At 45.9% G+C, this 265,084-nt stretch overlaps 8 protein-coding genes and 1 long non-coding RNA gene across 29 annotated transcripts; 3 read left to right on the forward strand and 6 right to left on the reverse strand.

Annotated features, from left to right (window-relative positions):
- Positions 1-9,161: 9,161 nt before the first annotated feature.
- On the forward strand, positions 9,162-162,074 carry HECW1 (HECT, C2 and WW domain containing E3 ubiquitin protein ligase 1). 3 transcript variants are annotated; one of them, XM_059655760.1, is made up of 29 exons: positions 9,162-9,472; positions 55,545-55,602; positions 70,239-70,563; positions 78,390-78,497; positions 90,822-90,916; positions 95,153-95,228; positions 98,408-98,577; positions 100,487-100,629; positions 101,399-101,499; positions 104,983-106,335; positions 110,936-111,037; positions 115,721-115,871; positions 117,277-117,419; positions 119,503-119,624; positions 121,213-121,398; positions 124,142-124,276; positions 125,552-125,657; positions 126,587-126,683; positions 131,941-132,024; positions 132,481-132,590; positions 135,570-135,690; positions 136,707-136,820; positions 137,643-137,795; positions 141,341-141,439; positions 142,008-142,137; positions 147,263-147,409; positions 148,779-148,893; positions 153,170-153,368; positions 158,111-162,074. In XM_059655760.1, exons 2-29 carry the CDS (start codon positions 55,576-55,578, stop codon positions 158,220-158,222), a joined length of 4,824 nt encoding a protein of 1,607 aa, XP_059511743.1. In that variant the 5' UTR covers positions 9,162-9,472; positions 55,545-55,575; the 3' UTR covers positions 158,223-162,074. The 3 variants fall into 3 exon arrangements, with proteins under 3 accessions (XP_059511743.1, XP_059511742.1, XP_059511744.1); XM_059655759.1 differs by lacking the exon at positions 55,545-55,602; XM_059655761.1 differs by lacking the exons at positions 55,545-55,602; positions 110,936-111,037.
- A 2,942-nt stretch (positions 162,075-165,016) lies between these two features.
- On the reverse strand, positions 165,017-185,212 carry GIMAP8 (GTPase, IMAP family member 8). 2 transcript variants are annotated; one of them, XM_059655762.1, is made up of 6 exons: positions 184,938-185,212; positions 177,643-178,303; positions 173,339-173,384; positions 171,793-171,897; positions 170,138-170,752; positions 165,017-166,909 (listed from the first exon to the last, which is right to left on the reverse strand). In XM_059655762.1, exons 1-6 carry the CDS (start codon positions 184,994-184,996, stop codon positions 166,239-166,241), a joined length of 2,157 nt encoding a protein of 718 aa, XP_059511745.1. In that variant the 5' UTR covers positions 184,997-185,212; the 3' UTR covers positions 165,017-166,238. The 2 variants fall into 2 exon arrangements, with proteins under 2 accessions (XP_059511745.1, XP_059511746.1); XM_059655763.1 differs by lacking the exon at positions 171,793-171,897.
- A 7,582-nt stretch (positions 185,213-192,794) lies between these two features.
- Positions 192,795-198,534, reverse strand: LOC132211158 (zinc finger and SCAN domain-containing protein 2). Of its 6 annotated transcripts, none has more exons than XM_059655769.1 (4): positions 198,377-198,534; positions 195,483-196,365; positions 195,248-195,372; positions 192,795-193,910 (listed from the first exon to the last, which is right to left on the reverse strand). In XM_059655769.1, exon 2 carries the CDS (start codon positions 196,335-196,337, stop codon positions 195,729-195,731), a length of 609 nt encoding a protein of 202 aa, XP_059511752.1. In that variant the 5' UTR covers positions 196,338-196,365; positions 198,377-198,534; the 3' UTR covers positions 192,795-193,910; positions 195,248-195,372; positions 195,483-195,728. The 6 variants fall into 6 exon arrangements, with proteins under 6 accessions (XP_059511752.1, XP_059511751.1, XP_059511749.1 ...); XM_059655768.1 differs by having other exon boundaries at positions 198,364-198,534; XM_059655766.1 differs by having other exon boundaries at positions 195,483-196,871; positions 198,364-198,534.
- A 5,060-nt stretch (positions 198,535-203,594) lies between these two features.
- Positions 203,595-218,679, reverse strand: ZNF775 (zinc finger protein 775). 9 transcript variants are annotated; one of them, XM_059655779.1, is made up of 4 exons: positions 218,560-218,662; positions 211,539-212,255; positions 210,927-210,986; positions 203,595-209,264 (listed from the first exon to the last, which is right to left on the reverse strand). In XM_059655779.1, exons 3-4 carry the CDS (start codon positions 210,943-210,945, stop codon positions 207,691-207,693), a joined length of 1,593 nt encoding a protein of 530 aa, XP_059511762.1. In that variant the 5' UTR covers positions 210,946-210,986; positions 211,539-212,255; positions 218,560-218,662; the 3' UTR covers positions 203,595-207,690. The 9 variants fall into 9 exon arrangements, with proteins under 9 accessions (XP_059511762.1, XP_059511763.1, XP_059511755.1 ...); XM_059655780.1 differs by having other exon boundaries at positions 211,539-211,590; positions 218,560-218,641; XM_059655775.1 differs by having other exon boundaries at positions 203,597-209,264; positions 210,915-210,986.
- A 3,274-nt stretch (positions 218,680-221,953) lies between these two features.
- Positions 221,954-228,750, reverse strand: REPIN1 (replication initiator 1). 3 transcript variants are annotated; one of them, XM_059655783.1, is made up of 3 exons: positions 228,618-228,750; positions 226,177-226,362; positions 221,954-224,919 (listed from the first exon to the last, which is right to left on the reverse strand). In XM_059655783.1, the coding sequence occupies exons 2-3, from the start codon at positions 226,319-226,321 to the stop codon at positions 223,193-223,195; spliced, it is 1,872 nt and encodes a 623-aa protein (XP_059511766.1). In that variant the 5' UTR covers positions 226,322-226,362; positions 228,618-228,750; the 3' UTR covers positions 221,954-223,192. The 3 variants fall into 3 exon arrangements, with proteins under 3 accessions (XP_059511766.1, XP_059511764.1, XP_059511765.1); XM_059655781.1 differs by lacking the exon at positions 228,618-228,750 and adding an exon at positions 227,025-227,181; XM_059655782.1 differs by lacking the exon at positions 228,618-228,750 and adding an exon at positions 226,489-226,645.
- Positions 227,217-230,494, forward strand: LOC132211161 (uncharacterized). The gene is made up of 2 exons (XR_009447425.1): positions 227,217-228,491; positions 228,629-230,494. It is a non-coding gene; the product is annotated as an uncharacterized LOC132211161 (long non-coding RNA).
- A 7,339-nt stretch (positions 230,495-237,833) lies between these two features.
- Positions 237,834-240,231, forward strand: RARRES2 (retinoic acid receptor responder 2). The gene is made up of 5 exons (XM_059655788.1): positions 237,834-238,203; positions 238,451-238,555; positions 239,415-239,510; positions 239,818-239,945; positions 240,124-240,231. Exons 1-4 carry the CDS (start codon positions 238,030-238,032, stop codon positions 239,932-239,934), a joined length of 492 nt encoding a protein of 163 aa, XP_059511771.1. The 5' UTR covers positions 237,834-238,029; the 3' UTR covers positions 239,935-239,945; positions 240,124-240,231.
- Positions 240,232-240,445: 214 nt separating this feature from the next.
- On the reverse strand, positions 240,446-253,984 carry LRRC61 (leucine rich repeat containing 61). Of its 3 annotated transcripts, none has more exons than XM_059655787.1 (2): positions 253,472-253,984; positions 240,446-241,859 (listed from the first exon to the last, which is right to left on the reverse strand). In XM_059655787.1, exon 2 carries the CDS (start codon positions 241,797-241,799, stop codon positions 241,020-241,022), a length of 780 nt encoding a protein of 259 aa, XP_059511770.1. In that variant the 5' UTR covers positions 241,800-241,859; positions 253,472-253,984; the 3' UTR covers positions 240,446-241,019. The 3 variants fall into 3 exon arrangements, with proteins under 3 accessions (XP_059511770.1, XP_059511768.1, XP_059511769.1); XM_059655785.1 differs by having other exon boundaries at positions 253,793-253,982; XM_059655786.1 differs by lacking the exon at positions 253,472-253,984 and adding an exon at positions 248,399-248,886.
- A 4,880-nt stretch (positions 253,985-258,864) lies between these two features.
- ATP6V0E2 (ATPase H+ transporting V0 subunit e2) lies at positions 258,865-264,807 on the reverse strand. Its single transcript, XM_059655789.1, has 4 exons — positions 264,601-264,807; positions 262,997-263,044; positions 260,530-260,643; positions 258,865-260,133 (listed from the first exon to the last, which is right to left on the reverse strand). Exons 1-3 carry the CDS (start codon positions 264,795-264,797, stop codon positions 260,550-260,552), a joined length of 339 nt encoding a protein of 112 aa, XP_059511772.1. The 5' UTR covers positions 264,798-264,807; the 3' UTR covers positions 258,865-260,133; positions 260,530-260,549.
- Between the last annotated feature and the right edge of the window lie 277 nt (positions 264,808-265,084).

Raw genomic sequence — 265,084 nt, forward strand, 5'->3', positions numbered from 1 at the left:
GAATTTTAAGACCTGGCTAATGTGTACCAGCAAGATTTGAGATTTTGCAATTAAGACCTAGGAAGAAAGAACTAGAGCAGTGGTTCTCAACCTGTGGGTCGCAACCCCTTTGAGGGTCCAACGACCCATTCACAGGGGTCACCTAAGACCATCGGGAAACACATACATAATTACATATTGTTTTTGTGATTAATCACTATGCTTTAATTATGTTCAATTTGTAACACTGAAATTGGGGGTCACCACAACATGAGGAACTGTATTAAAGGGTCGCAGCATTAGGAAGGTTGAGAACCACTGAACTAGAGAATATTTATTCTACAGAAGAAAATTTGAGGGACTACAAAGATGTTTTAATCTATTAATCTATATAATAAAAGTTTAAGCAACTGTTATGGCAGAATGACCGGTTGCTGTGATACACACAGACCACCAGGGGCAGACCCTCAACATAGGAACTGCCCCTGGTGGTCAGTGCGCTCCCACTAGGGGAGTGCCACTCAGCCAGAAGCCGGGCTCACAGCAGCAGTGGCGGGAGCCTCTCCCACCTCTGCAGCAGCTCTGAGGAGCAGCAAGCCGAGCAGTAAGGAGCCTGCTGCTAAGGAGCAGTGAGCTGAGCAGTAAGAAGCGAGCAGGCAGGCGATAAGGAGCAAGGGATCCCAGATGCGAGAGAGATCCCAGACTTCGAGAGGGCACAGGCTGGGCTGAAGGACCTCCCCCCCCAACCCCCACCCCCAACCCCATTGCAGGAATTTCATGCACTAGGCCTCTAGTATATTATAACACATGAAGTATAAAATGTCTTACTTTGAATGTTTTGGAAGTTTATTTTATAACCTTGTATGTAGTTCATTTTTATTAGTGTTTCATGACTGGTTAAATAAAACACATTTGTTTGATATTTTAAATGTTTGATGTATGTCAACTAATTAAGCTTTTCCATCATATTATTCTAACCATATGTGCATTAAATTACTCTCTGCAATCTAATTCAAATATGCTTAAGCCACCTTAAAAAGATATTAGACACAATTTCTTTGTGTTTAACACATGTTAACATTTTGATTAAGGCTATTATACACATTTTGACTTGTAAAACTTCTTTATAGGTAATTAACATCAATATAAAATAATTAATTATAATTTTTTTTTGCTTTGTTGGTATTTTTTTTTTAATTATTACATTTGTTCCTTTTTTTTTCCCCCCCATAACTCCCCTCCTCCCAGTTCCCGCCCCACCCTCCGCCCTCACTCCCCACCCACTGTCCTCATCCATAGGTGCACAATCTTTGTCCAGTCTCTTCCCACATCTCCCACACCCCTTTCCGCCCCCAAGAATAGTCAGTCCATTCCCTTTCTATGTCCCTGATTCTATTATAATCAACAGTTCATTCTGTTCATCAGATTATTTATTCACTTGATTCTTAGATTCACTTGTTGATAGATGCATATTTGTTGTTCATAATTTGTATCTTTACCTTTTTCTTCCTCTTCCTCTTCTTAAAGGATACCTTTCAGCATTTCATATAATACTGGTTTGGTGGTGATGAACTCCTTTAGCTTTTCCTTATCTGTGAAGCTCTTTATCTGACCTTCAATTCTGAATGATAGCTTTGCTGGATAAAGTAATCTTGGTTGTAGGTTCTTGGTATTCATCACTTTGAATATTTCTTGCCACTCCCTTCTGGCCTGCAAAGTTTCTGTTGAGAAATCAGCTGACAGTCGTATGGGTATTCCCTTGTAGGTAACTGAGTTTCTTTCTCTTGCTGTTTTTAAGATTCTCTCTTTATCTTTTGCTCTTGGCATTTTAATTATGATGTGTCTTGGTGTGGTCCTCTTTGGATTCCTTTTGTTTGGGGTTCTCCGCGCTTCTTGGACCTGTAAGTCCATTTCTTTCACCAGGTGGGGGAAGTTTTCTGTCATTATTTCTTCAAATAGGTTTTCAATATCTTGCTCTCTCTCATCTTCTGGCACCCCTATAATTCTGATGTTGGTACGCTTGAAGCTGTCCCAGAGGCTCCTTACACTATCCTCGCATTTTTGGATTCTTTTTTCATTTTGCTTTTCCGGTTGGATGTTTTTTGCTTCCTCGCATTTCAAATCATTGACTTGATTCTTGCGCTCCTCTGGTCTGCTGTCGGGCGTCTGTATAATATTCGTTATTTCAGTCTGTGTGTGCTTAATTTCTAGTTGGTTCCCCAATATAAGATCGAGGGTCTTATTAGTTTTCGTGTAGATCTCATTAAGTTTATCGGCAGCTTCTAAACAGTTCTTGAGAGACCTTAAAAGTGTGGTTCTGAATTCTATTTCTTCCATTGACAATTTTGTCCTGTTTCTTTGTCTCCGCATTTTGTTATGCTTCCTTGGTGCACCCCCTAGTGGTCTTTGTTAGCAGTCTTATAGATAAATCTTGATTGTTGTAGCTAATTCCAGGGAGGGTTTGACCTCCAGGCCAAGTGGCTATGAGAATCAGCTGTGTCAGCAGTGAGAGAACTTCTGTCCTCTAGGGAGGTGCTAATCTAGCCTTTGCCTGAGGCTATCCGGCAAATGCCTCTGTGCAGGGCTTGGGCAGGGCGGGTTGCACAGGATCAACAGGGTGGGCCAGAGAGAGCAGTTATGGCGGCTCTCAGTCCTGTCCCAAGGGGCTCTGCCTCTCTGAGTCCCAGCACCCGCTGCAAAGCTCGGAGAGAAAGCTGCACTCGCTCTGACCGAAGCCAGACAGTCCCGCTTCTCCCGTTTGAGTCTGGGTCCCTAAAGACTCGCCCGGATCTGGTGCTCAGAGTCTGCGACTCCCTCCCGATTGAAAACAACAACCGCGCCCTCCGCCGCCAGCCCGCTCCGCACACTCCGCACCTCAGAATTTGACTTCAGCACTGCGCCTCCTCTGAGTGTCCGTATGCGTTTCTCTTTCCTCCTAGTTGTAGGACTTCCACTCAGCCAGCGTTCCTGTGGTTCTGGGTGATGTCCCTTCCGTTTTTTGGTTTCACTTTTGAAGTAGTTGTTCAAAGCAGCAAACTCCGGCGTTAACCTATGCCGCCATCTTGGTTCTCCTAGCTTTGTTGGTATTTTTAAGTCTCAATTTCTATCTGCTAATATGATTGCAAATGTTACTTTAATGCACTCATTCCCCTATTCTATTTTGACTACTTCTCATTTTTAATCTATTTTTTATTGTATATGTAATCTTTATGTGAGATTTATTTTGTCATATTTGTTTTTTAACCTACTTTGAGGAATTTTCATAGAAAAATTTAACCCATCTATTCTATCAGCTCAAAATGGTATGTTTGACCTCAATTCTGTCATTGCTTTATGTTATTAAGGGTATGATAAAAACAATTGCTTGCTTCTATCTTCCTGGATTAAAAATAATTTAAATTTTACTTAATTTATTTTTTTTTAAATCCTTATTACTTTTATTGGGGTGACATTGGTTAATAAAATTATATAGGGTTCAGGTGTACAGTTCTATAATACATCATCTGTATAATGTATTGTGTGTTCACCACCCCAAGTCAAGTTTCCTTTCATCACCATTTATCCCCCCTTTAACCTCTTCTTCCTGACCCCCTCACTTCCCACCTAGTAATCCCCATAATGTTGTCTGTGTCTATGAGGCTTTTTTTTCTTTCCTTAATATCTTCAACTATTTCAGCCAGCACTCCAACCCCTTCACTCTGTCAGTATGTTCTCTATGTCTACAAGTCTGTTTTTCTTTTGTTTGTTAGTTTCTTTTGTTCATTACATTCCACATATAAGTGAAATCATAGGGTACTTGTCTTTCTCTGACTGGCTTATTTCACTTTAGAATGAAACTCTCAAGGTCTATCCATGCTGTGTAAAAGGCAAGATTTCCTCTTTTTTTTTTTTTTTATTGCCAAGTAGTATTTCATTGTATAAATGTACCACTGCTTTTATATCCACTCATCTACTGATGGGCACCTGAGCTGCTTCCAAATCTTGACCATTGTAAACTGTAAGGACATAAGGATGCATATATTCTTTCAAATTGGTGTTGCAAGTTTCTTTGGATATATTCCCAGAAGTAAAATTGCTGGGTCATAAGGCAGTTCCATTTTTAATTTTTTTGAGGTAACTCCATATTGCTTTCCACAGTGGCTGCACCAATCTGCATACCCACCAACAGTGCACTAGGGTTCCCTTTTCTCCACATTCTTGTGGAATCTCAGCTTCCACATGTGGGAGCTGGGCCAGCCTTTTCTCACATCTCCGCCCTTCCTACCACTCTCAGTGTGGCTTCTTTTATAAATATGTGGTTACAAGACTCCTCTCTAGCTAGTCTTCCGTTTGTTATTCAGGTTACATGCTCTATATTTTAGTGTAACATCCACCTACTCCACCACCACCTTGGATCTGAAATCTTATTTTAATGATTAAAATCCTATTTTAAATTCTACATCTAAATAGTTGGAATGCTGTTTTAAATTTTACTTTAATTTTCAGAAAGTTTTAATCAACTTATATTTTTTAATTATTAAAATCAGAACAAAGAATATTATGTATTATTATCTCCCACCCAATCATCAGTTTTCTTGTCCTTATCAATCTAATTTATCATCATATGATGCTATTTTGTCATTATTTTTTCTTATAGGTTTATTTCAACAAAAAGATTTTAAAATGTTTGTATTTATTAGTGACCCTATTGCTTCTATAATATTTTTTATTTTTGTTTGGTATCCTTTTGGGTTCAAGTCTTGCCCCTCCAACCTGGGGTTTCACACCTGAGTCCACCAAGGAACACAAATAGTTTTAAGGTTCAAACTCCTTTACCCTACACTTCAGATAAGTTGGAATTATTTACTTTCTCAACAGCAGGTATGCACTGCACCTTAAGTAGTAATTTTTTTTTTAAATGTAGTGTTTTGGGGGTTTTTGTAATTTAATTAGTGAAAATGTTTTCTCAATTTAATTTATAGTTATTTGATTCATAGATCCATTTAAAAGTTTATGCATTATGCATTCATTGTTGATTTTAAATAATCCTCAAAGTTTTGTTTTTTTTTAATATATTTTATTGACTGTTTACAGAGTGGAAGGGAGAGGGATAGAGAGTTAGAAACATCGATGAGAGAGAAACATCGACCAGCCGCCTCCTGCACACTCCCCACTGGGGATGTGCCCGCAACCAAGGTACATGCCCTTGACCGGAATCGAACCCGGGACCCTTAGAGTCCGCAGGCCGACGCTCTATCCACTGAGCCAAACCGGTCAGGGCTCCTCAAAGTTTTTGAGTGTCCTTTGCTACAGTTTTCTTTTGTATAAGTTGGTTTTTAAAAATTTATTTGAAATGCCTCTTTAATACTTTTATTATCTAACTTGTATGCAAACACTTTTAAATTTAGTCCCATATTACAGCATGTTGAAATCTTCAAGTGAACTTCTAGAAAGAACACTTAGTTTATGGAATAAACTAAGGCAGTGGTTGGCAAACTCATTAGTCAACAGAGCCAAATATCAACAGTACAACGATTGAAATTTCTTTTGAGAGCCACATTTTTTAAACTTAAACTATATAGGTAGGTACATTGTTATTAACTTAATTAGGGTACTCCTAAGGCTTAGGAAGAGCCACACTCAAGGGGCCAAAGAGCCGCATGTGGCTCAGGAGCCACAGTTTGCCAACCACAGATAAGGAATATTGAATACTACTATGCAGTTACACGAACTTTACATTTGTTATTTCACTTAAACCTCAACAATTTTTAATGTAAATAATATTAATATTTATAAATCAACTTTATATAGAATAAAATTGAATTTAAATAATTTTTAAGAACATAGAACAAATAAACGATAGAACCACGTTTTTAAACACAGGTCATTGACTTGAGTTCACACTCTTCACCACTATCCTCTACTGCTTCTTCTAAATGAAGGCTTTGCATTTATGTAGAAAGAGAACATAGTGATATTTGTTTCTATTTGTTTTCTGTTTGGCTATGTTTTAGTGCCTAACTCAGGCATTAGCAAAAAAAAAAAAATTCTCCTGGAGTGTGATAAATTGTTGATAAGCTTTCATAGTTCATAATGGTCTGCCACTTCCCTTTGTCTTATGCTTTCAAATAAGTGTTGTGGTGGAAAGTGGGTGAGGTCAAAATAGCCAGCTGCCATCCTAACCTGATACTTCTGTTATCAACTTATCTTTTTAAAAATATATTTTTTTATTGATTTTAGAGAGGAAGAGAGAGAGAGAGAGAGAGAGAGAGAGAGAGAGAGAGAGAGAGAGAGAGAGACATCAATGATAAGAGAATCATTGATCGGCTGCCTCCTACATACCCTACATTGGGGACTGAGCTCATAACCCAGGCATGTGCCTTAACTGGGAATCGAACTGTGACCTCCTAGTTCATAGGTTGATGCTGAACCCACTGAGCCATGCCAGCCAGGCTCAACTTATCTTAATAATCTAAAATTATTATAAATTTTCAATCACACTGTAAATTTTGCTTTGCTTTATATTTAAATGACAAACCTTGTTGTTTTACTTCCTGGCTTTAAAAATCTTTATGGTACTTTATTACTTACAGATTTAATTATAAAATCTGGAGCAGGCCATGTTTGGCTCATTATAATTTGTCCCAAACCTTTCTTTTCAGTTATCCCTGATGCCCCTCTCTCTTTGTTCCAGTGAAATTGAACTCTTCACTTCCTAAGTACCTTCTATCTGGGTGAGGGGCTGAGGGCCGTTTTCAGGCTGGCCAAGTCCCCCCCCCGCACCCCCCCCCCCCGCCGTCAGTGACGGAAGCTCCCAGCCTCTCCTTTTTTTCTTTTTTATTCTGAGATTTATTTACCTTCTATAATTGAAACTTTGTAGCATTGAGAGGAGCTCAGAGCTGGCCAGGGCGAGTGGGAGGGAAGCCTCCTGCTCGTTCCAGCTCCATGGCCACAGCCAGCTGAAAGCAGGTATCTGGGTTTATTTACCTTCTATAATTGAAACTTTGTTGCTTTGAGTGGAGCTCAGAGCCGGCCATGGCAGCTGGGAAGCTTGGCTTCATCCATCATTGGGGCAACCAAGCCTCGTGCTTGCTCCAGCTCTGTGGCTACCGGCCGCCATCTGGGTTGGGTTAATTTGCATATAGTCGCTCTGATTGGCTGGTGGGCGTGCCTTAAGGCATAGTGAAGGTACGGTCAATTTGCATGTTTGTCTTTTATTAGTGTAGATTAGTATTGTTGGAAGCATTGGGACAGTGAATTATTAGTATCGTATTTATTTTTTTTAATTCTTTATTAGTTAAGGTATTACAAATGTGTCCTCATCCCCCCATTAAACCCCCCCGCTCCCCCCCCCACTCATGCTCTCAACCCCCTGTTGTTCATGTCCATTGGTTTAGCTTATATGCATGCATACAAGTCCTTTGGTTGATCTCTTCCCCTTGCCCCCTCCCTCCCCTACTTTCCCTCTGGGGATTAATAGTCTGATGGCTGTTTCTCTGTCTTTGGATCTGTCCCTGTTCATCAGTCTATGTTGTTCTCTATATTCCACAAATGAGTGAAATCATGAGGTATTTATCTTTCTCTGACTGGCTTATTTCATTTAGCATAATGCTCTCCAGTTCCATCCATGCTGTTGCAAAAGGCAAGAGTTCCTTCTTTTTTACCGCAGCGTAGTATTCCATTGTGTAGATGTACCACAGTTTTTATTGTATTTATAAATGTTTGGAGCATATTGGAAGCTTGATACATATGATTCATACATGGGTGGCTTTAAAAATCACGGCAAATCTTTTCATTTCTCCACCAAACACATCTCATTTTAAGTTAGGGCAGCTGAATTCTATTCCCTTTAGATTCGAGGTCTTCTACTGGCAATGAGACCTTAAGGAAATTATACCACCCTATGTAGTCTTGGTTTTCTTCTCTGTGAAATATGATGATGCCACCCAGACTGTAGAGGGACTAAGAGGAATACCCAAAACAATGTGAGTGTGAGGAATAAATAAGTCAGTAAGGGTGGAGCTACCTTCACATCTTCCAAGCTTTCCACCGGTTTGGTTGTGAGAGAGAAATGGATGCCAAGAGGCTGTTCAGTGAAATAAGTTTCACTGAGGAGCAGCCATCTTACAGTGTTTGGAGGTGGGAGAGGCAAGAGGGGATGTGGTTTTGGGAGGTCTGTGCTCTGGTCTTAAGTAAGGAGTCTGCAGTCAGGGCCAACCCTGTTTATTCGAGGGGAGTACTGATTTGCGGTATAGGAAAATGACCACTCGGGGTGTGAGTACTGTCTTATGTAGGGAGTGCTGGGCAGCAGAGCGGCAAGAAATAAATAAGCATTGTGAAGAATGCAAGTAGGTCATAGAATCACAGACTACAGAATGTGCTCAAAACCACTGCATCTTATGGGAACACATACAGGCCAAGTATAGACCAAGTGCACTTAGATTTAGGTATTTGGAGTAGCTAGCAACTGACAGTGACAAACATTTCAGTTCTGTTTGCATGTCGATTGGCTTTTCAAAGAGGGTGTAGTCTCTGCTTCCAGTTCTAGCATTCTGATACTACGTGCAGTTTAATATAAAACCCAGGTTGAAATCCAGGCTTGCCCAACTATAGATTTTCTGGGAAGATTTTCATCCTTTGCATTTGTAATTATGATGTTCTTTCCATGTGTTTGTGGTGCAAATACTAGGCAATTTCTGGACATGTGTCTGTGAGTGTGCATAACTGTGTATTATTTAAGTTGGTAACATGTGTACAACAGAGGCCAAGAACACCTGTTATAGGGTACCGACTGAGGCGTCTGTACCATGTCCTTTCTCAACACACTGGTTGTACTAACATAGAAGAGCCAATGGGCCCCTCGCTGGTGCTGGATATGACCAGTGTCCCTTCTGGGTGTTGGAAGGATAGGGCCCTGGGTAACAAGAAAAATACACATACTTTGAATAATTATAAAGGCGGTGTTTATTAAAGGACATTTTATTTTCAAAATTGGACTATCAGCTGTAAAGTGTACACATTTGGGGGGACTATATATATGTATATATATACCTGGGGGAGGGGGGGGCGGGGGTGACAGGAGGGGGAGGGGGTGGTGGTGCTGCGCTGAGGCCGGAGGGCGGGGCAGCGCTGAAGGAGCCAGCGCTGCTAGTGGCTGCTGCTGGAATCCGGTACCCACAGAGGAGCAGGGGAGGCGGGCGGGGTGCGGGCGGGAGGATGAATCGATGAAGCGCTGCGTTACAGTGCACCAGGCGCCGCGCTGGGAGCCGAGCACGGTGCGTCTCTGACCCCGCCGGCCCTCCCCTCCCGCACCCACTCGCCGAGCCCGGGCCCATCCGCCGAGCGGTGGCCACCACTGGTCCGGGGCAGCCGCGGCGCGGCCAGAGCGGGTGGGCGCCCGGTCCGTCCCGCAGGTCCCCGAGGCCCGGCGAGCCCCGCAGGGCACATGTGCCCCCCTGGCTGTCATCTGCGCGCTGACGGGAGCATGATCTATGCCCGGGCCGGGGCTGCCAAGGTAAGCGGGCGCTTTTCGGGGACTCTGCTTGCCGCCCCTTCCTCTGCGCTTCTCTGGGCGGCTTCGCCGCTGCTGGCGAGGCCCCGGCAGCGCCCTCCTTCCCCAGAACCCGGGATCCACCCTCCTCCCCACCTTCTCGCGGCTCCCGGGAGCTTCAATTGTCAGCCTGGGGCGCGCCGCCGGGCCGGCCGGCATTCGCGGGCGTGGACCCGAGCGAGTGCCACAGGCACACCCGGCCCTCCCGGGAGGGGAGGCTCCGAGAGAAACAAAGAAACCCCCGAGCGGGTTGGCAGCGTCTCCCCCGCCCCGGCCCTCCCAGTGAGAGAGGTGTCGGTGAGGGGGCGGAGAGACCTACGTAATCCCCTCCTCAGCCCACACCCACCCCTGTGCCGAAGCTCTGGGCGTCGGTTTCGCCTGGGGCCCCCTGTAAGTCATCGTGCGCCCGGCCGTGCCCCGGGATAACGGAGCGAGCGCCCACAGCCCCCGCACGGACGCGAGAATGCTCGGCCCAGGGGCACGTGCGGAGCCGGCCCTGGCTCCTGCGGGTGCGGCGGGCGCGGGGATGCGCGGGCTGGCCCCGGCCCCGGCCGGCTGCGTGGCTCAGCGGATCCCGCCACCTGAGTTCCCACCGGAGCCGCCGGTCATGTCACCTGCGGTACTGCGACCTGCACACAGGCAGCGAGGAGCCGCGGGGAAGTGTGCCCGGCCCACCCATTGGTAGCTGAAGGTGCGCTGCTTTTCATCCCTGCCTCCCGGTCTATGACAATGCAGCCAGATTCGGGGGCTCACACCAGGCGGTCCTCCACCCCACCCTCACCCAGTGCCTCCCGCCTGCCTTTGCTGGACCGGCCGCGGGGCCTGTTTGCGGAGCGTGGGTGCGTGGGCTGGCTGGCTGTGTTGCGTACAGAGGCCGGACACCGTAACTTCCCTGCGAATTTCAGCGCGAGGCGGGAGCTGGCAGCGACTCAGGCTGCGGAGCTGTCGGCGGGCTCCCTGTGGTTCCAGGCACAGCCCGCCTCGGTCGGCGTTGGGCAGGCACCAGATATAGCGTTGGGTGATTTTCCTGGTTGCGGAAGATACTGTTTGACGTTGCTGTAGTTCTTTTGTGTGCTTACTTTTCTTGGGATCTGCAGTGGTGCAATTCTCCCCTTGTTTTTATTTTTTCTCTTGGGAAAGATAACAAGGCTGTCTTCTGCAGAAATGGATATAGGAAGACAAGCATAGTTCAAAGACTAAGGGAGGCATCTTTTCTCTTTTCCTAGGATTTAAGTGCGATGTAGGAGGGCAGATGCCCTGGGAAAAGGCCAGCCTTTACAGACCCAAGAAGTGTCATTGTCCAAGACCGCACAAAGCAGGTAGCCATATCTGCGTTTCTCAGCAGCGGACTCCCTCGGCTTTGGCTATCACAGCAATTCGTTCTGGATCGCGGATTCATTTTGAAAATGTGTGTTGTTCACTAAGAAGGGATTAGGGTCCACCTGCCTACCCCGGCATGATGTGTGTATCTGATTGGTAGAGAAATAGTGTGTGGTAGAATTCCCTGGTGCCCCTTCTTCCTCTTTGCTACCTCCTCCGGAATGTGGCACTGGAGAAATGCAGCACGCTTTTAATTCCTAGACCGGCAGGACTTCAGAGTGTTTAATTTAATAAAGCATGTTCTGACTAATTCTGGAATCCCAGGCTAGTGCCGTTGGCAGCTTTGTGAAATGACAGTTCTGCTTTTGTCTGGGGTAGTTATTTCACAGAGGCAAATTGCTTAAGTTTGTTCAGATTGTGTACCTTGGGCTGGCTTTAGCTCAGCGGTTCCTTCGCATACAGATTGTGTACCTTATTGGCTTGGTGGAGAGATCTCATCCTGAGCCAGAACAGTCTGTAAATGCATCCGCATAGAGGGACTGCAGCTGCTGTGATCTGTTTGCGAAGCGACATTTGATCCCTTTTAAAGATGGGTGTTTTAAAAGATCACTTCAGGCTTTACCTTCTCTGACGTTTGCATCTGATATGACTATTAATATAGGAAATGCTAACAGACCAGATGTGATCATGGAAAGACAAGCCTCCTCAGCACCTTCCTTAACTGTCAAGTGAGTAAGTCGGGCTAGCTGTGGTTCCTCCCAGTTCCAACATTGTGTGATAAGGTGAGAGAGTATGAAGTTACCCAGTTTAGCAGATCAAATGGTTATGGCCCAAACTGTGTAAGCAAAACAGGGATTGATTCCTGAATTTATGGCTTGTTTTTATACCTGCAAGGTTGTTGTTTTTTAACCCCAGTATCTGCATTTTTCTCATAAATTAAATTAGGCAACAACTAAAACAGGTCATTTTTTAAAATCCACTATAGCAAAAACATTTTGTGGGGTTGAAGGAGAGAGAAGGATTTTGAATTCATAGGATAACAGGTTTTCTCTTTAATTGTGGATTAGTTATCTATTCCAGCCCTGTCATTTGTGGATAATTGAGACTGTAGCTTATTTCCAATGATTTTTGTTTTGTTTTGAATGAAACACTCTATGTAGCTTTTTCATCCTGCACAGCAGTTGGCAATAGCATGACTTATTTTCCCTGATAGAATTTGGTGTTGCTCATAAAACTTGTTAGCACTGTTTGGCTTGTTATAAAATTGAGTGAGGCAACAATTATTCTAAATAGGCAAGCAAAGTGTTTTCATATGCTTATACTAATTTGTACAATTTAGGGATAGTTGAGATATTTGATCATTGTTTTATGCTTATCCACACAATTTTCCACAGCAGCCTGCTACTTTTTTTAAAGTTACAATCAAAATAACTTCCTGAAAAAAATAGTACCTGTCAGCATAATGAATCGCTCCCCCTCCAATTTTCCCATAAGCCTTTTGTCCATACCACTAAGGCAGCACTTATCATATTGCAATTACATGAGTTGTGAATGGCCCACAGCCTCCTTGTCTTACAAATAGTGTGAGTATCTTGAGGACAAGGACATTATTAAATTTATCTCTCATCTCTTCAGCACCTTGAACTTTGCCCAGTCCATGGTATGCGCTTAGGCAGTGGTTCTCAACCTGTGGGTCACGACCTCTTTGCCGATCGAACGACCCTTTCACAGGGGTCGCCTAAGACCATCCTGCATATCTGATATTTACATTACAATTCATAACAGTTATGAAGTAGCAACGAAAATAATTTTATGGTTGGGTCACAACATGAGGAACTGTATTTAAAGGGCCAGAAGGTTGAGACCCACTGCTCTTAGGGTTGTTGACTGAGTGGATCTCAGGTCACAGGTGGGAATTCTTCCCTTTGTGAATCAGATGGGCAAATCAAAGAGGTTATTTAAGATGCTGGGGAGAACCAACAAGCTGGGACTCAAATCCAGGCTCTCCACTATACTGCTTCTGAGAGAGGCTACACCACACCCGCAGTAGAAAATGAGGTAGACAGCAAGCTCAAATGCTTCAGGTTTGGGTCTTTTGATTTTTACTTGGATGACTTACATTGTCCATTCTGACAAAATCAATCTGATACTGCTTTGTCCCGTCCTGCTGTAGCCTTTGAAGGAAACTTGTTCTGTCCAAGCCCTCTGCCTCCTAAGTGGCACTTAAACGGAAAGCGCGAGTGAGTGCCCTCCTGCCCCCTCCCCTCCTCTCCAAGTGCTTCTGAAACAACCCAGCAGTTCCATTGATTCGGTCCTCGTTCCTGGCCAGCTCACCCCAACAGAGTTGCCCAACAGGCAAATTTCTGAGCTAACAGGTGTTACTTATTGATAAAGCAACCCCTGCTTCTCTCCCATCACCTTCTTCCTTTCCATCTTACTAAACAGAACAGGTGACCGTTAGGAAACCAGGAAGTGCAGTGCTCATATGCCCTTTCTGTAATGCAGCCCTGGGCATGTTTGATGTCTATGGCCTTTTAGAGAAAACAGTGTGAAAGGTTTAGTGTGGCTTTTTCAAGTCACTTTTCCTCTCTCAGGTTTAATTTCTTCTTTAAAAGTAGGGAGTTGAACCAGGTAATCCCAAAGGTCATTTCTACCACCATGATTCTGTGATTATTTTTGTTGGTTTATTCAATTGAGCTAATTAGAGGGCAAAAATATTAGTGATGATTTAACTTGACTATATATATGTATATAGTAGAACTACTTAAGGCTTTCTGTGTCAGCCCCTGGGTTATCTAATAATCACATTGGGTCCTCTGTTAATGCTGTTCTCTACAAATGTAGTAATTTTTTCTTATTTGTGAAACTAGATTTACTGTATTGAAGGAAAAGGTTTGTGGCATTTCCTGTTCCAAGAAGTATACAGTCCCCAACTCCTATATAAAATGTTTAGAACTTTAGGGTTTGATAGTCAAGGTTCCAATACCTGTAGTAAAGCGGTTTTATTTTCACCATGAGTGTGTTTCATGGCTAAATAACTTGCAGCCAAAAATGTTCTCTGAGATTCATCCAACCATGTCTCTTTCCATTTATTTCTGCTTCCTCATTTTGCTTTTCCCTCCTCCCTCATTAGCTCTATGGACCTCCTGTCACATTTCACAAAATATATGCCACTAGTACCATTGCCCACCTCCCCCACCTTCACCATGTCCCTCCAAATGCAGGAGTCGGAGCCCCATAATCTTCCTACTTGTCTCAACCTTTTCTACACCCTTCATGAGTATTGCTTCTCAAGTTTAAATATGAGGATTAGAGGTAGACTAGTTCGTGTGATGATTCTGTTTATAGATGTGTACTTCTCATGGAATACATGAAATTATCAGAGCAGTTATCAGATCAATTTTGTTAGAATGGACAAAATAAGTCATTCAAGTAAAAAAAACAAAGGTATTTGTGTCTTAAAGTCCCTTTCAATACGTTAGAAAACAAAGAAACATATAGATGATTTATAATGTACATCATACTATAATGTTTGGATTTGTGGATATTGGTAAGTGGTTGTTATCTTCTGTGACACGGTCACTGTAGGGAAATAAGTGGTAGGTGCAGGATGTTACTGGTTATTGGAAATATATCACAAAGACCACTGGGAAAAAAATATCTGGATTTCCATAGCAACAAGTGATGTGTGCTGTTCACATTATTAATTAGAAACCCTCACTTTATTGTCTCAAAGATTGATGCACACAGAGAATGAAAAATAAGGAGAGAGTATATAGATAGGCTCTTCTCATACTATCAGGCATCTATTGCATTGCAGTATTTTGGGTAGAATTCAGTGGATGGAACTTAAAGCTGGTTTTGGAGTTGGGGGAGGTGGGAAGAGCTGGAAAGAGAAGCCATCTGTGCCCATGATGGAGAGGCTGTCATGTAGACTTCATTTGGGGTTCCTTTTATATATTTAGTGGAACAGATTTTTCTTTTCACACTTTCTAGATCTATTTGTATTGCACAGATGTCAGGGAAATATTGTGTGTGTGAAAGAGGAAAAAAAAAAGACCAAAATTCACATTCATGGCCAGGGATTGTAATTTAAGCACGTTGCCCTTAAATTGACACCCACTTAACTTGCACAAATGTGACTTGCCTTTGCTTTCAGGGTATAAGTCACAGCAATTTGAGAAAGAGAAATCTCATTCCTGCACATTATTAAAATTCAGGGATTCAGGTTAAGAAGGTGAAAAAAAAAAAAAAGATGGGAAGACTAGAATTACGCACTGTAGACCTTGCTAATGGAACCCATCAGTCAGTCATCATTTTCCTTCCTATAGTAAGTACACTGACCAGGTGAAAAAACTACAGGATACATCAATAGATTCCTCTCATTCAAAGGACTTGTCTTTTTCTTTACAATTAGTCATAATTCCTTTATTATCAAAACTTAAAACTACCTAATTAACACATTTTCCCCCTGTTTTTTGAGCACAAGTTATTTTTGTGAAAATAATCCTTTTGAAGTTGAGAAAAAAAAATAATTGAGAGGGTTTTCCATGCCATTTCCCCCTCCATCTCCTCAGTGTCGCCTCTGTCCATGATCAGGCACCGGACCTGTGTGTAAAGTGGATGACAGGAGAGAAACTGTTGGCACACAAATGCACTGTAATATATTACACTTTCTAGACATCCCCCCCGGACCCTACACCCCCACAGCACTGGTGTTTTGTTTCCTTTTATAAAACACACCTCGAAAAGTTGTTTACACTGGCTTTCTCCACTCTCCATCTCAGCCTGTAAAGACACGTTTTATCAGGTAATGTTTGATTTAGACAAACAATACGTTTAACATAAATGTAAATTATGAGGGGGAAATGCCTGCCATGCAGCCTGAGACCAAAAAAAGCATCAATTCATTTTTAAGGTCTCTTTGCGCTCTTGCCTCATCTCTCCTTCTGGCTCTCTGAGAGCATCCCACTTGGGTTCCTGTCCCCACCCGTCCCTTCCACTGTACCCTGGAGGGTCACCAGTGGTCTCTTCCTTGTCAGATATAAGGTCAGTCTCTATCCTCAGCAGCACTTCACATTGTGCACCACTCCCTCTTTCTCAAGCTCCTGGCTTCTAGGACCCCAGATTCTCCTGGTCTTCCTGCCGCCTCCCTGGATCCTCTTCCTCAGGCTCTGTTGATGGCGCCTGAATTTTTATCCCTGCTAACCTCTACTGAATTTTGTAGCTCTACGTGATGGAATTCTGCAGGGCTTGGCTTTCAGATCTCTTCTCCTCTTCTCTACATCCCTGCCTTTGGTATAATACTGCATTCATGCTGATGATCCCAAGATAATTTCACCAGTCTTGACTCATTCCCAGAACATCAGACTTAAATATGCCACTGCCAGCATCTTCCCTTGAATGCCACATAATCTTAAATTTATATGTGGAAACCCTCTCCCCCCAATTTTTACTCCCCAAACCAGTTGCTCAAGCCAAATGCTTTTGTGTCCCCAGATTTCTCTCTCTCTCACCCAAATCTAACTTTCAGGAAATTGCTCTCCCTTCCTCTCAACCCCTCCAGCCAGTACGAACACAGCTTAATAAGTCACCATGATTTTGCACTTGAATTTTAACCAGTGCCTTGTATTTCTTGCCCATCCGCAATCTATTCTCTATACAACAGCCCAAAAGATCATTAATTCATTCAACAAATATTGACTAAGTATCTGCTATGTGTCAGGCATAGTTTAGGTGTTGGCATGTAGCATAAATACAATGTACAATAGTCACAATACCTATTATGTCTTTGCCCACAATCCTTCACTGTTTCCATCCTGCTCAGAATGAAACCCAAACTCCTCATTTGGCTACAAGGTTCTTCATAACTGGGCCTCCGGCTCCTGTCTCACCATTCTCCTTTCCCTGCACACCAGCTCCCAGTCCTCAATCTCCTTCCTCTTCCTAGAAGATGCCAGGCACACTCTCATCTCACATGCTGTTCCCTTGATCTGGGGGATATCGCCTGGCTACAGGCAAGCTTGCTCCCTTGGCTAATGAGATATCACACCTTCATAAAGGCTTTCCCTAATACCCCATTTACACTGTGCTCTCTTCGATTTACCTAATTTCTTTTGTCTTCACACCACTTAGCACCACCTGATTTGAGATATATATCCTATCTAATAAAAGAGAAAAATGGTAATTGGCGTACGACGATACCCTTTTCATTGGCTAATCAGGGCTATATGCAAATTAACTACCAACTAAGATTGGCAGTTAACTGTCAACTAAGATTGGCAGTTAACTGCCAACAAGATGGCAGTTAATTTGCATATGTAGGCTCAATGCAGGGAGGCAAAAGGGAAAGCAGGAAGAAGCCCCCTGCCACTGACAGTGATCGGAAACCCAGGAGTTAAGAGCTGGGGGGCAGGGCAAAGGCGGCCATGATCGGAGAATCAGGTGCCTTTGCCGCCCTGGCCAGTGATAGCAGGAAGTAGGGGTGGAGCCAGCGATGGGAGCTGGACACGGTCGAAGCTGGCAGTCCCGGGAGCTAGGGGTCCCTTGCCTGGGCCTAAAGCGAAGCCCACGATCGCGGGGCCGCTGCAGCTGCGGGTCCCCGCTGCCCGGGCCGGACGCCTCAGCCAGAGGTGTTAGGCCTGGGCAGGGGCGGAGCCTGCAACCACGGGGAGCTGGGGGTCCCCTGCCCAGGCCTGACACCTCTGCCAGAGGCCTCAGGCCTGGGCAAGGGGCCGATCAGGCGATCGGAGGGTGATGGGGGTCTACGCCTCTGGCCGAGGCATCAGGCCTGGGCTGGGGGCAGAACCAGTGATGGGGGGAAATGAGGGTCCCCTGCCCAGGCCTGACGCCTCTGTCAGAGGCGTCAGGCCTGGGCAAGGGGCCGATCCTGCAATTGGAGGGTGATGGGGGTCAACGCCTGAGGGCTCCCAGTATGTGAGAGGGGGCAGGCTGGGCTGAGGGACACTCCCCCCCCCCCCCCCACACACACACACCCAGTGCACGAATTTTGTGCACCGGGTCCCTAGTATATATATATTTGCTTATGTGTCTGTTTTCTGTCTCCCCTTCTAACTTATAAACACCCTAGAGCAAGGGACTTGTTTATTTGCTCAGTGCCTGGAACATAATAGACACACTCTTTATGAGATCAAATTCCTTTAGAATCTGCTGGATTACTGTGTGGGTGGTATTTTTAGGTCTCTGGATCCTCTAAGAATACTCTTTTTCTTTTCCATAAATTATTTCTCCTACTTCTCGTAGTGGGGGTTGGGAGTCTTTAGTTAGTAGCGATTCTGTTATTCTGCTTGGGCATTTAGCTAGTACCGATTCTGTTATTTATCCTGGCTACGTTCTCTAACTCTTAAAGTTGGAGTTTGTCCTGGCTTCCTTTTCAGCACCCAGCAAGTAGCATTTGGTCACTCAGTTATTAGTGTTTGCCATGACAAAGTAACCAATTGAGCTAAAGCCAACCCACAGTCACTCAATTATTGTTGAATTGAATCACTTACTTGTTGTTGCCAGAACGTGATAAAATTGTTGTCTGCCCTCCTGTCACTACCTCCTCTGGGCCACATTGACGTTGTCATCTGGAATGTGAGCATGTGATTCCTGAGTTCAAAACCCTTGGAAGCCACCAGTCTACACAATAAACAACCAACTACCCAGGCTGGCCTGGCAGGCCTGTGCGGCTGTAGACAGACATGTTCCCAGAATGTTCCAGTGACCGCTGCTACAGTCAAGTGAATCTTTTTTTCCAAGCATGCTCTGTGTGCTTGCTTACAGTTGTGTATTTTTCCTTATTCTGTATGCTACTCTTCAACCCCCTACCCATCTGTAAATTTCTTCATTTTAAAGATCTAGCTGAAATCTCACCTCCTAGAAGAAGCCATCACTTAGTTTCCCAATAGAAGGATATCATTCTTCCCCCCACTGTGTTCCCTGTGATAGGTATCATTGCATGTCCTTACTAACTGTTCTGCCTTTCAACCTCCCTTTATATGATGAGCTGGCTCCCCAAGGTTAAGGGCTGTGTCACATTTATCTTAGTATCCTGAAGACAATTGTCCCATTATCTGCCACTGCAGGTACTTCTCTGAATCTTTAATGAATAAGTGACCCAAGGAAAAACCCAGGAGTCGAGAAGGTCTGCATTTTATTGCTTCTAGATTGGCTTGATGTACAATGTTTGCCTCCATGAAATGTATGTCATAAGGATGGGTAGAAAGTTGGGAGAGGCAAGCTCCACCAAGAATGGAATTTCTATGTGCTTTTTTAGTTGATTCTCCTGAGTGCTAAGGACAGTGCTCAGAAATAGAATTCAGTAACTATTTAAAGATGGAATGCAGTTTATAGTTGGATGATATCTTACATTTCTAATATCCTTGTTATATATTCTTAGTGAGAAAACTTCTCATTAAGGGGACTGGAGAGGCTTTCCTGAAAACACAGTTAGACATGGAGCCTGTCTTCACCCTACTTTCCCACCCTGCCATGAATAGTGCAAATATATAGAAACTAGAGGCCTGATGCATGAAAATTCGTGCAAGAGTAGTCTTCCTTCCCCTCCCTGCCGGCACCGGCTTCCCTCTGGCATCAGGGACCCAGGCTTCACTCTGGCCACCACCAGCAGGCGCCCAGGACCTGGGCTGCTTTGCTCCGGCCCGGCTTCGTCCGGAAGGACGCCCAGAAGGATGTTCGGTCTAATTAGCATATCACCCTTTTATTATATATATATATATATATATGATATATAAATACATATGTGTATATACATATGATATATAAATACATATGTATATATACATAATTTTTTAAATTCTGGTTTACTATTTTCAAATAATTTTTCAATTGCTTATTCATTCAGAAGACATTTCTTGAGCTTCTATTATGTGACAAGTATTTATATTTGTTTGCATGTGGAAGTTTTCCATCTAGGTGAAATCTACTTATAGTTTAATATGAAAATGTGCAAAAGTTACAGCAGAATTAAATACCTGCAGTGGAGAAACATCTAATTTGAGAAGACAAAGTGAAAAAAACCCTTTGAGAGCGATTATTTCATTTTTCATATTATTAATGGATCATCTATTATATACCAGACACTGGGTTGGAAACTGGGTTACCATGGTGAATGAAAATACAGTCATATTCCTTGTCTTAGAGTGAGGTCCTCAAATTTATGATACTGCTTTCTGGGAAGCTACTCATAGTTTTGTCATTAAACAGAACATTACCCTTGTGAGGGACTTAGAAACCATCGTGATATCTTTCTATTAAACTTATTTTATTAAAATCTAACGCTCTCATCATAGATCTTAGACATCTTGAGAGCCCATGGCTGTAGGAACATGCTCCCTTATGACTTGAAGCTTTGCCACACATTTCCTTTTTTTTCTTCTTTTAAATATTTTTAATTGACTTCAGAGAGGATGGGTGAGAGAGATGGAAGCATCAATGATGAGAGAGAGTCATTGAGCGGCTGCCTCCCGCATGCCCCTACTGGGGATATATCCTGCAACCCAGGCATGTGCTTTGATCAGGAATCAAGCCAGTGACCTCCTGGTTCATAAGAAGATGCTCAACTAATGAGCAACACCGGCTGGTCAAGGAGCACTTTCTTAATCTAAATATTCTACATGGATTTCTGTGAATAGTTGTATCAAGGGGCATTCTGTATCTCAGGCTTGCCATCTACTTAGGACATACAAGCTCCTAGAACCAGGTGAAGTGAATGGCCTGCCTTGATGCACATGGTTAGCAGGTGGACCAGGCCTGGGATGGAGACCACACTGGACACTGGGCCCCAGGATGCTCTCCTGGCTTAAACTCTGGAATAGGCCTTCAAATGGGGTGGGCTGTGGGTGGGGAGAGGAGGCATAAAGACAGAAGACCAGATCCTCTCTCTAGGGATCTGCATCCTACTCTAGGTTAAAAGGCATTTATCATGCTAACTTAGGATATTCTTAGTTTCTTGGAGAAAACATTGAATAAATCATTTCAGCTACATAGAGAAATTTGAGGGGTTATGGCAAAAAAAACCCAACAACAAATGTAAATCCAAGTTGTATCTGTAGGTGTGGGAGTAATGAGGGAGGGCAGGAACTGGGTGAAAGAAGTGTCAAATCTAAGATAGGAAAATGTCATTCCATGGTCCACTCCCTTTTTCAAGTGTTCACTTGTTTCTACTGAACAATGTAACTGAAGCTCTACTTTTATAAAAACATTAAACTTTGTGGTATAATTTTTTTCTTAATTTTTAGGACTCTGGCCTTTGAAATTTCACTTTAGAGACAAGAGTGAATGGCTTTGTGTTTACATTTAGCACATCTTGGTATGCATTTGCAAATGGCTTTTGAGGGATACAGATATTTTATTTTTCAAATCTATTTTTTTCAAGTTGCCATTAGCAGATGACTTCGGGCATTTTCCAGGCAATGAGCTCTGTGAGACTTGAAAATTAGTTGTCATTTATAGATTTATAGAATGCTGGCTGGGGAAGGGACCTAAGCTACGTCTCACTTAATCCCCTCATTTCCACATGGTGGAAAGCCGTCTCCCAGGGTCTTGGCCTCACACTTGTGAAACCTAAAGTGGGAAGCTGTCTCTCAACTACTGACTTTGCCTAATGCTTTGCAGCACCCTTCTCTAGCTCGTGTTAGGGCAGGATGGGAAACTTGGATGCGTTCTGGGTCCAGGCAGATGTGGGTTTCAGGGTTGGGGATGGGGAGGGTGGGGACTTGTGACCAGGAGCTCATGCTGGTCCTTAGTCAATTGTTGACATGTCTAGATAGATCTTCTAATTTTTTTTCTAAGATCAAAAGACTGGATGTTTAAGAGAAATTTTATGATTTTAAGGTGTTTTTTACTCATTCAATTTAATGATTTTACAGTACTTGAAGGCCAAACCAGGGATAACTGTGGCTTCCAATTTGCAACTTCTGCTCTAGAAAAACTATGCTTTGAGTATTTCTAGGCTGGAAACAAAGGACCATGATCATGGCTTCAAATCACTAAAATCTGAAAGGTGGCAGAAGGACTTGCTCCAAGTCTAGAATGAGAACTAGTGGGCAGAGGATTTTGACACAATATTAAGTGTTTTCTGTTACTCAGAATGATTCAAAACAAGTGAAGCATTAGTGTGCCAGTGTGCCAGTGTGCCACTGTGCAGAGGTCACTAGGCCCCTTTTTGGAGTGCTGAATGAGGCCTGGGGTACTGACACTTTCTACAACTCTTGGGTAATAAGCTCCAAGTTTGCTAAGTTAGTTGTTCAGTGGTCCCGAGAGCCTCCCACTGCCTCACTATTTCATGGAAAATGGGCCAAAGCTTTCAGGACAAAATTCAGGGAGAGACAAGGTATACATATGTAGTTTGCTCTCACTCTTTTTTTAAAAAAAAAAAAATACGTTTTTATTGATTTTTAGAGAGAGAGGAAGGAAAAAGGAGAGACAGAAATGTCAATGATGAGAATCAGCTGCCTCCTTCATGCCCCCGACTGGGAATCGAGCCCAAAACCCAGGCACATGCCCTGATGGGGAATTGAACCGTGACCTCCTGGTTCATAGGTTGATGCTTAACCACTGAGCAACACTGGGTGGGCTCTCATTCTTTTTTCAATAAAAACTCATCAGCTTGATTCTTTCTTCCACTTTTGTCTTCCTCCATAATTGTCCTGTTTTCTTTTGTCCGTGAAGCTTTGTGCAAAGAAAACAGGACAATTATGCCTCCAAGTAAAATCTTGGTGTTTCTCTTTCCAAACTGTATGCAAATGTTTAAAAACATATATTTTTATTGATTTCAGAGAAGAAGGGAGAGGGAGAGAGAGATAGAATCATCAATGATGAGAGAGAATCATTGATCGGCTGCCTCCTGCATGCCCCACACTGGGGATCAAGCCCGCAATCCAGGCATGTGCCCTGACCGGGAATCGAACCATGACCTCCTGATTCATAGGTTGGCGTTCAACCACTGAGCCATGCTGGCTGGGTTGTATGAAATATTTATATATCATAGATATTAACTGTATCACATTTGATGTTGATATAACATCATTTAATTTTATTTATGATAACTATTGGTTAGGAAGGTAATCTTCAGAGATCTCCATCAAAAGGTACAGTTTGTTTTCACAATTAGTAATAGGGACAAATTCCTATTCCCCAATAATTTTTTCTTTAATTGTCCTATCATCCAGTGGATCCTTCCCTGAAACCATTACTACATTGGGAATTGTCAGCCCAAGGAGGGTCTTCTGACAGAGTGGAGAGGAGAGGCACCATGTCAGGAGGGAATCTCTGAGGCAGACCCTTGGGGTGCCCTTGTTATCAAGTCGGGCACGGACACCCTCCTCAAGCACCCAAATACCTCCTTATGTGGATTCACAAAGCCTACCCCCTCTTCCCAGTGCTGATCACAAAGAGGAAAAATGGCCGAAACTGGTTTGGCTCAGAGGATAGAGCGTCGGCCTGCAGACTGAAAGGTCCCGGGTTCGATTCCGGGCAAGGGCATGTACCTGGGTTGCGGGCACATCCCCAGTGGGGGATGTGCAGGAGGCGGCTGATCGATGTTTCTCTCTCATCGATGTTTCTGACTCTCTATCTCTCTCCCTTCCTCTCTGTAAAAAATCAATAAAATATATTTAAAAAAAAAAAAAAAGGAAAAATGAAGAATCCTCGCTAGGATCAGCTGCCATTTCTTACGACTCAGGCTGTTGGTCTTGTAACCATGAAGAAAACTTGGTTTTTTCAATCTTTATTTTGATGTTTTGCCTTTGACTCAAACTGGCATTCCCTAGTGCCCTGACTCACCCACCTTCCTCTCTCTTGTTTAATCATTAAGCCTGCAGGACAGTGAGGTTCTGGCCAACAGCCAGTAGTCTGAGGAACAAGGTCCTGGGTCTATTGATTACTGAAAGAAAAATAACCATAATATCTTGATTTCAGTTGTATTTTAGCTCCAAAACCCAGGAAAGTGGAATAATTCCACAGAACAAATCCTTGCAGAATTGGACAGAACAACTCCCCTACCCTAGCACCAACCAATCAGTAGAGACCGCTACCCAAACTCCATTAGTCACCATAACTAATTATTTTTTCCCTATAGAATTCATCCCTTGGAGACCATCCAGGAATCAGGTCTTTGAGCATGAATGACTTGTGACTCCAGGCATGGTGTCATCTCCTTAATAAATTCTTACTTTTTTGGCTGCAAACTCTAGTTCTGTCTTATCGGGCTTTGATGCACACAGGCAAATGGACTCCTTCGGTCTGGTAACAGTCTTCATGGAGCTGGCGGACCATCTGCTCTCTATCCAAAACCATCCTGCCCTAAGCTGGCTGGCTCTATGGCTGCTGCACTGGAAGGAAAAGCCATCCCATAGGAGTGCTTCTCCCTGCACTCACCGGTAAATCCTCTCCCTTTTTGCTAGTAATAGGGCTTGTGAAGAGAGGGTCAGGCCCAGCTGGCATGGCTCAGTGGTTGAGCGTCGACCTATGAACCAGGAGGTCATGGTTTGATTCTCAATTGGGGCACATGCTGTTCTGGGCTCCATCTCCAGTGTGGAGCGTGCAGGAGGCAGCTGATCAATGATTCTCATCATTGATGTTTCTATTTCTCTCTCCCTTTCACTTCCTCTCTGGAAAAAAAAAAAAAAAGAATAGGATGGCCACTCCACTTCAGCTCCTTTAGTGCACTCAGCTGGGAAGTACAGGGAGAGCTGCTAACGAGCTGTGTGGTCACCTCAGGAGTTACTCCCTCTCCTCCCTAAAAGCTATATGTAATACCTTAATCAATAAAGAAAATTAAAAAAAGTATATCACTTAAAAGCATACACACACACACAGTAAACAAGTTTGGGAGATTCAGTGTTCAGCTATTAGAAGTGGTTGCTCCTAGGCAAGCCTAGATCTGGTTGACAGTTGAATGTTTTGTCACTTTATAACTCAAGAAAGATGCTTCTAACTTTAAACAAATTTCACGAACTTTCTAATCAAAGGAAAGTTTATTCATTTAAATATTGTAGACCTCACATCCCTTTGTGATTAGGTACAAATGCTTCTCAGCCTATGACAGAGTTTCATTTAGATAAACCCATTATAAGTTGAAAATACCCTAAGTTGAAAAGTATCTAATACATAAAACCTATCAAACAGCTTAGCTTAACCTCCCTTAAATGTGCTTAGAACACTTAGCCTACAGTTGGGCAAAATCATCTAAACAAAGCATATTTTATAATAAAGTATTGAATAACTCATATAATTTTTGTAATCACGATTTGCTGGCTTCATGCTGGGCAATTATGTTGCATTTTATCTCAATATTAATTGTCCTACTCATCTTCTTCTCACCAGAAGCATGATACATGGGTGTTTTGTAGACATGATGGGATGCGGGAACACAAAACACAATATCCAAAAAATGCAGACACCATGAACACCATAGGATTGTAGTTACAGATTGGTTACCCTCAAGATCTGGTGGCTGACTCGGAGCTGTGGCTTGCTGTCCAGTATCAACCACATATCACTAGCCCAGGAAAAGATCAAAATTCGAAGTATGGTTTCTACTGAATGTGTATCACTTTCTCACCATTGTAAATTTGAAAAATTGTAAATTGAGCCATCGTAAATAAGGACTGTCTGTATTAGTAACTTTGCCTGATCTAGCCCAGCTAATCCACAATGTAGATAGAGGAGCATATGAAGAGCATCAGTCATTAGAAGTGTTCAAGGACACTGTAAAGTTTGGATTATTTATCCTCAATTACCTGAGAAAGCATGGTCCCATATAGCTACCTGTGTGCAGTGTGACCTCTACTGTTTCTTAAAAGGAAACCCCTGCTCTCCCATTCGTTAAGCCTTTGGTTTATCATCCATGAAACCCAAAGGGTTCTCTCCTGTAGTCCTTCCCAATTTCAATCCAGTTCCCTGCCCAGTTTAGAAGCAGGAAGGCCTTAGGTAAACGTTTCATTACTGAGTGAAAGAATTTGTCAAAATAATATAACATTGTTTAAACCTTTTGTTCTTTTTAAATAATATTTTTCTCTGTATATAGACATCTATATTTATTATAGAAAATTTTGAAAAAACCTTAGTGTTATTTCTATCACTCTATGAATAAACATGCATGTATTTTAACCTTTGTAATTCAGTTTTCTTATATTTATTGTGATAACATCATCAAATAATTACTGATTATTTTGACATAATTTTGTTGGTTCTTAGGTCTATATATCTTCCAATTTATTTAACCAAACTCCTTATTGGGCATTTATATTCTTACCAATTTCACTGCTCTATTAATGATAAAGTAATCTAGATAAATCTTTGTGCCATCTGTTGTTAACTATGTGACCTTTTGTGTCTGGCCTTTTTAAAAAAAAAATTTGTTTTATTGCTTAAAGTATTACAGAGAGTATTACATATGTCTCCTTTTTTTTCCCCCCTGATCTTCCCCCGGCATCCCCTACCCCCCAGTGTCTTGTGACCATTGGTTATGCTTATATGCATGCATACAAGTCCTTCGGTTGATCTCTTATCCTCCCCCCCCCCGCACCCAAACCCTCCCTGACCTTCCCCCTATAGTTTGACAGTCTGTTTGATGCTTCTCTGCCTCTGTATCTATTTTTGTTCATCAGTTTATAATGGTCTTTATTATCCATAAATGAGTGAGATCATGTGGTATGTTTCTTTCATTGACTGGCTTATTTCACTTAGCATAATGCTCTCCAGTTCCATCCATGTTGTTGCAAATGGTCTTCTTCCTCTTCTTAAAGAATAGCTTTCAGCATTTCATATAATACTGGTTTGGTGGTGATGAACTCCTTTAGCTTTTTCTTATCTGTGAAGCTCTTTATCTGACCTTCTATTCTGAATGATAGCTTTGCTGGGTGAAGTAATCTTGGGTGTAGGTTCTTGCTATTCATCACTTTGAATATTTCTTGCCACTCCCTTCTGGCCTGCATAGTTTCTATTGAGAAATCAGCTGACAATCGTATGGGTACTCCCTTGTAGGTAACTAACTGTTTTCTGTTGCTGCTTTTAAGATTCTCTCTTTGTCTTTTGCTCTTGGCATTTTAATTATGATGTGTCTTGGTGTGGTCCTCTTCAGATTCCTTTTGTTTGGGGTTCTCTGCGCTTCTTGGACTTGTAAGTCTATTTCTTTCACCAGGTGGGGGAAGTTTTCTGTCATTATTTCTTCAAATAGGTTTTCAATATCTTGCTCTCTCTCTTCTTCTGGCACCTCCATAATTCAGATATTGGTACGCTTGAAGTTGTCCCAGAAGCTCCTTACACTATCTTCATATTTTTGGATTCTTTTTGCTTTTTGCTTTTCTGGTTGGGTGTTCTTTGCTTCTTCGTATTTCAAATCTTTTTTTTTTTTAATATATTTTATTGATTTTTTTTTCTTTTTTTGCAGAGAGGAAGAGAGAGGGATAGAGAGTTAGAAACATCGATGAGAAAGAAACATCGATCAGCCGCCTCCTGAACACCCCCTACTGTTGATGTGCACGCAAACAAGGTACATGCCCTTGACCAGAATCGAACCCAGGACCCTTGAGTCCTCAGACCGACACTCTATCCACTGAGCCAAACGGGTCAGGGCGTATTTCAAATCTTTGACTTGATTCTTGCAATCCTCTAGTCTGCTTTTGGATCTCTGTATGATATTCTTTATTTCAGTCAGTGTACGCTTAATTTTTAGTTGGTCCTTTTTCATATCCTCAAGGGGCTCACTAGATTTATCGAGGGTCTCACTACATTTATCGGCAGTTCCTAGAAAACCCTTGAAAAACCTTAAAAGTGTGGTTTTGAACTCTATAGCCAGTAGTTTGCTTTCCTCCATTTCTGTCATTTGTGACCTGTTTCTTTGTCTCCGCATTTTTTATGCTTCCCTGTGTTGATAGAGTGGCTTTCTGTGCTAGGTGTCCTATAGGGCCCAGTGGCTCAGCCTCCCCAATTACCTTAGGTGGACACTCTTGATGCATCCCTTTGTGGGCTTTGTGCACAGTCTTGTTGTAGTTAAGCCTTGATTGTGGTAGGTATCACTGGGAGGAATTGACCTCCAGGCCAATTGGCTGTGAGAATCAGCTGTGTCTACAGTGGGAGAACTTCTGTGCTGAAGACACCCTTATGGGGCAAGACTTGCTTCAGTAGGGCTTTGGTGCTCACTGAGTCTGCACCCTGGGTGTGTCCCTTATGGATCTGAGGAGTTGTAATCTGGATGGTCCCACTCTGACCACTGGGTACACTGGCTCTTGGATCTCTAAGGAGGTGCTAATTTAGCCTCTACCTGAGGCTACCCAACAGGGGCTATGGAGAGATCTGCAGATTCCTCTTCTTTATTTGGGGTTTGGAGGTGCCCAGATGAGGCCCAGCTGTGAAGCAGTGCAAACTGCTGTGGGGCCTTGGGCCTTCTTTTGGATGTTCTGGGTCTCTCTGACACAGCTGCAGTTTGTTAGGTAATTTTAGATTGCAAAGGGCCAGGCCATACATATGCAAAAGCCTCTGCGCACAGCTTGGGTGGGGCGGGGTCTCAGGAAATCAACAGAGTGGAGCAAACAGCTATGGCTGATCTTCAGCCCTGCCCTAAGAGGCCCCAGGTCTCAGTGTCCTGGTAATTGCTGCAAGCACCTCTGAGAGAAAGCCGCCCTCGAGTTCTGCCCGATGCCAGACAGTCCAGATTCTCCCCGTATGAGTCTGGGTCCCCAGAGACTCGCCCAGAACTGGAGTTCAGAGCAGTCGGGAGCTTGTGTCTCCTTCCCCATTGAAAAAGGCAACTGTGTCCTCAGTTGCCAACCCTTTCCGCGTGCACCTCCGTACCTCTGCACTTTACTTCTGCACCTCCTCTGAGTCTCAGTGTGCTTTTCTCTTTCCTTCTAGTTGTAGAATTTCCACTCAGCCAGCCTTCCTGTGGTTCTGGATGATGTCCGTTTTGTCTTTTAGTTGTATTTTTGAAGTGGTTGTGCGAGGCAACAATTTCAGGTATTTACCTATGCCTCCATCTTGGTTTCTCTCCTGTGTCTGGCCTTTTGAGTTTTATCCATGTCGTAACATGTATCAGTACTTCATTTCTTTTTATGGCTGAATGATACCTTATTGTCTGTGCCTATCCAAATGTATTTATCCATTCATCAGCCAATAAATATTTAGGCTATTTCTACTACTTTTTGGCTATTGTAAATAATGCTTCTATAAGCATGTATATGTTTGTTTTCACTTCTTTGGGAATATAAATTTAGGAGTAGAATTGCTGGATCCTATTGTAATTCTATGTTTAACTTTTTGAAGGATTGTGGCATTTTTTAAAATAGATTTTTAATTTTACAACAGTTTGAGATTTACAAAAATATTGAGAAGGTATTACACCCAGTTTCCTCTCCTGTTAACATCTAAAATTAATTAGTACACTTGTTAAAATTAATGATCTAATATTTATACAATATTATTAAGTAAAGTCCATACTTTCAGATTTAATTTTCATCCAATATCTTTTTTTCACAAGGATTTCATCCAAGATGCAAATGTACTTGTTTATGTCTTCTTAGATTTCTCTTGGCTGTGGCAGTTTTTCAGACTTTCCTTGGTTTTGATGACCTTTTCTCATGATTAGTCTCTAGACAGAGTTATGTGTTTTCAGGAGGGAAACCACAGAGGTAAAGCACCATTTTCATCTCCTCAAAACAAGGGTTCATGCTATCAGTGTGACTTGTCACTGTTGTTGATCTTTTCTCTTTTTTAAATATGCTTTTATTGATTTCAGAGAGAGGAGGAGAGGGGGAGGAAGAGATAGAAGTATCTATGAGAAAGAATCATTGATAGACTGCTTCCTCAATGTCCCCTACTGGAGATCGAGCCCACAACCTGGGCTGTGCCTTGACCTGGAATCAAACTGTGACCTCCTGGTTCCCATTCAACCACTGAACCACAACGGCAGAGCTGTTGTGGATGATTATCTGGCTGAGATGGTGATTGTCAGGTCTCTCCACTGTAAAAAGTCATTTTTTCTGCTTTCCACACAGTGCTCTTCAGGAGGAAGTCACTATGTACAGCTTACATTTAAGGAATGGAGACTAAGTTCCACCTCCCTAAATTCTTTAGAATTTCTCTCCACAAGAGGTTAGTCCAGGGGTGGGCAAACTTTTTGACTCGAGGGCCACAATGGGTTCTTAAACTGGACCGGAGGGCCGGAACAAAAGCATGGATGGAGTGTTTGTGTGAACTAATATAAATTCAAAGTAAACATCATTACATAAAAGGGTATGGTCTTTTTTTTCAATAGTTTTATTCATTTCAAACGGGCCGGATCCGGCCCGCGGGCCGTAGTTTGCCCACAGCTGGGTTAGTCTCTTCTCCACTTATTAATTTATTCTCTCATTTATTTATGTCACTATTGCCTCATAGTATTTATTTTTTTTTATGGTATTGGACTTAGGGTTTCTATACCTGAGCACTATTAACATTCTGGGCCAGATAATCCTTTCTTACAGGGATTGGCCGTATGTGTTTGCACACTAATAGAAGCCTGACCACCCCCAGTTGTAACAAGCAAAAATTTCTCCAGAGACCTGCAAATGGTCTCTGGAGAGCAAAATCACCCCTTGGTTGAGAGCCACTTCAGTTGTTCTCAACCTTCTGGCCCTTTAAATCCAGTTCCTCATGTTGTGATCCAACCATAAAATTATTTTCGTTGCTACTTCATAACTAATGTTGCTACTGTTATGAATTGTAATGTAAATATCTGATATGCAGGATGGTCTTAGACGACCCCTGTGAAAGGGTCGTTCGACCGCCAAAGGGGTCACAACCCACAGGTTGAGAACCGCTACACTAGATTATGTATAGTTATGTTATCTCTAAAATATCTTTGGCTATAAGACAATGTATAAAATTTAAAATTAATAATAAATAATTAAGTGAATAAAACTTAATAGGTGAAAAAATGGGGAGTTGAACATTTATATATGAATCTAGAAGTTACAGCCTTAATAAGTTGCCCAAGCATCTTTGCAATAGTTCTGTAAATGTATTCACCTGGTGGTTCTAGAGTGGGGTTTTACCCATGGAAGGTATCGTGTTTTTAAAGAGAGAAGCTTCTGAAGCAGAGAAATAGAGGGTGTGCAGTGGGCCAGCCTTCTTTGGGCACACCTGGTCTGAAACAGGGGATCCCGCGGGGGTGAGGCCGACGGAGTCCTAACGAAGCATGCCCGATTCCGGAGACCAGGTTCAGTGACACAGATCTAAGTTTATTGTGTAAGTGCAGCAGTATATATAACTTTTTGGACCAATCAGAAGTTTACACCATCCGGGGAGAACCAAGATGGCGGCGATATAGGCAGACGTGTCCCAGGTCGTGTCCCGGAGCAAATGGAAGCTGAAGCTAGTAACACTCACACCGAATTGGCGAAATTGCTCAGCTGGTGAGAGGGTTTGCAGCCGGGAAGAGCAGAACTCCCCTGGAAAGGTAAAAAAAAAACAGGGATTTGGGCAGGAAAGTTTGCCTGACCTCTGAGCCCAGAGAGTCGGAGGGAGACCGCGTGGCAGACAGCCGCGTCCCTTGGGACAGGCACAGCCCCTGACGGGGGAAAGGAGAACCGCGGGATTCCTGGCGCCGCCAGGGAAATTGAGAGCTGGGTTCTGTGATCACGGAGGACTGAGCCTAAAGGGGGCAGCCTGAAGAGCTGACCTGACCATGCAGTCCCGGTAAGAGAAGAAGCTTACAGAAACCAAGCCTTCCCCGTTTCCGCGGCCGGCATTTGTTTGTTTGTTTACACTGAATCCTGTTCATGGGACATTTCGGATACAGACACTCACCTGTGCTGAAGAGAGGGAGAGTGTGCTGAGGAGTGGAATCTGGGGAGAGACTGGGGAAAGAGGGGGAGCCGGGAGAGGTGGTAGTGAATTGAGTGCTGAGACACCCCTGAGGCCAGGACTGGGGCAGCCACCCGCTCCTGAGAGTGAGTCTCCTCCCCCTGGCCCCCAGGCAAGGATCACAGCCACACCCAGATTCCACCCTGAACAAGATCAAGGATTAAGATAACCTGATCAGTCCCTGGGAGTTAACAGGGTCTGGCCTATAGGGGGATTTTCAATCCCAGCAACAACATAGCGCTGGTAACTAACTATTACGCAGTCAGCTCTGGGCAGTGAACTTCCACTGGACAGAGAGGCCCTATAGCCTCAGAGACCAACCCCAGAACACTGCCACCCAGAGGCTGACCCACAAACTGACTCTTTGCTAAACACAAAATAAGGCAGTCTGGGAAATAAATGCGGCATGCTTTAAAATAAGGACTGTGGTTTACAACACAGAGGAACAGTATATCGCAGGGAATCTCAACACTCTCCTGAATACCTGGAAGGTCTAAGGCGAGCCACACTGAAGAATAGAAGAAACGAAGGACATTCACTACTGCAATTTTTTTTTTCTTTTTTCACTTTTTAACTAAGAAACCAATTTTTTTAAAAATTTTTTTTTCTGTTCTTTTTTTTTTTCTTCTTTTTCCATCACCTGATTTTACCCTTTTAATTACTACCTTCTTATTTTTAACCAGTATTATTACTGCTACCATTTTACCATTTTTTAAAGTGCCATTTTATTTTTTCTTTATTTTATTTTGGGATTAGTGTTCACCATTCTATTTTCATCGTTATATTATTGGTTGTTTCTAGTTTGCATTCATATCCAGGGAGCTGTTGCTGGAATTTTTTGGGATTAATGGCTGTTCTTTAGGAGTATTCTCCTCATATAAAAAGTCTCTTCCCCTCTTCCACTTCATTCTCTCTTTTCGCTCTTTTTTTTTTTTCTTTCTTTTCTTTTCTCGCTTTTATTTTCCCCCTTCCTTTTTCCCAATTTCATTTTTGCACTCCCTTTTTTTTGGTCCCTACTTTTCTTTTCCTTTCTCTCTTTTATCTTTTTCTCTTCCTTCTTCCTTATCCCCTAATTCTCTTAATTCAGGTGGTCACCTTTAATTGGGGTTATTAATATCGTAAATATATTTGTGTATAGCGCCTGGTACGTGGTGCCTTGTTGTGTTGTATTTTGTGCCTTTAAATCAACGCAGCAGATCCAAGCAACAGCAACCTCCTGAGCACCACATCCTCTGCTGAGGAACAGCAGCTGTACGTGAAACCTCGCCCCACCAGCCAGAAGAGCCACCACAGCTGTGAACAGCACCCACCAGAGGAACTGCTGACAACTGAAGAGCAGCTGCTACCGCAACCGCCCGAAGAGCAACCACAGACCAAGGAGTCACTGCCACCAAGGGAGCAACCACTGAACAACTCAACGTCTAGATATGTCAGTGAGATCAAACATGGGTAGACAAAGAAACCCCCAAAGGAAAGAGAAGGAGGACTCTCCAGAAAAGCAGCTAAGTAATACAGAGGCATGCAACATGACAGATAAAGAATTCAGAATAAGGATCCTAGAGTGCATAAACCGGATGGAGGAAAAAATCGACAACCTCTTCAAGAAGCAAGAAGAAACAGATGAAAAAATCGATAACATATGGAAGAAGCTAGAAGAAACAGATGAAAAAATCGATAACATATGGAAGAAGCTAGAAGAAACAGATGAAAAAATCAACAACCTAAGTAAGACCCAAGAGGAAATGAAGAGTGATATAGCTGCAATGAAAAACTCCATTGAAAGTATCAACAGTAGACTAGGAGAAGCGGAGGACCGAATAAGTGAATTAGAAGACAAGGAAGCAAAACACACCCAAAATGTACTGCAATTGGAGAAAAAAATTAAAAGACAGGAGGAGAGCCTAAGGGAGCTTTGGGACAACATGAAACGAAACAACATACGAATAATAGGAGTACCAGAACAACAGAAGGATGAACAAGGATTAGAAAACCTACTCGAAGAAATAATATCGGAAAACTTTCCTGAGGTGGGGAAGAAAAAAGTCACACAAGCCCAGAGAGTCCCAAACAAGGTGAACCCGAAAAGACCCACACCAAGACACATCATAATCACCATGGCAAATGTTCAGGACAAAGAGAGAATCTTACAGGCTGCAAGAGAGAGACGGAAAGTTACATACAAGGGATCTCCCATTAGATTGTCAAATGACTTCTCAACAGAAACACATCAGGCAAGAAAAGAATGGACTGAAATTTACAAAGTGATGCAAAGCAAAGGACTGAATCCAAGAATACTCTATCCAGCAAGGCTATCATTCAAACTTGAAGGGGAAATAAGAAGCTTCACAGACAAAAAAAGGCTAAGGGAGTTTGTCACCACCAAGCCAGCATTGCAAGGAATGCTAAAGGGACTGATATAAAAATAAGAAATAAAAAGCTCAGAAAGAAAACAGCCACACAAAAAAAGAAATGGCTACAAACAAGTACCTTTCAATAATAACTTTAAACGTAAACGGACTAAATGCTCCAACCAAAAGACATCGAGTGGCTGAATGGATAAAAAAACATGACCCATACATCTGCTGTCTACAAGAAACCCACCTCATTAGAAGGGACTCACACAGACTGAAAGTGAAAGGATGGAAAAATATCTTTCAGGCAAATGGAAAGGAAAAGAAAGCTGGGGTAGCAATACTTATATCGGACAAAATAGACCTCAAAGTGAAGGCCTTAACAAGAGATAAGGAAGGCCACTTCATAATACTAAAGGGATCAATACAACAAGAAGATATAACCCTGGTAAACATATATGCACCCAATGTAGGAGCACCCAAATTCATAAAAAAACTCCTGGAAAATATCAAAGGAGAGATCGACAACAATACAATCATAGTAGGGGACTTTAATACACCATTGACAGCACTGGATAAGTCCTATAGACAAACAACCAGCAAAGATATAGCAATCCTAAATGACTCACTAGATCAGATGGACTTAATAGACATCTTCAGAACACTTCACCCCAAAGCCAGAGAATATACGTTCTTCTCAGGTGCTCATGGGACATATTCAAAAATAGACCACATACTGGGTCACAAGCAAAGTATCCCCAAATTCAAGAAGATTGAAATCATAAAAAGCGTCTTCGCAGACCACGATGGCATAATATTAGAAATAAACTACAATAAAAACAACCCAAAATACTCAAACACCTGGAAGCTGAATAGCATGCTATTAAATATTGATTGGGTTACCAATGAGATCAAAGAAGAAATTAAAAACATCCTGGAAACTAATGACAATGAAAACACAACAATCCAAAACCTATGGGACACATTGAAAGCAGTCCTGAGAGGGAAGTTTATAGCTCTACAGGCCTATCTCAAAAAACAAGAAAAAATGGTAGTAAATCATCTAACTCTACAACTCAAAGAATTAGAAAGAGAGCAACAAGAAAACCCCAGAGTGAGCAGAAGGAAGGAGATAATAAAGATTAGAGCAGAAATAAATGACATAGAGACCAAAAAAACAATACAGAAAATCAATGAAACCAAGAGCTGGTTCTTTGAAAGGATAAACAAGATTGATAAACCTCTAGCCAGACTCACCAAGAAGCAGAGAGAGAGGACCCAAATAAATAAAATCAGAAACGATAGAGGCGAAATAACAACAGACCCCACAGAAATACAAATGATTGTTAAAAAATACTATGGACAGCTCTACTCCAACAAACTAGACAACCTGGAGGAAATGGACAAATTCCTAGAAAAATACAGCATTCCAAAACTCAATCAGGAAGAATCTAAAAACCTCAATAGGCCAATAACTATGGAAGAAATTGAAGCAGTCATCAAAAAGCTTCCATCAAACAAAAGCCCAGGACCAGACGGCTTCACAGGGGAGTTTTACCAAACATTCAAGGAAGAACTAAAACCTATCCTCCTCAGACTACTACAAAAAATTCAAGAGGAAGGAACACTTCCAAGCTCATTCTATGAAGCCAGCATCACCCTAATACCAAAACCAGGTAAAGACAACACAATGAAAGAGAATTACAGGCCAATATCCCTCATGAACATAGATGCCAAAATCCTCAACAAAATCTTAGCAAATCGGATCCAGCAGTACATCAGAAAGATCATACACCATGACCAAGTAGGATTTATCCCAGGGATGCAAGGATGGTACAATATCCGCAAATCAATAAACGTGATACATCACATAAACAAATTGAAAGAAAAAAACCACATAGTCATATCAATTGATGCAGAAAAAGCATTTGACAAAATTCAACACCCATTTTTGATAAAAACTCTCAGCAAGGTGGGAGTAGAAGGATCATACCTCAACATAATAAAAGCCATATATGACAGGCCCACAGCCAACATCATACTCAACGGACAAAAACTAACACCATTTCCCCTAAGAACAGGAACAAGACAGGGATGCCCCCTCTCACCACTCCTGTTCAACATAGTACTGGAAGTGTTAGCCATTGCAATTCGGCAAGAAGAAGAAATAAAAGGCATCCAAATTGGAAAAGAGGAAGTAAAACTGTCCTTATTTGCAGATGACATGATATTATACATACAAAACCCTAGAGATTCCATCAAAAAGCTACTAGACTTAATACATGAATTTGGCAATGTAGCAGGATACAAAATTAACCCCAAGAAATCTGAGGCATTTCTATACACCAATAGTGAACTTTCAGAAAGAGAGATTATAAAAACAATCCCGTTTACCATTGCACCAAAAAAATTAAGCTACCTAGGAATAAACTTAACTAAAGAGGTAAAAGACCTCTACTCAGAAAACTACAGGACGTTGAAAAAAGACATAGAGGAAGACATAAACAGATGGAAGAACATACCGTGTTCATGGATTGGTAGAATCAACATCATTAAAATGTCCATACTACCCAAAGCAATCTATAAATTCAACGCACTTCCCATTAAAATACCAACAGCATACTTCAGAGATCTAGAACCAACTTTCCAAAAATTCATCTGGAATAAAAGAAGACCCCGAATAGCTGCAGCAATCCTGAAAAAGAACAAAGTAGGTGGGATCTCAATACCAGATATCAAGTTGTATTACAAAGCCACTGTTCTCAAAACTGCCTGGTACTGGCACAAGAATAGGCATATAGATCAATGGAATAGAATAGAGAGCCCAGAAATCGGCCCGAACCAATATGCTCAATTAATATTTGACAAAGGAGGCAAGAACATACAATGGAGCCAAGATAGTCTCTTCAATAAATGGTGTTGGGAAAATTGGACAGATATATGCAAGAAAATGAAACTAGACCACCAACTTACACCATATACAAAAATAAACTCAAAATGGATAAAGGACTTAAATGTACGACAGGATACCATAAAAATTCTAGAAGAATCCAAAGGCAAGAAAATTTCAGACATATGCCGAAGCAATTTCTTCACTGATACAGCTCCTAGGGCACTTGAAACTAAAGAAAAAATGAACAAATGGGACTACATCAAAATAAAAAGCTTCTGCACAGCAAAAGAAACCATCAACAAAACAACGAGAAAACCCACTGTGTGGGAAAACATATTTGCCAATGACATATCTGATAAGGGCCTAATCTCCAAAATTTATAGGGAACTCATACAACTTAACAAAAGGAAGATAAACAATCCAATCAAAAAATGGGCAAAGGACCTAAATAGACACCTTCCAAAAGAGGACATTCAGAAAGCCAAGAGACATATGAAAACATGCTCAAAGTCACTAATCATCCGAGAGATGCAAATCAAAACAGCAATGAGGTACCATCTCACACCTGTCAGACTGGCTATCATCAACAAATCAACAAACGACAAGTGCTGGAGAGGTTGTGGAGAAAAAGGAACACTTGTGCACTGCTGGTGGGAATGCAGACTGGTGCAGCCACTATGGAAGACAGTATGGAGTTTCCTTAAAAAACTGAAAATGGAACTCCCATTTGACCCTGTGATCCCACTTCTAGGAATATATCCCAAGAAACCAGAAACACCAATCAGAAAGGATATATGCACCCCTATGTTCATAGCAGCACAATTCACCATAGCTAAGATCTGGAAACAGCCTAAGTGCCCATCAGTAGATGAATGGATTAGAAAACTGTGGTACATCTACACGATGGAATACTATGCTGCTGTAAAAAGGAAGGAACTCTTACCATTTGCAACTTCATGGATGGAACTGGAGAGCATTATGCTAAGTGAAATAAGCCAGTCAATAAAGGAAAAATACCACATGATCTCACTCATTCATGGACAATAGAGACCATTATAAACTTTTGAACAATAATAGATACAGAGGCAGAGCTGCCTCAAACAGATTGTCAAACTGCAGCGGGAAGGCCGGGGAGGGTTGGGGGGCAGGAGGTAGTGGGGTAAGAGATCAACTAAAGGACTTGTATGCATGCATATAAGCATAACCAATGGACATAAGACACTGGGTGATAGGGGAGGCTAGGGGACTGTCTAGGGCGGGGGGATAAAATGGATACATATGTAATACCCTTTGTAATACTTTAAGCAATAAAAAAAAAAAAAAGTGTGACAAAAAAAAAAAAAAAAAAAAAAAAAAAAGAAGTTTACACCATCCTTAAGGCAGCCAATAGTAGGAAAGATCAGGGTACTATGTAGGGGCTCTAGGGGGCTTGCTCAGGCGGGCGCTGCCACTTCCCGGTGTGCCGAGGAAACTTGTATAGGCGGAGTGCGCTCACGCCATTGCATCTGCCACTGCACTGAGATAAATCTCCTGAGCTCTCCCCACACCGGTCCACTTGTTTACAGATGAGGAAGGCAAGTGGGGCATTATCAGCAGTCAGTGGTAGCTGGGCACTGGTGAAGTCTGAACACAGGCAGTGCTCTTCCAGTGCTTCTGCTGCCTGGTAGAATAGCTTACATAAGTGAAAACATGTGGACATGGGAAAATGAAAACAGAGAACATGGGTGAGTCAGAGTGATCATCAAATTGGGACATAAGAACTGGGTTATTTGGCAGTTTCAGGGCCTTATTGCTTCTAAAGACTATTTTAAGGTTGCTTTATGTGCTAGCACAATTATGTACCCTTTAGGAACTTGCCTCTGGCCAGCAGAGGGTAATGGAAATTTTGTACTTTAAAAATATTTTTTTGTGAAAGACCATTCAAGTTGCCTGTCATCTAAGGAAGCCTTTATTAAGCTTTCAAAGGCAGAGCTAAAGGATAATAGGTAGCACCCAGGCAAACATTTTAATGCATCTGTTATGATTTTTGTAATGGTAATACAGATTCAATCATGCAAGAATGTGTTATGTTGGGGGTTTTTTTAAACAACACTTCAGGCTGAGATGTTTCATAAGAGTAAATAATCGAGCTTTATACTATTTCTGCTTGTTGAAATAGCCACATAGAGTGCAGTTTGCTCTTTGCTTAAAGAAACATGATTTCATTTGGCTTTTAGGGCACATCCCGCTACAATAGAAGCACAATATAGTTTTTTTGGTTTTTTTGTTATTGTGATTGAGCTGAAATTAAACTATAGAAGTTCTGAAACTTGTGGACACAAATAGCAGTGTGGTGATTGCCAGGGGAAGGGGAGAGGTGAAGAGGGTGAAGGGGGCTTAATATATGATGACTGAAGTTGATCTGACTCTGGGAGGTAGGCACACAGTGCAATATACAGATCTCATAACATAGAAATCCACACCTACAACCTATATGATCCTATTAACCAATGTCACCTCAATAAATTTAATAAAAACATTTTAAAAGCATTGGCATTAATTCTAAAAAGATGAAATATACAGATGATGTCTGAAACCTATATAGTTTTATTAAGCAATGTCAGACCAATAAATTCAATACAGAAATCAAGAAGCAGAGATCTAAAACTCAGTTTCACATTCTTTACAACTTGGAAGTCCAGGATTCGTGGACACCTACCCGTCGACCTTTTTGTATGAATGGTAAGCAGAGAGTTTTTCAGCAGACAGTGAGTTTCTTTACTTTAAAATTAGGTTGTGGGCTTTTTGTTATTGTTGTTAGAAAATGAATGGTGACTTCCACCTCCAGACTCCAGGGTTCTTTCCCCACTGATGGCCCTTGATGTTGCTGTTATCAGCATGTGAATATCAGGAGAGTATGGATTGAGAAGGGACCATAGTAGTCTTGCCAAAACGGTGTTTTGGTTAATTGTACAATCATGTTTAGTTTTCAGTTTTACCTACTTGACAGCAAGCATTGTTTTTGCTAAACTCTGTATCTTTATAACTAGCACTGTACCAGATGCATACTAAGTACTTAATACATCTTAGGATCAATTTGTATTTAGTGATATGGACAATATGTAAAGGTTATCTCCAAAAGGCACATCAATCACATTCATAACGAATGTTCCCAATTCTTGAGGACCTATTTTATATCATGTGACAGTTTGGGTTCTCCTGGAAATGAACTCTGAGACGGAGTTGGCTGTTTAGGATGTTTTGTAGGGATTGCTTCTGGAGCTGAAATGGTTGTTAGGGTTGTTCTCTATGCAACCAAAATGGCTGAGCCTCTATATCTGTTTTGGGGTATGTGTCATCATTGGAAGGTCATGACCTCGGGTGAGGCAGCTCTCTGCCACTGAGGCTGACCTGAAGGAGATGAAGACATGTGCCAGTAGCACTCCCAACAGCTGGGCCACATCTGCTCCTAACACTGCTTAATACTATTAACAATTGATTTCAGATAGGTATTTTATTCTTTTGGTCTCTATTGCAAAAATAATTGTTATTTCTTTTCCTATAGTTTCATTGTTAATAATATAGGAAAGCAGCGGATTTTTGTACATTGATTTTGTAACCTGCAACTTTACTATATTTGTTTATTGTTTCTAAAAGTCTTTTGGTGGAGTCATTAGGGTTTTCTGTATACAGAATCATGTCATCTGCAGAGTGACACTTTTGCTTCTTCATCCCCAGTTTGGATGCCTTTTATTTATTTCTCTTGCCTGATTGCTCTGGCTAGGATTTCTAGAACTTGTTGAATAGGAATGATGAGAGTGGGCATCCTTGTCTTGTTCCTGATTTTAGGAAAATCTTTTAGTTTTTCACCATTGAGTATGATATCGGCTGAGGTTTTGTCATATATGGCCTTTCTTATGTTGAGGTACTTTCCTTCTATACCTATTTTATTGAATATTATAATAATAAATGGATGTTGTGTCTTATCAATTTTTTTTCTGCATCTACTGATAAGGTCATATAATTTTTATCCTGCAATACTTGTCTCTTAGAGTCAGCAGTATGTGTTGAGTGGCACATTCATGAGAGTTCTCTCTTCCAGCTTCCAAACTCAAACTCCGTTTTAAATGAGGATTCTGTTTATTAATTTTTATGGATTCCTTGGAAATTTCTTGGAAAAGGGTCCTGAAGGGAGAATGTACATGTAGAGATCAGTGCTGGAAAACAAAGTCAGACTGGTAGCAGAGGCTGCATTTTAAAGGGCCTTGTTAATACTTAGGGAATTTACATTATTTACTCAAAGAGGAGGAGAAGATATTAAGTTACAGACCATTCAGGCCTGGAAGCTGGGTTGATGAGCAAGAGCAGGTTAGGAAGAATCTGTTAAATAAATGCTAGTAGCCAGTGAGAGATGAAAGTCACTCAGCTGATTCTGGTGCCAGTGGGAATAGAGCAAATACACAAGTCCCAAGAAACTCAGGTAATGTGTTCAGCTGATAATAGGGTTGGAGCAGCTCATGTGCAGTACAAGTGTTTTTGTTTGTTTTTGGAACATAGTGAAGAAAGAGGAATATTTCTGGGAAAGGTTAGGCAGCTAGTGGGAACATTAATGAAACCAGCATCCTTTAAATTAGAGAAAGTGAGACCATTATGTCTTGATATCACCTACTCACAAAAAGTTGACAGTTGACACACTATGGTGGGCTAGATGGGCAAGTGTAAGAATGAAAAACCCTTGTATTTTGTATTTGATTTTTTTTCTCAAATTTTAATTTTAAAAGAAAATAAGTGTGTGAATTTATTAAAAATAATGTCTGGCTTTCTTGTATGGAATGAAGATTATGTCTCTACAATAAAAGAGTTCCAAGATTAGTCTGGGTGATGGGAAATGTATTTTCACTAAGTGTTTAGCTGCTCAAAATCACTAGTTCACACACACACACACACACACACACACACACACACATTTAAGTTCTGATCTGTTATTTTTATAAAATTTCATCTTTCAAGACGTATTTTTTTTAATCACATAAGTCTGGTATTTCTTTAGGTCTTGCTCAAAGTTTGAGTGAACATTTAAAAGTTTAGACATCGTGTTTTTAGCAAACCCACTGAGTGCTGGCCATGCTCCATGGATAGGATGCTGATACAGTAGGACCTCGGGTTACGTCGGAGATCCATTCCTACGGCGTGATGTAATGCAATTTTCGCCGTAAGTCAGAACCCACCTACATAAGCACCTACGTCACTCACATGGAGCACACACACAGCAGGAATGAAGTGAAACAGTAAAAAAAATGTAAAATAAAGATAACAATTCCTGACCTTTACTTGTGGTAAATAAATAATAAAAAACATAAAGCACATATGTAGATACATCAAAATGACAGAACTTATTTTATATATATAAATAAATGGAAGATGGCGATGTAACCACAAAATGATGTATGTGGAGTCCGACCTAACCGAGGACTGTCTTAACTCCATGCAAACAACCTAGTGGGAAATTACAGTCTCATAAAAAATAATTCACTGCAATGGTTTATAACAGATATATGAGAAACAATGGGAGGAGAAAGAAGGGAGTTTCAACTCATATCCTAGAAAAAGTCACAACCATGAAATTTTGAAGAATTTTCTATGAATGATAATGATCAGGCTTGAAATTATTTAATATAGAATCCTCCTCAAGGGTTGGGCATTATTATCCTTCCAGTGTGCTGTCCACTGCATAGCAGGAAATCCTTTTCAGTGTGATGGCACTTGTGGATAATAAAAGTAAAATGCTTTTTGGGTATTTCATGTGAGAGCTTTTGAAATTAATGTTACTTGTGTTTATGAGCTTTAAGTTCTGATGAGTGAATTTTTAAGCAGATTCAAGATTTTTACAGACACAAAAATATGTCCTTTATATTAAAAACCAACAAAAAATACTCTATAATTCTTACTATTTTCACCATTCAGCTTTAGAGACTTCTAGGATTTTTTTTCATACATTCTTTCACATATGCCTGTATTTGACATCAAACACATACATACAGACAGGATCAAATTATACTTATGTACTAATTAAACTATTGTTATATGCACTTTAAAATAATGCATTATTTAATTTTCAATGCACTTTTATAAACATACCTTAGGTTTGAGTTAAATAAATAATCAAATAAGACATGAGAGGCTTAGGGCTCAGCCCTTCCTACCCTCTTCCACTGCCCCAGAACTCAGAACCTTCTTAATTGGCACAGATCCCTATAGGGAACCAATGTGACAATTAGCAGTCTGCCCTCATTATAAGAGTCTCAAAGGAATACATGGTGTTGGGACATACTCTTATTTCCTCAAATTTATTATAAGCAGCCTTTGGATGCTGCATGAAGAGGCTCTGTAGAAAGCAGTGTGTGCAGTGAAATGGATGCTTCTTAAACACAGGATGAATTGGATGAGCAGTTGGACGCAAACAACTAGACTATTTCCCTTCTACCTGGATTGTTTCATATGCCCTTGTCATATTTCTAACTGTGCCTTTAAGCACCTATTGTTTGGGCTCCTAATCTCAGGTTCTGGAGAAGGATAAACTCTAAGGACCTCCCACACCTACAACTAAAGGTGCCCTGATTCTCTACTTTATATATTCCAGTTTTGTGTGAAATTTAACCTGACACTATGATTCTCTGGGGGGGGGGGAGAATAAATAAATACAGCAAACTCCAGGTTTCATATGTAAATGGCCATCATAAGACTGTTCCTGCCATACCTTGGCTACCTGGGTCTGTGGTAAGTGAGGCAGGGAGTAGAGAGGTACCTTCTCTAGAGAAAGAGCAATAAATCTTGAGACTCAAGAAGAGGACACCAGCCTCTTCATTCTCAGGGAACAGGGTGTGGTGGACAGAAGCAGGAGGAAGTTAGGTTATTGGATTAATAAATATAATCTCTTATCTCTGAATCAAGGAAAGACTAAAAGAGAGCCAGAGTATCACTAAAGTGCCACTTTGCATGGCTATGTGGGGCATAAAGATTTTGCTATCTCATTTCTGAAAAGGAAGGATTGATTTACTTAAAGACATTCCAATGTGAAATTTCAGTGTGGATGTTTCTTCTCCCTTGGCACCCAATGACCATACTTTGCCCTCCAGAGGATGTGCACTCCTTTCCATGTATTAGGAAAACAATGTGATTAAATAAAGTTACCCAGGATATAGGTGATTCACAGTATACCTACCACCACCTAGATACCTGTTATTGTAAATGAATCCTGATAAGTAGAATTTCAGATAAGGTTTGGATGACAGCGTAAGTATTCTGCATAGAGAAGAGGTTTATACTCCAGTGCCTGACAAATCCCCAGTATCTGCGACATCATCTTGCCATTAGTGGACACATGGAAATCTCTTATATGGAAGTTGGATCCTTATCAATCCTGGTACCCAGGTGATGAGTAGGTGGTCTTAGAGCAACCCCCTCTTCCAGCCAGCTTTCCAAATTGCTCTTTCTTCTTTAGCTTCTGCAACTGTTTAATTCCCAACCCAAACTGTGCCTTTGTCCTGCTGGCTGTTGGTGTTGTCGGCAGTGGTCAGGGTGGCCTCTGGTCAGAGACAGTGCTCTGTGTCCTCAGTTCTTGTTTTCTTGTAGGAACAAATTCAAACAAGAGACAAGAAATAGCAGCAAGAGCAGGTGAGAATTTGTTTGCAGAGTGGACAACTCAGCCAGCTGAAGCCAAACCAAGCACCCCGCTTCATTGGGGTTTGGGATATTTATACCCTTAGGCTGGAGTGCCCCTAAGTAAGTCTCCCCCTCCCTTATTTCTCAAAAAATGTCTTTAAGCTATAAGGCTCCTTCACCCAGGTGTTATGCCACCTGTTTGACCATCATGGAGGGACTCTAAATCTTCTCCTCACATAGGGGTCTGTTGTCTCCACTGTCTGGTTTTGGGTTGTCATGTCTTACATGTGTCCCCTCCAAACCCCAACTGCCTTTCATATCTTTCTATCTGCCTACTCTAACATTCTCCCCTCAAGTGATATCGGCCAGATTCATCTGGGAAGTTGAAGGATGTTGCTCTCACTTCTGGATCTACTTCCTGCTCAGTTTGGATATAGAGTTGAGTTGGCCCTTGCTCTCTATCTGGGAGTGGATAGGCTAGGGTGGAGTGGAAGCATTGTGCAGCCTGACCGAGTGGGTTTTGTTGTATGGGCTTATTCAAGGGGGATGGAGGCATATCTGGGATTGGGTGAAATCCTTGAGCCAGTATCAGTTGAAGTCTTATAGCTTGTACTCAACCTGAAACAAAGGAAACATGAGTGTTTAGAATTTGGGATCCAAAAATTTGAGTTATTAAGTGTCCTAATGGGATTGGGATAAAGGGAGTTATTTATTGGAAGATGGTGGAAGGGAGGGGACTCCACCAAAATGGGCATTTGTCTTTGTCTTCTAAGTCTATGGTCTTTGCAGTGAGGCTTCTAATATCCTCTTGTACCTGAAGGGATTGGTTAATATAATAGCAGCATTCCTTCTGGAGGAATAGGCAGGTTCCCCCTAGGACTGTTGTGAAAAAAATCCAAGGCCCTTCAGTTTGGGAGGACCACAGCCGTCAGGGAATAAATTTGTTGTTGTAATTTAGTTATGGTGTTGGCAATGTGTTTAAACATTTGGGAGGTTTCTTTAGCTGATTGACCTAGGGAGTCATATGCTGTGCTACCTATTGAGGCTCCAGAGAGCCCAGTGCTAAAGCTTAAGAATACATGTAGGGTAATTAATAGGGCTGCCTTTTGTGGGGTGCCTTATTAATAGTGTGAAGGAGCTGTATGGGGGTAGATCCATTTGCAATGAAGATATATGGCCAGCCATATCCCAAGGGACATCATCCTGTCATTGAGGTGGCAAGGGGATGTAGCCCCGAGTCCCATGGAAGTGTAGCATAGTACTCTGTCTGGAGGAACGTAGCCTTTGGGTTTTGTCTGTCCCTTTTGACGGTTTAGTTCAGGATCTCTGAGATAGCCCCAGCTAAAGAATTGTGCTGCTATATTACCTGAAGAGACCGGATTTAAGGGCAGATTTAATCCCTGGGATGCTTCCCCTGGCATTTTTAATCAGGAGAGTATTGGATCTTCCCTAAATATTAAAGTGAGAGGAACTGTGTATGAGAGCCTGGCATGGGATTTTAGTGGGGTTGAATGCCTCCAGGGCCCCTTGAGGGCGATTTATGCAGAACTCAGATGTTTGACACAGTTGTGTTGGGGAAGGGCAAGTCAGCTATTGGCTGGAAACAGAAGTAGTTTTTGCCCGACCAGCACCAAAGCCGTTGACAGTGACAGTGAAGTCAGTCTGTGTGCTGAAGTAAGCTCTAGCAGGGTTGTGAAATTATATGGTTGTTCTTCTTGAGAGTGTCCCACCATCACCCCACCACCACCACCCCCGCCCCATGTTTCTGTGCTGTTTCCTACACATGGGGCTGAGTAGTTTCTGGTGAAGCATTGAATGCATAAAGGGAATTTGTGGGTTTTAGCGGAGCGGTCTGCAAAAATGGGCCCATGGATGGGAGGCCTATTTGTTTGTGGTTGATAGTTAGAAAGATAATTCTGGAATAGGTGTCAAAATTAATTATTTATTGCAGTTGTGAAAGGCCAATGGGCTTGAATTTGAAAGGCATTATGGGTATGGATATGTAGCAATGCTGGAGTGGTGGTCATTCATAGGGTGTGGCCAGGATGACGGAAGCCTTTTGTTTGGCGTTTAAGCATATCCAACAGTCAGGTGTGCATATAGCCTGAGCAGTCATATTGGCAATTGTTTAGGAGTTATGTGTTTGGGTCTTATTTATTGGGATATAATAGAAGAGGAAAGTGAGGGTAAGAAAGAAATTGGAAAGTTTCGTTTTATGTGTGGTCATAGGAAATGTTAAAACAAGCCTAAAACGGGGTGCCTGGTGTGTTGAGTTAAATAAGCAAATGAGGAAAAAGGTTATATAGGAGAGTAGTACTCCAAGGAAAAGCAATTCTAGGCACACTTTCCATGGGGAACGGGGGATTTTGAGACAGACAGCAGATGAATAAGAAGTCAATCCAAAAGAGCATAAAGAAATTTACAAACAATAGTAAAATTTGAGACATGAACTTACCTAGATGTTGCTTTCCATACTTAATTTTATAATTATTACTAATCCTTCAAGGATTTTTCTTGGAAGGTAACTTTCTTCTTTTTTAAAAAAAAAATATATATTTTATTGATTTTTTACAGAGAGGAAGGGAGAGGAATAGAGAGTTAGAAACATTGACAAGAGAGAAACATCCATCAGCTGCCTCCTGCACACCCCCTACTGAGGATGTGCCCACAACCAAGGTACATGCCGTTGACCGGAATCGAACCAGGACTCTTCAGTCTGTAGGCCAAAGCTCTATCCACTGAGTCAAATTGTCCAGGGCGGTAACCCCCTTCTTGAAAAGTAGTTTTAAATCTTCAAGTAGCTCTGTTATCCAGGTTTTAAAGGACAATTGTATGGTTTGTCCCTTGTCTGAGCTGGAGTATGGCTTTACTTGGGTTGGACATATCCAACTGGTAATGCCTGGTACCCTGATGGCTGTTGGAGTAGAAAGTACAACAGTATATGGCCCTTTCCAAATGGGGGCTAATTGGGACCCGGAGACCCATGCCTCCAAGTGCTCATTAGGACCGATGTTCCTGGTTCACAGGGGCTTGGTGCTGGAAGGAGGTTCCTTCCATCTAAGCTCTTGAATGGCCTTTTGAAAGCTGGCCAGGGAAGTTACAACGTCTTCTATTTTGTGAGATTCCTCCTCGAGAGTGATACATGAATAGAGGAAAGGTCTTCCGTATAAAGTTCCAAAAGGACTTAATTTTAATAACGTGGTCAGACTCAGAATTCTCAATAGGGCAATGCATAGTAGTCAAGCTGGTTTTGACAAGTTTCCTGAGAGCTTTGCTATTGTTCTGTTGAGATTCTGATTGGCCCCTTCTATTTTTCCAGAAGACTGCGGCCTCGGGGCTGAATATAGATGCCATTTTATGCCTAGAGCTTTGCCGACCTCCTGGGCAATGTGGGAGGCCAATAATGGGCCCTTGTCACTTTGTAAGGAATATGGCAATCCAAACCTTGATTTATTTCCCTAAGTAGCACTTTAACAACCTCCTGGGGCCTTCTCTATTGGAGTAGGAAAAGCCTCTACCCATCCAGTAAAGGTTCCCTGGGCAGGAGGACATTTGGGTAAAATCTAATTGCCAATCCTCTCCTGGATATGTGCCCCGTCTTTGGTCAGGTTCCAGAAGAGGTGGGGGCTGTCCAGACAGCCCCCTTGTGGGTTGTTTATGTTGCAAGGATGGCATCCCTGACAGAACGGCTGGATGGCTTTATTTAGTCCTTTTTCTGTAAATATTTGTGAGCATATCTGAGTTAATTTATCCCTTCCCAAAGTGGCATGAATCATGTCATCCCTTAAGGGCTTTCCATTGAATAATTTTAGGAAGATGTATAAGTTTTCCTAATTGGTGCCATTTTCCTTTAACTTTATTATGACCTTTCTGCTCGGCTCAATTTCATCTTGAGTATATATCAGGGTTGATAGTCTTTCTATGATAATTGTTGGCATTGAGGCCCCTATTAAGGGCTTATTTTCCTTGTTTGAGGCTATATTCTTTGCAATCTGGTCTGCTCATCTGTTGCCCTGTCGGTGTTTCCTTTCTGGTGTGCTTGGCAATGGACCACTGCTGTTTCTTTAGAGATATGTACAGCCTCGAGTAGTTTTAAAATTTATGTTCCATATTTTATGGGACTATTTTTAGCTCTTAAGAACCCTCTTTCTTTCCAGACGGCAGCGTGAGCATGTCAGACCAAAAGGCTTATTTGGAATCAGTGTATATGTTTAATCTCTTGTTCCTGCCCAATTCCAGAGTCCTGGTTAATGCAATCAGTTCTGTCAATTGGGCTGATGTTCCAGGTGGTAGAGCCTTAGCTTCTATAGTTTGGTGAAGAGAAACAATTTCATATCCGCCATAGCGGGTTCCATCACTCACATAGCTGCCATCCGAGAACCATTATTACCAGGATTTAAATGAGGTTCATCCTTAAGATCTTCTCAGGTGGCATATGTTGTTCTATAATTTCACAGCAACCAGGGGACATTTCCAGATCTGGGGTTGGCATTAAGGTTGCTGGATCTAATGTGGAGTAGGGTCTAATTTTTATTTGTGGGTTTTCTAATAGTATTAGCTGATATTTCAATCGGTGGTTGTTAGCCAATGAGGTCCCTTGAGATTTAGGACAGAGTTAATCTGATATGAGGTATATAGAATAATTTCCTGGCCTAGAATTATTTTTAGGGCTTCTATTAATACAGCTGCCACTATAATAACCCTTAAACAATGCAGCCCTCCTCTTGCCACTGCATCCAACTGCTTAGATAGGTATCCCGCAGGTCTCTTAGTTGGACCTATAGCTCGGTAAGGACTCCTATTGCTAACTCCTCCCTCTCTGTGATATAGAGATGGAAAGGCTTTCCAGCGTTAGGTATGCCCAGGGCAGGTGCCTGCAGTAAGGCTTCCTTTGGCTCTATAAAGGCCATTTTCTGTTCTTTTTTCCAGATTATGCTATGTCCCCATAGGACATTATATAGGGGATAGGCTTTTTCTCTATACCCCAAGATCCAAAGTGTACAGAATCCTGTTATTCCTGAAAAGGCCCTCAGTTGTCTTGCATGGTGGGGCTGGGATAGCTTGTATTCTTTCTTGGGATATAATTCTTTCCCCAGGTGTCCAGGTCAGACCTAAGAGGTTTACTTTTTCTGGCACAAGTTGTGTCTTTTCCTTGGAAACTTTATATCACCTTCTGCCAAGAAGTTTAAAGTCTGTTTTAAATACTTTCCCCCGAATTCTTGGTGGGAGAACAAACTAGAAGATCATCAACATACTGTAAGATCTATTCAACCCCTCTAGTGATAGGTTCTTTAAATCCTCTGCTAAGGCTTACCCAAAGAGATGGGCGCTATCTCTGAAGCCTTGAAATTGGACGGTCCAAGTTGTTGCTGAAACCCCTGTATGTCTGTCTATTCAAAGGCAAATAAAAATTGACAAGCTGGATCTAACAGGATCCAGACAAAGGCATCTTTTAAATCTAATTTCCCAAGGGATAGTCTGCATTTTCAGCATTTAAACCAGTAGCATATTCCTTTCCAATTCTGCAGACCATATCCCTCTCCGAGCCAGTTAATGCCCCTGAACTTTCATCTCTGGGCCTCCATGGTCTCATGCATGTTAAGTGTCTAAAGAAATGAGGGAGGCCATGTTCACGCAAAAGAAAGGTGGGGAGCCTATACCAAGGAGTGACCCCAAAGATTGCCCTAAAGTTGCAAATCGGACATCTCTTACTATCCCTGTCAGGCTTTTCCAGGATCTGGAGAAGCTCTTAAGGGTGTGAAACTCAGGGATTGGTAGTCTGACCAAGGTGGAGTAAAAGAGCCCTGGGTCCCACGCAGCCCAGAAGTTAGTTCCCAGGGGAGTGCAAACGAGGGGACTCCACTGATGGGCTTGAAGGAGCCTGACAAAAAGATGGAGCATAAGGCCCTCAACATGCTCTCCTAAGTTACGGGGCCTATCGCCCGTGGTCGGCAAACTGCGGCTCGCGAGCCACATGTGGCTCTTTGGCCCCTTGAGTGTGGCTCTTCCTAAGCCTTAGGAGTACCCTAATTACGTTAATAACAATGTGCCGACCTATATAGTTTAAGTTTAAAAAATTTGGCTCTCAAGAGAAATTTCAATCGTTGTACTGTTGATATTTGGCTCTGTTGACTAATGAGTTTGCCGACCACTGGCTATACCATGTCCAGGTGCAGATGAGGAATTGCCTATTAAGAAAATCAGGCCAATGTCTCTCTTGACAGTGTCGAAGAATGCAAGTGAGAAGGGGAGTATCTGTCTCTTTCCCAGGAAACTGGACCCTATATTCCTCTAACGTGTAGTGTCTATCCCTATTTCTGCCATACATGCAGCCATTTCCCAAAGTACAGTTTCTACAGAGAGGAAGGCAAGAATGCAGATTAAGAAGTCCAGTCAGGCAGGCCAGGCACTTTAAATCATAACAATGCATATGTAACAGCGGGAGTGTGGGCACGGGGAAGTCATGACTGCAAGTGGAATTCCTGGAGTTTAATGTGATGCGTTGAAGTGTGCTGTTTGTGGAGGGGGCTCCCGGAAGCTGTGACACCGCTGGTTATCCCCACTCCTTTTATGTGCTTTATTCTCTCTCACCAGCTACATAAAACAACCACAGGGACCTGGAGTACTAGATGACCAGCCCTTCTATATGCCCCCCAGGTGGGTCAAAGTTTAATGACAAGTGTATTCTGGAGTCCCTGTGAGGCTCGTACATGTTAGGAGGAAAACCCTCTGACACTCACCTGAGAGTGTTGCTTCCACAGACCAGAGGGTAGATGTGCTCCTCTCTTCAGCACTAGTTCATTACCAGGCGCTCACAGTTGCTTTTGTTTTGCTGTCACATACAATTATTGCCTCTTTCTCCTGATCCTGGACAAAAAGCAAACACAAAGTAGCCCTCCCTCCAGCCTCCCGGCCAGAGGACTTATGGTTTGCGTGTTCTGAGCCGGGCACCAAGATGTCAGCAGTGGTCAGGGTGACCTCTGGCCAGAGAGAGTACTCTGTGTCTTCGGTCATCTCTTCTTATAGGAACAAATTCTAACAAGAGACAACAAATAGTAGCAAAAGCAGTGAGAATTTATTTGAATAAAAGGAATACACTCAGATACAGTCTGAACGGGCAAATCAGCAGGCCAAAACCCAACCTAGTGCCCCGTTTCGTTGGGGTTTGGGGTGCCCTAAGTAAGTTTCCCCCTCCCTTATTTCTCAAAAAAATATATCTTCAAGCTATAAGGCTCCTTTACCCAGGTGTTATGCCATCAGTTAGACCACATCCTGAAGGGACCCTAAATCTTCTCTCCTCACATAGGGGTCTGCTGCCTCCATTGTCTAGTTTTGGTTTGTCACATCTTACACATCTCCCCTGCAAGCCCCAACTGCCTTTCCCAGCTCATATCTTCCTATCTGCCTACTCACCAATGTGACTCAGAGACGACCCCAATTCCTACTTTGTTCCCTCAGTTTTCTCCAAGTGTCAGCCTGGACCAGGAAATATTTTCCAGCCCAGCCTTGGACCAGGGCCCTAAATGCTTAGGTACTGGGATGAGCAGAACTCAAGTCCCCAGCCACCACTTCACACCCTCCCCAAGTCAGTTTCTTCCATTTGTTCTCAGTCTTTAGAGCTTTTTTTTTTTTTTTTTTTTTTTTTTGCTTATGGAACAAGATGATCAGTTCCCAAAAATAAAAACACATCTAGAGAATTTTGTTTCCTAATTGCAGGATGCACAAAGTTTTTGTTTCAACTACCTCATTGACACATAGGAAGTGCTATTAAAATGTCTCTTCTGTGCTGTCTGTGGACAGTAAGCAAAGAATGATTTAAAATGGTTAATATTTGCTCTGCCCCAAAAGCAACTCAAATAGAACACACTCTTCTTCTTGGCTGCCTCTTTGTGTTTGTTTCTATGTATTCGGTAGCTCGTCTATGACTCCCAGTCTTTGTTGGGTGGCCTAACATAGGTGTCTTGTGGGGTCCAGTGGTGCAGTGTCCTTGTTCACCTGAGTTGGGTGCTCTGGTAATGTCCTTTATGTGGATTATTTTGGCCCTTCTGTTGTAACTGAGTTTTGTTTGCCGTTGGCCTGTTTGTGTGTGGGATTGACATTCAGGCTGGCTGACTATAAGGCTCAACCCTGACCGCAGTGTGTGAGCTGCTGTGCAGGTGCTGACTGCAGCAGGGTTTGATGCCTGTTGAGATATATATATTACACACACACACACACACACACACACACACATATGTATATGTATGTATATGTATGTGTATATATATAATATGCTGCTTGCTAAGCTTATTGGATCCTGCTCTGCTGTTGTCTGAAGTGGGCCACTGGGTGTGTGTTGGTTCTGGGCCTCTTGGGGTGAACTCTGGTGCAGGCCAATATAAGATGCTTCCTGTGACTCCCCCTCAGCAACCCTGTTTGGAGCTACAAGCGATCCACTGCTTGTGGTCACCTCTGCTGCACCTGGGTTGTGCATGAATGATCAAGCTATGCACAAAGGCTGGCTTTTACCAGCCCTGAACCCAGTGGTAGGTCAACAAAAGTCCCAAAGCACCTTGAGGTCCACACCAGTCTAGCTTTGGCTGCTGGCTGCCTGTTAGGCTCGCTGATTGGAAGAGCCTCTGGCTGTACCCCTCAGCAAGGTATAAGTTCCACTGGGTGGGGTGAGAAGGAGTCCAGAAGCTGGGACTATTGCTTTCCCCCAGCCTGATGCCACAGGGAGGGGATTGGTCTAGCTAAGAAAGAGTGTCCACAGTATGGGAGAATGACTTGGCACAAGGATCCTGGTGCTTGCCCTTCAGCTCCTTCCCCAGAGCCAGAAATCCCAGACTCTCTTCATATGACTCTATTCCACTCTACCTTCCCTCCGCCAGAGCTCAGAGTGAGTGGCTGCAGACTAAATGTTGTGTTTTTGCCCTTTAAGCAGTTGCCTGTATTTCTAGTGGACTCCATCTCTCCCTGGTGGACAGAAACTCCGCTGCTTTTCACAGTCAGTTATTATGTGACCTCCTCTTCCTAGCTCTGGTGCTCTGGGATGGGGAGCCTGGTTTGAGGTTTAGACCCTGCATTTCTGAGGGGAAAACCCCTGCAGGTGAGATATCCCTCAGAACATCAGCCACTACCTGTGGGGCAGGACCAGCATCTCCGCCCTTCCTACCAGTCTCGATGTGGCTTCTTCTCTAAATCCTTGGTGATAAGACTTCTCTTCAACTCGTCTTCAGGTGGTTACTTAGGATCATTGTTTCATAATTTAGTTGTGACTTCAGTTTGGTCCTGAGAGGAAGTGATTATAGCTTCCACCAACTGCACCGTCATCTTGGATCCCCTAGAGCTGGATCCTTTTGACACTGGTCATTTTTTAATAGTCTCCACTACTGCTTCTGCTCTCATTCTTCATTGCCAGCATCATGTTTTGCAGTTAAACAGTTAAAAAACTGTAAGAAAACATTTTACACCAGTATTCTCAGTGCTAAGTTTTGGAATAAGATGAGACTTGAAGCTGTCACAGAAATTGGGAGTTATCAATATTCGGATAGTAATTGAGGTCATGGGCCCCTAGTGTGAACATATGAAGATCTGAGGGCCTCCAGCAAATGGAGCAGAGCTGGGCCTCCTGGGGTGCTGCTGGGAGGCCAATGGTCATGACAGGGAAAGGGGCCTTAAGGAGGGACTGCCAGGCAGTTTCCTCACCACTGAGAAGCCAGGTAGCACCCAGCATGGAGATGGCACAGAGCAGAATCTGAATATATGGAGGTCAAATTCCCTCTCTCTCTCTTTCTCTCTTTCTCTCTCTCTCTCTCTCTCCCTCCCACCCCTTTTCAAATTTGCTCACACCAGGGATGGGACCTTCATCTATGCACTCAGAGTGCAAGCTTGTGATTGATTCATTTCTCACATGAACTCATTTGTCAGCAAAACTTCAGGTTTCACTGGGGGTTTGAAAACCTTACATCATATATTACTTTATTGGAATAAGACCATATTGATTACTTTTATAGCAACTTTAACTTCAGAGGAAGATGAGGTTATAAAATCAGAATAAAGATTCATAAACTAAAGTGATACTTGGATTAAGAGGACCCAGGTAAAATACCTTCAGCAAATTTCCTGTGTCTGGCATCTTTATGTTCAAGGTCTAAATTTTGACAAGGTTTCTGTGTCCTAAAATGCTGTGACCAGTGATTGCCACTTGGTGTAATACTCTGCTAGACTTTACATGTAAGGGGATGGTGCTCCGTCTTCAGTCTTACACATAGGAGTACATTTCTAAGTGAGAAAGGCACCAAGATGAGTCAGTGATATTTTCAGCAGTTTAACTATAGATCCAGTTTCATTGTGGTTGAAGAGGTCTTATGAGTGGAGCATATCTGAGGATTTTTTTAGTTTTCTCAAACACAGAATTTTCCCTCTCCAAAGACACCATACCAAATCTTGGTTTCCTGAAAAGAAAAGAAAAAATGTAGGCCCATGATTCTTACTCCTTAAAGTTAAATTTTACAAGCCGAATCATATTATTCATGCCCAGGCAGAGTGGCTTAGTTGGTCCACCAAAGGATTGCCAGTTTGATTCCTGATCAAGGCACGTACCTGGTTTGTGGGTTCAATCCCTGGTTGGGGCACATATGGAAGGCAACTAATTGATGTTTCTCTCTCTCTCTCTCTCTCTCTCTCTCTCTCTCCCTCCCTACCCTCCCTCCCTCCCTCCCTCTTCCTTCCTCTCTCTAAGCATGTCCTCAGGTGAGGATTAAAAAAAATATTCATGAATGACACAAAATATGTTGCTTGCTACACTTTGTCCATTTATTAAAGTGGGTATCATCCTCATGTAATTTTTCTTTTTACATGTTGGTTGCCCAGGACAGGTATCTTGGCGGGGTGTGGGGCACCGAGTTCTTCATGTGGGTAATGTCACTGATTCTGTTTGCTTGGGATACACACTGAGTTAACCTCATTGGATTTTCCCCAGGAATTGATGCGCATACACGTGGTGGGTCATTATGCTGCTGCACCTGTGTAGTGTGAAGGTCAGTGTGTTTTTCTGATTATAAGAACCCATCCATGTCATTCCATTATAAACACACTCCACTCATAATGGAATGTGCCTCAGCCCAGAGCTTAGCGTGGTTACCCAGCCCAGAGATTCTTTCAAGCGCAGTCCTGACATTTGAGATCCATCACCTTCATCAACCCCAAACCCGACTGTGCTCCATTTTAAGATAATTTTCTTTGCATGACAACTCCTCTTGTGTGATGTGAATGTACAGTTGTGAAAAGTGTATTTATACCTGAAAAAAAACACACACTGCTCTATGATGGTCCTTCCCAAATGCCAGCCGGGAGCTTGGCTGGCCGGTGGTTAATTGCCTTACAGTCAATATGGACACACAGAAATGCCCCTGGAGACGAGAGCAGCGATCTTTCCTGCTGACTCAGCGTCAGGCAGGCCCCAGGGAAGGTTGCCAGCTCATTAGAAGGGCCTCTTGCAGTTGGTGGCTCTCCCAGAAGGGCTTTCCCAGCTTCTCTCAGACATCCCTCCAAGTCCACTCCTTTCCATATTTCAGAAGTTCTACCACTTCTAGGGGCAGCCCCACAAATCATGATTGTGTCGGATGCTTTTCCTGGGTGAGTTCCTTTTTGACTCACCACAATCTGAAGGCATGGGTATGACCGTTGTCCCTACCTTACCTATGAGGGAACTGAGCCATGGAGGGCTAAGTCACTGCTCCAACGTGTCTGGTGTGTAAGGAGCAGGGATTCGAATGAGGCTGTCTGTCTGAGCTGGAATCCACGTACATCTGGCCCTAGTATTGCCCTGGGAATATACATTAAGCCAAATGAGGCTTTTGTTTAAAAAATAAATAAATGTTTACACCTGCATGGCTGTGCAGATTTACTAAGCACATCCACATGTGTATCCAGTTAATCCCTGAAATAACTCTGCAGTGAGGACAAGGGACCCAGGAGATATTCAGTGAGGGTCCTGGCATTAATCAGCTCACAGAAGGGTGAGCAACCCTCAAGCTCAGGTCTCCTCTTACACCACAGGCCACTGCTTCCAACTCACCCAGATGGGAGCTTTCTTAATTGATAAGTTTACCGTAACTTAGAGAATGAGCACTTTATGTGTTTTATTCAAGAAGCATTCAATTAGTACTTAGTCATTTGCTGTCAAATGTCCAGGGACAGTCACAGTTCAGTAATTTTAAATGCCCTTTTTCTTAGTTTGTTGTGCTGTCAGCAGAGTCTTGATTCCTCCCCATCGTCTTCTCCATTTGGTGATAGCTTTACTATTGCTAAGAAAACATTTCCCCAACACACAGCACCCTCATTTGTTTACATTCTCCTGGGACTCCTGAATTTTCTCTTTGACTTTAACAATACAGTGAGAAGTCTTTAAAACAACCAAGCATTTCCTTTTGGGTGCATTGGACATTCCAGGAGAATGCCCCTTCTCTCCTCTTTCTAGAACAGGTATCCTTAGAAAGTTCCATGAATCTCAGTTCATGTGTGTCTTCAGATATAAGCCTGGCCTCTAATAAGACTCCTTGGATATAACAGCAAAGCTCAGTGTGTTTACAGATCACTTGAAGCAGTTTATACAGTGATCCACGAAATGCAGTGGCTGGATATTCTCCCACTGTTGGCGGCAGCAAGAATGGCACCAGGTGTTAGACCCGTGGGGTCAGACTGGATTTCAGTTCAGCAACCTTGGGGCCTGAGGTCTAGCTAAGAAAGAATTCAGAGCCAAGACTCAAACTCTAAGAGAATATTTATTTAGAAAGGCACAGAGGAAGAAGAAATGAGGTCAAGAAACAAGTTATAAAGCCAAGAGAAGGGTCTTTGAAGCTTAGGAAAAAGGGTAAAGTTAACCTGCCTGGTGGGAAGAAGAAGGGGAAGGGAAAACTGTGGGTGTTCTACCCTCACACAGACCCCTGGGAGGGAGAGCACTGGGTCCTTTTGTTCGAAGGGCTTTTAATGGTAGAACTTTTAGGAGAGGCCCTAGGGGAGGATCTCAGTAGAACATTCAGCAGCTTTCCAGTGTGTCCTTTCAGGGTCAGGGTCTCCACTGATTGATTGGTCTGCACCAGGACAGAGGGTCATTCTTCAATGAAGCTGGTCCTGAGGTCAGCCCTGGAACTATTTGTTTGGTCTTGCTGCTTTGCAGAGCCTGGAGCTGACACACAACCAGGCCTTGATGTTATCTCTGGGGAAGAAAGATCAGGGGGTCCAAAGCACATGGCCATCGATATGCTAGGGAGGAAAGATTGCCTTGGGGAGATGTGTTTGTTTTCCCAGTTTTGCCCATTGCTCGGCACCCTGGTGACCTTCAGTACCTGGCCTGTGGTCCTTGCTCTGATCTTATCTGTCGAACTGCCAACTATACCTGAAAATTTATGTGAGCGATCTCTGCCTGATTAATGGGAGGGAGAGGACTGAGATCACAACTGATGCTCCCGAAGGATGTAGTTTGTAAAATAGGAGCATAACCACAATTTCTTGTGTTATCAGGGAAATGAACAGGTGGTATTTCTCCAATGCTAGTGGGAGTGGGGTTCTTGAACTGCGTTTAATTAGAAAGTTTTCATTTCAGATCATTCTATGTGGTCACTTTAGGTCTCTGAGTTTGTAAGGCTGCCATGCAGGTCTCCCCTGAGCTTGTCAGGTTTAGTATGTGGCCCTTTTTTGTCCACAATGTCTGTGACTAAGAGAATTGAAAAGAAATCTACACTGTAGATCAGGGGTGGGCAAACTTTTTGACTCGAGGGCCACAATGGGTTCTTAAACTGGACCGGAGGGCGAGAACAAAAGCATGGATGGAGTGTTTGTGTGAACTAATATAAATTCAAAGTAAACATCATTACATAAAAGGGTACCGTCTTTTTTTTTTTTTTAGTTTTATTCATTTCAAATGGGCGGGATCCGGCCCACGGGCCGTAGTTTGCCCACGGCTGCTCTAGATCTTTCTGCTACAAAGAAGAGTATCTTGTTGCTCAAAGATGGGTTTCCTGAAGTCTGCCAAAGATCTTGTTTTGGAAAAATAAACAAACATTAGGACTTCTGCGTAAACAAAGATTAGCATTTCTGTGTCTGTCAGACTTAGATTTTGGTTGTACTAGAGGAAAGTAACACCTGTGATAAAAAAAAAAAGGGAGGAAGTAGAATTCTGCCAGGAATGGCCGCCTAACAGAGTTTCTTCCAGTACAATTGGCCCCCCAGGAGCAAACTTGCCTGTTCAGACAACTGTGCTCGGCAGGAGCAGACAGGCCCACCTAACTCAAGGCACCCTAACCATGACCACACCTTAAAGGGCATCTGAGCAGCTCATCTGTATGTCTAGCATATTCTCCAAAGAATTTAGCAAATCAGTTCTTTTGGGTTTCTCAGAATTTGATCAAAAGCTTCTGGGGTAGGGAGGCAGAAGTAAGATGTGGTCCTTTGCCAGAATTGACTACCTTTTGTGGCTGGAGGGAAGGGAAGGGAAGGGAAGAAATAGGAACAAAAACATGGCTCATTAGATTTCTCTCTATCAGAGCCTGTGTTAGGTGGCAGGGCTTGGAAGAATAGGGCATTAAGAGTTGAGGGATCTTTAAAACTTCTCACGTAGAAAGTGAGGCCTGAGAGGCTGTGTGTCATTCAAGATCAGCCAGAAAGAAACAGCAGGGCTCAGGGGGATCCACTCAGCTTCTGTCTGCTCATGACTGCACACCTCCCTCCTGATATGGAACGTTCCTGGTCAGTTCCTTCTCCTTGACCCCAAACCCTATATAATACAGGACACCTATGGTTTTGTACCTTTTGTGTTCTTGCTTAAGTCTTCCAAACTAAAAGTGATAACACAATAATTGCTGTGAGCATCATCCTGACGCAGCAGCTCGGAGGACCCAAGATTGAGGGTCTACTCTTTCTATTAACCATGCCCAGCAGGACCAGCGTTGCAAGCACCTTTGCTTTGACATCTTTTTGGTACGCTCTTTAGAAGGTGTCTTGTTTGAATACATAATCTGTCCTGTCTTTCAAAGTAAGTGCTTTTATAAAAGGTCTGGACTGTCTTTTAAATATTTGTTGTTTTTTTTATCACTTAAAGGAAAATGTATTTCTAGTCCCTTTGCAGACTCAACTCTAGAAAGGAACACAGATACAGGAAGGATGCTTTGTGTGCAATTCAAAGCTTAGTTTAAAATAGGGCACGCACATTGCATAGATATTTTCTTCAGACAGCAGGTGGGAAAAGTGTGTGTGTGTGTGTGTGTGTGTGTGTGTGTAGCTAACTGTTTTGAGCTTTGCTTACTTGAGTAGTGTATAGTAAGTGATTTCCTTTTTCAGTCAAAGGAGTGCCAGCTTAATATGCAGCCACAGATGAGATTCCTCTTTTCCTTGGTAGTACTGTATTTAGAGACCATAATTTTCTTTTTCAACAAGATCTAGGGTCCCCTAGCACTGTTTCCACCCCACCCCCACCCCCACCCAGTGCCCATTTGCATTATGCAGAATTCTTAGAGAACACAGCATCACTAATGTTCTGTTGTGGTCTCAATACAGACTGTGTGTCAGCATATATGGGTCCTGTGTCTGCTTGCTTAGCTACACCTTCTTTCTTTTTTTGTTTTGTTAATCCTCACCTGAGGATATTTTTCCCATTGATTTTTAGAAAGAGTGGAAGAGAAGGAAGAAGGGAAGGAAAGAGAGAGAGAGAGAGAGTTGGTTGCCTCCCACAGGGACCAGGGATGGAACCTGCAACCCAGATATGTGCCCTTGACTGGGTATTGAACCCATGACCCTTCTGTGTGCAGTCCAATGCTCTAACCACTTAGCTACCATTAGATACCCTGGTTCAGTAGCTTTCTGGTGAGACCCAGGCATCTGCATTTTATTCAGGCCATTTTGATGGACAATTTGGAAATCACTGGCAACTGCATGGAGCCGTGAATTCCCCTTTCCCAAATAAGGATAATAACAGAGCAGGCACTTGGGTTTTTTAGAGAATTTAATGGTAGGTAGCATGGAGGGAAAGATCCTTCCACATGCCTGACACATAATAGTTGCTCAACATCAGTAGAGATGATGATGATGATAATAATGAAGATGATGATGATGGTAGTATTGATAATGATACAGGCTCTATTTGCACACTAATTAGATATGCATAAATTATATCCTTGTTGCAGAAGTATGAGCTTTACTTTATATACACTGAAGTGAATTAGTTATGCAAATAATAATAATAATAAAACCTTGAGAGCATTTTCTTAGGAAGTTTTCAATATTCAGTATTTTTGGAAGTGTCAATGAAGTACTGATGGGTGGTCATAATAATCTGGCCGGTCATAATAATCTGGACACTCAGTGTATGTACTAGAGGCCTGGTGCACGAAATTCGGCCTGCACCCTCTCTTAGTCTGAGACCCCTCAGGGGATGTCCGCCTGCCGGCTTGGGCCCGATCCCCCCAGTCAGTGCACATCATAGCAAACGGTTGAGCGGCCTTAGCATATCATTAGCATATTATGCTTTGATTAGTTGAACGGCCAACCGGATGACCAGACACTTATCATATTAGGCTTTTATTATATAGGATTGCCAGGAAACAATTTTCTGCTTGACCAGCCCTCTTAAAAATATCTGACATTCTAGACAAATACTCTTACTGGAAAGTTATGTTAAGGAGTTTAGCAGAAGGTACAAGAAAGCATTAAGTCAATATGCAATCCACTAACACCATACTCACAGAAACCTCAACGAAAACCTCCTTGCCTCCTCCACCTTGGTTTATTTATACAGATGGTTCAGCTCTCCAGCTCCCTTGGATTATCATATATGAAAATGTGTGAGCAGCAGAACTTCTTAAGTCCACCTCTGTTGAATTATCTCTCCTCTCTTTTCTTTCAGCACTGGTCCTACCTCCCAGCGAAATGGCCCCTCTGTACTCGAAAACCACAGAACAAGCCGTAATTGTTATCTAAACTTGTCTCCAACATGATCACTTAGAGCTCTAAGACTCTTTGGTGTCACTAGAGGAAGGGGTATTTAATCACTTTCTCTGGAATCACTTTGTCATTCCTCACTGGGATGCCCAATAGCATCTCTGTACACTTACTCTAGTAATCCATTCCTTTTTTTCTTTATTGCATTTATGTATAAAAAAAGTATATTATAATTCCAGAGGGGGAAGCACAATGTTCTAGTTAACCAATATAATAAATTAAAAATGAGAACCCTAACTATATTATTTAAGAATCAGAGCATCTAAAACCTTTGTAGGGGTGCCTAATGTGATTCAAGTTGCTTATTAATTTACTTCTAAGCAAAAGAGCTTGAAATAAAAACAATTGAGAAGTCAAGTACTATTTCAGACATTAGCTTATTTTGAGAGCTCTAGCCTCCATTGCATACAGATTTAGTCAACAAATATGTACTATTTAACATATGTTACTCACTGATAAATATTTATCGAGTGGCTACACTGGGTCAGATGCTGTGCTGGGTGCAGGGGGGAAATGGTGAGCAAAGGCAGACCCCAATTTCCAGGCTTTCAATCTAGTGAAGAAGAAAAGTCACTCAAGTCATAGCCGATATGAGTATTCTGAAGGGAAAGAATGCAGCTTCTGAGCACGTGTAAAGAGGGAACTTTACCGGGACTGGGATTCAGGAAGTGTCCTTGAGGAAGGGATGCTTACTTGGGAACTGAAATATGAATTATAATTAATTAAGAGAGGAAGATTTCTCTTCCTTATTATAAAAATTGATGCCATCTGCTTTCAAGAATCTGACCTTATTATTTCATATGAACAGGTATAAAAATAAAACAAGTTAATACGTGGCTTTTCTAGTACACTTTTTAAATTTTAAAGTGTACTCATTACCTTGCAAATCATTTTCTATTATTTAATAGGTACATTTTTACTCTTTTCTGTGGGAAATTCCTTTTCAAGTTATTGTACCTTCTAGGTCCATCGTAGGCCATCATAAATATTTTGAGACTATTTAAGGAAAAGGATAATGACTGGCTATTTGCTTTATCATACTACCCAAAATAGTAAATGTGAAGAGTTAGTATGTTGGTCATAAAGCTATGTGTGTGGCATAAGAGGTCTACTGAGCACTGTAAAAAGGAAGAATTAGTTTAAACCAAGTTAGAATGCAGTAGAGCAAAATATGAGCACCAACATCATTTCTCCTGATTAATACTATCACAGTGAAATACTGGAATAATTAATAAGTGATACATTAGGCTAATGTGTACCAAGGGAGTGATTAAATAAAAGCTACTGCTCTAAAAGCAGCACTTCCTACAGCAGAGCCTTCCCTTTTGTATCTTCCTCCTTTGCATATAGATGATGTATTGCAAATAATTTGTTTGGTTTCATTTCTGCTATTTAATACTTAATTTCAACCTGAGATCTAAACATTTTAATATAATGGATATATGAATCAGGAAACAAAAATTAAGTCCTAGCCAGTTTGGCTCAGTGGATAGAGTGTTGGCCTGCGGACTAAAGGGTCCTAGGTTCAATTCCAGTCAAGGGCACGTACCTTGGTTGTAAGTTCCCCAGCCCTGGTCGGGGTGCAGGCAGGAGGCAACCAATCGATGTGTCTCTCTCTCTCACATCGATGTTTCTTTCTATCTCTCCCTCTCCTTTCTACTCTCTCTAAAAATCAATGGGAAAATATCCTCAGGTGAGGATTAACAAAAAAGTTAACAATTTGTGTTATAATGATTATTAATAGGAAGGAATTTGCTGTTTATTTATTTATTTATTTTTAATTAAATTGTTATTGTTGAAAGTATTGCATATGTCCCTTCCCCCCACCCCCCACTGACCCTTTCAGCACCCCGCTCCCCTGCCCCAGGCTTTTACCACCCTATTGTCTGTGTCCATGAGTTATGCATATATGCATACAAGTAACCTTGGGAAACTCTAGGTTAAACAAATTTAATCTGATAGCTTTGCCACAGGATCTCTCAAAGTGTTTTTAATATGTGACAAGGGGATTTAGAAATGCAGCATTTATACAGCTTTTTTTAGTGTATCATCTATTAACTCATGCTTTCTTGTGTATGCTGTGGGAATTGTTCATCTAAGCAATTGAGCAGAATTCTGCTTTCAGGGGAAGGATGTTAATACCAGCAGGGCAGGTTATGGCCCTAAGCAAGAGGAAAGGGGTTCAGGTCAGAGTTCTAACTCTGATAGAGTTATAGTGACAAACTTCTCGTTGCAAGGACGTGGAAAATCAAGACAAAGCACAATCATATAGATAGGCCAAGCAAACTTGCTTGGGATTTTTAAAATTTATTTTACTTTTTAATATGTTTTTTTATTGATTTCAGACAGAAGAAGGAAGAGGGAGAGATAGAAACATCAATAATAAGAGAGAATCATAGATTGGCTGCCTCCAGCATACCCCCCAGTGGAGACAGTGTATGCAACCCAGGCATGTACCCTGACTGGGAATCAAACTGTGACCTCCTGGTTCATAGGTTGACATTCAACCACTGAGCCACACCAGCTGGGCTCATTGATCTTTTGTATTGTTTGGGGTGGGTTTTTTTTAATCTCTGTGTCATTTATTTCCACTCTGATCTCTACTACTTCTGTCCTTCTATTTATGCAGGGCTTTTCTTATTGTTCTCCTGGTTATTTTAGTTGCAGGGTTTGATCATTTATTTGATATTTTTTCTTGTTTCTTGAGGTAGGCCCGTATACTATAAACTTCCCTCTCAGAAATGCTTCTGTTGTGCCCCCTAGATTTGGTTTGTTGTGGCTTCATTTTCATTAGTTTCAAGAAAATTTTTATTTCTTCCTTGATATCATTAGCAGCCCATTCATTGTTTGATAACATGCTATTTAGCCTCCTACTAAATTCCTAATATTTTGCTGTTTTTGTGATGTTTGAATGTTTTTGCGTTTTTAGTGTAGTTAATTTCTAGTTTCATGCCATTGTGCTCAAAGAAAATGCTTGATATGATTTTAATCCTCTTGAACTTGTAGAGATTTATTTGTGTCCTAACATGCAGTCTATCTTTGACAGTGTCCCATGTGCATTTGAGAAGAATGTATATTCCGCAGCTTTGAGGTGAAATGTTTTGTAAACATCAATTAAATCCACCTGATCTAGTGTGTCCTTTAAGTCACACACAAATGGATTCTTACGCCCTCGGAGGTAGGACACAATTTGATCAGATGTTTTCAGTGGCTGACTCAGTGGACACACTTTTTCACAGGTCAATTAAAATCTGTACTTAATCTAACCCTAATTACGACCCTTGATTGAAACCAATTATTGGAAAATTACGTTACTTAAACTGTTACTAATATTCTCAGAGAGTTTGTTTGCTTATGGTTTGTGTGGGGTTTTTTTTTTATCAGTGTCATATTGGCTATCACCAATGTTAAGAGTAGATAAAAGACACTTGAATTACTTGGTGGGATGGAGAAAATGCTGGGAGCAATTCAGTGATACCAGCTAACTTGCTACTTGACCAGAGAATGGGGGGAGCCACTCCTCTTTGGGGAGAGGAAAGAGTAGGGTGTAATCTCTGTGAGATAAGATTTTTCTTAGAGATTAGGAAGAATTGGGAAGTTGTAAAACATTAGATTCACTGTTTAAGAAGAAAGTGGTCCTTCATCCATTGCCATTTAAAAACAAGACCTATCCATGGGGCGTGAACACACAATACAATGTAGAGATGATGTATTTTAGAATGGTATACCTGAAACCTATATAATTTTATTGAACCATGTCACACCAATAGATTAAATAAATAAATAAGTAAATAAAATGTTTAAAATAAATAAATAAAAACAGGACAGATGTTTTTATCTCCCATGGTTCAGATGTGAAGAGATAGTGATTGAATTGCTTCCTCCAGTAGATCAATCTATAGTGTAAACTAGAACACTTGTGAATGTCTGGGGGAGACAATTAAAAATCCATTTAGGACACGATGAATATAGTTTAATATTAGCCTTTTTCTTACATGAGTTTGTTTGTATGTTCTTTTTCCTCTGCACCATCTATTGCTAACTTATCATGTCTTTATGTATTTTATTTATTTTAATAGCCACTTTAAACTGTTATGGAAAAAGAAGGGACATAATTGAATAAAATAAATTCTGTTACAAAAGCTTTGAGGGCCTTTATAATTCTAGGAGTCATGCCAGGTCCAGGGAAATATAAAGAGCAGGGAACACTGAACTCAAGGTCTTCACAGTGATGAGCATGAACAGGTCAACTAGCAATAACAAAACAAAAATCCTTTGGGGAGAATAGAACTCCTGTGGGATCACAGAGCAGAAAGGCCCACTCTCTTAGGAAAGGATGGGAAAGGATGCAAGGAGCGCTCACAACAGAGTTGGTGGTATTTCACAATCTTGAAATACAAATCCTGCCAGCAAATCTGATTGGGGAGGATGTGGGCAAAGATGGGGTGGGGAGCGGGAGAAACGTGGTCTTCAAGGAACAACTTTGAGGCTGCCCTCCTTATTCCAGGAAAATGTCATTATTCCAATCTATTAAATTACTGACAAATGTCTTTCTTGACTAATATTTCCTTCTATGCCTTTGTTCTTACCACATGGCCAGTGATCACTGGTGTAATTTGACAGTTTCAGGAGATTGAATGGTTTCCAGATAATTCTGGTTAAAAAAAAAAAAAGTAACACAGCAGAAGTATCTTCAACAAAAGGAAAACACTCTATACTCTTTTTTGAGACTCTGACTGACACTACAAGGGTAAAAATCTCTCTTTCATTCTTCTCAACATCAGTGCAAAAATGTCCTACTCGAGCACAAACCTTACAAATACGTAAAGGGAGCCCCTTGCAAAAAATAATGGTTTATAGGGCACCATTACAAGTACACTAGATTGTTTAACCTTTGCAGTTTACATTCTGTAAGCAAACATGGAGGGCCATGATAAAGAACAATCCGTAAGTTTACTTCAGAATGAACTGAAGTGTGAGGGCTTTGGTGATGATGGTAAGCCTAGCCAACTGCCTGGGACCTACGTTCCAGTGAGTCTTCCTTACCTAAAGCAACACTAGTAGTTTTTTAGGTTTTTATTAATTGAGCACTCTCAATGCTAAGAACTTGACCTACCTTATCTCATTAACTTCTGACAATAACCATTTACATATTAGGAAACTAAGGTCTAGAAAGACTGAGTAAATGGCCTAAGGAATCACAGCTTGGAAGCTCATTGGTGCTACACCAACTTGATTATTGCTGGGGTCCAACCCCAGCAGGTCCAGGGGTTCCCAAAGGTGTAGACGGAGTCGGTGAAGAAGGAATGACACGGAGACAGCGTTCAGTTGATCAGCAGCCTAGCCAGGATCTCCAGCCAAGTTCTGGTCAGGATCTCCAGCGAAGTTCTGGTTAGGATCTCCAGCCAGGTTCTGTGTCCATGTTCTCTTGCTAGGTTCTCCAGCCAGGTTCTCCAGGTTCTCCAGCCAGGTTCTGTAGCCATGTTCCCTCGCTAGGTTCTCCAGCCAGGTTCTGTCCAGGTTCTCCAGCCAGGTTCAGTCACCAGGTTCTAGTCAGGTTCTCTTGCCATGTTCTATCCAGGTTCTGTCTCTAGGTTCTTCAGCCAGGTTCTCTCGCTAGGTTCTGTCTCTAGGTTCTGTGGCCAGTTTCTGTCCAGGATCTTTTGCCATGTTCTCTCGCTAGGTTCTGTCTCTAGGTTCTGTGGCCAGTTTCTGTCCAGGATCTTTTGCCATATTCTCTCGCTAGGTTCTGTCTCTAGGTTCTGTGGCCAGTTTCTGTCCAGGATCTTTTGCCATGTTCTCTCTAGAGAAGTTCTTCTGTCTCTAGGTTCTGTGTAGGTTCTGTGTCTAGGTTCTGTGTCCTGTTGTCTTGTTACATCTGTATTTATACCAGTTGATTCCAATCCTATCAATCTCTATTCCAAAGGTTAGGGCGTTTCTTATCTCCATTCCAGGGAGTAAAGATTATGTAGCTTAAGCATGATTGTTCGTAGTTAAAGTGATTAATTACCCGCCTTTCACTTAGTTAAGGGGTTTTATTCCCTCCCTAACTTCAGGGGGAAATCCCTACCTGGGGAAACAACCTTTCTCAGAGAGGTGACCTTGGTTAAAACACATAGTGCCAAGGTGAGCAAACATATTAAGAACAGTATGCCATATATGCCAGGTCCCTTGAAACAGCAAGGATGAGCCGGCTCCCGGCAGATTATGGTTTGGTCTAATTCAGTGATTTTCAACCTTTTACATCTCATGGCACACTAATTACTAAATAATAATAAACTAGTAATAAACTACTAAAATTTTGCAGCACACCAAAGACTATATTACATTTTTGTTGATATGACAAAAAATAGGTATAATTTTGATCATTCACATCATACTGCTATTGTGTTGAACGTTGTCATTTTTTAATTTGATAATCTAAGGGAACAGAGGTCAGTGCCCCTGACCAAATAGTCAGGTATTACATGCTTTAAAAATTCTTGTGGCACACCAGTTGAAAATTGCTGGTCTGATTCATAATTATATACATGACTATGTCAATTCTAAGTAGATTTTAATCTCCATCATAATATTGTAAGATGTTTTCAGTCCTCATAAACTGTGTGCAAACTGAAGAAATGGGATCCAGAAGCAGCCTTTCGTTTTTGGAGATTTTATAAAGGACTATGGACAAAGCATCCAGGATGGTGGTCACATTACTGAAATCCTCCCCAAAATTCTCAGAGAACCAGAGTGACTGTCAGGTGGGTGGGCTGTTCATGCTTCCTGGGCTAAAGGCTTTGCCTGTGTTCCTGAGAGGATGACTGGTTTCTAGGCAACGCTAAAGTATATATATTTCCAGAATGGCACAGTGATAAACATTTTTTATAAAAAATAAGATGTATGACTTGGCTGGTGAGGCTCAGTGGTTGAACATTGCCCTATGAACCAGGTGGTCATAGTTCAATTCCCAGTTGGTCATGGCACATGTCCAGGTTGTGGGCTCAATCCCAGTAAAGGGGCATGCAGGAAGCAGCCAATCAATGCTTTTCTCTTATCATTGATATTTCTACCTCTCTCCCTCTCCCTTCCACTCTGAAGTCAATAAAAATATTTTTTTAAAAAATAAAATGTATGGTACCAATAATGTGATGAGTTGCTTTCTGAAGTCTGCCATTTCTGTCTATAGTAATCCCATGGTTACCTCCTCTGAGACCAGAGGAATTCCTAACAAGAGACTCAAATAATGAACAAAAAAGCAGGCTACAGGGCCAGTAAGGACTCAGGAAGAAGACACTGGGTTTTATCAGATTAATTGACTTTTTCCTAGTGCCCTGGTGTTGGAAGATGGAAAAAATACAAGCCTAAATTTCTGGTAAATAGACTTATATAATGTAAAGAATAGACTGCTGCTGGGGTCTGAACCTCATGGCTGGTGAAACAAAAAGTCAGTCACTTGCATGTGATTGGTGTGTAAGTTACAGTCCCTGGGATCTAAACTGCATGATTCAACCCTCACCCATTTTTAGAACTTAATCTTCTTAAAAACAAAAGTGTTATTAGTTATAGAATAGTGTGTACTTTAATTGCCAGGAACCCCCAAAATGTGCATCTAAATCCCAATGTTAGTATACTTTGCTGAAGTTAAAATTACCCTTGCTTGTTTCAAAAATGAATCCATTGTAGAAATGTTATATGATGCTCTCTCCCCACGTTGTAAAAGCTATCTGTATCCAAAACAATCATGATGCTGCTCAGTTCATTTTAAGTACTCAATATTGTAAACAATAAAAACAAGCATTTTTTATTCTCAACAGAGGCAGTGTTTTTTAAAAATATTTTTTATTGATTTTAGAGAGAAAGGAAGGAAGAGGAGGGATAAGGAGATAGAAACACCGATGAGAGAGAAACATAGATTGGCTGCTTCCTACACACCCCATACTAGGGATTGAGCCTGCAAACCAGATTTACGCCCTGTTCAGGAATCCAACGAGTAGTCTCTTTGTTCATGGGTCAACACTCAACCATTGAGCCACACTGGCCAGGCCAGAGGCAATGTGTTTGACAATAACATTGGCTCTGAGGGATTGAGCTTGGATTTTATTAAACATGATGGTGCCTGAAGATATCTATAGAAATTTTGTAAAAATTTCAGAAGGCCTGGAGATATTATGTAGAGTGAAAGAGAGTAAATGAAGGAAGAATGACCATCTCACCCAGCAGGGGCCACCTCTGATTCTAGGCTGTGTGTAGGAATCACTGCTGCAGGAATCACTAAAATGTTTAGTGATAATAACCATCATTTACTCTAATGAAGGATAAAATTGGATCCAATTGAATTGATGCTGGAAAACTCAAGAGGTGGTACTTTGGTTGGGGGCGGACGTATCTTCAGGACCATTCTGCACATATGCAGGCCTCTAACACCAAGCAGGTTGGAAGGAGCTGGGAGAAGCAGGCTCCAGCCAGTTGGAAATGCACAGCCCCTTTATGAGCTCACATTTTCATTCTTGCCTGCTCTATGTGAACCCAGAGCCACAGTATTTGCCCGGAGAAAAATGCTCTTGTGTTTCAAACCTTCCTAGGGGGCTGCTCACTCGCAGCTCCTTTCTCCCAGAATATCCTTCATTTCCTGTGAAGACAGTGACCTTGTGGCTGGGATCTTCCGCCCCTGCTGATTGTCTGCTTATCCCCACAGAATCTGTACCAGAACAGGTTTTTAGGCCTGGCCGCCATGGCATCTCCATCTAGAAACAACCAGAACAGGCGCCGCTGCAAGGAGCCACTTCGCCACAGCTACAACCCCAGCCAGTTCCACAGCATGGCCATCAGGACCGGCCCCCATGGCACCGTCACCATCCCCCGCTCCACCAGCGACACGGACCTGGTGACCTCTGACAGCCGCTCCACGCTCATGGTCAGCAGCTCCTACTACTCCATAGGGCACTCCCAGGACCTAGTGATCCACTGGGACATAAAGGAGGAAGTGGACGCTGGAGACTGGATAGGCATGTATCTCATCGGTGAGTAGAATAGCCATTGGCCAGGCTGGCTAACAGTGTGCAGCAGATATAACATCTTAGGAATGTGGCTTGGGCATTCAACAAGCATATTGTTCATATTTCGCCCCTCTGCAGGCTTTAATATTTCAATAAACTCTATAATTTAATTAAAACTCACAATTCGCAGTCAAATGTGTTATGCACCAAATTCTAGCACACTGAAGACCACACACTAGCTTCTTGTGCCCTCTCTACTCCATAGAAGAAGATCATGAGATAGCAGGGTAAAGAGTGGTTGAACACAAACATTGTTACCACTTGTACATCTACATGGAGTTAATTTCACTTTTGTTTTCAGCAGAATCCTAGGCCCCTTTTTACCTGCGCTCTCAACAGTCTCTCTGCTTTGTGATACTGCTTTCACTGTAGACAGTGAACACGAACACCAGAGACTAAAGAACGTCATGGGGACGGAAAGGAAAATGGCCGCACAGATCTGTAGTGCTAGAGACCATAAACCTCACAGATTGTAAATTATGGATATAAAGTTTCATGAAAAATGTGTCTCATATATTTTACATGATAGAATCGGGCATGGTGAAAATGGACGCATTTACACTGCAAAGTGAAAGGGGCCACTAGAGTCAGCAAATTCAACTGAGGCCAGGCCTTTTGTATTCAGTCTCTGCAAGGAAGCATTCACACATTCAGATACACAGATTTAACATCATCAAATATCAGAGAAACTAATGATTGTTATGAGCATTTTATAACCTCAGCTGTTTTTATGATAAAATATAGGAACTCTTATCTGTCCAGGTGTCAGAGAAATATTCTTCTGTTCTCTTAAAGGTTTTGTAACCAGTTTGGTTAGTGTAGTTACCATACACACAATATTATAATGATTCAGAAACATAATTTTTGAGATTTTTCTTACATAAGTAGTGGTTACTAACTAAACTGACCTTCCAAACAGATGACATTTAATTTGCTTTAAAAATTGTTACTGATTAAAAGTGTTTGGATACCATTGATCTAGAACAGTGGTTCTCAACCTTCCTAATGCCACGACCCTTTAATATAGTTCCTCATGTTGTGGTGACCCCCAATTTTATTGTTACAAAGTGAACATAATTAAAGCAGAGTGATTAATCACAAAAACAATATGTAATTACATATGTGTTTTCCGATGGTCTTAGGCGACCCCTGTGAAAGGGTCGTTCGACCCCCACAGGTTGAGAACTGCTGATCTAGAACAAATCTTGCAAAATAATAGCCCATAAAGCATATTATTAACCTGTCATGAAATTCTGTGAATGAATTAGATCAGGCATTAACATGACATTTTTACTGAGATAAAAGTAAACATAGCTCATCATCTTAATTTGACAGTTTGTTCTTTTTCCTAGTAGTTGTACATAGATACCTGTGTAGTTATTTTTTATTAAAAAATTTTTAATGTTGACATTATTGAAGTCCCCTTCCCCACCCCTTTGCCCACCTCTGGATCCAGAAGCATGAATACAGACTGGTTTGTGCCCAAGGGGTAGTGGATGGGGGTGATTGGATAAAGAAGGTAAAAGAAATAGCTAAAGAACATATATGCATAACCCATGAACACAGACAATAATGTGAAGTTATTTAATGCAAAATGGCAACACTTTTGGTGGCATAATAATTCAAAAATAATTTCCCAACCCAAAATTATCTGTGAATCATAAAAGTTCATAATTTGTAGGTCCTTAGTAACTCATATGCCAGATTTTACATTCCAATATTAAACTAATATTTAATATATTTAAAAAAACTCTTAGGATCATCAATTTTTAAAAGCAGTCATTTCCTTGACCCTGTTAAGTCCTTATTAAAATGACTTAACACCCTGACCAGTGTGGCTCAGTTGGTTGGAGCATAGACCCATACACCTAAAGGTTGCAGGTTTCTGGTGAGGGCACATACCTAGGTGGCAAATTCGGTCCCCAGTTGGGGTGCATATGAGAGGCAACCAATTGATCTCTCTCTCTCTCCCTTCTTTTCTCTAAAAAAAAAATCAAAAAAATAATCAAAGAACAAATTCTCTACACAGCTTAATCTTGGTTTGTTTGGGTCTGATAAACCCTGCTGGCCTCACCCTAACAACTCCCTGAGATACTGCCCTACCACAAAAGTGTGTGAGCACCCAGAAGGTGGCAGCTAGACTCAGGAACATTTGCTGAGTGGCCTCAGACCCAGCACTGGCACTGAGTTTGAACTTGTATCACTCTGGTGAACACCACTCACGCCCCTCTGATGACTCACTGAGTCACCACCTCATGCAACTCTCGTACCACTAGAGGCTCTTTCAGTGACTGAGTCTAACAGGCAACTGACAGGTGAAGGCAGTTGGAGAAGGATTTCCGGGTGCCTTGAGACTTTTGGTGGCCTGTCTCCAGGCCTGGTGCTGGTAAAAGCCAGCCTTGATGCACAGCTTGATCCTCCCATGCATACCCAGGCCAGCAGAGGCAGCCACAAGCTGTGGATCACTTTGCAGCTCCAAGCAGGTTGCTCAGGGCCAGTCACAGGGAGCACCTGCCATTGGCCTGCACCGGAGTCTCTCCCAAGAGGCCACAAAACCAACACACCCAGTAGCCAGCTTCAGACAACATCAGAGCAGGATCCAATAAACTTCACAAACAGTATATCCAAAGGGATATCTCAGCAGGCACCACACCCTGCTGAGGCAAATTTTGCTTTGTGTGGTCAATACCTCCACAGCTCATACACTGTGGTGCAAGTTGATCCTCACAGTCAGCCAATCAGAGTGTCAATTCCATACACAAATAGGCCAATAGTAATTAGGACTCAATTACAATAGGAAGGCTTATATAATCCACACAAGGGGCAGTCCTGGAGCACCCAGCATGGGTAATCAAGGAGACTGTACCACGGGGTCCCACAGGACATGTACTACATATGACACACTACCAAAACTGAGAGTCAGAGCAGATCTACCTAGTACATAAAAAACACACACAAAAGGCAGCCAAAATGGAGAGACAAAAAAATGCCTCAAATGAAAGAACAAGAGAAAAAGAGCTAAATGAAATGAAGGCAAGCAATTTATGAGATATAGATTTTTTTAAAATGGGTATAAGATCACTCAAGGAACTCAGTGGGAACTACAACAGCATGAAAAGGACATAGGAGCCATAAAAAAGAACCAGTCAGAAATGAGGAATACAATATCTGAAATGAAGAATACACCAGAAGGAATAAACGATTTGTTGGATGAAGCAGAGGATCAAAGCAGCAATTTGGAATACAGGTAGCAGAAAACACTGAATCAGAGCAGAAAAAAAAATGTAATGAGGATAATTTAAAGAACTTTTGGGACAGCATTCACATAACATTTGCATCATATGGGTACCAGAGGAGAAGAGAGAGAGCAAGGTATCAAGAACCTATTTGAAGAAATAATAACTTAAAACTTACCTAACCTTGTGAAGGAAAATGGCACACTAGCCCAGGAATCACAGAGAGTCCTAAACAAGATGAATGGAAAGAGTCTTATACCAAGACATATCATTATTAAAATGCCAAAGGTTAAAGACAGAGAATCTTAAAAGCAGCAATACAAAAGCAATTAGTTACCTATATGGGAGTTCCCATAACACTATAAGCTCATTTCTCAACAGAAACATTTAGACAAGAGGCTTGGCATGAAATATTTGAAGTGTTGGAAAGCAAGGGCCTATAACTAAAACTACTTTCCCCAGCAAGGCTATCATTTAAAATTTAAAGAGAAATAAGAAGCTTCCCAGACAAGAAAAAGCTAAAGGGGATTATTACCACAAAACCAGTATTACAATGATTTGGAGCTCCACAGAGTGGGGTGAGAGGGAGTCCAGAAAGTGGGGCTATTAATTTCTCCCAGGCTGATGCCTATATGGAGGAGAGTGCTCCATTCAAAAAATATGGCATCTACAATGTGGGAGCAAGACAAAATGTTAAAGCATTTCGTTGATGAAGAAGGAGAAGAAGGAGAGGAAAAGAAGAAGAAGAAGAAGAAGAAGAAGAAGAAGAAGAAGAAGAAGAAGAAGAAGAAGAAGAAGAAGAAGAAGAAGAAGAAGAAAAAGAAGAAGAAGAAGAGGAGGAGGAGGAGGGGGGGGAAGGAGGAGGAGGAGGAGGAGGAGAAGGAAGAAGAAGAAAGTTATAAAGAATAAAATGACAATAAATAAATACTTATTTAAACGGGACAAAATTACATATCAAAAATATGTAATGGCTTATATGTGCCAATCAAAAATATGGGATAGCTTAATGGATAAGGAAACAAGACATATATATATATATATATATATATATATATATATATATATATATATATATATATATGCTTTTTACAAGAGACCAACCTCAGAACAAAAGATACACACACAAAAAATGAAAAGGATGGAAAAAGATATTTTATGCAAAAGGAAAGGATTAAAAACTGGAATACCAATAATTATATCAGACAAATAGACTTTAAAACAAATGCTATGTAATTGAAGAAAAAGAAGGACACTGCATAATGATAAAGGGAGCCATCCAACAAGAGGATATAACTCTAGTAAACATGTATGCACCCAACATAGGAGCACCTACATATACAAAGCAAATCTTGATGGACATAAAGTGAGAGACTGACAGTAGTACAATCATATTAGGTGATTTTAACACCTTTTGGCTTCAATGGATAGATCTTCCAGACAGAAAATTAACAAGAGCAACCTTAAATTGCACACTAGATCAGATGGATTTAATTGATATCTTCAGAGCATTTCACCCCAAAGCAGCAGAACATACATTCTTTTCAAGTGCACATGGAACATTTTCTATGATGGATCACATGTTAGGACTCAAAACAAATCTTAATAAATTGAAGAAGATTGAAATCATATCAAGCATCTTCTCTGACCATAAGGGTAAGAAACTAGAAATCAATCACAAGGAAAAAAAACCTAAAATATGCACAAAGATATGGAGGCTACATAACATGTTACTAAACAATGAATGGGTTAACTCTGAGATCAAAGGAAGAAATAAAAATATACCTTGAAACAAATGAAAATGAGAACCAACAATCCTAAAACTATGAGTCACAGCAAAAGCAGTCTTAGGAGGAAAATTTATAGCATTACTGTCCTACCTCAAGAAACAAACAAAAAAATCTCAGGTAAACAATCTAACTGTACACTAAAGGAAATAATAAAGACCAATATGGTGAAGGCCTGGGGAGGGGGGGGGGGCGCTGAATATGATGTTGGCTGTGCTTTTTTATTTATGGTCTTTATTACATTGAGGTATGATCTCTCTATTCCGACTTTGTTGACATTTTTTATCAAAAATGGCTGCTGGATTTTGTTGAATGCTTTTTCTGCATCTATTGATATGATCATATGATTTTTATCTTTCATTTTGTTTATGTGATATATCACATTAATTGATTTGCAAATATTAAACTAGCTTTGCATCCCGGGGATAAATCCAACTTGGTCTTGGTGAATAATATTTCTAATATATTGCTGGATCCTATTTGCTTATATTTTGTAGAGGATCTTGCCATGTATGTTCAAGGGATATTCGCATGTAATTTTCTTTCTTTGTAGTGTCTTTATCTGGTTTTGGAATTAGGATAATTGGCCTCATAAAAGAGCTTGGAAGTCTTCCCTCCTCTTGAGTTTTGTTGGAATAGCTTGTGGAGGATTGGTGTTAGTTCTTCTTTGAGTATTTGATAAAACTTCCCTGTGAAGCCATCCAGTCCACAACTTTTGTCTGCCAGAAGTTTTTTTATTACTGTTTCAATTTTATTAGTTGTTATTGGTCTATTCGGGTTTTCTGATTCTTCCTGATTGGGTTTTGGAAGAGTGTATGTTCCTAGGAATTTGTCCATTTTGCCCAGGTTGTCCAATTTGTTGTTTGTAATATTTTCTTACAATCCTTTGTATTTCTGTGGTATCAGTTGTTACTTTACCTCTTTTGTTTCTGATGTTATTTATTTGTGGCTTCTTTCTTTGTCTCTTGATAAATCTGCCTACATGTTCATCATTCTTGTTTACCTTTTCAAAGAACCAGCTCTTGGTTTCATTGATCTTTTGCATTCTTTTTTTAGTCTCTATGTCATTTATTTCTGCTCTGATATTTATTATAACCTTCCTTCTACCTATTATGGGCTTTTTCTCTTGTTCTCCTTGTAATTCTTTTAGTTGTAGGGTTATATAGCTTATTAGAGATTTTTCTTGTTTCTTGAGGTAGGCCTGTAATGCTATGAACTTCCCTCTCAGGACTGCTTTTGCTGTGATCCATAGATTTGGGGTTGTTTTATGTTCATTTTTATTTGTTTCCAGGAAGTTTTTCATTTCTTCCTTGATCTCATTGGTAACCCATTCATTGTTTAATAACGTGCTATTTAGCCTCCATGTGTTTGAAAGATTTTGAGTGTTTTTAGTGTAGATGATTTCTACTTTCATGCCATTATGAGCTAAAAAGATGTTTAATATGATTTCAATCTTCTTGAACTTGTAGAGACTTATTTTGTATCCTAACATGTGGTCTATTTTTGAGAATGTTCCATGTGCACTTGAAAAGAATGTATATTGTGCATCTTTTGGGTGAAATGTTCTGTAAATATCAATTCAATCCATCTGATGTACTGTGTCATTCAGAGTCAATGTTTTCTTGTTGGTTTTTCATCTCGAAGATGTATCCAGTGTTGTCTATTGAGTGTTAATGTCCCCAAATATGACTGCATTGCTGTCAATCTCTCCCATAAAGTACTCCAAGAGCTTTTTTATATATTTAGGTGCTCCTATATTGGGTACATTTTTAAAAGTTATATACTCTTGTTATATCAATCCCTTTAGTATTATGTTGTGGCCTCCTTTGTCTCTGGTTATGGTTATGGCCTTTGCGTTGAAGTCTATTTTGTCAGATCTAAATATTGCTACCCTTGCATTTTTTTCATTTCCATTTTCATGGAAAATTTTTTCCATCCCTTCACTTTTATCCTGTGTGAGTCTTTTGTTCTGAGGTGGCTCTATTGTAGACAACATATATTGGGTCATGTTTTCTTATCCATTCAGCTACCCTATTCTTTTGATTGGAACATTCAATCCATTTACATTTAAGGCTATTATTGTTAGGTACTTATTTATTGTCATGGTGCTCCAGGCTAGGGAGCCAGGCATAGAGTTGAAACACCACGTTTGTAAGGGGGGACCTTTGCAACTGAGATATCTTCCCAAGTTCTCAGCCACCACAAGTGGGTATGGGGCCAGGCCTTTTAGAGTCTCCACCCTTCCTACCAGTTTTGAGGTGGCTTCTGTAAATCCTTGGTTATAAGACATGTTCAGCTAATCTTCAATTAGTTATTCAGGTTAATTGTTCTATAATTTAGTTGCAATTCCAGTTCGAACCTGGGAGGAGATGAGTGAAACTTCCACCTACTCTACTGCCATCTTTTTCCCGCCTAGGAGGAAGATTTCCACACTGAGATTTCATGCATTTAAGAGTTTTCAAAAGTAAAATAAACTACCATAAAAGCAATTATAGTTTTGTTTTTGTAGTTGTTCAAGAACCAGCTAGATGATAATTTACCAAGAGTATTGTGAAATGAGAAGAGAGTTCTACATTAAAAAGGGGCTTGTCCAGAGGTTACCTCTGGATACTGATTCTGTGATTCTCTGTGAGTTCTCTGATTCTATGATTCCAGATGCTTTTTTCTCTATTGTTCTGGAGATGACATTAATATCCTTTGCTCTTTTATTCCCCTATATATGCTACTGGCTGATATGTTTCTCTACTCTCTTCCTTTCTTGGGAATATAGATGAAGTATTGTCGGAAAACTTTCTGGACTATAAGAACCGTGGAGTCAATGGTTCTCATCGGGGCCAGATCATCTGGAAGATTGATGCCAGCTCTTACTTTGTGGAACGTGAGTACTTTTCCCATTAACAGGATGAAGCAGAATTCAACTGCTTTGTTCTTTGTACTGTTGTATTGCCTACACTTAGAAAGATGCCATGTGAAAGGGAGACATAGATTTGATGAGCTGCTTAAAAATAGTGAGTAATGTACAACAGTTGGGTAACACCCATACAAAATAACCCAGAGGGCCACTCCTTTAATTTCAAGGAAAATTTTTGTTCACGTTCATTCATCAGCTTCTGGACTCAGGACCTTATGGCTCACATCCCTTAATTTTTGTTCCATGACTCAACTTTGTGATAGTTGCCCCTTCTGTATCCTCTCATCCAGTTTTGGCTTTGCTTGACCCAACCCTTCAAGGCTCCTTGCTCATGGCTCCAACATGTTGTTCCACTTTTCCTAAGGATGAGGATGATATATTATTACAGCCAACCTGGTTCTTTGGTTTCTGATCTACTGACATTTCTGAATGTGTAAACTTGTCATCATGTATCTTATTTTCTAAAATCTCCTGCTTTCATTGAAAATAAATCATTTTCACAGTATGGAAGGATGTTTTTCATAGGATCCCATACTGATATATTTCCCATTGCATGAGGGGCTATCTATATGGATCTAGTGTTTGCCAGATGAAGTAATGCACAGATTACCTTTAATCTACAACTCCTTTCCCCTATTTGGATAATGAGAGTGCTAACTACACAAATCCATTCATGCATTATCTTGTTCATAGTTGGTATTCATTCCCTATAACACTTCTGAAGGAAATGAATAGTTTATTCTTTCAACTGCCCAGTGCTCAGAGGAAATGATACATGGCCAGGAACCTAAAATTATCTGTTATCATTTAATTGTGGTTCAAGATATACTACCTCCTCTAGCATGCTTTGCTTCCATTTATATTTACTCTTATTTTCATTCATTCAATCAATGAACATTTTGTGAGACCCACTATATTCTAAAGACTAGAGATTTTATGATAAAAGGCCTGTGTCTGCCCTCTGGAAACTTATGGTGTCTCTACTTGTAGAAAGGACACAATTTCTCCCTGCTTTTTTGCATTTGCACATGCAGAAAGAGGTAGACTATCAAGAGATTTGATACTATCGGATGTAGAGAGGACATGATTTTATGGGATGAGGTTGCTGGCCCTCGATTTTGAGTTAGACATAATGAAATTCCCAGTAAGAGATTTCCTTTTATTAATAGTTACCTCCCTGACTCTAGTTTTTCTCCTCTCTAACTCATCTTGCACACTGGTACCAGATAAAATGCCTTTAACCCAATTCTACTACCATCTGCCCAAAAGCCTCATGGCTCTGCTTTCTTATTGCATCAGCTGAAACTTCTCTGCCTAGTTGCCAAGCCCCAAGAAAAAACACCCTTCTCTCTCAACCCTACTTCTATATGTTTTAATAATACCAGTATCTTCCCCTATTCCACAGATAGCATCATTGATTATAAAGAAGGTGGGTGGGTTTGATTTGGGGATAAAGATAGGCCTCAGCTATTGGTACCCAATAGGGCTTCCCAAATGCCAGTAAGAGCAAAAAGGGCAAAAACTTCATTAGCCATGAATATTAGACATAATAGTTGACTATATGCCCCAGTCTACATTCAGAGTTTAGTGGAAGAGTCCTTCCTTATTACATACCTATTTTTCTTTTGCAGGGAGTTTTAACTAATTGAGAAATAGACAAAATTTAGTGTTAAAATACAGTATCAATGTAAAATGGTTCAAGCATGAGCAAAACTTTCAGCTTTTTATCTTTCTAGCGCAAGGAAATAAATATAAAGGATAATATTAGCTCTCATGACTGTTTTTTCATTCTGTATCTGTCAATGTGTAAAAGGTGAATTTGTATAGAAGTTAATCTCTCAATAGTGCTATTCTTTTCAAGGAGGTTTTTACAAGGTTTCTGTGACAGGACATTTTCTATATATTCATCTCAAATAACAAATCATCCTATCTAATAATAGACAAACATGGTAATTGACCGTACCTTCGCTATGCCTCCCATTGGCTAATCAGGGTGATATGCAAATTAACCACCAACAAAGATAGCGGCTAATTTGCATACTGCAGGCAGGCAGGACAATGCAATCCACGTGCCCCACCGCCAGCCGCCTCCTGCCCCACCGCCCTCCAGGCCTGCCATCCACGTGCGCGACCCCGCACCCTGTCCCCCGCTGGGCGGATCGTGATCCGCCCACCCCGTCCCACCACCCACCAGGCCTGCCGTGTGCAGCCGGCAGCGGGGCGGGGCAGCGTGGCAGAGGGCCTGCCATCTGCAACCCGGCGCGGGATCCAGTCCTGCCATCTGCCCCCGGGGAGCCAGGCTAAGCCAGCAGGTGGTTATCTCCCGAGGGGTCCCAGACTGTGAGAGGGCACAGGCTGAGGGACACCCCCTACACCCTCACCCCTCAACCCCCCCCCCCCGCCAGTGCACAAATTTTTGTGCACCGGGCCTCTAGTTTAAAATAATTGTCTTCACCAGCAGTATGAAAATACACCTTAAATATCATTAGAAAAATATAATATAAAATAAGCTCTGTACAATATATAAACTATTGTCTTAATTGAGTGAATATACACAAATTTGTTATGTAGCGATGTCCTATAATTAACAAATGGCTTGCCAATTCATATTCAAGATAACTAAAAGTTCAGCACAGCACTTTAAAAAAATGACATTTTAAAAATGTTCTGTGGCAACCTTGAGACGATCCCACTCCACTAATTACTACTGTATATCTGTTGGACTAGCAATATCTCAGTGTTTTAGAAAAATGGGTGAGAGTGAAATTGAAAAGGTGGATATTTATATTTGCAAATACATCAAATGAATGATCAGTATACTAAAAATGTATTATTCTGTACAAATATAATCTTGTCAATAAATGTACCAACAAAAAGCATAATTGAACTTCCAAATAATTAAAATACTAACTTAGGACACACATATAAATCAAACAATTTAAAATGCTAGAATGAATCACAGCTTTAGGTGTCTGAATGCATTAAAATTGTATATATGGTCTGCCTGCCAAGGCTCTCACATTCCAGTAGGGGAGACAAGCAGGTATTTCTTACTGTGTTCTCTGTCAATGAAGAGGAGCACTCAACCCAGTTTGGGGCCACAGAATTGATCACCATTCACAGATAAGAGGAGCTATAGGCAGACTTGGCCAGTGAGAAACAAGAGCTGGTATTGGGGGAAAGGTCGTAGAGAGGTCATTCTAGGCAAAGAACAGCACCTGCAAAGGCAGGAGGGCAGGAGGGCAGGAGGGCAGGAGGGGAGGGGTAGACTGAAGCAGGTGCAAAGAGTTGAGGATGGACTCTGAGAAGGGTGAGGAGGAAGAGAGATTATCTAGTGTGAAGGTTTAAGGATGGCGACAAATTCCTTGACATTCTTCTCATTAAGAGGTGGAGTCCATGTCCCCTCCTTGGGCCTGGGTAGGCTCTGTGACCCTGTGCTGATTTCATGCTGAAGTGATGCTCTTCCAGCTTCTAGGTCGAGACCTTAACAGACTGGTAGCATCTACTTCATACCTCTTTGGACACACACTCTTAGAGCCCCGAGATAGCTGTGCTGTGAGAAGCCCAAAATGGCCACATGAGAGGCCACATGAGAGGCTGCATGGAGAGAGCATGCAGGCAGCCCAGATGCCCACAACCTTTCCCACCAAGGGGACAGCAAAGGTCCAGCCCAGGTGCTATCCATCACAACAGCATGGGAGACTCCAAGGGAGAGCTGCCAAGTTGAGCCCAGTCACTTCAAATAATTCTGAGAGATAATAATACAGCAACTGTTCAGTTTTTGGTCTGATTGTTATGCAGCAATAGTTACATAACATCAGGGAAGCCATAGGAGCAGGCTATGGCAGTCAGGGAGGAGAAACTATAAAAGGGGACATCATCCGTGTGACCTGCTGAGTGCCAACAGAGGTATCATGGAAGACACAGTCTAGAATGTATCCTCAGAGAGTTGTCACATGGGATTATGGTGATGTTTGTAAAAATAAAAGTCAACAAGCTGATAAGAAAAACTGCAAGGTGAGCAATTCACTCCAGCTTGCTCAGAATGATCCTGGTTTTGGCTCCGATCCTGGTCTTAGTAAATCTGCATTGACAGAGAAGAGGCAAAATGTACAAAGCACTCCTCCAGGCAGCACGTCTTTGAGAGTGGCTCTGAGGTGGCAGCTTGAGGAATTGAATCAAGATGGGCTTGAACATGTGGACAGACTGCATGAAAGGAGCCATCAAATTAGAGTTCTCACTTATTTAGCACTTGTGATCAACTTCTTGGCGACACTCTTACATCCTTTTTATTTTATGCTGACAAGAGCAACATGAGATGGATGACATCACCATCTTATTTGAGGAAAAAACTTAGTCTCTGAGACACGTGATAGCTTACGTAGTAGGTAATGGAGCTGGATTTATTTTCCCAGGCTTTGCTTATGCTCAACCTGAGGGAAGAGCCTATGGGGATGTTGAAGCGGTGGGACGCAGAAGGACATTTGATGATTTGAGGCCCATAAGGATGCAGAGAATAGTTAATGGCCCTTGTGTGAGTGAAGCAGTATAGTGATGGAGAGATGGAAGGAAGAAATGTGTACTGACCACTCTGCAGGACCCCTTTTCTTAACAAGAGGGAAACAATACTTTCAGCAATTACATTTGTGTATGGTGTAAGAGAGTGGTTCAGTTTCATTTTCTTTGCATGTATCTGTTCAATTTTCCCAACACCACTTGTTAGAGATTGTTAGTACTCCAATGTATATTCTTACCTCCTTTGTCATAGATTAGTTTACCATATAAGCAAGGGTTTATTTCTGGGCTTTCTATTCTGTTCCATTGACCTGTGTGTCTGGATTTTGTTGTTGTTGTTGCTGTTGCTCTTTTTCCCCTGGTACCATACTGTTTTGATTACTATAGCTTTGTAGTATAGTTTGAGATCAGGGAGCATGATACCTCCAACTTTGTTCTTATTTTTCAAGATTGCTTTGGCTATTTGGGGTTTTTTGTGGTTTCATACAAATTTTATATTATTTGTTCTAGTTCTGAGAAGTATGACATTGGTATTTTGATAGAAATTGCACTGAACCTGTACATTGCTTTAAGTAGTATGGTCATTTGAATAATACTAATATTCCGATCTGTGAGCACAGTATATCCTACCATTTAACTGTGTCCTTTTCAATTTATTTCTTCAGTGTCTTATAGGTTCCAGGTAGAGGTCTTTTATCCCTTTGGTTAAGTTTACGCCTAGTTATTTTGTTCTTTATGCATTTATGAATGGGATTTTTTTCATTTCTCCTGATTTTTCATTATTAGTGTGTGACAAGTTTCTGTGTATTAATTTTGTATTCTGCTACTTTACTGAATTTGTGAATTAATTCTATTAATTTTTGCCGGATCCTTTTATCTGTGAATAGTGACAGTTTTACTTCTTCTTTTCCTATTTGGAGGCTTGTATTTCTTTTTCTTATCTGATTGCTGTGACTAAGACTTCCGGTGCCATGTTGAATAACAGTGGTGAAAGTAGGCATCCTTGTCTTGTTCCTGATCTTTGCGGAAAAACTTTCAGCTTTTTATCATTGACTATGATGTTAATTTGTCATATATAGCCTCTATCAAATTGTGATAAGATCCTTCTATACCCACTTTGTTGATAGTCTTTTTATCATAAATGGATGTTGAGTTTTGTCAAGTCCTTTTTCTACATCTATTGATTTTTTTATACTTGGTTTTGTTTGATGTGATGGATCATATTAATTGTTTTACAGATGTAGAACCCATAAAACTCCTAGAAGAAAACATAAGAAATAAACCACCTGACAACAGTCTGAGTAATATCTCTTTGGACAGATGAGGGCAGAGAGAGGCCAAATTTGGCAGGAGAATATGTGGGTCAGGTGAGAGAAACTGACCTAACTAAGATGATGCTGTGTCTAGACTTACAGCCAAGTGGGTGAGGCCATGTCTGAAGGGCATGGCAAGCTAATTACCACAATATCCAATTATACAACAGGCATGGCAGATGGGCATGAAGGTGGCTGGGGTCATCCTAGGAGGGCAGTCTGTGCTTGTGTCTGGGGATCTGTGCATGGGTTACAAGATCTGACCCCTGGGTTGTCATTTGGGGTATGTCTTCATCCTGAGTAGAGAGATGATAATAGTAATAGCATCAGCTAAGCATATCTGCACTCTCCTGATTTGCCAGGCACCACGTGGAGTACTTCACATGTATTGCTCGTTTAATCTTCATAAAAACCATAGGCGGAAGACATTATTTTCCCTTTTGTTGATAAGAAGCCTGAGGGGCAGAAAGATAATATAACTGATCCAATATTTACAGGGAGTAACAAATGGTGGAACCAGGATTTGAGCCTAGGCAGTCTGACCTTTTAGCCACTATGATGTCCTAATAAGACCAAAGTAGGCCAAAAAGGCTCCCCCCGACTAGAAGTACAAGTGCAAGGTAGACCTTCAATATAGACTTCTGGCCCATTGGAGGGTGGGGTATCAGGTAATGTCCTGGATAAAACTTTGAAGTTGGAATCAGTGATGGGGGATCACCTCCCACAGTGATTGGGGCTAATAAATCCTTGACCAGAGGAAGGAAAGTCGAGATGATTCCCATATAGCCTTCCTCCCATCCAGATGATTCTGAGTGGGGAGCTCAGGCTGCACCATAAAAACTGTAGAGAAAGTCAAATTAGAAGACAGAGGTTATCCAAGATTTCAAACACATACGTCCAGAATCTCCTCAATTTTATGTATTTGTTATGTGTGCATGAATCCCATTTGTGTACACAATTCTAAAAGTATTACTTATCACCTACAGAAAATTGGGGGGGGGTCAAAGTAAAAATGATACATAATTTCAGCACTGTATAACATTTTAAAATATTTTTTATTGCTAGCATTTTCCCTTAGATGGGCTTTATAAGTATTTATTAAATTAATGCATGAATAATTAAGCTCATGTTCATACCTCCAATGCGAGAAGCATGAGTCCTACGCTCAAGGGCAACAGCCCCAGATGGCACCTGAGCCATCTGGAGGAAGACAGAGCAATATGGGTGGAGGGAGGGAGCCAAGGGGTCCCTGGTCAGACACAGCAAGAGGGTGCCATAGGGAAAGAATGGAGTTGACTGACCAATCTAACTTCTTGCAATAAGGCGGTGGCAAAGCCATACCACCTTTTAAAGCAGAGGACTCTGCTGTCTGACAAACATGGCCCAATCCACACTGGGATTCTGACCGACCAGTTTAGTAATTCCTCTTCCTTGGCTGCTGGGAAGTAGACACTAGAAGAGCAGTGGGAAAGTGGGGTATTTCTTTCTCTACTTGCACTTTTCTCTTTGGACCCACGGAGCCTTCAGCCAGATCTGTGGTCACGCACAGCTGCAGTTTCCGTGGTAAGGACAAAGACCCACAGAAGTCAGGGAAGCCTGCCTGCACACCAGGTGTGCCTGCCCAGGTACTTGTCACTCCTCCTGTGCACCGATCTGGGACAGACTAAATGTTTAGTCTTTTTCCCTGAAGGTTTCAGGATTCAAATGTCTGAAGGGAAACCAGTCCTGCACTCTGGCCCCACATGACCACCAGCAGCCCTGTTGGTCTCTCTGCCACAAAGTGAAAGGGGCTGTAGGTTATCAGGTCATCCCACCGGTCTTCTCTGTCTAGAATTTGTAGTCCCTGTTGCCTCCAAGGCTCTGCAGTGCCTTAAACATTTTGTTTTCAAATCATCTTATCTAGTTAGAAGCAGAAGCATTCATCTGCTACAATTACTCTATCCTAGCAGGAAGAGGAAAACTCTAATTGCCTTTTAGCAAATACTCCCCGTGCAATGATCCTAGAAATCAGAAACACTCTCGAGGGTGAGAATAACCAGCACTGAAATAGGACACAAAATACATTTAGGAAGTTGTTTTTGAGTTTGGGATTGACCCTCTAGAGTCTAGCACCTGAAATAAGTATTTCCTATAATTTAAAATTCTAGGGTCATTTCACATAATGCTTCATTTTAATGAGTCTCCCACTTTTGGTGGATTCTGTATTTGAAAGCATTGGTATAGGATTTATGCTGCTCTAAATAGAAAATAATTCAAATAATATATGTTTTTCTTGTAAAAAGAGATATCAGTCATCATGACTACTTCAAAGAGGCTGCAATTAACCTTTTTATTCAAGTCATAACTTAGCTATTAGAAAAACAAGACTTTATCACAAGGCAGTTTTCTAGGTGAGGCAAATGTGAAATGCTTAAGGATGTGAACATCTTCCCTATGTATTTAAAATGTATGACTTTATTTTTTCAGTTATTTTAAAATTACAAGGATAATATACTCAGTCCATAATATAGCAGTCTAAATCACTTCTGGAAGTTCCAATCCAGGTAAGATGCTATCTTTACCAAATTACAAAATTTTAAGAAATCACTATAATACTGTGTAATATGGTAAAGTTATTTTTTCTGTGAGAGTCATGTATTACTTTAATGAGACTTTTACTACAAAAATATCATTTAGTATCAAGTAAAAAAAAACCCATGTTTTTCAGGACTGTTTCTAGTAAGGCAAAGTATTTTGTTTTTGTGTGCAACTTGATATGGCTTTTAAACTTATATAATTTTGTTTTGAATGAGTTACTGGATGCAAGCTGCTGAAATTAAAAGAATCAGGACAAGGTTGTATAAAAGGTGACATCTTCATTTTGGTGTTGGTCCAAAGCCAGGGCCTTATACATGAGGAGCTTTAAAACTCTTACTTAATTAAATTCAACAGGTAATATCAGTTTTTAATTTAAAAAACATTTACAGTGTTAAGTCTGTACATATACAGCACAATCTTCAATGTTAGATGCCTTGCCAATGAACACAGCATTTCTCTAAGCTGCTTATTTCTAACAATTCATTTTAATTCAAATTTTAAAAAAACAAATACACATGAATAGATTGCCATGTAGGATAGACTGGGAAGACCTAAGGTTTTGTACTATTAATGTTGATTGTTGCTTTGAAAGTATTGCAATTGCTGTTTCCTTTTACTAAAGCTAAATAATCTTCAGACTCAAAATTTAAATTATATCATATTATTACATTTCTTCTAAATCTTTTTAAAGATATTTTACTTTTTATTACACCTTCTACTAGTAGATAATTATTGAGACTGTCTCACAGTGATTATGGCTTCTTGAGTGAAAATTGCTTTTCCTTAAGTTAATATTGTTTTTGAGGGTGTGGTTTATGTTTGTCTCACATCTGTTTTATAAATGAAATATTAGTAGCTTTCAGTTCATTAATCTTGCTAAATAATGTTACTGAATAGATAATTTGGTTCTTTCTTCACAAGGAGCAAAGAAAATCTCAAATAAACAATCTAACCTTACACTTAAAATAACTAGAAAAATAAAACAAACAAAGCTTAGAGTAAGTAAAAGGACAGAAATAATAAAGATTAGAGTGAAAATAAATGACATAGAGACTAACAAAACAATACAAAAGATTAATGAAGCCAAGAGCTTATTCTTTGAAAAGATAATCAAGATTGACAAGCCTTTAACCAAACTCATAAAAAAGGATAGGGCCCAAATAAATAAAATCAGAAATGAAAGAGGTGAAGGTACAACCGACACCCAGAAATACAAAGGATTCAATATTCAAAATTTATAAAGAACTTATACAACTCAACACCCAAAAAAAATCCAATTAAAAATGGGCAAAGGACCTGACTAGACACTTCTTGGAAGATTACCAATAGATATTTGGAAAGATGCTCAACATCACTAATCATCTGGGCAAGGCAAATTGAAACCACAATGAAATATCACCTCACACCTGTCAGCATGGCTGTCATCAATAAGTCAACAAATAAGTGTTTTTAAGGATGTGGAGAAAAGGGAACCCTTTTTCACTGTTAATGGGCATGCAAATTATTGCAGTCACTGTGGAAAACAGCATGAATATTTCTCAAAATATTAAAAAGTTAACTGCCTTTTGACCCAGCGATTCTATTTTCTAGTTATATATTAGAAGAAACCAGAAACTCTGATTCGAAAACTATATGCACCCATATATTAATTGCTGTGCTATCTACAATCGCCAAGATTTAGAAACAGCCCAAGTGTCTATTAGTAGATGAGTGAATTTAAAAAAAAAAAAAAAGTTTTGGTACATTTACACAAGAGAATACTGCTCTGCCATAAAAAAGAAGGAAATTTTACCTTTTGCAACCATGTAGGATATTATGCTAAGTGAAATAAGCCAGTGAGAGAAAGGTAAATACCACATGACTTCACTTATATGGAATCTAATGAACACAAACAAACAAACAAAATAGAAACAGGCTGACACGTCAGTGGGGAGAAGTTTGGGGGGACTGAGTGAAATAGCTGAAGAGATTAAGCAAAATAGAAACTTGTAGAAATACATAAGAGCATGCTGATTACCAGAGGGAACGAGAGATGGGGTAGATAGAAGAAGGTAAAGGGGGGATAAATGGTGATGGAAGGACACTAACTTCAGGTCATGAACACACAATACAATATACAGAAGATGCATTATAAAATTGAATATTTGAAACCTATATAATTTTATTAATCAATGTGACCGCAATAAAGTCAACAAAAAATTTAGGTAAGGGATTAAGACATGGCCTGGCAAAATTTTCAAATTTAAAGAGAAAATCCCACAACAATTAATTGGGGAAAGCAGGTCACCTTCAAATGAACTAAACTCAGCTTGGCCACAGATATTTTCCTCTACAGAAAAAAATATCAGAAAGTAATGGAGTCATAACATAATCATGTAGTCATCTTCATCATCATCATCTTCATCACTAACATTTACTGAGCACTTAACTGAACTCTAAGCACTTTATTTTATCATCCAAAATCTTAAGAGGTGCGTATTATTGTTGGTCCATTTACACATAAAGGACAGGGTGTACAGGGAGGTTGACTTGCTCATTGTCTCACAGATTTTCAATAATGGAGCTGAAATTCAAACCCAGGCAGCATGATTCCCTAAGGCCATATCATTGCTACTTACATTCTATAACTTTGAAAGAGAAAAAAATTGTAATGCAGAGAGCTTATCATTGATGTGTGCCACCATTTAGAAAATATGCCTCCCATCTATGTGTTTATATAACTTCCTTCAAATTTCTAAGCTTTTAATCACAGTGAATTATGTTACAGGAAATTACATAAGAAACAGACTGGTGGTAGGCATCAAACTACCTAAAACCTTAGAACTAAGGGTTTCAAAGAAATAACCTCTTGGAATAACCTCTAATAGAGGAATCTAAATAACAGATTTTACTTGGGTAAAAAATGCTAAGGCCAAAGCAATTTTATATGGTAGATTTTTAGAAAGAAGTCAGATCTGTCTGTGAGTTGACTATCATTGTCAACTGGGACCTGCCTGGCTTACGGGAGTGTCCACCAAAGTCATTGGCTTATATTCTCCACCAACAGGAACCTACAATTTGAGGTGCGTTGAAGAAGGAAACTTTATTCAATGCAAACAGTTCAATCGTGACACAGCACAGCTGTGAATACAGCATGGCTGTGGAACAGCTCAATTATGATACAGCATGGCTGTGAAAGCAGCACTGCCATTCGGACGCCCTGAGGCCAGGCTTCTCTCCAACAGGACAGCAGTGCTCTGCTCCCCGTTGATTTTCTGTGCTCCACTTTCTGCCGGTCCGCTCTGCCCTGCCCTGGTCTGCTCCGCTGTGCTCCAGGGAGACATCTTTGGTGTTTCTGCCGAGGAAACACAGTCTTTGGTGGGAAGGGAAAGTGTCCTCTCCGAGCAAGAGGGGAGCTGACATAAACAGAAGTCCTCCTCCCTGGTCCCTGATTGTTTCCTCCTAATGCAAATAAGGACTCTGAATTCTCACAGTTCCATTGCTCCAAAAGGCACTGCTCTGATTGGTCAGTGAATAAGCTGATGGGGTTATAGCTGTGCAGCTCTGACTGGCTGGGAAAAGCCCCGGTCCTTTTGGTTGAAATAGTATTCCAGGAACTGCTTTATAGGGGCTGGTTCGGATGGCAGGAACACAGTGCAGGAAGGCTGTTCAGTACAGGAGGCAGGCAGCTCAGTGCAGGAGAGGCCCTGTGCAGAAATTGCTGCTAGCCTCTGTACTCTAAATGTGAGGCCAGTACGCCAGCGGGAGCCCTTCTTAGTAGGTATCTGCTTTCTCAGGGTCCTCTGGAGGAACTAGGTTGCAGTTCCTGATGGTGTCCTCTCTGGCCCTGGCCGTTTCTTCCTGGTTATACCTTACTTCTCAAACCCACTTTATTTTTGTCTTTCAGGTGAAACTAAGATTTGCTTCAAATACTACCATGGAGTGAGTGGAGCCCTGAGAGCTACCACCCCAAGTGTCACGGTCAAGAATTCAGCAGCTCCTGTAAGTCTCATTCCTTCCTCTTTGGTCAGACCTAACCCTGTGCTTCTTCCCTTTTCCATTTGCTGGTGTGTGTGTGTGTGTGTGTGTGTGTGTGTGTGTGTGTGTGTGTGTGTGACCAAGACACTGATAGTCTATTAATAGGTAGATAGACAGACATGCATCTCAAAATAATAAAGAGGAATGAGGATCTGAAGGCAACCATATAAAAATGCATACCACTTTTGGTATAAGAAATGTCAAGCTTCAGTAGAGAGCCAGATGTTTCTCATAATCTCATGCTTAATAACAGTGAATAATAAAACTTTCTTTGGAACACATTTTTAAATTTCTTGGTTTCAAATATTTACATTTTCATATGTTTTATTTTCTTCTTAGGCTTATAATTAAATGACACATGCCCATAAAGCATTGCATAAAATCATTTTCACAGTCAATAAATGGTAGAGCATTTGTCTGGGAATGCAGCAAATTACTTAACCTCAAACATGCCTTTAGAACGCATCTTAAACTAGAAGTCAGGATGCAAACCTTCCAGACCAGACAAACAACTTTACTTCCTGGAAAATGTTTATCACAGTTACAGCTGCCTCCACTTGCATACCATCAATCTGAGATGCTGAGATGACTTTGTAAATAATGTCAGCAAAAAGCCATGAGTTTGTAGAATTTTATGAAACTTTAAAAGTGTCTCTCCTCTGAGTTTAATAGCTTCTGAGATATACATTATCTTTTGGCACCAGACCTGTTTTGATGCAATAAGGATGAAGAACCTTTTTGTAAATACCCTGAATAGCCGACAGACTATTTAAATAGGAAGAACCAAAATATGTACGCTTTAAGTAGGAAGGAACAAATGTACTATCCATTGTAATTATTGCATGTTTATGCTCATTTTAGCCTAGCATTAAATGTGCAGTTTAGCCCAGCCAGCATGGCTCAGTGGTTGAGCATTGACCAATGAACCAGGAGGTCATGGTTCGATTCATGGTCAGGGCACAAGCTGGGGTTGCAAACTCAATCCCCAGTGTGGGGCATGCAAAAGGCAGCCGGTCAATGATTCTCTCTCATCTTTGATGCTTTCTATCTCTCTCTCCTTCCCTCTCTGAAATCAATAAAAAATATATATATTTTAAATGTGCAGTTTAATTTCACACTTTTAAAAAATATATATTGGAATGCACACACTTTATTTTTTTTAAATTAAATCTTTATTGTTCAGATTATTACATTTGTTCCTCTTTTTCCCCCCATAACTCCCCTCCTCCCAGTTCCCACCCCACCATCCACCCTCACTCCCCACCCACTGTCCTCATCCATAGGTGCACGATTTTTGTCCAGTCTCTTCCCGCATCTCCCACACCCCTTTCCCCCCCAAGAATAGTCAGTCCATTCCCTTTCTATGTCCCTGATTCTATTATGATCACCAGATTATTGATTCACTTGATTCTTAGATACACTTGTTGATAGATGCATGTTTGTTGTTCATAATTTGTATCTTTACCTTTTTCTTCTTCTTCCTCTTCTTAAAGGATACCTTTCAGCATTTCATATAATACTGGTTTGGTGGTGATGAACTCCTTTAGCTTTTCCTTATCTGTGAAGCTCTTTATCTGACCTTCAATTCTGAATGATAGCTTTGCTGGATAAAGTAATCTTGGTTGTAGGTTCTTGGTATTCATCACTTTGAATATTTCTTGCCATTCCCTTCTGGCCTGCAAAGTTTCTGTTGAGAAATCAGCTGACAGTCATATTGGTACTCCCTTGTAGGTAACTGAGTTTCTTTCTCTTGCTGCTCTTAAGAGTCTCTCTTTGTCTTTTGCTCTTGGCATTTTAATTATGATGTGTCTTGGTGTGGTCCTCTTTGGATTCCTTTTGTTTGGGGTTCTCCGTTGGAATGCACACACTTTAGACTTGTAATGCTACAAGGCTCTATTAAAAGTATAGTATTTGTTGTGTCCTCAGGGAAGTTAAATTCTGAGAAGGAGCAAGTTAGATATTTATATTTTTAAACTAAAGTTAGAAACAATCCATTGTAATTGTTCCACTCAGGCTAATACAGCACTGTGCTCAGCCTGCCAAAGGCCCAGGTATAGGTTTGAAAAAGAAGAAAAGTCTACAACATTAAAGAAGTTTGAGCTTGCCCTAACCCAGCCGTGGGCAAACTACGGCCTGCGGGCCGGATCCAGCCTGTTTGAAATGAATAAAACTATTGAAAAAAAAGACCGTACCCTTTTATGTAATGATGTTTACTTTGAATTTATATTAGTTCACACAGACACTCCATCCATGCTTTTGTTCCGGCCCTCCGGTCCAGTTTAAGAACCCACTGTGGCCCTCGAGTCAAAAAGTTTGCCCACCCCTGCAACCGGTTTGGCCCAGTGGATAGAGCGTCGGCCTGTGGACTGAAGGGTCCCAGGTTTGATTCCGGTCAAGGGCATGTACCTTGGTTGCAGGCACATTCCCAGTAGGGGGTGTGCAGGAGGCGACTGATCAATGTTTCTCTCTCATCGATGTTTCTAACTCTCTATCCCTCTCCCTTCCTCTCTGTAAAAAATCAATAAATTTTTTTTTTAAAGAAGTTTGAGCCCTGATTGTGCTTGAGCATATTGGACACTGAGAGTTAGAAGAGTGGTCCATCCTGAGGGTGCGGTCCTGACCTGTTTGTTGATGCCTGTTGCTCTGTGTCAGCCAGGTGGAGTGAAGAACAGACTAGGACGGAGAGAGCTTTCCAGTGCGATGAGGGCTAATGCCTGAGAACAACCAGCCTTTCAACTCATTGATCCGGGCCCTGTCTCCCACTGATTCCTTATCAAATGAGACTCGCAGAGACACAGACCAATAAAAGAATTAGTTTCCTCTGCCAAGCAGCCCAGCATCCCTGAGATGCATCTTGCACTGAGGCCTAAGAGTAGAGACATACTGAGCAGGTTTTCATACAAGCTGCAGCCAAGTGCAGAGGCTCATCAGAGGCACCTGCTCAACAGGTGTTCTAGTAATCTCTGTGTACTCTTTTTGGGTTGAAGTAGTGAGTTCTAGTGATGCCATCATTACTCCCCATCTCAGATAAGGCAGCTTGATGATAACATCCAATCACAACTCTCACAGCATCAAGGGTAATTAGAGGCAGGATGGAGAGAGAGAACAAGCCCACACAACCTATAAACCAGGGGTAGGGAACCTTTTTTCTGCCACGGGCCATTTGGATATATATAACATCATTCGTAAGCCATACAAAATTGTCAACTTAAAAATGAGCTTGTTATATTTGGTCAAACATTTAATTAATTCACCTTTAATGCCTTGGCAGGGTCAGGCCAAATGATTTCGTGGACCTTATACAAGACATGGCCTGGATGTTCCCCACCCCTGCTATAAACAAAGAGACTTTTGAGCCACAAGTTATCCTGTTTTCCATTTTTCTTTCTTAAGTGCAGATTATCTCCTAATACTCAGATTTTTAAAATTATTTTTTGCAAATATACAATGTATGCAAACATAACTCTGCCTTTGAATAAATACTCAGAATCATTTCTGAGTAAAATGTACCTAAAAGAGAATGAAAGCCAAGACTCTAGCTGTTTTTATTAATCCATTAACAGGTATATATTGAGCAGTGATGGGGGAAAAAAAAGCATTTTCACAACTTGGTTTGCAAATTGCTTTAGGCTATCCATGTAAAAAATTGTGTTCTGAAATTTCTCAGGAAGGAAATTAAATAAAGGAGACTTTAGAGTTGCTTCTTAATGCCATGCACCGGTTTCTCCCTAATAAACAGTTTCCTGGAAATTTCTAAGTAATAAGACAGATCAGAAGAAATGGAGCTAGAACAGTTAACACTATACTTTGCTAAATCAGAACACATTATAATTACAACAGTGAACATTTGTTGACTATCATTCTAGTCCCTTAAGTCTGCTTTAATAAACACTTTTTTTTTTTGCAAATTTGAATGTAAAAAGGCATTGTTTACATAAGTAGTTACAAAGGGGCTCTAATATTACAATAATGTGGTTTGAATTTCCATTTCTCTGAAAAGTACACCTCATCCCCACTAGCATTTCCCACTCTATTCCTGGGAAAAGACATTAGGTTGCTAGAAGCTTGTTTTAATTAATAATAGCCTAATAAAGTCACAGTGCTGCTGCCTTCATGGAGGGTAGAGAGATAACTTAATAAGACATGTTTGTTTTGGAATATATCTATGACAAAGCTTGTCTCCTGTTTTTCTTCTTACAGATTTTTAAAAGCGTTGGCTCTTACGAAACTGCCCAGGAGCAGGGAAGTCGGAGGCTGATCAGCTTTTCTCTCTCAGGTATGTTTTGCTCGCTGAGGGCCTGTGGAAAGAACAAAAATGCCAACCATCAGGAGATCTGCTTTAATTTGACTCTTCCCTAAAAGTTACTCAACCTTTCTCTGTGCCTCAGTATCTCCATCTGTAAAACAAAAATTAAAAATATCAGCTTCATTTCCCCTGGCCTCATGAGGATAGGGAGGATTCAATAAATAATAGATGCATAAGCACTCTGAGATGATGGGAGGAGAAACTGCTAATTCTACTTTTCCTCCGTTGCCAAGTGGCAGTAATGGAGAGTTTTTCTAAAGTGGACGTAAGGGAAATCCTGGGGAGAGAAGCAGCTGGCAGACCCTTTGTCTAAATAAAATCTTAATTAAGCCCAATTGAGCTGCTCAAAAAAGTACATTCGTGGAAAAACCAGTGTAAGCCATGTAAAGTCTTTAATTTAGTTAATAGTATTTGGTTAAGAGTAATTTAGTTAATTTTTTCATTTTAATAGTGTACCATAGCACTGTAATATGTTAACAATGGGGAAAGGACATTGTACTATTTTTGCAACTTTTTGTAAATCTAAAATAATCTCAACGTGAAAAGTACAAAGAAAAACTGAGTTGCTCTGGCTAAAATTCTCTAGAAAGTTCAGAGTCCCACACACTCAATTTCACCTTAAGTGGTCTTGGGGGTAGGCAATGGCTGAAGCTCTAGGATTCCGGTGAGTACAGTTTGAGAAACTATTGCCTTAGCTTGTTGTCAAACCAACAACTGTAACAGGCCATAAATGTCAGAGATCTGAGATCACACTCATGCACTGTCCTTGAGAGATGGACAGTCAACTGGGGCTATTCATGTTTAAGTGAGCACCAGTAAAGGAAATGTGTGTCTAATGATTTACTGATAGGCGGTTATAGAAAAGTTACAGGATACAAGGTTAATATACAAAAAGTCACTCACTTTTCTATACACCAGCAATAAACAAGTGGAATTTGAAATTAAAAACACAATACCGTTCCATTAGCCCTGGACATGGGTCTTAATGGAATGGTGGGGCCACGAGTGATGCGTGCTGCACTGAGGGCCCCTGGCCTGTCAGTGTGCCCCTCCTCAGCCCTCCACTCCAGTCCAGGCTTCTTACCTGGGCACCCAGCTACCTCCTTCTCAGAGAGGCAGTTGGTTGGCAGGACATTATTAAGAGAGATGGAGGAAAACACCAATAAATTAAACATATTTTGTGTTCATGAATTAGAAGAATCAACATAATTTAAATGACCATATTATCCAAAGCAATATACAGTTTTAATGCAACCCCCATCAAAATCCCACTATGGAAAACAGTATGTAAGTTCCTCAAAATATTAAAAATAGAGGTACCATATGACTCAGCAAGCCTTCTTCTGGGTATGTACCTGAAAATTTTGAAACATTTATTCACAAAAATATATGCACCCCCATGTTTATTGTAGCATTATTCACAGTGGCAAAGACATAGAAACCATATTGCCTCTCAGTAGATAATTAGATAAAGATGTGGAACATATAGACAATGGAATACTAGAAGAAAAGCTGAAATACTACCAATTATGACAAAATGGATGGATCTTGAGAATCTCATGCTAAGTAAAATGTCAGACACAAAAAGTTAAGAATCATATGCTTTCACTCATATGTGTGATATAAAACTTAGAGCAACAAATGAACAAACAAGGCAGATGGGTTAGTGAAGGTTAGAAGGGGTCAAATGTATGGTGACCAAAGGTGATCTGACTTTGGGAGGTGGCTACAAATGCAATATACAATGATGTATTATAGAAGTACACACTTGAAATCTGTAAAATTTTATTATCCAAAATCACCCCGATAAATTTAATTTTTAAAAAGACAAGAAACAGAAATGTTTATACAGGTTATTCGGGGAGAAGGAAAATAATAAAGGTCATAAGCTCAGAGATCACACACAAAAAAAACTATTTATACTTGAGAAATTAACCTATGCCAATATTGGCATTTTTATTGAAAGGTAACACAATATATTGGTTAAATGCACAGACTTGGGAATCAAAGAGACAGGTTCCAATTTGATTTCTGATACTGACCAGCTCTGACAACTTCACCAAGTCACTTAACTTATAAGCCTCCATTTTTCTCTTCCTCAAATTAGTAATATCATATCTACCTCATAGAGTTTATGGTTAGAATTAAATCAGATAATGTATTTGAAGGTCATAGTATAATTCCCAGAATTTAGTAACTAGCTAATAAATAGGACCTGGTAGAGGTGATGGCAGTCATATTATTTTATGATGAATAAATCTACGTCTGTCACACTGTCGGTCAATGACCCCAACAACACCCCAGATTTGGTGAGCCACTAGAACTCAGCATATAATCATACCCATGGCTACTCAGCAGTGCCTGGGGTGATGTCTGGAGGGAATCAGTGGTGAGCTTCTGTGAGTCTTCTCCCAGTTGAGTCACACAGAATATACTTATTTCTCCCAGCAACAAATCATGGCATATGACCTGTTCTTTGCCAGGTAAGCTCATTACAGACTCATTGCCAAGGAACAGTTCAGTTTTCAAAGCCTTGCCTTTCCTGACAGCGTAGTTATTCAAAACTCTGCTCACTGGTATGCGCTTGACTCCATAGAGGCCATGTTTTCTTTTTTCATTCTTCCACTGTCCATCTTCTCTGCTCTTTTAACCCTCCTATTTCTCTTTATTTCTTCCAATTCTCTCTTATTATTGAAGACGAAATTGAAAAACATATTTATTATTTGACTACAATGCTTGCTTTTTTTATGTCTCCACTTTGCAAAATTTTTACCTAGATTTCCCCCTTCAGGGTCGACCCAAGTTTTCTGAGGTGACCCTCAGATGCTCACCCAACCCCATTATCTTAGCCTGCCTGAAAAAGACTTAAGTCCAGTCCAGTAAGGGCCAGTGGTCCTCTTAAAAAGCATAATGACTATAATGCCAATTATGTTTATTTATTATAAGGATTTCTCACCAAAATAATATAATACATGCCATTAAATGTTTCACATAGTGGCTTCTTTCGACATATCAGTCCACATTTGTAATGAGGTGGAAATAGTCTAAAGAGTGAAATAATTTTCAAAGTTTTAGATAGACCTTTCTTCTTATGAAAGGCCTGATATGTTCTTCAACCTCACTGAAACACAGTATCATTTATTTTATAGATTTCCAGGCCATGGGGTTGAAGAAAGGGATGTTTTTCAACCCAGATCCTTACTTAAAGATTTCCATTCAGCCTGGGAAGCACAGCATCTTCCCTGCCCTCCCTCACCATGGGCAGGAGAGGAGGTCGAAAATCATAGGCAACACCGTGAACCCCGTCTGGCAGACTGAGGTGAGTGCCGTGGGCCCTGAAAAGAAGCCTGCGCGCTATTACCTGCTTCCTTGGCGCCCTGAACTCTGCTGCTAAGTTCGTGGCTCTCTTGGTCTTAGAAGGGAGTCATGTTCTCTCTGGGTTCCTGATAGAGTCCCTCAAGGCAGTACCCACCCTCAGTAGCCATATAGTAGTGCAGCTCCCCTGGCTAATACCATGTGGATTGAGTGCTTTGACCCAGGAAAAATGGCATCTGGGGCAGTGTGGGAGAGGGACTTGATACAGGGACATTAGTGGCTGTCCTTTTAGACTTTCCCCGAAGCCACACAACTCTTCTCTGTATGATTCTGACATCCTATGACACGCCATCCCTCCACTGGAGCCAAGGGTGGGTGCCTGCAAGCAAGATTTTGTGTGATTTACCTTTAAGAGGATGCCTATGTTTCTAGCAGCCTTCCATCTTAACAGGGCAGAGAGAATCCCCGATGATTTTCACAGCCAGATGCTATGTGGGCTCCTGTTCCCAGCACTGGTGCTCTAAGCTGGGAACCTGGCATAGGGCTGAGACCCCTCCCTCCTCAGGGGAAACCTCTGCAACTGAGATACAGCTCCAGATTCTCAACTTCTGCACACGAGTGTGCGCCAGACCGTTTTGTGTCTCAGCCCCTCCTACCAGTCTCTATGTGGCTGCTTCTGTGTATCCTCACTTACAGGACTTCTGTTCAGCCAGTCTTCAGATGGTGGTCCAGGTGCATTATTGATAATTAATTTGTAATTTTGATGTGGACAGCCATGTGAAGACTAACTGTTGTTGCCTTTATTTAAAAAGTTATATAGTATGCTGTTTTAAAAAATTGCTCAGTGAAAAAGATCTGCTTTCTCCCTTCCCCTACCAGCCCACTTCCTAGAGTTCAGTTTGGAGTGTACTGCTCCAGGCATTTTATCCGCAAAGTATAATGGAATCTCACTCTTCATATTCTTCAATGTCTTGCTTTTTCACTTAGTTTGTCAAGTATCTTTTCATGTCAGTGCATATTTATTTGCCTATTTTTTTTTAATGACAGCAGAGAGTTTTCTGTTTCAAAGATTTATCATACTCCACTTATCTGATTCCCTATTGATAGATATGTTTAGTCTTTCCAGTCTTTTTCTATTGTTAATACTGCTCCATTGAATGCCCCCCCCCATGAAAATACCTATTTTGCATGATTGTGCAAGTTAATGCAGAAGGAAAATGCCTAGAAGTAGAATTCTGCTTTGAATGGAATTTGCAGTTTAAATGCCAGTAAATATTGCCAATTCTCTTCCCAAAGATCGAATCAATTTACATTCCCATCAATACAGTGTGGGAGTTCTTGTCTTTTCCCACTCTCAAGAGCATGAGGTATGATCAATCTTTTTAAAAAGCTCTGCCATTTTAATCATAAAAAAAGATACTAAATTATTTATTAAAAGTGCATTTCCTTTATTATAAGTGATTTTGTGTGTTTTTCTTACTTTAAGAATTTTAATACCTTTAGTCAAGTGTGGTGGTGCCTGATAGCATTCTTTCTTCTTAAGTGACTTGATTTTATTATTTGAATCTCAGAGAATAACCTTATTTTTAAGCACTGAAGAAGCACCTCATCATTGCCGTTACTCATTTACTGAGTAAACAGGGCTTAGAGCATTCTAAGACCTTAATACATATACAGGGTGTCCCCCAAAAATGTATACACACACTTTGAACAATTATAAAGACAATGTTTAACAAAATACAATTCATTTTAAAAATTGAGCTATCAACTGTGTATACATTTTGGGGGGCACCCCGTATATATACTGCCGTTGGGATGTTTTACCATGACTTTATTATCCAAGCAGATGGCCTGGGAATTGGCCAGCCTTCACAACTCTCAGTTAACTGATACGGCATATTATTTCATTGCAGCAATTCAGCTTTGTGTCATTGCCCACTGACGTGCTGGAAATTGAGGTGAAGGACAAGTTCGCCAAGAGCCGACCCATCATCAAGCGCTTCTTGGGGAAGCTTTCAATGCCGGTTCAGAGACTCCTGGAAAGACACGCCATAGGGTAAATGCGATTGAAATCCTTATCAGATATTCTCAAGTGGCAGTCAGCAAACTGCTGCCCATAGCCAAACCTGGCCCAACACCTGTTTTTGTGCAGCCATGAGCTTTTTACATTTTTAAGGTTGGGAAAAAGCAAAAGAAGAGTAATAGTTTGTGATATATTAAAATGATGTGAAATTCATTTCTGTTTCTATCAATGAACGTTTTATTTGAACACAGCTATGCTTATTAGTTTACTTATTGCCTGGGGCTGCTATCATGTTACCATGGCAGAGTTGAGTAGTTGGGACTGAGACCTCATTACCTACAAAGCCGAAAATATTTACTAACAGGCACTTTACAGAAAATTTGCCAACTTGTGTTCTAAAGAGAGAAAAAAAGATATGAATTTCCTTTGCTTGGTTTTTCTGTGCATGTTGATATTTTCCAAGTACACCCTTAATAACGGACAGTGCCAGCAGCAGGTGCAGGTCTTGCAGTAAATATACAATGTCTAAGAGAGGATACCGTTGTGGATACTGAAGAACCTGTGGGGTGCTTCAGAAAGGGAACTGCTACTTTAGAATATTGATAAGGATTTTCTTGAGGTTTTCCATGTTGTCGATCAGATGTACATTCCCATGTTTACCTTAGGACCATCTTATAAGAACTGGAGGAGATTATCACCTCCTAATGGCAGGGCCACCCTGGCATGCCTGTCTCATCTGCTGGTATGGTCTTTGGATGAAGAAGTATTGGTTAGATCTGTGATGATGCTTATTTCCTTCCAGGGATAGGGTGGTCAGCTACACACTCGGCCGCAGGCTCCCAACAGATCATGTGAGTGGACAGCTGCAATTCCGATTTGAGATCACTTCCTCCATCCACCCAGGTATTTTCAGCATGAACTTCATGTCTTGTCCTAGCCTAATGTCATGTGGTTAGACAGTGGAGTAGAGATTAACAATAATACCAACGTAGGTATGGAGCCATGTCTAATTTATCATTTTACGTCCAGCACCCACATAGGAGATGCACAATCGATGTTTAATCATTGCATACATGAGTGACTAAATGAAGGAAGTTGAGCATGAATTAATATGATACATGTCTTGTTGAAGAACTGCGATTGTACAATGGTTTTTTAATAAAAAAATAAAAACTATAAGTTAAACAGAAAATGTCAGAATCATCCAGTGTTCAGCTTTTCAAGGCAGAGCACATTTCCAAATAAAAATGGTAAAATGCCTCATAATTCCACTTTTTCTCTTCGCCTACAACTAAGTGTAGATCACGCTGAGAATTGTTTGGTCCTTCTAGCTTGCATTTATGAGTTGCTATTAAAGCTAATGAAACTTTTGAGAACTCGGAGTCTGGAGTTTATCACTGCCCACTCATTGAACTCCAGTTTCTATGCCCATATATAATACAGAATGTAAGAAAATATCCGACTGGGTTTTATCCTTTCAAATTTAGCCTTTTCTCTATTCTAAGAATAAAATTGACTCTTTCTTTTGTGTAGCAGTAAAGACAAACTTATGGCTCACCAGAGAGGTGGTTTTCCTTCAACGTGTGAATTGCACTACTATGTTTGAAATGGGAAGTTCACATCTTGGAGGAATCAAATAAAGCAAGCAAGTGGGAGAAGGTAGAGGTACACCAGATTGCTACTCCTTGAATAGTTACTTCGTGTGGAGACCTGGTATATTCTCCCACTGCAATAATCTCCAAATGTTGGAAGCCTTCCAGCCCTAATAACTGAATAAGTGGTTGCTGCCATCATCTAGCCCTTTTCTACTCTAGTTGCCAAGAACCCAACTTACCCATTCGGCCACCCTGGGGGACACAGCCATAGGAAATGCTCTGAGCAAGTATAATTAGCCTTGCCTGGGATCAGCAAGGAACTGTAAACACCCCTCCCCCACCTCTCAAGTCTTTCACATAACAAACATTGTTGAGAACTGTGGTAACACTAAGCTTTCGGTTATTTTAGCCAAAAAATGAATTCCCTTAAAACAGAACTCAGAAATATGACTGTAGATCTGTAAATTTTCATTAATACAAAAGAACTCATTTTTTTCAAGTGTTTAAAGCACAATCCTGGCATTTGCCAATAGTCCTGGCTTCATTAATAATAGTGTCCCCCTTCACTCTCAATAGTGTCTCTTCTTGAACAATAAATTATATGATCACAATAAAGGAAATGGGATCAAGCATGTAGGAGGGAGAGTAGCTAGCCTTTATTTATTTATTTATTTTACTTGTCCGTCTATGTTCCATCCTTTTGGCAACCACCAGCTTGTTCTGCATATCTATGGGTTTGGTTTTGTTTCTTAATTTGTTTTGTATTGTTAGATTCCATATAAATGAAATCATACAGTATTTGTCTTCCTCCATCTTGACTTATTTCACTTAGTTCATAATATACTACAGGCCCATCCATATTGCCATAATTGACAAGATTTAATTCTTTTTATTGCTGAGTAATACTCCATTCTGTATATATAACACATCTTTATCCACTCATCTATCAATGGTCACCTGGATTTTTTCCCATACCTTGGCTATTATAAATAACTAGTGGCCCGGATGCGAGAGATTCGTGCTCTCTTGCAGTCTGGAACCCCTTGGGGGATGTCCACCTGCTGGCTTACTATGACTAAGCCGGCAGTCAGACATCCCTCTTGCAGTCTGGGGCGCTCACAGTCCGGGACCCCTCGCTCCTTACTGCCCACCTGCAGCAGAGGCGGGAGAGGCTCCTGCCACTGCCGCTGCGCTTGCCTGCGGCTTCTGGCTGAGCGGCACTCTCCCTGTGGGGCAGCTCCTGCACTGAGCATCTACCCCCTGGTGGTCAGTGCACGTCATAGCGACCAGTTGTTCCGCAGTTCAGTTGATTTGCATATTACGCTTTTATTATATAGGATGCTGCAATGAACATAGGTTCTTTGTAAATTAATGTTTTTGTTTTCAGATAAATACCCAAAAGTTATATTGCTGGATTATACGGTAGTTCTATTTTTAATTATTTGAGAAATATCTATACCATTTTCCATAGTGACTGTACCAATTTGTAATCTCACCAACACCAACAATGAATAAGGCTTCCTTTTTTTCTCCACATCCTTGTTGGAACTTATGTCTTAATTTTTGATGATAGTCATTTTGAGAAGTGTGAAGTGATATCTTATTGAGGTTTTATTTTCCATTACTTGGATGATTACCGATGAGCATCTTTTCATGTGTCTATGGGCCATTTGTATATGCTCTTTGGAGAAGTGTCTATTTAGGTCCTCTGCCCATTTTTTAATTTCATTGTTTTTTATAGTAAGGTGTATGAATTCCTTATATGTTTTTTATATTAATCCCTTATCAGATATAGCATTTGCAAATATCTTCTCCTATTTAGAAGGTTGTCTTTTCCTTTTGTTGATGGTTTCCTTTGTTGTGAAAAAACATTTTAGTTTGATGTGTTTATTTTTGCTTTTGTTGTCCTGGCCCAAGGAGAAATATCCCAGAACATATTGCTAAGAGCAATGCCAAAGACTTTAGTGCCTATATTTTCTTGTAGGAGTTTTATATTTTCAGGTTTTATTTAATCCATTTTGAGTTTATTTGTAATATGGTATAAGAAAGTGGTCCAGTTTAATTTCTGTGCATGTACCTGTCCAGTTTTCCCAGAACCACTTATTGTTGAAACAGTCTTTACTGCATTGTATATTCTTGCCTCCCCTGTCATAGATTAACACTATATATAAGTGAGGATTTATCTCTGGGCTCTCTATTCTATTCCATTGATCTATGTGTCTGTTTTTGTGCCATTCCCATACTGTTCTTATTTTTATAGTTTTATAGTATAATTTGAAATCAGAGAGTGTGTTACCTCCTACTTTGTTCTTTTTCAAGATTACTTTGGCTATCTGGGAGTCTTTTGTGGTTCCATGTAAATTTTAGGAGTCGTTTTTCCTGAAGGAAAACACATTCTTGTAGAATGTTTCAGCTGAGCACTGGCCAGTAAGAAGCCCTCATCAACCCCCACATCCAATATCTATATATATAAAAGCCCAGTGACCAAATGGTGGAACTATCAGAACGACCAGTCGCTATGATGCACACTGACCACCAGGGGCAGACTCTGAATGCAGGAGCTGCCCCCTGGTGGTCAGTGGGCTCCCACAGTAGCAGCACCGCTCAGCTGACCAGGATGAGCTGAGCTCCCACAGCCGGCTGCTCCCCACCAGTGCACGAATCTGTGCACGAGGCCTCTAAGCCCTAAAATAAAAACCCCTTGGGAAGGCTTACATGTCCCTCTCTGGCAAAGTACGCTAACACCAACTGCTCTCTTGTGGAAGGAGTGACATTTTCCTCTTGCCCGCAGATGATGAAGAGATGACCCCGAGTACGGAAGCTGAGCCAGCGGGCATGCCGGGCAGCCCTATGAACAGCCTGGTGGCGAGCAACCCTGGGGACCCTCTGCAGGAGGCACCAGAGCCCTCGGGAAGCTCCGAGTCAGAGAAGCCGAGGGAGGGCAGCGCCCTGGTCGCCGAAGGGAGCGCGAGCCTGGGGCTTGCCAAGCCCGTGGAGGAAGCGGCAGGTACCACTGAGGCAGGAAACGACCTCGACACAGTCTCTGTGGGACCTGATGGGGCTGGGGAGCTTCTGGGCCTGGGGCGAGAGGACACCGAGCCCACCCTGAGCGCAGAAGAGGTGGCCGAGGGGCTGGCCCGGGGAGGCGAGGCACCCCCACCGGAGCTGCCGGAGGACAGCGACGCCCAGGACCAACCTGGGGATCCTGCGGCAGAGGAAGCGGCCCAAGAGAGCAGGGCGGAGGGGCAGGAGGAAGAGGGCCAGGCGGCGGAGGCGGCGGAGGAGGGCGATGGGCACGTGCCCGCCCTGGGAGCCCCGGAGGCCAGGCTGCCGCTGCGCGCCTCGGCGAAGCGGAAGAACAGGCCCTGCTCCTTGCCGGTGTCGGAGCTGGAGACGGTGATCGCGTCGGCCTGCAGCGACCCGGAAACGCCGCGCACTCACTACATCCGCCTCCACACGCTGCTGCACAGCATGCCCCTGGTCCGGGCCGGCAGCCCCGCGGAGGACGACGGCGCGGAGGAAGAGCCCACTCTCACGGACACGGCGGAGAAGGACGGGCTCAGCGACGGCGACACGGTCGCTGCTGAGCCGCCTGCCCTGGAGGAGGGCATGGAGGACCCTGAGGGGGCCACTCTCGGGACCATGGCCCCCGGCCTCTCCGGCGTGGCCAGCAGCTCGGCCCCGGATGGCGACACGCACCCCAGCACGGGCAGCGAGAGTGACTACAGCCCCAGGCAAGGCGGGGACCACAGCTTCGAGGGCTGCGACGCGTCCTGTTGCAGCCCCTCCTGCTACAGCTCCTCCTGCTACAGCACGTCCTGCTACAGCTCCTCCTGCTACAGCTCCTCCTGCTACAATGGCAACCGGTTCACCAGCCACACCCGCTTCTCCTCCATGGACAGCGCCAAGATCTCCGAGAGCACCGTCTTCTCCTCGCAGGAGGAGGAGGAGGAGGAGAACAGCGCGTTCGAGTCGGTGCCGGACTCGGTGCAGAGCCCAGAGCTGGACCTGGAGTCTGTGAACGCGGCCGGGCCGTGGCACGACCAGCCAGCCGCCCCCACCACCGGGAGCATGAGCGAGAGTGTGGCAAGAACCGCGGATGGTGTGGAAGCCCCCATGGCGGGGCCAAGCAATCGGAGAGAAGGTTAGACCTCAAACCTGATCAGAGTGAGAATAGGACCACGAGGGGGACACAGGGCTAACCAACCTGGTTTCAAAAGAAGAGGGAGAGGGGCAGTCCCACATGGGGTTGCTGCCGATGTGTGTGCCTGTCCTGTGTGTGTATCTGTGACTACCAGTAGCTTACACCCCACCACCTCAGACATACACCGAGTTACCAGCGCACACATGTGAGTGCGCACGTGTGCATGTGACTCTCTGTTTAACTTATCACTGTGGCTAGTGTAGATGTTACCCTTCCTGGCCTGACAGCAGCCAGAGCGTCGAGGCTAGTATCCAACGACAGGAGCAGAAATGGTGGGTAATGTGGAAATATCTGCTGACTTCCCAAAATTTATTAAAGCTTAGCAATGAATATAATATAAGTGGAGGGGCATTGATTTTACCTGTATTTTAGAATTTAACTAGTCTGTGTACATATAGATAGGAATAGTCTACCTATCTTTCATAGCTGGTCATTATTTCTGATGCTCAATTCTGTCTATTGTTGTTGCTTTTCTGTTTTTTAGTGTTTCTATGTTTTGTTTTGTTTCTTCTTTTATTTTATTTATTTATTTATTTATTTTGGCTGATTGGAAGGGAAGGATAATATGAATGCGCAATTTGCTTTGTTTCAAATAAGATTCTAATTCAAAGGATGCCACCTCTAGTTTTAAAATGTGTTCTGTATTTTAACCACAAAAGGTCTTGCTTTCGAATCATCCGTGAAATTAATTTGCATTTCCTTATCCAGAGTTGGGAACCATCTTCCAGGCAAGTGACAGTGACATAGGGGGAAATAATTCAAAGGTCATATAACAAGATGAGATAACTTGGTTGTTTTAAAAGAGAGACGTATAGATTCTGCTACTTTGCTGTTCTGCTGTATCAATTAGGCTCCAAATAAAATGTGGTGGTGTGGTCTCTAAATTGCAAACTCACGAAGGGCCAGAATTGTATCTGTGTTTGCATTCTCGGCACCTAAAGAAATGCCTGGCACCTACACATTTTTATAGGAATTAAAGTGAGCACACGAAAATAATTTTAAGTCAACAAAGTTAATTCTACATTTCAGAGAAAGAAGGAGTGAGGGAAAGTGGCACCTGTGATCAGAAGACGTGCAAAAAAATGGAAAAGGAAGAGAAACCCAGGGAGCAAAACTGTAGTGACATACAGTACCCCACAGGGGAGACGATGTGGAAGGAACCCATGGCAGTGGAAATGCGGGGGTCCGTTTCCTTCTTCAGCAAGGATGTTGTGAATATCTTCTTTGTTCTGGGCCCAATGCTCCATGCTGGGTGCAGGAAAACAAACCAGCGTCAGACAGCATATGGAAACACTCAATGATTAAACACAATTAAAAATAATTACAATGTAAAGAGATTTGGGGGACACACACATAAAAGAGTATAACTAGGAGCTGGCAGGAATATTTTAGACTAGAGGTCGGCAAACTTTTTCCATAAAGGGCCAGGTAGTAAATATTTTAGGCTTTGTGACACAAGAGGCAAAATCTAGCAACTATTCACACCCAAAGGCTATTTTTCTAACTCTTCAACATTTTCAAATGTAATCATTCTTGCCTCAGAAACATGCAAAAATGAAGTTGGATTTGTTATTTGTCAACCATTGTAGCCTATGGGGTATATTTTGACCACCTTTTTGGAAGACAATCCACACACAGGTCATTGAAAATTAGCTCAGCATACACTGTCCATGCCCTATCCGTCAGGGGAAAGCTGTTCTTCACAGAAAGGTGCTTCAGGGCCATAGCAGAAATCTTTGCAGTGCAACTTCTAAATAAATGTCTAAATTCCTGAATTCTGCAGGCTGTAAACTCAGAAAAGGTTAAGAAGAACCTGAACACTTTCCTATGGTGATCACCAGGGGCAGTACGAAGATTTCTGAGAGGGACTGTTGATCTCCTGAAAGCTGCACATGTGTTAGCATGTGACTTCTTTGCAGCCAGTCTTCCCTCCATCAGTAGTGAGTCCTGAGCTAAGGGTGTCCGTGTTGTCCATCTGTCCCTCACTGGCATTTGCTCCAAGAAAGCAGGGCTTCCACGCAACCCACCTCATATGTGCACGTGGGCCCTGTTCTCCCATTAGAGTCACTATCGCCCCTTGCTGTGACCTCAGGTTGCAGATTCTCTCACTGCCTAGGCCACGGTAATCTGACTGTGCACATGCCCAGGTAGATGAGTCTACAGCAGCTTATGGAGGATGTATACTTTATCTACTTTTTGTTTCTTTTCCCTTTTATAAAATCCTCCTTTTTAAACCTCAACATAAAATAGTTGTTAAAAACTTTCTTAAGATCAAATTATAAGAGCACTGAAATATGATTATGACCTCAGGCCCTGGAGATTGGGTTGATTATATCCAGTCCCACCACTTCCTAGCCATGATACCGTAGCCAAGTTACGTAACTGCTCCATGCTTATTTGTAAAACGGGTGTAAATGCAGAATCTACCTCAAAGGGTTGTTGGAAGGACTAAATGAGGATATGTGTAAAGCCCTCAGCCTCCCCTTGAGTGAGGCTTCTTCGGGGCAGATAAACAGTGAGACTAACTTTTCAAGTGGGATATATTTCCCTCTTGGAAGGTCTAGACGTTCTGAACACTTGCTTTGTGTTTGAGGCAAGGGTGACTGTGTGGCGCTTCAGCCTCTTGCCGAACAAAATCCTTTGCCTCTTCTGTGTGCTCCATCCTTTCAGTTGGCTGAGCTGTGTCAGTCATGTGACTGCATTTGCTTGGGGTTCACAAGCAGGTAGGGTCAGCTCCATTAACCCCTGCAAGCAGCAATATTCCACTAGTTTGGAGGAGTGATTAATCTGATTGGTTGAATTAATTACAGGAGGTAAGTTTGTTCTTTTTTTTTTTCTCAAGAAACTAAATTAAAAGCACAGAAGCTGATGACATAACAACTGTACCATTGTTTTTGGTTTCTGACATGAAGCATATATAAAAACAGACATGAATGTGAGATCCACTAAAAAACAGAGCACATCTTTGAAACAGGAATCAGTTCACAGGGAGCTGTGCGCTGACACCAGGGGCACACACCTTCCTTGGCTTTCCTAAAAGTCTCAGAGACCCCAAGCATTTGAGTAACAGAGTTCACACAAGAAATTGTGTCATATATGTTTAAACTTAGAAGGGCCCTTTGTTCCGAAATACCTCTCTGTTTTTGTTTTTCTGTTAGCTCTAGGAATGACACTGCTAAATTAAAACCATCTAACTTCCTTCCTAATTAATTTATTTTACTTTTTATCAGTTCTAGGGATCTGGAGTTAGAAGAAATAATCATCCTGTCCATGTATGGGCATTCTGGAAAATATTTGAAACTTGAAATCCCACAAAGATCTTAACTGCTGTTTTTTACAGTTTCTCTCCTTTTTGACCTAAGGGATAATGGAACACTTAGTGTTTGCATCAGCCATGAAGGACAGAAGAAGGGAAAGATCTGACCTTTGTCCTCTGGCCAATATGGGCTCTTGCAATAAAGCCAGGATCATGTGAGGTAGGAAGGAGGGGAGACACCAGTCTGAATGGAAGCTGTCTCTTGGCCCGTGGGCCTGTAGCTCTCCAAAGACCAAGAGCAATTACTTTTGCAATTGCTGGTGCTATAGGCCTCCCATCCACATGGCCCCTCTACACACAGTGTTACCAGAACCTGAGAACATCATGAAATAGGAGTACCATTTTAGATCATTGTTCAGTTCATTATAAGCCAGACTGACAATATTATTAGATATGTCTGTAATAATTGGGGCATGCATTCTGTGGATATGTTTATCTCTAAAATGTGTCCATGTTCGTCTCTCTTCTTCCTCCTATCTTACTTCTGTGTTTCAAGTTTTCTTGTCTCAGTCTTCCTACCTTTTATCTACTTCTTTTGTCTTTTGTCCTTTTCTCTTTCCAGAACACTGGCTTTGCTGATTCTTCCTCAAAATCACCTGCAACAATCACAAAATCCCATGGTTCCTTCCCACACCACCCCCACCCCCAACCCCAACCATTAATTTCTATACTAAAGGAATTTACCTTCTTGACCCACCGGTTCCTTAACCCCATCTTGGAAAGTCACCATCTAAGTTTCATTCCAAAAACAAAATCTGAAAAACAGCCTCTTGGCAGCCCTCTGATGAAACCTATTCAAACAAGAGCAATGATTTTGCACTGGCCCACTGAACTGTTATGGGACCTCAGAAATGCTGCCCTTCCCTCAAACAGGCCTATTTCTTTGGCTGGGCTCAAGTCAGGCTCTGCTAATTTTCTTTCTGATGCCACCTTTCTATCAAGATAATTCAGGTGGTTACAGAATCAGACCTTGATCCGACATATTGGTCTATGTGGTATAGATCATTGTCATGAAGTGTTTGGCTATGTTCTTTGGAGTTTAAAAAAATAATTAACTCTGTTCCTTCTTTCATGAATGACTGTGATTGTAGTAAATGGACACAAAAATAGATTGCCCATCCTTTGGAATTTTTTCTATAGCAATTTGTTTTACGGTCCTGGTTTTTTTTAACACGTTGCCATAGCAATGAGTGAACCTGAATGTCTTGACTATCTTGTCCATAGGTGAATGTCCTATACTCCATAATTCACAGCCAGTAAACCAGCTTCCTTCCTTGAGGCCTGAACATCATCACTACCCAACAATCGATGAGCCTCTTCCACCAAGTAAGCTTTAGTTTTTAAACTCTATGTCTTAACTCTTCCTACCAAATCTAAACAGGTCAGTATGAACTTGTATGTAAACATCCAAACTCTTCCTCAACTCCGTAGCTTACACTGTTATAAAAAACCAATATGGCACCTACTATAAAAATTGTTTGGGTTTTTTAACTAATGGTTTCAGGATGTGATCTGGAAAAGATAACCTAGGGCTCCTCAACTTCTGAAATGGAGAGCATTTCTTAATAAGTACTTGCAAACTGTACATAATCCTTAGGTCCCAAATTTTACTATTCCATATTTTAAAATTTGCAGTTCAAGATTGAATCGTCCTACTGTTCGCCATTGGACCTGTTATATAACAAGCATCTCCATATAATAGAACATTTCAACTCTTTAGGACCCATGAACTTGCATTTTCCTTGCTATAGCTTGCATTGATAGGTGACAGCCTCCAATTTCTTCTGTAGTTCTTAGGGTTGTTCAGAAAAACATCGTCTTCTTTAGGGATAGCATTCAATATCGTTTTCTCCTGATAACTGTAATAAGTAATAATTATCCAACTAGTCATTTGAACTTGGGAAAATCATTTACTCTCTCAGAGACTCAGTTTTCTTATTTGTAAAGTAAAGCTTTAATTTCCTCACTAAATGCTAGATTTGGAGTAGGGAGTCTCTGCATATCATTCTATACTTAACCTTATAATAATCCATTATAATAAAGTTGCAAGAAGGAACTGACACCCCACTTAACATCAGATATGTTCACGAGTTCTGTAATATCTCTGTTTTGGTTTAGGCTTGCTTTTCAAGCAAAGATAACCTTTAAGATTTGATAAATTCTATAGCTCTTTCCAGGATGCTAAGTGTCAATGTTTCCTTACATTCTGTTGCTTGTGCTTACATTAAGTGGTAACAGTTTTGAGAAGGAAAAATGCGTATCCTTTAATTCATCTATTCTTGCTAATGTGATATATTTTTCATTCACACCATTTTTCTCTGAGTCAGTTGTAATTTATCAGTTAGGAAACAGTGAATACCTTTAATATGTAGACATTTAAAAGAAAGCCATTTTGGGGAGGTAGGCCAAGCCAAACATTATATTCTTTAACTATTGACACCTGATTTCTTTATTTATTTATACATTGACTTATGGGTGTTCCATAAATGAATAGTAAAATTTCAGTGCCACTATAGATACTTCCTAGTTGACACTTATCTGTTAAATATTTGTAGCATGTTTTCTTCAGGGAAAGAACACTTGCCCCACAACAAATAACCTATCAGTGCATATGCGCATGAATTGACTTCCAATCCATGCAAGAATAATTACTAGTTATACTAGATATTATAAAAAAATGAATAGATAAGTCTAATTTAAATAATTGCATCAGCAGGTTTAAATAATGGAAATAACAGATAGGTTTTGATTTTCTATTCATGTGATACTTAAAAATACTAGAAAAGTTTATAGTGAAGCCTAATAATTGAATTTACTTAGATAATCTCAAATAGTACATGGATGATTTCACTCGTTCAACAAATATTCATGGAACCCTTACTCTGTGTGAGGTATCAAACAGACAAAGGTCCCTGCCCTCGTGGAGTTTACAGTCTAGTCTGGCAGAGACAGATAATAAAACAATTTTTTTAAAAGAGGAAATAATACAACATGTTTGAAGATGACAAGTGCTACCAGAAAACAGAAGCAGAGCAGGATAAAGACATCTGGAGGTGGTGGTGGTGGCTGGTTTGCCATTTTAAATAGGGTGGTCGGGTAAGCTTCATTGAGGAGGCAACCTTTGATGCTAGACTTAGAGGAGGCAAAGAGTAATCCAGGCAAGTACTGAGGAGGGTGAGCTTTCTGAAAAAAAATTACAGCCTGCCTAGTGGGTTTGAGGAACAGCAAGGAGACCAGTGTGTCTGGAGTAGGTGATGACGTCAAGGAGATACTGGAACCCAGATCACATAGGGCCTGGTAGACCTCTTAAGGACTTTGGCTTTGACGCTGGATGAAAGGAGGGCAATGCAGGGTTTTGAACAGAGAAGAGGTGTTTTCTGACATAGGTATTAAGCCTTCCCTGTGGTTACTGTGTTGGCATTAAATTGTGAGAAGGAAAGATGAAAGCATGAGACCCAACAAAAGTTTACTGCAGTGACCGAGGTAAGAAATAATGGTGGCTTGGGCCAGAGGGAAGCCAGAGAGGTGATGAGGAGTGGCCAGATTCTGGACACGTATTTTGTGGGTAGATTTGCTGACAGATTGGAAGTGATGTGTAAGAGAAAGATAGAAGTCAAGAATGTCCTCGGGAATTTCACCTGGAAGGATGGAGTTGCTTTAACTCAGGTGGGAAGGGAAGGCTGCAGACAGAGTAGGTCTGGCTGGGAAAACTCTGAAGCTTGGTTTCGATCGCATTATATTTGAGGTGTCATCCGGGTAGTGATAGCAAGTAGGCGATGGGATGTATGACCGAAGCTCAAGAGAAAAATCAAGACTATAAACATGGTATTGAAATTGTTAAAGTAAAGAAAAAAAGGACAATTTTACTGTTGCTAGTATAGTAACTAAAAATGATTCTTTATTAGGCTCTACATTGTTCTTAGACTACATGGAAAATATATCATTTAGTATATGTTAGGTACTTCAGCTACACATGAATTGATGAAAATAAATTATTCTAACTTGCCCCAGCATTAGTAAGCTAACATTTTCACATTGCCAAGTCCAGCAGGGCATGCTAAAGCCTGAAGTTCCATTTGGAAATTTTCTCTTCATACAATATGGTTTATAAAATATGTGAAAGTTCATTCTTAACAAAGCAACCCATAAAACATGCTTATAAGCTCTAATTCTACTTTATTATTTTCTGAATATTTATAAAAGTATATCTTTAGCACTATGTATCCCATATATGGACAAAAGGACCTGTCTGGCTGGCTTTTATCTTTTTATATTAATGATTTGGAAATACTGAAACTTGCAGAGAGAAATTATTGCTGCATCATTCTCTAGGTGTGTTTTTTTCCTTAGAGAATTTATGAAACTAGAAAGAATCCTTTCTTTACTTTGAGTGCCTGGAGGGCAAGGGCCTGTTACTTACCGATGAGCCCTCCGGACCTGGCATAGTTTCTAGTTCATAGTGAATGCTAAGAGGAGTTTGTTCAGCTGAATCAAATAGCACAATACTCTTTTAAGGTTAATACTCATTTTTTGTTGGATTCAAGAAAAAGAAAGTGTCTGATTGCTACTAGTTTAGGAATCACGGAAATTTCAAAAATTTTGGTTCAAGATTAATTATCTAGTAGTTACATATACACACAATTTTATCAACAAGCTCACTAACATTTACTACTAACAGTTGATAACTGGATTATCTAGAAGTTAATTTTAATCAAAACCTCCTAGACTTTATTTATGCAATCTGACTACATTTTTCCTTCATTTTGTTTTCCAAGTTAAATTTGGCGTTTTCTAGTATTTTGATTTTCTTCAGGCATTTTAGCAATTCCTCAGTTAAATGTCAGACACAAGCAATAATATTCACAAACATATGCCGTGCACCTATAAAACCATAAATATACTAAATCTATTGAGTTTTTTTATTTAAAAAATTGAGAGTTGCTATGTCATTACCTGAATGATAATTTTTCAATAGAATTATTAGTATCTGATTTACTCCCAGAGCTATGGCTTTTCTCACTTAAAAGGCTGAATGGTTTCCCTCCATTTGAAATTATTTTTGCTTTTTCTTCAGTATAACTTTTCAGCATAATTTTATCATGAAGCTTCTGTTTCTACCACATTTTTACATGTGAACTCGAAAAGCTTTCCCATTTTGGTATAGCAGATACTGCTTTTCCATGTTCAGCTTAGATATGTATATATTACTGCCAGCTCTTTCAGCTTTGAGGACTTTTTCAACTACCCCTCCCTACCCAGCCCCTACATCTATTAAGTCGTGTATAACTATTTCCATCTTTAATCTGGCTATTGTTTAAATTTGAGAAGCAAAGGAACTTATATTTACCTTGGGCTCCCTCTACTGTTTGGGATGCTGGTTTATCAACAAAGAGGTATTTAAAAGATTGATGTTTGTTAGTAGTGGTTATCAGTTTTGCTTTATTTTGGTCAAGAAATATTTGGCAGCTACAGTGGTTTGAATATGCACTGTCAATTTACAACTTATCAAAAGGATGGTTTGAAATCCTAGGTATCAAATCCCCCCCAAGAGAAATGACAATCAACTAAAGTTGCCAAGAATTAGATGGAGATCATCTAAAGTTGCACGTACAGTATTTTAGAACTATTGTTAAAACTGGTTTTAACTACAATCTTCTGGCTGTCATTTGAGTAGAACAAGACTGACAGGATGAAAGGATTTAAAGAAAGAAATAAAAAACATTAGACATTCTCTTTAGAAACTATTAAAATTTAACATAGGTCATAGTTGAGGTACTACAGTTACCGTTTAAAATGGCCCAGCAGAGGATATGAACCCAGTAGGCTCTTTTCTGGAATGTCAATGCCATCCCAATGCCTCAGAAGTCATGGCAGGTTCTGAGGGCAGGGTTGGCCTTCGGCTAATAACCAACGGTGAGTTCTACCCGTAAAGGACCTGGAGGTGGCATCTGTTTCATGTGGATCAATGTCTGTCCTTGTTTTTCACTCGGCCTTTCTATTACATGCTAGACTGGGAAGCTCGCATCGACAGCCATGGGCGGGTCTTCTATGTGGACCACGTGAACCGCACGACCACCTGGCAGCGTCCAACAGCAGCAGCCACCCCGGATGGGATGCGGAGATCAGGGTCCATCCAGCAGATGGAGCAACTCAACAAGCGGTTGGTGATCAGCATGCAAAGAGCCCCTGTAAACCAGGAAGGAGAAGGGCAGCTAAAGACAAACCCAAACCCCGGGACGCTTTTCTGCTCAGACTGCATGAGGAGGCTAGAGATTAATTTTACATCTTTAGAAAGTCATGCATAGTAGGTACTTAGAAAGCCAGACTTGGAATTTGTGGCAAGAGATGAGCTAAGCCTGAGGGTCGTTTAAAGGTGGGGAATCCTCTGAGCTTCTTGATGGCCCAGGTTTGAACACAGGTGTGCGTCATCAAGAGGCTCATGGCGTCCCACTCCCTCATCTTAGGTATTCACTGAGGGTGTCAGTTTTCCGTGAACTCTCTAGAAATAGTACACAAAATTATGCTTGCAGGCACACTTTCTGCAGCTCAAGTTGGAGAACTAGTACCATTCAAACTGCTGCCAGTAGCAACCAACTAAGTGCTCTCTGCCGCCCCTCAGCGGTCTCCTAGCCCTGCCTGAGGTCCACATATCCTGATGCCACCACCAAGCTTCTCAGAATTCTCCCAGGGCGGACTCTTTGGGACATGTTATTTTCTCTAGGGTTTTTCCCTGCAAGCTCCCCAACAAGTTCATACTCTGATTTCAAAATATGCTTTAGGTGTCTCCTCATCTGTGTTCACACACCTCTTACACGTCTAGGACAGCCTTTTCACATCGCTAGAGTCATGGTTTATATAGCGTTCCATCTTGACTGTGTGGGTTTAGAGTGTGATATCATATTCTAATTTTCTCTTTGATCTGAAAGTCCAGGACAGAGCCTGGGCATATTGGAAAAGTTAGTAAATATTTAGTAGGTACCTGGCAAAGTGGCTAACTGGATGGCCAACTGACTAAATCCCCAATTTGGGAAGAAAAATAAAATGATCCTTCAAATAAGCAGAAAACAGTTGTCTGCCAACATATTTATTTTTTGCCAGCATGATTTTATTTCCACATACCTGCTAGTCATATCAGTTTCTTGTCAAGTAAAAGTAAGTGAGTAGAACTATTCTTCTAGTTTGTTAGTACAATAATGCAGAGGTAATTTGATATCTTAATTTTAACATTTTAAGTTACTTCCCATGGCCTTATTTTAGACTTAGCCAGGGTATAGGGCTATAGGCTTTTTTATATATATATAATTCGTTATTATTTATGTTGGTTTTTTTAGAAGTCACCATACTTGAAACTTATCATATCTCACAAAACAAACAGAAGTCAAACCATCCAGAGACACTTGTCTTACTAATTGCTTTGGCTCTCTTGTGGAAATTTTAAGCATTTTTTTCCCAGGCATCCAAGACAACATTTTCCAGATTTCCCCAGTAATCTGATTCAAAGGACCAGCCCCAAACAAGCCAATAAATAAAAGTTAACTCCCGTCTTTCCATTTTCTGATGCAAAGGTACCAAAATATTCAGCGAACCATTGCCACAGAGAGGCCGGAAGAAGATTCTAGTAGCCAAAGTTGTGAGCAAGTTCCAGCAGGAGTCGGCGGAGGAGGTGGTGAGAGTGACTCAGACACTGAATCTTCTCAGTTGAGCTTAGGTATGGGAGGAGGGGTCCCTAGACTTCTGGGATGGCGTCCAGGGGCTGTGTGACAGAGTGTGTGAGGCCCTTGTAGTATGGCGCTGTGCACTCGGGGAAAGAAAGCAATGGGACGAATGGAGGTCAGGACAGAGGGGAAGAGGCAGGGCGCAGCAAAGTAAAGCAAACAGAAGTTTCCCACCGGGAACTGAGGAAGCAGTGGGTTCACATAGAGAGAATGCCAGCACTATGGCTGGGGGACATGAGGCAGATGAAGTCTGCGGACTCAGAGCTGGGTTTGCTATGTACTTGCGCATCAAGGCAATTTTTTCAGCGTCTTGATTTCTAGTTAGGTTAATTTATTTCTTGTAGTCTATGGATTTTCTACTTAAGAATAAAACATGCGATCAAAATTCATGGTCTACTTCAAAAGAACCACATAACTACACTATCAACAGGAATAATTAGTTGTTAGCTTTAGGAATAAAATACAGTTCCCCTTGAAGGAGAAACCTGGGAATAAAGACATTTTCTAGACATGGTTATGCACACCACCCAAGAGCCTTTTTTTACCAAATCTTGTAGGGTAGGTGTCCATCAGGGGTCTGGTGGTCATTTCTAAGAACTCAAATGAGGATATTCAAAAGGCATAGGAGACTGGCTTTCACTTTTTATACCTGTGATGACATAAGAGGATCACAGTGACATACTAATCATCCAGTTTTTAAAGTTGAGTTGTGATGGAAATTTTATTTGCAAAAACAAGGCTCAAAAAATAGTCTGAGCAAACAAACATGTGTTTCCGTCCTCCCAGGTCTCAGCGCTTACAACAATGCAAAATAGTGGACATTTTCATGCACTCTTTTGAATGCATATACTAGTATACAGTTCTACCAACAATTTTAATTGCCTTCATTTTATTCATTTTACCAGATATACTAACTTAACTGACTACTTTAGGATTTTCTCGTGTTAATTTCTTAGTTCAGCCTTCTGGGAGAGATGTGGTAAAGTGGTTGAGCAATGAGAAACATGAGAAAAAAGGAGCAAAGGAATTTATTTCTGGGTTTGGTATCACATATGTTGGCATTTGCTATGTAACGAACCACCCCAAAGCTTAGTAGCTTAAATTCACAGTCATGCATTTATCCAGTGGTCCTGCAGAGAGGCAATTTGAGCAGAGTTCAGCAAGGTGGCTCCTCAGATGCCACTGGGCTCTCCCATCTGTCCTTGGTCCGCTGTCCAATCAGCCATGACCTGTCTGCCCTGAGAGGGCCTCAGCCGGGCTGCTTGTTCCTGCTCCCCATGGCTTCTCCTCTTGCGCAGGGCTAACCCATGTTTGTTCTCATGATGGTGGCAGAGTTCAGAGTGAGAGTGGGGACACAGAGGCTTCTTGAAAGCTTGGCTCCAAGCCTCTGCTAGATTGTGTTCGTTAAAGCCAGACACATGGCCAGCTCAATTCAACAAGGGGAGAAGCTGTAGGCCTAAACCGGTTTGGCTCAGTGGATAGAGCATCGGCTTGCGGACTGAAAGGTCCCAGGTTCGATTCCGGTCAAGGGCATGTACCTGGGTTGCGGGCACATCCCCAGTAGGAGATGTGCAGGAGGCAGCTGATAGATGTTTCTCTCTCATCAATGTTTCTAACTCTCTATCTCTCTCCCTTCCTCTCTGTAAAATATCAATAAAATATATTTATTAAAAAAGGGGGGGGGGGGGTAGAAGCTGTAAAGTCTCATGCAGATGGGTGTGGGTGCAGGGAAGGAAAAAATTATGGTCCTTTCTGCAAACAAACTATCATACCTATGATTAGCAATTTGTAAAGAAAACGTTAAAAAGTAATTGGCATAAAAGGGACAAGATATTTAAGGACTTGAGCCTAACTGAAGTTATACAGAAACACTCCTAGAAATAATGGTTCTTACCTGACATACACAAGGTGATATGACTTCTAGTCAGATCACTGACTCCTAGTCAGATTACTATTAAAAACAGCCCACTCCAGCTGCGCAGGTAAAGGTGTGTGTGCTGCTGGTATGCAGAGAAAAGTACGGTGTTTGAAATGACTCTTTCAGTGCGCTCTGTGCTTTTGCTTCACCTTTTCCAGATCTGAGGAGAGAAGGGTCACTTTCTCCGGTGAACTCACAAAAAATCACCTTGCTGCTGCAGTCGCCCGCGGTCAAGTTTATCACCAATCCTGAATTCTTCACTGTACTGCATGCCAATTATGTGAGTGCTCCAAAAATGCGAGTGAGCCTGGCCTGGCTTCCATCAAGACCAAAAACACAACTTTGCCAAGTTGTTTGATACCTGAACGAGGGTAGAATTTTCTTGCCTGAAAGAGAGTAGAATTTTAGCCCAAGCGAGAATAAAGAAAACAGCCCAGTCCACTCTTTTCATTCTGTGCGTTTTCCAAAAAGGGAAAGAGCTGGATGGGGAAATGCTGTTTCCTCTTCAGGTTTTTGTCAGTGTCGGTGTGTTAGTGTCAGTGAAAGTGCTTTGGTAGAAGTGTGGGAGAAAGACTGGGGGACTAAGACTGGAGACTGATTCAACCATTCTAGTGAGAGATGACGAAGGCCTGCTAAGTCAGGGGCTGGCCTCATGGAAAGGAATGACTCATTTCAGGAGACATTTCTGCGTGGAATCAGTAACAGTGCTTTGGACCACTGTGATTGAGGGGGATGGGAGATGAGGACTCAGGAAAGTCTGAGTCCTTTTTGCTTTGAGCACCTGAGTTAGGTGGTGACTCCATTAGGTGGGTCCAGTAGTTTAATGAGATGACAAAGTTTGTGTCATGGAAGGAGGAGATCAGGTTTTAGCAGGTTATATTTGAGAAGCCGCTGGGACATTCAGTGGTTAGAGCCAGAGCAGCTGCCCTCTGGTGCAGGCATGAATGCTGAAGGGAGACAAGGATGCCAGATCCTGGGCACCAGGGGACTTGGGCCAGCAGGAGCTATACTGTGCCTGCTTGCTCCAGCTTTCCTTTATCACATGCACACATCATCCCCGTGAGCCATAAAACTGTCCTTTGCACAATGAGAAATTCCTGAAACTTTTTTTGTTTTTCTCATCCCCTACCCCTCACGTACAAACATTTCTACAGAGGAATCAAAGGAGTGATGGGCCCTGAAGTCCTGCCTTAAATCCCAGGAACCTTAAATGAATACTCTTTTTTTAAAAATATATTTTATTGATTTTTTACAGAGAGGAAGGGAGAGAGATAGAGAGTTAGAAACATGGATGAGAGAGAAACATCGATCAGCTGCCTCCTGCACATCTCCTACTGGGGATGTGCCCGCAACCCAGGTACATGCCCCTGACCGGAATCGAACCTGGGACCTTTCAGTCTGCAGGCCGACGCTCTATCCACTGAGCCAAACAGGTTTTGGCTTAAATGAATACTCTTTGTTGTAGGCAGCTCAAGGCGCACAAGCAGACCTGTGCAGTCAGAGAGGATCCATGGAGGGGAGAGAGGAAAGAGGCTCAAAGAGGTCAAGAAAGACTCAAAAAAGCCAATGGCTGAGAGAGGAAGGAAGGAGGAGGGAGGGGAGCCTCTGAGATGCGCAGGGAGGTTGACTGTGTCCCGGGCTGCGGAGCGGCAGGCAGAGTAGGGATCACAAACAGGGCCGTGTGTGTTTACAGCTGCTCATTGAATTTTTTAGCAAGATGTCTGCTTCTGAGGCTGCCTCCTCGAGGCTCACAATAAATAACTGTTTAGAAATCACTTTATATCACATGAAGCTTCTCAAACTGTGCTTGATCTGTGTTTTTTCTAATCCTCCACTCCCTACCCCAACTGGCTCGGACCCCATCTCAGAATGCTTACCGCGTCTTCACCAGTAGCACCTGCTTAAAGCACATGATTCTGAAAGTCCGGCGGGATGCACGCAATTTTGAACGCTACCAGCATAACCGGGACTTGGTGAATTTCATTAACATGTTTGCAGACACACGTCTGGAATTGCCTCGGGGCTGGGAGATCAAAACGGACCAGCAGGGAAAGGTGAGTGTGACTGTGCGGCCCTTTCATCATGGGCGGGGGGGCCCTTTCCTTGAAAGGAAAGACACTGTGAAAGTGAGGAGGGAGGGTGATGAGGAGAGGAGAGCCTGTGCGCCTGGGATGTGCCATTGGCTCCCAGGAGGCAGGGAGGAGGAACTGTCCACAGCAGGGTTTCTGTCCTGTGCACTGGAGGGTGTTTAGCAGCACCCCTGACTTCTGCCCACTGAGCACCCCCACCAAGTTTGGACCTTACTATATATGCCCCCTGGGGAGCAAAATCACCCCCATTTGAGAACTGCTGTCTACATCTCTTTACATTTAGGTTTGGAATTTGAAACCAGATTCTGTTCAATGACCTTCCACTGTTTGCCTCCTTAGACAGCTAACTCTCAGAGAACAAAATTATTCGTTAAATGGGAGTGACATTATTAGATTACTCACTGTGATTTCCCTAGTAAGCCTTCAGTTCTCCTTAAAGCAGCCTGGCAAACAGTGATGGGGCACATTGAGTTTGTGGCATGTTAACTGGCTTGCATTTTGCCTTTGTGTGACCTTAACCAAAACTGGTCCTTCCCGGCAATGCTTTCGAAGCTTAATTGGGTTTGCTAAAGTGAGAATGTTTTTTCTTAATCATCATCATTCATCTCAATGTATTTACAAGACAGGCCAACGTTTACTAAAGAACTGACCCTGTGTAATCTTTTGTGAACTTTGGTGGAAAGAACCCCTCCCTGTTTTAGGGTCAAAGGAAACAGAAGTTTCTACCAGCAGACATGTCTCCCAATAGGCAACTGAATTACTCCATTTTTTTCCCTTTGTGATTGTGAACCTGCAAAGCCATAGTTCCCCGGAGTGAGTTGATGTCCCCAGAGTGGTACTGTCATAAAAACAGCACCACTGGGAGCTGTCAATCCGTTCCCACAAACCACTTCGCATGCCTCAGCACCTGAACTCTCTAGGTTGTGTGAGGAAAAAGACTGTGTCCACTAATGCAAGTCCATGCGTACAAGGAAGCTCTATGACCAGCTCCTCTGTAGTCAGGGATTAAATGGGGGTGGGGGGATTCCTTGTGCAGCAGAAAAGCCACCGTAGCCACAATCTGCTCCCCAAGATTTCCTCATTAACTGGATGTGGCCTCCACTGGGAGAATGACAGTGATTTATATACTATGAGGACTTGCTGGGATGTGGTAGGGTGGGAAATGAAGCTTGAGCCAGAACAGAAAGTAAAGGATCAGAGCTGGGGTGCACCTGCCTATCTCAGTGGTCTGCGGTGGTGGCCATGATTGCATTTATTGTTTAACCAAGATGCCAAGGGATACCACTATGAGTCAGTGGACAGAAAGACAGTGTTTATTACGCAAGAGCACACACTGATGCAAGCCATTTGCCTATCCTTGGATTTTCAAGAATGAAGCTCTCATATCAGGAAACAAACAGCAAGGGCCCCAGGGAATGCAGAGAGTCCCCAGATGCAGTCAGCCCTGGTCCTCCATGGTACACACACTGCCTCCTACTCATCACTACAGCAGAAAGCAAAGCAGCTGAGACATGTACCTAGAGACTGTCTTTATTCCATTATATATTCTTGCCTCTTTTATCATATATTAACTGACTGTATAAGTGGGCTTATTTCTGGGCACTTTATTCTGTTCCATTGATCTATATGTCTGTTTTTATGACAGTACCATGCTTTTTTGATTTCTATAATCTTGAAGTATAGCTTAATATCAGATAGCCTCTAACTTCATTCTTCTTTCTCAAGATCGCTGTGGCTATTTGTAGTCCTTTTTTGTTATACATAAATTTTGGGGTTATTTGTTTTAGTTCTGTGAAATACTCCATTAGTATTTTTCAGAGAACTGAAAGTAATCATTATGCATCCATAAATCTGAATACTATATGCTTATTAAAATTCTATGTTAAAAGAAAATTTGATAACTTAGGGAAATGCTTATAAAATAATAGGCAAAAAGATTTACAGCAAAATTATTGTTAATGTGGGGGGAAATGTATATATGTGCATATGTGTATATTTGCATAGGAAAAGAAAAAATCTGGAAAATATTACCAAAATAGCCCAGCCAGTGTGGCTCAGTGGTTGAGCATCGACCCATGAACCAGAAGGTCATGGTTTGATTCCCAATCAGGGCACATGCGTGGGTTGTGGGCTCGGTCCCCAGTGGGGGACGTACAGGGAGCAGCTGATCAATGATTCGCTCTCATCATTGATGTTTCTATCTCTCCCTCTCCCTTCCCTCTGAAATCAATAAAAATATTTTTTTTAAATTACCAAAATATTTTGGTGATTGCCTTGAGATTGTGTTATTTGGGATGATTCAAGTTATTTTCTTTTTACTATTTTATCCTTTCAATTTATTTTATCAGTGAGACTCTACTAATTCTATATTAAAAAGCATTTTTTAAAAAGTAAAATCCTATAAAAGTTATTAATCACTAGTATTATTTATCCATCAAAAGCTCTATTTATCTTATTTTGCATATGAAATAAAGTGTTGTTATTACGACTGTATGACTTCACAGTGTAGAGTGTTAATGACTGCTATTGCTTCATTCAACTGCTGAGCAAACAGATGCACAGTGCCCAGTGTTCCACCTAACTTTGAGTAGATAAAAAAGAGAGACAGAAAGAAACATGATGCCTTGGCCCCGTAGCATTCCCTTCCATGGTTCACCACACTCTGGCTCATTCTCATGGCGTGCTCTTTTCACTGGTCTGACTGCAGTCTTTTTTCGTGGACCACAACAGTCGAGCGACCACTTTCATTGACCCCCGAATCCCTCTTCAGAACGGCCGTCTTCCTAATCATCTGATGCATCGCCAGCACCTCCAGAGGCTCCGCAGTTACAGTGCTGGAGAGGTAACACCCTGTCCCCACCCTCAGCTCACAGGTCCACAGACTCTGCCTCTGTGGGTGGAGCCAGAGCTACTTCTAAGTGGCTGAGATCTAGGAGAAATTAACCAGGCATAAGGTGTACCCTGTTCTCATTCCACCACGTGCTGTCCTAGTTTATATCTCTTTTATTACCTGTGCTTGCCTACTGCTGAGCCATGGAAGGCTGCCACCTTTCGTAAGCTCACATTCATTGCCTTTCTGAAATACTGTCTCTGTATCCCATAATCTTTCCTGTCCTCTTTTCCCAAACCAAAACTCAAAATATAGTCCTTTTCTACTTTCAAATAGTTTCTGAGAATATTATGAGAAAATCCATTTTTATGTCCTAACATCTTTTTATAACATCAAAAGATGAGGGCACTGAGAACAATTTCCCATAAAACAGCTTTTAAAGTTGAATTTTAGAGTGAGGCAAAAAAATGAAAAAACTGTCAGAAAAAAAAAGAAATATCTATTTGGCCCCCTCAGAGAGTCATTCCAGGGAGAACCACAGTGTACATACACCTCAGAAGAAACTGGAAAAATTACAATCTCTCTAAAAGCTTCCAGATAGCAAACATAAGTCTTAAACGAAGAGCTAGTTGTTGGTGTGTCATCACTTGTTGTAATGAAAGCCTCGTGTACATTTCAGAGGAGTCATCTGTGGACTCTGAGAGATGCAACTATTTCCAATCAAGGGCACTCATTTTTCAGTGCCACTGTGATCAAATGAATTTTTCTTTCATGGGATCATCTTAGGTATCATTGTTTCAGGATACTACTGAAAACATACACATAAAAGGTGTGTGTGACGATGCAGAGAGGAAGTGTTACACATCTGCAAGTGTTATGTGGGTGTCAAGACCCTACAGATACCAGATACTCGGCAGGAAACAAGTTCACAGATTGTAGAAAGCAGTGCCCCAACTTCCCAGCTCAACATAGATAGCCCCCCTGTCTGGTAGCAATCGTACAATACTTCAGAAAGTACTAAGCGTGAGATGATAGTGTACAAATTCAAAATTCTGCATCAACTCAAAATATGTCATTTCAATCTATTTAAAATGTCCAAGCTCTTTAATATTTTAAGGCAATTTCAGTATTATTGTCAGATCACTTCATATAATGAAAAGAAACTGAGTATTGCAGACATTTCACTGTCAATAAAGTATACCTCCATGTAATAAAGGCTATATATGACAAACCACAGCTCACATCATACTCAATGAGCAAACACTAATAATTTTATTTTGGAATTAGGCCTCAGATGTCTGTAGAAACAGAGGAACCTCTTTAATGGCCCGGCCAGGACACAGCCTAGTTGCTGCTATTCGAAGCCAGCATCAACATGAGTCGTTGCCACTGGGTATGTAACATGCTTTTAGAACCCCTGGATAATCAGTAATTAACCTGGCTTTTCTTATTGTGAGTCCTTTAATATTGAGGATTCCACTGAGTTATTTTTCTTCCTCTTTATGGCATAGTCTCCCCCTTTATTGTTTGCGCCCATCCTCCCCTCTCCTTTGCCTTTTCCCTTTCTCCTGCCTCCTCGCTTTGTCCTCTCTCATCCCTCACCTCCTTCTTCCCTCATATCTTCCAGCCCACATTTCCCTTCTTTTCTCTAGTCAGGGCTTTGTTAGCCAAGTCCAGGGGAGCATAATTTAATGAGGTCATGAGTTTGTTTCTCTTAGATGCAGTTTGTAATGTAAACCTCTCTTCCCTTGTGTGTATGGGGATAAGTCGACAGAGTCTTGATTTCTAAAATCAACTGCCTCTTTTCAAAACACATGCCACTTGTATCAGGGGAAAAGAGGTGAGAGAGCCTAAATGGACTTGGATAGTTCCATTATCACTCCTGGAAATCAACTCATGGCCACAGGTCATAAGTGTCAAGTGCTCGGAAAAGGGTTTATTTGAACTCATAAAGAATCTTGTGCTAAAATAACTGTGGCAAAATGACCAAGAGAATTTATTAAGAAGAGAGTAAGACTTCGCTCATGGGAGAACTACTTTGTATTTTATCTGTTCACACAGTAGTGAGTTAACCCATGGTTAAGTTTCTGGAATATTAGGATGATTAACTTAGATTGAGTTCACTTCTGGGGTGACTGTTTAAAAATAATAAGGCTATTATGTCACTGGAAACACCTTCAGGAGCTTACATTTTTTTGATACATTGCTACCTGCCCCTCAAACTTCTAAATTAATTCTCGTGTCAAGCAGCCATCTTCCAGTCATCAGGGAAATCATGTGGTCTGAAGACTGAAGCACAACTCTGCCCTTCTGTCGTTTCAGCGTATAATGACAAGATCGTGGCATTTCTTCGCCAGCCAAACATTTTTGAAATGCTGCAAGAGCGTCAGCCAAGCTTGGCCAGAAACCACACACTCAGGTAGGGGCTGGTCCATCCCCTGTAACTCTAGATCTCCTCAGCTATCTTTCAAGATGGGACAGCACCTCTGTGGGGAGACAGAGCAGAAGGCTTTGCTGTTTTCTATCCATGCATTTAAATTATAATGTGAATTCTCAAAACGAAGGGGCCAGAGGGTTCTAATGTGCTAGAAGTGTAGCAATCAGCAGTAGTCATATTGTCAGATTACGTATGATTCATAATGATGCTAAAATGATTTCCATTGACTTGGAAGGAAGCACTGAAAGGGAGCAACATACTTTTAATTAAAAGGTATTTTTGTAAAGCACCATATGCATTTTTTGAAATAAAATTATTTAATAGTAAATCATATATAAAATGACCATATTCAAAAGAAGCAAACAAAAAGTATCATATATGTTCCGATTTTCCCAAAAGTATCATATATGTTCTGTTGTTTATTAGGGTCGTATTTGACTAAGTGTCTCTGGAAATCTGAATCACTTCATTTGGAAGGAATAGTCACACAAAGTGACAAAAAGAGAAAATATCTCCTGAAGCTAAATCCCACTTTTTCACCAAAATGGTTAAACACCTCTCTCTCTTTCAGTTTAATGCTCAGAATTTCAAAAGCTGGAGATGCATGGATATTAAGAGTGTTCCCTTGTAGTCTTAATTCTAACTCACATACAGGCTAACAATCAAGTCATGTTATTTAATCCTCTACCCTTAGTCTTCTTGTCACTGAAATAGGGTCACAGTGTAGGCACTATTGATATGGGGATGTGTGTGAAAGATCAGACAGAGTGGATGAGAACAGTCAGTTACTGCCTCTAATCCCTTACCGCCCATCTGGTAGTCTTTTGAATCTGTCAGACAACTGTAAAACTCTATTTTGTGTGATTTCCTCAATAAATCACCAACAATGGAAAATAACCTCTTTGTTATTCAAGTCCTTATTAATCCTGCCAGGACATATCAATTATGTTCTTGCCCCCCCAAGACCCCCTCATGGACACCTCTTTTCCCTGTGTTTTTACCTTTGTAAATTGGAACCGCCATCCTCCAAATTGGCCATTATCTCTCTATTCCTTCCTCTGTCCTCATTTCCACATCTAAACATTTACCTCCTCACTTTTTCTCTTCTAGCCCTTTTATTCTCTTCTCTATCATGACCAGTATTTGGATTTTCATCATTTCTCTCCTGAAGTTGGCAGGGGTCTCTTAGAAGATATCTCCTATCATCCTACTGTAACCAGAATTATCTTCTTATAGAACAGATCAAATTATGTCACTCCTGTCCCTCAACAAAAGCTCTTATGGCTCTCATTGCATATGAAATAAAGATTTCTAAGCACAATTTCCATGGTCTCCAAAGTCTGGCCCTAGCCTAACTCACCATCCTGTGCGAGTATTTTTCTCCTACCATCTTCCATTTCCACCAAATAAGCTGTCCCTCTCTCCTGCCTTCTCCTTTTCTGGAATGGCTTTCCTTTTGTGGGTAGCTCATCCTATTTTAAAGGCTCAAATCAAATGCAAAGATTTGGTGATTCAAGCAGACTCCAGGATTTCTTGTGCCTTACTTTAAACATTCTATTTGTACCTCTAAGGTATTTCCCCTTATCTCTGTTATTCTATCATGTACTTATGTCTCCCTACAACACTATAAGCTCTTTAGTGCAGGACCTTGTCTGTGTACCCACTCTGACCCTCAGAACCTGGTCCTTTAATTTAAAGATGGAAAACATTATTTTTGGAGTGAAGGAAAAGGCCTTAGCATGAACAGTTGAGCTTAAGCATGAGTATTGTCACTTCCACTTATGTCTAGCTCTGCCCAAATTTCATTACTGCGCTGCTAAAGGTAATGCCATGCTCAGTCATATGGGTCATTTATTCATGGGCTCTGTTATTTTCCCACAGTACATAATAATCTAAGGGATTTTCAAAGAATTTTCAGAGGTGTTATACTAATTAAAAAGTTTTTGACACATTTCTGCTCTTGAACATTTTTTAATGTATTGGTTCCACCACTAAGTAATTAATTCACTGCTTACTTTTTAGAGAAATTTGAATCCACTAAAGGCACTATAGCCCCATTTAAATAATTTAAATACTTTGAAAGTAGAAACAATATAACCTCCATAAGAGTAGGGCCTATGTCGGTTTTGCTTGCTACTACAAGTAAAAGAGTATATTTTCAAAAAGAAATAAACTTTTGAGCCTTATTGTGTAATATCACTTTTTTTAAAATCTTAAGAGTTTTCTTGCAGTGTGGAATTATACAATTATGATTTTCCACACATGGGGGGACTTGGAGTGAGGAAAATGGAAAAACCATGGAAATTGTTTAGTATAGAAACTAATAACCTTTTCTTAAAGGTTGAAAGTATTCCAGACCCCCCCTTTCCCCCATTGATCCCCTCCACCCCACCCCCAGCAGGCCTTCACCACATTATTATCTATATCCATGGGTTATGCATATATGCATATAAATTCTTGGGTTAATCTCTTCCTGTCACCCTCCCTTTAAAGAATATGATGAGAAACATTATAGACTTGCCTTCACATATAAACATAAGCCTTTGCATATAATTTCAAATGTAGGACTTGTGGACCCCAGGTTGGGAATCCAAATATTTCATCAAAAACAGTTGACCAACAATGACATCAGAAACTAAGAGGGGATGGAATTAAAAAGGTAGAATGACAAGAATAAGAACTTGCTCTTTAGGGGGTCACTCTTAAGGGAACTAGGAAGCTGGGCACTGCTTGCTGGGATTGAACCTTTGCCTGCTCCTGGGTGTGATGTGAGTGTGAGTCAGCTCCATCTTAAAGGTCCAAGAGTTGAAAATAAAAGCACATCTTCCCATGACCCTGTCCGGAGGAAGAACTTAATGCTTCCTCTGTGGTACCAAGGTGAGGACAGTGACCCTTATTCAGCCATAGCTATTTTCAGGGAGCCATGGATCCACTGTCTGGGGTCCACAAAGTCGGTTGCTGGGTTAGAGGGTAGAGAATGAGTTTCAGGAAACTGTTTTCAGCAGTGAATCGTAAGGAAGCCACACATAGAGGGGGAAGATGGAGCCAGAAAACCCAGAGGCTAATGGTATCTGTTAATTTTAAGGGTCATGTTCACAGTCATTCATTCATTCATTCTTTCCTTTAACTAGTGCTTTTATTGTGCAACTATTCTGAACCAGAGTTGTGCTAGGGCTACGTATGTAGCAGCAAGCAAAACAGACATATGTCTTACTCTGATGGCACTTGAAATCTATTAAGAGAGACAGATGACAGACAAGTTTGGCCTGTTTTGTTTTTTTAAAGCCAAATATATAGCCATAGAATTTGTTAAGGGTCATGACGGATGCGATCAGAAGTCAGCAATAGTGGGTAATATGCTGGTGCAGAGGAGGAGGACTTACGTCCTAAGCAGAATGCAGGGAAGGCTCTCAGAATGCAGGTAGTTGACACTAAACTGAAACCTGAAGGATGAGAAGAAACTGTCCCCAAGATGCAAGGTGGGGATCAGGGAGAGAGTGCACAAAGGCCCCACGCAAGAAAAGGCTTGATGTAGGTGAAGAGTGAAAAAACGCCAGGATGGCTTAGGGTGGATTGAGACTATGGTGAAATTGGAAAGGGAGGCTTGTCAGCAATGGAAAGGAGCTGGGATTTTATCTGAAGTTAATTTTATTTACAAAGTGATTAAAGAGTTTTCAGCAGGAAAGAAAGATAGATGAATTTGTGTTTTTAATGACCACTTGGGCTATTCTGTAGAGAAAAATGCTAGACTGGAGGTGGGACATAAGATATAGGAGATGGGGTTACTAGGAGACTATGATATTAATCTCCTTGTATGGAGGATGGTAGAGCATGGGTGGAGGGGAGGGAAGACCTTGAGTGATAGGGTGCATGCAAAAACAACAGAGGCTGGTGACCGCTTGAACATGGGGGTGAGGAGCCGAGAATGATAGCCAGGTGTGATGCTTCTGAAGATCAGTGGTTGACGGTGTCTGTCTTTCTCCTTTGGGGCTTGCTATACAAAGTACCACAGACTGGGTGGCTTATAAACAGCAGAAAATTACTGCTCACAGTGTGGTGACTCGAAGTCCGAGAACTTGGTGCTACCATAATCAGAATGAAGGCCTTCTTTCAGGTTACAGACTTCTCATATCCTCACATGTAAGAGACAAGGACACGAATCTCAGACAAGAGTTCTCTGCCTTCATGACCTAATCACACACTAAAGCCCCCACCTCCTAACACCATTACATCGGGCATTGGGATACCAACATGCAAAAGAAATTTAAAAGTTAAATATTGTTTTTAAAATTGCTCTCTAAATCTTCCCAGATTTATGCTGCATTGCTTCAAGACATTTTTAAAAAATTCTTTGAAGCATGCATGCAATTGAATTAATCTTGGTTATGGTATTTACAGTATTTGAATATCAGAAAAGCCAATTACAAAGTTCATTTGATCAAAATAAATGCTATTTATCCATAGACTTATTGGAATAATTTGCCAGGTTAGAGTTGGAGATTGTGGGAAAGGGTCAGAATGTATAAACTGCAACCAAACAGAGAGAAATGTAAGCCTGTGCTCAGACCACCAGGAGACTCTCACGTGTTCTGGAGGTCAGACTCTCTTTGTGCCCAGCGTGCCTTACACGTTTTCCATCAGGCATAAGGTTCCTCACTCTCTTTCCATGACCTCCAAGATGTCCTGAGCCCACCACAGTCCTTCAGCCGCTCTCCTAGTCCAGCTCCACTCCCGATGGCCATGGCTCTTCAAGGACCTACCTTTGTTGTGTTCCTTAGCTTCTGTCCCTGTGAGTCTGAAGAGAGGGGATTCCTTGTAGAGCTGTGATGGCGAACCTTTTGAGCTCAGCGTGTCAGCATTTTGAAAAACCCTAACTTAACTCTGGTGCTGTGTCACATACAGAAATTTTTTGGTATTTGCAACCATAGTAAAACAAAGACTTATATTTTTGATATTTATTTTATATATTTAAATGCCATTTAACAAAGAAAAATCAACCAAAAAAATGAGTTCGCGTGTCACCTCCGACACGCGTGTCATAGGTTCGCCATCACTGTTGTAGGGTATCCTGGGAACCTGCAATACAAACTTTAAATACCAAGAATACTAGTATACTTGACACTAATTAGGACATTGCTGTTCAGCCACATTGGAAGAGAGAGAAAAAGGGATCAGAAAAGGATTCATTCCTTGTCTTCTGAGTTGTGGTGTAACTCTTTTCTTTTCCACATTATTTTAGGGAGAAAATCCATTACATTCGGACTGAGGGTAATAATGGGCTGGAAAAGTTGTCCTGTGATGCAGATCTAGTTATTTTGCTGAGGTAAGAGGCTAAGCCTACAGGAATTCTGGGAAAGCATCTGGAAAAGATGCCCTGGGCAGTTCTTCACTACGCCCGGCTGGAACACTCACCATTTGCTCTCGAGGTTTCTAGTGACCGGGGCTGAAAAGAGCCTTCTTTACATTTACAGTTCAGGTAGCAAGAGCTGAATATAATACTTGATAGAGACTTCGTTGTAGTGTTAATTAGGGTTTAAAATAACAGAAAAAAAATAACACAGAATTTGCGTGCTGGGATGTGCCTGTCTCTTTTTTTTCTTTATTGATTAAGGTATTCCATATGTGTCCTTATCCCCCCATTGTGCCTATCTTTTAAATACTATGTAGTATGCTGAATGTGAGTGTTTTTGCTTCTTTGTGAGGACTGTAACTGCTATTACGCTAATTCATGAGTACTCTCTCATGGACAGAACATAAACTCTTTTTTTTTTCTTTGCAGTCTCTTTGAAGAAGAGATTATGTCCTACATCCCCCTGCAAGCTGCCTTCCATCCAGGGTACAGCTTCTCTCCCCGCTGTTCACCCTGCTCCTCACCTCAGAACTCCCCAGGTAACTTGAGAGGCTGGCAGGGTATCTCCTGTAAGTGGCCACCTGTGTTTCTACCAGATGATGGTGAAAGAAGGACGGTTGTATGCTTGCCTGTCTGTCTGCCACCTGTTTTTGTAATGCCCCGATTTTACATTTCAAATGGTTTGAGGTTTGTTTTTTTTTTTCAAAACCATTATTTCATGACATGTATAAATTATGTGAAATTCAAATTTCAATGCCTATAAATAAAATTTTAGTGGAACCCAGTCATACTAGTTTAAGTATTTTTAACGGCAACAGCAGGTGTGAGCAGTAGTGACAGAGACTATATGGCCCCAAAACCCTTAGTGATTTACTGTCTGTCTGCCAGACCCCTGCTCTAAGTTTCTATTACATTCCAAATGCATTCTATAAGAACTTAAAAGGGTCCCATCCAGTGTAGCTCAGTTGTTGAGCATCAACCTATGAACCAGGAGGTCACTGTCCAATTCCTGGTCAGGGCATATACCTGGGTTGCAGGCTCCATCCCCAGTGTGGTGCAAGAGGCAGCCGATCAATGATTCTCTCTCACCATTGATATTTCTATCTCTCTCTTCCTCTCCTTTCCTCTCTGAAATCAATTAAAGTATATATATTTTTTAATTTAAAAGGGAAGAGCCCTTTATGAAACCTTCATCCTTATGACTCAGAATGTTAATAGATATCAATTTTGGCAACTTTTCTCATGTTGTAAAGAAGTTACTAGGATATATAAAGAAGATACTAAGTTAGTAGGGACCACCATACATCCCCAGGAAGATGCCAAAGAGTTTTCTTACATGGTATGAAATGGTTCCCCTGAAGTTTTCTTTATGTATTAGAATGTATTTACTCATGATACAAAAAATCTTTGTCGATATTTTTCATTCCCAATGAGGAAATATATATTAGACTGTTTATTGAAAAAGGAAGATACTATTTTCTATGTTCATCAAAACAATTAAGTAAAAACCATACCCCCAAACATGACCAGATATTGGAGACTTTCTGCCCATTTGTTAGTTCGCATTATCACATTGTTGCGGGTATCAGGGGTAACCCAATTTTTATATGACTTTAAAAGTAAAGGAAGTTAGTTTGAAATATCTGGTAACTTTTTATCTCACAACCTCAAGAGTCAGAGTCCAAGTTTGGCTTCTGAAATGGATGGAGAAATTCAGAAGAGAAACAGAATTTAGCAAAATGCTCTGTCCCTCAAAAAGGGTGTGACAGTATCACTCAATGCTGCTATAGTCGCTAAAACTAGAATGTTTTTTGGTTTGGCTCCTCCAAGTCATGTCACTTGAAACTCTCTTAGAGGTGTTTTTGTTCACTGTTAAACTCGGTTTTTAAGTCAGTATCTCTCTGTTGTTACTTCCTCCAAACAAGTGTACCAATGACATTGTTGAAGAAATGCCTAATGCAGTGATGGCGAACCTTTTGAGCTCGGCGTGTCAGCATTTTGAAAAACCCTAACTTAACTCTGGCGCCGTGTCACATATAGAAATTTTTTGATATTTGCAACCATAGTAAAACAAAGACTTATATTTCTGATATTTATTTTATATATTTAAATGCCATTTAACAAAGGAAAATCAACCAAAAAAATGAGTTTGCGTGTCACCTCTGACACGCGTGTCATAGGTTCGCCATCACTGGCCTAATGCTGCCCCTGACTTACAATGTAATTGAGGTGCCATGACCTGGGGAAGGTGGAGCAGAGCTTTGTCAGAGCCAGAAGGATCGTCTCCAGTGTGCACAGGGTGACTTACTTTTGGGGAGCAGAGCCTTCCATTGGGAGAAGCTGTTGGTCTAGATCAGTGGTCGGCAAACTGCGGCTCGCAAGCCACATGCGGCTCTTTGGCCCCTTGAGTGTGGCTCTTCCACAAAATACCACGTGCGGGTGCGCACGTACAGTGCAATTGAAACTTCGTGGCCCATGCGCAGAAGTCGGTATTTTGTGAGAGCCACACTCAGGGGCCAAAGACCCGCATGTGGCTCACGAGCAGCAGTTTGCCAACCACTGGTCTAGATGATGATCTGCCATTTTGTTGTAGAGATTGTCCCAGTCTTGTAACCTGTCTACACTTTGGTCCAAACTTTGGCAATTGGAGTGTGATTTTAACATCACTATATGTGCGAGATACCTTATTGGAAATGGAAAAAGAAGAGACAAGAGTGATTTGCTAAATGAGATATATTTGGGTAACTTTTATAAAAAGACTCAACTTTCCTGATACAGATATTACTGATGCCATGAGTCCAAGCACTCATCCAGTTCATTTTGTCAGAGTACTTCATTATCTATCCTCTTGGCTTTGACGATGGGGTCCTAGATTATGTAATCCAAATATAGTGATATTAAGTTTTACAATTCCCATTTTCTAGACTTTTATGAAATTTACCTGGATGCTACAGAGATTCAGAATCATAGATATTTATGCCAACGTACTTTGCAAAATGCATGACCATGGGATAGTGGTAGTACCAGCAATAATAAAAGATATTTGTCTTTCTCTGACTGACTTATTTCACTTAGCATATTAATCTCCAGGTACCTCCATGCTATCTCAAAGGGTAATAGATCCTTCCATTTTAGAGAAATACAACATATGCCTCATTAGAGCTACAACCACTTCTTATAGTGACGTGCAAGAAAAGTTTAATCTAGTTTTGTTTATGTTGTTTTAGATTATTTAAGTGCAATTAAGCCAAGAAATATGCTCATCAAAGAATGTATAAGAGAAATATAACTTGAAATGTAGTGGAAGACATAAATATTTCTTGTCAGCAGGATTTTTTCTGCATTATATTATTTCTACTTTTTGTAAAAGTAATTGAAGGAATAATGGGAATTAAGGGAAACTTCTTGGAGAAAAAAATATGAATATGCCCCTGGTTGGCCCTTCCTCTATCGCTGCTCTATGTGTTTGTTCTTTGACAAACAGTGTTGACCCTCAGCCCATGTACTTCTCTCTGCAGGTTTACAGAGAGCCAGTGCAAGAGCCCCTTCGCCCTACCGGAGAGACTTTGAGGCCAAGCTCCGTAATTTCTACCGAAAACTGGAAGCCAAAGGATTTGGTCAGGGTCCAGGGAAAATTAAGTAAGTGCTCCAGTACTTGACACTGAATTCAGAGGGTAGCTTTTATTATCTTTTTCTCCTTTATACCTTTGTAACATTATTTTGGAAACTGGATACCATGGTGTGGTAAAAGTTATTTTCATAGTAAAGAGAAAGAAAAAATTTATGGAGTTAAGAAGAAAGGAGAACGGAAGTTAAGAAATTGAAGAGGAGGCAGAAAGGGAAGGGAAGAGAAGGGCCAGAAAGAAAAAACAGTAGATTTCAGACAAAAGCATATGTAAAGTCAATGGTAGACCTTTTCAGAAAACAATGAATCTTGATCTAAATTTAAAAAATCATATATTCCTTTACTTTTTCTTGGGACACATCATTTAACTCATTAGTCAAATTCATGGGCTCTTTGTAACTTTGTAATAGTAGGCTAAGTAAAAAGTTGTGGGTTTTTCTCCTTCTGGGTTTTGTGTTTTTGTTTTGTTTTTGAAAAGCCAAACCCAAACTCAGGAATCCAATTGAAAAGATTTTTTTTAATTGATCAAAAAAAACAAAAGTAGTCCAATAGGATGGAATGTATAATAATAAAAGCATAATATGCTAATTAGACCGGACAGCTGAACAACCTTCCGGATGTCATTCCGGACGAAGCTGCAGCAGCAGAGGCAGAGGCAGAGGCGGTTAGGGGCGATCAGGCAGGCAAGCAGAGTGGTTAGGGGCGATCAGGCAGGCAGGCAGGTGAGCAGTTAGGAGCCAGTGGTCCCGGATTGTGAGAGGGTGCAGGCTGGGCTGAGGGACCCTACCCTCCGTGCACTAATGTGCATCGAGCCTCTAGTCTGATTATAAAAGCATACACGTTGTCTTTGTGCTGTCAATGGTTTAAAAAGAGTGTTTTTTAAAAGTCCATCTCTCCACTGATGGAACCTGCACACTCATGGAGAGTCTAGGGAATGAGACCTGGGCACTCATGACTCACCTAGAATACTGTCCAACGGCAGAGCTTCGAGCCACTACTCATCACCCACGTGGCTTTTCCTCCTTCCTAGGCTCATCATTCGCCGGGATCACTTGTTGGAAGGAACCTTCAATCAGGTGATGGCTTATTCCCGGAAGGAGCTCCAGCGAAACAAACTCTACGTCACCTTTGTTGGAGAAGAGGGGTGAGGCACCAGTAGTTTTATGCAGACACTTCAATGTGGTGGACCAAGCCCCTGGGTCTTGGGCGATTTTTCTCAAAAAGAAGCAGAGTGGCTCTAAGCCTTTGCCCCAGAGTGATTCCAATTGTGGCCTTCTGGGAGTCTTTCTCCAGGTATTGCCAAGCTTGAGATTTCATGTTCTTTAAAAGCCTGAGATTAGTGACAGGTACTAGAGTCCGAGGCACATGATCAAAGTATAAACCAAAACTACTGGGTCTTTACTTTTCCAAGTGGTGTACACTTTTGAGTATCTGATCAAAAAACTCTTCCTCCTAAAGTGCACCTATACAACTATAGACCAAATTGTTATATGATTTGAGTGACTTCATGGAAAATCATCTCAACCGTAGAGGGCAAACCCACCTCAGAGGGCATATCAGAATGAACTTGGAAACTTTTTAATGCACACATATGCACATATGCACACATACACACACCGTCACAGGAAATTCTCTTGTGCCTCCCCCAACAAAGTCTTTGTTTTTAATGGGCCAGCTGTGTATTTTATTGTTATATAATTTAAAAAACAAAAAATAGGAAAGGTTAAGGAACATTGCCGTAAGAGTTCACTTATGGAAATCTGAGTAGGAACTTCCCCTAACCAATGACCACAGCCTCATTTTTCTATGGCAAATTAATACTTCCGTCGGCTTCCACTCAAAAGATCCAAGGCTGCTCTTGACATTCCCCAGCACTGACTCTGAAAGCGCACACTAGCTCCCAGATAGAGGTGAGTCCCCTGCTTCCCATTCATAATAGATTCCCGCGCCTCTGCTTCCTCCGCAGCCTGGATTACAGTGGTCCTTCGCGAGAGTTCTTCTTCCTTTTGTCTCAGGAGCTCTTCAACCCTTACTACGGACTCTTTGAGTATTCTGCAAATGATACCTACACGGTGCAAATCAGTCCCATGTCTGCATTTGTGGAAAACCATCTAGAATGGTAAGATCTAGAATTTTTGCTTTCTTATGTTTGAAAGTTTTAGTCTGTCTTAGTCAGAGGGCAACAGTTTTTAGAGCAGTGGGCCAGATAGAATGAGGGGTGATGAGAGTGAATAGCAAAGCACTAGAAAGAAGACTTTCTGTTAGTCTTAATCCAGAATACAAAATAAATACTAAAGGCACTGCAACTTTAATGACCACTTCAAATTTATGTAAGAAACAGTAATTGCCTTCTGAGTGCACTTAGGTAAGTACACATAGGTCCTAAATGTTGATAATTCTACTAAAATTAGGAGTCCCCAGTGGAGGCTCCTTGGAGGTATATATGGGTTTGAAATTCTTTGACACTTGTACACTTTTGGACCAATAGCTTTAGCACTGTGGACATCAGCTTCTATATCTTATTGTAAAATAAAGCTGTTGGGTCACATGATCTCTACGTGTCTTTCTGACTCAAAAATCCAGTTATCTCTTTGGCTTTCCATACAGTTCTGTAGGGGTATACTTCAAGTATTAGAAGCCTCCAGAAATCTGCATGGGAAATGAAGTATGCATGCACTTCCTTGCTGTGTCTCCATAACACCTGATTTGAAAATTACCCCTGCTCTCACTGCAGGAGTTCCAGGACTTCATAAAGAAATGAGTCCTGAAAATTGCTGGTGTGATTGTTGTGACATTGTTTACTTATGATATGTTGCAATGGCTGCTGGTGATGGGAGTTTCTGAGGTGATACCTGGGCCTACTGGACTTACAGGCCAAATTCCTGTATTTTGGTTTTGTAGCATCAAATAACCCACCTCTTCCAAGGTGTGTAGCTATTGCCATGCCAGCTCTCTTCAAATAGGCTCATCTCTGTAGTTTTTGAGCTGAGGTAGGAATGCGTCTACATCAAGCATTTGACACAAGCGATAAAACAAAAGTTGTCCTTCTCCTGTCGTTTCTTTTTCTGTCACTCTCAATAAAGTGATGAAGAAACCTATGAGACAGAAACACAAAGACAGGAAGTCAGAGCACGCAAGATATTGCAAGGGAATTTATGACCCTGAGAATTGAATGCCAGCTCTTACTTAGGTCACATTTAGACAGGGTTAGAGAGTGCTATACCCAATATAAGAATACATATATACACAAATTATACTTAATATAATCCCTCAGTTATCTCTTAATTTGTGAGCATGAAATTTAAGATGGCGTCATCGAGGCCATGAATTGGAATCTGTATCCGAAAAAGAAATATTTTCATCAAATATCATACCATATAGGACTATGCTAGATGTTGTGGGGATACCTTTACTAATTTAGCATTATAAATTAAGCACATACTATATGCTGGGAGGATACAAAGATGAAATGAGTAGGATCTCTTCCCTGAAAGAGGTGTAGTAGGAAGAACACATAAATGAACCAATAATTATAATACAAAATCGTAAGTCACCCCAATAAATTCAATAAGGAAAAAATCTCCCAAAAAACAATGTCCTGGACTGGATGATTTCACAGGTAAATTTTACAAAACATTCAAAGAAAATCTAACACCTATCCATCTCATACTACTTCAAAAATGTCAAGAGGAGAAAAGATTCCAAAGCTTATTTTATGAGTATTTGGTATCCTAATACCAAAACCAAAAAAAGACACCACAAAGAAAGAAAATCATAGCCCAATATCTCTGATGAACATAAACGCTAGTATCCTCAACAAAATATTAGCAAAATGGATCCAGCTGTACATTAAAAAGATCATACACCATGACCAAGTGTGATTTACTCAGAGATGCAAGGTTGGTACAATATCTGCAAATTAAAGAACATGATACACCATATAAACAAAAAGAGATAAAAATTACATGATCATGTAAATAGATGCAATAAAAGCATTTGATAAAATCCAACACCCATCTATAATAATAAAAGCATAATATGCTAATTAGACCGGACAGCTGAATGACCTTCTGGACGAAGCCAGGATACAAGGGCCATGGCAGCCGCGGCGGCTGCAAGGGCTGAGCCCTTTGCAAGAATTTCGTGCATCGGGCCTCTAGTTTATAGTAATCACTCTCAGCAAAGTGGGAATAGAGAAAACATACCTCAATGTAATAAAGGCCATATATGACAAATTCACAACCCACATCATATTCAATGGGAAAAAATAAAAGCATTTCCCTTAAGATCAGCAAAGTGACAGAGAGTGCACTTCCAACACTCTTATTCAATGTAGCACTGGAAGTCCTGGCCAGAACAACCAGACAGTAAGAAAAAATAAATGGTATCCAAACTGGAAAGGAAGAAGTAAAACCGCCATTATTTGCAGATGACATGATACTATATGTAGAGCACCCTAAAGACCACACCAAAAAACTATTAGACTTAATAAATGAATTCGGCAAAATAGCAAGATACAAAATTAACATCCAGATATACACTGATGTTCATATTTCACAGATGCAAAACATATTCCAAAAATGTATATGAAACAAAAATAACACCAAGGAGACATAGCAATCTTGAGAAAAAGGAGCGAAGTTGGATGGATTACAGTTTTGGATCTCAAATTATACTACAAAGCCATTGTAATCAAAACAGCCTGATACTGGCACAAGAGCAGGCATATACTAGTAGATCAATGCACAGAGACCCCAGAAACTGACCCATGCCATTATGGTAAATTAATATTTGACAAAGGAGGCAAAGCATGCAATGGAGTAAAGACAGTCACTTCAATAAGTGGTGTTTGGAAAATTAGACAGGTACATGGGGAAAAAATGCTTCTATACCAACTTACACCATACACAGGAATAAACTCAAAATGGATGAAAGACTTCAATGTAAGTTGTGAAACAATAAAAATAGGCAGTAAAATCTCAGACATCTCATGTAGCAGGATTTTCACTCATACACCTCCTAGGGCAAGACAAACAAAGGGAAAATAAACAAGTGGGACTATATTAAACTAAAATGTTTCTGCACAACAAAGGAAACCATCCACAAAATTAAAAGGGAACCCACTAGATGGGAAAGTGTATTCACTGCTGGAGGCTCCGCTGTTGCCTACCACAGTGTGATTCTGTGTAATTCTTCCCACTGACCTTGAGCTCAACGGCACCTGTATTAGACACACATTAACCTCAGGTGGTTTCTCCGGATGCTTCAGGAGGTAAGGATGCAGGGTCTAGAAGACTTTCCATGGCCTTGGGTTTAGGTCTTCCTCATTGTCAATGTGGGCTGTTTGTCCATAATTCCCCTTCACCAGTGCTTTTCTTCTCTTGGCTTCTTATACTCTCAGGTCTGAAAAGAAGCTCCTGGCAAAATTACTCTATTCTGGTAACTGAGGGCGAGAAGAGTTCCTTTAGTACATACCAAGCACATAGGTATTGTTTATGGTAAAGCGTAAGGAGGAGAGTGTGCCTTCCATGTGTCACCACTTGATTCCTTAAGTAGTTTCAGATGAATGCTATAAAGAAACACATCAAGTAAAAGTACAAATTCACATATTTAACCATGTAAATTTCCACCTGCCCTTAAATCTCCACCTTGTTTGTGTTCCAGGTTCAGGTTTAGTGGTCGTATCCTAGGCCTGGCTCTGATTCATCAGTACCTTCTCGACGCCTTCTTCACAAGGCCCTTCTATAAGGCGCTCCTGAGACTGTAAGTGTATTGCAAACCAGAGTCCATCTGGCCGCACCTGCAGGACAACAGGTGCTGGCCTCCCTAGTCCCTCTAGCCCTTTTGTCCCTATTTTGCCTAACAATTCCTACTAAGTTGATGGTAGTTTATTTTTCTGAGTCCTTAGATATCACATCAACCTTTTAGTACAAAAAAAAAGGCATTTGGAGATGGAATGCAAGCATAGTGGAAGCCTATTATAACATTATATAATGGATATGAATTAGTTTTCATAAATAATTACAGTTTGCATAAATAATTACATTTTATTGAATTACTAAGTAGTATTGATCTGTCTAAAACTTAGATGTTTTTAAATAATACTTTTCTCCAATTGCCATGGAGAGTTCCTGTGTCAATAATTATTTTATTTTTATTATTGTAGGTATTTTAATATTTTGTTTTTAAAAGAGTAAAAGATACATAAGTATATTCAAAAGTATCGCATTGTTAGAACAAGTCTGTGTTGCTTTAGCCAGGAGTGGCATAAAGACATTTTGAAATGAGGTCTGGACAGCCGTTTGTTTTACCTTTCTCCCTTTGGATGCAGGCCCTGTGATTTAAGTGACCTGGAATATTTGGATGAGGAATTCCACCAGAGCTTGCAATGGATGAAGGACAACAACATCACAGATATCCTAGACCTCACTTTCACTGTTAATGAAGAGGTTTTTGGACAGGTTTGTAAGATGTGGGGCTTGGAAAAGAGATTTTGATTTTTATTGTGAAAAATTAACATAACATAAAATTTACCATTTTAACAACTCTTAAGTGTATAGTTCAATATTGTTAAGAATACTGACATTGTTGTGCAACTATCCCCAGAACTTTTTCTTTTTCCTTTTTAAAAAACTTTATTGTTCAAACTATGACAAATGTCCTTCCCGCCCCCCCCCCCCGCCCCCCGCACCGTTGACCCCTTCTACCCCACTCCCTCCCTCCTCCCCAGGCCTTCCCCACACTAATGTTTGTCCACGGACTATGCATATATGCATATAAGTTCTTTGTTTAGTCTCTTCCCGTTCTCCCCTCCTCTTCTGAAACACATCATCTTGCAAACCTGATATAGTACCCATTAAACAATTCCCCATTTCTCCTTCTTCCCTGCACCTTATAAGCAAAAGTCTACATTTCCTTTTTATGAATTTGGCTATACTAGATAACTCATATAAGTAGAATCATAAAGTATTTTTATTTTTGTCACTGACTCATTTAATTTGGCATAATGTCCTCAAGGTTCATCCATGTTATACATGTGAAAGTATTTTCTTCTTTTGTAGGACTGGATAACGTTCCACTTTGTGTGTGTGTGTGTGTGTGTGTGTGTGTATGTGTGTGTGTGTGTATATATATATATATATATATATATATATATATATATATATATACATATTACATTTTGTTTAATGATTCATCTGTTGACAGACACTTGAGTTGCTTCTACCTTTTGACTACTGTGAATAATGCTGCTATGAACATAGGTGTACAAATATCCGTTTGAGTCCCTGCTTTTAATTCTTTTGGATATATACCCAGAAGTGAGATTGCTGGATTATATAGTAACTAGAGGCCCAGTGCACAGATTCATACATCTGGCTGAAACCGGCTCTCCAACATCCCCTGAGGGGTCCCAGATTGCGAGAGGGCACAGGCCAGGCTGAGGGACCCCACTGGTGCATGATCAGGGCCGGGGCGGAACCACAGGAGGGCTCCAGGGTGTGTCCGGCCCATCTTGCCCAGTCCCCATCGGCTGGACTCCTACCGGTTGGAGCATCTGCCTCCTGGTGGTCAGTGTGTGTCATAGCGACTGGTCAAATGGTCAAATGAACAGTCAGACACTTAGCATATTGGGCTTTTATTATATAGGATGATATAGTAATGGGATTTGATTTTTGAAGTAGAAAACAAGAAATTTTGCTTATTCAAAATTTAATTCTTTGAGCACTACATTTCTTTAATATTTGTATTGATTTCAAAAAGGAAGGAAGAGGGGGAGAGAGAGATAGAAACATCAATAATGAGAGGGAATTACTGATTGGATGCCTCCTGCACACCCCCTACTGAGGATCAAGACGGCAACCCAGGCATGTGCCCTTGACTGGAATCGAACCCAAGACCCTTTAGTTCTCAGGCCAACACTCTATCCACTGAGGCAAACTGGCTAGGGCTGAGCACTGCATTCTCTAAAAGGCTGCCCATATTTTTCCCTTCTTTTTCTCATTATGACATGGATCTGCTTTATAGAGTTTTTGAAAACCAAGTATGATAATTGATTAAAAAGCATTTTTGTAAAGTGTGTAATAATATTTAAGATATTTCTGTTATTTGTGCAGCTACAAAAATTTTATAGCTAACATCTAGATATTTACCCTCCAAAATTTATATTTCCATACTATTTAAATAAAGCTTCCCATTTGTTTTCCACCAGCATTTATGTAACACTGAATCTTCAGTGTTACTGTTTTATCAGGCTAACTATAGCCTGAGCAGATTTAATAATTAAAGTTTTCAGAATATCATTGACCAGAGACCCAAAGAGCCCATGACATGTGGTAATTTGTAATAAGGTTGTTTTGAAAATTAAGTGAGGATACTTTATAAGTAACTTGCATGAATATGGACAATGTGCTGAGTCTACGGATGGGAGTTACCCACTGAACCTTGCAGTCCACACGGCACCCACATTTCAATCAAGAATCTTGAATAGGTCCTAGAAAATGTCAATATTCTGTTTTATTTGTATAAACACACCTCTGAAGAATACTCATTTACATTTTTTTTAAATATATTTTATTGATTTTTTACAGAGAGGAAGGGAGAGGGATAAAGAGTCAGAAAGATCGATGAGAGAGACACATCGACCAGCTGCCTCCTGCACACCCCCACTGGGGATATGCCTGCAACCAAGGTACATGCCCTTGACCGGAATCGAACCTGGGACCTTTCAGTCCGCAGGCCGACGCTCTATCCACTGAGCCAAACCGGTTACAGCTCATTTACATTTTTAAGGAAAAAACATTCTTCCTACAACTATGAAAAAGCACATTTAAATATGTTCAAAAATATATGATTCACTTTCCTGTCCTGCCATGTACTAGATGAATGTGTAAAATATGCTGTTTCTTGTGCATAATTACTTTTTGCCCATCCTTTACATTTGCTCTACAGTGGAGGGTAAATTTGTAAAATAAATGCAACTTCAAGAAAATTGTGTTAAGACACTGGGTAGCAATAATAACATTTTTTAGTTAGAATTCTAACTTAAGTCATTACACTAAAATAAACTCCTGGAGGGTTCCAGCCAAGATGGCAGCATAGTACTCGCCTCCTCCCACAACCACGTCAAAACTACAACAAAACTACAGAACAACCATCATTCAGAACTGCCTGAAATAGAGCTAAGTCTTGATTTCGGAAGTCTTGATTGCTATTGGCCCATTTGTGTGTGGAGTCAACCCTCAGGCTTGCTGACTGAGATCAACCCCATCCACAGTGTAGGAGTTGCTGTGCAGGTGCTGGCCACACAAAGCAGCATGTTTTCACACCTGGCACACCAGGGCCAAACAATGCCTCAACAATTGGTGTTGGTGTGTCAGGTGTGAAAACACACCTGGCCTGAGCATGTTCTAGAGCAGTGATGGCAAACGTTTTGAGCTCGGCATGTCAGCATTTTGAAAAACCCTAACTTAACTCTGGTGCCGTGTCACATATAGAAATTGTTTGATATTTGCAACCATAGTAAAACAAAGACTTATATTTTTGATATTTATTTTATACTAGAGGCCCGGTGCACAAAAATTTGTGCACTCGGGGGGAGGGGGGTCCCTCAACCCGGCCTGTGCCCTCTCGCAGTCTGGGACCCCTCGGGAGATAACGACCTGCTGGCTTAGGCCTGCTCCCAGGTGGCAGAGGGCAGGCCCAATCCCTAAGTGCAGGCCCTGGTCAGGCTCAGAACAGGGCTGATTGGGGAGTTGGGGTGCCGCCCCCTGTCATGCACACAGCAGGGCGGATTGGGAGGTTGCGATGCCACCCTCAGTCACGCTCAGGGTAGGACCGATTGGGGGGTTGGGGCACCGCCCCCTGTCACATTCAAGGCAGGGTCGATGGGGAGGTTGCGGCGCCACCCCCTGTCACACACAGAGCAGGGCCGATCAGGGGGTTTGGGCACTGCCCCCTGTCACGCTGATCCCAGTGCTGGGAGGCATATTACCCTTTTACTATATAGGATAGAGGCCTGGTGCATGGGTGGGGGCCGGCTGGTTTTCCCTGATGGGTGTCCTGGATCAGGGTGGGGGTCCCCACTGGGGTGCCTGGCCAGCCTGGGTGAGGGGCTGATGGCTGTTTGCAGCTGGTCACACACCCTTCAGGGTGGGGGTCCCCACTGGGGTGCCTGGCCAGTCTGGGTGAGGGGCTGAGGGCTGTTTTCAGGCTGGCGGGTGACTGAAGCTCCCAACCACTCATTTTTTCTTTTTCTTTTTAATCTGGGCCAGCTTTAGCTCTGAGGCTTGGCTGCTGAAAGCAGGTATCTGGTTTGTTTGGATTCTATAATCGAAACACTGTTTCAACTCCAGCTCTGAGATCCTGGCTGGCTGAAAGCAGGTTTCTGGGGTTTTGTTTATCTTCTATATTGGTAACAATGTTTCAAACTGAAACCTCAGAGACCGTCAGCGGCAGGCAGGGAACGTTGGAGTCCTCCGTCACTGGAGCAAGCAAGCCTCATGTTCGCTTCAAGCTGCCTGGCTGCCAGCCACCATCTTGGCTGGCAGTTAATTTGCATATCACCCTGATTAGCCAATGGGAAGGGTAGCGGAGGTACGGCTAATTACCATGTTTCTCTTTTATTAGATAGGATATTTAAATGCCATTTAACAAAGAAAAATCAACCAAAAAAATGAGTTTGCGTGTCACCTCTGACACGCGTGTCATAGGTTTGCCATCACTGTTCTAGAGCCTGTCAAGATCTCCCTTTGAATACGCCACTTGTGAAGCTAATTGGGTCCTGCCTTGATGTTGTCTAAAACTGGCCACTGGGAGAGTTGGTTCTGGAGTTTCTCTGGAGGGAGTTTGATTTGGGCTAATGTCAGACGCTGCTTGTCACTAGGCCTACGCAATTCCTTTGGCGCAGTCTTCATATGGCTTTTTCTTGGTAATCCTTGATTGTAAGACTTCTGTTCAGCTAATCTTCAGTTGGTTATTCAGGTTAATTTTTCTACATTTTAGTTATAAATCCAGTTTGGTCCTGGGAGGTGGTGAGCGTAATATCCACCTAGTCTGCCGCCACCTTGGATCTCCTGCCCATAACTTTTCTTGATGATTCAAACTTGTCCTAACAAACATGCGTCACCATACTAAGTGGCAATGTCATTCTCTTTTTTTTTCCTCAAGGTCAAGCTGTCATTCTTCAGTCACTGTTTTGTCTGTCTCTAAGAACTGTCTGCTCCACCTATGCTATTTTGCTTCCAATTATTTTTAGAGAGAGTGGGAGGGAGGAGGAGAAACAGAGAGAAACATCGATGTTAGAGAGACACATCGATTGGTTGCTTCCTGCACAACTGAGGTGTGTGCCCTTGACTGGAATCAAACTCCGGACCCTTAAGTCCCCAGGCCAATTTTCTATCCACTAAGCCAAACTAGCTAGGGCCAGAATCTTTTTAGTAACTTCCAGGAAAAGAAAATAAGTAAGGAAGTATTAACACTGAACTGATGTGAAGAGGACTTTGTGTATCTAGTTCACCCACCTAAACTTTGTATGTGTTACTGTGAGCTTAGGTAATAAGCATCACAATCTTTCTGTTTTCCTACAAGGTAACAGAAAGGGAGTTAAAATCCGGAGGAGCCAACACCCAGGTGACGGAGAAGAACAAGAAGGAGTACATCGAGAGGATGGTGAAGTGGCGGGTGGAACGTGGCGTGGTGCAGCAGACGGAGGCCCTGGTGCGGGGCTTTTATGAGGTAAGGCCCAGGCCTGACTGAAGAGGGCAGGGCTCTGGCCAAAGCCTTCACCGCTGGACACAGCTGGTGAGGCAAAGGGAGAAGAACCAACGCAGGCAAAGGGCTCAGCTCTACTCACCAGAGTGCAAGGTGTATCAGTGAGAGGTCAGAGTTCCCTGGGACACCCAGCTCTTCTGGCAAATTAAAAAATGCTCTCACAGAATTGGTGTTGGTGTGGCCCTGGTGTGCCAGGTGTGAAAACATGCAGCATCTCCTGTCAAGATAATGTGCATGTTGCACTTCCTTTCATTCAATGAAATTAAGATAAAAGAAGTGAAGTCGTTGGCAGGCACTGTCCACTCTGGCTAGATTTTTTCTTTGTTACAGTGCCACTTTGTGTCATATAATGAATGCCAAGGTTGTGAATCAAGGGGACAATGACAGCTGCTAGCCTTTCTGTGCACCAAAAATTGGCATCCTCATACTTTTCCAGTTTAAAAACAAGAGGCTGTAAATGTTTTTTCAGGGCTTGGGTCTTCTTTCCCTGCCATAGTGAAGTACAGTATGGGTCACTGGTTTGGTTAAAGATGGTACCCACTATAGATGTTCAATTGTGCCTGGTACATATGACCAGGAGACAGAAAGCCAGAGTTCAGAACCCTAACAAAGCAGGTGCTCCCAGATCTTTGAATAAGGGAGAACGGACGTGAGGGGGGAAAGGAAAGAAAAATATAATGCTTTTAGTGCCCGTTCCTAGGAAATAAGTTATAGTTTGATGTGGAAGAGAAGATACTTTTTAAGTGAAGTGGTAATACTAATAGCTATTGAGTCACTTCAAAGTGATTTAGACCTTTATGTCTTTAAAATGCAAATTTACTTGAAAATTTAAATGTGACTAGGAAAGTCAAGTCAGGTTTGTTCATAACATCATTCGGGTGGGGCAGTATCAGAGGTAGTGAAAAGCATGGGGCCTTTTTTAAAAATATATATTTTTATTGATTTCAGAGAGGAAGGGAGAGGGAGAGAGAGAAAGAAACATCAGTGAGGAGGCAGAATCATTGATAGGCTGCCTCCTGCATGCCCCACACTGGGATCGAGCCTGCAACCTGGGCATATGCCCAAGCTGGGAATCAAACCATGATCTCTTGGTTCATAGGTCAACGCTCAACCACTGAGCCACACCAGCCGGGCAGGCCAACATGGGACCTGTTTTGGTTCCCAGCTTATGAATGGTTTGTATTTCAAAATGTGTAAGTCACAATAATAGCACACTGAAAAAAAAAGTTGTAAATGATGATCAGTTTCCCAGCTTAAACCACAGAAATAATAACAATGAATAGAACTTTCAATGTGGTTGGACCCGTACACTGAAGCCTAATCTGTATTTCAGGTCATAGACTCTAGGCTTGTCTCCGTGTTCGATGCCAGGGAACTGGAGCTGGTGATAGCTGGCACAGCAGAAATCGACCTAAATGACTGGCGGAATAACACCGAGTACCGGGGAGGTGAGCTGGCAGGGCTTGCGATGATACAGCTATCACAGATACAAGTCATCAGTTTTTTAAAATTTTTTGAGGTGAAATTGACATAATAAATTCACCATTTTAAAGTAAGCAATGCAATGGCATTTACAGTGTTCACAGTGCTGCTCACCATCACTTTTAGCTAGTTCCAAAACATTGCCACTATCCCGAAAGGAAACCTGTACTCATTAAGCAGTTGCTCCCCATTTTTCACCGACCCTGGCAACCATCAATGTGCATTCTGTATCTATGATTTTACCTATTCTGAATATTTTACATAAATAGAGTCATTTTTGTAAATAGGTCTTTTTGTGGAGATATATATATATATATCCCATATATATTTATAATATAAATATAAAGGAATACATATATCTATGTATGTCATCACTTTTTGAAGATGACAAAAACTTGCTCGTACTTAATACATGTGTACTCATTCAGGTTCTTCTATATGCCTTCCTCCATCTTCCAACCTGAACCTTCCTCAGCTGACAGTAATCCGTCTCTGGCCTAACTCAGAGCAGGTTCATCATGGGATACCATCATACATGAGCCAGCCCCTGAACTGGGTTGCATGCTGGCAGGGAATTGTGTCCCACTTCCTATAGAATTGGCACCATCTCTACCTCAGTCCTTGTTTGCTACACCAGTTCTGTGGTCTCTCCAAAACCAATTTCTAATCCCTCCTAACTATTCACCTTCACACTGCCAAACTAGCCTTCCTGGAACATTATTTTCATCATGCTACTTCCCTACCCACAAAACAAGCTCCTTATTATTTATAGAAGAGTTCTTTGACCGTTTCAGTTTGAAAACCCTTTCTTCATGTAACATATTACAGAGAAACCCCAATCAATACGAGAGAGAGAAGATCCGGGCGAGTCTTTAGGGACCCAGACTCAAACGGGAGAAGCGGGACTGTCTGGCTTCGGTCAGAGCGAGTGCAGCTTTCTCTCCGAGCTTTGCAGCGGGTGCTGGGACTCAGAGAGGCAGAGCCCCTGGGGACAGGACTGAGAGCCGCCATAACTGCTCTCTCCGGCCCACCCTGTTGATCCTGTGCGACCCGCCCCGCCCAAGCCCTGCACAGAGGCATTTGCCGGATAGCCTCAGGCAAAGGCTAGATTAGCACCTCCCTAGAGGACAGAAGTTCTCTCACTGCTGACACAGCTGATTCTCATAGCCACTTGGCCTGGAGGTCAAACCCTCCCTGGAATTAGCTACAACAATCAAGATTTATCTATAAGACTGTGAACAAAGACCACTAGGGGGTGCACCAAGGAAGCATAACAAAATGCGGAGACAAAGAAACAGGACAAAATTGTCAATGGAAGAAATAGAGTTCAGAACCACACTTTTAAGGTCTCTCAAGAACTGTTTAGAAGCTGCCGATAAACTTAATGAGATCTACACGAAAACTAATAAGACCCTCGATCTTATATTGGGGAACCAACTAGAAATTAAGCACACACGGACTGAAATAACGAATATTATACAGACGTCTGACAGCAGACCAGAGGAGCGCAAGAATCAAGTCAATGATTTGAAATGTGAGGAAGCAAAAAACATCCAACCAGAAAAGCAAAATGAAAAAAGAATCCAAAAATGCGAGGATAGTGTAAGGAGCCTCTGGGACAGCTTCAAGCGTACCAACATCAGAATTATAGGGGTGCCAGAAGACGAGAGAGAGCAAGATATTGAAAACCTATTTGAAGAAATAATGACAGAAAACTTCCCCCACCTGGTGAAAGAAATGGACTTACAGGTCCAAGAAGTGCGGAGAACCCCAAACAAAAGGAATCCAAAGAGGACCACACCAAGACACATCATAATTAAAATGCCAAGAGCAAAAGATAAAGAGAGAATCTTAAAAACAGCAAGAGAAAGAAACTCAGTTACCTACAAGGGAATACCCATACGACTGTCAGCTGATTTCTCAACAGAAACTTTGCAGGCCAGAAGGGAGTGGCAAGAAATATTCAAAGTGATGAATACCAAGAACCTACAACCAAGATTACTTTATCCAGCAAAGCTATCATTCAGAATTGAAGGTCAGATAAAGAGCTTCACAGATAAGGAAAAGCTAAAGGAGTTCATCACCACCAAACCAGTATTATATGAAATGCTGAAAGGTATCCTTTAAGAAGAGGAAGAGGAAGAAAAAGGTAAAGATACAAAGTATGAACAACAAATATGCATCTATCAACAAGTGAATCTAAGAATCAAGTGAATAAATAATCTGATGAACAGAATGAACTGGTGATTATAATAGAATCAGGGACATAGAAAGGGAATGGACTGACTATTCTTGGGGGGGAAAGGGGTGTGGGAGATGTGGGAAGAGACTGGACAAAAATCGTGCACCTATGGATGAGGACAGTGGGTGGGGAGTGAGGGCGGAGGGTGGGGCGGGAACTGGGAGGAGGGGAGTTATGGGGGGGAAAAAAAGAGGAACAAATGTAATAATCTGAACAATAAAGATTTAATTAAAAAAAAAATACGAGAGAGAGAGAGAGAGAGAGAGAGAGAGAGAGAGAGAGAGAGAAAGCGCACAGGGGGCCTGCCATCTCAGGCTACCTTATCTCCCCAATGCACTCAGCCATGAGAAGCCTTTGTGGAACTCTAGGCCCTTCTTATTCTGGTAGGAAAACCACGGACCTAAGGTATCAAGTCAAGATGTCTCTGTCTGGCTGGTAAGGACCTCTAACTCCCCCAGCAGGTTTCCTTTCCGTCCTCACCAGATCCCTGTCTATGCCAGCCGGCTTGCTCTGTCCTCCATATTTCTTCCTCATCCTTGTTATTCTTTACTAGGGGCCCGGTGCACGAAATTCGTGCACTGGGTGTGTGTGTGGGGGGGGGGAGTGTCCCTCAGCCCAGCCTGCCCCCTCTCACATACTGGGAGCCCTCAGGCGTTGACCCCCATCACTCTCCAATCGCAGGATCGGCCCCTTGCCCAGGCCTGACGCCTCTGGCCTAGGCGTCCGGCCTGGGCAGCGGGGACCCACAGCTGCAGCGGCCCCACGATCGTGGGCTTCGCTTTAGGCCCAGGCAAGGGACCCCTAGCTCCCGGGACTGCCAGCTTCGACCGTGCCCAGCTCCCATCGCTGGCTCCACCCCTACTTCTTGCTATCACTGGCCAGGGCGGAAAAGGCACCTGATTCTCCGATCATGGCTGGGGTGGGGCCGCCTTTGCCCTGCCCCCCAGCTCTTAGCTCCCCCCTGGGTTTCCGATCACTGTCAGTGGCAGGGGGCTTCTTCCTGCTTTCCCTTTCACCTCCCTGCATTGTGCCTACATATGCAAATTAACCGCCATCTTGTTGGCAGTTAACTGCCAATCTTAGTTGGCAGTTAACTGCCAATCTTAGTTGGCAGTTAATTTGCATATAGACCTGATTAGCCAATGAAAAGGGTAGCTCGTACGCCAATTACCATTTTTCTCTTTTATTAGTGTTGATTTCCCCTGCCAGAAATGTTCTCCTCTTCCCTCCACTCATACAAAGCCTTCACGTATTTAAATCACACCTTACTTCTTTTTTATGAAGGTTTTCCTGCTTCTACCCCATTCTACATTGATTTCTCCCACCTTTGAATGTCTCTTGCATTTGAAGTCAGCAGCAAATTATTTACCTTAACTAATTGATCCAAGCTTTGTCTCTCACCTGGGCTGTGAGAGGGGCTCCATACTTCTTCCATGGGCCCAACTCATCTCAGCCCATGGTTGGCCTGAGCGCAGCTGCTCCAGGGGTAGGTATCAATGGCTGCTGGAGAGCCCAGCATCTTCCATTAACCAAGCTTGCCCTTTACCTCCAGCCTTTCTTAAGTCCTAGACTCTTCCATGGTATGTAGTTACCAAGATCTGACATCAGAAAAACAGAAAATAAAATAAAAGAATGTATTCATAGAGGGTTTTGTCTCTTAAGGATCCTAATGATCTCTACTAAGTCTAGTCATTCCTTGTCTACATTTATATGAGGCAGGAAATGACTGATGGATTCCCAAACATCTCTAAGAACATCTCTCAGAACATCTGATCATTTTTATAAAGTGGGTACTTTCTGAATCTGCTTTTGTTTTTAAAATTGACCAAGTTACACAAATTGTTTTAGACTTACCTACTGGCCATTACTACAGAAATCAGCAGATCAAAAGCAGCTGTTTCGTTCTTACCACACCTGATGTGTATTTCATCTCTCCATTCCCTCCCCTCCTTCCTCTTTTTTCTACTTCCTCTCGTTCTCTCTCTGTCTGCTCCATTCAGGTTACCATGATGGGCATCTTGTGATCCGCTGGTTCTGGGCCGCAGTGGAGCACTTCAATAATGAGCAGAGGTTAAGATTACTTCAGTTCGTCACAGGAACATCAAGTGTGCCCTATGAAGGCTTCGCGGCCCTTCGAGGAAGCAATGGGCTTCGGCGTTTCTGCATAGAGAAATGGGGGAAAATTACATCTCTACCCAGGTATGAGGCTTTTGCCAACTTCAGGAAACCTGCTAAAGAGAGCAGAGTATACTTTTTTATTTGAGCTTGGGTGATCATCCTTTAGCATAGACTTCTTTTCTGGAACACTAAGTATTGTTATATGAATTACTAGAGGCCGGGTGCACAGATTCATGCACCGGTAGGGTCCCTCGGCCTGGCCTCCGGGGATCAGGCCGAAACCGGCTCTCTGACATCCCCCGAGGGGTCCTGGATTGTGAGAGGGCAGTTCTCGGGTGACGCACCCCCGAATATCGGGCTCCCTCCTCTCTGGTTCCAGGTGCGTCACCCGAGAACTGCAGCTGCCAAGTCACTGCAGCACAGCAGGTCCTGCATTGAGCATCTGCCCCCTGGTCAGTGTGCATCATAGCTACTAATCAGAGCGTCTGCCCCCTGGTGGTCATTGCACATCATAGCTTCCGGTCGGATGGTCAGATGGTCACTTAGGCTTTTATGTATATATTGAAGATTAGTGAAAGGTGCAGGTAAGAAGTCTCTGGGAGGTTAATTTAGACCATATTCTTTTTTTTTTTTTTAAATATATTTCACTGATTCCTTACAGAGAGGAAGGGAGAGAGATAGAGAGTCAGAAACATCGATGAGAGAGAAACATCGATCAGCTGCCTCCTGCACATCCCCCACTGGGGATGTGCCCGCAACCCAGGTACATGCCCTTGACCGGAATCAAACCCGGGACCTTTCAGTCCGCAGGCCGACGCTCCATCCACTGAGCCAAACCGGCCCCGGCAAGACCATATTCTTAATGATTTTTTAATGATTGATGGTATTTGGGCTATAATATCATGGTCCATGTATCAGTTGTGGGAAACTTTCCAATCTGTGTGTAGCCCAATCAATTTAAAGAGGAATGTCTCCCTCTGGCAAGGTTGCAGGCTCAATTTCCAATAAGGGACATGCAGGAGGCAGCCCATTGATGTTTCTGTCTCTTTCACCCTCTCCCTTCCTCTCTCTCTCTAAAATCAATGAAAACCTTTTTTTAAAAAAGAGGAATGTTTTACCTGTTTGCAAGGGGTGTGGGGGAGAAGAGGCTAGAAGCCCAAAGTTACTCTTCCCAGCTCTGTGTATGTACTTCACAACATATCACTTGATATTCTCTGTAGGGTAGTTGCTCAAATGTTGCAAATTTTTTTACTATGCTTTAAGACATGTGAGGATAGGACCACATATATCTCAGGTCTCTACAGTGACTTCTATACAGTAAGATATTGTGGGCCTTGGCTAAGTGGCTCAAAGTTGCTTGGAGCATCCTCCCATACACCAAAAGGATTCCCAGTCTGGGTTCAATCCCCAATAGGGGCTTTTACGGGCGGCAACCAATCTCTCTCTCTCTCTCTCTCTCTCTCTCTCTCTCAAATCAATAAAACATATCTTCAAGTGAGGATTTTTTTAAAGATATTGAGGAACTTATTGTGAGATAAATTCAGAAAGGGAGGTTCTAAGGATCCAGGTAATTTAACAGGATGAATTTCTTTTAACATGAGTTTTAATGCCAACGCTTCCTGAGTCTTTTCTATGCCACATTGAGTAGCATAAACCTGGTCAGTGAAATAAGAAGCAGTAAAAAGATACTTCTGTATAGGTACTAGTATAATAAATACTGCCCAACAAACAGAAGAAAAGATTGATCCATATTATTTTCTTGTACTGATATTTTCTAACCATTAAAGAAGATTCACATTAAAGTCAGCTCTATTTCTACATGGCCTCCCAAAATACCTTTGCTGAGTTCCTGTTATGGAAGGATTTACTGAACTATTATTTTCATAGCCTTCTCAGATTTGACATTCCCAGAATGTCCTGAAGACAATTCTGCAATTTCCATGTATTAGGAGGCCCAGAAAACAGGATTCATACCTAGCTGAGTAATAACTGCCTAAAGCTTTGGTGCAGTGTTCGTCCCTGGATTTACCCACAGAGTTCAGCAGACCCTCACTGTTCATTTGCATGGTTCTGCTGATAGTTGGACCTACTGAAATGGCAAGAAAATAAGCCCAAAAGGGCAAGATTTCCATTTGTCTATTTTAATAATAGATTTGTAGGCTGCAGTCATCAGGAAACATTCTGCTATGGTTTTAGAGAAATGAGATTGAGTCACCATTTGTCGATAGCTTACCCCCATAATGCACCTTGAGGAGGGCTGAGATACAAGGTACCTGCCCAGAGGGGCTTACAGTCTAGGGAGGAAAAGAGCCTGATATAAGACATCATAATACAAGGTAGAATCAGAGGGGCACTAAGAAGGAAAAGTAAAAGCAAGTAGAACAAAGAACTAACCCTGATTGAGACCGAAGGAGATGTCACACAAAAAGCTGGCATTTAGGTGAGCACTGAGGGGCAGTGAATGGGTGGAGGGCAATTCCCGGCTGAAGCAGCAGCATGAGCGAGGCCTGGGGGTGGGAAATGGCCAGACTATGTTCAGACGTTTTTAGGTTACAAACTGAAATTTATTTAAGGGAGTTCATCAAGGCTGTAGATAAAAGTAATTTTTGAAGAAATTCTGGGTGTTCAGACAGGGTCTTGAAGAGGTGCTATTGGTGACTGCTTTCAGTTTACTCCCAGAAATTATCTTTGACCGAATCAATGTATTTTGTAAATATGGGATATTTTTCTCTATAATATTTTCACTCATGAGTGAGAGAAGGATCAGAGAAAGAAAACCAAGAAGGTTATGCCTGCCCATATCTTGCTCTAGGCTAATTCAGCAAGTTCCGAACGCACACTTGGGATGTTTCTGCCCCACTTACTTTAGTTAGCCATAGCCCCAAGTATGTCCTAGTTTCAATCTTGGTAAAGACAGAGAAGAATCACTGTAACTGTTATCCTACTCAATTTACAGAGTACCCTTCCACTTCTACTCAAACACGGAAGCTTGGGTAAAATATTTTCTTTAGAAGTCAATTTAGGCCTATTTGAATCTTAGTTAATAATCTGAGACTCTGCTAATCTTGGCCTATTTTTATGTTTCTTCCCAGTTAAATCCTTAAGGTCATATACCCTATTATCCTGTGCCCACACTGGGTTTCCCAAGGGCAATGAGAAAGCTGTTATCAAAAGAAGGAAGAATGGATGCAGGGGGGCAAAAACAACAACATTCTCCCCAATTCTCCTTGTGCAGGAAAACCACCTTCCCTCTCCCCTCTCCCCACTTTCCCTCTCCCCTCTTCTCACCTTCTCTCTCCCCCAAACAATCTTCCCCATTCCTGGAGCACTGCAGCAGCCTGATCACTGGGATTCTGAAAAAGTTATAAATAATACACAACTCCTCTGGGGAATTTGTCATTTAAATGAAGAGTTTAATATCCCCCAAAAAAATTCTTATGAAGGAAAAATGTTATTTTTTGGTTAGGATTTTGTTTAGTTTTGTTTATATGTATATTTGCTTTGTGACTTTTTAAATTATTTTATTGTTATTTTATGTTATTACTAGAGGCCCAGTGCACAAAATTCGTGCACGGGAGGTGGGGGAGGTTTCCTTCAGCCCTGACTGCACCCTCTCCAATCCAGGACTCCTCAGGGGATGTCCGACTACCGGCAATCTGGGACCACTTGCAATCCGGGACCACTGGCTCCTAACCACTCACCTGCCTGCCTGCCTGATAGCCCCCTAACTGCTCTCCCCTGCTGGCCTGATCGCCCCTAACCACCTCTGCCTCAGCCCCCGCCATCATGGCTCTGTCCAGAAGGATGTCTGGAAGATGTCCGGTCTAATTAGCATATTACCCTCTTTTTAGTATAGATTTTATTTTATAGTGCCCTTTTCTGTGCTGGTTGGCTTCTCAAAACACCATTTCAAATTACCACCCCTTCTAGGGAGGAAAAGGCATTCAATTAACCTTCAGCTGCACCCATCTACCTTTCTTCCTACTTTGGTATGTAGCATCAACCAAGGTTTCTAAAAAAAAAACAAAGAACTTCTGATAGGGTGAGGCCAGTCAGGCCCATTTGAAGTTCCATAGGAGGATTCTGTGTGGCCTGGGCTTCTAAGGCCTGCACAGGTGACATGGGTCTGTTCCTGGTCCATATGTCAGCACATGGCAGGGAAGCCATTTCTTGTCTAGGCCAGATACTGGCATGTGTGAGTCTGCACGATGAAGCACATGGCAAGTAAAACAGAAACCAGGGAAGGTAGCAAGGGACACTCTAGGCAACCAGGGAGGACTATCCCACAAGCTCAGCTATTCTTAGAAATGCAGACTATCTGTCCCACCGGGAACTGTAGAGAAGCTGGACTGTCTCCGGGGCACACCTGACCTGAAAGAGCATTGTATCTCAGAATTCCAAGCCATCTGTTGGTATCTCTAAATCTATGTACGTGGTTTACTAAGACCCAGAAGTCAGAGGTGGGCAAGGAGGCTTGGGAATATGACCCTCCAATACTAATTACATTTCTACCTCCTTCACTAACCACACTCATTTTCACACCTTAACTGCAAAATAAAACTGATACTGTTGGTTTGCTAGTGTAGTTCCAGTTCAGTGTGGTTTGCTAACAAATGCAAACCACCTGTTTCTGGTTAGTCCACTTCCTCAGCTGGTCTAGTCAAGTCTAGATGGCTATGTTTCTTAGTTCGCAATGTTTTATGGTGGTCCTAAATGGTGGCTCTGCTAACTTCTGATCACTGCTTCAGACTGCTCAGAGATGTATCCTAACCAGTTATATCATTGAAACAAACGCCTTCACCAATCTTTTCTCCCCCATTCAGGGCACACACATGCTTCAACAGATTGGATCTTCCACCTTATCCCTCATACTCCATGTTGTATGAAAAGCTGTTAACAGCAGTAGAAGAAACTAGCACTTTTGGACTTGAATAAAGAAATGGAAACTCGCCTGACATTTTCCTGGACAGTGACCACCCTTTCTGGAAAAATCCCCCTTTCCTTTTCCCTTCCCCTGAATCAACTCTTCTTTGATGTTGGTACTTCATGATTTTTACTTTCAAACCAAATCAGAATGGACAAAAGCTGTGCATGAAGAACTGCCTTCTTCTAAGATATAACCTTCAGGCTTATCTCCTCTATTTTCAATGAACTGCTAGCCTGTATGCAATATTAAAGAACAGCTGTCTCAAGATCTGTGTATATCTCCACATACCTCCATTACTAACAATGAAATATGAATGCTAGTTATGCTACACTTGACCAAATAGTATTAAATGTTTACTTCCATTTATATAATTTAAGGGAAAATTGTAAGCATTAAGCATTCCAAGCTTTTATATGCCCATGTCTTCTGAGCAGAGCCACCTTTTTTTTAATATATAATTTCTAACAACCAACTCTAAAACTAGGAGTTGATCAACTCTTTCTTTCCCTCCGCTCTACTTTTCCCTGTGCATATATCCATGCAAAAGCAGCAGTAGAAAACCCAAAATTTTTTATTACATTCAACTCATAATTTATATGTGGCATCAGTCCCATCAGCTGGAACTAGCCTAAACATATGGTGCAAATATGACACTTTCCAACAAATAATAACAGCGAGATAAACACCTTTCCTGATGCAACACAATGCATCCCAATGGTTGTGGGGATTGTGGCTCAATTTCAGCTTAGAGAAATCTAAGAGGGACACACCCTTCAGGAACATTCACCACACAAGAAGCACAAACTCGTGCACATGTCCAAGAAGGATATCTCATTCTGTAGTTCATATAAATGACAAGGCTTCCGCCCCCATCGTGTTATATACAATGTGATGAAGCAAACAGGAAAAAGAGAAGGGGGACATAGTAGGTTGGTTTAAATACCTGAGTGCTGTACTGTTTTGTTCTGTTTCGCTACAGTTCTCCCACACAAAGGGGAAAAAATGCATAGATAATCTCATGACTTCTGGTAAAGCCAGGTAATTACTTGTATGGCAAACAAATTTTTATTTTAACTTGAATATTGATTTTTCATGCTGTTTTCTTAATTATGGCATTCAAATTCCTTCACATCTGATTGTCCACAGGGACCACACTAAATAAGAAGCTGCAGATAGCGATGGTGCTTGTTAGGGGTCAAGGGCAGTATAGTGCTTTTTCATTCATAGCAGTCCTCCCAGAGCAGAGCCCTAACACCTCAAAGGCATGTTGATTTGTGTCAAAATAGATATTAGTTTCTTTTAGCATTCAGTAAAGAGATAACACAGAAAACTTAGTGTTTCCAGAAAAACAACTGCAAGCTCCAAAGACATTCAATCTAAACCCAAGCATAATGGTCCTTTGCTATTTTTCTAACCTTGTTATCCATGTTGTCTGAACTATGTCACACATAAAAAGTGTTTTTCTTCACTGGGAAAAGAAGAGCTGAAAGGCCCCACTGTTGAAATGTCGCATTTTTGTTTTATTAATACAGGAAACGAAGAAAAACTGGTGAGAAACATAAAACAAAGTTAATTTCCTATGAAGCCAAGCCTTGTTCTCATTACATTAGTCTGTGTTTGGACATGCATTGTGTTCCTTGCACTCCAATATGAAACATTCTTTTAGTAGGGATTATTTACAATGCCCAGCACCCCTTGCTGCAGTGTACTTTTTGTCCATCAGGGAATATATATGTTATAGAAATTTAGCTTTCAGTTGTCGTCTAGAAAGAATATTTCCCAAGATAGAATTGAATGTGTAAGGTACATAATATGGAATTTGGGAACCTATAAAATTCAGTATACATTTCAATATCTGAAAAATTTTCTATTATTTATTTATGAAATCAGAACATAAGGATTATGCTGATCATTTCACAATTCTAATGCTTTAATACATACAAGGATAAAACTACTGCTGCCATTCTCTTTTAATACATAACCATATGTCCTTTAACAATAAGTTATTTTGTGCAAGCCAATGAGCTGGACCTTCTAGTGTAGGAGGCATCTATTATTTTTAGAACTTGGTGTTACATGTATGTAAATACTCATTAATTCAAGCAATCAATTCTCTTTTTAGTACTTATATTATTTGTTAGGCATTGGCAAGAGAGAAAGCTGTTAAAAATGGAACCTGTTTTATAAATTGTACAAATATCTAATTAATCTATTGATTAGATTAATTAATGTCTATTCCACCCATATGCAGAAGGAAAAAGATATTCTAGAAATTATATATAGATAGATAACTTGGTCATAAATGGGTTTTTTTACCTACCCTACCCCCAATGCCATGACTCTACTAGATGTATCTCAAAAAGCATTACAGGAACAGTGTTTCATAAAAGTATAAAGTCTCAAAAAAACCCTGTTGTCAAAGTCAGCTGAAAGAATGCATAGCTTGCTTTACAGGGTCCCAGATCCCATTAAAGCCTTTGATAGACTCCTTAAGGAAGAAAAACAAAGAAAAAAGGAATACAGATAATTATTACAGAAAGATCCTTTTTATTTTTTTCTATGTTCTGAAAGATGTTTTCTTAGTTAATATTTCCTCATACATGAGGCTGATTTTTAAATTATGTATAATTCTTCATTATATATAATAAAACAGCTATAGGACTAAATTATGCTATTAATTTCACAGATGGAAATGTAAACCACCCAAGTTATATAATTTAATGGGCAAGGCAGATCTATTTGTTATCACTTGTATTTTTTTTTTCATTTAAAGTATGAGTTTTCTCCATGACATATTATAAAATTAATCACTTGTAAACAGCATTTTCTCTAAAACAAGATCTTTTAGAGCTAGTTTTAGTAAAGTATATTACCCTTAATTGAGGGATAAACAAGAACAATACAAAAGAGAAAAACATGTTACAATTGGAAAAAATGCTTTTGAAATGCTATAAAGTATTATTAATTTCATGGCTATCACATTTTATTCTGTCATATGAAGACAGTAATCTTAAAAATAGAAAATTGACTCTGTAGGATCAGAAGTATTCTAAATATCCTGAGTTCTTTGTAACTTCCTGCATATATAAGTTGAGAAAAAATTTTAACCATCACTATTGTAGCACAATTTTTTGAATGGCAATGCAAAATTAAGAAAGATATATATTTTTGGCAGGCTTTAAATATGACAAAAGTCTAAATGTGTTCTCCTTTAACATATGTCCCTATGTCCTTTCACAGTAAGTGTATTTTTGTGCAAGTCAATGAACTGGACTTTCCAGGGCATTTAAATATTACATTTATGACATTGTCAGTCCTGTGTCAAACCGTGTGTCCAAATTTTGGGTTCAGAAAATTTCTCAGTTGCCACAAATGTTTTCAAAGTCAAGATGAAGCACTTTCAAATGAAACTAGTTAGACTTTCACATAACAAATGTGGTGCTTTATTATTTTTATTATTATTATTATTTATTTTTGTGTTCACTAAAACTATTGCTTCCATTCTATAACATAAAAATCTAGGATAGGTGTTCCAGCTCTCATAAGATCAAAAGAGAAAGTGTTATTTTCCTATTAGTGACATAGAGTTCCTTTGTTCCAATAGAAAAAAATAGATGCCAACAGGTAGACTATAGAGTAAATGTCAGTCCATCAGCCTACTTCCTGCAGCTCCTGAATTATCTAAGGAAATACCTATAACAATTTTGCTAAAAGTCTTTGTTCTAGTCAATAGCAGGAGAAGTCCACATTATTGGGCTGATTTTGCTACCATTGACAAGAGAAATGTCACGTGATACTCAGGCCAAGCTTTCTCTTCCCTCATATCACTTTCAAGGAATGTCAATAAACTCACTTTGGTATGGCATTGTCTGTGTTCCTTATTGCAAATGGAAGTCTAGGTGATGCATAACTATTTGTATTATGCCTGTTCTCTTGTTGGAGATAAGCAACAGAACACCACAAAAGTCTACCAGCTGCTATTATAAACAATCCATGGAAAAATTATTTATCAAGAAAGCATGTGTGCTCACAAATCCTTGAATAAAGGAACAGCTTTCATAACAAATTCCTTCTGTATGCCTATCAGAACTGCACATAAACCACACGGGCTTCATTTTATGAGTTTCCTTTATGTTGAGCCAGGCATACATGGGCTTTTTGAATTCATACCTTTTGAGATGTTTTTACAAAGGCTTCAGGACACAGACTCTTGGACAAGGGTCAGCAGTAGGCAAAAATGCTGTGTCCAATGTCATATATGATAACTTCCAATATCACAATGGTATTACCTCTTTCCAAGCCTTGAAAAGACAAACTGTGTGGCTTTCATGGTGGTCAAAAGCTGAGTTAGTTTGGTGGGAAAAAACATGTTACTAGAAAAAAAAAGTGTGGGTAGGATTGAGAAAAGGAAAAACCTACACTACTGGGTTTACTTTAGACTCATTATAACTGAAAATAGCTCTTCTCTTACCCTGGCCAGATGGCTCAGCTGGTAGGAGCCTCATCCCCTATACCAGAAAGTGGTGGGTTCAATTCCTGGTCCCAACACATATCTAGGTTGTGGGTTTGATCCCCAGTTGGAACACATACGAGAGGCAACTGATCAATGTTTTTCTCTCAAATCAGTGTTTCTCTTTCTCTCTCTCTCCATCCCTGCCTCTCTCTCTAAAAATCAATAAAAAGATATCCTTGGGTGAGGATTTAAAAAAGAAAAGAACTCTTCTCTTGGAGTACAAGGAAAAAAATTAGCCTAACCCATCATTTGCAGAAAGGAATAGATGATATTACTTTGTGTTTTAATTTAAGCATTATTCTGAAATCAAGATTAGATTTCAGGTCTTCTGATATATATGGCCACACTTTTCCAATACACTGTGCTAACAACTCATTAATTATATACTGTTGAAAATGATCCATTACTTATATGCATATATGTATAACCCATGGACACAGACAATAGTGAGGTGAAAACCTGGGGGTGGAGAGAAGATGGGGCGGAGGGGTCAATGGGGAAAAGGGGGGATATATGCAATACTTTCAACAATAAAGATACTTTTTTTTTAATGACAGATAGAGCCTGGTTGGCATTGCTCTGCAGTGGAGTGTCGACCTATGAACCAAGAGGTCACAGTTCGATTCCAGGTCAGGGCACATGTCCAGGTTGTGGGTTTGATCCCCAGTGTAGGGCATGCATGAGGCAGCCAATCAATGATTCTCTCATCATAGATGTTTCTACCTCTCTCTTCCTCTCCCTTCCTCTCTGAAATCAATAAAAAATACATATATTCTTTTAAATGACAGATAGAGCTTATATTCAAGATGTGGTATATTTGTAAAAGTTGGTTCAATAAAAAAATAAATGAAGAGAGTTATAGAAGGTCAGGCTAACCTTTATCAGTGCTGCGGGAATCATCACATTTATAGCTAGAAAGAGACACTTAGTTACTTTTGTATGACTAGTTTATTCTGGATATGAGGAATCTGAGGCCAGGAAATGTGATTTGCTCAAAGCCACTAAGCTTTATCTTGGGTGCCAAAGGTATGGCCTCTCACAGAATATCCTTTGGGGTCCTGGGCTCTTGGACTGGGCATAACCATTAGGAAGTTTTCCAGGAGGGTAGAAGAAATGGAGGTCGAGATGGACCTGGCATATCACAAGAAATGTCATGAATCCACAGCCAATGTGTACTCATCAAAGAAAGATGTGGACTGCTTACTACTCTAGCCCCTCTAGTTGGCGTTTTCTGGGTCCTTTGTAGCAAAGGACCGCAAACTGGGTGGCTCAAAGAAGGCTAGAAGAACAAGATCAAGATGATGGTACAGCCCTAACCGGTTTGGCTCCGTGGATAGAGTGTCGGCCTGCGGACTGAAGGGTCCCAGGTTCGATTCCGGTCAAGGGCATGTACCTTGGTTGTGGGCACATCCCCAGTTGGAGGTGTGCAGGAGGCCGCTGATCAATGTTTCTCTCTCATCAATGTTTCTAGCTCTCTATCCCTCACCCTTCCTTTCTGTGAAAAATCAATAAAATATCTATATATATACATATTTTTAAAAGATGATGGTTCTTTCCGAGGGCGGTGAGAGATAATTTGTTCTATTCCTCTCTCCTACCTTCTAATCTTTGGTATTCCTTTACTTTCTTTTTATTTTTTCCCACCACCATTTATCCCCTATATGCCCTCTTCCACCTCCACTCACCACTCTCACCCCCCACAATCACCACACTGTTGTCCATGTCCATGAGTTCTATTTTTTTTCTTTTTTGGTCAATCCCTCCACTCCCCACAACACACCAGAGCTGTCTCCTGCTCTCTATCTATGAGTCTGTTTCTATTTTGCTTGGTGGTTCAGTTTGTTCATTAGATTCCACATATGAGTGAAATCATATGGTACTTGTCTTTCTCTGACGGGCTTATCTCACTTAGCATAATGTTCTCCAGGTTCAACCATGCTGTGGCAAAGGGTAAGATTTTCTTCCCTTTTTACCACAGAGTAGTATTCCATTGTGTAAATGTACCACAGCTCTTCTATTCACTCATCTATTGATGAACTCTTGGGCTGCTTCCAAATCTTGGCTATTGTAAATAATGCTGCAGTGAACTTAAGGGTACATACAATCTTTTGAATTAGTGTTTTGGGTTTCTTTGGATAAATTCCCAGAAGTGGAAAAGTTGGGTCATAAGGCAGTTCCATTTTTAAATTTTTGAGGTAACTCCATACTGCCAAGCTGAGGCATCTCCTGCCTCTGTGAGAAGCCAGGCTCTTCCTCAAGTCAGAAAAACCGGAATCAGGAGGACATAAGTTCATAATATCATTCATCTTTATTATTTCACTCAGTGGAGTATATTTGCATACACGTATTCCAGAATTTGTCGTAATAGTTATGCAGGATACAAAATTATTAATGGTGACAGTCCATGCTCTTATAAATGGGTCAGTCTTGAAGGTAAGCTGATACTTTCAAAAAAAAACAAAAAAACAAAGGCGGGTGATATAGATCCTGTCCCCAAAGTATCTCTAAAGTGGCTAATATTGAAAACATCTGGCCCTACATCTACTGAAAGAAGATTCTATAGTTCTTGCCTCATACAGCGCCTCCATCAGGCAGCTCTCAATTTCAACTGCTCACCTGTGAGTAGAACATCACCAGCTTGGAAGCCAGTGGCAACCTGAAGTGCGGAGACTGCGTGAGAATGAAGCTGGACCGTGGACACGGCGCCTGCCTCAGACGGCCTGCCCCCGGACATGAGAAACCATAAGCCCCTAATGTGTTTACACCATAATTATGTGAGTTGTCTGGTTATAACCTAATTCCTAACCCTCAAGATAAAGAAGGGAGAAAAGTGCAAAAGAGTTTTCAATAACCTTTTCTAGAGGGAGTCTAGAATTATACTTAAAATTTAATAATTTTGCAAAGTTGTCTAATCTTGGCAATTTTACTGATTTTTGTTCTAGTCTACTTCACTGTGATGATTTAACAATAGTCATTTGAAACCTCACAGTCTTGTTCACTTCCTCAGGGACAACAAAGACTAGAAATGGAGAGGGCACAAAGGAATAGCCATCACACTAGGAAAGGACAGCTCAGCGGCCAGCGGGCCTGGCAGGCACGGGGTGGCCCACAGGAGTCCAGCGGCACCTCCCTGCCACGCCCAGGACTTGCCGGACTCGCCTCGCTCTCATGTATCTGGACGCCCTGATTCTTGTGTAACAATATGTATTCTGGCCACAGGCTGGCCTTCGCCTTGGTCCTGACTCCGACCTACCTGCAAAGGTAAGGTAATTCTTGTGACTTGATTCTGACCCGTTTTCCCTACCTTATTTTTTCTTGCTCCTTTATAATCTACTACCTGCCCCAACCTGAAAATTTGTTTACCTCAAAGAGCCGAAGCATCACAGGTGAGAGGCCTTGATTTCTCAAGCCCTTAAAAGTCATGAACCCACTTCCCATCCACCAGTCTTCCTATACCCCGCAACCTGAGTGCGTCTCTAACTTAAAGAGACCCCAGGCACGTCAGCCGCCTTTAAAAGAAACTTTTTACTTGCTTTAGGAAATCTTTTCCGGGATATTGCCTTTCCCGGGCATCTTTCGTTACTTTGCTGTCATTCTCATCACAGAAAAATCTGTGCTTTTTACGTTTACGTATCAGCTCATTGGCCATTTTCAAAAGGTCTGTTACCTGGTCTTCCATAGCTTGGCCGGTTTCTTTGTTATTAAAAGCACAAACTCGCCACCCACACTTTTTAATGGTCTCCTTAAGAAATGTGTTATCTGTGTTTTTGCAGTAATCTCTAATGTCCGCGGCCCCCAAGTCTTCCTTCCGGGTGAAAAGCACAATCATGTATTCCATAGCATCCTTTCCGAAGATGGTCCCCAGTGTCCCCACCACCGCTTTGTCCTGGGCCGTGAACCGTCCCAGCTGGAGCACCAGGACTAGAACCGTGTCCATTTTACAGCCGAACACCTTGCGTCGGAGCTCCACTCGGTGGGCTAGCTGGCTGGACAGCAGGCAGGGGTCAGGAGTGTCCACCACCATGACGTCCTGCTCCGCCCGCGTCGTGTTGTCCGTCTGGCACTCCGTGGTGACCGGCTGGGCCCGGAGCTGAGAGGTGAAGGTGGGCCGCCCGAGGATGGCGTTCCCGGTGGCACTCTTCCCAGTCCCGCTCCGCCCCACGAGGACAAGGCGCAGGGCCTCTGTGGGAGGAAAGCAGGACAGTCATGACCCGGGCTGACCTGGGTGCGCCTTTCAAAGCGATGCCACACATGGCAGCCGGGACACTCAGGGAGCGTCGGGGCTGCTTTCCCAGAGCAGCTCCAGCCCTGAGGCGGGATGGCTTCCTCCAGGCACACTGAACTCCGAGGCAGGACCTGGCCACAGTCCCTGCCCCGCGCTCACCCGCGGACATGCTACTGTTCCTATCTCTCAATCTGCTCCTTTTTCGGGTAACTTCTCTGACTTCCTGGCACCTGTGAGTGCTTTGTTACTCTTCACCTACTCACCTGGGGCCAGTCTACTCCTCTCATCTCTGTCTTCTGTTCCTGCTGTGACTGTGTCTTCCCACTGACGACTAATGCCAACCGTAGCAAAATCTCCTGGGTGTATTTGTAAAATTATTCCATAGAATTACTTTTTGTGAGAAAGCAACTACACGTACCATCTGTGGATTACCAGATGCAGCACTTCTCATTACAACCACATTCAGTTTATCTGTGTCTTTCATTGATGTCAAAAGGCATCTCGTGGTTATAATCACCTTTTCCCCAAGTTATGAATATCCACCTCAAAACAAGGAGAAAGGAAGCCCACCCCGTGCTCTCCCGACAAGGGGAAATTATTGAATTGCTTATTCCGAAGCCATAATATTATGCTTACAGGATGAATAAAGTCTCCCGACAACCCCATATCTGTCATGTATTTCAATCCTGCTTCCATACCTCAGGGGGTATGGTTCTCAAGGGCCTCTGTAAGCTCCCAATCCCACTTTATCTAGAGGTGTGACTCCTCCATATCCATCAAAACCACTCCCTGATGTTCCCTCACACGTGACATGCTTAGTCCTACCTCTTCGTTTCAAATTGCTAGTGTACTCTCTGGAATGTCTTCCAAGTTTCTGCTTAGCAATCCAAACAACCCATTCTCCAAAGCCCATTTCACACTGGGCTTCCTCCACACAGCCTCTCCTGACATTCCCACATGTCTGTATCATATATATATATATATATATATATATATATATATATATATATATATATGCTAATAAAATACAAAGATGCTAATTAACCATACCTTTGCTATGCCCTAAGCCACGCCCACCACACAATCAGAGCGACTATATGCAAATTAACCCAACCAAGATGGCGGCCTGCAGCCACAGAGCTGAAGCAAACAGGAGGCTTGGTTGCCCGGCGATGGAGGAAGCCAAGCTTCCCGCCTGCCTTGAGTTGGCTGTGGCCTCCACTCATGGCAACAAAGTTTCAATTATAGAAGACAAATAAATCCCAGATACCTGCTTCCAGCCAGCCTCCACTGGGAGCTTGGGTGGCTGGGGGTTGTGGCCAGCCTGCAAACAGCCATCAGCCCCTCACCCAGGCTGGCCACACCCTCATGGGGTGAGGATCCCCGCAGAGGGGCTTAGCCAGCCTGAAAATGGCCCTCAGCTCCTCACCCAGACTGGCCAGGCACCCCAGCAGGACCCCCCACCATGAAGGGGCTGTGGCCAGCCTGCAAACAGCCATCAGCCCCTCACCCAGGCTGGCCAGGCACTCCTATATAATAAAAGGGTAATATGCAAATTGACCCTAACAGCAGAATGACTGGGAATGACTGGTCACTATGACACACACTGACCACCAGGGGGCAGATGCTCAATGCAGGAGCTGTCCCCTGTGGTCAGTGCGCTCCCACAGGGGGAGCTCTGCTTAGCCACAAGCCAGGCTGATGGCTGCCAGTACAGCAGTGGTGGTGGGAGCCTCTCCCGCCTCCTCAGCAGCGCTAAGGATGTCCGACTGCAGCTTAGTCCTGCTCCCTGCTGGCAAGTGGACATCCCCTGAGGGCTCCCGGGCTGCCAGAGGGATGTCTGACTGCCAGCGTAGGCCCAATCCCCCAGGTAGCGGGCCTAAGCCAGCAGGTGGTCATCACCCGAGGGGTCCCAGACTGCGAGAGGGTACAGGCAGGGCTGAGGGACCGCCCCCCCAGTGCACAAATTTTTGTGCACCGTGCCTCTAATATATATATATATATAATTGATTTCAGAGAGGAAGGAAGAGAGAGAGAGAGGAACATCAATGATGAGAGCAAATCACTGATCAGCTGCCTTCTGCATGCCCCCTACTGGGGATCAAGCCCACAACCTGGGCATGTGCCCTTTACCAGAATTGAACCCGGGACCCTTCAGTCCTCAGACCGGTGCTCTATCTACTGAGCCAAACCAGCTAGGGCTGTTTGAAGCTCCCCAACACCTGGCCCTCCATGAGGAATAGGAAATGGCTCAATGAACAGATATGCTCCTTTAGGCCTGATGTTCTTCCCAGGTGAGCACATTTGAAGCACAAGAGAATGGGATGAGTCATGCTGGGCTGGAAGGATCTCAGCTCAGGTCAATAGAATGCATAGCACTTAGTGGATGGGAACTTCTGTTTCAGCAGTAGATAGGGTTGTGTGGCCAGGCTAATAAATAAATCCCACCTATAGCCATGCGGGGCCCACCCATCATGAGCATTCAGGCTCCCAGTTCTTGTTCCGTCAAAATGGCCTCCCCTCTCCAATGGAGAGAAGAGTAAAGAAGCAAGAGAATAAACAAAGTCAAGAAAGAGAGCGGGAGAGCCTGGCTGGTGTGGCTCAGTGGTTGAGTATCAACCCATGAACCAGGAGATCACAGTTCTATTCCCAATTAAGGCACATGCCTGGATTGAAGGCTCAATCCCCAGTAGGGGGCATGCAGGAGGCAGTCAATTGATGGCTCTCTCTCACCATTGATGTTTCTATCTCTCTCTCCCTTTCCCTTCTTCTCTCTGAAATTAAAAAAAAAAAAATTAAAAGGGAGAGAGAGAGAGTTGAACTTAAGACAAAGAAAGAGAAAGTAAACCAATGGTCAAGAGCAACAATGAGTGCTGAGCCCTGGGCAAAAGAGGTTGAAAACTGTACCCAAAACAAGATGCTGGAAAAGGTCAACTCCTTCCTTCACGGCCCTCACCATCCAGCTGGAGAGATGAGGTATGGTTCATGAAAGAATTAAAGACCAGGTCAGCACAGTATGCAAGGAAAGGCAAATAAGTTTAGTTAAATTGGAGAAATGAGAAAGAGAAGAGTTAGTCGATAGAGTGGACCTGTCCTTTTTATCTTCTCTATGCCCTTCAGAAAATAATAAGTTCCTGTATAGCCTATCTCTGCTTTTTTAAAGCAGGTATTAAATGTTTTCTTACCTTCCTTTTTGAAGTTGCAAGACTTGCCTCCATTCTGCTGCGCCACTTCCACAATTTTTTGCAGGAGCTCGTCCACCTGGCAGTGTTCCTCTTTTTCTGTCGCTCTGTAGTTGGAGATGCTGTATCGGTTTTCACATTTCTTGACAAGCTCACAGAGGGCTCCATTGCTGGCTAAAAACGTGTCTATGTTCTGATCCTCTAGGTCTTCTTTCCTTGTGAGGAGCACAATCATATACTGAGTTAATTCGTCTTCAAAACTTTCTTGGATGGTACTCAGCATCTCTGCATATTCAGTGAAGGAGCCCAGTGGTGCCACCAACAGGAAGGCATGGGGCCCCCGAGGGGCATGTCTCCGAAGGTCTGATTTAAAGTCCTTTAAATCAGATAGTAAGTCTGGGCCATCAATGATCAAAATTTTCCTCCCTCTCCAGATTCTGCTCTCAGACTTAAACTTCTTGGTTACTGAGTGGTCACTGAATTTGGTCTCAAAGACTCGCTTCCCCAGAAGGCTGTTTCCGGCTGTGCTTTTCCCAACGCCACGCTTCCCCAGGAGCAGGACCTTTAGTTCTGACATCCCAGGGCTCGGCTCCGACCCTGCGGCCTGCAGCTGCTCCCCTGGAGGACAAAACGACAGATTGCAAGTCTCTTTTTATAGTTGGACACAAAGATGGAGACAAGTTTGATCGATTCTCTTCCTTGTCAGTTTTTATAGAAAATGGCATCAGTGCTCTGACCCAATAGAACTGTAGTCCTGGCCAGAAGCTACCCATCAAAGTAAAAGCCACGAAAGGGACCATGAACAAATTAAGAGGTATGTCAAGGGCTTGAGATTGCCCAGGAACATGAAAATGTTAAACTTGGCTTTCACTGGTCTTGGTCCTTAGCATTCCTCTCATTTTGCTACCAAAGGTAAGTACTGGGACATGAAGTCCATGGGCTAAGGCAAGACCAGGAAGAATCTAGGTTTAAAATAACCATGAGTGGCCCTGGCCAGTGTGGCTCTGTAGTTGGGTGTCATCCCGTGCACCAGGAGGTTGCTCACTCAATTCTAGGTCAAGGGCACCTGCCCAGATTGCAGGCTCAATCCCCAGTAAGGGGCTTGCAGGAAGCAGCCAATGGATGCATTGCTCTCACATCGATGTTTCTCTCTCTCCCCCTTCCTCTCCCTCTAAAAATCAGTAAACTGTTCTTTAAAATAATAATAATAACAATAAAATAACTCTGAATGGTATATTCATAAAATAGAATACAACTCAGCAATTTTAAAAAAAGAAAAGAATGAACTACTGATATGCAACATGGCTAGATCTCCAAAATATGCTAATTTTAAAAAGCCAAACACAAAATTACATGCAATGTGAGCACATTATATAAAGTTCAAGAACAGACAAGGTTGACCAATGTTCGTAAAAGTCTGGAGAGTGGTTCCCTTAGGGGAGGGGCAGTGAGAACTTGTAAGGAGATGGAAATGTGCCATATCTTTATCTAGATGGTGGTCGCGTATGTGTAGATGTGTAAAAGTCATTGAGTTTATTTACTCTGTGTAAATTATACCTCCATAAATTGCTGTAAAAACCTGTGCTACAAAACTCTCTCTCCATACATGCCCTGTTCCCACCACTTCTCCTGTGATCCAAGGTCCACACCACACTTACGGGCTGAGCAAATGGCAGAGTCAGCAACTCCAGGGATAGTCACTGGGTCTCTGTTAACCAGGGCGCCATCCAGGTGGACTGTCACTCCATGTCTGCATGACAGATCTGGGAGGGAGTGAATGTGGCATTTAAAGAAAGCAGCTGAAATGCAATGACTACACGTCCTTGGAAAGTTGCCTTCGGAAAGTTACTACTTTCCCCAAAATCACCTCTCACTAGCCTACATCCTATAAAAAGTCCTTTCTGCCTGCCTGTGTGGCTCAGTTGGTTGAGCATCATCCATGCACCAAGAGGTCACTGGTTCGATTCCCAGTCAGGGCACATGCCCAGGTTTCAGTTTTGATCCCCAGTAGGGGGCATACAGGAGGCAGCTGATCAATGTTTCTCTCTCATCATTGATGTTTCTCTCTCTCTCTCTTTCTCTCTCTCTCTCTCTCTCTCTCTCTCTCTCTCTCTCTCTCCCCCCTCCTTTTTTCTCTCTAAAACTCAATAAAAACATTTTTTTAAAAAAGTCCTTTCCAACACCACATTCTGAAATACCCCTTGGTTTCTCGTGATGTGCTATTCCCTCGTGGCCATAGTCAATAAACCCAGTTTTATTCGCAACAGGTATGTCCCTCAGGGTCTTGGCTGCAGGGCATCGACAGAATTTTAAATCCCTACTGCTGCCTGTTACAGATCTGTGGCTAAGTTCATTCATCTATAAAATGAGGATGATGATAATATCTTCTTTATAAGGTTGGTACAAAGAATATATATTATATACTATGAGGATTGAATGATTAATACATATTTCATGTAATTTTTCAGCACATGTCAACTGCAATTATTATCATTATTAAAATTTTCATTTTAATTATTTTTTTGGGAAATTTGGGGAGGACAGAGAGCTCATCTATTGTATTCAGTGCTGAATATTCAGCTCTTTTTTCTTTCTTCCTTTCTTTCTTTATGTGTGCTTGTGTGTGTGGGGGGGGGGTTTTGTTGTGAATATTCAGTTCTTTCACAGAGCTGACCCAGAAATAACTGGAAAGTACATCAATAAAGAGATGGTTGAATTAGTAATATATGCCCATCCTACAGACCAAATTGCATCTACTACATAGAACGAGGTAGCTCTGGATGTACTGTCATGTGCAGAGTGTAGTACACATCACTAATGGCAATCAGTACAAGGACACTGAGCTGCATCACTGAATTCTGCAAGTTAGTGCTATCTGTGAAGGAGGGATTTCTGCTTTCCTAGGAGGAGTCAAAAATTGGGTGGTGCTAGATCTAAGGGCAGGACAGAGAGGCCAACTCAGTACAGCAGGCAAGCCCAGCTTTGTAACATTGCAGAGAAGGTCAGGGACACTCACGCCGGGTACAGGACCTTTGCTGGTGCTACACCTTCTCAAAAGGGGTAAGAGTTCCCTAAGAACAGGTTGTACGCATTGACACAAGCTAGGTCTCCGGGTACATTTTTGCTCTGACTTATCACTTTGATGCATAACGCACTCAAAGGAATGTCTAGCTGAGCTTAACGTTCTTCTAAGGATCACCTTACCATGTAGATTGTCCCCCTTCTGAGAGGTAGCTTCTTTCACACGGTCCTGGAAAATAAAGGGGGGGAAATGAAGTACACAGATCTAAACTTTCTTCTTTTCACAAAGTAAAGAAATGGAGACACGAGTGTATAATTCAGAATAACTTGATGATTAGGATGTGGTCAAATCAAGGCCATGGTCATGGCCTTTCCTGGTCATTCTAGACTTGTCCATAATGACAGTCAATCTTGAGATCCTACTGCTGCTGCTGCCTCAACAGGTTTCCCAGATGCAAGATGGGTCGCGCTCTCGAAGCAGCCCCATGAAACCCATCTGCAAGGCATTGTTCCTGAAGCTCTAACTTCACTTCTCCACAGTTCCTATCAGTAATTCCTTCGAAAGGCTCCCAGGGTTTCTGCTATTCCTGAAGAAAATCCAGTGGCTTGAGGAGAACTTCTGGCCTCCCTGAAGAAAGAAATTAGCTCGGGAATGGCTGTGATGTGCGTTTGAGAGACAAGGCAACGCGAGGACATTGGGAAGCGGGCTCCCCATGTCTCTCCAATGTCTCCTGCCCTCACTGGACCCCCAGGGTAGAGATGAAGCTTCTTCTCACATGAATCCAGTAAAATGTGGAAGCTCCCCCATCCAAGGGGGCAAGTAGAGATGACGACAAAGGGTGTCCCCTCCACCTGCCTGGTGAAGTCTTATGCTGATTCCCCAAACTTGAATTGGCATGGGATCATAAAACAAGTTGAAAACACCCAGACAGTGTGCTCAGTGGGTAGAGTGTTGGCCCACGCACCAAAGGGTCAAAGTTCAAGTCCCAGTCAAGGACACATCCCTGGGTTGCAGGTTCACAATCCCTGGTCCAGTTGGGGTGTGTGCAGGAGGCAACTAATTGATGTCTCTCTCACATTGATGTTCTCTTTCTCTCTCTCCCTCCCCCACTCCACCCTTCCTCTCTCTAAAAATCAATGGAAAAGATATTCTCGGGTGAGGATTAACCAAAAAAAAGAAGGTGAAAACAATGACATACAATCTTGATGACTCTGCTATCCCTAGAAGCTTCCTGTGCTTTATTTTAACCTTGTCTTTGTTAAGTCTCCATGCCCACCAACTTTCCTGCTTCCTCATCTGGCCTTACCCAAAACCATTGATACCATCAATCATCTCTCCCTGGGTCCTCTCATTCCTCTCTGGTTATCAGACTTTTTCCACCTTCCACAGCCCAGCTCAAATTCTTTCATGTTTATTTATTTTAATCCAAAGGATTGTTACCATGCAAATGTGTATGATCTAAAATTGAATAATTTTTCCATCTCCAATCCACCAGAAAAGTAAGCTGTTAACTTGTATATCCTTCTATGTTTTCCTATCTTTACACAAATACATGCAAGCATATATGAACACATAGAGAGACTTAGGCTTTTTTGTTCTGCAACCAGCTTGATAATATGTCTGCACATCTACACAAGTAGATGCAATTAGTTCCATATGCAACCATTTAAACTAATGCAATCCTTCCTTTATTGATAGACCTACAGGCTATTTCTGGTTTTACTATTTCAAAATATTCAGTGATAAAGGTCCTTGTCCATACCTTCATATGTTTTTATGTCTTGGTGCTAGAGTCCTAAAAGTGAGAATCTTCGCTCCATCTCTGGGTTATTAAATCCTTTTTTAAAATATTTTTTATTGATTTTAGAGAGAGGAAGGGAGAGGGATAGAGAGATAGAAACATCGATGAGAAAGAAACATCGATTGGCTGCCTCCTGCACACCCCCTACTGGGGATTGAGCCCGCAACCCAGGTATGTGCCCTAAGAATCGAACCAGTGACCTCCTGGTTCATGCATCAACGTTCAACCACTGAGCAACACCGACTGGGCTGGATTATTAAATCCTTAATGTCTCCATAATTTATTTGAACCTCATACACTTTTATAATAATAATAACAATCATAATAATAGCAGCTTATAATTATTGAACATTTACCCAGTTTCAAGTATTTGCAAATTACTTTGTAAGCATTTCATTTACTCCTCACAGCAGCCCCTGAAGATACATATATTTCAGAACTCGAGCCTCAGGGTTCTCATCTGTAGAACATCTGTGCACAGAGTTGCTGTGAAGACTAAATCAGTTCATGTATGCGTCTGGAATTTAGTAGGTGCTCAATAAGTACTGACTTCTCTCCCATGGCCATCAGCTCTAAGAAGATCCTCTCGAACCCAGCGGCCCCCATGCTGAATTTTTGTTTGCTTTACCTTCTCCGGCACCTATATTTATAGGATTCTCTATACCAACATTCGCTTAGTTACACTGAACCAATGATTACTTTGTTCCTTATGCATAAGTCACTCCAGTTGAAGTATAAGCTCCTCAGAAGCAAAAGCTTGCCTTCCTTAGTTCCGAATACATTCTTCATTCAAGTTTAATAAGTAAATAAAAGGTCACTCTGGCTGTTGTGTGTCAAATGGGTGGGGGTATAAGGCCCAAGAATGAATGAGGGGAGAGTTGCTAGTACAGGCAAGAGAAGAGGCTGTCTCGTACCCGATGCTGGCTGTGGGGGTGGAGAGAAGCAGGTGGGTGCCAGGTGCATGATCACAGGCTTGAGGATTTCTTGGGCAGCAGGTGCTAGCTGTGGTATCAAAGCTGACTCCTGGGTTTGTGTTTGAAGAGCGTAGTAAGCAGCACAACCATTTACCAAGTTGAGAGGAAAACAGAAATCTTACAGATTCAAGAGGGAAAACTGGAAGTTTGGACATGTTAAGTCTGGGGTCCTATAAGAGAGCCCAGTGGAGATGTCAAGTAGCAATTGGATAACGGAGGCAGAACTCAGAGGAGAGACCTGGGCTAGGGCTACTAATTTGGAAACTGTTAGAAATAGATGAAGCTCAAAGCCGTGAAATGTGGGATCACCCAAGGGAGCGTGTAGAGAATTGAGGACAGGCTAGACCAAGCCCTGTAGATGCCAACCTTTAGAGGTCATTCGAGGAGGATTCGGCAATCCCCAGAGTGGCCAGAAAGGATGGGGGCGGGGAGGGAAGAGAGAGAGAGAGAGAGAAGGATAGTTTTATTGAAGCCAAGGGGGTCTAATGAGTCATTTGTGTCCAAAACTATGAAGGGTAAAGTCAGGCAAGGACTTAATTTACCAATAAATTTACCAATAAAATCCAAAGGTTAATATCAAAAGTAACCTACCATCTGGTGCCTCATCTTTCCAGATTATGAATAAACTAGAGGCCCAGTGCACAAAAATTTGTGCACTCGGGAGGGTCCCTCAGCCCAGCCTGTGCCTTCTCGCAGTCTGGGACCCCTCAGGGGATGACCACCTGCTGGCTTAGGCCCACTCCCCGGGGGGATTGGGCCTAAGATGGCAGTCAGACATCCCTCTGGAAGCCTGGGAACCCTCGGGGGATGTCCACTTGCCAGCGGGGAGCAGGCCTAAGCTGCAGTAGGACATCCTGAGCGCTGCTGAGGAGGCGGAAGAGGCTCCCACCACCACTGTATTGGCAGCCATCAGCCCGTCTTGTGGCTGAGCAGAACTCCCCCTGTGGGAGCGCACTGACCACCAGGGGGCAGCTCCTGCATTGAGCGTCTGCCCCCTGGTGGTCAGTGTGTGTCATAGTGACCAGTCATTCCCAGTCGTTCTGCTGTTAGGGTCAGTTTGCATATTACCCTTTTATTATATAGGATAGAGGCCTGGTGCATGTGTGGGGGCCAGCTGGTTTGCCCTGAAGGGTGTCCCAGATCAGGGTGGGGGTCCCGCTTGGGTGCCTGGCCAGCCTGGGTGAGGGGCTGACGGCTGTTTTCAGGCTGGCTACCCAGCCCCCCCCTCCCCCGCCCCCCCCCCCCCCCCACCACACCTGGCAATCCAAGCTCCCAGCCTCTCCTTTTTTTCTTTTTTTTTTTTCAGCACCTCCTTGAGCGGAGGCCAGGGCGGGCTGGAAGCAGGTATCTGGGATTTATTATCGTCTATAATTGAAGCTTTGTAGCCTTGAGTGGAGCCCAGGGCTGGCCAGGGCAGGCAGGAAGCTTGGCTTCCTCCATCACCTGGGGCAACCCCAGCCTCCTGCTCACTCCAGCTCCGTGGCCACCGCCATCTTAGTTGGGTTAATTCGCATACTCACTCCTGATTGAGTGGTGGGTGTAGCGGAGTGGCGGAGTGACGGAGTGATGGTGCATTTGCATGTTTCTCTTTTATTAGTGTAGATATCCCCTTAAACAAGACCTATGGACCTTTTCACATGTCTCTGCCCATCTTCACCCCACTCTCTCTAACAACACAGAGATCTTTGGAGGCCTTAACGAGAATCCTCACCTGGAATCCATTGCCTTCGTTGTTGAAATTCACGGGGTAGGGCTCTCCATTCTCATCCACCAAAAGCCTGACCATGCGGAGGAGCTCTGCCACCTGGCTGTCCCGCTCAGCCTCGCCGGCCTTGTTGTTGAACAAGCAGTAGCGGTGTCCACAGTTTTCGACCAGCCCTCCCAGCAGTCTGTCGTGTAGAAGGTAACTTTTCATGGAGTCTTTACCCAAATCGTCCTTCCAAGTGAAGATGATAATGATGTACCTTCTGGCTTCCGCTCCAAACACCTCCAGGATGCCCTCGATTGTCTCTTTGTCCTCCACGTTACAGTGGCCGATGGGGATCACCAGAAGCAGGACATGCAGGCTGGGGGCAGAGAGCTTCAAGCAGTGTTCAATGTTTCGTTGCTTGTCTTTGGCACAAGCCGTTGAGGAGAAAAGGCTGGGGGTGTCGATGACCACAACCTCCTCCCCTCTCACGGTCCCACTCTCTCTCTGGCACGTTTCGGTCACCATCTTCCCACTGAATCTGGACAGGAACGCCTTTTTGCCCAGAATAGTGTTTCCTGTGGCACTTTTTCCTGCCCCACGCTTCCCTACGAGAAGGAGCCTCAGTGGCCCCGGGGAGCAGCCCTGCTCCGCAGCATCCTCCTGACACAGGCTCCTGCTGGTGCTGTTGGAACAAAGAGCAGCACATCAAGGTTCAGCTCACATGCAGAGTTAACAGAGGAGCAGCGAGAAAATGTGTTCTCTCTCATTGTTTACGATTTTTACTGACTTTTAGACAGAGAGAAAGGGAGAGGGAGAGAGAGAGAAACACTGATGTGAAAGGGAAACATCGATCAGCTGCCTCCTACATGCCCCCTATTGGGTATCGTGTCTGCAACCCGGGCATGTGCCCTGACTGGGAATTGAACCGGTGCATGGGACGATGCCCAACCAACTGAGCCACACCAGCCACAGCAGTATGTTCTCTTTGACTCAAATTTTCCCCCTGAGGATTTAGGCTACTGGAGTGCTAGACTCAGACTAGACTGGAACAAGGAATCATGTTTACTAGGACCTTCTCTGCACGCTTGTTTGTGAAATAAATCCATGTTGATAAAATGTCAAACACTGTAGATGGGCTAAACTGACAAGTCCTTCTTTACACACATTACCCACCTGCATGCTGGAAGAAACTAGACACTGTCTGTGACAGTGAGAATAATGCTTCCCCCCTTCCCTCTTCCCCCTCCCCCCCCCCCCATTTGTTCATGCACTAATCCCGGAATCTATGACTTCATTACCTTTAGTGGTAAAAGGGACTCTGCCAATGTAATTGGGATCTTCAGGTGGAGATGGTAGGGGCGGAAATAGAATATTGGGAATTAGCTATGATTATAAGAAATATTAACCATGCTCTGTTAGTCGTGATCCTTCTGTTCTGATTAGAGGAAGCACATTCTAACCTCGCTGAGAGTTGCACACCTGGGACATGGGAGTTAACATCAGAATGCAGTTCACCCTCCTTTTCAGAGAATTGCCTAGATTAACAACCTTGCTGCTAAGACACTCTGGTCCTGGAGGCACCCACCCTCTGCAACACCCCACCCCCAGCCCACATTCCCTGTAACCTGAAACCGTTATGTGTTGCCTGCTTTCCCATGCCTGTAATTCCTACTTTCCTATGTAATCTTGGTCCTTCTACCCAGTATAAGCAGCTGGCTTATGGGGAGGAGTAGAGGAGATGTGTGTGGATGACCTGCTGCTCTCCCATACTGCCAGCATTATTGGAATAACCGCTCATATATGATTCAACCCTGTCTCTGCTTAATTGGCAGCCTGGACCCACTGGTTGCCTGGTTACAGAGAGAGAATCTTGGATCATCCAGGTGGGCCCAGTGTAAGCACATTATCAGTGTCCTTGTAAGAAGGAGGCAGGAGAGTCAGAGTGAGAAAAAGATGTGAAAACGGCGCTGGGAGGATCAGAGAGTGAGATTTGAAAATGCTGCCCTGCTGGCTTTGACGGCGGAGGCCGACTCTACAAGCCGGGCAAGGCCAGGAAGCAGATTCTCCCGTAGAGGCCCCAGAAGGATCACAGTCCTGCTCAACGCCTTGATTTTAAGACATCCAACCCCCAGAACTCTAAAATAATAAGCTTGTGGGGGTTTTAGTGACAAAGTTTGTGGCAATGTGTTACAGCAGCAACAAGAAACTAATACACTCAGTCTCTCAGCCAACCTTCCAAACAGGAGTGTCCATGTGACCCAGATCTAGTTGGTGACAGTTGAGAGAACATTTGCTTGGGCCTTCTGAAAAGGCCATATTCTTTATTACTATTATTGTTATTATTATTATTATTATTATTATTATTATTGATTTGAGAGAGAGAAACATTGATTTGTTGTTCCACTTATTTATGTATTCCTTGTATGTATCCTGACAAGACACCAAACCCACAACCTCGGTGTGTAGAGACTGTGCTCTAACCAACAGAGCTACCCAGCCAGGGCTGAAAATGCTATTTTTTTCTTGATGACAGGGGTAGACTCCAGCAGAGAAGCTCCTATTATCACTCTCCCACCCTCCGCACCCTCCCTACCCCCACTTCTCTGTTCATGGAACTTAAATGTGATGTCTGGAATTGCAGCTGCCATCATGGGGCAATGAGGTAACAAATAAGAAAACAAAAAGTCAGCAAGCACCATTCAAGCCAAAGGGGGGCAGAGCAGAAAGGTAAAGGGTCCCTGATGACATCACTAAGCTGCCAGATCTCCCTCGAACCACCTCTTTGTTAAATAAACACTTAATAATCTTACCATCTAAGCCAGTGGTTCTCAACCTTGGCTGCACATTAGAATCACCTGGGAATCTCTTTAAAATCCTGATTTCCGGGCCTCATCCTCCAGAAATTCTGTTTCTTTGTTACTAATGGTGTGGCCCCACCCCATAACAAAGAAACAGAATTTCCGGAGGATGAGGCCCAGAAATCAGGATTTTAAAGAGATTCCCAGGTGATTCTAATGTGCAGCCAAGGTTGAGAACCACTGGTTCATACCTTTTAAGAGAACAGTGTCTTGTAAAGTATATGATTATCAAACCACTATGCTGTACACCTGAAACTAGTACAAAATAATATTGAACGGCCTGGCCGAAGTGGCTCAGTTGGTTGAGCATCGTCCTCTGCACCGAAAGGTTGCCAGGTCGACTCCCTGTCAGGGCCCACGCCCAGGTTTTGGGTTCAATCTCTGGTTGAGGCACATACAGAAGGTAATCAATAGATGTTTATCTCTCTCTTCCTTCCTCTCTCTAAGCATGTTTTCAGGTAAGGATTAAAAAGTATGTAATAACAAAACAACAAGAAAGCCCACTGCATGGGAAAACATATTTGCCAATGCTGTTTCAGATAAGGGTTTAATCTCCAAAATTTATAGAGAACTCATACAACTTAACAAAAGGAAGATAAATGATCCAATCAAAAAATGGGCAAAGGACCTAAATAGACGCTTTTCAAAAGTGGACATACAGAAGGCCGAGAGACATATGAAAACATGCTCAAAGTCACTAATCATCCGAGAGATGCAAATCAAAACAACAATGAGGTACCATCTCACACCTGTCAGAATAGCTATCATCAACAAATTAACAAATGACAAGTGCTGGAGAGGATGTGGAGAAAAAGGAACACTCGTGCACTGCTGATGGGAATGCAAACTGGTGCAGCCACTGTGGAAAACAGTACGGAGTTTCTTCAAAAAATTAAAAACGCAACTCCCATTTGACCCAGTGATCCCACTTCTAGGAATATATCCCAAGAAATCAGAAACACCAATCAGAAAGGATATATGCACCCCTATGTTCATAGCAGCACAATTTACAATAACTAAGATTTTGAAACAGCCTAAGTGCCCATCAGCAGACGAGTGGATTAGAAAACTGTAGTACATCTATACAGTGGAATTCCACAGTGCTGTAAAAAAGAAGGAATTCTTACCATTGGCAACAGCATGAATGGAACTGGAGAGCATTATGCTAAGCGAAATAAGCCAGTCAGAGAGAGATAAATATCACATGATCTCACTCATTTGTGGAACATAATGAACAAATAAACTGATGAACAAAAATAGAACCAGAGACATAGAACCAGTGGACACAGACAATAGGGGGGTGAGGGCTTGTGACTGGGGAAAGGGTGGAGGGGGAGGTCAATGAGGGGAAAAAGGAGAGACTCATGTAATACTTCAAACAATAAAGAATTTTTTTAAAAATATCTTGGTTTGTGCTCTAGAATCAAGAATTTAAGTACATTAACATGAAATCTTCTGCATTTCATGTACTAAATTAAATAGAATGTAAACTTGAAAAAATGTAATAATAATAATAATATTGAATATAAACTATAATTGAAAAAAAATAATATATTAAGAAAGACTAAAAAAATGTTAAACTGTTAAAAAGAAGACCAATTGCCAATTGGACTATTTTTTGTTCAGTAAGGGCAAAGATAAAATGTAATCATTTCATTTCATTATTATTTATGAAAATAGTTTTATCTAATAGAGCAGGAACATGTTAAAAAGTAATCTATGTCATAGCCTCTCATCCCTCCCTAATTTTATTAAGATATAAGGCTTGGACTGTAAAAGTTTTGTGGCCCCAAACAAAAAGACACTAACATATTGGTTTTGGTGAATCCTCTCTTAATGAAATCTTCACAAACCTGTGACAGAGAGAGAGAGAGAGAGAGAGAGAGAAACGGCCAGTGTCCTGCTGAAGGGAGAAACCTCACTGTAAAGAAGGGATCAGAGAAGGTTGGGAAGGCCGTGTGCCAGCCCTCCTTCAAGCAGCCCCACCAGGAAGGACAAGCACTGGTCGGGGGTGAGAAACCGCTCACCGGGGCCACAAACAGAGGCCTGGGCTCTTCTCTAGAGCCCTCTGGACCCCTCTTATGTGACTCAAGAGGCAAAGCCCACCTCAGCCCGAAAACCACACCTCAGGGCTGTTACTCTGAGAACTAGACTTCTTTGTAGCCTAAGTCCATCACTGTGGGACTCTTCTAAGAGCACCTTCTTGCCCAGACACACGGCTATATGAAGAAACCCTTACCCTAACTCCTTAGTCTCATTTATTTCCATCCGATATTATTTATTGTCTGCTTTCTAGTTTTCTCTCTACTGCTCCATGAGAGCAGGGACCAAGCCTGTCTTGTTCTGTGTCCCTGAGCCCTAACTTGGGGCCTACCATATAGTACAGGGTGGGGCTAAAGTGGGTTTACAGTTGTTTGTATGGAAAATAATACATCCCTGACCAGGGTTGCTCAGTGGTTGAGCATCAACCCATGAACCAGGTCAGGATTCAATTCCCAGTCAGGGCACATGGCCAGGTTGCAGGCTCAATCCCCAGTGGAGGGCATGCAGGAGGCAACCCATCAATGATCCTCTCTCATCATTGATGTTTCTCTCTCTCCCTCTCCCTTCCTCTCTCTGAAATCAGTAAAAATATTTTTTAAAAAGAAAATCCTATATAAGACTAATATGCAAATTGTTCCCTAGGGAGTTCAATCAACCAGGAATTCCACCACTTGCTATGATGTGTGCTGACCACCAGGGGGTGGAGCAGAACAAAGGCAGGCCCCTGCTGGCAGCTGGCAGCGGGGGGGGGGGGGGGGGGGGGGGGGGGGAGCCCCTATTGGCCCTAATTGTTGGCCAGGCCTAGGGACCCTACCCGTGCACAAATTTCGTGCACCGGGCCTCTAGTAATACAATAATTCATCAATAATCATACAAGAAAAAACTCTGTGTTTTGCCTATTCACAACTGTAAACCTGCTTTTCCCATGCCTGTACATGCTCAATAAATGGTGTTAAATGAGTGATCATGAGTGGCATGTGAGGAAAGAAAGAAACAGTTTTTACAAGTACAGAGGGAGACTGAAGTGATGTTACTTTGACTAATAAGAGAAGTAACTGTATGTTGTATCCCAAGCTAGTGAAGTGGTATTATTTTCGTGCATTAATTTTTAAAAAGCACCAGTGCAGCCCTAGCTGCTTTGGCTCAGTGGAGAGAGTGTTGGCCTGAGGACTGAAGGGTCCCGGGTTCAATTCCAGTCAAGGGCACGTACCTTGGTTACAGGCTCTACCCCTGCGTGTAGGAGAAAACACATGGATGTTTCTCTCTCTGTCTGTCCCCCTCCCTTCCATTCTCTCTAAAAATCAATGGAAAAACAACCTCGGGTGAGGATTAACAACAGCAACAATAAGCACCAGTGGGTAAATAAGCAGAGACATCCAGCAGGCGTGAAGGAGAAAGGAATTCCTTTGCCAAGTAAGCATCACTGTTTTACATGGTTTCCCAGCATCGTGTGACCAAATGATGTTGCTGAACTCTTTCCAGCCCAGGAGGCCTGATTCATATTCTCTCTCTCTCTCTCTCTCTCTCTCTCTCTCTCTCTCTCTCCATATATACGATTACCCAGCCTATACCATTTTCTCCCAAGAATATAGAAAATACTTTAAAGGACAAAAGGAAATCAAAACTCCCTTCTCCCTCCCTCTCACCTTTACAACCCACATTTCCCTCTGACCATCTCCCAGGCCCTCTGGAGACCCCAGCAGAGCAATGGAGAGAGAACAAAGGCAGAAACCTTTCCTTCAGAACTCTAGTCGAGAGGCTCTGAGCAGCCTCCATCTTCTTCTCAGGGGTCAGCCGGAGGGGGACGTGGCTTCAGGCATCCAGGCAGAGCTTCCGGGGGTCAGGGATTCCCCCCTCCCCAGGCAGTTCACACCCGCTGGTCAGGGAGGCCTCCAGAGCTGGGCCGGGGAGGACTCCGTCCAGCCCACAGCTCAGTCATCCCAAGCGTTCGTGGGATGAGGCCAGGTGGCTTAAATGTAGGTGAAATCGGAAATATTATTTCTGCAAACACTCACCACTGCCAGTGACCAGGTATTAGAAACGGAAGTGTGCAAAGGCTGGGGGACATTCTAAAGGTGAATGTGGGAGATCAGGGTCCAAACTCCCAGCTTCTGGGGGAAGAGGGGGGGGGCGGGCTGCTGCTAGCACAATTCCTCACGATTGGACCCCCTCCACTTTCCTTTTCCTCCCCCTCCCACTAGGCCTTCACCCCAGCCTTGTGGGGAGCATTCCCTCCTGGATCAGCCTCCTCCCAGGAAGGGGGGCCTCTGCCCACCCCACGCCCCGGGCTGGGGAGACCAGTGCTGAATAAGGAGGAACCATCCCAGAGGCCCTGAGACCACGCCCTCCAGGTGGCTCCTGCCCCTCTCTGGGCTGGCGTCCTGGTGGTGCAGGCCCATATCTGCACACACATACCTTGGTCCTGTCCCCAGGCCGGCCTCGGTCTCAGAGCCTCCACGGTGGGCCTGCTCCATTGCTTGGCAGGTGGGAGCAGCTGCTAGTTCCTCTCAGGCAACCGGAACCCTAAAGAGGGTGGTTTGAGGGGCCTCAGGCCGGGAAAGCAGGAAAGCAGGGCCGGACCAGCTCTGCAAGGTCTTCCTGATAAACAGCGTTCCCCAGGAGGAAGAAGTACGGAGATGTGGGTTTCGGTTTTGCAGCAACGGAAGCACAAACGCAGGCACAGGGGAAGTTCAGAATTAGTGCCAGGTCACAGGGTGACGCCGCAGGGGCAGGCGGGGCAGGGAGCTGCAGAATGCGAGGCTGGAGGGCAAACGAGAGGGTCTGGGGCTTGGGCCCCAGGCGGAGCGGCAGAGGGTCCCTAGAGAGGGCTCATCAGGCTCAAGGCGAAGCAGGCGATGTGGGCGGCTTCCTGCCGCTGAGGACCGAAACAATGGCGCCTTTAGGGGCTCCGATGAAGACACTGTTCCCACCATCAGCTCCCCAGCCCCTGTCCACCCTGAAGCAGCCTTCCCAGCGCTGGTAACAATCCCTCGCCCCTCTTCCGGGAAGGCGTCCCTGAAATCCCCGGCCGGAGCAGCTCAGGCCCTCAGACGAATGCTGCTTCCCAGGCAAAGCATTCCCTCCCCCGCTAGCAGAGCGCTTCCCGTGCCAGACCGTGCATGCTTTGTGTGGCCGTGATTTGCCCAAGGCGGCATGGGAGCAGAAAGGAGCTCTACAAGCCCTACCAGATGGAGTAACAACCAAGTGGAGAAACAGACTTAGAAACAAACCCAGAAACCACTGTCGACTGTGGTCCGACGATGGAGGGAAGATAAGGAGAAGACATACTCAGGGACTCTATCCTGCCCTTAGAGTTGGAGAGCACGCAGAAATTTCTCTGCGAAGGACCCTCCAGCAGAGAGAATGGCAAATGCCACAGCATCCGGGGTGCTAGAGCAGCTTGGCTGTAAGGTGGGGGGGGGGGGGGGGGGCGGGGGGGGGGAATGGAGGTACAGGCTACTGCAACCGTCCAAGCTACTGCAACCGTCCAAGCTAGAAATAAAGACATGAACTAATATAGTGACAGTGAACGTGGATGGTGGAAAGGAGAACTGATTTATGATATAATTAGGAGATAGAAACAATAAAATAATTGTTAAAAGACGAATTCAGGACTCCTATTATAATCGTCCTAGCTGCCACAGCGACGACGTGTTAATCATAGCTAGACATTTGTCACATGTTGTTACATGTTGTTTTACTTCAAAGACAGGAAATATGTGGTCACCACAGTTTGGGTAGATGGCAGTGAAGTGTCTTCTAACTAAATGTGTTTATTTTGACAATTTCCTGGTGGAATGAAATGTCTTATTCAAACAGAGTCTTTGTTTGTCACAATAATTATTATTAAGGAATAATGTGCTTCTTTTTAAACCTTTAACCTGCAGAAGGGACATCGTTTTCTGAGTCGCATAAAGGCTAGCGTCTCGCGGCTGATTGGCTAAGGAATAGTCTGAGGTCACAGCCGTGATGGAGCCTGGGCTGTGCCAGGCTGGTGTCTTCAGCTTGGGGACACTGCGTCTGAGATACTGGACATGGGGCAAGCAGAGAAGCCGAAAACATTCCTGTTTCCCATAAGATATTCATGCCAGCCTTCCCACTGAAAACAACTAAAAGTCAAACAAATTAAAAACATGTTTAAATCTTCTCAAAAGTATCCAAGCATAAGAAGGCATAAGCGAGAGCGTGTCACCGTCTTGGAAAATGGGAAGCTTTGCTTTGTAGCCTCCTGGGAGAGGAGGATGGAAATCAAAAGCCGGGGGCGGTGTCAAAGCAAAGCGGTCCTCTCAGCCTTCCCCTTCCCAGCCATCACAACCTCTTGGACCAAAGGAAACGGCTCAAAACCTAGACTTCAAATCAGCTGCAAGCACACAGCGATGTAAAATGCAGAATAGGGAGTCCTATATAATAAAAGCCTGTGACTGAACGACGGAATGACCACAACAACCGGTCAACCAGTCGCTATGATGTGCACTGACCACCAGGGGGCAGACGCTCAACGCAGGAGCTGTGCCCCCTGGTGGTCAGTGCGCTACCACAGTGGGAGGGCCGCTCGGCTGACGGGGATGAGCGGGGCTCCCACTGTGAACCTGGGGCCGACAGGCAGGAACCTGGGCTGCAATCATGGCCTCCTCACCTCACCCCAGGCTCCTCCTCCTCGCTCCCTGCCGCCACCTCCAGACACCCGCAGGCCACACAGCACCGCTGTCGCCAGATTCGCAGAGCTGACCCCAGAGGCTGGGAGGAGGGTTCATGGCCGCTGCAGGACTGAGGCCTACTCTGCCACCTCTCAGTGCTACTGTCCCTGGGCCTGGCCCTGACCAGGTCCCTGGAGAGGCAGGTGCTCCGGCTCCACGGAAGATGCCAGACCAGGGAGCAGCCGCTCAGAGGGCGGGTCCACAGCCACTTGGCTGACCGGAATGAGCAGCCGGGCAATCCCTGCTGGCCACGCCCCCCCACCAGTGTACAAATCATGTGCACTGGGCCTCTAGTATAATCAATAATATTGTAATGACTGGGTATGATGTCAGGCGGGTACTCAACTTATGGGGAGGGGGGTGGAATTCCTTTGTAAATTACATAAATGTCTAACCACTATGCTGTACACCTGAAATGAATACAATATTGTATGTCAGCTATAATTGGATTTTAAAAATAATTTTAATCAAGATTAATAAAGTTTATATTCTTTGATCTATACATTACTCTTCACTTTATCTGAAAAAAAGAAACTTTGCTTTTAAAATAAATAAATAAATAAATTGTCCTCAAACTTTTTCCCTTCCCTCACTAACATTTTGGCTTTTATAAATGCACTAGAGGCCCAGCGCACACAAAATCATGTGCAAGTAGCTCGCTTCCACCTGCCACAGCTCACCGCCCCACCCGCCGAGAGAGCCGCTGCTCGTTTGGTCATGACAGCCATGGGCCTTTTATATAAGAGATTACAAAGGGAATTTTCCAACAGCTAGAAGGATATCCTTGAACTTGTCATGGAAACTTTCTAACACATGGCAACAGTAGAGAGGAGAGTGTATAATGGGCCCCAGTTTCCTCTCATTCAAATACGAGTTGTCCAGACTTCATCAGTGGGGTCCAATTCCCCCCCAACCATTTTCAAGCAAATCCTATATAGTATTTCCTTCAGTATGTATCTCTGAAACGGTAAAGATTCTTTCATTAAGATAAGCACAGTAACCTAATTATAAATAAAAAATGATAATAATTCTGTATTATCAAATGTCCAGTAAGTGTTAAAGTTCTCCATAACATCTACCTTTTGAAGATCTACTCGCAGGAGGTGGTGGTGGGTTTTGCAACTCTTGCTACACGCCTTCTCTCTCATCCTGTGGGTGGCTCAGCCAGCATCACCCAATTTCCAGCTTCCTCCCTTCTAGAATGTTTTAGGTTTTTATGAGCAAACTTTTATTACTGGCATTTTGGCTAATTCTCTTTGGAAAGTTACTCTGTGTTTCTTTTTATTTCCTCTTGAAACCCAGAAGAAGAAGAAAAACACATTGAATTTTTTTGCCTCTAATTTTCTCTTGTCCCCTATAATTGCCATCAACCTTCATTCTATCCCTAAAGGGACAATTTACTTTTACACGTCTGCTTTTTTGACTCACTTCCACAGGGCACTCCAAAAAACCTCGTTGTTCTATTAATTCATTCAACAAATATTTACTGGCAATTTACATGGTCCCGGATGGTACATCAACACTAATAAAAGAGAAAAATGGTAATTGGCGTACGACGATACCCTTTTCATTGGCTAATCAGGGCTATATGCAAATTAACTGCCAAGATTGGCAGTTAACTGCCAACTAAGATTGGCAGTTAACTGTCAACAAGATGGCGGTTAATTTGCATATGTAGGCACAATGCAGGGAGGCGAAAGGGAAAGCAGGAAGAAGCCCCCTGCCACTGACAGTGATCGGAAACCCAGGGGGGAGCTAAGAGCTGGGGGGCAGGGCAAAGGCGGCCCTGGGGCTGCCTTTGCCCTGCCCCCCAGCCATGATCGGAAAATCAGGTGCCTTTTCCGCCCTGGCCAGTGATAGCAGGAAGTAGGGGTGGAGCCAGCGATGGGAGCTGGGCATGGTCGAAGCTGGCAGTCCCGGGAGCTAGGGGTCCCTTGCCTGGGCCTAAAGCGAAGCCCACGATCGCGGGGCCGCTGCAGCTGTGGGACCCCGCTGCCCAGGCCGGACGCCTCAGCCAGAGGCATCCTGCAGGGGCAGGGGCGGAGCCCGCGGGATCGCGGCGCCCCCCCCCTGCCCCCCCCCCCCCCCCCCGCTGCCACTGCAGGTCCCCGCTGCCCGGGCCAGACGCCTAGGCCAGAGGCGTCAGGCCTGGGCAAGGGGCCAATCCTGCGATTGGAGGGTGATGGGGGTCAACGCCTGAGGGCTCCCAGTATGTGAGAGGGGGCAGGCTGGGCTGAGGGACACTCCCCGCCCCCCACACACACACCCAGTGCACGAATTTCGTGCACCGGGCCCCTAGTTCTAATATAAAGGTGACAGGCAGGCCTCAGGGCACCAGAGGAACAGCCCTCTTTACTAATTCACTCGACATCAGTTCTCCAAGTGTGCACTAGAGGGCGCCACTCTCCCATTGGCATTTGTTACAAAAAGTCTGGAGGGATTTCAATATGCAGCCTACTTAGGTTCTTTCTCTTAATTGAATAAATTTGACATACAACATTGTACAAATTTAAGGTGCACCACATGTTATTTTGAGACATTTATTTCCAGTCATATGATTGTCCAGATTCGCTAGCAACATCAGCTGTGCTGGGAAAACGGACAGTGACCAGTCACACCAACAACAGGTGGACACAGTTCCCGCTGCTCCAATAAACAGGCTCTCTGGAGCCGTGTGCTTTAAACCCAGCCTCGGGGACACTGCCTGTCCCCGAGTTTCCCATGCCAAAGGAAAGACCAGCTCAGCCCCTCACCCAGGAGGGAACTTCAGGTCCTTCCCACATCTCAGCTCCCTGGCCCTAGCTGCTCCGCTTAACATCCGCCCTTTAAAAATGGTTATTATTGCCCTAACCGATTTGGTTCAATGGATAGAGCATCGGCCTGCGGACTGAAGGGTCCCAGGTTCAATTCCAGTCAAGGGCATGTACCTTGGTTGCGGGCACATCCCCAGTGGGGGATGTGCAGGAGGCAGCTGATCGATGTTTCTCATCGATGTTTCTAACTCTCTATCCCTCTTCCTTCCTCTCTGTAAAAAAATCAATAAAATATATTTTTTAAAATAAAATAAAATAAAAATGGTTATTATTCATCACAACCCCTAACATGCTGGTCTGAAGCATCTGCATTTGAAGTGCGTCCAGGTCCCCTAGTTGGAGACTATTAAGAATGCTGCTGGGTGTTGGTTTTACACGGGTTTAGCAGCGAGGGTGCAATGACCTTTCAGAAACAAGGAAGGTCTGTCCAAGGTGACTGCCGCTGCGGCTGGAAACTGCAGTGCTCCAGCCCAAAGGGGGAAACGTCCCGCTCCAGGGCCCAGGGCCTCTGCTCCAGAGTAGGGGCGCTCGCAGCTGTCCGAGGGAGCAAGGCTGGTGACAGGACCAGCGTGGGGAGCAGGGAGGGGTGCCATCCAGGGGGACCCAGCTGCACCGGGCCTGGCTGACATTTCCCGAGGCCTTGGACATGGCCCATCACTGGCCTACATGGTCTCTGCTTGTCACAACAAGTAGTCGGGTCTGCAGAAATTCCCACCTGGGGGGAACCTCAGAGGGCAGCCGGTCTGTGCCGCTTGTTTCACGATAGGAAAATGGGTCAAATGGTAAGGACCTTGGTCAAGCCCACACAGCCAGACTAGACCCCAGCCCTTGACCCCAAACTAGGTTCTGTGTCATCTCCAGTCAACAGTGGCCTCGGAGCAACTGGTGAGGGGCTGCCACAGGCACTTCGTCCACTTCCCTGAGAGCCTGCAGGTGACCAGCAGCACAGAACCTCCAAAAGGAGACTCTAGTCATGACCTCTTACCTGTGCAAGATGCTCTGAGCATGTGGTCCTCGGAGACACTGCGCGGGTCAGGCTCCCTGGAAGCAGAGCCTTCTGACTCCAGTGCTCTCATCAGCCACCTCTCAGGGACCGATGGGAATCACCTGAAGGAACTCAGCAGGTCTGGCCTCACTGTGGGCTGAGCGAGCAGTTGGGGCTACTTCCAGGGGCTCCTTCCAGGGGCTCCCATATCCATCACCCAACTCCAAGCAGCAGCCACTGTCTGCAGTAGACGGGGCGGCTCAGCTAAGTCATTGCTGTGCCTTTTGAGTTATGCTTCCTACAACCCTTGGACACCATGCTACCTTGAACATGACTCGGGAAACGATGGAGGTCGCTGGGGGGCACCGCTCTGCTCCCAGCTGAGACCCCAATGACCACTCCGCACACCAACTGATGCCAACAGAACATTTATTCCACTCGGTCAGCCCCTGTGGTGTCCGTGGCCTACAGAAATATCCAGCCTGGATGACCACTTAGGCACAGTCTTGAGAAGCCTGGGGCGGCGGGGGGAGGGGGAGTCCCTCCTGTCCCACTGCCTCAAGTAGGGATGGGGCCTGAGGCCTCCTATAGCCATTATTGCCCTGGAGGGCAGCCCACAACCCAATAAAATGCCCCCACTAATGAGTTCACGTGCCCTTCTCCTTTCACACCTCTCATCACCGGTCTCCAGCACTTGACCCAGTCAGCAAGTATGTGCTGAGTGTTGAGCCCAGCCCCGTGCCAGACCCTGCTGGGTTCAAGAAAAAATGGCATGACCTTGCCCTCAGGGAGCTCACAGTCTTGTTGGAGATTTAAGACACAGACATCGCACAAGCACATGCGCACGCAGGAAGCTGGAGTATAAGACTGCACACAGTACCTGAGGGTGAGTGGTGTGCTGACAGGCACAGTGCAGAGGAGGAGGGAATGTGAGCTGGGCAGTCAGGGAGGCTGGGCCTGGGGGAGAAGAGCGCTTAGTGGGACATTTCAGAGCAATTCCTGGGAAGCCAGAGGCAGGAAGGAGGAGCCAGTTATGGGGGGGGGGGGGAGCAGTTAACGAGCTGACAATCAGCAGGGAAGGGGTGAGTCTGTGAGGTTCCCTCCTTGTTGGCTGAGAATCAGAGCGAGTGGAGCTCCAGGAGCCGGGAGTGCCTGCTCTTTCTCTGATCCCCCCCAGAGTGGTTGGTTATCCCAGGACAAGGCACATGGTCGATGGGCCTCCTGACAGCCGTGACCAAACCCAGCCCAGCCCTGGAGCCCCCACCCCCACCCCCAAACCCAACACCTACGCGCCCTCATTGCTGGGCTGCGATCTAAATTCAGTGACTAAAGCCCTGGCCCCTGTGGCTCAGTGGTTAGAGCATTCGCCCATGCATCAAAGGGTTGTGGATTCAGTTCTCAGTCAAGGACACGTGTGGGAGGCAACTAATTGATGTGTCTCTCACATCCATGCTTCTCTCTCTCTCTCTCTCTCCCCTCCCCACCCCCCACTTCTACTCTCTCTGAAAAGCAATGGAAAAAATATCCTCAGTCAGGATTAATAAAAATAATAATAATGATAAATTCTGTGACTAAAGACCTCTCTCTACCCCCAAGGGTTTCCCTAAATATAACCAACTTCATGAAGTCTGGCTGCCATCAAACACCCACCAGCCCTGGTGGGTCCCGCCTTTTCTGATGGGCAGTTCATTGGAGGGGGGCCTGTAAGCTCGCTCCAGGCCACCTGCTCAGGTGTGAAGGTCCAGAAGTCTGGCCTGGCATCTCCCCTCCACCTGTTCTAGTGGCCGCTGGGGACACACAGAAGCTTCTCTGCCAGCCTCTCTCCTTGCCTGGAGCCGGCTGGTCCCGGGATGGAGACTGTGTCCTCCCCAGCCCTCCCCACCCCATGCCTGGCGGAGGCGGAGGCTGAGGCCGGGGCGTAGCTGCTGCACAAAGGGTTCTGCTTCACCCGGCGTCCACGAAGATCCAGCTTTCCCCATCGCCTTTATGGTGAGCTCAGAGCCCAGGCCAGGAGCCCAGGGCTGCACCAGCAGCCCGGTAGCCAGAGCCAGCAACCCTGACCCGGGGAAGGGCAAAGTCAGGCCGGGGAGCCAGCGACGTCTGCGGGAGGACTGAGGTTCCAGAGCCTGACGCGCTGTTTCTTAGGGCTGGAAGAATGGAGTGACGAACAGGGTCCCCTCCTCAGAAATTTTTATTCCTGAACAAGGGAAGGAGGACCGACAGGGGAGGGCGGAATGCTACTGTGTGGTGGACCCTCGGGGCCAGGGAGGGGCAGGGGGTGGGTTGGGTCCCGGGTTGAGGTTCCAGCCTGGAGTCCAGGAGCTCCTGGTGTTGCTGGTAGATTCGTGCATCTACGTGGGAATGTGTGGTTCCTGGGGAGACGGTTCATCGCTCTGTCAGCTTTTCCAAGGCCTCCATGCCCCCAAGTCTGGTAAGAACCTTCGCTGAAAGGCAGGTGAAGCCTGCAGCGTGGCTCACACCGGGAGGCCGTGCCTCTGGAGCCAGGACTGCTGCCAGTGTGCCGAGGCATCGGAGGCCAGCCACTTCCCACCTCTGGAGGGCCAGGCCCTGGGGGCAGAGAAGCCAGATCTCCCCACAGGCACGGCCCCCGCTGCCACACGAGCGTGGAGGTCCATGGTCAGGTGGCCAGGCAGCCAGGACGAGCTCTTCCCCAGCCACGGCTCCCAACAGGTGCAGGGAGTCTCTCACAGGGAACGGAACTGCCTCCAATTCTGGGCTCCACCGGTCCCCTCCGCTGTCACTGCAGGGCATGCCCCGAGGTAGGTCTTAGGGCACGTGTCCTCTGCCAGGGTGCAGTTCCCAGGGTCTCCATCCTGGTTCCTGTGCCCAGATGTGCCTTGCATACTGTCCAGAGGTCCTGCCCACTCCGCATCTGTTCACAGGGACAGAAAGTGCAGGGTCAGGGCTGAGGCCATGACACAGCCCTGCCCAGCCCCGCTCCGGGGGTAGGAGGGGGCAGGCAGCTGTGCCACCTGTACCGTCCACGGGCTCAAGGATCACTCATCCATTTACAAACAAGATGACTTGGCTTCAGGACATTTTGGTAACTGGTCCCAGACGCCCCAGGTCCGGTTTAATCTCTTAAGTGCCAGACCACACTGCCATAGCCACCTGAGGGTGGCAGGCAGAGGGCCAGGGTGCCCAGAGGAGCCACAAAGCTCTAGGGAAGGGCAGAGGGCAGAGCCAGGTCTCCAGCACCAAACGCCGCACTGGGCATGGAGCCAGGGCTCTGTGAGTGCAGGTCCCCTCCAAACCCCACTTCTTTCCTGCCAACCCGCCCTTGTGGATGCCATGTCCATACCACCCATTCATGCCCCTGCCCAGGCTCCTGCCACATGGCCGCGGGTCACATTCCTACATACTCGAAGCTCCATTTTCCTATCGGTAAGAGCCTCTCTAAGGGCGGTGGAGTAGAGATGAAGGGTCTTGGGGTCCAGAACCCGAAATAGGGCCCAGGCTTGCACTGCTGTCCCACTAAGGGATCTGGGGCAAGCTTGGACGAGCCTCAGTCTCCTCGTCTGCCAAATGGTCTCAGAGCACCCACTTGGACTCAGAGGCCCTGGGGCAAGTCCCAACTGCCCTTTCTCACTGCATGACCTTGGCCACGCCCCTTAGCGGGGGGGGGGGGCGGGGGGGGCCTCCTGTCCTCGGCTCTGAGGAGCCCAAGACCCTCCAGGCTCCCGCTCGTCCCACTTGGATCTGTGCTCACAGGGCCTCCAGTTCTTGAACTGCACATCTGAGGTCACTCCGATCTTTTTGGTGCCCCCCCTCCTCCCTGGCCACAGTCCTTTGCAGGGCAGATAGGAGCCCCCACTATCGCCCCCCACCCCCCAGTCCTCCTTCAACACTGCTCTCCCTAGGGCACCTCTATTCATCACCAGGACCCAATTCAAACCAACAAATGGCCGTGGGTGACACCAGTCACCACCACCCCACCCCACCCCCGACCCCCCACCACCAGCACCACCACCAGCACCTTATCGTCTGTCCCCTATGCTGGCCCTCATCACCCTGTGTGAGCACCAGGTGTGGCACCTCGGGGGACGAGGCCTGTGCCTGTGCCTCCTCTGGAGAGCCCAGCCCAGCCCAGCACGGTGCCCCGCACACGGGGGCATTCAAAAATGGTCCGGACCGGCGACGTCACCCGCTCTTCTCTGGTAATGGCCAGTACAACCCTCACAACAGCCCTCATTTTTAGCCCCAACTTACAGATGAGCAAACTGAGGCATGAAGTGAAATGACTTGGCAAGGACACCGGACAGTGCTGGGGCCAGGGGCTGTGCCTGGGGGCTGTGGACAGTGGCCCTCTCCAGGTTGCTTTCCACTCTGGCATTCTGGGAATGAAGATCTGGTAAGAAGCTGGTCACAGAGACCTCGGGCAGCCCAGTGTGCCGCCCCTGCCGCCCTGCACCCCGTCCCCACAAGCTCCGGCCTGGGGTCTCACCTGCGTGCTGTCGGCCTGGCCAGCCCGCGGAGGGAAACCAGCGCCGGGATGCGCAGCCAGCCCGAGGGTCCTGAGAGAGGAGCCAAAGGGGGCCGCAGAGCATGGTGGCGGCCCACTCCTCCAAGACCCCAGCCAGCCCTCCTCCTCTCCCAGGATCCCATCCAGGTGGGGATCCGCCGCCCAGGGCCACCTCCAGGGCCCAGGGAGCAGCTCGGGGGCAGGACACCGCGGCCGGCCCTGCGCGCCTCAGAGCACGCGGCCTAACTGGGCCGCCGCGCCCTCCAGGCCGTGGCCGTGGCTGCGCTGGTGGGCCTTGAGCGAGCCCTCGCGCGCGAAGCTCTTGCCGCAGCGGGCGCAGAAGTAGGGCCGCCGCTCCCCGAAGACGCCGGGGCGGCGCGGGTGCGGGGCGGGCAGGCGCGCGTGGGTGCGCTGGTGGTTGAGCAGGAAGCGCGGCTCGCGGAAGCGGCGGCCGCACTGCGCGCACTGGTGCGGCTTCTCGCCGCTGTGGATGCGCCGGTGCGTGAGCAGGTTCTGCTTGAGGCTGAAGCAGCGGCCGCACTCGGGGCAGGGGAAGGGCCGCTCGCCGGTGTGGGTGCGCTGGTGCACCTCCAGGTTGTGCTTGACGCTGAAGGCCTTGCCGCACTCGGGGCACACGAAGGCGGCCGCGCGGGCCCCGGCGTGCGCCTTCTGGTGCCGCACCAGGCTGGGCTGCTGCGAGAAGGTCTGGCCGCACAGGGGACAGCGGTGCGCCTGCTCCTCCGTGGGGTGGTGGATGACCAGGCCTCGCTCGTCCCCCAGACCCTCTTCCCTGTCCCCCGTGGGGGACCCGCCCCCCGGGGACGCCAACTCGGTCATGGGCACTTCCAGCTGTAATCACCAGCCCCTGGGGAGGCAGAAGCAGAGGGAGGAGTCAGGGGGGACCTGCGGGTCGGCCAGCCAGCCTCAGGAAGACCACTCCTCTGTCCTCGCGCCACGTGCAGCATCCGCCCCTTGGCAGTCTTGTGGAAGCCAGCGTGCCTCCGCTGCGTGCCCTTCGTTCTCCTCTACCCCTTCGTCACATCCCGCCCCTCCTTAGGCCCTTCTGGAGTGCCACCTCCTCCTGGAAGCCCTCCAGGAGCTCCACGGCCCAACCTTATGACCCTCACCCATCACCCTGCATACATGTCAGGCATGCCACCTTGTCTTCCCGCCTGTGAGCACCGTAAGGACCGAGCTGCCGCCTTTACTCCCAGCGCCAAGCGCTGTGCCTGCCGTACAAGGCACTGAGCAAACCCTGAGAGGTCAGGTTCAGGGGCTCCTCATATTTACTGCCAGCTGTCCTGCACCGGGATGTGTCTTCTCTCTCCAGCCCGCTTCTCAAGGAGAGGGTCGGGAAGGGGCATCCTCAGTCTGGAGGGAAGCGTAGGGGCTGGGTTAAGGATATTTCTTGCAAAGCTTAAAAGAAGAAACAAAACCAAACCCCTGAAGCTTGAAAGTAGCCTCGGTCAAACACTAAAGCAGCGGCCTTGTTTATAAAAATGAGGCTTGCCTGTGAGAGGCTTGTTTGCAAGTCACTGACCCAGCATGTGAGCTCCCAGGGCAGCTCCGCCTCATTCCTCTTGGCATCCCCACAGCAAAGCCCGCCCAGGCTGTGCAGCCCTCAGTACCCCACAAGCACCCCCAAGTGCGGCTCCGTGCACTCCCGCTGGTTCTTCTAAGGATCCTCTCCCCCAGGGCACCGTGCTCCTCTTCAATTGTTTCCCATTGTACAGCCCTGAGGAAAGGGCAGGGCTCACTGAACCCCAATTTACAGATGGAGAAACTGCGGCCCAGAGAGGTCAGCGTACTTGCCCAAGGTCACACAGCAAGGTGAGCCAGGACTAGGCCTTCATTTCCTGACTCCCTGTCGAAAGCTCTTCTCAATGTATTAGCTAGCTGCTCTCCTCAAAACACACACATCACAAGACCTACCCCATCATCCCAGCCACCACAGAGCCATGATACCCAAAGGGCCCTGTCTGCTGCCATCACCCCCGGCCTCAGAAAACCCTTGGCTCCTGCTTCTGCAAGCTCTGAGGCCTGCCTGCTCCAGAGCAGCTGACCTGGCCACTCCCCTGCCTTCCCCCACCCCCATCAGGGGACCTCCATGCAGGCCTCCCCCACACTTCAGATCCCACTGCTTACTGCCACCTCAGTGAGTCTGCAGAGTGGGGCTTCAAAGATCCCCCTTCGGTCTCCCCGAACCCCCGGGCCAGGATGGAACACACCCTCACCCTGAAGAAGGGGACCAGTACTACTTGAAATAGACCCACCCCACCCACAAGTGTTCCCCCAGGCGGCTGCATTGACATGGCAAAGGCAGATCATCACAGTCCCCTTGGCCAGTCTCAGCCAGGCCTGGTCCCTGGGCAGCCTGCCCACTTTCCTCAGTTATACCCCCAACCAAGACCCCGCTGGCTGAGAGGGTCCAAGGCCATGCCCCCATCCCACACTCACAGCCCAGGCTGCGCCCCCGTTCCTCCCGTCTCCAGCAGTGCCTTTCCTCTAGTCCGCGCTGCCCAACGCAAATACGGTAACTCCCGCAGCGACTCCCGCGCCCCTTCTCTCTCGCCTCCATAAAGATGGCCAGCTGCGCACACCGGGGTTCTTACCAAATAGCTGCATTAGTCAGAAGAGCTGACCCCACCCACCCGACCCCCAGCACAACCCTGCCAACTCCTGGGGCCACAGTGATCCTGGAGAAATATGGTAAACTCTGCGTCGCAACCCCACCCCTATGAAAATACGTAGGTCTCCCCCCACCCCGCCCCCGCAACCCATCCCACCCCGCTGCAAGCCCCGCTCCCTTAGGGAATGAATGCAACCCACCCGCACCCCCTCCCACGGCGCTCCCCGGAATCACCCTGGATAAATACGTAATTAAGTCGCAGCGCTCCCCGGTCCCAGAAAGGGCCTGCGCAGCTCCCAGCAAATACGGTAGTGCACCCGCAGTGACCCGCCCCCGGGGTCCGGCCCGGCCCCGGTAAATACGGTAATCTCCCCGCGGCCGCCGGCCGCCCGGGACTCACGTGGCGCCGCCTCCCGGGCCTGCGTCCCCGCCGCGCAGCAGCCGTCGCTGCCGCCGCACAGCAGCCCCGTGAGGCCGGGAGGTCTAACTCGCCCGCAGCCCGGCCGCGGACCCGGGAGGGCGGCGAGACCTGCGCCCGCCGCGGGGAGAGGGGCTGGGCTGGCGCGAGTTCCGGGCAGCGCACCCCTAGTCCCCAGGCCCTCCTGCCCCAGCCATTTCCCTTTCAGGGTTCCCGAGACCCCAATGTAGCAGTTAGCGCCTCATCCGGAGGCCAGGCTACCCTCGCCAGGCCCACAAACCTGCCCCAGAAGCCAGGGAAAGGGTCCGGGAAGCACATTTTTCCCTGCAGGAGAGAGAAGGGGGTGGGGGCGAATGCAGCCCTTGGCGGAGGCTGGGGCGGCGGGGGGGGGGGGGGGGGGGGCGAGCTGGGGGCAGACAGCAGTGGGAGGCGCAGTTGACAGCTTCGCCAAAGCCTGCGCTCCTGTGTGTCCGGGTTATGCCACTAGGATGGGGGGGGAGCATTGGAAGAAGCAATTACACCCCTGTGGTCCCGTCCTCCTCAGAAGTGAACCCAAAGAAAACTCATAAAAGCGGGGAAGCAGCTGGTGTGGACAGGGTTGGGCTGAATTCCCGTTTCCAACTGCCATTTCATAATAATTACTTATACAGGACTTGTCTCTTTACAGAGCCCTTTCCCATATATTACCAGGTGGGAGCCTGCTAATAACCATGCGCTGTCTAGGTTATTATCCCATTTTATAGATGGGAACATAAAATCAAGCTGAAGCAGCGTGGCTTCCCCACAGCTGAGGCCCACGGCTCTGAGTGGTAGATCTGTGGGAAGGCAGGCCTGCCACCCAGAAACAGAAACCTGGTGCGATGACTGGGACCAGAAGTCACAATGCCGTCCAGAGGGAGCAAATGCCTCCGAATTTGCATGTCACAGATAAAGGAGCTGAGCCAGGAAGGAACGTGATTTTTTAAAGCTAAAGGTTCTAGAGCAACGGTTCTCAACCTGTGGGTCGCAACCCCTTTGGGGGTCGAATGACCCTTTCACAGGAGTCGCCTAAGACCATCGGAAAACACATATATAATTACACTAGAGGCCCGGTGCACAAATTTGTGCACTGGCGAGGAGGTGGGGGGGTGTCCTTCAGCCCTACTTGTGCCCTCTCACAGTCTGGGACCCCTTGGGAGATAACCACCTGCTGGCTTAGGCCTGCTCCCCGGGTCGCGCACACGGCAGGGCCGATCCGGGGGCTGGGGCATCGCCCCGAGTCGGGTCGAACACGGGATGCCTGGATGGAGGCCGGGCGGGCAGGCCGATTCCTGCTGCACCGCCCAGCCACCCTGGGGCCGGTGGCACATGGACGCCCGCTGCCCCGGGTTGCAGATAGCAGGCCTGGATGGTGCCCTGCCTGTGGTATGCAAATTAGCCGCCATCTTTGTTGATGGTTAATTTGCATATCACACTGATTAGCCTATGGAAAGTGTAGCGAAGGTGTGGTCAATTACCATGTTTGTCTATTATTAGATAGGCTATTGTTTTGTGATTAATCACTATGCTTTAATTATGTTCAATTTGTAACAATGAAAATACATCCTGCATATCAGATATTTACATGACGATTCATAACAGTGGCAAAATGACAGTTATGGAGTAAATGTTGTGCCCAGATTTCAAAGTTCCCAAGACCTCCAGGGAGCCAGTCAGTCCGATGCAAAAGCAAAGAGTCATTTATTTTCAAACCTAGGTTTGGCTCCCCTGCCACACTCACCGATGCAACGGTAAGCTCCAGTGGCCGAGAGAGAGAGAGAGGCCTGATGGGACAGGGGGTTTTAAAGGGGGGTGGAGTGAGGGCAGGAGAGGGGACTGTGGGCCCCGCCGATTGGCCAGGCGCCAGTCGGTACAGGATGTGGTCATAGTGATGGCGTGCACTTCCCTTGATTATTATTGGTTAGTCCAGAGAAATCCTGGGTGTGGCTAGCAGCGGCTTCTTCCCTTGAGGAAGCACATGGCACCATCCCAAAATGGAGGACCCAAGGCAAGATGGAGAGCGCAGTCCCTGCCCGGCTCCTGCTGCTGCCGCTCGAACTCGCCACAAGGCAGGATGGCCCTCCCGCACAGCACCCGCAGCTGGCCTGCGGGCAGACTGGGACTCCAGCGTGTCTGGGCAGCACAGGCCCAGCAAACGGGGTGCGGCCGGTGGAGTGGCCCAGCTCTGGAGGAGCAGCATCCGCTCGGAGCAGGCCCGGCCCATGGGGCCGGCGCACTGCAGCATGGCGGCCTCCCCAAGCTAGGGCACGCGCTCCACTCCGCTGCCGCCGCTGCTGCACTGGGCCCGGTCCGGAGGGCAGCCCGCGCCGGGCTCCTGCTGTGGGCCGGGGAGCCAATGCCCCCCCATGGGGCCCGGCGGTCGGCCCACGCAGGCCCCGGTCCCCCCCGACCGGCCCGAGGGCCGCATGGACCCGCAGCCCCAGCGCGGGCAAGCGGGGAGCCCACCACGGGGGAAGGGAGGAAAGAGCAAGGCGGTGAGGCCTTCCGCTCCCATGACCTCCCCTGAGGTCGGTCGCCGCCAGGCCCCACCCCTCGGCCCGCCGCTGGCCACCACGCAGCCGGTCCGGACACTCGGACCCGCTCCGGGAGGCGGGCGCGGAGGGATCCCAGCGGCCAGACTCCTCCCCCCGCACCGCCCGGAGAGGCGGGCGGCGGCCTTTCAGTAGCAACGAAAATAATTTTGTGGTTGGGGGTCACCACAACATGAGGAGCTGTATTAAAGGGTGGCGGCATTAGGAAGGTTGAGAACCGCTGTTCTAGAGGGACATCGACTCACCTTTTTCTCCGTGGCCCCTCTGTAGCTGCCAGGTCCGGGAGCCGTTGGGATTCCGCAAGGCCAGGCAGTTGGGGTTCCGGAAGGCAGGGCTCTTCACAGCAGACAGAGATGTGGCTGGCCAGGTGGCACTCTCCCGGCTCACGAGGTCCCCCTGTGCCTCTGAGAGCCCCGGGAACTGAAGGGTTCCAGGTGGGGTCCACCCAGCAGTAAAATCAATCCCTGCTCCCAGCATCACAGCTTGCCACGTGGACTGTCTGTCCCCGAAGGTCCACCCGGGGCTCTCTCGCCTCTCAAAGCCTCATCCATGCTGCTCAGAGGCACCTACTGTGACAGATGGGACTTCGACATCCCAAGGAGATTGGTATTTCAAATAGAGGCAACAGGGAGAGAATTCTGGGAAACCCCAAGCAATGAATCCAGCAGGGAAGATGGCACCCAGGGCTAAGGGTAGAGTTCCCATGGCATTGACAACAGGATCCCTAACCACTGGTGACACCCCACACCCACCCTCTGCCAGGGTGCTGGAGCTCCAATCATAGGACAGCCACACCTCCCGGCTCCAGCTTTTGTTACCACTAGCTGTCATGTCTCTTGCAGGCTACAGGGGAAATGAGGACAGTTATAAATGACCAGGTTTTCCAAAGCAAAATCAATAATATACCTGAGGATGTAGCCCATCTTTTTAGCAGCATTTTCCAGGTAAGCTGTGCCAAAATGGGCAAGGAGCATAGCCTGGGGGGAGAGGGGAGCAGGCTGACAAGACCACCTGAAACTCATCCTGTCTCAGTGGGAATGCCGAAGGCCGAGGCTCCAGGAGGCTTCCCGTGTCTGCTCGGCCACTGCCTGATTTCCACTTTGTTTCTGTGATTTCATACACATGCACCTCCTCCCACATCTCCCCTCCGCCGTTCTCGCGTGCTCTGCTGCACACAATAGAATGGCGGCGTGGAAGCACTCTACGGCAGCCATACTCCTTCCTACAGGCAGGGCCGGTGGCCACCGTAGCAATCACCACCACCCTGCAAGGCTCGTGTGACAGCTGGACAAGTCCCTAACAAAGGCCTGGGCTGCACACAGGGTCCCAGAGAACAGATGGCCTGTGGTCCCCTTGTGGTATTGGTGCCCTGCACTGTACCCCCACCCTGCCCCCAGGAGCACACCAGATGGACAGCCATCACCCGTGTGCTCCCCTGGACAGCTCCAGACCGCTGCTCTCACAGATACCAGCCTGCTATCCTCCAGCTCCTGTTCTGCCTGCATCCCCAGGGCTTGCTCAGCTGGACAACCATCTCCCGTGACCAGCTCCTCCCATTTCCCTGGATTGGATGGTGATCCCTAACATCAGATTGGGATTCAGCACACTTTTGTGTGCCCACCAGGTTGTGAACTTCAAAGGGCACAGGCTGTGTTTTCAGCATCTTTGGATCACAAGTGCCCAGCATACAATAGGTCCTCAATCCAATGTCTGTTGAATGAATGAATGAATGAATGAATGAATGAATTTGTACAAGCAACACCTGAGAGCTGTGGCGGCCAGCTAGGGCGCTGATGCAGTGTAAGGAATGAGGAGCAGCAGGCAGAGCTGCCCCAGTCACAGCTTTGGGCTGGGAAACCCGCAGAGATCCAGCTGCAAATGTGGGGCTCTGGGTGCGAGGTCACATCTGCTCCAAAGTTCTCTTTCCTCTAGACTAAAACCCAAGACGTGACCTATGACATCCATTCAGCCACACCCTTGAACTTGCAGCGGGTCTACTTACCCCGGGGATGGTTCATTCCTTATGGGGACTGAGCTCTGTTGGGAGAAACCTTTCCACAGCACAACTCCCACTTCTGTAAACGCCGTGCAGGTAGCGAGAATGACAGTAATGTCACCACAGTAACGCCCATAGCTACCACTACGGAGTGCCTGCTGTGTGCTGGTCCATACAGAATGCTTTAAGTAGGTTACTTTCCCAAGTCTCACAGCTTAAATGGCAAACCCAGAATCTAGTCCCAGGACTATCTGACACCATCCACTATTCCCAACGACAAAAGAAAGCTCTTTCTAGATTTGGGTGGGGGGAGGGGGAAGGGGGAGAGAACATTTCTACTTCTCAATAGGAGCATAATTCCTAGAGCTATACTGTCTAGTAGCCACATGTGGCTATTTGGATTTAAATTGATTTAAATAAAATTTAAAATTCACTTCCTCAGCCACATTTTAAATTTTTCTTTTTTATTGATTTGAAAAAGAAAGAGAAAAAAACGTTAATTTGTTGTTTCACTTGGTTGTGCATTCACTGGTTGATTCTTGCATGTGCCCTGACCAGAGATAGAACCCAAAACCTTGGTGTATCGGGACAATGCTCCAATCCCTGAGCTACCCAGCCAGGGCATCACTAGCCACATGTTAAGTGATCAAGCACCACTGACTGAAGGCTCTGGCATCAGGCAGCAAACAGAGAACATTTTCATCATCCCAGAAAGTTCTGCTGGACTGGCTGGCCTAGCACCTCTCCCTCTAGATCTGAGTAACCTAGAGAAACCTTTCTGTCTTACCTCAGGGGACACACTACGGGACACCATGCATCTCCCTCTCTTCTCTGCTGTGATCCTGTCAGGGCAGTGATATGTGAAAAAATACTGGTCTCAGCCCCAATACTATTCCTCTTAACAAAAGGTCTAGGATATTTCTTTCCCAACCCCAGTGGCTTAAAAAAGAATAAATCTCAGTAGCATCCCTAACGTACACTAGGCACTCACTACCAAGTCCCCACTGGGCCTGCTCTCTCCCAGGTCAGTGCAGCTGCCCGCATCTGCCTTGGCCTCCAAGCCCTCTCTCCAAGGGGAAGCTCCCTGGGGCTGAGCAGTGGGGCACCAAACCCTGGCAAGGAGGTGACCACCTTACCGCTGACTGGAAGCTCACGGCACTTGCCAGAGCACAACCACTTTCCAAGGACCTAAGTCAAATTTCTAGCTCCCGGCCTGCTCCTAAGGGTGGAATACAAGGATTGTGCCTGCGGTTCTGGACCCCAGCTCCACCACGCTCACATGGCCTGCTGGAAGCTTGGCCACGGGTCCCCACCACAGACTTGCACTTGCCTGGCCATGGACAGGATATGTTCTTTACGATTTTTATGTTTTAAACAGGGTGGTTTTCTGTTCCCTTCAGCAACCCTTTGATCTCAGCGTGCTCCTGAGCATTTTGAATTATAAACCACTAGGATAGGCCTGACCTTCTTGTCTTTGATTTCATGGTGTGGCTCCTCCTAAATATTCTCTGACCCAGTGTTATTATTTGAAAATGAAAGGCAGTGGAAATTGAAGATGACAATGTCAGGCCTCCCTTGGAGAAGCCTGGGATTGTGACCGTGGAAGAGGGTTAGGGTCACTGGGGGCCGGGGACCTGCTGTCGATTTGCCACATGACCTGCTGGACAAGCCCCACAGTCCCCATCCCCCTTTCCTGCATCATTCCCTGCCCAGGTCACTGCCTGGTGGTGAGACTAAAGGAGAAGAACAAGAAAGCCTCACTAAGAGAGCTGGGGCTGGGACAACGTGTTCAAGAGCTGACCATATGGATTGTTCCAAATTGTGTGTGCATTACAGTGAGATTCTGTGAAGGTCAGGGAGCTTCTCAAGGGGAGACTGTGATTGCTATTGACTGAATCATGTCTCTCCTCTCGTCCCCCTCCCCCCAAAAAAATCCATATTTAAAGCCCTGCCCCCCAGTGTGATGGCATTTGGAGACAGGGCCTTTGGGAGACGGGTATGGATGAGGTCCTGAGTGTGGGCTGCTTGTGATGAGATTAGTGTCTCTATAAGACGAGGAAGAGACCAGAGCACTGCTTTGGGCCCTTCCTCCCTCCCCCCACCACCCACCACCATGTGAGGACCCAGAGAAAAGGTCGTCATCTGCAAGGCAGGAAGCTCTCACCAGGGACCAAATCTGCCAGCACCTTGACCTTGAACTTCCCAGCCTCCAGACTGCGTTGGGTAAGCCCCCAGTGGTATTTTATTATGGCAGCCCAAGCTGACTGATACAGTGGCTTATGCATCACAGCATCCCTGAAGTCTGACACAGTGCCTGTCACGCAGGAGGCTTGGTTAATGGGTCAATGTGTGCCATCCCCTGTCCTGGTCAACAGGTCATGCACCTCTGATGGGCTTGGCCCTATCCCCATTGTGACCCAAAGCACCCATTGGTGAGAGAATCCGTCACCTGGGGTCAGTGAGGAGGCATCCTCATGATTTTGCTTGGAGGGAAAAAGCTGTGATTAGGCCTCATTAACCCCAAGTCCTACCAATACAGCTGTCTGATTTGATCACTGAACACAAGCCACTTGTGGAAGATAACAAGCTATGGTACAGAAATTCCCCTGCCTGTCTCTGCCCTGCCCCTCAGGCACCTGCTTCCACGGGCTCCAGCGTTTCTGCAGGTCCGTCCTTGCAGACAGTCGCTCTTTAGGCATGGTATTCTAGGATGCCTTTCTGGAGCAGGTGGGCTCACTTGAGTTGGTATCCGGATTTGATAAGTGGCATAGAGGAAGAAGCAAAGGACTCGTGAGCCTTCCCCATGGTTAAGGTAGGTTTGGGGTTGTTGTTTTGTTTTTTATTGATTTCAGAGAGGAAGGGAGAGAGAGAAACATCAATGATGAGAATCGAGGATTGACTGCCTCCTGCACACCCCCTACTGGGGATCGAGCCTGCAACCCAGGCCTGTGTCCTGCCCAACACATGTGAACTACTGCTTCATAGGTCAATGCTCAATCACTGAGCCACACTGGCCAGGCTAAAGTGGGTTTTGATGAGATCCAAACCTACTGTCTGGGGGAGGAGCCAGGCAGGCATTACAGGGAGAAAGGGGAGCACTTAGGGCTGGTGTGGGTCAGAGAGGGGGCCTAGGAAAACCCTTCTGATTTGGCTTCTGCCTGGTCCTGAGAGCTGATTGAAGGATGGGCATACCCTGCATGGTCGTGAGATTTCACACAGCATGGTTTATGATCAAAGACTGGGACCACGAGTCAGAGCCCTGGCTGAACACTAACCATTACCAGCACTGTGCTCCCCAGGTAAGCTGAGTCCTCACCTCCACAGGTCTTTCTGTGATGCTACAATTAGAACTCCTGCCAGATGAAAGGGATTAAACAAAACCTGGGAAGAGGGGTAACCAGAAGCCAGGGTGAACACAGCCAGGTCCTGGAAAAGGAAACACATCTGTGAGTTCAGAGAACCCCACAAGCCCTGGGAGACAGGTACACATAGTTCATCCTCCTCCAGAATTAGCGAGGTCCCCTCTTTTTCCTCCCACCTATCCAACCCTAGCACCCCAACACCCACCCCTCTCTACAATTCCCTCCCCTCCTGTGGGAAAGTATAGTCCAAGCGACAGCTGGGCTGGAGCCCTGGGTTCGGCTTTGGGAAAGCATGAGGAGTGACTCTTGGGGGCTGCAGGTTGAGGGGAACATGTGGAAAGAGATGAATTGTATTGGAAGAGGGAAAGAGAATTGGGTGTGGGCAGGTGCTCTGCTCGTGGCCAAAGCTCCTTACCCTGGTCCTGGGACAAATGGTCCCTCAGAGCACACAGAGACCCGGAGATCAGAGATGGGAGATCAGGAAGGGAAGCTTAAGAAAGACAATGAGACCATGTGAGATGGCCAAGCCTTCATTTTCCTCTTCTGTAACGCTGCCATGATAAGGAGCCAAGTCAGTCATCCGCATGCCCCAGGCCCACGGAGTGGGAGCAGTAGGTTTGGCTCTTCCCTGCTGCAGGACCTTCCCAAGCCAGCGAACCTCGGCTGAGACCACACCCCTTGTGCCCCAGCCCCTGACCGTCTCCCCATTCCCGTCCTCGGGACAGGCGGGCCATAACAGCACCCTCGCAGTGGGACAATCACGGTTGAGGGCCACAGAACCACTCACCCCTTCCAAAACTATGTGTTGAATGGCCACGAAGTGCTGGGCGCCCCTCCCTCGCCTGCGTGTGGCAGGCGGCACTACCGCTGACCAGTCCGGACCAGGGCCATTTCACACCAGGGAGCCTCTCCCTCGGCCCCCAACAGGTGCCTGAGGGCTGGGGTCCCACCTGAGGAAGCTTACGGGGTTGGCCCTCAACCTGTCAGGGACACATCCCAGCTCCAGGGTGAGGAATGCCTGATCCCCCCTCCTCCCTCAGCCCACGGGGACCTTTTTGGGGTCTCCCTTTGGGATGCTTCTGGAATTCTGTTCTCAGGCCTTCAGAGCCTTGTGATAGGGTCTTACCCCCTGGGGTGCTAAAAGCCACCATTCTGGCCACTCCCCACAGGCACCCCCGCAAACACCCCCCGCGGGTCCCCTCGGGTCCAGGTGCACTAAAGCGCTTCGACCTTGACGCTGGGGGTGGGCGACAGGGTCTCCAGGTGCACGCGCTGGTGCTTGAGCAGGTGCTGCTTCTGGCTGAAGCTGCGCCCGCAGGCGGCGCACCGGTAGGGCCGCTCGCCCGTGTGGTTGCGCCGGTGCCGCGTCAGGTTGGGCTTCTGGCTGAAGCGGCGGCCGCACTCGGGGCACGGGTAGGGCCGCTCGCCCGTGTGGATGCGCCGGTGGACGGTGAGCGCCGACCACCACGCGAAGCTCTTGCCGCACTCGCTGCAGATGAACTGGCGCTGCTCCCCGGGCCCCACCAGGTCCTCCCGCGCTCCGCACCACCTCACGTCCGCGGGTCGCCGGGCCGATGGGGGGCTGTGCGGTGGCGCCGACCGGCCCTGGGGGACGTGGGCCTGCGGCTCGGGGCCCGGCGACCGGGCAGCGGCGGCGCCGGCGTGTGCGCGCTGGTGGGCCCGCAGCGCCGCGCGGCCGGGGCAGCTCTGGCCGCAGAGGGGGCAGCGCGCCGCCCGGGCGCCCGGCAGGTGCGTGCGCTGGTGCTTGAGCAGGTGCTGCTTCTGGCGGAAGCGGCGGCCGCAGTGCGGGCAGGGGTGCGGGCGCTCGCCCGTGTGGTTGCGCAGGTGCCGCGTCAGGTTGGGCTTCTGGCTGAAGCGGCGGCCGCACTCGGGGCACGGGTAGGGCCGCTCGCCCGTGTGGATGCGCCGGTGGATGTTCAGCGACGACCACCACGTGAAGCTCTTGCCGCACTCGCTGCAGATGAACTGGCGCTGCTCGCCGGGCCCCGTGGCGGCGGCGGCGGTCTGCGCCCCCACTTGGCGCCACCAGCCCTGGAAGAGCCCCAGCCAGGCCCACTCGGGGCGCCCCCGCGGCGGCCCCGGACGCAGTCGACGGCCCCCGCAGGCCGCGGACTCCCGGAGCAGCTCCCACAGCCCGGCGCGGGCGCCCTGGCGGTCCCGGGCGTGCGCGCGCTGGTGGATGCGGAGGCCCACCGGGTGGCGGAAGCAGCGCTCGCACTCGGGGCACGAGTAGGTGGCGGGCCGCGCATGGGTCTTCTGGTGTTTGAGCAGGTGCTGCTTCTGGCTGAAGCGCCTGGCGCACTCGGGGCAGCGGAAGGGCCGCTCGCCCGTGTGCTGCTGCTGGTGGCGCGCCAGGTTGGGCTTCTGGCTGAAGCTCTTGCCGCAGCTGCCGCACAGGTAAGGCTTCTCCCCGGTGTGGGTGCGCTGGTGGATCTTCAGGGACGACCACCAGCTGAACCTCTTCCCGCAGTCCAGACACACGAAATGACCCTCGCGGGCAGACAGAACGGGGCTCAGGGGGGCGGGGGCTGCCCCCGGAACCTGGCCTGCCAGCCCAGCATCCTGCTCAGTGGGAGGGGTCCACCTGGGACCCCCAGTCTCCTCCTGTCCCCCCAAGGATCGGGGTTTCCCCAAAGCCTGGCATGGTGGGAGGCCCAGGGGCTGCTGGAAAATGTTTTCCTTGTCCTTGGAAAGCGCGGCCGGCGGCGCCAGCGTCTGCAGCAGCCGCTCTGGCTTCTCTTGCTTGATCTTCATCACCAGCCGGTCTCCTGCCAGAAACAAAGGGACAGAGGACGGGGAGAGTCAGTCACTGCTCTGAGCTCTGAGGGAGACTTGCCTGGAGGACAGAGCAGGAGGGCAGAGCATAGCAGGAAATAAGACAGGGCAGAAGAATGCACAAGGAAGAGATTTTAAAGGGGAGAAGATGAAATGGGGAAAGGAGAAAGGAGACAGTAGGAGAAGGAAGGGCAGTAGGGCAAGGGCAGGGACAGGTTGGGGGTTGGAAAAGGACAAAGAGAAAGATGCAAAACAGGAAAGCTGGTCCTGGCCCGGAGCTCAGTGGTTAGAGCGCCAGCCTGTGCACCATGGGGTCGCAGGTTCGATTTTGATTAAGGGGAGGTACCTGGGTTGCAGGTCCAATCCCTACCCCAGGAACTAATCAATGTGTCTCTCTCATATTGATGTCTCACTCTCTCTTTCTCTCTCTCCTCTCTCTTCCCCTCTCCCCTCCCTTCCACTCTCTCTAAAACTCACTGGAAAAAAAATATCCTCAGCTGAGGATTAACAACAACAAAGAAAGGAGGGAAGCTAAGTGAAGCTGCTGTGCCAGGACACACCGGCTGCCCTCCTGCTCTGCCTGAGGCCCAGGAGACACAGAAACAGTTAAAGACACCCATCCAGTGAGATCTTCCCTGGAGAGCAAGCAGAACACGGCCAAGTTCAAACATCTTCTTTTCCAAAGGATCATGTGCTGGGAGTTTGCTAAGCGAGTCTGTGCCCAGTCCCTCAGTGGCTCATGTCACTGCCGGGCCCTCTCCAGGGTGGCAGCCATGGTGTGTGAGCACCTCACCTGCTGGGACCTTGGCCGTTTGCAACATCAGTTTTCTTCAACAAAATCAAAAACAAGAAAGTCAGCCGGAGAGGTCTCAGCACCAGAACAGGTGAGCCTGTCTCTGTACTAACCCTAGGCCGCTCTACTCCCGAGTCCCACACACAGGGCTGCTCAGGGCTACAGGGGCGCTTGGTTCCTCTGGCTCATGGACATCAGCCTGATGGAAAAGGTCTGCTACACACACTGAATACAGACTGTATGTTTCCATTATATGAAGTTCAAAAGCTGGCAGGACTGATGGATGAGTTAGAAGCCAGGATAACGGGCACTGTTTGGAAGGGGGCAGGAGGGACTTCTCATTCTGGCAATGGTCTCTTTCTTGATCTGGGTGCTGGTCACATGGGAGTGTTCACATCATAAGAATTTATAAAGCTCCTGAACTATGCACTTTTCTATGTGTTCCACTTCAATAAAAAGTTTACATTCAATTAAAAGTAGGTAAAATGAAACAGTTGCGAACAAGAGAGAAGCTACAGTAAACAACAGGTTCCAAAATATAAAAGACAAGAAAATAAATCCAGAGGAAGTAGGAGGGAGGAATTAACAAAGAAAATAGTACGTGTGTGTGCATGCCAGTGTCTCTGCATGTGTGTGTTCCCTTGCCTGGCAGGTTTTGAACCGCCCTTTGTCATTTTCTTAGCTCCTGTAATCTGTCTTTGTCCCATTGTTTGAAGACCTTCAATGTCCTGCAATTCGACACCTTCTAAGTGAGGGCAGCTTTGGAGGGACACGAAGACAAAGACGAAGACAGAAGACGTGCCAGGGAAGGAAGCCATGGTTGGCTCGCACCTTTCCATCTCTGTCTTACCTGTGCTGGCACCAGCCAGGCTGCTCTCCATCCCGGGGGACCCACGGCATCAGCACGGTGCCCCGACTCGGTCTGTGCATGAGATGGGAGAAAGGAAACAGAGTTGGCCTGTGGGACAGGGACAAAGGCTTTCCCAGTCCTCGTGCCACCTCACAGAATGCATTCCTTCTTTTCCAAGAGCTTTTCTGCCCATGACCTCGGCTGAAATGTGCAGGATTTTTTAAATTGCACACATACCTGCTAGGCAGGTAAAACAGGCATAATTCCCATTTTATGAAGAGGAACCTGAGGTCAGAGGGCCACTGACATGCCCCGAGTCACACAGGTGCTGAATGGTGGAGCAAGGCAAGATCCCAGGCCTTCTAGCTCCCAGACTAAAGCCTCAGGTCTAGGCTCTCAACTTCTGCAGGGCGGGGTATGAAGGACGCTGCAGGGGAGAAACTCAAATGAGTTAGTGGCCTGAGAGGTCTTGCAGACACCTGGGAAGGCAGAATTGTGCCTGTGAAACCACGGCCCTCCTCTCTCTAAGTCCCCGTCCATGTCCCAGCACAAACCCTCCCAAGGAGCACTCCGTGCAGAACGCACAGTCCAGCTGGGCTCCGTGTCCGCCAATCCGTGGCTCACCTGGTTGGTGAATGCTCCAGTTGTTAGAACATTTCCTGATGGTTCCTCGTGCCTGGAACATGATGGGGGACAGGTCATGCTGCTCAGAAGCCTCGGGCTTTGCGCTGGCTGCCCCTCTGCATGGGGTGCTCTGTCTCAGATCTTGGCATGGCCCCCCTCACCGCTTTTAGGGATCACCTCCTCAGCGCGGCCTTCCCTGGCACTCTGGGTAAAGTCACAAGCCTAACTCCACCTCGCATTCCTCCATGACACTGTGCCACCTGACATGGCACTTACTCTACTCCCCTTCATCTGGAGGACAGGAACTCTTGGTGCCCACGGAGGAAGGCCCGGGACCAGAGAACACCTGGCAGCGCTGTGGCGCTCAGAGGTGGACTGTGGGCAGCCTGTGGTTCATTCTCTCCACCAGGTACCGTGCACTGCCTCTGCTACAGACAGGATTCTGGCTTCACACGCCTGCTGCCCCGTAGACCCCACACTCCCAAAGAGCCCCACTGAGGACCTGCGGCTCTCAGACCAGCTCCAGCAGCTGCGACCATGGGGCTTTCCTGGCCATCAGCTGGACTTCCTCCAGGGCACCTCAGTCCAGCCACCCTCACAAGAAACCCTGTCTGATCTTGCTCCCTACCTGGGGCCCTCGAGAGGCCCCGAGGCCCCCCATCCTAAGGGTCTCCCTCTTCTCTCCCAGGTCCCCTTCCCAGGCTGGGAATCTGGACCCTGCCAAGAGAAGTGGGTGGGGGGTGGGGGAGATAAGGGTAAATATGAATCTAAAATACAGAGAAAACATTTTCCCCTCGTGCAAAAAGGGAGAAACCCCTCCCCTTTCCTTCAGAACATTTCTTTCGAAAACTTCTAAACACAGGTTCTCCTCTGTCTCTTTGAGATGTACATAAATCATTTCCAAGGCAAAATAAGCCTCTTGCCAGCTTTACAACCCACGACTGTCTCTCTCAGGGACCTGGAAACCATCTCTTTGAAATGTAAATATCAAGGGAGACAGGGCCCTGTCTCCCTGTCCCCATGGGAGGCTGGGACCCTAACCTGGGTGGACACCTGGCTCCCAGCTGCAAAACTACCTCCTGTCATAAAGGAATGAGAAGTGTGTTTTTCCTCTGGACAAAGGCAATTAACAAGCACCCCCATTCCCAGGTGAATCTGGGATGAACTCTGTGTGACAAAGGTCAAGTCCTCTCACCGGAGGACTAGTGACTGTACCTGGAGAACATGTGTGTAACAGACTGCACCTGCTGGGCTGTGTAACAGGTGAGATTTCTTTCTGTCTTTGCAATCTCCTGGTGGACTTCCTGTGATGTGCATCTCATTCTGGTGTGGTGATCATTCAATAATAAAAACAAAGACCCTAGCCGTTTGCTCAGTGGTTAGAAAAGCGGTTCTCAACCTGTGGGTCGCGACCCCTTTGGGGGTCAAATGACCCTTTCACAGGGGTCGCCTAAGACCATCGGAAAACACATATTGAATATATGACTACATATTGTTTTTGTGATTAATCACTATGCTTTAATTATGTTCAATTTGTAACAATGAAAATACATCCTGCATATCAGATATTTACATGATGATTCATAACAGTAGCAAAATTACAGTTATGAAGTAGCAACGAAAATAATTTTATGGTTGGGGTTCACCACCACATAAGGAACTGTATTTAAGGGTTGCGGCATTAGGAAGGTTGAGAACCACTGGGTTAGAGCGTCATCCCGCCCATAGAAGAAAGAGTCCAGGGTTCGATTTCCCGGTCAAGAGCATGTACTTTGGCTGCAGGTTCCCCAGCCCCTGCAACCAATCGATGTTTCTTTGTCTCTTTCTCCCCCTCCTCCCTTCCACTCTCTCTAGAAATCAATGGAAAAAATAGCCTTGGGTAAGGATTAAGCATAACAAAACAAACCTGCTGTTTCTCTCCTACTTTTGCGAGGAGATTTTCTGAGTTGGCGGGCGATTTTGTTTTTAATTCTATTTCCCCAGTAGGGTGTGCTCTGCACTCCTTCTGTGGTTTATAGACACCAAAATCTGCCTGTGGGGCAGAGAAAGGGGAGCCCGGAGCAGAGGCGAGGAAAGGCCCACCGCGGGGGCCCTGATACACCCCGTGTCCCACGGCCGGGGGAAGCCTCACCGATGCCCACCTAAAGAGGCTCAGGGCACTGGCGAATAGGGAGGCCACCGGAAGTCGACAGGGGGCAGGGCCAACTTCAGTATGAGGACAGAGGATGGGGCTTGGCCTTATTCACAAAACCCTAACAGGACACAAGAGGCCCCTTAGCCTAATCATATCAGTCCTACCTGACTGATTCTGTCTTCCAAGAGGTATCAAGATCTAAAAATCGCCTCAGTGGATAGAGCGTCAGCCTGGGGACTGAAGGGTCTCGGGTTCGATTCCAGTCAAGGGCGCATGCCCAGGTTGCGGATCGGTCCCCAGTAGGGGGCGTGCAGGAGTCAGCCGATCAATGATTCTCTCATCATTGATGTTTCTCTCCCTCTCCCTTCCTTTCTGAAATCAATAAAAATATGTATTTTTTAAAAATCGCCTTGGGTAAAAGAAAGACTTCAATTCTTAGTGAACAATTCACAGTGAATTAATTACCTCATCCCTGGGAACCCCTGGGCTTGTGGTCAGAGTAAGACAGAAGTGGACACGAAAGAAAGTGGACCCTCATGGGCCCCAGGGGAAGAAATAAGAATGAGAAGGCAGGGGTAGGAGGAGCACGGAGGGCAGGAATAGGGGTAGGCAGGCCGTGTCTTGGGGGCCCACCTCCACCTGTGTGCTCAGGTGGGACATCTGGAAAACAGGCAAGCAGGTATCCTGCAGACAAACCCTGAGCTAGCCAAACCCAGGAAAGTTCCTCCCCATGGCCACTTCCTTCCAGGTCGGCCAGGTCACCAGGTACACCCTGCCCCACCCCAAGCTGTGCCTTTTCCATCCTTCTCTCTTATTCTGCCACCCAACAGTCTCACGCCACCTGACGCATCAGCAGACCTGAGAGATGCCCAGGAACCCATCCAGCAGGCTGCCTAGCAAAACGCCCCAGCCAGAAAACAGGAGGCCATGGGGCCAGTCCGCCACCCCCACCAGTGCCCACTGAGTCTATGAAGGCCGCTTGGCCCTGGCCCCACACTCCAGTGACCTTTCCCGGGCAGCCCAACAAGTTGTGTGGAGAGTAGGTCTCAGGGCAGGGCCCTGAGCACCATCCCCTTCCCAGCCCCTGGCTCCAGGCCCAACCCTCCCTACGTGGGGTCGGGCTGCAGCTGGGACGTGAGTCCCCTCAGCTGGGGCAGCTGCCATGACAACTGCCAGACACACAAAGCGGGGATTGTGGCCTGTGGCAGGTGGTGAGGTCTGGGGCAGGGGAAGGTAACAAAGGAGCTTTGGTCTCAGCAGAAACTTGGGGGCGGGAAGGGGCGGACAGCAGCTGGGGGAGGAGAAGGGCCACAGTGCAGGGGCATGTCCAGGTCTCCCCCATCCGCCCACGCTCAGGCCCCTGGGACTTTCCCACCAGCCACGCACATCTCTCTTCACAGACGCAGGCCCCTGCTGGGGAGAAGTGGATCGCGCCTCGTGTGTCCTTTGTCCCGAGTAGAGCAGGGACTGGCCACGTGCCCTGCACCAGGAGCTGAGGCTTTGAGGGGTGGCCCAGCTCCTAGGCCAGTGGTTCTCAACCTCGGCTGCACATTAGAATCACCTGGGAATCTTTTTAAAATCCTGATTTCTGGGCCCCATTCTCCGGATTCCCAGGTGATTCTAATGTGCAGCCAAGGTTGAGAACCACTGGCCTAGGCCCTGCTCAGCCATGAGCCGTGACCCAGGGCTGCACCCATGTCCTCACTGTCTGCCATGCTCACTTATACCAACAATCCTGCCCCCACAGGAAACTGCAGGCAAGGAACAGGCGGGGGGAACCTTCCCCAGGTACCCCACCACATCAGGCTGGCCTCCCCGTGCCCCTTGGTCCATGCTTCCCTGCTTTCTCTTAATCACATCTCTCCCAGCCCTCAGCTGGCTTAACCCCACCTGGCCCTCCGTGCCTCGCCCACTCTAACCAGCCTCCTACCCTCTGCCTAGTCTGGCTGGCCCACTCTCTGCTAGCTGATTCCTCAGTGGAGGGGTGGGGGGGCTGAGAGCTTGGGATGGGGTTTGCTTCTTTAAAAATATATATATATGTTTTTATTGATTTCAGAGAGAGGAAGGGAGGGGGAGATAGAGACATTGGTGAGAAAGAAACTTCGATCGGCTGCCTCCGCACATCCCCTACTGGGGATCAAGCTTGCGACCTGGGCATGTGCCCTGACCAGGAAACGAACTGGAGACCTCCTGGTGCATGGGACGACACTCAACCAACAGCCACACCAGCCGGACTGGGGTTTGCTTCTGATTAGCCATGTGAACCAAGGCCAACTGCTTTTCTTCTCTGGGCCACAGTTTCCCCATCTGCAAATGCAAATGATGCTTGTCCCTAATGTACAGAATTGTTATATCAAATGGAAGGGACAGTTGAAAAGACTGAAAAATGTTCACAAGGTCCGAGATGACTTCTTTTTAGGTCACTGCAGTAGCCACATCTCCCGCCACACACTCCCCGCCTTGTAAGACCCATTTTAGTGACCTCAGTTTGGACCCGCCAGCCTTCCTTGGGAACCAAGTCCACGGACAGCCTGGGCAGCCAGTTCCCCAGGCCTCTCCACTTCCTGGAGGTCCCTGATTTGACCCCAGGCCCATTCTGTTGGCACCTCCTTGCAGGACTTTGCTGTGACTGTCCCACCCCCCACCTCCATGCCCCCACACCTGCCCCACACCCACGGCATCCCCACCCCAGTGTCCTTTTAAAAGAGAGAGCAGCACCCGTGTTCCTCCACCCGAAGTCCAGGACTTAGGAGCCTGCCAGGGCCTGGGACCTCCCATTACCTGATCTGAAGACCAGGGACAAAACCAACTGCTCACCACACTGAACAAGCGTCATTTTCATCTGGAAATCCTTTTCTAGTGTGTGCTGCATTTGAAGGTGCTTGGGAAAAGTAGGAAGTGTTTCCCTCTTGTAAGAGGAGGAGAGCGAGGCCCAGAGTTGACACGCTCTGACTCGAACAGGATTAGACGGCAGGTCTCCTCCTGCACACCCTGACCTCGCTCTCCCCTCCAGGCCACTCAGCACTAGGAAACCTTGGATTCCTCAGCTGACCTCTGTCCAGGGGCAGGTGCATGGGCCTGACCACCTCCGCCATGTTCTGCACTTGACCCCAGACCTCCCTTGCTTCCCCAGAGATGACCTCCTCCCGCCACGGCCTTAGCTCAGGCCTCACCGCTCTCTCCTGGACCCCATGCCTGTTTTGTAGCTTATCTTGCCCCTCCAGCCCACCTACCACCCAGCACTCAAAGCAATGTTACAACTGGGACATGTTTCTACTTTGCTCAAAACACTTCAATGGGTCCTCAACACCTTCGGGTTCAGCTAAAAATTTCTTGGTGAGACCATTTAAAATTGGCCTCTGCTCACTGCCTGAGGCTCCGCCTGCCCGCTGGCCCTCTCTGCAGCCCCTGACCCGGCCATGTCGTAGCATGCCGGTGACCAGTCCTGGAATACTGTTGCCCAACCCTTCCCTGCCCAGCCCGGATCAGGGATCACGGAGACCAGGAAGGTTTTGGGGTTTGTCAGGCTCAGTTAGGGGCCCTTCTCTGTTTGACCTGTGCATCCGCCCAGCTCAGCCCCATCCACATGGTACAGTAACATTTTGTCTGTCTCCACAAGACTAAACATCTTAACACAGAGACTATTTCTCTCTCCTCAGCACCCAGCACAAGGTCCCACATGCTGACAAACCATTGATAACAATTTTAATAAAGGAACATTTAAATAAAAGAAACTAATTCCAAAACAGATTACAGAGTCACAGAACCTTAGCGCTGAAAGACCCTCTAGTCCAGCGGTTCTCAACCTGTGGGTCGCGACCCCTTGGGGGGTCGAACGATCCTTTTACAGGGGTCACCTAAGACCATCGGAAAACACATATATAATTACATAGTTTTTGTGATGAATCACTATGCTTTAATGATGTTCAGTTTGTAACAATGAAAATACATCTGCATATCAGATATTTACATGACGATTCATAACAGTAGCAACATTACAGTTATGAAGTAGCAATGAAAGTAATTTTATGGTTGGGGGTCACCACAACATGAGGAACTGTATTAAAGGGTCGCGGCATTAGGAAGGTTGAGAACCACTGCTCTAGTCTTTTCATTTTACAGATAAACACAGGGACACCCCCCCCAAAAAAAAAAAAACAACAAAAACACAACAGCCTAAGCCTAGACGTTTTCCTGCCCTCTGCCATCTCATCCCCGCCCCCGCCCCCCCTCCCCGACCACACCCCACCCAGGCTCTGGCTGACCAAGACCCAGCTCCAGGCTCCATCCTGTCCAAAGGGCCATCGGGGCACCGTCTCATGTCCTCCACCTGCACCGGGGACAGCCCCAGCGCCCACCCACTCCCCACCCGCCCCCTGAGATTGGGGCCGCTGGGCCGCTTTCCTGGAATGGAGGTTTCAGGGAGACCCTCACACACCTCAGTTTCTGCAGTGCTCCCCTCACTGTCCTCACCCCGGCCCCAGCCCCCACCCTCCGATGGCTTATCAGGCACCGAGTGTCAGTGCGGCGAGCGCGGGGCTGCCGCCCCCCGAGCCCGGCCTCTCCGGGACAGTCCCGGCGCCGACCGTCGGGACAGCCCGCGCTCGCCACCCGGCTCCTCCCGCTGTCACCCGCCCCTCCGGCTCTCGGCCCGGCCGGCAGCCCCTCCCGCGCAGGCCCCGAGCCCGTCCCCACGGCTGCGTGGGAGCGGGCAGAGTTCGAGGCCGGAGCGGGGGGCTCAGGGGACCCCGAGGCCGCCTCCAGCCCGGGGTGGGTGGCGGCAGCGCGGGAGGAGAGCCCGGGCGCCGGCGCCGACGCGCGGCCTGAACCTCCGCACGCCCCTCCCGCCCTGACTCCGGGCTCGGAGGGCGGGACGGGAATAAATACCTTTGACTTTGAGGCTAAGGTTAACGGGAACTGCCACCCGGGGCGGCGTGGGCGCTGGGCGCCCGGCCCCGCCAGACCCGGCAGGGGGACGGGCGCGCGCCCCTGATTGGCTGGCGAGCCTGGCACCCCGGACCGCCCCGCCGCCTGATTGGATGGGCCGCTCAGATGACCGCCTCGGCCCTATCGGAGACGCCCGCGGGGCGGCCCTTTTGTTCTCCGGAACCAATAGGCGGGGTCGGCGGGCGGACCTCGCCTCCTTCGGCGCCGCCGGAGGCGCTGTGAACGCGCTGGGCGCGGGGCACCTGACCGGTGCCCTGGGCTTCACGGGGAGGACGGGCGGGGACGAGCCAGGCTCTGCCGGGCACCCTGCCCTGTCTCCCCGGGGCCCTCCCGCCAGGCCCCGAAGATCGCGCAGTGAAATCCACCCGGTCGGGCCGACGCTCCGGGCGCTAGGGGAACCCGCTCGGACGCTCACACTCGAGTGTGCATGTGCCGTGGCGGTGGTGCGGGCACCAGGCGTGAGCGCGATGTGCGTGTCTCGTGTGACGGGAGAGAAATCGCCCTCCGCACCCGCGCGGCCCTGCACGCCGTGGGCGCGACCAGCGGTCCCGAGGTCTCATTCAACCCAACCCCCGGCTGCGGGTGGAGGAAACAGCCATCTGGGATCGAGTGTCCCCGCTGCTTTGGAGGCGGGTCCAGGTGGCCAGGGAGGGTCTTCTGTTCCCGGGAACCTTCAGGAAGACTTTCCTCTCTTCCCCCCCGGACTGGAAGCGCTCCTTGGTGTCAAAATTCCTCACCGGGGGCCAGCCACGTCCGCTCCCACGGGCAGGTGCTCTCGGGAGCCGCTTAGAAACCGCCTTTGGGACGGAGGTTGCTACCAACAGGAACGGGGCGCTGAGACTTCCTGCAAACCCTCTAGTAATGGCAGCAGCTGCCTGCGAGGCATCTGCCACGGCCCAGCTGCTGTTTAGCCTCTCCGCACAATAGAAACCCCGACCAAGGTTCTAGCAAAGTCTGACCACAAACTGTGTGTGCATTTTTTACAAAAGACGCATTCTATCCCTGGATTTTGACTTACTCGTCTGTAAAAGAGTTGCACGCATACCTTGCTGGATTTTTGCAGGGCCCTAATTCAGGGGTGGGCAAACTTTTTGACTCGAGGGCCACAATGGGTTCTTAAACTGGACCGGAGGCCGGAACAAAAGCATGGATGGAGTGTTTGTGTGAACTAATATAAATTCAAAGTAAACATCATTACATAAAAGGGTACGGTCTTTTTTTTTTTTTTTTTTTTAGTTTTATTCATTTCAAACAGGCTGGATCTGGCCCACTGGCCGTAGTTTGCCCACGGCTGCAATTGGTTCTATCATCCATAAAAGCTTTTGTAAAGTAACCCCACACAGACGCCAGGCATCACTAGGCCAGGCCATCAACTCTGTAGAGTCTCATGCATCTCTTTATTTTCTAGAACACCTGGCGAAGGCTTGGGGATTCGTGTTCTAGTTCCATATCTGCCACTGGGTTCAAGTGGGACAGTCACACCACCCTCTGGGCCTGTTTCCTCCTCTACAGAGAGAGAGACTTCCTCCAGATTGACACTTCATGACCAAGGTTATCTAGAGGGTAGAAAGAATGAAGCACAGCGGGGTCCTCTTTCCATAAAGTAAAAAAGGAGGCTATATGTTCCTATCTGCAAATGCACAGAAAAGTGTTCTGGAAGGCGCTGCCCTCCAAGTCCCTACATGGAGTAAGATGTGGATTGGAGGGTGGAAGAGAGGGAATGACAGACTTCCACATGAAAAAAATGTATCTAAGTATATCTGCATTGTTTAATTTTGACAAGATAATTAAATAATCCTGTGATCGTGGAAGAAAGCAGAAACAGCCCGGGGCTCCTCAGAACAGAAGGGCAGCTCCTGTCAGCAGAGCGCGGACCATCCAACCCCGGCAGTTCCTGCTTCAAGACTGCTGGCAGCATGTGCCACGCTGAGCAAGGGCTTGGGGCCCACTGGGTCCCCTGCAGGACTCTAGGGGCAAGTTCGCTCTATCCTGCCCTACCAGCCCGCTCGAGGCTACTTCTGTGGCGGCTACTTCTGTGGCGTTCCCTGACCCTTGCTTGGCCCTCTTCTCACCACCTCTACCCAAAAGCAGTGGCCAGCAGAGCAGTAGAGGACTGTTGGTGCTCGTCTTCCCCACATACCAGGCGTTTTCTTTAAAGGTTACATTTTCAAAAAGTCAGAACCCCTGGTCAGATCCCCTCTCCCTCACCTTTTCTCTGACTCTTCCCTCCCCCCCCCCCCCCCCTAATAACCCTAGATGCCTGAGGACCTGTCTCCTGCTCCCTAACCTTCACTCCATCTATCTACTTACCTGATACTCCTCCTCCTTTCCCCCCCCTCCACCCCCACCATAGAGCACTGCTCCCTTCCCTTGAAGCCCTCAGCTTTCTTAAACATATTTAGGTGAGACTTTGACACAACGCCCCCAGGTTCTGAAAGCTAATTTGCCATCAACAGCACAGGCTTCTAAGTGGCCCCATAACCCCGTAAGCCAATGTGAAGCGTTGAAGCTGCCTGCTTCCTTCTCTTGGAGCCCCACGCACCCTCATGTCCATCTCTCTATACTCATTATTTGTGTACACATACATGTCCACCCCAAACTTAGGCCTTCTAAGGGGGAAAATTGGGGCTTATCTTTGTAAAGCCTGTTTCCACCCCAACATCAAGCACACAGTAGGCACTGGATACTTCTCTTCACCCAAAGCAGCAGCATCCTCCATGGCCATGGTCAAAGCACAGGTTCCAGGAGTCAGGCTGAGCTCTGGCAATCACCAGTTACATGACCTTGAGCAACTGCATTCATCTGTAAAAGAAGAGTACCTGCCGCACAAGATAATTTAGGAACACTTCTTTGCCAGGTGCCACTCACATGAACAATTTGTGGCTATTATTATTATGCACCAGACTATGCCAGGTGCCAGTAACCTGTGCAGACATTACGAAGGCTGGCAAGCAAAGGGCCTATTGATTCCTGTCAAAAATAGGCCATCTTATTTGTCTGAAACAACAGTACCAGGAAGCGTCCAGAGTAACAGATGTGGGGAACTCCAGCAGGCCAGCCAGGGAGGCATTGCAGGACAAAATCAAATCAGAACTTTGCCCCAATAACTGGCACCCAACAGGTCAGACCCGACCCACAGACGGCTGAACCCCTAGAGAACGTGGCCCCTTGCTGGGTGCGCCTGGCCTTCCCTGGGGAAGAGCTGGAAGCAGGCACAGAGGCGCTCAAGTCGGGGCACCTGGCCTGCTACCAAGTCCTCCTCCCACAGCATTCCCCTCCTCCTCCCAACACCACAGCTCCAGGGAGAAAGGACCACGTCTCAGCCGCCAGTTCTAAACCAAATCTTTATTCTCTAGTTTGAAAAGGAGGGTGGTAGTTCTGTTTAGTTCCAGAGAATAGAACAAGGCCCACTAGGTAGAAATTATAGGAAAGCAGATTTCATTCATTATAAGAAATAACTTCTAACAATTAGAATTACCCTACAACAGAACCAGGGCCTCAGGAGGTGGGGACTCGCTGTCACCTAAGTGTTCAAGCAGAGGCTAGGCATCCGGACACTAGAAATGTGGAAAAGGAAACTCACCCCTATCTCCCTCTGATATCAGCCAGGCAATCCCTACTACCACATGTGGGGTTCTGGAAGGTGTGAAAGATGTTTGGGGTGTTTAGACAAAACCCTGGACACAGGACTGCTGACAGCCAGGGGTGCTCTAGGCATGGGGAGGGTGGTGGATAAAGAGTCAGATGGGCCTGGCTGGTGTGGCTCAGTGATTGAGTGTTGACCTATGAACCAGGAGGTCATGGTTAGGTTCCAGGTCAGGGCACATGCCCTGGTTGCAGGCTTGATCCCCAGGAGGGGGTGTGCAGGAAGCAGCCAATCAATGATTCTCTCTCATCACTGATGCTTCTCTCCCTCCCTCTCCAATCCTCTTTGAAATCAATAAAAATATATATATATATTTTAAAAAATCAAATGGGGTGACCTGTGCAGAAGCCAGAACTGACCTCTAGGAAGGAAGGGAAGCCGAGACTAACAGTAGATGGGTCTCTCCGAGACTGGGTGCCAACGCAGGGGCAGGTGGGAGGGTTGGGGTGGGATGGGTCTGAGCAGCTTGGCTTCACCTCCCAGGGCTGCCTAACAAGGCCAACAGGTTCCCCCGGCTGTATCCAGCTGGTCCGCTGTGCTTCCCAAGCGCTCTTTACTACGGACTGTACCACACCTACTTCCAAAAACAAGCTGAAGGAGTCAAAATAAAAGGCAGGGACATTAAGGCGTTAACACCAGAGAAGGGTCGTCCTGTCCACCGGTAGCCCCTCCAGCGGAGGGCAGACACTAAGGGGTGGGTACAGGTGCTATTGCTACTTTTCCAGGGCACAGCACAGCGAGGAGGGAACCCTGGCCAACCCCAGCTGGAGGCCGGGTCCCTGTGCTCTGCAGGGGGCTCCCTGGCCTAAGGTGTGGAGGCTGGCCTCCCTCTCTAACGGGCCTGCCCCTCCAGCCCTCGCCACACCAGCAGCAGCACAGGCCCTGCGGCCCCACTGCCTCGCTCCCTCCCGAATGATGCCCCTGCCCTCAGATATCATGCTTCTTCTGATGGGCCAGGAGCTTCTCCTCATCGTCAAAGGTCTGCCCACAGATGGCACAGCAGAAGGCGCCGTCCCGGATGTGGCTCTTGCGGTGGGTGATGAGGTTGGACTTCTGGCTGAAGCTCCTGTCGCAGTCGGGGCAGGCGTAGGGGCGCTCGCCCGTGTGGATGCGCCGGTGGGACACCAGGTTGGACTTCTGGCTGAAGGCTTTACCGCAGTCGGGGCAGACGTAGGGCTTCTCACCCGTGTGGATGCGCCGGTGGGCCGCCAGGTAGGGCTTGTGGCGGAAGGCCTTGCCGCAGTCCGGGCAGACGAAGGGCCGCTCGGGCGCGTGGTCGCGCCGGTGGGCCGCCAGGTGGCTCCCCTGGGAGAAGCGGCGCCCACACTCCTCGCAGGCGAAGGGCCGCTCCCCGGAGTGGACCCGGGAGTGGGCCACCAAGTGGGTCTTCTTGCCGAAGTTCTTCCCGCACTCGGTGCAGACGAAGGGCCGCTCCCCCGTGTGCTGCCGCTGGTGGGCCCGCAGGAAGCGCTCCAGCCGGAAGCTCCTGCCACAGTCCTCGCAGCTGTAGACAGATGGGGGCGCTTCCGCCTGGTCCCGGGGGCCCTCTCCGGGCGCCTCCAGCAGAGGCGCGGGGGCAGGCTCCTGGGCCGGCCGCGGTGGAGCCTGTGCGGTGGGCCCCGCCGATTCCCGGGGACCGGCTGGCAGCTGGGGGCTCCCTGCGCGGGCGGCGCTCTGGGTGGACCCCTCGGACCGCCTGTGGATCTTGCTGTGGGACAGCAGGTTGGGCTTGTGGCGGAAGCGGCGCCCGCACTCGGTGCACGGGTAGGGCTTCTCGCCAGTGTGGATGCGCCGGTGTGAGGTCAGGTAGGGCTTGTTGGTGAAGCGCTTCCCGCACTCGGGGCACTGGTGGGGCCGCTCGCCCGTATGCACGCGGCGGTGGGCGATCAGGTTGGGTTTGTGCCGGAAGCGCTTGCCACAGCAGGCACACTGAAAGGGACGGTCAACGGCATCTCCCCCGGGCCGGGGGGCAGTCACTGCCGGGCGGCCCCTGGGCCGGGGCCCCAGAGCCTTGGCTGCTGCCTCCTCCAGGGCCTCGGCTACATGCACCCGTTTGTGAGCAACCAGCTGGTCCCACTGGGCAAAGCTCCTGCCACAATTGCCACATATGAATGGCCGGGCCTCAGGCGTAGGGGGATGGCACCTCCGCAGATGCACTCGAAGCTGCTTTCGTCGCCAGAAGCGTCTCTCACACTCGGGGCAGGCGATGGGCCGCTTGGCAGCCGAGTGGGCCCGCAGGTGCAGAACCAGGGCCACCCAGCCTCGGAAGCTCTGCTTGCAGAGGTGGCAGGAGAAGCCCAGGTCTGGAGTGGCAGCCGCGTGGACCTGGCAGTGCAGTGCCAAGAAGGGGGCGTGTCGGCAGCGACGGCCGCATTCCGGGCAGGCCAGGGGCAGCCGGGCCTGGCAGTGTCGGGCATGAAGCCACAGGGCCACCCAGCCGGGGAAGTGCCGGCGACAGTGGGCACAGCGATGGACCCGACCTGGAGCTTGGCTGCCTGGCTGGGCCACCGAGGTACCTTGTAACCTCAGCCCGTGGGGCTCCTTCTCCAGGGTCTGGGACGACTCCTGGGAGGGCCCAGAAAGGAGCTGGGGCTGGGCCGAGCCCATGGCCAGGGGGCCCCTGCAGCGTCGTTCCAGCATGGGTTCTTCCTCTGCTGTGGGTGGGAAAGCACAGTCACACCGGAGGTCCACTCGCCCTGCCCCCATTCCTCCCCGGCCACCCCAGCCCGAGGGAGCCCTCCCCGCTGGGTCCCTAGAGCCCTTGAATCTAGGCTACTCTTCTATATTAGTTCAATCTTGGGCTTCCAGACACATTGCAAGTGTATTTGTCATGAGTCTTATTGACCCTGACACTTCTTGGAATCCCCCTCCTGGCCGCCATGTGCCTGGCATGGGGTAAACACTCCATATCGGCTGCACAAGCAGTTCTGCCTCTCCGGAAAGCGCACCCCCTCTCTCCGCGGCTTCGTGCTTTTTCCAAGTGCGGCCCTGCTGCCCTCTCCTGTCCCTGCGACTTCCTGTTGCCACAACAGCTTCACAGCAACTCTGTGAGGCTGGATGAGCAAACATGAAGCTCTCTGTTTGGTAGACGTAGCAACCAGGAGGTATAAAAGGTGGTAAGACTGGCCTGAGAGGACACAGTCAACCAACAACAGAACCAGGATTAGGTCTAAACTCCCAGGCCAGTGTTCTTCCCTCTGAAAACCTGGGTTTGTAATGCTCTCATAGAAACTGCTCTAGCCTTTCATTCCTATTATCTTCTCCCTGATGTTAATCACAGCAGAAGGCTTTTTCCGCCTCCCTAACTCCGTCTCTCAGGGTAGAAGCCAGGAGGGGGGGGTGGGAACAGCCCTGCTGGGAACAGGAGGGGAGCTGGATGCTACTCCCAGCAGGAGGCCAGGCCACCGCCTGTCCAGACGGTGCCCACGTTCTGCCCACCTGCCCCCCTCCACCCACACATGCATGATTAGGGCACTGCGGGAAGGAACACTCACAACCTGCTCCCCCAGGGGCCTAGGGCCCTGGCCCGACCTCCCTTGGATAGAAGGGATTATTGGGGCAAGAGCAGGGGAGGAAAGAAGAGGTTATGTCTGGTCCTGCCCCAGCCCCGGCAAGGGCTGCCCCATTTTCAGGAACTCCAAACTGCCAGGGAGCCCAGATTCCTGCAGGACAGCCTTCTAAGCCCACTAAGGGGGTTAGACTCCTGTTCAAAAGCTCCAGACACAGCCTCCTAAACTCCCTGGAGTCTGCACTCCTCTGAGGATCACAGACATGACTCATTCCCAGCGGCCAGACTGAGAGCAGGGCAGGCTCCAGGACAGGAGAATGGGATCCTTCCCCCCCAGGCACCCTTCCTTCCAGGGACGGGGCCTGTGGAATGGATGGGGAACCCAGTGAAGGCCGGACTCTACCCTGGAGGCTGTGGAGCTGGAGATGAGGTTTTTTCCAGCTCCTGCTGGGGAGGCTCCTGCGGCTGTAGCGCCGGCTTCGGCCCACACTCCGGTGGCCCCCAGACGTCAGAGAAAACTGCAGGAGTAATGACACCCCTACCCCCATGGCAGAGCTCAGGCCTCGGGCTGCAGAGAGGCCAGCCTCACCTGTGGGGAGGGGGGAGAAAGCAAGCGTGAGGCTCCGCGCTCCGCCAGGGCGGGCAGTCATCTTTGTGTCCTCGCCAGCCACCACCCCCTCCCCCACCCGAGCCCCACCCCCGGCGGCAGAGTGACCTTAATGGCTCTCATCACAGTCACAGATACATGTGTCCCCTGCGCCGGGGACGCGCACCGCGGCGTCGGGGGTCACTTCCTCCGCCGGTCCGGTCACGGCCCGGACTCTCCGCGCGGACGGCCCGAGGCCGGACCAGGCAGCAACTCCGGATCCCGGCGGCCCCCCTCCCCCCGCCCTCCTCCCAACAGGAATTCCAGGCCCGTTTCCCGGGGGCTGAGCTAGTGCCCGCGGCGGGCCAGCGGCCCCTGGGCGCCCCGGGTGCCAAAGGGCCGCGGAGACCCCACACCCCCCCTTTGTATGCGCGCAGGTCCCCGACCCACAGCCCGCAGCCCGCACTCCCCTAGCGGGCGCTGGCGGACCCCCGCGGAGGGCACCTCGGGGAGCCGGTGCGCAGGTGCGCAGGCTCCCCCCTCCCCGCCCCCCCGCTCCGGTCGGCTGGTGCCCCCCGCACCGCGCGCACACGGTCACGCGCCCGGCAGGCTGGGCCGCCCCCGCCACGGCCCGCGCGGAACCCCGCGCCCGGCCCGAGACGAACCTCTCCCGCCGGGCGCGGGGAAGCGCGCTGCGCGTCCATGAGGCCGGAAAGCCGGCGCCGGCGGCCGCGCTCCCACCCGCCGCGGCGACAGCAGCCGGTTCGGGTTCAACACCGCCAGGCCCGTGCCCAGCCGCCCCCGCCCCCCCGCCGGTTCCCAGCGCCACGTGACTACAGAAGCTGCCGAGGGTCAGTCTCGGGCTCCGGCCGGCGGCCGCGGGCGGAGGGAGGGAGGGAGGGAGGGAGGAGCGGGTCGGCCGGGCAGCGCGGCCCGCCAAGTGGAGCCCTCGCGGCCCCCAGCGCCCCCTCGCGGGCCGGGCGGGGGGAGGCGGCCGAGGGCCCGACTCCGTTGCCATGGCGACCGCCGCCGGCTGTTCCGGATCGAGCCCGGCTCGAGTTTCCCGGCCCTTTGTCCCCACGGAGGACGCGCGTCCCAGGGCGACCGCGTGGCTGGACTTGTCATTCGGCCGGACCCGGCCTCGGCCTCGGGGGCTCCCCACGGCTCCCAGCTCGCCCCAGCCTCTCCCTCCGGCACGCCCGCCCCCGGCCACGCCCTCGCTCTCGGGCCGCCTTGACCTTGGCCGAGGGGTCTGAGCCGCGCTGACCGCCACCCAAGAGTCTGTGCAGAAGCGGAGGCAAAAACGCCCGATGGCGTGAACTGTGGAAAGGAACGCCCTCTTTCCAGAGACGAGCGCAGAGGGGAGAGGAGTTCCGGCGGCCGCGGCCCCGGGCGGGGGCCGTTCGCGCTTCGGGGCCTCCGTCTGGAAACGCGAGGCAGCAGGTTGGCGAGCGCGGAGGCAGGTGCGAGCCTGCGCCGCTGACTCACCCGCGAGCAGAGCAGGTGGCCTTCGCTTTCCAAACAAACCCTGCCTGAGTTTTCCAGGCTCCTGCAGTCTCACGCTTTCCAACAAAGGCCGTTTTTTAATTGTACCAATATCTGAAACACTTTAAAAACCTGTCCCATAAATAGGAAAAAGAATATAAAATCTCTCATACTAGAGTGAGTTACATTTAGTGTGTCCCCCAATGCTTTTCTATGCTTATCTGTGCATATTGGACATAATTCGGATAATGCTTTTGCAAAGATGTATTCTGCCCTTTTCACTTAACACTACTGTGAATTCCCCCCCCACCCTCTGTTTTATAACATGATTCTTAACGGCAGCATAAATGTACGAATAAATTGTTCAAACTTTTCTGTTTTTCTGTGTCATTATAGATTCGTCTTTCGTGCCTCAGGCTCTATGAAGATGCCCAAGTATTGTTTAGAAGCAGCTCTGTGTCTGCAAGAGGGAAAACTCCACCCGCCTCTTGGAAACAGACTGTTGCAGGCCCCGTTCATACACCCAACAAATATTTAATCAGCGTGCACCATCTGCCACGGCGCCAGGTGCAGGCCTGACCGGGAGCCAGGCAGAAACGGCCCACAATGCCTTCTGACCCTGGGTTAGCGGTGGCAGTGTCTCTCGGGTTAGCACATAAAATGGAATAAAGCCAAATGCTCGTTGACAGTTTCTGAGTGGGTGCCTGTTGAAAAGCTAGAGGAGACTAGGGAACAGAGAGAAGAGAGGAAAACGTCATTCTAATGGAACTTACCTTATGGTCAGCTCCTGCTGCAGACAGCATCCTGAAGGCCGGCTGGGGGACTCGCCGAGCTTCTTCCAGGTGTTTCCAGGCAGCGTGGGCAGGAGGAAGAAAGCACCTGCGACCACGTTCGCCTTGACGGAGGCCACCTCTGCTGGGAGGGCCTCGCACCAGCACCGTCACTGTGCGTCCTCCGTTCCTAGAGTCGCCTCAGCCCGGGTACCTGGAGAGACAGCAGCCCAGGCACACCCTGAGCAAGGCCCTGACTGCCCAAGGCCGGCATCTCAGGTGAGAGCAGGCTCGCTAGGTCATGTGGAAACTCTTCCGGAAAAGATCAGTGTGCTTCTGCTGCTGCAGTCCTAAGAAGATCCTTCCAGGCACCACACACACCGAGTGCCTGGCAAGGATGGGCCCTGGAAGAGCAGCCCTCAACTGGGATCGAATGCCAGCCCGAACTCTGCAGCAACGGACACTTCCTGCTGCAGATCTAGTTCCGGGAGTCTGTTTTCCTAAAAGGAAAAGAACTTAATTGGTCAGAAGGAAACCAAGGAGGGATCTCAGAGTTCCTGTACCAGCACCAGGGTTGTGAGGCCCCGCTCACCACTTCTCACCTCTCCCCACGTCCCCTGCTCCCACCTGGCCCCCCACAGCTGCCCTGGAGCTCGGTCTCCCGAACCAGGTTAACCCTTTTAAACATAGATCAGGTGGCGTACGTCACATTTTGAAAACATCACAAACCACTGCCACAGCCTCTCAGGCTCTATCTGGCCTGACCAGGCCTACCTCTCTAGCTCCGTGCCCTCGGGGTCCTGGTGGCCACTGTCCCAGCCTCAACAGCTCATGCCCCCCCGTAGGGCCTTTAGAGTTGCTGTTCGGTCTGCCTAGGATGCTCTTCCTCAAGAACTTTACTTTATTCGGTTAGAGTCCAAATATCCTCTCCTCAAAACATGCACCTCCCACCTGTGTACTCATCTCATTCCTGTGGCTACTGTGACAGATTTCCCCAAACGTGGTCGCTTAAGACAACACGCATTGATTGCCTGGCAGTTCCAGAAGTCAGGCATCCAAAACCAGTTTCACTGGGCCCAGATCAAGGTGTCATAGGGCCGCCTTCCCTCAGGAGGCACGAACCGAGACTGTTTTCCAGCCTCTACAGTCGCATTCCGTGGATGCCTTGGTGCCCTTCTCCCTCTTCAGAGAACTGCCTTCTGTCCCTGCTGTGGTCCAATCTCCCGCTGCCTCCCTCTTATCAGGACCCTTACATCCAGGGCCTGCCCAGATCATCCAGGACAGTGCAAGGGCAAATGCAAGTTAAAACTAAGACAGACAAGCTTGCATTCCTGGTGCAAAAAGCGAGAGACTTTCCCCACAGCCACTACCCTTTCCTTAGAAGACTTGTCATTGTGAATGTTTCTCTGTCTCTTTGAGATGTGTGTATACAAAAGCCTCTTGCCAGCTTATAACCCAGGAACCTGGAAGCCATCTCTTTGAAATGTAAATATCAAGGGAGACAGGGCCCTGTCTCCCTGTCCCCATGGGAGGCTGGGACCCTAACCTGGGTGGACACCTGGCTCCCAGCTGCAAAACTACCTCCTGTCATAAAGGTATGAGAAGCGTGTTTTTCCTCTGGACAAAGGCAATTAACAAGCACCCCCATTCCCAGGTGAATCTGGGATGAACTCTGTGTGACAAAGGTCAAGTCCTCTCACCGGAGGACTAGTGACTGTACCAGGAGAACATGTGTGTAACAGACTGCACCTGCTCGGCTGTGTAACAGGTGAGATTTCTTTCTGTCTTTGCAATCTCCTGGTGGACTTCCTGTGATGTGCATCTCATTCTGGTGTGGTGATCATTCAATAATAAAACTGTTTTGTGTTTTTTTCTCTTCTTACTTTGTGGGGAGCTTTCTTGGTTGGGTAGGCAATTTTGTGTTTGAATTCTATTTTCCCAACATAATCTCCCCATCCCAAAATCCTTAGTTTAATCACATCTGCAGTCCCTTTTGCCATATAAGATAACATTCACAGCTTCTAAGGGTTAGAACATAGACAAGCCCACCACCCACTCCTGCCCCATCACCTTCAAGCCCCCCCCCCCCACTTGGTCTTACTGTTCTTCTTAGTGCTTATCACCTACTTGAAATTATTTAGGCATTTGTTCATTTAGATGGTTTGTCTAGTTAGCTACCACAACCAGGCCCTGGAAAGCCAGGCCCTGGAAAGGTGTCAGGCCCATGGTGGGTACCCAGTGTTTGTGGACCAGGTGAGTGAGGACATGAAAGAGCTTGACCCCTTGGGTAAGTGAATTTGATTAGACCACACGAAGCTGCCTACGAAGCAGCCTGAGCCCAGTGTTTACCTCAAACTCCCTCCCTGGCTACTGCTTGTTGAGCAGGTGTCGGGAGCCCCGCTGAGCTGCTAGCTCAAATCAGTATGCGAACGAGGCAAAGAGCAAGAAACTCAGAAGAAAACTTGAGTCTATAACTCTCTCATTTGAAGGACTCATTGTTGGAGGCAGTGCCTTAAACATACTCTTCCATCTGGAACACTATTCCAGAATCACTGGAATGCAGGGTCCCCAGCAATGACGTTTACCACCCTGGTCTTAGGACCAGACATTGCAAGAAAATGCTGGACAAATCCTCCCGGTGTCTCAGGGAAGAAAGGCTTGACTTTACCTAGAAATCTACATTTATACCTTTCAAGGTCGAATCCCATCTATTATTACAATGCTATGTCTTGTTCAACTCCAGACTGGGATCAAATTATATCTTCTTCAACATAATTTAAAAGATGAATTTAGAAGCCAGGGTGTAACTGTTCTTGGTTTAAAATCTACTAAACACCGAGCTTGATTTGGAAACACAAGGAAATTCTAACAGGATCTCCACAGTCTTTGTAGTTTAGCAGAAGCGGGTATATTTTCAAGTGTCTTGTGTCCTGTGAGTGGCGTGTGCTGCTGTTGCGAAAGCCATCTGTCCATGTTCACCAACAACAAAAATGCTGTCTCTAACCTTGGCTCATTCCTATCCAGACTCCTCTCCAATAAAACCACTTGGTGACTTGGAGGAATCCGTGTGTGAACCCGGCCTTTACTTGGTGCCTTCTAACCGGTTCCAAGACCAAATCTGGGTCACAGTTAAATTTGTTGCTTTCAGAGTTGGCCAGTGAAGTCTCAATATTCTCAGAATTGGCTAACTTTCAATGTATTACAAATGAGTTGTCTCTTAACAGTATTTATGGTTTATTTTGTGAGTGTTATTCTAAATTCCAACAATATAGCAGGTTGACTACATAACAGCCTATAACATTACTACATTCAATAAATAATATACTAAGTAAAATTAAAATTTTTGAAGCTTGAAAAATGCTTCATTTCCTAAGCATCTAAACGGCCCTCAGTGCCTTCTTCCACTGGCTGAGGTGCCGCTCATTATCCAAGCCTGTGCAGTTCGCAGCTCTAACAAACATGCATCTGGGTATAAAACCGTTGCTGCAACAAATTGGCATGACTTATCGGTCAGATACAGTTAAGAGAAGTTCTTAGGGTTAAACCAGGAGTCAAAAAATGATCACAGGTAACCACAAGAATGTAAGAAAAATAATTCCACAGCCTTAGGGAATTCCTACCAGTCAGTTTGAAGGACCTAGCTGATGCTCACGGTTTCCATCTGGTGGTAGGTCTTCGAGTGAGATTTGAGGAGCTCATGGGGTCTGCGAGACTTTCAGCTTAGTTATTTGCCTCCTGGTCACTTTGATTTGGGAAAATATTTTTCACTCATGAAAGTGACTTCTTAGATGTATTCAATAAATGTGAAAGTTCCTTTGATTCGTTTGCCGAATTTCCTTGAAAGAGCACAAATTCTAAAATGTAAATATTACGTTATGTTATTGTCAAGGTGCATCTGTTACCAGACGGGGTCTGGGCCTGGAGTGGGTCGGCCTTGGGCCCACTGTTAGCGTGTGGGTTCTTGACTTGGTGTAGACGAGATTTCCCTACACGAGTCCAGGTGATTTTGAGAGCATGTTTATAAAACTGGAGATAGTGAGACAAAGGAAGGGCTTAACACGTTAAGCGCCATGTCAGTCACCGGGGACTGACACTGTACTTTCCAGCCTAACCTCCTCAGTCTCCGGCCGCCAGCATATCGGTGAAATCAGATATCACAGGCTAAACGGAAAGGAAGACAGAACAGGCTTGGCGATGGCAGGGAGCCTAGGCTGGGCTGCTTTGGCTCTCTAAGAAATAAAAGTCACAGCAAAAGAAATGAGCTCACTGGGGTCCGAGAAAACGGGGGCCTTGGAGACAGGTTCAGGGGTAAGCCCAGGACGAGTTGCCACTGCCCGCTGCTCCCCTAGTTGCAAGTATCCTGGGGCCCCTGAGAGTTTAGGAGAAAAACAGCAGAGATACAAGGCGTGGGTGTGCTTTAGTGAGAGCAAACAGTGGGTCCTTTGTCTTGAGGCTTTTTATCTTCCTTTGGCTGGCTGGAATCCCAGTGGGAGTCTCAGGGGAGGATCTTAACAGAATATTTATTAGCTTTTCAGGTGCGTCCTTTAAAATGTTGATTAATCAAAATGTGTGTATAGAGCCCTGGCCAGTATGGCTCTGTGGGTTGGAACATCATCCTGTACTCCAAAAGGTGGCCAGTTCAATTCCCGATCCATGTTTCTCTCCCTAAAATCAACTTCTTAAAAATGTGCATATAGAGGGGTCAGGGGTTATTTTCGGTTAGTTTAATTTTAAAGAATGTCATCAATTGAAGAAGGACCAGGACCTAGGACATTCTGTCCCAGGACGGTCTTGAACGGGAAAACCATTTGTTCCGAAGTGTCCTTGGTTAGGGAATAGAAAACCTTGTGATTCCTTCGCTGACTGTAAGTTGCTCAAATAGTTTGGCCTTATTTATTATTTGGGGGGTTTCATGTTATTATTTAATTATTTTGTCTGTTTCCCTTATTCCACTTCTCTAGGAATTCCCCTAGCTTCTTACTATCCTGCCTCATCTCTATTGAAATCCAAATTTCAGTTTCTGCCACACTAAAACATTAAAAATGGTATCCTGACTTTGTATCTTTTTTGAAGATAAATGATAGGATGTACACACTTATTCTCAATAAGGCAAAAATTTTTGGCTTAATATTAGTCATCTTAACCATGTTCATTTGGCTCGCAAAGCACCTGATCAGTGTGTCACACGGACAAAACCTTGGCTTTTCAAATAATCAGGTTGAGTGCACAGCACCAGGTCTTCAGAAAGGGCCTCCCCTGTGTGTGTATGAGTCTGTCAGGGCTGCCATTCCAAGGACCACACACTGAGTGGCTTAAGCTACAGAGATGTATTCTCTCACCGTCTGGAGGCCAGAAGTCGGAGGGGAATGTGTCGGTAGGGTTGGCTCTTCTGAGGCCTCCCTTGGCTTGTTAATGGTGGGGTTTTCCCTATGACCTCACATGGTCTTCCCTCTGTCCGTATCCTAATCTCTTCTTGTGAGGGTACCAGTCATGTTGGTTTGGAACCCATCCATATGACCTCATTTTACCTTAGTCCCCTGTTAAGCCCATAGCTCCAAATACAGGCACATTCTGAGGTGCCAGGAGTTAGGCTGCAACATATGAATGTTTCTTTTTAAGTCACTCACAGGCTCTGGCTAAACACGTGATCATACAATGTGGCTATCCCTATTCCCTTCTATAACTTCGTTGAAACGACAGTAAAAGAATAAAAAGCTCTCAGTTCACCAGGAGAAGGACAATGGGAGAGGAGACAACAGAGGATGAGACACTGACGTGTTTTTTATTAAATATATTTTTACTGATTTCAGGGAGGAAGGGGGAGGGAGAGAGAGAGAGAAACACCAATGATGAGAATCAATGATCGGCTGCCTCCTGCACACCCCCAACTGGGGATTGAGCCCTCAACCTGGGCATGTGCTCCTGACTGGAATCGAACCTGGGGACCCTTCAGTCCGCAGGCCGATGCTCCATCCACTGAGCCAAACCAGCTAGGGCCACATGACATGGTTTTTGATTGTTTGTTTGTTTGTTTGTTTGTTTTATATCAACATGATTTATCAGTGTTGATATTGTACTCTTTATTTTACTTTTTAATATACAGTGGGGCCTTGACTTACGAGTGTCCCGACTAATGAGTTTTTCGAGATACGAGCCGTCTCTCGGCCGATATTTTGCTTTGAGTTGCGAGCTAAAATTCGGGTTACGAGCCAGCTTCAGATACCCCACCGCTAGTTGGCGCAGCGAACGTCACAGTGAACGCCACAACATCAGCCCAGCATCACGTGTCTCACTCGTTCACTTTAAGATTTGACATACGAGTAATTTGAGTTACGAGCTCCATCATGGAACGAATTAAACTCGTAAGTCAAGACCCCACTGTATTTTATTGCTTTTTTTTACAGAGAGGAAGGGAGAGGGATAGAGAGTTAGAAACATCGATCAGCTGCCTCCTGCACGCCCCCTACTGGGGAGGTGCCCGCAACCAAGGTACATGCCCTTGACCGGAATAGAACCTGGGACCCTTCAGTCCACAGGCTGACGCTCTATCCACTGAGCCGAACCAGCCAGGGCCACATGACATGTTTTATAAGATGGTGCAGAAGGCATGGTGGTAACTGAACAGAGTTCCTACGGGGTGGGGTGATCTGTGGGAGCAAGAGGCATCCTCTGAACCAGGGGTGGGCAAACTTTTTGACTCGAGGGCCACAATGGGTTCTTAAACTGGACTCAGAAGAAGGAGCTGCGGCCGTGTTTCCCGACGTTGCCATGTTAACACTGCTGCTGGTGAAGGAGCGGAGGGGAGAGCAAGAGAACCCTCCGCTCTTTCGGCTCCGCGGGCCGGAGAGAACAGCCGAACGGGCCGGATCCGGCCGCCGGGCCGTAGTTTGCCCACGGCTGCGAGTCTGAACCCTGAGGAGTCTCTGAACCAGAAGGCACCAGGTGCACGGGAGGCAGGAGCGAGGCTGGGGACATTGGAGGAACATCCCAGCCCTCCACCACTGCCAGAGACTAGAGTCTTTCCCGTGTGGAAGTGCAATCAGGTGAGGTCGATGGCCCAAATGAAAGCAGGAGGGTAAAGCCAAGGTGCCATGCTAATGTTGCTCTCAGCCTCTGACCCCACTTGGCACCCAGAACACAAGCAGCCACTTTCCATACATTTGCTCATTTTCTCTTCACGACAACCCCCAGGTCGGGTTTCTGATCCCACTAGGCAGTGAAGGAAGCAGGAGTTCCAGGGGTTGGAAGTTCAATGAGATCCTCTATGTCCAGCATTAGGACAGGGCCTGGAAGCAGAGAAATGGTCCCCCTGGTTACTGACAGGCAAAGTCCCAGTGCTGCCTCAGATTTGCTCAGCTGTGCAGGAACTGAACCAATTTCTGGACACTGTTTTCCTGATTCCCCACTGGCCCTATGAATTCCACCGCAGATCCTGCCAGGCCCCCAACACTAAAGATAGGACACACAGGATCAAGGCTGGACTTGTGTGCTGGGGGTAGAGGTTGTCACACACCAGCGTCACCTCAAAACAAGATGCCTGCCCTGGCTGCATGGCTCCGTTGGTTGGGCATGGTCCGTGCACCAAAAGGTTGTCAGTTCGATTCCTGGTCAGGGCACATGCCTGAGTTTCCAGCTGGATCCCTGGTAGGGGGCTTGCAGAAGGCAGACTATGAATGTCTCACTCTCATATCGATGTTTCTCTCTTTCTCTCCCCCAGCCCCTTCCTCTCTCTAAAAATCAGTGTGTGTGTGTGTGTGTGTGTGTGTGTGTGTGTGTGTGTGTGTGTGTATGCCTAATATGCAAAGTGTCCCCTCTGGAGTTCAACCTACCAGGAGTTCAACCACTCGCTATGACATGTGCTGACCACCAGGGGGTGGTGCAAAACGAAGGAAGGTTCTAGCCTGCAGCCTGCAGCCACTAGGGACCCTACCTGTGCACAAATTTCGTGCACCAGGCCTCTAGAGTGAGTGAGTGTGTGTGTGTGTGTGTGTGTGTAGGTTTTAGGGCATGGGCGTGGGGAGGATTGAATGATTCCTGATTCCTCAGGGCTTCATCTGGTTTGAGGATGTCTGTATTTCTGGGAAGAATGTCCTGAAATGGGTGTCTCAGACTGGTCGCTCCAAGGGGCCTAAGAAAAGGGCAGCCCTACCTGGAGGCAGGGGAGGGGCAGGGCAGTCCCATAGCGGGAGGGGAAGAGGGAGAAGAGTCCTCTGCGCCGAGACCTTCTGGAGCTTGGCTCCTGGGCCTCACCTCACTTCTTCCCAGGCTTCCCGGACACCCTGCTCCCGCCCGCCCCCGGGGTGAGCGGCCAGGGTCGGGATCACAGGACAGAAGGGCAGCGGAAGGGTGGGACGGAAGGAGAGGCTCGGGAGGGGGTGCTGCCCCGGAGGCCAGGCCTAACGGGGTGGGCGGGGCCCCGGGCGGCGCTGGGGACTGGAGGAAGCCCGGTGGGTGGGAGCGGGCGGAGATGGAGGGAGGGAGGGCGGGAGGCAGGCGGGGCACGGGGACTGAGAGAAAAGGCTGACAGCCGCAGGTCACCGCGGGAAGTTAGAATAGACTCCGCAAAGCACCAGCAAGGAGGTGAGGAGGGAGAGCGGGGGCCGGGGGCAGCTGGGTGAAGGAGGGATGCGAGAGGGGGGAGGAGAGGAGAGGGGCAGGAAGAGGGAGTCGCTCCAAGGGCCAAGCTTGTCAACTTGTCCGACAGCCCTGGCTTTAAGGCAACACCCTGGGGCTGAGAGGGGCCTGAGATAGCCAACGGGGGGCCCAGGCAGGACCCCCTTCTCTGGTTTAGGGGCTGGGCCCATGGCAACAGGCAGCCCCCGTGCAGGGAGGGGTGAGCATCCTCCTGGGTCCCGCCCTGTTTTGGCCCTCCAAGTGTTTACATCCTTCCAGAAATATTCGGCCTCCTTTCTGCGCCCTCTTCCCCCTGCAGTTATACTGGGGGGGTGGGGGGGAGGCTGGGGGGGGCGGGGGGCTGGGACCTGGGAGCCAGTAGACCCAGCGTGCGGAGGGGAAGCTGAGAGGGGCTCGAGGGGCAACTAGGGCAGTGGGGACAGAGAACTGGACAGAAAAGGGAGGGAGGGAGGGAGGGAGGGGCAACAAGAGTGTTTCCCTGGCTGTTGGCCTAGGACAAAAGCCTACTCAGCATCTACCCAGGGCAGGGCCAAACCCAGGCTGAGCTGGATCCAGGGAACAGTGGAAGGCTGGGCAGGGAAGAGTGAAAGGCAGGGGAATACCAGGGGAATCTAGGCAAAGGGCCACATCCTGTCCTGTCCCTCTATCTTTGCCCAAAGCTCTGCTAGACATGCCCCCCTCCCCGGCCCCCAGTGCGGGGCCAGGGGGTTGGCGGCTCCCTTGGCTGGTATGAAGAGCTGAGAACATACCCTTTGCAGGACCAGGTGACTGAGGTGAAGGCATGTGGCAGCTGCTGATCCTGCTGGCCCTGTGGCTGGGCACAGCGGGCTTGGGCAGGGCCGAGCTCACAGCAGCCCAGCACCAGGGCCTGCAGGTGGCCCTGGAGGAATTCCATAAGCACCCGCGAGTGCAGTGGGCCTTCCAGAAGACCAGTGTGGACAGCGCCATGGACAAGGTTAGCAGCACGACCCCTGGAAGGGAGGGGGTTCGGGCCTCACCCCCAGAGACCCAGGAAGCAGGTGCAAAAGTGCTTGGGTTCTGTGAGCGCCCGGCTCTGGAGAGAGGCCTCTACGCCAGCCACCAACTGGGTTGTGCTGTTTCACTGTGGGGAGAAGGGACAGGTCACATTCCAGGAATTGCTCTGCCTGCTCAACTGACTGCTGGCTTTCCTCTGTCTGTCTGTCTTGTCTGTCTGTCGGCAGCCCTCCCAGGCGGGGACCTTTGTGAGGCTGGAATTTACGCTCCAGCAGACAGGCTGTGGGAAGAAGGACTGGAAGAGAACTGACTGCAAGGCCAAGCCCAATGGGGTGAGTGGAGATGTGCATGCCTGTGTGTGATGGGGCACTTGCTCGGGCGCAGGTGTATGTAATTGGGTTTAGTTGGCGATCCAGCAAGAAGCCTGAGGTTGGTGGCCCCTCTGTGGAGCCTGTGGGTGTGACACTGTGGGGGGCCTGGGCCTGAGTCAGCAGGAGGGAGAGGTGGGCTACCGGCACGGAGGACGACTTCATCCGAGTTCCTCCCCAAGCTTCAGATCACTGGCAGGAGCCCATGGTGCGGTTGGTCTGGCCCCAGACCTGGTGAATTCCGTCTTCTGTGAGTCTTCAAGTGGAGATGCCCAGCCTAGTCTGATCCATAACAGGGCTTGACTGTAACCAACCATCTTGGGGGCAAAACCTGCTATTGGGGGACCCCTGGGCTGGGAATGCAATCATCCAGCTTCTAGACTCAGCTCTGCCAAGCACCAACCCTGTGGCTTTGCAACCCTGAACTAAAGGCCTCAGTTCCACCATCTGTTAAAGGAGGGGCCAGGTTATACCAGACATCTGTGCCAGAACCCTTGTTTTCAAATAAAACCTTACAAGAAAATGCAAATAAATATAATAGATGACAGGAGAGCAGGTCTAGTGAGCGTCACTTGGGGAGGATTCCTGCCTACATACACAGAAGTCCCATAGTTTTGAAAACTGCAGGGTAGTTTGACTTCTGTAATTTCCAATCCAAGGGTGGGCGGGGCCTGAAACCAGCTGGTCTGCATGACCCTCACCCCTTTGCTAGGGCCTGCAGGGGAAAGGACCCCGTTGCAGGCAGCCCCCAGCCTCCACCCTCATGAGGCCACAGGCTTCCCCTCACCCCTTTCTTCTCCTCGCCCCATGCCTCTCTCCCCAGAGGAAGCGGAAATGCCTGGCCTGCATCAAGCTGAACCCTGAGTTTAAAGTCCTGGACCGGATGGTCCACTGCCCCATAGAGATGCAGACTCGACAGGTAAGAGTGGGCAAAGGAGGAAGCAGAGGTTGGGGAGGTGGCTGGGCCTGTGGGGGAGGTTGAGAGGCAGAAGTCTGGTTGGAGTAAGAGCAGGGAGTGGAGGGTGGAGAGGGGTGAGGAGGGCTGAGAAGGATGAGGAGGGGTGAGGATGAGAAGAGGGTGCAGAAAGGTGAGGAAAGTCAAGGAGAGGTGAAATGGGGGAGGGGGAAGGAGGGGTATTCCTTTGGGGCTGTGAAGGTGGACTGGGCAGAGGCAGACAGCCCTCCTGGTCGCTGCTCCCTGGCCTGAGCCATGCTGGCCCTGGCAGGGGCCCAGGGAGCACCAGGAGGCCCAGTGCAGCAGGATTGAGCAGGCCCAAGAAGGAGCCCACAGATACTACTTCCCAGGACAATTTGCCTTTCTCCAACACCCTGCCTCCGGCTGAGGCCCTGACTGGTAGGCAGCCAGGAGGGCGGGAGGACAGTGGAGCAGGGACAGCCCTGGGGGGGGGGGGGGGGGCGTGGAAGAGAGGGCTGGTGCAGGGGCTGCAGGAGGAAGGGGGGGAGGAACTCCTTAAGCTGGGACCAGGACCAAAACGGCCTTCCTCAAACCCAAATGTTCTCCTTTCCTTTAGAATTCAGTCTTGCCTTCTGGACAGCTGTGGAATGTAACGGGTGAATCAGCCTGGGGAGATCATCTAATGACCCCCAAATTAATAAAAATGCTCTCAGAGCTGTTCTCTGCTCCCTTTGCTCTGCGCACTCTTCTCCCTCAGCTGGCTGGTAGGGTGGGGAGTGAGGAGAGGCTGGGCAGCTCACAGGAGAAAGCAGGACACCCAGAACGGGGGAGGGTCTTGTGTGTGCTCCTCCTTCCCACAGGAGCCCAGAGGTGGCAGGGATCATCTTGCTCTCAGGAGCTCATGCCCATATGAAATGACAGGCACTGATGCAACAGAATTAAAACAGAAATATTTAATAGGGCTTAGGATGGGCAGTGAAGGCTCCGTGGAGGCACGGGACTGGCGGGTAGGCACATCTGGAAAGGTGCAAATGCCAGCTTCCATGCTCTGTGCTCTGCTCATATCTATTTCCAGGACCACTGGGATGGGGGGCACTCCATCCCTTCCTTTGCCACCTTTACCCTTAGGGAGTAGCAGCTTTCTTCCGCCAGTCTGAGGCCTGAGCAGCCAGGAGTGGCAGACAAAGGCCTGGACCCTCCTCCCCAGGCGTATGGCATAGGTGGCAGGACAGACACACAGTGCCAGCTGCTAATGGAGGGTCCTGACACCTGCTTGAAGCCCCAGGGAAGTCTTCCCTGAAGAACACAGGGATTTTCTTGAGGTAGGAGTGGGAGGAGGGGGTCTGCTCCTAGGAACAGGGATAAATGAATAGCGCAGTTTGCAGGGACAGTGCCCAGCGTGATGAAACAGTGAAGACAAGTGCAGAGGCAGGAGGGGAGGTGTGGGCTGCTGGGACACACTGTGCCGACCCCATGGCCTTAGGCCACGCTGTCCGGGGCCATGGGGCACCATTAGAAGACAAAGGAGGAGGCGGTACCCGCAGGACCGAGTAGCTGCTCGGCCTGGGCCAGGCTGTCAGCGGCCTGGCGGTCCAGGTCTCTGCACTCCTGCACCGAGTCCTGGAACTGCCGGCAGGCCTCCTCCAGGATGGAACTGCTCCGGGGCGGCCAGGACTCCCAGTACCCTGGCTCCACCCAGGGCTGGGCCTCAGAGGTGCTGGGGCCTGGGCTGGAGCTGGGCTGCAAGGAGCAGTCCAGGTCCCGACACAGCTGGTAAAATTCACTGCCACGCCCAGTCACACGCTCACTGTCGATGACCTTCAGGCCTGGCAGCAGCTCACGGACCACCGTCCAGTAGGAGGGACTGGCACAGAGAGGGTTGCTGAGCCGGGCCAAAGGGTCCCGGAGCCGCAGGTACTCCAGGCCCCGCAGCCCCGCCAGACACTGCAGCTGGCTAGGGGTGGCCAGCAGGTTGCCTGCAACATTGAGACTCTGCAGGTTCTCGCAGGCAGCCAGTGGCTCCAGCCCTGTCAGCCGATTGTTGGCAACATTGAGGACGGCCAACTGGCGCAAGGAGGCCAGGGGGCCCAGCTGGGTGAGCGCGTTGCCAGACAGATCCAGCCACTCGAGACCCAGGCACTCTCCCAGGCAGCCGAGGTCCACCAGCCCCAGGCCTCGTAGCTTCAGCAGCAGGATGGACTCCAGGGCAAACTCGCCCGAGCAGGACTTGAGCATCTGGGAGGTGATGCGCACCCCTTCGGCCTCTCCTGGCTTCTCACCCTGAGGCTCCATGAGACGACGTCAGTCCAGGTGGTCTGGGCCTTGACAGTCTGGGGGCCAGCTGGCTGCTCACTAAGGAAAGATAGGTAAACAGTAAGCAGGCCTCTCCTAAACACCTGTGCCCCTGGAGCAGGTGACAGCATGAAGTGCCACCCACTCTCTGCTTCAGGGCCAGAAACCCAGGTGACCCAACAAGACCAAGGGCCCCCCTGAGGGAGGTGGGCCAGGCCCAGACCTTACTGAGAAGACCCGACTCAGCTTGTGAGCCACGCTGGACGGCATTCAGGCCCGTGTTACCAGTTCTCCCCATTTTCTGATCTGCACTGGACAGCAACATCTCATACTTTTGTTTTTCCCATAACCACTCATGGTCTCTCATTATTAGTTTTGAGGTGTTTCTTTTTACCCATTTAAATATATTTTTAATAGATAATGGTCACCACCATCACCAGGCTCCTTTGTTCGCTCCCTGGGAGAGCCTTGCATATGCAAACATAAACAGGAGCACCTGGGCCTGGCTCTATTTTTTTTTTTTTTCTGGCTCTATTCACTCAAAAATGTTCCTGATGTCAGAGTGCGGAATCTCAGAGGGAAGGCAGGGGAGGGTAGGTGGGTGGGAGGTAATCAACCAAGGACCTTGTCTGCGGATATGCATGAGCCATGGACACAGGCAATGGGGCGGTGAGGGCCTGGGGGGTGGGAGGCGGGCTGGAGGGGGTCAATGGGGGGGGGAACGGGGACATATGTAATACTTTCAACAATAATTAAAAGAAAAATAATTTTTAAAATTTCCTGATGCACCTTTTTAAAATGTAAATTCAAAATGGTTTCTAGATTATGTGGGCCAGTTTATAACCTCTGGTCCTTCAGAGGACCAGCCTTCAGTCCTAGACAGGAAACTAGAGTAGAAGGAAGAAAGGGACGGTAGGCCTGGGGATAAGAGGCAACACTGCCAGACCCCCACCTCACCTCCTGCACTCCACGCCACTGCTCCAAATATACTCACCACACCTGTCCACACTAGTCCTTTACTAGTCAACAGAACAGCATCAATCACTGTTCCGGCTGCAAACATGACATCATTTCCAAAGAAAGCAAGGAGGCTGGAGAGGTGGGGACCATCCTGGAGGGAGGGGCAGGATGGCACCAAAGTTGGCTCCAGAAAGGCAGGATAGGGACATTTCAAGTCATCAGTGGCTGTGGGACAGCAGCAGCCCAGGTGCCAGTGCGGAACGAGCATGAGGGAGGAGGCCTTGGGGAGGGTCCTGCCGCCCACAGAGGGGTCAAGGTTTCAGCAGAGAAAAACAAGAAGGGACCTCTGCTCCAAATGGCAGTTTCCCAACTCTGCAGACTTTGGTCAGGCCCAGGCCATGCACTGACGCCTGCAAAGAACTATGGAACCATTCACTCCTGTTGACAAAACCTGGGCCTCCCAGAGTGTCAGCAGTCCCAAGTCTGTGTTTCCATAATCAAGGCCACTTATTATTTTCCCCTCTCCAAGGAAACCAGGCTCAGAGCTCCTCCCATCCCTCTGCCAGGAAGCTGGGAAAGCTACCAACAACGCTTACCCTCCCAGTCCCATCTCTGAGAAGGGGGTCCCTACATCTCTATCTAGCTCTCCTCTGGTCTGCAACTCTCCAGCAAGTTCTCATTTCGATCGCATTTCTTTCCAAAAGGGACTGGAGGCATCTACTAGGAAACCTGGTTCACTCTACACAGACAGGATCTGCTGGGTTTTGCCAGCAGGTAGTAGGTAGTCCCTTGTGCCTCTGGTTAAAACTGCTCTGGCCCAGAGCGTGGGTGCTCAAGGGGCACTAGACACCTGCCATAAACGCACTAGTGAGACAAGGACCTCACTGAGGGCAGTGGAGCGATACAGAGGGACGAGGGTCTAGAATAGTAAAACGTGCACGGATCTGGCCAGGTGACTGGGTGCAGGGACTTCCTTCTCAAACACTCGGGACACAGATGGGACAGCCTAGGGGGCAAGACCTTGTCTGAGGTGACCATGGGGCATTGGGCTTAGGAGACAGATGATGCTCTAGGCTGAAGGCATGACCTGCACAGGTGCCTGGTGAGAGCGTGTGGCACAGCTGGCCAGGCTTTTGGGGACACAGACCTCTTCCATTATCTGTAGGCCTCTCTGCAGGAATTTCCATATCCTCCCCAATCCTCCCCAGACATGCATTATTTGATGGTGAAAGTGGTCACTATTCACGTGGTGTACAGCGGAGAGGTCAAGGGCGGAATTCCGGACACCAACCTTTATGAGGCTGAATGAGGATATGGCTGAGCAGCAAGAGGGAGAAATCGTAACTTTCAAGGAGAGGATGATCAACACTGTTCAAACACCACACCGGACTCAGGGGCATTCTCAGACAGAGGTGAGCCACAGCAGCCTGTGATGGTGAGGGCATGATGCCCTGAGGAACTGGGTGATTGTTTAGATGAACATGGTGGCTACAAAGGGTGAGAAAGATCAAGGGGAGTGGGCAGAGCAAGGGAGACAGACAGAGAGAACTATGTGTCTGCATCCCACCTTAAAGCTGGGATGAAGGCTTTTCGCAGAAGAGGAAACAGTGGAGCAGAAAGATCATGATGAAGCTAGAAATCAGGCCTACCAAGGCCCATGCCCTCCAGCAGCTGGGGGCATCACCCCGTCGCCTGCGGTTACACAACAGCACCACGTTGTTCCTCCTGTGCAACAACCTCTGCTCTTCTCATGGTCCCCATCTTATCACAGATCTGTGCACCTCAACCAGACAGGTCTGGGCAGGACTGAGGACAGCCTGTGTCTACCCATCTGTCCAAACCCACCTGCTGTGATGCACTGACCAGCGGCAGGCTCTGCACAATGGGAGAATGACTCCCCACCCCCACCTTCAACATTTCTCTCAAAAACAGGAGTCCTCCTGGTCTTGTTATGCAAATGAGCCAATAGAGGCTCTTGGCCCAACATGTGAGTCTGCACCAAGAACTTGGTGACACGGATGAGACAGCGACTAACACACAATTGACCCTCGGGTCTCACGGGGAGGCCTATCTGCCTGTGCAGGCAGCCTCTGAGAAGGATGGAGATGGCAGGCAGTAGCAAGGGTCAACCTGGGTCATAAACCTTTTGAAGGGCGCGGAAGGAAAAAAGGAGAGAGGCAATGCCAAGCTGCAGAGTAACTCAGCCATGCTCTGGTGCAAGGCCTGGGAGCGGGAGGGTTTGGGAGCACATATGCCACCTCGGTCCTGCCTGCCACTGGGGGAGCAGCAGATTCATCTTTGATGGGCGAAGGCAGGGGTGATGGAGCCAGTAACAGCTGCTCACGCCTCCCTGGGGCCCGCTGCCTGTCATTGTTTTCTGAGGATGTCATGTGGGCAATGTCCTGATGATGGGAGGCCCTCATGGACAAGGCTGGTGGCCCTCGCAGGTAGGCCCTTCTGCTTCTCCACCATCCCTTTCTCCCTGGACTGGCTGCAATTGGCCTTCTTTCCCTCCCCAGCCCATTCTCATTCACCAGGCAACAGACCAGGCCTGAGGTTTTGGACTGCCCCTTAATTTTGCCTTGTCTCATGGTGGCGTGACACAGAGTACAGGTGACTTGGCAGGTGTTCTTACAGTCAATGGGAAGGAACCGTCTGACATCCAACGCGGGCGTCGGGCCTGTGGTGTCTGGAGAGCCTGGGGAACGCCCTTGAAAAACCCAGTCCTTGGTCTCTTTCATAGTTCTGACCAGCTTCTTCAAGCAGGGTGACTGCTGGAGGCTCAGCGGGGATGACTTCTCCCCGCTAGGAAGCAAATGCCTCTTCCACTTCTGGAGGCATCGTACCTCTCTGTCCAGACAGGCCCTGAGGATGTCAGCTTGCCTCACTTCTCATTCTCACTAGGCTGGCCCACCTCTGACCCATCACTGGGGTAGAAGGGGCCGGGCTAGAGCTGAGCCGTGGGGCTTTTGACTTCTTCCTGCCAGTTGCCGCACCTCTCTCCATTCACAGGCCTTCTGTGTGGACACCTCCTCAGGCTGCAGAGGGCTCCTGCCCAAGCCCAGATTTCACAACACAGAGTTCACAGTCTCCCTTTGGCCTATTCTGCCCCCGGCTGGCCTGGCTCTTTGCACTAGTTGAGTGAAAACCAGGCCTCCCCAGTGTGCAGGCTCTTCTCTTCCTGCTGCGGATGCATTGGCCCAAGGTGCCTTCCTCCTGCTCCTCCAGGGAAACTTGATCAGTGAGGCGACGGAAGAGCCACTGGGGAAGGAGTGGGGTCTCTTCCTTCACAGGGGAAGATCCCTCTCACTCCCCTTTTGGGAGCCAGGCGGTCTGATCTTTCTGCGACCACTGCTGACCTTCTCCTCTATGTCTACCCCAGGGGACAGACCAGGGCTGAGGTTTTGACCCCAGTCTCTGGCAGGTCCTCCCTGGCACCCCAGCCACGTCCACAAAAGGTGTTGGTAGCTCTGGTGTTGAACTCATAGCCAGGAGAAGTCATTGTGGCAGCTGGGCTCTGGGGTCTGGTCATGGGGGACAGATCCTGAGGGTGTATGTCTCCTGCGGGGCTTTTTAATTTTTTCCACTTCCAACATGCTTGGGAGCTTGGGGAAACAAGAAGATGGGCCCAGGCTGCAAAGCAAGATGAAAAGAATGGCTCTCAGCTGCCCTACTCAACTCTGGAGAACACTGAGGGGGAAGGTGAGGCCTGAGGGGAGAGAAGACGGCAGAGGACAAAAGGTGTAGAGAGATAATATGAAATCAGCCCCAAGACAAAACTCTCAAGACCTCAACCTCCTTGGAGAAGGCTGCCATTCACTCCCCAGACCCAATGGAGCAGCTCTCAGCTCAAATCCCCACAGCGCTCTGCACATTAGTGGTTTCTGTGTCCATCTTCTTTGCCAAAATAACTGGTGTTTCTCTTTTTTCTCTCAATGTTTATTGAGAACCTAGTGCGCACTTGGCAATTCTCCTGTGTGGTGGACACGATATATAGCAGGCAAGGCCACTACATGCATATGTAGGGACAGGCCTGAATAAGATTCACTCACAACAGGGAGAATCAGCGCGGGGGTGTAGTATGAAGAGGCAGGCGCAAGGCTGTGGGACCTCGGAGAAGAATGACCTTGCCAAAGAGTCAGGCATGTTTCCCTATAGAGATGCAGGCACCAGACACTCTAAGTGCAAGCCAGGAGGGGGCAGAGCCTACCAGCCTCTGCATCCTGAGCCCTTGGTTGTACCTGGCACACCGCGGGCCACCAAAAATAGGTAACATAGCTCATTCAGGGGTGATGCAGCCTGAGACTTCCTAGGCCAGAGGCCTGGCTCAACTCATCCTCCAGCAGAGAACACAGGATGGGGTAGCTCCTAATGCCAGCGACTCTGGCCCCCTCATGTCCTCTCATTCTCCTTTCTCTGTCACAGAGACACTCTTGAAGGGATGGTTATAGTTTGTCCCCTCCTGTTCCCCTCAAACCCTTCTCATCTGTCTCTGGCCCCCACTGCTCCTAGTCACTCTCTTGCCAAGGCCCCCATGACCCCACTGGAGTTTCCTGTACCTGAAGCACCTGCTCCGTTTGGAGACTGTCTCCTCACGGCCTGGGACACACTTTCTTGGTTTTCCTCTCATCTGCACCTCCTCTTCAGTCTCCGTCTGGTCCTTTTCCCTCTGTCTATCCCTTAATGATGTTTCCTGAGAGATTATCTTCTCTCATTCTACACCTTCTCCCCACCTGGGACTGCGTTTATACACCAACTACTGTCCAGCCTCTCTCTGGCTCACCTGCTCTTTCTACAGCCAACTCAAACAGACACCTGTCCACCCAGATGCTCAGACCCCAAACCTAGGCATAACCCTTAACTCCTTCCCCCTCATTCATTTTCCTGGAGATTAGGTCAAATCCAGAGCTTTCAAAAGGAAAGTGACATGAAGAAGTCAGAAGAGAAATCTGTGGAGAGAAGAAAGGAAAATGAAAGGGCCTACTGAGGTAGGATGTTTCCTCAGGAGAGAGAAGATTCAGAGAAAGATGGTTTAAGAAACTTCAGGAAGGAAATAGTCTTCCTCTTTTCAGAGCAGAATGAAATGCTGGCTAAACAAGATTTAAAACCAGTACGTTCTGACTCTGAGTGACATTGACCATTAAGGACCACCAGGGATGCAGGACTGCCCCTGCAGGTGCCAAGCCCACTGAAGAGGCTCATGTGAGACTCTGCCCAGGGAGGAGTGTGGGCAATGCCAAACTGAGAGGCTCCCTCCAGCTGGAAGAGCCTCAGAAGGAGTAAGAGGCAATGACCTCATGCCCATCATGCAAGAGCTCATGATAGCATTTGAGAGGCAGTAATATCTGAAAATTTCATTTAAGGCTAGTAGGGGGTAGTTCGATAAATTTAAGAAGTGTTTATTTACAGATTAAACAATACATTAGCCATGTATTGAATGTAAGAAAGGTTAACGGGGAATCATTTTTGGGGTCTAGAACAGATTAATTCAATTTACATTATTTACACCAAATCACATGTCTGAATCCCCCTGGAAGGTGGCGCTGTGCAGGGGCTGAATAAAGGTGCGAATGAGATGCAAGACACTATCCTGGTCCCAGAAAAAGTGCTCTAGGATGTCCGAGCTGGAGGGGACTGACCTCAGTTATTTTATGACTGAAGAAACAGAAACCCAGAGTGGTAACGTGATGGTCAGTTACCACTCTGGGTCAGTGGCAGAGCACAAGACTAGAGCTGGCACTGGGCCTCCAGAAGCAATCTGCAGGCTTCCTCATTACCAGGAACACAGAACCAGATACTGAAACCAGGCCTGCATGTGCCCTGCCCTCACCGATGATGGTAGAGAAAAGGAAAGATCCTGTGTGTTAAGGCCACAGCCTGGGTCACACCAATCCCATTTTGTTCCCCCATTAGCCTTGTCCCCTCAATTTATCTGTATTCTACAGGTAAATTATAAAAAATCATCAAATACAAGCACACCTTGTTTCTCAAATGTCTCCCATCTCAAACTATTCGGTTCTCAACCAAGTTGTTCACAGAAAAAAAATGTTTTAGTTGTCAATCAAAATGTGTTTTTGACCTGACAACCCTTTCATACTGATACGTGAGCATGACAAAAAGCATCTCTTAGGAACGAAGTAGAGAATGCTTTGTTGCTGGTGAAATCGAGGATTAGCACAACTTTAAAGGCAGACAAAGGCCATCCGGAGTGCTAATATTGTGCCCGGTCCGGTGGGGCTCAGTGGTTGAGCACAGACCCATAAACCAGGTCAGGGCACATGCCTGGGTTGCAGGCTCGATCCCCAGTAGGGGGCGTGCAGGAGGGAGCTGATGGATGATTCTCTCATTATTGATGCTTCTCACTCCCTTTCTCTGAAATAAATTTTTAAAAATATTTTTAAAAGTGCTAATGTTGCTGAGGGTGTGGAAGTGCCCACAAAAACAACAATCACAGACAATTGAAAAGGCAGAAAAACTGTTGTTGATTGGACAAATGAAAAGCAGTTAGCTGGTGATAGCATTTCAGAGGCAGTGATATATGAAAAATTCATTTAAGGCTAGTAGGGGGTAGTTCGATAAATTTAAGAAGTGTTTATTTACAGATTAAACAATACATTAGGCATGTACTGTATTGTTAATGGGGAATCATTTTGGGGGTCTGGAACGGATTAATTCAATTTACATTATTTATAATGGAAAAAAGTCGCTTCTCTAACAGCCTTCTAGAACAAATTAGGGGCGAGAGCCCAGGTTCCACTGTATCTACTATGAGTCAGCACCGTACCCTAAAGATTCGAATACAGGAGAGTAACTTCCTGGCTGGCACTCGGAGCTCATGACAAGAAGACATCCTGGAAATGGGCTCATGGCACTGAAGCAAGGCAAGTGGTGGGAGGTGCTGCGGAGGGGGCTTCGGGCTGACCTTGAGGTCAATCTAGTGTATGATAGTGGAATTCAGGTTCAGTCTTGTAAGGAGTCGCATACTTTAGGCTGCTGCTTCAGGATCCTTATATCCTGGGTAGATCCAGGATCTTATGCAGTCACTACCACGTAATCACCCTTCTCTTCCACTGAAGCACATCAGATGATAGTGAGGCTGACACTGTAAAAAGCCAACGCTGAAACTCAATGAATATAAAATATTCAGCATTTTATTAGTGAGAAGTTACTGTGACACTTCTCACAACAGGTGACAAACGCACATTTGAGGACAACTACAAGATGGAGACTCTCGGGCGGGCTGCACACCCGGCAGCGGGGCCACACTGGAGGCTCGGCTCTGGAGCAGGTAACGGCAGAGGGACTAGAGGGGAGGGGACGTTTGAAGAGCTATTCAGGAGGCATATTCTGCTTGAGTTGAGATGGAGAACAAGGAAGAGATACAAAGGGATTCCCTTATGATCAATATAGTTCAGTTTTAGAGATACTGATTTTAAGGTTCTTCTGTAACAAATCTTCTGGAATAGATGTGGCAGATACATGGGTCAGGAGACAGGTCTGAGCCAGAGATATGGATCCATCTAAAAGTCTCCTTAGAGCCGAAACCGGTTTGGCTCAGTGGATAGAGCGTCAGCCTGCGGACTGAAAGGTCCCAGGTTCGATTCCGGTCAAGGGCATGTACCTGGGTTGCGGGCACATCCCCAGTAGGAGATGTGCAGGAGGCAGCTGATCGATGTTCCTCTCTCATCGATGTTTCTAACTCTCTATCTCTCTCCCTTCCTCTCTGTAAAAAATCAATAAAATATATTTAAAGAAATAAAAAAATAAAAAAAATAAAGGTCTCCTTAGAAACTGAGGGAAAATGCCAGAGGGAAAGAGTGGAGAGTGGTTGCCCCGGCAATGCCGACACTGTGGGGAGGGTGGAGAATGAGCAGACTTCAAAGATGACTGACAGGCAAAGGAGGGAGACAAGGAAAAACATAAAGTGATGTTAGGGAAGCCAGGAGGTTTTCCAGAAAGGATAGATAAGGTCAAAGGTCAGTGGATGAAGATGGAGCCCCGGGCTGTGCAATAACTGGTACTTGCAATGCCAGGAGTGGTGGGAAGGGAGGGTTATGCTTTGGGATGGGAGGGCAAAGGCTTGGCTGTGTCTCTAAGCAGAGCATGCATGTCAAACTTGCGGCCCACAATGAGTATTTTTGCGGCCCAGCCAATATAACGGTATGTAAGAAACTTCTTAATAAAAATTTCATAACTTAATTTTTACAATATCCTGTTATACATAATCTATATATAAGCTTAATTTTTACAATATCCTGTTATACATAATCTATATATATAAGCTTAATTTTTACAATATCCTGTAATACATAATCTATATATATAAGCCTAATATGCTAAGTGTCCGACCAACTGCCCGACCATTCGGTCAACAGCTTGATCAGTCGCTATGATGCGTACTGACCACCAGGGGGGCAGATACTCCAACCGGTAGGTTAGCTTGCTGCTGGGGGCAGATCAGGACTGGGCAAGATGGGCTGGACATGCCCTGGAGCCCTCCTGCGCTGGCCAACCTCCCACGGTCCCTATCAGGACTGGGCAAGATGACCTCCTGTGCACGAATTCATGCACTGGGCCTCTAGTTATTAATAACGAACTACAGCATTCACTAATGATTACTATAATAGTATTGAATTCATTTCCCTTACACGCCTTACACGCAGGCACATCATTTCTCTCCACTAATACTAGCAGCGAATATTTTAGCAGCCGACTGCCATGTCATTAGTCTTGGACTGACTTGTTTGGTGTGCACAACAGGAAATATTTTGCTTTTGGAGAACAAGAAAAATAGGTTTATTTGCATTACACTTATTGATTTGTGCAGTTATCCAGTGTCTGGTAAGTTAATATTCAAGAAAAATATTTTTATTGAAATGTTCTATTATTTTACGTTAACAATTACTCATTTATTTCAGCCCTTTGTGTTCAGCATGTCTCTATCAAAATAAACCTACGTTTCTATGAAAATTTAAGCTTTTGGGTTTTTTTGCACTATTGACAAAGGCCAGCCACTCCATCAGGTGGGAGGCTGAGACCCAGTGGTCTGAGAGCTCGAACGGGCTGATGGGCTGGGAGGCCACACGGCGGCTGCAGCTGCAGGAGGAGCCGCCCGGCCTCTGCACCCTTGTTTATTTGGCCGTGTCGGCCTTTGAATGTGACATGAAGTAGAGAAACACGCAGGGGGAAGAGGGGTAAGATGGACATTCAGGAGACAGAGAACAAAGGCAGGAGGTTCCCCAGGGAAGGGATCCACAGCACCGGTGGTGGGCGGTTTATCCCTGGAGGCGAGAGAGAACCTACTTCTGATAGAGCAAAGGGAAGGATGGCTGTGTTGGCCGTTAAGTCCTTCAGCGTGTGTAGAAGGAACTGAGGCAGCTTATGCAGAGGAGCCTAGATTCCCCAGGGGAAGCCACCGACTCCTAGAGGCAGCAACCTGCTGGTTGAGCCTGGGATTGGTGGTGGGGCCTCAGCTCTTTCCTATGTCTGTTCTGGCTCCATGGGTCAGACCCCTCTGATACCCTAACCAGGCCTTTCCCGGGGCATGGCCAGAAGGAAAGGGGTCACTTTTCCATGTCTCTTGTGCCTGCTGCACGCCAGGGCCTTATGCAGACCTCAGCCCACCCTGGGCCTTTGGTAAACATGCTAGACCAGTGGTTCTCAACCTTCCTGATGCCGCGACCCTTTCATACAGTTCCTCATTCTGTGGTGACCCCCAACCATACAATTATTTTCATTGCTACTTCATAACTGTAATTTTGCTACTGTTATGAATCGTAATGTAAATATCTGATATGCAGGATGTATTTTCATTGTTACAAACTGAACATAATTAAAGCATAGTGGTTAATCACAAAAACAATATGTAATTATATGTGTTTTCCGATGGTGTTAGGCGACCCCTGTGAAAGGGTCGTTCGACCCCCAAAGGGGTCGCGACCCACAGGTTGAGAACCGCTGTGCTAGACCTTTCTCTGAGTTTTCACTCTGCCCAGTCCCACTGGCCACCTCTTCTCTCAGCTCCTGCCCTGGGGGAGGCGGGTGTCCCCCAGACGCTAGGGCAGCGGTTCTCAACCTGGGGGTTGAGACCCCTTTGGGGGTCGAACGACCCTTTCACAGGGGTCGCCTAAGACCATCGGAAAACACATATACAATTACATATTATTTTTGTGATTATATGCTTTAATTATGTTCCATTTGTTTTTTTAAAATGTATTTTATTGATTTTTTACAGAGAGGAAAGGAGAGGGATAGAGAGTTAGAAACATCGATGAGAGAGAAACATTGATCAGCTGCCTCCTGCACACCACCTATTGGGGATGTGCCCACAACCCAGGTACAGTCCGCAGGCCGACGCTCTATCCACTGAGCCCAACCGCCTAGGGCTAATTATGTTCCATTTGTAACAATGACATTGGGGGTCACCACCACATGAGGAACTGTATTAAAGGGTCGCGGCATTAGGGAGGTTGAGAACCACCGCCCTAGGGGGTTTCAAAGCGCTTACTGGGCCCTCAAGTTCCTAGCTTCTCACCCGCCACCACCCACCGGACCGGCGGTGAAGAGAAGGGTGGGAGAGCCGAGCCAGCCCGCTCGTGTTCTTGGTTTCTGTCACACATGCACAGAAAGATGGCTAAAATAACAGTCATGCCTCATTAGATTTCACATTATGCAGAAGTGACATAAAACAAGGTCCGTTTTAAACTACACACCAGCAGGAAGCAGACTCCTCTGCTCTCCTCCGCGAGGCTGCTTTCTTCCCAGACGGACTGAGCGTCAAGGCAGAGGCAGCCTCCGCGGCCTGTGCCCGGCTGCGGGCCCCACCAGCTGCGGGTTTCCTCGGCCACACGCCCGGGCGAGACCACCACCGCCGGCTGGTGAAGGCGGAGCAAAGGTACACAGCAGGCGGAGCGGCGGCCACGGGCCGCTGAGCAGGTCATTCTGGCCTCACCTGGCGTGTTTCAGGCACCGGGCCGGAGAGGCCCAGGCCGGCCTAGGAGGCGGGGGAACACAACTCCCTCACCTCGGCTTACCTACGGCCCGGGGTTCGGGACTTGGCCTGCCGCCCGCCACGACCCGGCGGGTGAAGCTGTGAGGCCGGGCGCAGCTCCCACGGCAGCCCACGGCGCTTCCGCGGCCGGTAGGGAGGACCCGCCACTTGGGCCGCCGCAGAAGCCACCGGAAGGGCCCGGCAAAGCCTGCGGGGACTTCGACTTCCGGGGCGCGCCAGGAACTACTTCCGGCAGCGACAGCCCGCGCCCTCCCCCCCCGCCTGCGGTTGGTCCATTTTCCAAGCTGACGGCCAGCACCTGGTGCGCAGGCGCGGGCAACCGCGGCCGGAAGCGAGGGGCGCACGTCCTCTTCCTCGGAAGTCACGCCTGCTGTCACTTTTACCCAGATTCCTTCTTTCTGGTTTAGCTCTGCTGGTTATTGGTGTGGCCTTGACGGACGCAGTCACGGCGTTCCTGGCCGGTGGTGACCTAGTCTTCCTCCTGCACTAACCGGCCCCCACGGCCGCTTGCTCTCCGGGCTCTGCGCCGCGGGGGCCGCCCGCGTGCGACCTGGCTCCGCGCACGGGCAGGCAAAGTGATCCACACGTGGGGTTCCTTCCTAGCTTGGGGGCTCACCCAGCACTTCGGCCAACCCACCCAGAGTGTCCCCGGGGACAAATGCCGCTGAGCGGGGAGGCCCTGGAGGCCGGAAGCTCGGCCGCACCTCCCCACTCGGAACAGTCCAGGAACCGTCCAGGGGCCAAAGGGGCGGCGTCCGCTGGGCTGAGCAGAGAGTGCTGCTCTCTCCCACGTTGGTGCCACCTCTTACCTCGCTGGCCACGCTCAGCTTTCCACCTGCGGAGTCACACAAATTCAGGGGCCGCGGCCAGGGCGCCGTGGGGTCTCCGGGCAGTCCGCCCAGGGGTGGTAGGTTTGTTCCGTTCCCTCCAGCTCTCCTCCTCTGGTCTCAAGTAAATCGACTCCATGTCCAATTCTTCAGCTTGAGCTAAAACTAGGACCCCTGCAACAAAAGTATTCATCTTTACACTTTATCAAAGTTATTTTAAATCTTATTTGATTCTCTCCAATGCCTCAGAGGTAGAAGTATTGATTTCTCTGTTATACAGATAAGGACACAGATTTAGTCCCACAGCGTGTTAAAGTAGGAGATGTCAGGAGCCACAAACGATTTTAAAGTTGTAGTGATACATTTAACAGACTCAGAGCTGGTCTCTGCAGTGTTAATCCAGAGGCACTCTAGAACCAGGGGTGATTTGGTTGCAAAACTAGGAGACACTAGGGGGGAAATACATTATAAAAGATAAGAGAATTCAGCAAGGTATCTGGGTTTAATATTAATATATAGAAATAAAAATCTTCCACATATGCAAACAACCATTTAGAAATAGAAAGGAAGATTACATTTTACTAGCAACAAAAAAATATTAAACATTATGGAAAAAGCTTAAGAAATGTACATACAATATCAACATAAAAAACACCACAAGAAAGTTTAAACATCATTAACACTACAAAAAAATAAAAAACAAAAAAATGCCTGAACAAATAGAAAGGCATATCAGCCCTAGCTGCTTTGGCTTAGTGGAAAGAGCATAGGCCTGTGGGCTGAAGGGTCCCCAGTTCCATTGTGGTCAAGGGTACATGCCCCGATTGCAGGCTTGATGCCCACTAGGGGGCATGCAGGACGCAACCGATCAGTGATTCTCTCTCACCATTAATGTTTCTCTCTCTCTTCCTCACTGAAATCAAATATATATATATATATTTAAAAGGCCTATCATATTCAGGGTTAGGAAGACCTAATATCTCAAAGATATTAGTTCTCTCTAAAATAATCAAGTTTAATTAAATCCCAATAAAAATTTTAACAAGAGCTTTTTAGAACAGACTAGGTGATTCTAAAGTTCAGAAGGAAAAATAAGAAAAGCTTAGAAAAATTTGAAGAATAGTAATGATTAGGGGTAGGTAGGAACAAATCATACAACATATAAAAACTAGAGCCCGGTGCACAAAATTAATGCATGGGTAGGGTCCCTATGCCTGGCCGACGATCAGGGCTGATCGGGGCCTTCTGGCTGCCGTCCAGGGCTTTTTTAATTCCGCACTTCCCCCTGGCGGTCAATACACATCATAGCGAGCAATTGAACTCTGGGTCTCCTGGTGGAACTCCCGAGGGGACAATTTGCACATTAGGCTTTTATATAGAGAGATATGTAAAGTCACTACAGTTAAAACACTGTGTACTGGTGTAATAGAATTGAAGACCAGATTAATGGAATGCAATAAGAGATATAAAAATGCCCTAACCAGTTTGGCTCAGTGGATAGAGCACCAGTCTGCGGACTCAAGGGTCCCAGGTTCAATTCCGGTCAAGGGCATGTACCTGGGTTGTGGGCACATCCCCAGTGGGAGATGTGCAGGAGGCGCCTGATCAATGTTTCTCTCTCATCGATGTTTCAAACTATCTCTCTTCCTTCCTCTCTGTAAAAAATCAATAAAATATACTTTTTTTAAAAAAGAATTAACTTTTAAAAAAAAAGAAAAAAAAAAGAAAAGAATATGCCCTGGCTGGTGTGGCTCAGTTGGTTGTAGCATCATCTGGTACTGAAAGGTCAAGCGGGTTCAATTCCTGGTCACAGCACATACCTACGTTTCAGGTTCATCAGCTTGGGACAATGTTTCTCTCTCACATGGACGTTTCTCCCTCTCTCTCCCTTCCTCTCTCTGAAAAGCTGTGCTGCCATCATGGCCCTTGATCCTGAGGTTAGGGAGCTGTGGTGGGGATTCTGGAAATATCCATCCCAACCATGCCCACCATCCTTTTTCAGGGAAGATGCCTGCAGGGTAAGCTCAAGGTTCTACTGGGCCAGGTGTGACGCCAGAGCTCCCTTCCTCACCTGGTCTCCAATGAGCCTCCAGCTTATCCCTGGACCACATGGTGCTGGAACTAGTCTGTTCAGACACCTAATAATCCCCTAAAGCTTGGGTGCTTCCATCTCCCCAGGGCGTGGACCAAGTCAGAAGCTCCAGGCCTGTTGGCGAAGGCTCACAGGGCACCCTGGCTCTCAGGATACCAGCTTTCATCAAGGTTTCTCATCCTCTTTCGTAATGGCTCTTGGTCAGTAAACTGGTTAAATTTTTATCAATCACTTGAGGGGTCAAATCTAGAGTAGTGGCTCCCATGTTGGAGGGGACATTTTTAAATTATCTGGAAAACTATATGGTTGTCATACTGGGAGCAGGGAGAGGGGTTCTATTAGCATCTGGTGAGTAGAGGTCAGGGTGCTGCTAAGCATCCTACATTTCACAGGACAGCGCCCCTCACCTCTCCCCCACCCCCACAAAGAATTATCCAGCCCAAGGCTGGGAAACCCTGTCTAGAGGGTTTCAGTAGCATAAGAACCCTTGGGAAACTTGAGTCCCAACTCTAATCCAGCAGGATCTGGAGTGGGCCCGGGAACCTGCATTTTAAACAGTCCAGTTAATTCTAGTATAGGTGGACCATATTCTGATTCCTGGAACTGTGCCAGCCTGGTAGCCATCAGGAGCACTTATTAAAAGTCTGGGATTGCCCTAACCGGTTTGGCTCAGTGGATAGAGCATCAGCCTGCGGACTCAAGGATCCCAGGTTCAATTCCCGTCAAGGGCATGTGCCTTGGTTGCAGGCACATCCCCAGTAGAGAGTGTGCAGGAGGCAGCTGATCAATGTTTCTCTCTCATTGATGTTTCTAGCTCTCTGTCCCTCTCCCTTCCTCTCTGTAAAAAAAAAAAATCAATAAAATATATATATTTTTAAAAAGTCTGGGATTCTTGCTCCATCCCTGGAGATTCTGTCGCAATGGACCTGGTCCGGCATTCTATGGGTTTGTTTGTTCTGAGTGATTCTTATGCAGATTTGTTAATACGCAGTGTGGGCTGTTAGCGTAAACTGTGGTCACATGCCCTTACTTTTCTGATGGTGGTTGTCAACTGACTTTGTTCCTGGAAACTCTGAGGTTTATAAACAAAGGTCACTTCCAGGTGATTATGAGAAGCAACCATAACTGCCCCCATGGATTTCACACACACACACACACACACCCTCACATTCCCATTGTTATGAATGAACGATTCTATTTCTGTTCAAAGCAACTCCAGTTCATCCGGGGGCCTTGCTGTAGGGGCTTCATCAAGGCGGGTGATGCTGTGCATGCAGTCATCTGTATGTGCCTCCCCTCCCACTGAGAATCCGGGCTGCTGGGTGTCCCTACGACAGGTTGGAACTCGTCAGATCTAGCAGGATGCTGAGGAGGGAAAGGTCAGAGGGGATGGTTGGGAAGCCTGGCATCAGGGCATCAAGTTGGAAAGGCACCTTAGCTCTTTGCCCTTTGTTTTCCCCAAGCAGTGGCTGGCACCCGGTAGGCATCAGTTGTGGTTGTTGTTGTTACATACCCTTGAAGGAAATTTCATCCAGGCTGTGGAATCATCCTCAGAACTGTCCCTGCTCCTGCTAACAGGTCATTAAAGCCCCAGAACCTGTAAAATCATGCTCCTCTGGGTGGCCAGATATAAACTGGGCTCTGGAGGTTCCCATCCTGCGTTCAGGTGCTGCCCCCTGCTGGCCATCTGTGTGTCCTACCTCACAGCCTTTGTCTTCTCCAGAGTTCACCATCCAGAGCAGGCTGGATCCCTCCTGGCCTCCTCCTCTCCCACTGCCAACACGCTGGTCATCTTAGCTACTAAGTAGACCTTTAATCTGCCCACTCGTCCTTACCACCGCTCACCTGGGGCCCTGTCACCAGGCTCCTGCCCATTACGCACCCTGTAGAGATTATCCCAGAAATCAAATTGGGTCATATTCCTCCCTGGCTTTCTATTGTGGCTTTGCATTGCCCTTTGGGTCCACCCAAGCTCCTCGGCCATGGTCAGGCCCTCAGCGGTCTGGTCCCTCCTCTATGCCCACCCTCTTGTGCTGGCTCTCACTGGTCTTGAAGTGCTAGTTCCTTCTGCTTGCTGTTTCCCTGCCCCATGCAGGACGTGCTCACCCAGGCCAGGTGCAGAGCAGGCAGATTTGGGCCCTCAGGTATTTGGGAATGAGGCAGGCTACACTCCAGAAAGGTTGGGAACCTGCTTTATTGCACAGTCCAAGAATTGTTCACTCTGCAATCAGGGGCACAGATGAGTGGTGGTCAAAGTTCCACTTGAGCAAGGCTTCCACTTTCTCCTCCTCCTGCCAGGCCTGATCCTGGCAGAATCCAGACCAGCTGCACTTTCCTTCAGGTCTCAGGAAAATGTAGTTCTGTGTCCACATCCCAGAGCTGCAGCTCCAAGCCACTTCGAGCCCTCTTTCCTGTCCCCAACCTCACGCCCACCCTCTGAGGACATGGAAATCAGCTGGGCAGGGAAAGGGTGGCCAGCAAACTTGGCCTCAGCCAGGACTCTGCCACCGAACAGTGATTTCCCACCACTCGTGAGTCACTAGATACAGATGAGGTTTTCTGTACAACCCACACACAACCCCCCCACCCCAGGAGAGCCACAGGGGTCAGGACAGGAAGGGAGTTTGAAAGGGTCGGATATCAAGGGGAGGCCCAGCCTGAGCTCTGAGCGACAGGCCAAGCCCAGACCAAGAAATCCAGGGAGACACCACACACCCTCCTGCAGGTCCAAAAACAATGCCCACTACTTGGGAGGAAGGCCAATCAAATAAATAGTCAATAAATACATGAAATTGGCTTCTTCCTCCAGGGAGGCCATGTGGCAGAGAGGAGACCCTGGTTAGCACTGAGACTGGGGGAAATGTCTGGGATCTCAGCCTCAGCTCTCCTGGGAGTGAGGGCATGGGCTGGGGGTCCCAGGATCTCATTGGTCTGCTGCCTGCTCAGCCAGTCAGGGCCGATGCCCTCCCATCCCTCACCATCCCAGCCGACCTCAGAAGCCCTCAGTGCTGCCCAAACCTTGCCTACACCTGTCTCTCTTCATCCTTCGCAGCTCAGGTGACCTAGAGGCTGCTGTGAGGGGCTCTGAAATCTGCCCTCACTGCAGCCGAATGAGTGGAGTCCAAACTGGGGGCAGGAGCTGCCTCGTTTCTGAGCCTCTGGGAGGGAGGGGTGCTTGTCCGCAGAGTGGGGGGCAGGTACAGGAGGGGAGTGGAACAAGGTATTCCGAGGAGGGACAACTTTCTGAGCAGGCCACTTTACGTGACTTTACAACTATAAAGAATGCTGAACATACAAGTCTCAATCGGGACCCAAATTACCATGGTGTTTTGGGTGTGAATGATTCCATTACTTCAACACAGAGGGATCATGACACAGCTGTGGGGTGGAACAAAGGGGTCTTCAGGGACAGTTGAGCCAAGGTTATCCGGAGAGCTGGGGTACCTGAAAAGCACATCACATGAGAGGGTCACCTCCTCGCTGTGGAGACCCACTCTCTACCACCCCCTCCCTGCCTCTGCCCCAGTCACTCAGCTTATCTCAACTTCATCTGTCCAGTTACTGCCTCGACGCTCCTGGGCCCCAGGCCGTCCTCTCTCAGGACAGGCTCTGCATCCCCGGCCCTGCCCTCTGAGCCCTCCGAGGAAGCACCTCGAGGACCGTGTTTGCCCTCCGTCTGGTGCCCAGCACAGTGCCAGGCAGGCAGACAGTAGGTGCTCACCACTTTTTTTTTTGTCTAATAAATGAACATCTGAATCCAAACGTAAACGCTTCAAACGGTCCTGCCTGTTCTCTTCCTCCACCCCAAGTGCCCCCTACCCACTGCCCTGGCCCCAGTACCTGGGCTGAAGCAGCAGCGGTCACTCCCACAGAAAGCGCACATACCAGATGGTCTCATTCTTCAGCTGTGGCCCAAACAGAGGGTTCAGCTGGGCCAGGATGGCGATGAGCCAGCTGCCAGGGACAGCACATTGAGGGTGAGCTGGGACACAGCAGGAAGCTCCCAGATATGTCTCCTGCGAGGCTTGTGGTCACATGACCCACCCAAACACCAGCTACAGGGTCTGTGAGGGGCAGGTCGGCTGGGTCTGGGGTTCGTGGGTTTTGTTTTAGATTAGGTTTGATTTGATGTTCTGTAGATTTATTAGGTCTCTGAGTTGAGGCTGGACTCTGGGGTGAGGGAAGAGGTAAGACAGCCTCCTGGGCTCATCGGGAGTGATTCCAGCTGTGCCCCAATACATCCCTGGTGCGGGCCACTCCAGTCTGCACCTGGGAGCGGGACAGGGTTGTTCTGATGGGAGGCATGTCAGAATCACCCCCTTTCAGGAACAAGATGAAGGAACTACCCCAATATGAGGAAGCGGGGACCAGAATGCCCCACTCCCAGGCTCGATGAGGATAGGACAGGGTCTGTCTCTCAGGCCAGAGCTTTCCAGTGACCACAGGCTGCACAGATGGGGTCGGGGGTGTCAGGCCCTATCATCATGACATCGTTTGCCCACAGAAGCAGGCCCCAAAGACCCTGGAGGTGCGTGACTTCGCATGCCTCAAATGCTGGTGCCAATGGGGCTCGGTCTGGTTTTGTAGGAAGCATCCAGCTCTTCTACCTCTGAATCCCCACGGCAGCCAATCACCTGCCTGCTGCCCAGGACACTGTCAGAAATGGCTGACCGCTTATCATTGGCGTTACCCCAAGTTTATGTTTTGTAAATATAATTCCTAGGCATGGCATTTGCTTAAGTTGCCCCACCTTTCTGCCCGTGTGCATCTGATCTGCAGCCCAGGTTACCTTCCCTTATGCTGATGTGGTGTTTGCAAATACCCACACGCTGCCTATGTTCGGTCTCCCACCTTCCCAGTCACTATCCTCTGTCCTGGTCTCTGAGCCTTCAAATCTCAGCCCCTCACAGGCCCTCCCTGGGAGAGATGAGAACATCTGTCCAGCCCTAAAAGACCAAGAAACAGCACAGAGAAAGGGCCTCAGAGATGCTCTGTCCAGGGAGAATTCTGGAAAACCATATGCCTCATGTATTTAAACTAACATCTGGAAGTCGTCATTATTTTTTTTAACAGGTTTTATTTTTTTGTTAATAGGAAGTAGAAATATTAAACATTATATAAAGTGAAATTAGAATTGACTAGTAGGAATAACAAGCTCATGATCTCATCAGACAAAACAGGTTTTAACTATGTAACAGGCACCAAGTCTGAAATCAATCAAGCAAATTTTTTTAAATGTGGGTATTAACCTATGCATTTGAAAAATTTGGCAGTCCTAAGAAATATCCGTTACTTTCAAAAGAATCAGCTACCTTTTAAAGAATCAGCATTTTATCAGCTAATGTCCCACCCTGAACACCCAACTACACCAGTCTTAACCCAAAAAATAGTGTATGAGACCCAGGAAGATGGGAAGCCACAGACACCTCACTAGGCTTGACTGATAATGAGACAGGCCTCCCTAACACCAGAACGTGGACTTACTCCTCGGTTTGGCAGCCAGGATGATTTAAACACGAAGCAAGGAAACACAAAAGGATTGGAGGGTGGGGAGGGGCTATCATGAACAGCAGTTTTAGAAAGAGACCATCTAGGCCCGTAATGGCGAACTCATTTTTTTGGTTGATTTTTCTTTGTTAAATGGCATTTAAATATATAAAATAAATATCAAAAATATAAATCTTTGTTTTACTATGGTTGCAAAGATCAAAAAATTTCTGCATGTGACACGGCACCAGAGTTAAGTTAGGGTTTTTCAAAATGCTGACACGCCGAGCTCAAAAGGTTCGCCATCACTGGTCTAGGCGTTGAGGACCTGGAAACTGATTCCCTTGAACTGTCCAGGTTCTCAAGTCCCTCAGATGCTCTTCGATGTCCCCAGGGCCCCCTTCCAGGTTTGGAGACTGCATCTGGGGGCTCTAACTGGCTGTATCACAATCCCCCAGGGACATGCATTGTAAGTTCAGGTTCCCAAGCGCAGCCCGTGAGCGCTGTGATTGGGTGGGTCTCGGGTGCAGCCCTCAGAGCCGCATTTCACAGTCTCTCCAGGTGGTTCTGATGCCAAGTTGGGCATGAAAAGCACTGAGCTGGCCCAGCTCATTTCACACCCGAGAAAGCCACAGCCCATGGACACCACAAGGCTTGTCCGGGTGACCATTTAGACCCAGAACCGGAGTTCATGACTTCCAGCCTGTTGCTCTCTCTGCCATTCCAAATCGCCTCCTTTCCTGTGTTTGACAGAGGGGAGGGGAGGGGGAGGGGAGGAGAAAGGCACTGGCTGATTTTGAGCTGGGAGAGAGGTACTTACAAGAGGTAACAGCAGACAGCAGTGGCTACCAGCATGGTGATGATCACTCTGCAATGGAAGAAGATGTCAGGTCAGGGCCAGGGGTGGAGCCAGCGCCCTCAGAAGCCTGGCCAGGGCCAGGGAAAGAGCTCCTGGTGTCAGCCCCTTTCCCATTGGTCTTCCCCCTGTCACCTGCACACCGGAGGCTGAGTTCTTTTCAGATGGAAAATAAAAATGCTAAGTGTCACCTCATGGGGAGGCTGGCCTTGACCATATCAGAGTCACCTTATGATTCCTTCCCTTCATCTCCCTTCTCTGTCACCCAATATGTCTCCATCTTACTGCAGCCATGTTGGGACTAGGCACTCACAGAGCTGCATTTGAAGCAACCCACTGTGGAGGAGACTCTGGAATTCAAAATTCACTGGGCCAGGGGAAGGAAAACATAAGACTAGAAGACAGGACAAGAAGCAAGGGAGCTGTGCACCATCTCTGAGGCAGACTGAGTGGCTACAAGAGCACAGGGGTGGCTGCGCTGTGTCCACTCAGACCACTGGAGACAGAAGCTCACAGGGCAGCAGGGAGGCTTCTGTTAGAAGAAAGAACTCACCACGGTTTGCCCGAGAGGTGAGATACTAAGAAGCTGTGGTCCTCAGCCCTGCAGATCTTGAAAAACAGAGGCAACACCCCTGTGTCCAAAACTCCAGCCAGAGCTGAACTGAATCCAAACCAGACCCTATGACCTCTGACCGAAAGCACTTGAAGTCTGCACCAGAGAAATTAGCACTGGATCCATTCTTTTAACATTTCCAAGCACCGTCCTGTGCTGGCCCTGGGGTCTACAGTGGCCAAGACGCCCACCTGGAGCATGAAGGACCTTGTCATCGAGGAGAGACAGTACCTTGTCACTGACAACAACATGAAGCAGAAACCGGCGAACGGTGTGACAGGCACAGAAATCTGCTCTGGGACCGCCACAGGCCAATGATGCCGACCAAAACATTCAATACATACGACCAGTGCTGCCTCGTTAGGATTTTACACGCGTTATTTGGTGTGATCCTCACAGCAGCCTTAAAAGGCAGCCATCGCCCTGGGCGGGTGGCTTCACTGGTTGGAGCGTCCTCCCGTACACCTCAAGGCTGCCGGCTGGATTCCGGTCAGGGCACATACCTAAGTTGCGGGTTCAGTCCCCCATAGGGGCGGCAGGGGAGGCAATCAATCGATGTTTCTCTCTCACATCATCATCATCCATCTCTCTCTCTCTCTATGGAAATATGCCCTCGGGTAAGGATTTTTTTTAAAAAAAGGCCTTCATTATCATCATCCCCATTTTGCCTATGAAGAAAGGGAGGCTTGAGCGGTGACATTCGCTCAAGGTCACAGTCGGTGCAGTGAGAACATGGGCGAGCCACAGCGGGACTGGCCAGAGGGGTGACCCTCGAGCATCTCCCGCGACGGCCGGCTCTCCGCCTTCCTAACGACGGCCCTCTCCGCCCTCCCCCGGCTGCACGGGGCCGAGCGCAGACCCGGGAGGAGCGGGAGCGGGAGCGGGGTCCCGGACCGCGGCGGGCGCACTCGCCCCTGGAGGGTCCGCGGGGAGGCTGGGCCCGCGCGTCCCTTACCCGCGGTTGGGTCCTTTGGGCACGAACCAGGGCCCGGCGATGCCGATGAGGCCCCAGAACGTGGTGAAGACGATGACCGGGAGGGCGAAGGAGTGGGCCGTCATGGCGGGGCGCGGGACGCCCGGACCGGGGTGCGGGGTCAGCGGCAGACGCTCCGGCGCGCGCGGGTCCTGGCCGCTGAGTGGGCGCCCGCGCATGCGCACCAGGCCCCGGCCGGCCGGGGAGCGCCCGGCAGCCCCACCTGCGCAGGCGCGCGCGCATCCTTCGGGGAGAGGGTCCGGGCGATGGGCTGAGGGCGGGCTTTCTGGGCAGCCCGATCTACTTAGCTTCGATCAGCTTCTCCAGTTCCCTAATTCTAAAAGAATTCATAGGGCACAGGCCTGTGTCGAAATGTTTTATTCAGGGCAAAACACTGAGAATCAATCGTGGTTTTATAAACCTCATTTGCACATATTTGAAGGACATTCCTGGGCCGTCATCTCCC

This window comes from Myotis daubentonii, chromosome 10 (genome assembly GCF_963259705.1).
Source record: "Myotis daubentonii chromosome 10, mMyoDau2.1, whole genome shotgun sequence".
In the NCBI taxonomy this organism is placed as follows: Eukaryota; Metazoa; Chordata; class Mammalia; order Chiroptera; family Vespertilionidae; genus Myotis; species Myotis daubentonii.

Bases quoted from the DNA above. Each gene is read 5' to 3' on its own strand.
- HECW1 (XM_059655759.1), top strand. From the start codon at position 9,404: ATGTGCCCCCCTGGCTGTCATCTGCGCGCTGACGGGAGCATGATCTAT. The intron at 98,578-100,486 runs GTGAGTGCCGTG...ATTTCATTGCAG, and splicing joins ACCCCGTCTGGCAGACTGAG to CAATTCAGCTTTGTGTCATT. The intron at 111,038-115,720 runs GTAAGCTTTAGT...ATTACATGCTAG, and splicing joins CGATGAGCCTCTTCCACCAA to ACTGGGAAGCTCGCATCGAC.
- LOC132211158 (XM_059655769.1), bottom strand. From the start codon at position 196,337: ATGACCGAGTTGGCGTCCCCGGGGGGCGGGTCCCCCACGGGGGACAGG.
- GIMAP8 (XM_059655762.1), bottom strand. From the start codon at position 184,996: ATGGAGCAGGCCCACCGTGGAGGCTCTGAGACCGAGGCCGGCCTGGGG. The intron at 178,304-184,937 runs GTATGTGTGTGC...TTGTTCCAACAG, and splicing joins GGCCTGGGGACAGGACCAAG to CACCAGCAGGAGCCTGTGTC. The intron at 173,385-177,642 runs GTGAGGATTCTC...TTTATTTTCCAG, and splicing joins ACGAAGGCAATGGATTCCAG to GACCGTGTGAAAGAAGCTAC.
- REPIN1 (XM_059655783.1), bottom strand. From the start codon at position 226,321: ATGGGGGTAGGGGTGTCATTACTCCTGCAGTTTTCTCTGACGTCTGGG. The intron at 224,920-226,176 runs GTAGAGTCCGGC...TCCCACCCACAG, and splicing joins CCAGCTCCACAGCCTCCAGG to CAGAGGAAGAACCCATGCTG.
- LRRC61 (XM_059655787.1), bottom strand. From the start codon at position 241,799: ATGGAGCCTCAGGGTGAGAAGCCAGGAGAGGCCGAAGGGGTGCGCATC.
- RARRES2 (XM_059655788.1), top strand. From the start codon at position 238,030: ATGTGGCAGCTGCTGATCCTGCTGGCCCTGTGGCTGGGCACAGCGGGC. The intron at 238,556-239,414 runs GTGAGTGGAGAT...CTCTCTCCCCAG, and splicing joins GCAAGGCCAAGCCCAATGGG to AGGAAGCGGAAATGCCTGGC. The intron at 239,511-239,817 runs GTAAGAGTGGGC...TGGCCCTGGCAG, and splicing joins TAGAGATGCAGACTCGACAG to GGGCCCAGGGAGCACCAGGA.
- ATP6V0E2 (XM_059655789.1), bottom strand. From the start codon at position 264,797: ATGCGCGGGCGCCCACTCAGCGGCCAGGACCCGCGCGCGCCGGAGCGT. The intron at 263,045-264,600 runs GTAAGGGACGCG...CTTCCATTGCAG, and splicing joins CCCAAAGGACCCAACCGCGG to AGTGATCATCACCATGCTGG. The intron at 260,644-262,996 runs GTAAGTACCTCT...TGTCCCTGGCAG, and splicing joins GCTGTCTGCTGTTACCTCTT to CTGGCTCATCGCCATCCTGG.
- ZNF775 (XM_059655772.1), bottom strand. From the start codon at position 211,599: ATGTTCCAGGCACGAGGAACCATCAGGAAATGTTCTAACAACTGGAGC. The intron at 209,265-211,538 runs GTGAGCCACGGA...TGTTTCTGGCAG, and splicing joins CTGGAGCATTCACCAACCAG to GAGACCGGCTGGTGATGAAG.